Here is a 288,358-nt window from a genome sequence, read left to right on the forward strand (position 1 = left end):
TTTTGATTTGCATTTCCCTGATGATTAGTAATGCTGAGCACCTTTTCACATATCTCTTGTCCAACCATTCATCTGCTATGGAAAAACTTCTATTCAGATCCTCTGCCCATTTTTTAATCAGATTGATGTTTTGTTTGTTATTGAGTTGTATTCTATATATATTTTTGTATATTAGCTAACCCTTGGCTGATATATGATTTGCAAGTATTTCCTCCATTCTATAGGTTGCCTTTTCATTTTGTTCATAGTTTCCTTGGCTTTGTAGAACCTTTTTAGTTTGATGTTGTCCCACTTGCTTATTTTTTCATTTTCAATTTTAATTAAAATTTTTTAAAAATTGTATTTAAATCAACATTAGTTAACATATAGTATAATAATGGTTTTGGGAATAGAATTTAATGATTCATCACTTACGTATAGCACCCAGTGCTCATCCAACAAGTGCCCTCCTTAATGTCCATCACCCATTTAGCCCATCCCCCCACCTACCTCCCTTACAGCAACTCTCAGTTTGTTCTCTATATTTAAGAGTCTCTTATGGTTTGCCTCCCTCTCTGTTTTTATCTTATTTTTCCTTCTCTTCCCCTATATTCATCTGTTTTGTTTCTTAAATTCCACATATCAGTGAAGTCATACGATATTTATCTTTCTCTGACTGACTTATTTTGCTTAGCATAATACACTCTAGTTGTATGCAGGTTGTTTTCGCTTTTGTTACCTTTGCTTCTGGTGTCAAATCCAAAAAAAATCATTGTCTGGATATTTTACTCTGTCAAGTCCATTCATGATAAAAACCTTCAACAAAGTTGGTTGTGGGAGAGCATACCTCAACATGATAAAGGCCATCTATGAAAAACCCACAGCTAATAATCATCCTAAATGGGAAACTGAGCTTTTCCTCTATGGTCAGGAACAAGACAGGGATGTCTGCTCTCACCACTGTTATTAACATAATACTAGAAATCCTAGCCACAGCACTCATACAACAGAAAGAAATAAAAAACATCCAAATCAGCAAGGAAGAAGTCAAACTTTCACTATTTGCAGATGACATGATACTGTATATAGAAACCTGAAAGTCTCCACCCCAAAACTGCTAGAACTGATACACAAATTCAGTACAGTTGCAGGATACAAAATCAATGTACAGAAATCTGTTGCATTTCTCTACACCAATAATGAAGCAGCAGAAAGAGAATTTAAGGAATCAGTCACATTTACAATTGCACCAAAAACAATGATACCTAGGAATAAATCTAACCAGAGTTGAAAGACCTGTACTCTGAAAACTATAAAATGCTGATTAAAGAAATTAAAGATGACACAAAAAAATGGAAAAGCATTTCATGCTCATGGATTGAAAGTACAAAAATTGTTAAAATGTCTATACTACCCAAAGCAGTCTACACATTTAATGCAATCCCTATCAAACTACTACCAGCATATTTCACAGAGCTAGAAAAAAACTAAAATTTATATGGAACCACAAAAGACCCCAAATTGTCAAAGCAACCTTGAAAAAGAAAAGCTGGAGGCATCACAATTCTGGCTGTCAAGCTATATTACACAGCTGTAATGATCAAAACAGTATGGTACTGGCACAAAAATAAACACACAGATCAATAGAACAGAATAGAAAACCCAGAAATGAACCCACAACTATATGGTCAATTAAACTTCAACAAAACAGGAAAGAATATACAATGGAAAAAAGTTGGTCTCTTCAACAAACAGTGTTAGGAAAACTGGAAAGCAATAGGCAAAAGAATGAAACTGGACTACTTTCTTACACCATACAGAAAAATAAGTTCAAAATGTATTAAAGACCTGAATGTGAGACCTGACTACAAAAAATTCTAGAGAAGAACACAGGCAGTAAATTGACATCGGCTGTAGCAACTTCTCACTAGACACATCACTGGAGGCAAGGGAAACAAAAGCAAAAATGAACTGTTGGGACCTCATCAAGATAAAAATCTTGTGCACAGTAAAGGAAACCATCAACAAAACTAAAAGGCAACCTACAGAATGGGAGAAGATATTTGCAAATACATGTCTCACAAAGGGTTAGTATCCAAAATCTATAAAGAACTTCTACAACTTGACACCCAAGACACAATGGTCCAATTAAAATATGGGCAGAAGACATGAATAGACATTTTCCAAAGAAGACATATAGAAGACCAACAGACATATGAAGAGATGCTCGACATCACTAATCCTCAGGGAAATACAAATCAAAACTACGGTGAGCTATCACCTCATACCTATCATAATGGCTAAAATCAACAACCCAAGAAACAACTAGTGTTGGCGAGGAAGTGGAGAGAGGGGAACGCTCTTGCACTACTGGTAGGAATGCAAACTGGTGCAGCCACTCTAGAAAGCAGTATGGAGTTTCCTCAAAAAGTTAAAACTACCCTATGACCCAGCAATTGCCCTATTAGGTATTTACGTAGAGAATACAAAAATATTACTTCAAAGGGATGCATGCACCCTGATTTTTATACCAGCATTATCAACAATAGCCAAATTATGGAAACAGCTCAAGTATCCATCGACTAATGAATGGATAAATAAGATGTGGTATGCACATATGATGGAATATTATTCAGCCATGAAAAAGAATGAAATCTTTCCATTTTCAATGACATGGATGGAGCTGGAGAGTAGTAGTATGCTAAGCGAAATGAGCCATTCAGAGAAAGACAAATACCATATGATTTCATCCATATGTGTAATTTAAGAAACAAATGAATAAGGGGGAAAAAAGGCAAACCAAGAAACATAATCGTAACTATAGAGAAGAAACTGAAGGCTACCAGAGGTGAGGTTGGTGAGGTTATGGTTTAAATAGGTGATGGGGATTAAGGAGTGCACTTGTAATGAGGGTTGGATGACGTATGGAAGTGTTGAATCACTACACCTGAAACTAATATTACACTCTATATTAACTATAGTTTAAAAAGTTAAAAGAAAAAATAGGATGATAAAACAGACAAGGAAGATGTATCATATTTATAGAGAAAAGGATTAAAATTTCAGATAGGGTATTTAAAGAATACCTCACTGAGAAGACTACTGCTAAAGCCTTGAAGAAAATTAAAATTAACCTTGGCCAAATTACCTGGACCCTGAGTCTCAATTTCTTCATTTGCAAAATAGGCATATTATCATCTACTTCATTGGGAGGAATCTTTTAAGTGATAAATAGCATAGTACCTCCTCCCCAGTAAATGCTTGGTATTATTATTTTACTTCACATATGAATTAAGTACTAAAATTTTAAAGATAACTTTTAAATGTTTGCTACAGAATTTAACACATATAATTTCCATGACAGAAAAATATATGGAAGAACCCTCATTTCAGCAACTGGTCATAAGGCTGTTAGACTTTGTCATTTATCTCTTGTACCACCACTCCATGTTTATTGCCTTCATTCAGTCTCTCAGATGATTAAGACTCCTTTTTCAGTGGAATAGTATGTCAAGAACTGTGAAGGGTTTGAGATTTTACTCTACTTAAAAGTTTTAAAGTTAGCCTGCCCCAGTTTCATGGATGCTGACAGAAGACATGAGACTCCTGGGTCAGATACTAAGAACTTTATTATTCACAGTGTAGACATTTGCATGTCTATATAGTTCTACTTGTCCCCAGGTCACATAGAGGTAGCATGTATGCGTCTAGATTAATGCTGTACACACAGGAGGGGTGTGTTAGAGTAGAACTTGGAGCTAAGGAAAATCTAACTTTTTATAATGGGCAGAGGAGTCACTATATCTTCAAGGGCTATAAGCAAATCTACCCTTGCACTGAGAGTAAATACTATTTCTGTTTTCCAAGGTTCTTTGTTATACAAATATCCTTGAAAATATAGTCCTTAAAGAGTAGTTAGATGTGTTTGCAAGGCACACAGAAATGTGGGAGACCCATTGTGAATACCTTCCAACGTAATCTGATTTTTGTTTCTGAGAGATCTGAGCACTAATGGAAATATGTAAAGTTGCTTTACTCTACAACTAATTTAGGGGCACTAAGAGACTTTTCACCTGGGAGCCATTTCCATTTCTCTTTGCCTCCATTGTGTAGCAGCAACTCTATTTTCCCCAGTGGTTAGAATTAGTCACTATAGCCACACCTTTGTATTAGTTCAACCAGTTCATACCTGTAAGCCCAAGTGACTAGGTGGCAGCCTCACATTCTAATTTAACAAAAATACTGTGTTTCTAGTGGAAACAGTCCTCCCTTGGATATTAAGAGCTCTTGACAGCAGAATTGGACAGAAAGCATATATTTTGAAGGAGCTTGTTAGATATAATAATGAGAGGTGATACTTCCTCTTTCAACCTTCAGTGACTGGACCCATGTATTCTGTTTATGGGAGATATAGTATGAGATACGGATCACTAGTTTAGAACATCTGCTACTTCCTACAGGGCAGCACCCCAGTTATACCTTGCTCAAACCAAGGAATCACTGAATCTTTAGTAAGCTATTCCACTGTTATAAGTATAGCTGCATCTGGGTAGTGATAAAACTAGTGAAACCCATGGGCATCAACTTTTTTTTCACTTAAAGGTAGGTTTAATTTTCATTTTGGTAATAGAAAACCATGATAGTAAAGAATAATTATTTAGACAGAACACTATCACTATTGGTGTTTGATGCGTAAGATCATTAAACATCTCCTTCCTCCTTTCCAAAGGCTGGAATTCATTGAAAGACACAGATATCAGAAATATGGAGGCCAAAAAAAACTTTATTGCTTAAAGAATCTATATTGGAAGATGTGGCTCAGTTGTGTGCCCAAATGGGGTGCTAATGCTCTCTAAATACACAAACATTCTCTCAATGCAAGCTGGAGAAATTCAGCTTGCCCCTTGCAGCATGCACAAGAGAGGAAATCAGAATTGCATCCTCCTTGCAGGCAGGCTGGCTTTAAAAGATGAAAAGAGAAGAAAGGGCTAAGCTTATTTTCTTGTCTCCAGAGCAAACACAGATTAAGTAACTTCTGGGAAGGAGTAAACCATGTGATGGGAGAAAAAGTAGGTTATTATTCTGGTGGAAGTTCCTCATAATGGACATTGAAGCCAAGGGAAAGGAGCTTATCAAAGAGAATTCTAAAATTTGTATGGGACCAGAAAAGACCCTGAATAGGCAAAGTAATTTTGAAAAAGAAAACCAAAGCTGGAGGCATCACAATTCCAGACTTCAAACTGAATTACAAAGCTATAATCATCAAGACAGTATGGTACTGGCACAAAAACAGACACATAGATCAATGGAACAGAATAGACAACCCAGAAATGGACTCACAAATGTAGGGTCAGTTAATGTTCAACAAAACAGGAAAGAATATCCAACAGAAAAAAACACTTATTTCAGCAAATGTAGTTGGGAAAACTGAACGGCGACATGCACAAGAATGAACCTGGACCTCCTTCTTACACCATACACAAAAATAAACTCAAACTGGATGAAAGACATAAATGTAAGACAGGAAACCAGTAAAACCCTAGAGCAGAAAACAGGCAACAATCTCTTTGACCTTGGCTGCAGCAACTTCTTACTTGACATGTCTCTGGAGACAAGGGAAACAAAAGCAAATATCAACTATTGGGACCTCATAAGATAAAAAGCTTCTGCACAGCAAAGGAAACCATCAACAAAACTAAAAGGCAACCTATGGAATGGGAGAAGATATTTGCAAATGACATTTGATAAAGGGTTAGTGTCCAAAATCTATAAAGAACTGATCAAACTCCACACCCAAAAAACAAATAATCCAGTGAAGAAATGGGCAGAAAACATGAACAGACATTATTCCAAAGAAGACATCCAAATGGCTAACAGATACATGAAAAGATGCTCAACATCATCATCAGGAAAATACAAATCAAAACCACAGTGAGATCCCCACCTCACACCTATCAGAATGGCTAAAATTAGCAAGTCAGGAAACAGATGTTGGCGAGGATGTAGAGAAGGGGGAACCCTTTTGCACTGTTGGTGGGAACGCAAATTGGTGAGTCTTTCTGAAAAACTGTGGCAGTTCCTCACAAAATTAAAAATAAAGCTACCCTATGACCCAGCAATTTCACTCTAGTTATCTATCCAAAGGATACAAAACTCATGATTCAAAGGGGCACATGCACTCCAATGTTTATAGCAGTACTGTCATCAATAGTAAATTATGGACAGAGCCCAAGTGTCCATTGACTGATGAATGCATAAAGATGATGTGGTATATATATACACAATGGAATATTACTTGGTGATCAAAAAGAATGAAATCTTGCCATTTGCAACAACATAGATGGAACTGGAGGGTATTATGCTAAGTGAAATAGAGAAAGACAAATACCATGTTATTTCACTCATATATGGAATTTAAGAAACAAAACAGATGAACATAGAAGGGAAGGAAAAATAAGATAAAAACAAATGAGGCAGAAAACCATAAGAGACTCTTAAATACATAGAACAAACTGAGGGTTGCTGGAGGGGAGGTGGGTAGGGGCATGGTTAAATGGGTGATGGGCATTAAAGAGGCCACTTGTTGGGATGAGCACTGGGTGTTATATGTAAGTGATGAATCACTAAATTCTCCTGACACCATTATTATACTTACTATATGTTAACTAATTTTGATTTAATTAAAAAATAAATAATAAAAAAGAAACCAATGCTCATTTGCTTTCCTAAAAATCATAGCACCCTTAAGAACCATGCTAACTATACTCTGCCTGTGCTCTATTAATGGTATAACAAAGACTGAATGACAGCACATCTGTTTACAACATGTTTTAAGTTCACTGTTGAGACCTGCTCAGAGAAGAAGAGTCTTTCAAAATAATAGTGCTCATTGACAATGCATCTGGTCACCCAAGAGCTCTGATGGAGATGTGCAACAAGTTTAATGTATTTATACCTGCTACCACAACATCTGTCCTGCAGCCCATGGATTAAAGAATAATTTGGACTTTCAAGTCTTATTAAGAAATCCATTTGTAAGACCATAGCTACCATAGATAAGATTCAACCAATGGTCTGGGAAAAATAAATGGAAAACCCTCTAGAAAGGATTCACCATTCTAGATGCCATTAAGAACATATGTGATTCATGGGAAGAGATCAAAATATCAACGTTAACAGGAGTTTGGAAGAAGTTGCTTTCAGTTCTCATGGATGACTTTGAGGGTTTCAAGACTTCAGTGAAGAAAGTAACTGCAGATGTGCTGAAAATAGCAAAAGAACTAGCATTAGAAGTAGAGCCTGACTATGTGACTGAATTGCTGCAATCTCATGATAAAACTTGAATGGATGAGGAATTTCTTCTTATGGATGAGCAAAGAAAGTAGTTTCTTGAGAAGGAATATACTCTTGGTGAAGATGCCATGAAGATTGCTGAAATAGCAACAATGAAATTAGATTATTACATGAACTTAGTTGATAAAACAGTGCCAGTATTTGAGAGGATTGATCAGTTTTAAATTAAGTTCTTACAGTGGGCAGAATGCTACCAAACATTATCGCATGCTACAGAGAAATCATTCATGAAGAGTCAATCGATGTGGCAAACTTCATTGTTGTCTTATTAAAGAAATTGCCACAATTAAAAAAAATTGCCATAGGCACCCCAAACTTCAGCCACCACTGCCCTGATTAGTCAGCAACCATTAACATCAAGGCAAGACCCTCCACAAACCAAAAAGTTTAAACTTGCTGAGATTTGCTCATATTTTAGAAAATGCTATTACACACTTGCTATACTACAGAATAGTGCAAACATAATTTTTTTAATTTATTTTTTAATTTACATCAAGTTAGCATATAGTGCAACAGTGATTTCAGTAGATTCCTTAATGTCCCTTACCCAACTAGCCCATCCACCCTCCTACAACCCCTCCAGCAACCCCTCTGTTTGTTCTCCATATTTAAGAGTCTCTTATGTTTTTGTCCACCTCCCTGTTTTTTATTATTTTTGCTTCCTTTCCCTTATGTTCATCTGTTTTGTATCTTAAAGTCCTTCTATGAGTGAATCATATGAATTTGTCTTTCTCTGACTAATTTTGCTTAGCATAATACCCTCTGGTTCCATCCATGTAGTTGAGAATGGCAAGGTTTCGTTCTTTTTGATTGCCGGGTAATACTCCGTTGTGTGTGTGTGTATGTGTGTGATATATATATATATATATATATATATATATACACACCACATCTTCTTTATCCATTAATCCATCAGTGGACATTTGGGCTCTTTCCATACTTTGACTATTGTTGATAGTGCTATGAACATAGGGGTGCATGTGTCCCTTCGCAACAGTATACCTGTATCCCTTGGATAAATACCTAGTAGTGCAATTGCTGGGTTGTAGGGTAGTTCTATTTTTAATTTTTTGAGGAACTTCCATACAGTTTTTCAGAGTGGCTGCACCAGCTTGCATTCCCACCAGTAACGCAAAAGAGATCCTCTTTTTCCGCATCCTCGCCAACATCTGTTTTTGCCTAAGTTGTTAATTTTAGCCATTCTGACAGGCATGAGGTGGTATCTCATTGTGGTTTTGATTTGTATTTCCCTGATGATGAGTGATGTGGAGCATTTTTTTATGTGTCAGTTGGCCATCTGGATGTCTTCTTTGGAGAAGTGTCTATTCATGTCTTTTCCCATTTATTCACTGGATTAATTGTTTTTTGGGTGTTGAGTTTGGTAAGTTCTTTATAGATTTTGGATACTAACCCACCCTTTATCTGATATGTCATTTGCAAGTATCTTCTCCCATTCCATTGGTTGCCTTTTAATTTTGCTGATTGTTTGCTTTGCTGTGCAGAAGCTTTTTATTTTGATGAGGTCCCAGTAGTTCATTTTGCTTTTGTTTCCCTTGCCTCCAGAGACGTGTTGAGTGAAAAGTTGCTTTGGCCAAGGTCAGAGAGGTTTTTGCCTGCTTTCTCCTCTAGGATTTTTATGGATTCCTGTCTTACGTTTAGGTCTTTCATCCAGTTTGAGTTTATTTTTGTGTATCTTGTAAGAAAGTGGTCCAGGTTCATTTTTCTGCATGTTGCTGCCCAGTTTTCCCAGCACCACTTGCTGAAGAGACTGTCTTTAGTCCATTGGATATTCTTTCCTGCTTTGTCAGAGATTAGCTGGCCATGCATTTGTGGGTTCATTTCTGGGTTCTCTGTTCTGTTCTATTGATCTATGTGTCTGTTTTTGTGCCAGTACCATACTGTCTTGATGATTACAGCTTTGTAATTCAGCTTGAAGTCCGGAATTGTGATGCCTCCAGCTTTGGTTTTCTTTTTCAAGATTGCTTTGGCTATCCGGGGTTTCTTATGGTTCCATACAAATTTTAGGTTTGTTTCTTCTAGCTCTGTGAAGAATGCTGGTGTTATTTTGATAGGTATTGCATTGAATATGTAGATTGCTTTGGGTAGTATTGACATTTTAACAATATTTGTTCTTCCTATCCAGGAGCATGGAATATTTTTTCCATTTTTTGGTGTCTTCTTCAATTTCTTTCATAAGCTTTCTATAGTTTTTAGTGTATAGATTTTTCACCTCTTTGGTTAGATTTATTCCTAGGTATTTTATGGTTTTTTGTGCAATTGTAAATGGGATTGATTCCTTGATTTCTCTTTCTGTGGCTTCATTATTGGCGTATAAGAATGCAACCGATTTCTGTGCATCGTTTTGTATCCTGCGACTTTGCTGAATTCATGGGTCAGTTTTAGCAGTTTTTTGGTGGAATCTTTTGGGTTTTCCATACAGAGTATCATGTCATCTGTGAAGAGTGAAAGTTTGACCTCCTCCTGGCCTATTTGGCAATCTGTCTGATTGCTGATGCTAAGACTTTCAATACTATGTTGAATAACAGTGGTGAGAGTGGACATCCCTGTCTTGTTCCTGACATTAGAGGGAAAGCTCTCAATTTTTCCCCATTGAGGATGATATTAGTATTGGGTATTTCATATATGGCTTTTATGATCTAGAGATATGATCCTCCATCCTTACTTTCTTGAGTTTTTTAAATCAAGAAAGTATGTTATATTTTGCCAAATGGTTTCTCTGCATCTATTGAGAGGATCATGTGGTTCTTGTCCTGTCTTTTATTGATGTGATGTATCACATTGATTGTTTTATGGATATTGAACCAACCCTGAATCCTAGGTATAAATCCCACTTGGTAGTGGTGAGTAATTTTTTTAACATATTGTTGGCTCCAGATGGCTAATATCTTATTGAGGATTTTCGCATCTATGTACATAAGAGAAATTGGTCTATAGTTCTCCTTTTAGTTCTTTGTCTGGTTTTGGAATCAAGGTAATGCTGACTTCATAGAAAGAGTTTGGAAGTTTTCCTCCCATTTCTATTTTTTGGAACAGCTTCAAGAGAATAGGTGTTAACTCTTCTTTAAAGGTTTGGTAGAATTCCCTTGGAAAGCCATCTGGCCCTGGACTCTTGTTTTTTGGGAGATTTTTGATTACTAATTCAATTTCTTCAATTTCTTTATGGGTCTGTTCAAATTTTCTAATTCTTCCTGTCTCAGTTTTGTTAGTTTGTTTTTCTAGGAATTTGTCCATTTCTTCCAGATTGCCCATTTTTATGGCATATAATTGCTCATAATATTCTTTTATTATTGTTTGTATCTCTGCAGTACTGTTGGTGATCTCTCCTCTTTCATTCTTGATTTTATTTGGGTCCTTTCCTTTTTCTTTTCGATCAAACTAGCTAGTGGTTTATCAATGTTGTTAAATCTTTCAAAGAACCAGCATCTGGTTTCATTGATCTGTTTTCTTGCTTTTGATAGCGTTGATTTCTACTCCAATCTTTATTATTTCCTGTATGCTGATGTTTTGGGTTTATTTGCTGTTCTTTTTCCAGTTCTTTAAGGTGTAAGGTTAGGTTGTGTATCTGAAACCTTTCTTCTTTCTTTAGAAAGGCCTGGATTGCTATATACTTCCCTCTTATGACCACCTTTGCTGCATCCCAGGGTTTTGGAACTGTGGTGTTATCATTTTCATTGGCTTCCATGTACTTTTAAATTTCCTTTTTAACTTGTTGCTTAGCTCATTCATTCTTTAGTAGGATGTTCTTTAGTCTCCAAGTATTTGTTACCTTTCCAAATTTTTTTCTTGTGGTTGATTTCAAGTTTCATAACATTGTGGTCTGAAAACATGCACAATATGATCTTGATCATTTTGTACTAGTTCAGGGCTGATTTGTGTCCCAGTATGTGATCTATTCTGGAGAACATTCCATGTGGAGAATATATATTCTGCTTCTTTAGGATGAAATGTTCTGAATATGTCTATCAAGTCCATCTGGTCCAGTGTGCCATTCAAAGCCATTGTTTCCTTGTTGAATTTTGATTAGATTATCTGTCCATTGCTGTGAGTGGGGTGTTGAAGTCTCCTACTATTATGGTATTACAATCGATGAGTTTCTTTATATTTGTGGTTAATTGATTTATATATTTGGGTACTACCACATTTGGCACATAAATATTTACAGTTGTTAGGTATTCTTGGTGGATAGACCCCTTGATTATGATATAATGCCCTTCTGCATCTCTTGATACAGTCTTTATTTTAAAGTTTGATATCAGTATGGCTACTCCAGCTTTCTTTTGTTAACCATTAGCATGATAATTGGTCTATTCTGGAGAACGTTCCATGTGCACTGGAGAAGAATATATATTCTGCTGCTTTAGGATGAAATGTTCTGAATATATCTATTAAGTCCATCTGGCCCAGTGTGTCATTCAAAGCCATTGTTTCCTTGCTGAGTTTTTGATTAGATGATCTGTCCATTGCTGTGAGTGGGGTGTTGAAGTCTCTTACTATTATGGTATTACTATCGATGAGTTTCTTTTTGTTTGTGATTGATTTATGTATTTGACTGCTCCACATTTAGAGCATAAATGTTTACAGTTGTTAGGTATTCTTGGTGGATAGACCCCTTAATTATGATGTAATGCCATTCTTCAACTCTTGTTACAGTCTTTATTTTAAAGTCTAGATTGTCTGATATAAGTATGGTTACTGTGGCTTTCTTTTGTCGACCATTAGCATGATAGATGGTTCTCCATCTCCTTACTTTGAATCTGAAGGTGTTTTTAGGTCTAAAGTGGGTCTCTTGAAAACAGCATATAGATGGATCTTGTTTTCTTTATCCATTCTGTTACCTATGTCTTTTGATTGGAGCATTTAGTCCATTGACGTTTAGAGTGAGTACTGAAAGATATGAACTTATTGCCATTGTGTTACCTGGAGAGTTGGAGTTTCTGTTGGTGTTCTCTGGTCCTTTCTCGTCTTCGTTGTTTGGTCTTTTTTTCTTTTTTTCATCTTTTTTCCCCTGAGAGTGTCCCCCTTAAAATTTCTAGCAGGGCTGGTTTAGTGATCACTAACTCCTTTGGTTTTTGTTTGTCTGGGAAACTTTTAATCTCTCCTTCCATTTTGAATGACAGCCTTGCTGGATAAAGAATTTTTGGCTGCATATTTTTCTGATTCAGCACATTGAATATATCTTGCCACTCCATTCTGACCTGCCACATTTCTGTGGCTAGGTCTGCTGCAAACCTGATCTTTCCTTATAGGTTAAGGACTTTTTTTCCCTTGGTGCTTTGATGATTCTTTCCTTGCCTGAGTATTTTGTGAATTTGACTATGATATGCCTGTTGACGGTCAGTTTTTGTTGAATCTAATGGGAGTTCTCTGTGCTTCCTGGACTTTGATGTCTGTGTCTTTCCCCAGGTTAGGAAAGTTTTCGGCTATGACTTTCTCATATAACCCTTCTATCCCTTTTTCTCTCTGTTCATCTTATTCCCATAATATGAATCCCCTATGATTCTGATGCTGTTCCTTTTTAATAAGTCACTGATTTCTCTAATTCTTAAGTCATGCTCTTTTGCTTTAGCCTCCCTCTTTTTTTCTGCTTTGTTATTCTCCTAAAGTTTGTCCTCTATATGGCTGATTCGCTGCTCTGCGTCATCCATCCTTGCCGCTGTGGCATCTATTCAAGATGCAGCTCAGTTACAGCATTTTTTATTTCATCTTGACTAGCTTTTACTTCTTTTATCTCTGCAGAAAGGGACTCTAATCTCTTTTTGACCCCAGCTAGTATTCTTATTATAATGATTCTAAATTCTGGTTCAGACATCTTGCTTATATTTATGTTAAGTCCCTGGCTGTCATTTCTTCCTGCTCTTTCTTTTGGGGTGAATTCCTTCGTGTTGTAATTTTGCATTAAGAAAAGGAATTAATGAGGCAAAAAAAATTAAAATTAAAAAATTAAAACAATACACACATGCAAAAAGAAACAAATGATGCTATATCCTCAGTGTGTTTTGTTCTGGTTGTTGAAAGGAGCTTTATAGATTAGAGATAAAAGGGAAAGTTAAGAAAAGAATAAAAAGAAAAAGCAAAGAAAAAAAAGTAAATATTTGAAAATTTAGAAAAATGAATACAATGAAATAGAATAAAGTGAAATGATTGAAGTAAAATGGAAATGGAAAAATTTACAAAAAAGTTAGAAATATAGTAGAAAATTAAATAGAAATATTAATAAAATTTGAAAATAAAAATAAATTTCTTCTCTTTCTGTATTCAAGAATAAGAAAAGAAAAAGAAAAAAATTGAACAGACAGACCAGCAAACAGCCTGAAATACTGAAATTACATCGGTGTCCCCTAGAAGTCAAACTATGAAGCACTTAACAGTTTGTAAACTAAGCAGGCAGAGAGACTTGTGGTATTCCTGAAGAGCAAGGTTGGTGCAGTTGGGCAGGGCTTAGTGTAACAGCTCTGTTCTCCACTAGATGGCACTGCTTAGCTTACTGGGTTGGATTGTAGTGGCGTTGTGTTACCTGTAGTTGTGTATGTGCATGCGTGCGAGGGGTGCAAATGGCGTCACCCAGCTACCCAGTCTCTAGTATCAGAACTCTGTTCTCTTCAACCAGCTTTTGCACACCCCTCGTTTGTCCCCGGCTTCCATCCACTTCCTGCTTTTACGCTGTCCCAAAACCAAGCCATCACGTTGCTAGGTGGCACCTCTCTCCTGAGTTTTATCTCAGATGCAGCTGTACTTTCCAACCCCTCACTTCTGTGGGACTGCAGCTTTGACTCAGACCTCCTGGGGAGGGTCTCAGCAAGCAATGGCTGGGTGCCCGCACACCCCCAGGAACGTTCACAGGACTGTGCTACTGCTGATGCCCAGAGACTGCAGCTGGGTGCCAGCCCACCCCAGAAGAAGTTCACGTGGTATGTAGCAGCAGCGTTTCGGGGATTATAGAAAATCACAACACACATCTGGTGCCAGGCTTCCCCCTTAACTTTTTTGTTCCAGCACCAGCGAATGTGGGTGTTCTCTAGGGTTCACTGGGACCTTTGCCTGTGGAGTGGCCACATAGCCTTGACCAAATGTCTCCCCAGCAGGGGAACCGCCCCTCCCCATTTGGCCTGAAGACCCCTTGGATCTCTCTGCTCCTGGGCTTTGCCCTTCCCACCGGAGCACCACCAGGTATCAAGCTGTGGAGTTTCAGACTGCGCTCCCCGTTTATCTTAATGGAATTTAAACCCTCTCCTTTCTCCTTTCTCCCTTTTTTTGTTCAGTCCCTGCAGCTGTTTCCACTTTTCCACTTGCTCTTCAGCTACTTTGGGGCACAGGGTGCTTTTCCCCTACTCTCCCCCTGTCTCTGCCCTCTCTTTGTAAAGAAAAAAACAGCTCCCTGCCCTCTGCAGCTTCTCTCTCTCCCAGTTTACCTCTCTGTGCCATGTACCTGCTGAGTTCTGTGGTTCAGGTTGTTCAGATTGTGTTAATCCTCGAATCGGTTTTCCAGGTGTGCAGGATGATTTAGTGTTGATCTGGCTGCATTTCAGTGATGAGAGTTGCAAAAAGGGCCTTTCCTGGCCTTGAGTTGCTTGACTCTGGTCTGCACAGGTAAAGCAGACAAAATTCACAAAAGTTGAATTTATTAGTTTTTTCAATTGAGGACTATCTAGCCATCTAACACTTTTGGGTAAGAATACTATGTTCTTGAGGTCTGAATTGAAAAACAAAAGAGATTCTCAACAGACTTTAGAACATGTGCAAGTGACATGAGATGAATATCTAGCTCTCACTGTGCAGAGGGCACAAGCATTCTGGCAGTATCATTTGTCGTAGAAAATGACCAGAATACTCAGGTAACCAGGTTTACTCCAGTTAACTTCAGAAGACACCATTCCATAATAAAGATGGAGAAATTTGTAAAGCAGTTCTATTTAGTATGGCCCATGGACTGAGGCCACTCCATGAATTGTCAATGTTCTGTTACTGTTATTTTGAAATTCTTTAGGGATGAGTAGAACTCAACACTTCGGTGTAATAATAAAATTGATTCTAATAATTAAAAATTTGAGCTTGTATTTTATATGTCCTTGAGCATTTTTTAAATTTTTTTATTTTGAATAATTGATTCATACTGTATTTTATAAGTATTATGTTGGTAGTTTAGATTGGTACTTCATAGATTTGGTGTTTCACATGGTAATTAAAAAAAAAAATATTTTTTACTATAGCTTGCAATCACAGCTGTGAAGGTTTTGTTAAATGTTATTGGAATTTTACAGAAAACCTGGATGTATCATGTGATTTCCTGGAATAGAAGAAGATAATAATTTTGATAGACTGGAAACCTTGTAATCTACATAGCTGGATGCATCTTGCTTCATTTAAGAATATTAGACAAACATCATCCTTACAATTTTTTTTCACAGTTGCATATTATTCCACCAAAAGGGCCTGCCATATTTTATTTAGCCTGTCTTTTGTTGAATGGATATTTGAATTGTTTTCAACGACTTATTACAAATAATGCAAAAAATATTCTTACATAGTTCACACACATGAAGGTACATCCTGCAGTGAGAAGGCAAAGATTATATGCCTTTATAATTTTCATAGCTCTTGCCTAATTTTTCTCCATGGGGGTTGTTCCAATTTACATTCCTACCAGTAATACACAAATATAGTTTTTTTTATAGCTTTGTCCAGTGGAGCCACAGAAATTTTGAAGTTACAGATTTAAATTGCCCTCTTCTTTTTAAAAAAAATTTTTTTTAAATATTTGATTTAAATTCCAGTTATCATACAGTGTAATATTAGTTTCAGGTGTGCATGTAGTGATTCAGCACATGCATACAACACCCGGTGCTCATCACAAGTGCACTCCTTAATCCCCATCACCTATTTCACCCACCCCCCCCACCCACCTCCCTCTGGTCACCATGTTTGTTCTCTTTAGTTAAGAGTCATTCTCTTGGGGTGCCTAAGTAGCTCATTCAGTTAAGGCTCAGGTCATAGCTCACAATTCATGAGATCTAGCCCCACATCTGTTTCTATAATTTGACTAATAATGTATGGTTGTTTCCATAATTTGGCTCTTGTAGATACTATAAATATCAGGGTGCATGTATTCCTTTGAATTAGTATTTTTATATTCTTTGGATTAATACCTAATAGTGAGATTGCTGGATCATAGGGTGGTTCTTTAACTTTTTGAGGAAACTCCATGCTGTTTTCTAGAGTGGCTGCACCAGTATGCATTCCACCAACAGTGCAAGAGGGTTCCCCTTTTTCCACATTCTCGCCAACACCTGTTTTTTCTTGTGTTGATTTTAGCTGACAGGTGTGAGGTGATGTCTCATTGTAGTTTTGTATTTCCCTGATGATGAGTGATGCTGAGCATCTTTTCATGTGTGTGTTGGCCATCTGTGTATCTTCTCTGGAAAAATGTCTGTTGATGTCTGTCTACCTATTTTTTAATTGGATTATTGTTTTTTGGGTGTTGAGTTGTAGAAATTCCTTTATAGATTTTGGGTACTAACCCTTTATCAGATATGTCATTTGCAAATATCTTCTCCCATTTCCTAGGTTACCTTTTAATTTTGTTTCGCTGTGAAGAAACTTTTTATTGTAATGAAGTTTCAGGAGTTGTTTCCCTGGCCTTAAGAGGCATATCTAGAAAGAAGTTGCTACAGCCAATGTCAAATAGGTTATACTGCCTGTGTTCTCCTCAAGAATTCTTATGGTTTCATGTTTTTATCACAGTAAAACATTATCACAATGCTAGAAATCGAGTAAGTTTATACTTAGATCATTTTTTTTTTTGTCACCTCATACGTCAATAATATATAAAGCCATGGGAAATTTTTAACATTTATAACTAGCATACTGTTTCTTTAAAGCAGAGAATAAATACCTGGAGTAGGACTCAAGGAACTAATTTCTTTAATTTTTAGTTGGTTTGTTTTATGAAGTAACTTTCTGGTAGTTTATCTTAGACACTAGATCCATATTAGATATAGAATTTGCTTCTCTGGTAAACCTGACCAGTAGAAATTATGTACATGTAGCCCCCAACTGTAATGGTGATGCAGAGAACTGGCAGATGATAGAAAAGATGGTCTAGCAGAAAGAATATGAAATTATGACTCTAGATACTAGGCTTTTAGTTGTTACTAAATTGCTGTGTGATAGTAGATAGTTAATTCCCCTACCAACACTTGTGTGTGTGTGTGTGCGCGCATATGCAAGAGTCTCTTCTGTAATTATTATTTTTAATCTGTCAGACACTTTGTTGTCTACCTTATGCAAGAGTCTGCATCACGGGCTTTTTTGAGGCATTTTCTAGCTCTAGGATTTTTCAGTTCTACTTTTTACCCAACCTTTAAACTGACTGTACAGCCTTGGCTAGATTTCAAACCTGAGTTGTGGGGGCATGGGGGGAGGAATATAGTTGATTATAAGTACTTTTGAATATTTCTTTAGTTTGCTAGTCTTCTTAAAATCTTATCCTTCTGCATATATACTATATATACATATACATATATAAAGTTTATATAAAGTTTTTAAAAAGGATACACATAAATTTACACACACAGTATAAGAACATACAGCTGTGTACTCACCACTAGTTTAAGAAATAGAGAAGTGCCTGGGTGGCTCAGTTAAGCATCCAACTCTTGATTTCAGTTCAGGTCATGATCTCAGGGGTTTGTGGGATTGAGCCCCAGGTGAGGCTCTGTGCTGACAGCATGGAGCATGCTTGGGATTCTCTCTCTCCCTCCGTCTCTTAAATAAACTTAAAAAAAAAAAAAGAATAATGGCATGCCTGGGTTGCTCAGCTTGTTGAGCCTCTGATTCTTGATTTCAGTTCAGGTCAGGATCTCACAGTTTGTGGGATTGAGCCCCAAGTCAGGCTCTGTGCTGACACCATGGAGCATGTTTGGGATTCTCTCTCTGCCCCTCCCCTGCTCTCACGTGTGTGCCTTGCTGTCTAAATAAATATATATATAGAACAATATCTAAATTTAAGCCTCTGCTGTGCCTCTTCCTGATTGCATCCTCCTTGAGCTAATCTTTATAAGGATTTCATTTTTGCAAGAATTCTAAAAATAAGCTATCAAAAGAAGAAAAGACCCCAAAACTACAGAGTGAAACCAATTATTGTGACTTTATTACAATAGTTACAAACAATATTTTAGTGGTATTCAATCATATCACAATTACTCAAACTATATACAAATAGGTATTTATACAAGGCTACCTTTTAAAAAAAGAAAAAACAATTAATGACTAAAAAAAAATCACATTATCAGCAAGATTTTTCCTAAAAGTTATGGCCAACATCAAAGGAAATTCACAGTTACTCTGAAAATATTTTAAAGATGGAGGAATCATATTGCACATAATACAATTATAAACCCTACCAAGCAGATTTATATATTTTAATCTAGTTTTTCACAAAATTTACATTACCATGCAATACTTCACTGTATACAGAATGGTGGAACTAGAATAAACAGATTAACTTACAAACTCTCAATGTAATGACCACAAAATTAGAATTATTTTAAGTTATATTGGAAATAAGTGTACTATACAAAAAGAAAAAACACTCCAGTGTAATAAAACTTAACGGACACAATCACAGTTTGTTCACAGATGAGTTACTTTTTTAGTGTTCTTCTTTGTCTTTTCCTTTCTTTTCCTTTTCATCCTGTAGTGCAGTACCAAGTTTTTTGATAAGAACTGAGAGAACCTTATCAAGTGGGTCCATGACTCCTCTTTGAAGCCATTTAGGAATTGTAGTCCTGGCATGATGGAAGCCCAATTTTTGAAGAATATAATCAACACCTACTGGATCAATCTTTCTTCCAGTCCAAGAAATTAATCTGTAAGTATAAATAATAGTTATTTGGGAGTACAGTGCCCTAACACAGTCCTGAAGGTAGATTCAAGAACATCACTACACCTCCATAATATGCTTAGGACAAAATATTCTCAGTAGGTGCATTTGAGTAATCTAAGCTACAATTCCTGGGTTCACTATAATAGCATTCAAAAAATGTGATTATAAGCATCCTTGACAGCAGTGGACTAAATGCATCTCATTTTGATTTAGGCTTAAGTTACAGGGTCATCTTAATATTTAAAGAACATCTGGTTCATTCTAAAAGACGTTAACTTGATGGAAGGAATCCTTTTACAAGGTTTACAGATATAAAATTTATGACCCTGTACACTTAAAATACCTTACATGTTTTGTCAGTTTTATCTCAATAAAACTGAGAGTACAACATATGTGGCATAATGGTGGGGGGAAAAAGGCTAAAATGTATTGTTTGCTATGGGCTAAACGTGTCTGAAGGACACAGTTTTTTCCCTATTCCTGGCATTTCCTTCCTTAGAGAGGAATAGCCATTTGTGAAACACTACTGACCTTTCTCTGCTCCCTTATTGATGATTTATCTGTTTGACAAGTTAACAGAGGAACCATATAGTGTAGTTTAGTGCCCTCTTCCCTACCTTAAGAGACACTCATTTTGATCTGTCCCTTCATGCAATAGGTTTCTCAAGGACAGACTCCTAAATAGGTTAACCCAAGACTGTTCATGGCTGCCTGTAGCTAGGTGAGTTCACAGAGCTGTCAACTGCACAATTCTGGTGTACACCCGCCTCCACCCTGAGTTCTCCATCATGAAGGCCCTGTAGGTAAGCCCAAACTTGGACTTTGTAGTAGAAAGCCATTGTTTCCAGACATAGAAATCACATTCTCTGTTATGAGCCTTATCAGTATTAAAACTGCCATTTTGATTTGCAGCTGCCTCTCTCCCACTGTCTTAATTGCTTCTGAACTTGGGAAGGGAAAAAGAGGGTATTAAGCATTGATCTGCTAAAACTCTAATAGTTATAAGCATTTTGCATTAACTCATTTAACCATTGTAACAACCCTGCAAGGTAGGTAATACTGTTTACCAATTGTTCATATGAAGCAACTGAGGCAGAACTAGGTTAGATCCTCTGGCCAAGATAATTTAGTTACTATGCTATCTGTAAACCTGGACTTAGAGCCAGAGCTCTTCAACATGCTCTCCACCACTTTTTAACTTTTTAAGTTCAAATTAAAAGGTATTTAATTTCATCATAGATTTACAAATACAAAACAAATTTTCTAAGTAGTTTTCTGCATTAGAACCTCTGCAATATTTAATTCTGTTCCTGAGCACTGACACTGTTAATACTTTTCATGAGTATATGTACTATTAATTCATACCAAATTTTATTGAATACAAATTAACACAAAGTCACTACTTTCTGTTTTTACAAGAGTCTACTGTATAATGGATATTTTGTTAGTTTGGAATTATTTTGTGGCATAAATATGTCTGAATAACCTTATCTAAATGAAATCTGTATCATTATGCAGAAATATGCTAGAATTTTCTTATGATGACCTTTTTTTGATACCATTATTCCATGATTCAGACAGTTACAATTTTATTAGCAAAGCAGATAAAAGGAAAGGGAAAAATGATAGGAAGGTCATAAGTGGTAATCATAAACAAGGACACACAGTGCAAGTATCACTAGTTAATAGCAGCCATTATAAATGTAATTAAAACTAGAAAATACTACTGACATTTTAATATGAAAGTAAGTTGATGTAATTGGCATCATGATTGTATTAGAATATGACTTAGCAAATGAACCTGAATCTGACAGCATTAAAGTCAACATTTCAGGGATGGTTCTGAATTGCTTAGCATGCAGACAAACTATGACATTGCAGGTTCTATTACATTGTCATGACACATGTGAGAAATTGTAATAATTCCTTAATGTGTGGCTGCTACTGTATCTACCCAAACTTAGTAACAAAAAAGTTAACTGTAGGTACCTCAAACACCTGAAATTAATATCCTGGTAAAAACATAGCAGCAATGGTGGAAGTAGAGTTACTCTCATATTTTAGTGATTAACTGGAAGAATGTTACACAGTGGAGGATGCTGAGCTATTTGCAGTGTTTGTGCTTCTTTTGCCCTGACTAGAAGAACTTAAAAAAGCAGAAAGGAGCAGAAAGCATAGCCAGAAGTTAGAGATGTTGTAAGTAGCTAACTTCTAAAAAGTTTTTGGTAAATCATATTTAACTTACTACATCATTTATAACCTTTTCTCATAATAATCCTGTAGGATATAGGTAAATATATATACCTCCTACTTACCTAAGAGTGGGTTCTAGATGCCATGTGTTGCACATAAAATCTCTCCAGTCCACAGTAGTATAAGTGATGCTGTCTTCTCTGTCTTTGTCAGAGGAATTGTCATCATGTATAATAATTGGACTTTTTTGTCCTGGTCGAGTAGATAAAATCCGAGGTGGAAAAATGGCTATGATGAAAATCATAGATTAATATTGCAGGTATATAATAAATTTATCTTAAATCACCATATGAATAGTATAATTAGTTCCATTTATCATTTTACTTATGAACTGGCCAAAGCCTCATTTAATGATATTTCTGAAAAACTAGTATTTAAAAATAAGCCATAAACAAGTGCCAGTTATTGGTATTTCTTAAAGAAAGACAGTATTAAAGTTATCATGTCATATTTTTGAGGAATAGCATATATTTTATATATATTTCTGTGCTTAACACTAATAGTAAAGAATGACAAGATTTGACAACAGGCATGGGGCACTAAAATTGACAGTTAAAAGTTTCCTAAAGAATGACTATAGGTGGACATTTTAAATAGCTTTAAATGAGTGAACTGTATTATATGTGAATTGTGTCTCAATAAAGTATATCACTCAGTAGTTTTAGGATGTAAATGTCTATATATATTTGAACACTGGTTCTAAGCTTTTTACATAAGCAGCCTTTCATTCTTATAAGTGAATACTCAAATGTTTTATGACAGAAGTTCTTTTTAAATTGGTGATCATAATATATATAAAATCAAAATCAAATCTGAAATATAGTCTTCATGTAATGTACTTTTAATAAATTTGTGTAGCCTGTTTTTAACTTTATTGTAGATTAGCAGCAGGATAACACATGGACTGGGAATGAGCTTAGGAATAAAACTGTACTTATTGTCACACTATCACACCACATAAGAATATAGGCAGTTACTGCCTGCTCAGTTGCTCTGCTTTTATTATTGGTAATGGTTATGGTGCTATAATTGATCTGATGTTCTAGAACTATGTTGATTTGGCCTAGTCTTACATGCTGTTAATAATATTCTCTGGCATGTTTATACTTATTTTGGTCAAAACTAATTTCTTTTAGTTTTTAATAACAAAATATAACCATTAAACTATTTTTATTTATAACTGAAATCCACATAGATAATAACACTTGGTTACTGTAAGTCTGATAATCAAATTCCCATTTCCTCTTTCCCATGAAATGATATTAAACAAGTTTGTGTTTTTACTCTTAATTGAAAAATAATTTACATATATATTAGGCTCGGGTATACAACATAGTGATTCAGCAATTATATACATTTTGAAATGCTCACCACAAGCAGTGTATTAACATTTTATTGATTATATTCCCTATGCTTTACTTTTCATACCCATGACTTATTTTATAACTGGAAGTATGTAGCTCTTAATCCTCTTCATCTGTTCCCCCTATCTTCCCATTCCTCTCCCCTTTGGGAGCCACCAGTTTGTTCTCAGTGAGTCTGTTTCTCTTTTGTGTGTGTGTGCACAACAGTTTGTATTTAAAGATTTTTAAAAATAATATGCACAGTTCATAGCAGACCAAGACAAACACAGTATTTCGTGAAGTGACAAAGGTTTCACATAACTGTGAGAAAGAAATCTGGCAGGCTTTTATATACAGGTATACTAGAAAAGAATTCTGAACTTCACAGATTTACTTGGAATATTTTTTTTTTCCACATTAAGTTCAAATATTAAGGCAGAGAGAAAAACAGGAGGATTACAATAGTGCCTGTTATATGTTGGTGCTATAAGTGAAGACTGGATCTACTTATATAAAGTATTTCCTATTAAATGATTTCAGTCATTTAAGTTTCAACTCCTGTTTCATAGATTTCTTTCAGTCATCATTACTGATTTTACTCTCACTGAATTGTTGACACATCTAGATTTAATAGTAATGGAACAACAATTCAATCTGTGCTATGCTGCTTTTGCATTTTTTTTTAATAATCTGTTTTGTTCACTCAAACATTTATCATGAGGCTATTTTGAAATACTGCTAGAAAAATTTTATATTTATTCATGAAGAAAATGGAGTATTACTGGGTGATCTAAACAAATAGCATGTATTCTAAGCAATTAAAAAAAAAATCACATCCTGGGGCACCTGGGTGGCTCAGTCGGTTAAGCATCCCACTTTGGTTTAGTCATGATCTCATGGTTCATGAGTTTGAGCCTCACATCGGACTCTGTGCTCACAGCTTGGAGCCTGGAGCCTGCTTCAGATTTGTGTCTCCCTCTCCCCTGCTCACGCTCTGTCTTGCTCTCTCAAAAATAAACAAACATTAAAAAAAAATTCTTTTTAAGAAAATCATGTCTATTGTTTTACCACTATATATTCATAGGTTTGTGCAATAAATACTTATTGGGTGAATAAAGACTATATATTTGGAAGGCATTCCATATCATTACATTTCAGACTACCTCATTCTTTTCAACAGCTACAGAGGATGGAATGGATTCTATTATATCCATTCTATATGGATATTAGGGTCACCACATGTTCCTTTAAACTTAAAAAAAAATTTTTTTTAATGTTTATTTTTCAGAGAGAGAGAGAGAGAGAGAGCAAGAGAGAGAGAGGCTCCAGGCTCTGAGCTATCAGCACAGAGCCCAACGCAGGACTCGAAATCATGAATTGTGAGATACTGACTTGAGCCGAAGTTGGATGCCTAACCGATTGAGCCATCCAGGCGCCCTGCCATTTGTTTCTTAATGGACAAACATGTAAGTTTCCAGTGAGTAAACCAATATTAGCTAGCTCATAAAAACAAAACCCCACCAATGAGGTCTAAATAATTTATTTCTAAAAAGATAATGTTCTCTGAATTCTAAACAGACTTATCTACTTAATTGAGTTTTCCCAATTATGTTTATAACTCATGCTACTTTATTATGTAGTTGTTTCTTTAGCCATTTCACTTTGACTAGCAGTGTTTCCTCAAAGAAATGTTCTTTCTCTTCTTTCTTTCTTTGATTCTCCTACAAGGCCTGATAATGTACATAGCTTATATGGAAACATTTGGTAAAGTAATAAAACACCATTCAGTGTGAGGTATATTTTTACTGAGTGTCATGTACATAGTAGATAGTCTGTCACACAGTTTTACCAATATATTTCATTGATACATACAACTCATAAAGGACGGAGACACATTCCAGTCATTTTATCATTAGACCATAAAAATCCATATAAATGGCACTGACAACTGCCTTTCCTGAAGCTTGAAAGAAAGAAAAAAGAATATGCTACCCACCTTTTTCTTTTTCTTTAAGGTAAGCTGACACTAAATCATGAAGGAACATGATGAGCTCAGCATCCATAGTCACACAAATGTGATCAGTGAACTCTGTCACCACACTGCATTCTACCTTCGGCTTCAGGTTGGCATCTGCAATGGCAAAGTTCTATAGTAAAAGACTTAACGAAAGAAGTCCCTTTCTCTTAATAAGGGATTTTACATGGGTTCATATAAATGAATCCATTTAAATGCAACTACAGAGAAATGAGTAGTTTCTGTATGTGACTTACAAATGATGATAATTTACTAAGCACTTTCCAAATATGTACCATTTATTCCTCATAAAAACCCTATGAATGAGGTCCTGTTATTACTCCCCATTTTCCCAAAGAGGTACAAATGGATTAAATCATTTTCCAGAAGTCATATAGCTGATAAGAAAATTTGACTAAGCAAATCAATTTCATTACACTATATTATTACACAGCCTGTGTGAACACAGTAATCTGAAGTTCCTTTAGAATTTTCTTAGTAACTTTAGAAACTATTTTTCTACATACCCTGTAATGAAGGTTCTTGTGGCTCTTGAACATGAATGGATTTAAATTCAAGCTGCATCCTTGGTAAAGCAAAGATAGTCTCTGTTTCATGATTGTAGCTAGAACCTCCTCTGAATCCACTCAACAAACTAGAATTCTTCACTGTAGTACTATTCTCAGTATTATTAGCATCAACATTACGAAGCAAGTTTAGCTCTACGTGGATAATAATAAAGACAAAAGGAATCAAATTAAACCAGTAGACATTGATAAGCATATAATTTTCACAGAATTTTTATCATTTTAGAAACTGGAAAATAATGATTCACATTTTTAAAAATAGAGCCATATAAAGCTTTGGTCTATTTAAATATATTTATCTATTTAAATATATTTATTATCTATTTGTTTATATTTACAAATATAGTAATATGTTTATATATGTACAGTTTTATTTACATATGTATATACATACACATACACATATATAGTATATATATATATATATATATATATATAGTGATTCTATCACTGTTCTCATGACTAAAGCTTTATAACATGACTTTGGATAAGTCTAATATATTTTGTTTTTATTTCTCAAACATTAAAATGAATATTATTTTTAACTAAATTCATGTTTAAATTTAAGAGTTTAATTAAGCTCAGAATTCTCCATAGATTGAATACCTTACTCATTTTTTTAAGAGTACATTATTTATTTAAATTCAAGTTAGTTAACATACAGTGTAGTACCGGTTTCAGGAGTAGAACCCAGTGATTCATCACTTACATAAAACACCCAGTGTGCATCGCAACAAGCGCCCTCCTTAATGCCCATCACCCACCCACCTCCCCTTCAGCAACACTCAGTTTGTTCTCTGTATTTAAGAATCTCTTATGGTTTGCCCCCCACTCTCTGTTTTTAATCTTATTTTTCCTTCCCTTTCCCTATGTTCTTCTGTTTTGTTTCTTAAATTCCACATATGAGTTTCATTCATATTGTGAATACTTTACTCTTAAGAGAATTTGCAATTAAATATGTTCCTGACTTTGAAATCAGGTAGAAGTTCTGATTTTCTCCAACATATGTGCTATGGTTTTCTTATAAAAGTTAATAATTTTTTAGGTATATAGGTAGCAGTGAAGTTTGCTAATAGCCCCAACATGGTATACCAGCCAAAAAGAACTCCCTCCTCCAAAAATTCTATTGGAAGATAGAATAGTCCATACAGAATAGTCAATACATACATAATCTTCTAATTTACTTCCTTATCCTTTTCTTCTCAGATTATTTTCAACAGTCTCTAACCCCTGGGATGACCTATTCCATAGTAACTTTTTCAATGGGACTTAAGTCATCTTTACAGTTTTGAAAGATGGTTATTTCTGTACAACATTCAAGTCTTCACGGGTCTGAATCTAGTCACCTTTCCAGGACAGATGACATGATTGGTAAAAGCCAGTACTATAAACTTGAACACAAAAACAACCACAAAATAAGAATTTTCCTGACCACATTATCACAAGATTGGTGATTCTAATCAAATGGAAAAATTCACCAAAAGTGCTCTTTTTAAACTTATTTCATAGGAATATTATTATTTAGCTTCATTTTATACCAACCATCCCAAACCTTAAGTTTGTGGCATTGTATTACTTAGTTGTGTAATAACTTTACCAAACCTCTGATATTTAGCATCACTACAAAAATATTTTAACTATAATAAACTTCATTTATTTAAACCAACTTTATTTTTGAATGTTTTCTTACATCTAAAATAGTGTCTAGTTTTTGAGATGTTGCACAACCAGGGTGGTGAATCATGTACAACATTAGTACTTATGTCATCAGGAATAAAATGAAACTGATTTAAAATAAATGAAAATTCTCCCTCTAATTAAATTCTAAACACAGGTAACAGGGCTCCAAATAGAGAAAACAAATCTCTTTAAAGAAATAAACTTTTAACCTTCATTTCTTGTGGCTGTAACATAATTGAACCATTCTTTCACACTTGCTACTCCATGGGGTGGATTCTCATGGCGACGCCTTGTTATCTTAGTTATTGTTGCCATAGGACTTTCCAAAGCACCACATGGTTTGGTAACCATGGTGTTATGGCCCAGATGAAAATCTAGCGTTTGTACAATATATGTAGAATGATCACTAGACCCTAGAAGAAAAAAAAGGTTTCTTAATGTTAACAAGCTATATTTAGATGCAAGAAAATAGTTGTGGCTTTAGAGCAATAGACTTAGCTAACTCATACATAAGTAAGAAAGAGTGTAAAACTGAAGAGTAAGTGAGAAAAAAAAATCACAAATAGGTTTTCTTTCTTTTAGTTATAACTTGATTTGTCCCCAGTAAGATGATGAGCATCAACCATTTTTTCTTTATTATTAAGAAACCATAGATTAGGAAATTAAAGCTAAAAGGAAGGAGGTTTATCACTGTAAATAGAGGTAAAAGCATAGCCTTACCCATAAAAGTTTTATAATAGTTTTGACTGACAGTTTCCTTAAACTACCACCATGTGTCTTTTATCATGTTTTTATAAGAAAAATTTACAATAACTTATTATGACTGTGGCCAGACACAGTGCAGAAACTTTAATTGCTTAAGAAACAGAATAAGATGGCAAGTTCAGAAGTAAGTGCTTAAGCATGTCCCAGACTATATTGACACATTGGCAATGAACTCCTTGACATGTCAAGTACATGAGAACAAACAGGGTTGGACTTCAGTAATATAAGAAAAACATACAAAAGATACAAGAAAGCAAAATTATTCTGTCGTTTATATTCATATCAGAAAGGTAAAAGTTAATCATAAGAAAAGGTAAAAGTTACAAATGTGTCCATTTACCATCTTCCCAGATTTTCTGAGCTTCAGTCCAAAAAGCAATATTTGGTTCTTCTAAGTGAAAAAGGGCCCAGGATTTTGAACGGAAATTTGGACCATGAAAACAAGCTAGTGTCATATGATTTCCATGTAAGCTCATTGATCCTCCAAACTGCATTCCATTTTCTGGTAATGGAATCTGAAATAAGGATATGTGGCATCCCGATACCACCTTCAATACTCCAGGCCAATGTCGATGATGAGCTGCATCAAGCACTGCAAGAAAACCAAAAACCACTTATCCTCAAGTGCCTCTCAAACATCCTGAATGGCAGGTGGAAAGGCAGCAGGTGGCTATTTTCTACAGCTGAAGTGATGCAGGTAAGGGATGAAAACAATCCAACACCTGGCTAACATTAAGCAGAAGCTGATAAAAATATAGTCTGGGAAAAGATGCTCATAAGGAAGGATAGAATTAAGAAAAGTAGTAACTTGCTAATAATAATTACAACTAACATTTCTATAATGATTCATGATTTACAAAGTACTTGCATGAAATTTTATACAATTCTCACAATAATTCTGTAAATTAGGTATTTCATCTATATTCTTTTCAATGAAGAAGAGGGGTTTAGTGAACAAGTGACTAGAAGACCTAGAAATCAAATGCAGATCTCCTGATTTTTTAAAATTCTCTTATACACTTGCTACTCAAGTGGCCTCAGGACCAGCAGCATCAGCATCATGTGGCAGCTTATTAGAAACAGACTTTTTTTTTTTATTTAAAAAAAAAATTTTTTTTTACCGTTTATTTATTTTTGAGACAGAGAGAGACAGAGCATGAACGGGGGGAGGGTCAGACAGAGAGGGAGACACAGAATCTGAAACAGGCTCCAGGCTCTGAGCTGTCAGCACAGAGCCCGAACTCACGGACCGCGAGATCATGACCTGAGCCTAAGTTGGATGCTTAACCGACTGAACCACCCAGGCACCCCCTAGAAATGGAGACTCTTAAGTCCACCTTGTTCCTAATGTATCAGAATCTTCACTTTAATGAGATCTCCAGGTGTTTCAGATGCACATTAAAGTTTGAGAAGCACTAGTTATATTTCTGACTTATCCCAATAATGTCCTTTTTGATTGTTTTCCACAACTCTCATTCCAGATCCAACCAAGGATCATACATTGTATTTAGTTGGTATGTGTCTTTAGTTTCCTTTAAAACAATTCCCTATGCCTGGGTTGTTTTCCATGACAAGGACTTTTTTGAAGAATCCAGGCCAGGCATTTTGGGGAACATCTCTCTAATTTGTAATGTACCTGACACCAATTCTAGTTTAAAGGAAATACAGAAACGAGAGGAACAAGATAAATGAAACCACAAGGAAACAACTGAAAAAAAAAATCTAGAAGGATATTCTGTAGGAAAATTGGCCAAGTCTCTTCAACAAGTCAGGTCATAAAAAAAAGGACTATGCTGATTTAAAAGAGAGTAAAGGAACATAACCAGATTTAAATTGGGATCTTGAATTTTATATATATGTGTGTGTGTATGTGTATACATACATACATACATACATACATACACACACCGATATTACAACTGATTTGTCCAAACCAGTATACATATATAGCCCTCAGAAGGCTAGAGAAGATAATTAGCAAAATGAAAACTGGATATTGTTCATTAGAAAAGGTTACGAAACAGTATGAACAATATTTTGGTAAAAAGTACATGTGTATATAGGTTCATAGAAAATTATCTGAAAGCATATAAACTGTTCAGAGTGTTGATTTTTGGATGGAATGTGAGGTTTCTATTTTTTGCTTGTATTTATTTTCCAGGCTTTTCCAGTGCATATGTACTGCTTCTGTGATTATAAAAAATTATATTTTAAGTTTATTTTGAGAGAGAGAAAAAGTGCACATGCTTGAGTGGGGGATAGGGAGAGAGAGAATCCCAAGCAGGTTCCATGCTCTCAGTGCAGAGCCTTACATAGGGTTTAATTTCACAAACGGTAAGATCATGCTCTGAGCCAAAACCAAGAGTCAGATGCTCAACCAAGTGAGCCACCCAGGCGCCCCTAAAATATTATTTAAAATTATCCTGATTCTGACTACTTTTCACCACTTTTACCTCTCTCTAGTTAAAGCCACCATCATTTGTTGCCTGAACTCTTCCAATGGTCTCCTTACTATGTGTCCAATAATGGTAATGGTAATTACTGCGATGGTCCCTACTTCCACTCTTAACCACCTATAGTCTATTCTCTACACAGCAGCCAGAATGATTCTCTAAAAAGGAGTATTTTAAGGGGTGCTCTAAAAAGGAGTATTTTAAGGGGTTAGTTGAGCATCCAACTCTTTCTTGGTTTCGCCTTAGGTCATGATCTCACAGTTTGTGAGATCGAGCCCCTTATCCACAGCCCAGAGCCTACCTGGGAATCTCATTTTCTCACTCTTTCAAATAAATAAAATATCCTTTTAAAAAAAGTTTAAGAAAAAGTAAATCAAATATCAAATCTGTCAGAACTTTCCAATGGAGCTATCCATCATATTAAAAATCTTATGAATGTGGCCATTCATGTCCAACATTCTCCTGCTTGCTCACTTTGTTCCAACAAAGTAGCCACCTTAATCATCCTCAAATAAGCCAACTTTCTTCTGTAGGAGCTTTGCACTCTTCAGTAGGCCCCTATGCGTACAACTCTCTTTCCCAGAAGAGATCTTTCTAGTCTAGATCTTTCACTTCAGAAAAGGCTTCTCTGAACCCCCTTTCTACACTAGCTAGCCTCACACACTAGAATTCTTTATCTCTTTTCCCTGCTTTTTCAGCATGTCTTTCTACCTGAAATTACCAAGTTAGTAAATTAACTATGGTCTATCTCTCCCATTAGAACAAAGTTTTATGTGGGTAGGAACTTTGTCTACTAGTAGATCTCCTATGCCTAAAACCGTGCTTAAGAACATAGCTGATTTGCTGATTGAATTACTGAGTGAATATCTGCCTAATATGACACATCTAATAAATCCAAACTTAGACATTCTGATTACACAGCCCAAGCTCTAAACCAGAACATAGTATTGTCATAGTTAGTATTCAGGAGCATGGAGTGGGTATGGTTATGGGTGAGTTTGGCAGGGGGGAGGAGATAATAAATGATGACTTCCCAAATGATGGACTTTAATTCCATTGATGGGCAGGAAATCAGGTACTTTGCTGAGTGAATAGAATAAAAAGCATATGAACCACTTTGTAAGTATGATATATAGGTAGTATATATATTAAATTAAAATTGTAACACAACTTTTAGTGAAAGATAAAGCATATATAAAGGCTTAGTTCTAATTCTTACATTGTTCTTGTGAACTTTTCTCTAAGTTATTTGTCAATGTCTTAGGTGGAAGATATGGAACAGGTCCCCAGGTAGACAGAGCTCGTTTGCTGGTGTCAAACTGTTGTGTGAAAAATTCCTGAAGCTTCATTCCTATTTTTATCAGGTCCGGTGTAGTTGATCTTGATATCATTACTTGGAAAATATCCCACTTCAGATCTCCATGGACAAATATTTCACTAAAGCATAAAACAGAGTATCATATATCTTATACAAAACAGCTAAAAAAACAACAAGCAAAACAAAAACCAAATTCCCTTCTTCACCCACCCAGCTTTTTCATTCATATTGTTGCATAATAGAAAATCATTTTACAAGAAAAGTGAATTGTTTGTGTTTTCTAACTGGATGAGAGAAAACATGTTAGGAGCAGTCCTATAAAGTGTTCAAAAAGTAACATTTTACTAAATACCTCTTATCAGTCATGCTTGAATCCAGTGTATTGTACAGATTTACTTTCCATTCATCCTGAAGCTTGAGATCAGCATTACTGAAGATACCCATGAGGATACTTGAGCCCATGTAATCAACACGAGCTTCTGTAGAACCCATAGTAATCTGAATTTTGTGACTGGGTTGCTGATTTGGATGTTCAGAAATATGAGCTAAAATAGAAACAATAATTACTTTTCACAGAAATGCCTCCTGGGAAATACCAAAATCAATTTTAAAAAACTTGTTTTCAGTTGTAAAATTTCAACATACCAACCATCTCCAAAGCATTGACATCTATGGTCCCTCCCACTACTCCTCCTTTAGAATCTAACTGTGATCTTCCCAGACCAACAGACATGCTTATCTCTCGATCTCGATTACTTCCTACTGACAGACGGCCCTGACTCTTCAAACCACTAGTTGTCCACCTGAAAAAAAGAAAAAGGGTTATTAAGCTTTCAGTGTCATGAATTAAAACAGGAGTTAGAGGATTTTAAAAAGTTTGACAAAACAATACATTTCTTATAAAAATTGTGGTAAATGTTTGAATATTAATATTGATGATAAAGCTTTTTTACCTAGCAAATTACACTATAATTTTCTCTTTTTAGAATACATATTCCATGTTGTTTTAGATTACGTATCTTTGATAAGGCCACTTTCAGGATAAAGCAATTTACATCTTTTTTCTACTGTCTTTACTATCTCAAACATTTCAGTATTAAAAAGGTTTTAAATTGCTTTACTACAATATAAGAAAAATTACAACTAATGATTAATTTTCCTTTTATCTGAATAGCTTACGTTGTATTTCCCATTACATTACTCATATTCATTTGAACATTTAATTGCTTCAAGTTGATGGCAAACACGACCAATGTTTCCCATGGGGTCCCTTGTTGGCTTGCTGCTTTGTTTGATTTGTTAAAAGGAGTTGATGTTTTTGAAAGTGAATCTAAAAATAGAAAAATCAAAAGCATATTCATTCACATAGATGCATGGACAATTAAAAATTATCACTCTTATCACTATAATCCCCAAAATAAAAATATGGTATTCTGAATTAAAACCTAACATTTAATATCTGTCACAATGCCTCTAAAATACTAGCTACCATTTACTGAATGAGTGTTCAGTAAGAGCTGATAGTCTTACTTCTTGAAAGCTCATAAAGTTCCGTATGATCTCCATTTTCTATGAAGAAATTCTGATGTGCGTGGGATACAGCAGCACAGATCATCACCCTCAGATTTGCTTAACAAAGGAGAAAATCAGAAGGTGCTGCTGCCAAATAGAGGACCTGAAGGCAGGGACTATTCTGAAATGCAGACACCTGCTGAGGCACCTGTCTTCTGGGTTCCTGTGGGCTCAGTGTGTATCTTGAATCCTTCATTTACTCAGCATACTCTAAGCTTGTGACATGAACTACATCACTTTTATATGTTAAGACATAAACAGTGCTGAACATATAAAAGAGTTCAAGAAACAGTGGCTGAATAAAAAGAATGACTGAATGAATAAATACCAAAGATTAACATTTTCAATATCAGACATCTTTAACAACACTGTAGGTTGGTATTACTTTTTTTTTTTTTTTTTAGTTTACTTATTTATTTAGAGAGAGAGTGTGCACATCCAAGTAGAGGAGGGGCAGAGAGAGAGGAAGAGTGAGAGTCTTAAGCAGGATCTGCGCTGTCAGTGCAGGGATCGAATTCACAAACTGCAAGATCAAGACTTGAGCCAAAGTTGGATGCTTAACAGACTGAGCCACCCAGGTGCCCCAGTTGGTTTTACTTCTAAGAATAAGGGTACAATGTGGAGCAAACTAACAATATGCTCATTCCTCTCTCAAAACTACTAGCCATCCACCTACCTCTTCTGCTGGCAAATACTTTGAAGTGTTTGTTGTTTTGTTTGGGTATTCCACCCCCCGCCCCCCAACCACAATCATCTTCCATAAAAGTCTGCAAGAGTGTATTTTTCTACAGTTGAGGCAAAAATCTGAGAGTAATGAATTAAGATTTTTATATTGGGGGCATTGGGTGGGGATACTGATAACAAAGAGAGCAGTGTTACCTCTTCGGGGAACTGAAGAATCAGACACGCTCCTTGATCTTATGGAAGCTGGGGACTTTAGGCTCTGTGCTGCTGTCCCTGGTGACATGGTGCTGTTTGTCATATGTTCATTGAATACGTTAGGTGACTGAGGCATGTGGGTGAAGGAGGCTGACTGACTAGGCTGCTCCCAAGTCCTGCAGTAAGCTTTTCTCGATGATTCTGGGGAAAGATGTTGGCTTACCCCTTCAATGGAATCAGGTGTCCCTGGGCCAGATGCTATTAGAAAAGTGGAAAACAGATATAGAATTAACCAGGGTAGAGTCTCCATCTTATAAAATAATAAATTTCACCACTCCACCATTTATAATTATATATGCCTTCTAGTTCTTTATTTGGTAACTGTACAGTAATTTATGGTTTGCAAAATACCTTCCAGCAAGTTATTATTTAATTCTTACAGAAACTCATGAAAAGGGCAAGACAGGTCCATTTTATAGATGAGGGAATAGACTCAGACCTGGATTTCTAATATTTTCTACTGTATCATGCCAACTCTACCTTTCACTTACACACTATACTAGTACAACAATATGTAAGTCCTAGAGAAAAAATGCAGGCAATATGGTAACATGTCCCCAACATTTTGTTTTTCATGCTTAACTAACCAGATTAACTTGGATGGTTAAATGTATTTCTGCATTTCTAGATTTTACAAAGATTACAGAATAATTGCAGAATATAAGTCAGCTGAATGTAATCTCTGAAAGGGCAAGCTTTTTGTGATCTCCAGTACTAATGTATCCCCAATGGTTAGTTAGCACATTAGAGGCGCTCATTAGACATTTATTCAGTGGGTGAATGAATTGCATGGTGCAACTTAACAAGTTGTTGTACAACTTAACAAAACTTGGGTTATCAATCCGAGGTTCTTGTTATTATTGTAATCATAATTAAAAGCAACCTAAGTATAATTACAGTTACATAACAAGCTTACTTGGCAAATTTATAGTTTGGTCTCCAAGGAATAAGCGTCTTGCAATACTTCTCCTATACCAGGCTCTTGGAAATGCCAGAATTTCACTGAGTCGACGCATATCATATTTAAAGGAGGCAGATCCTATATCGCAGACAGCTGATGAAGAAATAAATAAAATCTGTTAGAACAGATTTCCAAAACTTTAAAAGTCTTTTCACATGGTAAGCATAACATGACATGTTACACAACTAATTAATGAAATATCAAAATAAGTTACATGGTATGATTAGTAAGTGATATTTGTTCTTGCACAAATGATTAAAATAGCACATTCTTACATTATTCCATTTCCTTTTTTGAAGTGAGGGCAAATTGAAATTCTTTTATCACTTTATCATGAAATTCTGAGAGGTTCTAAAGATCAGACTTATTGACAGCTTTCAACTTTAACAAAGAGCTCTTCTCAAATATGGAAATTGAATAATCAGGATGGGCAGGGGATACAAATTTCCTCAAAATTAGTTGCAAACTAAACAGTGTGTGGCAAGAACTACTATTTTCCTTTTAGACTTGTCAGTCTGAAAGCATTCTTCTGATGGCCACCTCTTGGGGTTCTGCTCTGAGCATTCTGTTGCTCCTGCTTTGCGTGCTCTTCTGTTCCTCTGCATAGCTTCTGTAGGATTTACACACCAGTGTCTCCCAAATCTAATATTTCTGTCTCACCCCAAGTCCGTATCCACACAGCCAATCAGCCAGTTGTCTACCAGACTCTCCCACCTAAATGTCCTATTAGGCACTTCCTTACTTTCTAAGTTAATGATGGTCCACTGCCCCTTCTGTCACCTAAGCTAAAAGCTTGAGGCATCCCTGTCTTCTCTATCGCTCCTTACACAGTTTGTCCTCAAGCATGTAGATTCTCTTATAGTTCTCTTAAAATCATTCCCTCTTCTTTTTTTACTGTCACGGTTCAGAGCTTTATCCCCTATTGCTTGGTCTATTTCAACAGCCTTTGCAAGCATCTTTCCATTTTTCATGCTACTGTCAACTCTCTTTTCAAAACACCAATCTGAAGCATCTTCCCACTTTTTTTTTTTTTAATGAAAACATGTTTATTTTATAATCCACATACAATTTTTTTGTGTGGTAAGAACACTTAAAATGAGATCTGTCTTCACAGATTTTTAAATGTATAATACAGTACTGTCATCTTTAAACACAATGCTGTCAACCTTTTTCTTAAAAACCTCTAATGGCTTCTCATTGCCCAAAGGATCAGAACCTTGTTCTTTTAGCCTGGTATCTGAGCCCCCTACAATCTAGTCCTGGTCTATTTTGCCAGCTTTACCTCTAGCCAATTCCTCTCTCCTCCTGGACATTCAACCATACAACCAGTTAAATGTACAGTTACGCCTGTGTTTTGCTTCGGTGAACCAAAGTATGATCCAAAAGCATACTTTCTGATGCTTTTGTACCATTACATAACACGTGACTATAGCCAAGAATTTTCCTACATAATTTTGAAAATCTGGCCCAAATATCATTTCTTTTGTGAAGCATTGTCTGATCTCTTAAATAAAACTATTTTTTCCTCCTTTTTATATAAACCTCCATTACAGCATTAATCCCATGACAGTGTCATTTATTTTTCTACTTATAAGACCTTGCCTATTCATGCACGTACCCTGAATCGTTGAGCAGAGTGCCTTGCACAAGTTCACTGTTAAATATAGGCTCAATGTATGTTTGTTGAATGAATATTGGGTTAAAGTATACTTACTATATTTCTGCAGTTAACTTTAAACGTTTTCATTAACGTAGTACTCCAAATTCTTCAAAATATTCCATATGCATTTAATTTTAAATACTCAAATCACAATATAAAGAAAACGTACAAGTGATTTGCCCATAGGTATATAGCTAGTGACAAAGCTAGCAATATACATGCATACAACTTAAGATCTTATGAAACCAAGTAAAAATTATTTACCCCTCATCCTTCATTACTGTTTTAAGGATTTACAATCAGAAAATTAATTTAAACTAATAAGTCAGAAATTTTACCAATTCATGTTAGAGAAGTGAAGAAAAGAAGTGATTTTCAGTGATAATTAGGCATATATTGGCCTTTGGGTGGTATTTCTATGCATTTATCTAGAAATCATATTCCTAACATTGATTACTTAGACTGAGATAGTACATTAGGCTTGACTGTTATTCCTCTCCTTTAAATCCTATATCACTAAAACCTTAATATTATTAAATATATTTAATATTTAAACATTGTAAAAAAAAAAGGAGGCCCTTACTTAATTCTGAAAAACAGTATTTTAATTAAAAAACTATAAAGTTAGGTACCAGATATATTGATTAGTGTAGTGTCCATTTTGCTTGCAGACTTGCTTACAGACTGACTTTCAAAAAATGAGGCACCTCCTGAACGCCTTATCCGAGACAAACTCACTTTTACAAATTCAAGGTTTATACTGAGTGAGTCTTTTCGACCAGTGACTGAAGTGGGTTCTTCATCCACATTCCCTTTAAAAAATAAAAAAACACAGCACACACACACAAATATACATGTACATATACATACGTACAACTATCTAGTTATATGAAATTATCTAATACACTGGAATATACCGTCAATTAAAATCATTTGAAGTGAGGTAAAAGTTTAAGAATGATCTAATGAGCATTCTTGACAGTTGTTTAATAGTTTCAAGCCCATGAACAATAGTGATGATTTTCACAACCCTTCTCCAATAAAAGCAAGACTTGACATGGAGAATATGTTTTTGTTATCTAAGTAAATCAAGAGAAATTCACTAATATCAATGTCTCTTACATTTTTAGTGATAAATCTTCATTTTAATTAAACATGTTTAATAAATAAATAAATGTTTATTTATCTTAGAGAGAGACAGAGTGCGAGGAGAGGGGCAGACAGAGATGGAGACAGAATGAGCTGTCACAGCACAGCACAGAGCTTGATGCAGGGCTTGAACCCATCAACTGTGAGATTATGACCTGAGGAAGTTGGAAGCTTAACTGACTGAGTCATCCAGGCATGCCAAATCTGCACTTCAAAATGACAGTGAAATTTAAGTTGGTTAAATAATGACCAGGAGGAGGAGGAGGAGGAGGAGGAGGAGGAGGAGGAAGGGGAGGAGGAGAAGGGTTTCAGTTTAAATTGACAAATGTGATGCACACACTTAAAAACTTTACTGTTTGTATAATACAATTTCTTATACGAATAATGATTTGGCAAAACATTTAAAAATTTAAATAACATAAATATCCTTTTAAATCAAAAGATTATTGTGCTGCATATAGCACTTATGAAATACTCAGAGTTTTAAAATTCTTGTATAATCATCTAAACTATTTATTTTATATTCTACTTATTATGTAGAGCCAGAATAGATAGCAACAAGAAAAATAAACTTTCTGATCTTGTTTTATATGCATTATTAAAGGTGTTATGATTTCTGAAAAGATCCAAGCTTGAAAAGGTGCTATAGGTGCAGCTGGGTAGCTCAGTCTGTTGAGCGTCTGACTTCGGCTCAGGTCATGATCTTGTGGTTTGTGGGTTCGAGCCCTGTGTCAGGCTCTGTGCTGGCAGCTCAGAGCCTAGAGCCTGCTTCAGATTCTGTGTCTCCCTCTCTCTCTGCCCCTCCCCCACTCACTGTCTGTCACTCTCTCAAAAATAAATAAACATTAAAAAAAAAAGTTGCTTTAAATTAAAAAAGATGCAAACACTCTAAGTATACCTAGTCCTCCTGATCCAGGAGTCAGCCCAGAAACAGCAGTTTTTTGTTTCCCTGCTCCATATGGATGAAATACATAAAGGGAAAAATCAGACATGCATGCAGTGAAGCTCAAACCAGATGAACTACTGCTGGAACTGGTTAGATCTGACTGACTACTACTGTGTCGACTTCTGCCAAGAGGGCTGCCTAGTCCTGATGAACCTGTAGTGAACACAAGAAATGCAAAAATTACAAGCCACAGAAAAATTTAAAAGCCTGTCACTTAATACATTCTTATGAACCAAACAAGACTTGAAATTAAAATGGAAATACTCAAACATTATTAACTGATCAATATATTTAAATCCTTGAAATGAAAATAAAGACTTAGATGTACTTTGCAATTAATTTATTCTATAAACCAGGGTTGAATAGTCTGTTCATCTTTGAAACATTTATACATATGTTTTGGCCAACTCCATGGTTTCCTGTTACTTTTCTCCTTTGTTCCACTGGAAGCAGGCAGTGGAAGAGGTACAAAACAGTTGAGGCTAAACAAAGGGGGAGGAGAACTGTAAAAAGTCCAAATCATATAACTAGAGTCCACATTTCAGTATCAAGCAGTGGAAATAGAGTAAGGTACACAAATGCAGAAAGTTAAAGGTCTCTTTTCCCTGAGAAAGCCTCACTGGCAACACTTACCATGGGTGGATACGCTAATTCAAAATACGCTTTAAATGTACAAAATATGAGTAAAGCATCTGAATAGAACATTATATGATTTTGCTGATAATTCTGAAATGTGTTTCTCCAAAATATATAGACCTCCTTTGAATTCATATTGCAACTGGTTACTTGACATCCTACTAGAATGTGTCACAGGCATTTAAATCTTATCATGTCCGAAACTGAACTCTTGATCTTTATCTCCAATCTGTTTTTCTTCCAGGGTCTCCCATCTCCAATAAGTGACATTTCCAAGCAAACAGCTCAACCAGAAACCTGGGGGTTATTTGTCATCCTTCCCACTTCTAACTCCCTATCATACAATTTATCACCATATCATTACTATGTCTGAGAGCATTTATCAAGACTGTCCATCTCCCTTATTTCACTATTATTACTCTAGGCTAAGCAATAATCAGTTCTGGACTGCTGAAATGGCCAACTGTTCTCCCTGCTTCCTTCTACTCTTGTTCTCCTCCAATCAGCTCTCACACTGTAGCCACTCTAGTGTTCTAAAGGCATAAATCAGAATCACATGTACTTTCCTGCTTAACTCTTCAATGGCTTCCCCACAAGATCTGGCTGTTTCTTACCTCTTTAAAATCTTTTTCAAAAGCCAGTCCACCTTTTGTTTGCCACACTCTACTTACACTTGTATTTTTGTTTTCATTTTTTAAACTTGCCAAATTCTTTCTTGCCTCATGGATTTTGTATTCTCTACCTAAAGTGTTCATAACCCCAGCTCTCTGCTTGGCTAATTGATACTCGCCGACTTCCCATTTCCACTTAAAATATGCTTGTCTGCTTATTATCTGTTTCTCCAAATTCAACTTATGTTCCACATTAGCAGGGACATATCTGCTAGTGAGGTTCACTACCATATATCCAACCTAGCACTTAGCCAGACCCCAGTAAAGTTCAACAAAGACCCTCTGAAAGAATGGATACTGTCATAACCTATACTTCTCATACATTTATTCTCATCATCATTCCTTCCTGCATGTTTTATGATGATAAAATGAGGGATGCTACTTCATTTTTCTTTACCTTCTCAAGAATCAAAATGTGGGCATAACAAATAGTCACTCATTTCATATTCTTTTCACTACATATGCCTAGCACAGCACATATATACTGTTATAATAATTTAAGTATCAATACTTTGTGACATTTTGTCATTATGAAAAAATGTGAATATCCCAACAGAGAAATGGACATAGGCATATTTATCCCCCTCCCTCATTAGCCAATAAAGTAATAAGACATAATAAAATCCCATTTTTAGTCCATCACATTAACCAATAATTAAAAATAAATTTAAAGTATAATGTTGGGAAGAATACAGTGAACTTGGTGTCTACACACACTGTGGTGAGGATGCATAAATCTTATATTTAAGATATATTTAAATCTTTTATATTGAAGATATATTTAAATCTTATGTTTAAAATATAAATCTTGGGGCGCCTGGGTGGCTCAGTCAGTTAAGCGTCTGACTTCAGCTCAGGTCATGATCTCACAGTTTGTGAGTTTGAGCCCTGCATTGGGCTTGGTGCTGACAGCTCGGAGCCTGAAGCCTGCTTCAGATTCTGTGTCTCCCTCTCTCTGTTCCTCCCCCGCTCACACTCTATCTCTCTCTCTCAAAAATAAAGATTAAAAAAATTTTTTTTAATAAAATAAAATATAAATCTTTATATTTAAGAAGAGAAAAACATATCAAAAGCTTTAAAAATGTCTACTCTCTTTCAGGAGTTACACTTTTAAGAATTTATCCTAAGGATGTTAACTTATATACAAAGATATTCATCTCAATATTACTTACAAAATAGAAAACAAAAAGCCCAGGGAGTCTCAAATATGTGATCAAAATGACGGAATATCATGCAATCATTAAAGTTATTTACATATGAATATTTAATAATTTGGGAAAATCTGTATTTTAAGTTTTTAAAAGATACATAGCAGAAGACTTCATATTTAAATTTCTCCTAGGAAGAAGACTATCTATAAAAATGCTGGAAAGTAAGTAGGAAGTGATAATACTGGTTATTTATTATAAAAGGATATTATTATCTTCATTTTTAGCACTCTTCTGTTTTCTGTATTCTTATAATGAACGAGTTAATTTCATAATCAAAAAATAGGTTTACAAAAATGGACACTACCAATCCAATATTTTGTTGACTGCAACACAATTCTAGCAGCAATATTTTGGAGCTAAGTATGACAGTGGGCAACCACATTAGCAAAAGTTATTTCTAAAATATTAACTTTTGTTTTCCTATTTTATGGTGAAACTTTCAAAGATTCACACAGCAACCAAATGCTTTGCCATTTCTCCAGTGTCTTTTGACATTGTCAAATATCCTCTGGGGGCAAAATCACCCCTGGTTATGAACCATTGTTTTAATGATAGTTCTCTTATTCATAAGTGTCCATTGCATTCATTGTAGTCTCTTAAGAATAAAATCTTTATGATTTGCATATGTGATGTATGATTTTTAGGGCAGAAATGACAGCTTTAATATATTAGTGAACAGTAAGTGTCTCACCAGGAAATCATAGGTTCTGTCTTAAAAACAAAACCTTTCATAAAGTGGACATTTGAGTCAGGCAACAAAATTTACCATTAAATGTGTGTGTGTGTGTGTGTGTGTGTGTGTGTGTGTGTGTATACACACTACCTCATACAATTTTATTTCACTGTGATCAATTCTTGCAAGATAACTACATCTCTTACTTTCCATTTGCAACACTGATTACTCTTAAATGTAAAAATAGAGCATAACATAAAACATTCAGAAGTACTTAGATGTATAATAACATGACAGTTATTTCATAGTGCTTGGAGTGTATACGTCCAAGCCAATCAAAAATGTTACTCAATTGTCATTCACTTGTACCAAAATATACTAAATATATTAGTACTAAATAGACTAAAAAACTTTGATCTCTGTATTTTTTCCGTATATACTCTAATTCTCAAATATTCTCCTTTTCCAAATTTATTTTTTAGAAATACATACTAATTACTAGTAAAATGTTTGTTTAAAAAGTAGAATTTGCTTTACACCAGTGGAATAAAGAGTGTTTCTATACCTGGTATTCCAGTTTTGCTTGAAGAGGTCTTTGTTCCACTCTGGGTAGTATTACCTCCAGGGGATAAAGTCTCTGTGGGATATGTGGTCCCTAAAGTCTCTAGTTCTCCTCGGTTGGAAGAAAACACCAAGTCCAGGGATGGCAGCTTCAGCATGCATTCTACTCTTGATACTGGTAAACAGCTAAACTTGATCTGTGAGGGCTAAAAGGCACAGAAAACCAAAAAGTTTCTAGGTACTAGAAAAGTTAAAACATTTCATACTGGATTCCAAATTTATATTTAATTTCCATTTCATTCCACATATACCAAACACAAAAGGATTTTGTGTTTAATGTCCTAGCCTTTATCAAACAGATACATGATATATTAACCAAAATGTATTAATAAAATGGCATTTAAAAAAATCTAAATATTTGAGGAGGTACCTCTGAGTGATACATATTTAGACATTTAGGTAATTCAAAACATTTAAAGGTGTCTGTGTTCATATTATACTTGTTCATAATTAAGTTTTTTAAAGGAAATAATTCCTCTTATACTAAAATTTTTAAAAAGCTGTTGTAGTAACAGAAGTTGTATAAACTCTCTAGCTGTCACCCGTTACATGTTTTCATCATATTTTCAAAAGACTAATGCAAAACTCCAGAAGATCAGACTGAAGCCCGTTTGGCCAAATTGCTGTTGTAGAAAATAGTTTGAACAGATGGCCATCAGTTTCTTTTATTCTTGAGATTATCAGGTTTTAATTGAAGGTTAACTAAATCCTGAAGTTTGGGGGCACCTGGGTGAGTCAGTCGATTAAGCGTCCGTCTCTTTGTTTCGGCTCAGGTCGGGATCTCATGGGTTTGTGGGTTTGAGCCCCACACTGGACTCTGCACAGACAGTGCAGAATGTGCTTGGGATTCTCTCTCTCCTTCTCTCTGCCCCTCTCCCCATTTGCTTGCCCTCTCCCTCTCTCAAAATAAATAAACTAAAAAAAAAAAAAAAAAAAAAAAATCCCGAGGTTTGGTTACAAGTGGTTTTCAAGTCCTCTTTAATAAATGGACTCAATCAGATACTAATATATACTCCCAAAGGCCTACTGATAAGACTGTATTTTATAATAAAATACTAAATAAAAATTCCATAACTTAGCAAAAATCTAACAAAGGTACTATTTTGTGACTTATATCTCAATTACACTTTATATTTGCCCCAAAAGGACCATAATGGCAAGAAATACAGGTGTCCTAACAAAAAAAGGAATAAAATGCTGTAAAAAAGGAGGTTTAATGTAAACATTTTTATTTTTGCCATAACAGTGTGAAATCTAAGATTTGATAGCCCAGCAGAAAAGTTAATACACATATAAAATTGTATATAAACTTCCCATATGTCAATCTCTAGGCCCTGATAGATATACTAAAGGTCCATGAACCAAGATTAAGGAAACTTTAAGGAAAATAATATTGGAAATATTCAAATAAACTTAAGAAAAACATTTTTCTTTAAAACAAAAAGGAATAAATGAAGTATATCACCTGAACTCGTACATAAACCACAACATCTACAGGGAAGGAAGAGTAAGCAGATGTTGAAGATGATACTAATGATGTTGTTGATTCTTCCATAGGATCAGGTATTTCAAAATGTCCCATATCTTCATCTTGTGAACTGACAGCTGTTAAAATATTTAGTTTTATTATTAGGGCAAGGGCAAACTATTTACTAAAAGATCTTTTCTCTTATGCTAGTACTGAGATCAGGGATATGAACACACAGAAACTTGCTTCTGTGGCCCATCATTCTACAAATGTTTCCCTATTCAAACCTCTTGCTTGTTTCTCCAAATTCCAATTCCTGTTATAACACTGTTCAGAGAAAATTAAGTATTTGCCCTCAAGAAGTTTCCAGTCCAAGAGAGAATCTAATGTAGGAATTAAGGATGTTAATTTTGTCATTAACTAGCTGTGGCCATGGGAAAATCATATAACCTCACCAAGACCTAATTTCTTTATTTGTAAATGAGGACTAGATGATTTCTCAAGTTCTTTTTCAGTTCTGTAATTCATGATCACTGAATAGAGTATATAATAATACATAATAGCACTAAAAATTCTTCTAAGTAATAGAATTTTTAAAATATAAGTGATTGAGAAGTAAATGTATAAGGAGAATACTTACTTGTATAATTCCTTTCAATCGGTGTGATTGGGATAGTTTCTAGAGCTTTTTCCAGAAAATCTAATAAGCAGGGACTAATAACCATTTCTTCTGGCAATGACTGAAGTGCTACCCAAGCGTACAGTTTGGCTGTTTTGACTCCTCCACTTCCTTTTCCTTTGGCTAGAACATTTACAAATGTGAGGTGAATTTAATAGTTCCCATAAAACATACAATAATTCTATGAGAAATTAGAACTACAGGACAGTTTCATCAGGTGAAGCACCTTATACATAAACCATACAAGAATGCAATAAAAATAGCAGATTGATAGAAATGATATATTAATATTAGGATATAAAGATAATTAATGATGCACATAATACCACAGTTACTCCTGCTTGCTCTAGGTCACAAATTTTGGTTCAATTTTTCAAGTTTATGCTTTGCTTAGTATTTCATTTAGCATTATTTTGTCCACTTAAGAAGATATAGAGAGTGTTGACTAACAATATTTTGTGGTAAGTGAAGAAAAATGTTGTTTTCAGGCTTTCCTATGTTCTTCTGTTTTTAGCTTATAGATACTTATAATGCTCCCCTACATGGACTGCCATCTCTTTCCTCCTACATAACAAATATTCTGTGTCAGCAGATGAGTATAATAGCTAACTAAGACTTAGTTAACTTTGGCTTAGGTTTCTACCCCCAACATACATCAATTTTGTAAACCTAGCAAAGCAGTTCAACTTCTGTGAACCTGAGCTTTCCTCATTTATAAAATGGGAATAATATTATTTGTCCTGCACTTAAATGGGCATAGATGTTCCCTGTCAATTGAAAAGGGATATAAAAAATATGATTATCATGACTACTGGCTATTTTAAAGGATTTATGTATCAAGTTCCATCTCTCAAACGAAACATCTTCAAATAATTGTCTGATATTCCTTTTTTTTTATTTTTTAATTTTAATTTTTGTTTTGGAAATTCTAATGTATATTTGAGGTATTCATGTGGTGTGATAGCCAGATTCCAAAATAGCTGCCGGTGGTTCTTGCCTCCTGGCATTCATGCCCTTGTGTAGTTCTCTCCCACAGTGAATAGGGCTGACCTGTATGATCAACAAGATATTGTGGAAGTGATGGTTTGTGACTTCTGAGGCTAGGCCATAAAAGGTATTGCATCTTCAGTCACGTTCTCTTCGAGGTCACTCCTTTTGAAGGAAGTTGGCTCCCTTGTTATGAGAACACTGAAGCAGCCCAGTGGACAGGCCCAAGTGGGGAGGTACGAAAGCACCAGCTTGCCTGCCATGTGAATGGGAAGTGATGGAAGCAGATTTTCCAGACCTAGTCAAGCATTCTGACGACTGCAGACTTAGCCAACACCTTGACTGCAATGTCACAAATGACTTTACCAGCCAAACTGCTGCTGAATTTCTGATCCACACAAACTGTGTTGGAGGTTAAAAGCCACCAGATTTGGGATCATTTATTATGCAAAAATAGATAATAAATGTGGTTAAGACCAATGTACTTTGTCTTAAATGTGTAAGTTTAATGTTTCCATCTAAATCATAAGCTCCCACATATTAACTGCAGAAAATTTTTTCTAAATACATTTTTGTGTGTGTGTGTGTGTGTGTGTGTGTGTGTGTGTGCGTGTATAAAAGTTAAACTATTTAGTATATTAAATTTTTTTTAACACTGATATTCTAAGGTAGTATCAATTTGAAAAATATCCAAAAGTAGTTAGGCCACATTTCCATATATGAATTTTATACAGTCGTTATTGGCAAATCTATGTCCTTTTTTCTTAAACATGTACACTTGAAAGAAATTCTCAATAGAGCAAATAGGTGATGATCAAAAAGTTACAAAAAAAAAACTAAAAATAAGGTATATTTTCCTGAAATACCTGAGGGAATAGGTGGGGGTTGGGGAGGAAGTAAGGTGTTAGTCTTGCTCTGGACAGTGCAGGGTAAAGGAGGAGAAGGAGGAGATGATGCACTATCTTTCATACCATACAGCTTGGACTCTTTAGAGAGTGTTCTTGGCAAGGAAGATCCTCTGGAGGCATTAGGTGAGTCAGTCTTTAGTGTCTTGGAATTGTAATGCAACTGTATGAAGACAGATAAACTTTCAAAATTAAAATAATCCAGATGAAGAAAACCAACAAATGTAGAAAAATGAGGAAGAAAGAACACCAATCCAGCAGTCAGAAGACCCATTTTACAAGTAAATGTTATGATGCTAGTAAGATTCTTAACTTTTTTTCATTTAAAATTTAAAAAGTCATCCCAGATAATAAATTCTTTTCTAGCTTAATGTGACAGCATTCTATAATTCTAGAATCTAAAAAATAGATGTTTAATTAAGTTGGACTTGGAAAGGTTCAGTAAAGGTTTATACAATATTCACTGTATAAAAAAGTAACTTTTTACTGCCAAAATTTAATGGAAAAGATATATAAAAGAAGTGGCAACCTATAATTTAGATGTTCTTATGTTCAGAATATAGCTGCATCGAGAAAAATGAAGTTTCATGTTAATATACTCGGTAAAGGAAGAATGTGTATGATAGAAAATGAACACCACTAAGAATAAGCTAACCCTAGACAGATAGAAATTACATATTAATATTAATATAATTAACATTAATAAATGATATATTAATATTAGAATATAAAGATAATTAATGATGCATATAATACAACCTAGACTTTTAGGTTTTTACCTTTACATCAACTCCAGGAATGTAAAATACTGTTGTTTCTAAGTCACTAGGTTTTGTCTGTAGAGATGATGGCACTTTCTTGCCAGTCATTAAATGGGTAGTAGAAGCATAATTAGTTTGAAACTTCTTCTTTTTTGAAGGAGAATCTTGATCTAAGCTCCTGGAACTTCTATCATAACTCCTATAAACAGAAAAATATTTTATCTTTTTTAAAAAGGACATTTATCTCCTTTTGTTTAAAATCAAACTTTTATTTATACAGTAAGTGGAATGTAATCCTTCATTAATAAAGTTGAAAAAGTAAAGCTTATTAGCATCTCTAGCTAAACTGGTTAATGCCTTGCATGGATGATGTTTATGTTGTATTTTCCATAACTACATAGGGGAGTTATCTTTATTCTTTCCTGAGGCCGCAATTGTTTCACATGAACATAGCAGGCTGAGGCAAATGAAATTGCCCTTTACGTAGGTAAAAACAGCTGAATATCGGCAATTTATTATAACAAATTAACATTCTTATCATTACTACTACATTTGTAGGAATTCAATTGTGTAAGTGCCTTTTCATCTTCTCATTTTATTCATTTTATAAAACCCTCCTTAGACAAATAGACCATTAAAAAAATTTTTTTTTTTTAACGTAATCTCTACACCCAATGTGGGGCTCAAATTCACAATGCCAAGATCAAGAGTTGCATGCCCTAATGACTGAGCCAGCCGGGTGCCCCTAAAAATCTTTTATTATGAAAAATTCAAAAAGTAAACAGAATGGTACAGTGAACCCCTAAGGCTCCAGCTTCAACAACTGTCAGCATTCTGCCCTTTTTTAAAAATCTACATTTCTACCTCCTCCCCATCCCTTCAATTGTTATTTTCTTCAGTTTTTATTTATTTTTTAAGAAAGAGAGAGAGTGAGGGAGAGTACAAGCAGGGGAGAGGGGCAGAGGGCGAGAAAGAGAGAATCTTAAGCAGGCTCCATGTCCAGTGCAGAGCCCGACATGGGGCTTGATTTCACGACTCTTGAGATCATGACCTGAGCCAAAGTCAAGAGCTGGATGTTCAACTGACTGAGCCAGCCAGGTGCGTGCCTCTTTAGCTCCTTTTTAGATTAGGTCAAAGAAAAGCAAAGGAAAAAATTCAAGAAAAAATAATCTAATCTTAAGCCTATTTATACCACCATTTTTTTAATGATGGAAACAAATGGTAAAGCTGCAGTTATATCCTAAACGACAGTCCAGTATACTGAGGCCTCTGTGCCACTGTTTCCCAATCTTTATCTCTATTTGAATTCATCAAAATTCTGAATAACCAAGATATCTCAGTGTACTGCACTTGTCTTTATAATAGAAATGTGCACAATACAAGAATTCCAAAGATACAATTCTTTTAGTTAAATTGCTAGAATCTAAATCTGACATCCATTTCCAGTTGCCAGAAAATTTTATACACTTGTTTAAAGAAATAGTATATTATACAAATAACCACTCAAACTTTGCAGGTATGATTAAATCCACTCTTTAAATCTGCATTTTGGGACATGGGTGGAAAGTTTGTTGTAATTCAGTGATATATAAATAGTATTTCTAACAAATGAAATTACACGTACCGTTTTCTGACCAATTTCTTACCTTCTCAAACTTATATCGTCATGTTCTTGTAGAAGGGTAGTTGGGTGTAGCACACATTTTCCACTATCAATTTCAACACGTATATCAAGTTCAAAGTCAATATTTCTCTCTGTAGCTGTGCCACTAAGACTTCGGTTGACTGGAGCTGTGGGCCAGCGTTCTGTAAATAGTTGATGAACAGCGGCGAAACCTGTTGCCTTTTTACGGGATGTATGTCTAGAGAAAGAAAACTGATCATTACACTGTATTAAATCGAAAAAATTTTCAACAAACTATTTTCCAATATCTTACGTGAGCAACAGTCTGTAAATAAATTTTACTATTTTATAAATTCATACATACAACTCAACTAGTTCATACTATTGAAGATTTTCCTAAGTTTGATGGAGTCACATTTTATTCAGCAACGACGCACTCAGTAACTATCATGTGCTGAGCAACATGCTAGGTGCTGATGACACAGACAGCATCACTGCTATTAAGGTGTCTAAATATTGGTGTATGAAATATAGTCTACATTTTCAAGGAGATTTCGTATTTGAAAATTGTAAAATGTTACTTTCCTGATTTTATTAAAAGACTGAAGAATAGGGAAAGAAAAAATTATGCCACATGGAGCTAAATTACATTAGTAAGCCACAGATATGTCTCTTAGTCTCACTCTGGCGAGGCAAATTAAGATTTTTTTCTATAAAAGTTAATAGTTACACATAATGCTTTAAAGATCAGTTCTAAACTCTGAAATACTGCATAAGCATCTCAAAACAAAAAGGCTACTTACGAGGGTTTCCTGTAAATATAAAACCTTTCCCTCTCATGATCTTCATCCTTTTCATCCTTCTCAGAATCTTCACTAGTGGAAGACAAACTGTCATCCCGTCGGCCCTCTTCAGGTTGGAAAGGAATGCCTGTTGAAAAGCCTCCTGGAGTTTTGGAAGAGCTGAACACAGAATATGATCCTTCACTGTTTGATGAGTAATGGGAGGGACCTTCAATGGTTACTGACAAAAGGTCCAGTTCTGTCTCCTCTGGAAACTGATTGTAAAAAGAGAAAACATGAAATCAGGTTCATTTTATGTATCTTTTCTTAATTAAAAAAAGAGAAAGAGAAAGAACATGTTTAAACGTTTAAAATTCCCTCAGACTTGAATTTCCTCACTCTGAACTGAAAGAAAGGTCAGATTTATGAACATGAAATAGCACACCAAGGAGGGAAGCAGGAAAGTCACATGACTGACAGAGTGAAATTTACTTTACAGAAGCCTCTATCATCCTGTTAATTAGTACATGTTGTGTAATTGTTTAAGTTAAACATGCTATGGGGACAAAGCAAATAATGTGATCAACTGTAAATCAGAAGGGCAAGAGAGCAATTAGTGACAGAAGAGCATGCAGTGTCAGTACAGAAAGTACCTCATGCTTCTAGATGCTTTTTGTAGATATATACTTTTTTGCATTAAAGCAAATTTTTTTTTTTACTTTTTATTTTATTATTTTTTTTATTCTCAAGTTAGTTAATATACAGTGTAATCTTGGCTTCAGGAATAGAACCCCGTGACTCATCTCTTATATATGACACCCAGTGCTCATCCCAAAGAGTGCCCTTCCTTAATGCTCGTCACCCATTTAACCCACCCCCATCAACCCTCAGTTTGTTCTTTGTATTTAAGAGTCTCTTACGTGGATATATTTTTTTAACGTTTATTTATTTTTGAGAGAGAGAGAAAAAGTGTGAGTTCGGGAGGGGCAGAGAGACAGGGGCACAGAGGATCTGAAGTGGGCTCTCTGGTGACAGCAGAGAGCCCAATGCAGGGCTTGAACCCATGAACCATGAGATCATGACCTGAGCTGAAGCTGGACACTTAACCAACTGAGCCACCCATGTGCCCCCGCTTTTTTTAGGTGTATTTTATTTATTTTTATTTATTTTTTAATTTTTTTTTTTTTTTTTGGAGAGACAGAGACAGAGACAGAGACAGAGACAGAGACAGAGTGTGAGCAGGGAAGGGGCAGAGAGAGGGGGAGACACAGAATCCAAAGCAGGCTCCAGGCTCCAAGCTGTCAGCACAGAGCCAGATGTGGGGCTCGAACCCACAAACTGTGAGATCATGACCTGAGCTGAAGAAACAAGTTCCTAATTGATTAAAGACAGATGTGCAAATAGTTATGTAATTAAGATATCAAACTCAAGAATATTATTTTTTAAGATGAATAGTTTATTATAAACACTGTGTCACTGAGGATTCACCAGGAGGCCACTGTCTTTAAGGTCAAAAAAAATAAAAACAAAAAAACAACAACAAAAAAACTTCCTATGATCTAATTTGTATTCCCTGTTTTGAGAGTTGCTTAAATATCTCTTGAAAATGTGAAAAGCCTTTGTAAAGTGTAACGTGCAAAGGAATGAAATCTATTGATTCTAGTATTAGATACAACAAAATTAGATACATAAAAATAGACTATTATAATCAAAATTTCAAATATGCAGAGTCCAGCTTTTCCTCACTTTTTATAATATACATGTTATTTAGTAAATACGTAAGGTTTTATTTATCAGAACATATTCAATTTTTAAAAGTGTAGTATGAGTTTGTGTAAATATCCCTTTGTCTTATATTTATTTTATATTTAGCCATGCCTTAATCTATTTTGTAATTTATGATTTTTATATATTACTTTTTACAAATAGCATACATTACTATTTAAAAATAGGATTTGAACCAATTCAAATATTAATGCCCTTAAGAACCACTTAATCATTTCACAATATAAACATATATCAAATCATTAGTTGTATGTCTGATACTAATGTTACATGTCAATTATATTTCAACTAAAAAAAGAAAGTTAGATGGGGAAAAATCAATTAGTAGAATCACTCAGTTCAATTCTGTAAATAACTTACTTCCAAGTTCATTTGTAGAAAAAAAATGTTTATCAAGCTCACTATAATCTAATAGTTCTAAAACAAAATTCAGTTTGACTAAATTCAGTGTAACTATAGGATATATACTGAGACTATAACTTAAAAGGGTGGGGAAAGGGAAACAAAATACATGTCAAATTAAGGTAACTTGACAGAAAATTCTTAGACAAGGATTTATATACCTAGTATACAGCTATATTTTTATAAATTATTTTTTTTAATATTTATTTATTTTGAGACAGAGAGCAGAAGCAGAGAAGGGGCAGAGAGAAGGGGGAACAGAGGATCTGAATTGGGCTCTGTGCTGACAGCAGAGAACCTGATGCGGGGCTTGAACCCATGAACTGTCAGATCATGACCTGAGCTGAAGTTGGACACTCAACTGAGTGAGCCACCCAGGCACCCCTACAGATATATTTTTAAAATTCAGTTTACTTTCATGACTTATATTTAGGGAAAATATATGGTTCATAAAAATGTTAATTCAACTTATAAATGATTGTGTAGCACATTTTCCACAGTTTTGTACATGAGACTAATTTTTATTTGTATTTTTAAATGTTTATTTTGAGAGAGAGTGTGTGGAGGGGAGGGGAGAGAGGGAGAAGGAGAGGGGGAGAGGGAGAGAGGGAGAGAAGGAAAGAGGGGGAGAAGGAGAGAGGAAAAGAAGGAGAGAGGGAGAGAGGGAGAGAAGGAGAGAGGGAGAGAGAGAGGGAGAGAGAGAGAGAGTGAGAGAGTGAGAGAGTGAGAGAGTGAGAGAGTGAAAGAGTGAGAGAGAGAGAGAGAGAGAGAGAGGAAGAGAATCCCAAGCAGGCTCCATGCTGTCAGTGCAGAGCCTGACACAGGGCTTGATCTCACAAGCCATGAGATCATGACCTGAGCCGAAATCAAGAGTTGGATGCTTAACCAACTGAGCCACCCAGGCGCCCCAAACATGAGAGTATTTTTTAAATGGATTGCTTTTATACATGTATGCTTTTTTATACCAGTGACTCCAAAGAAATAACATTCAAGGATTAATTTGTTTTTCTGAGAGAAGTTTAATTCTAGTTTCAATTAGTTAACAAAATTTTTTTAAAGAAAAGATTCATTTTGTAGTTGAATGCAGGGAAAAGAGATGCACTTAGGGATTAGCAAATAACTAATAAATAGCAGTTTTTGATTTATGATTTGGTCAATTTGGTAAGCTGATTTAGTCTTTAATTTTGGAGATTCAATAATACTGTACAAAGTATAGAAATAAAATGTATTTGTGCAAGAGCTTGTAAGACATACATGGTGAAAAAGAATTCAAACAATCTTAAAGCTTTATGTAAAATATTTTTGAGGCCTGAGTTTAGTACAAAATGAGAGAAAGACAATGTGAAAGCAGATTTGAGGGTGGTTAATTAGTTTTAAAGCAAAATTTATGTTGTTCTTAATAAGTACCTGAAAATACCCTTCCCCAGGAGAGCTGGATTGTGGTGTACTTCCCCATATTGTTTTTTTCAACTTAATTAAAATAATAAGAAAATATATAAAAACTCGTGAAAAATAAACAATGGTTTAATAGTAAACAAATCTTCAAAAACAAACATAAAGTTAACATAAAGTTTAACATACATAAAATTAAATGTAACTTTTAAGCTGACCTTTTCTGACTTCTGGTTTCTACCATTATCACTATACATTCTGAACCAAAATACATAATAAAATACATAAATACATAAAGTATAAACATTCTGCATTTACACTTGTGTAAAAGACCTAATGCGGATTCATACTTGAAAGGAAAATTACTCAACAAAATCCTTCTACCTAAGAACAAGCAGTAGAGTCTTTATTCTTGGTGCAAAACACTAGTCTTGCACTAGGACATACAACTAATGATGTCAGACATACAACACTTGCAGCATGGCTCTCAAATGATGGCACAGAGGCAGTGTCCTGCTGTTTGGTAATTTTTAGATACTTCAATCATCACAATCCACACTTTCATTGTAGGTAGGAATTAGTATTTTGAAATTGTGTAACTACTATAATTTTGTAATTAATAAAAATTATTTTGCACTGTGTATCTTGAACCAATAGTATCTCTCTTACTGTATCTTGGATATTGAAAGTTACTCTGGGTCCAGGAGATGCTGCATCTACACGGATTTCAGGGAGCTCCTCAGTTTCTCCTATTCGAGAACTGTAAGGAAAATATAAAGTTACAAAACATTAGTATTCTTTTAAAAAAGCCCCTGGACTTTACAGAAGTCTCACAAATGACATTAACATTCTAAAGATTTCTAAATATTTACCTTATCCAAGGGTTAAATTTTTGGTATTCCATTTCTTAACCTGTAGCATACTATTAAAAAAGCACTGAAGGTTTTGATTAACATGAGATTTTCTGAAACTAAACCATGTAAAAATTTATACTTCTTACTTCAAGTGCTCATTTATTAGTAAGACAGTATTTTTCTTTAATATGTAAAATTTCCATTTCTTCCTATGCTAAATGTGTATGTAATCACACCTTATCTAAAAGTGACAAACTTATAGCAGCAGCTAATAATATGCAAATACTCATTTCTTTGAGTAGTCTGTAAGTTTACATATAAACTTGTCTAAATAGCAATGTACTTCTTTACTGAAAAGCACACAATGATTGTGGTATAAATATGATAGAGGAATTCTTCAAACTTTTTAGTTTGACAGTATCCATTATTACCAGTATTTGACTAATGAGGTTTATTTCTGCTCCCTTAATTATGTAATTTCCCCAATTAGAACACAATAAATAAGTAGTGGACATTTGTAAAGGAGTCAGCAATTTTGTTATTTGTTTCAATGGTTGAAATATATATTACCTTGCCCTTTCCATTCGTTTAAGAGGTGGTCTTCCAGAAGCAGAAATGCTTTTTGAACGGCTGTAACTTGGTTTGTAACCCAAACCCCATTTATCCTTTAGGGAAGCAGCCTAATGAAATGGGAGAAGAGTGACTTTAAACAACTGATGGTGTTGTAATATCTGACTACAGATAAAATATTATTCTATTCAACAAATTAGTCTGTTTTTCCCCCAGGTCAATAACATGTCACTTTATTTTTACTTTTTATTAGAGAGTGAGAGAGAGGTAGAGAGAGTACACATGCACATGAGCAGGGGAGGGCCCTAGGGAGAGGGAGAATCTTAAGCAGGGTCCAGACCCAGCACAGCCCATGTGAGGCTGGATGTGGGGTTTGATCTCCCAACAGTGAGATCATGACCTGGAGTCAGATGCTCAACCAACTTGAGCCACTGAGGTGCCCTGATAATGTGTTACTTTAAATTTGACTTTAAATGTCACTTAACAGTATATAGGTGGATCAAAGTAGAGCAGGACCTAATGTCATTTAGGAGGAGTGTACAGTGAAAATATGAGTCACCAGCTGGCCTGCAAGAGAAAAGAGAAAGATTGGGAGCAGGGGTGAGGGGTACAGAAATAAGGTGAGAAGAAAGAAACGATTAAAAAGTAAAGAACAGCAAAAGAAAATGAGAATTAAAAAGACAGATTCTGGGAGAAAGCTAGGTTGGGGGTGGAAGAGAAAGAGAGATTAAGGGAAAGCAGGAGGGAGAGAGGGAAAGGCTGGGTTTGAGGGCCATCAATCATCTCAAGTACTACCCAAAGGCGCTCCTGTGACAGAACTCCATTATAGGATAGGATAGGATAGGATAGGATAGGATAGGATAGGATAGGATAGGAGAGAAGGGAGGAAGAAGGGGAAGGGGAAGGGGAAGGGGAAGGGGAAGGGGAAGGGGAAGGGGAAGGGGAAGGGAAAGGGAAAGGGAAAGGGAAAGGGAAAGGGAAAGGGAAAGGGAAGGGAAGGGAAGGGAAGAGAAGGGAAGGGAAGGGAAGGAAAGGAAAGGAAAGGAAAGGAAAGGAAAGGAAAGGAAAGGAAAGGAAAGGAAAGGAAAGGAAAGGAAAAAGGAAAGGGAAGGGTGACTTCAACACTCTATTGGTTTCCAAATCCCTCTTCTCCAAATCTGTATCTAGTTGGGAACTAGATATTGAAAAGACTCAAATACAATGGAAATGTGGAATGCAAGAGGACTGAAGGGGAATTGAGGGGGAAATGACAAATGAGGTAAATGTTAAGAATGCTGATACAATTTTGGTAATTTCCCTAATCCTCTCTACCTAGTTTTATCAACAGTCAATTACCAAGTATAAACTACCTCATAAACAGTATGAAAACAGTATTTTAATTCTATTATATGATTGTTAGGTATATGGTAGGAAAAATTTTAAACACAGATTTATGCATTAGAAGTCATAACTATCCATTTGTTATTATCAGAAGCCAGTGATGAATAACTCAGATTGGATTTTATTTTCAGTTTAAATAAATAATTTATAACAGTATTCAAACTAGGGTATCTGGGAGTTTGGGATGATCAAGGAAATAAAGTTCAAGTCAATGAACCCTGGATCTCTACAACCTTTCTCCACTTCCTCTGGCCCTAGCAACTCTGACTTAATGTTTTTTATGTACTGGGGTGTGACCCAAAAACCTTATGCTGGTAAAAAAAAAAAAAAAAAAAAATAGAGGGTTCTGCTGATTATTAAAAAAAGAAAGGTTAAGAATCTATTTTTTTTTAAAGTACTTTTTCCACTAACAAGACCACCTCAACCCAAAGCAACTTACATCTATTTGAATACATTTTAGAATTATTTTCTACTGTATGTTTATAGTATATCTATCTACATATTTATTTTACTTGTTCAGCAACTGGACTAAATCCCAAAAAAATGTGGTGGGAAGTGGGGTCAAAGGTAAATAACTTGTTCTTTAAGAGACTCAGATTCTAGTACGGACAACTAAACGAACGAAGGGAAAAGAATGAAGTGCTGCGAGTACATAGTGGCTTAGAGGTAAAGTCAGCTGCAGAAAATGGGAGAGGAATAAAATGGACATCTCAAAAGACTAACATTTTGAGTTGAAGACTAAAAAGAAAGTATGATTTCATGAAAGGTGGACAAAACGTGGTGGCTAAGGACACAGAATGTAGAGTCCCACTATTTAGGTTTAAATCTTGGCTCCACTGAGATTAATGGCTGTATAACCTTGGTCAAATTACCTGACCTCTGTCTGTTTCCTCATTTTTAAAATGAGGAAAATAATACAGGCTACCTCATACAGCTGTTGTACAGATTTAGTGGGTTGTTAAATATAAAGTGCTTTAAATAACGTCTAGTACATAGTAGATATGAGACATACAAATCAAATGGTATTATCACTAGCAATGGAGGAAGAAAGAGAACATAAGTATCCTTACAAAGTTTCATAAACTAAAAAATAAAAGAATGGTCTACTTTAATAATAAAACTCTTCTTAAATGTTTACTCACTCGCATACTAGACCTCCGTAATTTTTTACGAACGTCTCTTCGAATATCATTCACAGCAACAGATTCTAATTGTTGATAACGTTGAATTTCCTGGTTTATGGTTCCCTCACTTGCACCTAATTTTCTGGATGCAAAACAAATACTGCAATTAGTGTAAAGTAGTAACAAAGTAAGATTGATTTTTACTTGCTCCTTTTTAATTCTTTCACTTCTCAGAATATCGAAGATTATATATGGACAGACCAAAACCCTCCATAAAGTTAATAAAAAAAACTCTAACATTTTAGGAAATGGCTCTTTCCCACTTCTGCATTAAGAGAATCTTTGATAATCTCATGAAAGTTATGGACCCACTCTACAGAAGAATGTATGTAAAATTCTACATATATTTAAGCCTCAAGTAAGATTTTAGGGAAGTATAGTTTCCTTCAAGTCATTTTTAACCCCTAAGAGCAAAACTCAAACTGTAATGTAAGTCAACAGGAAAATGTGAATCGTTATATCATAATTAATTCAATGAATAGTTTTTAGGTAATACCTAAACAATATGAGACAAATATATGCATTTTGTCTGATGCATTTATTTGTCTAAATGCATATATTTGTCTAAAGTCCTCAAATGCAAAAAACACAGGCATAGGTGTACGAAGATTAGAAAAGATAAAGTGTGAATATCACCTCCTGGGAAAACAAAAATGTCAGTTTGATAGGAAGGATATTTAGTCTTCTAGAGCAAGTTATTTACTCAGTACTATGTATCAGGCAACTAATAAAGAAAAAAAATTACCACCACCCACTCCTCTCTCTCTATTCACCCTATATCCACCCTAGTTCTAGAGAACCGCTAGTACAGGCAGGAAAAAAAAAAAAAAAAAAAAGCATGAACTTTGAATTCAGACACACCCAAGTTCAAATTTCAATTCTTTAAACTCTCTGAGCCAGTTTTCTCACCTATAAAGTTTGGATAATGCCATCTAGCCACACAGAAATCCTGTGAGGATTACATTGAAATAACATGTCAATTCACAATAGGTACTTAATAAATGCTAAATTTGTTTCCTCCCTTAAAAATTTATATTCCAGAAATACCAACGTTAGCAAAAGACTAGTGCATATGTTAATATGCACATGTGAAAATATGTATAAGTGTGTATACACATGTAGAGATACATATATGGAATATAAAGTCAGTCATAAACTGCCCAGAAATGGGGAGTTGTGATGAGCGCCAGACTAGGACTTCACGCTTAACTTCATCACTAATGAATGTATGGTTTCATGCAAGTTACCAAACTCTTCTGGACCTTGGTGGTCTCATTTATAAATTAAAGGGGTTGTACTGCCCCAAGTCCAGTCTTTTCCACACTGAAAATTCTATGATTCTACTATTAAAAATATTCTGTTACATTAAAAATCATACACATACTTAAGATCATCTATTACTTTGGCCTGTTCATTCAGTTCTCTGATATCCACTATACGCTTCATGATTTTTCTTCCTCTAAGTTCTCCTGGCTGGCTGCATGATGCTCCTGGTCTTCGATAATCTACAGCTTCCTGAAAAATCAAAACATGTCTGTCAATACCACCCTCAGGTCACATAGCTAATCTATACTATCACAAAAATGACACCTTAAATCAAAGGAAGCATGCAAGAATCAAAGCCATCTATATCAAGTACGATGATTAGAATTCTCCAGTGATTCAAATCCCTTCATTTTCACAAGGAATCTATTTAGTGGCTACCTACGTTTCCCCATGAGTGAGCTCTGCATGCTTTCAAATGGGACTGGCTAGACTGAGGGGAGCCCCACATCTCTGGGTCACACAGATACTCTGCAGGAACAGAATAGCGCTGATTTGGGGGCGTCAGGCCTAGCAGGTGATTTACAAGTCGCTGCCCAAAGGTGAGCTTGTGGCCATCTCCACTTACTGAACTTCCATCTGAACTCTAAATGATAAACAGTAACATTAATTTTTTAAAAATTTCTTCCCAAGAACAAGACTATTTCAGGAAACAAGAGTTAAAGGATATTTTGTTTTAAAAAGTTTTAAGTCAGTACCAGAATGAAAGTAGTGAGTAACTTGATTTTTAACTACCAAATAATTTATACTATAAAATGTATAGACGGAAATACATCTTTTTAAGTGTATACTTCATTTTGTGTGCATGCACTTTGCTTTGAGATCCATTTTTTAGCATCTTTCTTTCTTGAGATATAATCCACGTGCCATAAAATTTACCCACTTAAAATGTACAATTCAGTGGTTTTTAGTATATTCACAAAGTTGTACAACCATCATCATAATCTGTTTAGAACATTTTCACCATCTCCCAAATGAAACCTCAAAAGTAACAGCAGTCTCTCTCCCCATCTAAACCTCCCCGACTCTCTCAGCCCTCAGCAGCCACTAATCTACTTTCTGTCTCTACAGGTTTGCTTGCACTTTGCTTTTAATGTTAGTACATTACCTTTAAGTTAAGGCACAAGTTTGTTGACAGTCATTATGAAAACTATCAATTAAAAGACAATATTATAAAAGCAAAAACCAGCATTACAAAATGCAGACACATGGAATTCCATTCTCTTCCTTTACACTTAGCAACTACAATAAATAACATTGAGTTAATCAAATCCCTATTTCAGGGTAAAGGCCAGTCTAGAAAAGTCTAACAGTAAGTTTACTTACAGTATGGATAGTGGGAGACATAGTATCAACTTCATCCTCATCGGACAGATCAGCTATATTCACTGAATTGAGATCAGCAATATCATCTATGTCCTCCTCTCCTGTCAGTGTCGTAAGGGTATTGCCCAGAGCATTAAGCCTTTTGCCAATGTTAGGATCCATGTGGACATCAATCCCACACATTTTCCATAATACATTGAGCGTCCATGTTCCAGCACTACTACTTTCTGTTTAAATGAAGAAGTGGCATTTTGTTAAGTCTTGAGTATAAACGTTTAAATAATCCTATATTTAAGGAATAAAATGGATGATAGCCTTGTGTAACAACTAACATCTCTCACAGCTAGGTCTCTCAGAAACATCAGACTGTGGGATTGACTTCCCTTTGCAAAGTGTGCATCTCTTGTTTCCTCTGTGCAGCACCCTTCTTTCTCCTGTGAACTATAGATTCCCTCTTCTCCCCACCCCCAAGCTGATCTACCTTTCTATGGTTGTAGTGGGAATTGCCACAATCCTCACTCATTAGCCAGAATTAGATAATTAGGCCAAGTAAGAGTCAAAGCTGGAAAACTAAAATCCCTTCCCTAGACTTCAAAACCAGTGGTCCCTTTCTAGTGATTGAGGTTGGAGAGATGAGGCTCATGAGCTGTTGGCAGCCGTGTTTCCTGCCATGTGTAAGGAGGAGGTCAGCACTATGAAGAAAATGAAGCAGCCAGGGAGGAGCAAAGAAGAGTCCTAGTGGGAATTGAAATCTTGGTTCCTGTAGTTCCTGAGGGCTCCTTGAATTGAGCTGGTTCCTTACCTTCACTGAGATAGCCATTCCTAAGTTTAATTGTGATCCGTATATATCCTTTTAATAAATCCCTTTTGGTTAAGCTAGTTTGAGTGGGTTGCTGTCACTTATAAACCTGAGTTCTGAAAAAGACTTTTATGTGACCTTTCTCCAAATAAGTATGTTTACCTCAGTCATCACCCTTTCCTTCTAACATTACTCCTGGAAATTTCTTAACTTTTTCAGTTCTCTGTCAGTGGGACTAGTGGCCTTACTACTTTCTGAGACAATTTACTTAGGATGAGTACCAACGCTAGGCTTGGGGGAAGATAAAGGGAATAGTAAGGAGAGAAAGGAAATCTGCTAACTTTAATCAGCTTCTACTCCCACTGACATTTTAAGAGCCCTTAAATAAATATCTCCCTTTAGCTTACCGTAACTTAGTTATAAGTAAAATAAATAAAAATTTACGCCATGAAATCATCTTAGTCAAGACAGGTTATAACTTTAGAGTTATCTCCTAACTTATTTCCTAAGATACTTTTTCTCTCTAATCCTTTAAAGGTTCTGCTTTCTTGCTCAAGGGAGAAAAAAAAAATTCAATGGCTCTCCCTTTGTCCACCAAATTAAGTCCAGACTCCTTAATTTTTTTCCAATATTATTTTTCACACAATTCTGTTCCACCCAGTTTGGACAATTCTAACTAGACACTGTTTTCACAGCATGACTAATATTCTGTCTGCCTGAATTTTCTAATCCATGCCTTCCAGTTATTGCTTAAGAAATAATTTTATCTGTCAAGTCCCTGTTCACGTTTGTTAAAATATTAAAAGAAGCTTTTTCTGATTCCAGTATCCTTACAAATTTGAAATTTTTCTCTCTCTTCAACAAATTTCAGTGGCAACTGGAATTTTATATTTTATTGAACTTATCACTTATTATAGCTTAATTATGCTGCAGAGCCTTAACTATATCAGAATTTATACAGAGTAGAAAGTATATCCTATCCATCTTTGTCTTTCCCAAAACTTTTTGCCATATATTTTATACACAGCAAGTGTCTAATAAATAATTGTTAAATAAATAAAAATATGCTAATATTACAAAAATAATTTTAAAAAATCAGGGAACATCAGAATTAGTTTAAATAAAAAATTCTTACTGTTAACATAAAGGCTATAAATATACATATATAGATATGTATATATATGTATAAAAACGCAGAATTCTACCTCATATATGTAAGAAGAAAAAAGAAAAAGTTATACCAATTGTGAACCTACCAGCAGCTGCTTGTCCTGTAGTCCTAGAACATACTTCATAGGTGCCATCTGGAACTACACCTGCACAAAAAACCACCCCCCAAAATAGTTTTCAATAAAATTATGCTTGTGATTAAATATTATACTGCAGTGTTTTGCCCAAAGATTAATACCTAAATATAAATAGAATAGAATCACTAGCCTCTTTAGCCTTCAGTTTCTTCATTTTGTTATTTAAAAAAAATTTTTTTAACATTTTTCATTTTTTGAGAGACAGTACCAGAGGGAGACACATTTCGAAGCAGGTTCCAGGCTCTGAGCTGTCAGCACGGAGCCCGATGCAAGGCTCGAACTCACAAACATTAAGATCATGACCTGAGTCGAAGTCAGGACGCTTAACCAACTGAGCTACCCAGGGGCCCCTTTAGGCTTCAGTTTCTAATCTGCAGAATGAAACGACTACCTTAGATGACTCATAATATTTCATAATTCAACATTTTTTATTTTATGCTTATGAGAACTTAACTGCAACTTTATCTTTACACTCTGCATGTGACAATACCTGACTGAACCTGAAATTCTAGTTTCTAGAGGCTTTGACAATTTGTGCCATCATTGGAATGGTACTTTGATAGCTACTCAAATCTGAGTTGCAGAAATACTACAACATATTTGGGAGAAAGAGTTTATTAAGTGAAAATTTCTATTATGTGGGTTTTTTTTTTTTTTTAACATGATGCCAATACCTAAAATCTATAGTTTGAGACGTATGTTACCTGTACCTCACATACAAATTATAGAATATGAGAGAACTAGATCTTGTCCTAGGGTAAAATATTGCCCAATTCACCTTTATAGTCATGGTTATAAAACAGAGCAAAAGAAACTTAGTTAACTCTTCAAATCTAAGAATGCCGGAATGAAAAGAAAACCCTCTGAAATTTGAGTAACATAATTTAGGCCAAATGAAAGCTAGTAAATAAAAAAAAGGATAGAAAACTTTTAGGATTTTTAATCCTAAGAAGTATCAGAGAATTTTTTTTAAATTCAGTTTTAAAAATTATATAAAATCATATATTACGAGCCATGATGAGTTAAAAAGGAATATTAAGATTTTTAGGAGTAGATCCAAATGCTGAAAGTGAGGAGAAGGGAATCAACTAAATCACTCTAATCAAAGAGCTTGAAGTCTTTCAAACTTTTTTTTTCCATGCTACATTTTCAACTTCTAATGGTTTTTATAATTTCTATAAATACATGTTACTGAACAGAGTCTTATCTTTTCTACCTACTTACAGGGTCCTTTGAACTCTTCCTATAGATTGTCCTTTCTAATTTTTACTGTAATTCCTAGAAAACACTATCACCCTAGAGAGGCAATTCCACTGTGCCATCTTTTTTCTAGGGCCTGATTTTAAAATGATCTGTAAAAAAAAAAATCCTAAGGCATAACTCTACCTTTCCTTGTTTCTCTACCCTAACTCAACCCTTTTTTGTCAAAAATATTAAACGTCGTTTATATTCTATTTATTATTACTAACAAAAACTAATCTGCCCCTTTTATAATTTAGAATTCTTAAATCAATGAAGCAACCACTCGTCTGCTTCCTTCCCAAGACACCAAACCAAAAACATGTTATAAACAAGTCATTTAATATCCTACAAAACCTAAAATAAACCATGATTATTATCACAATTATCAGCATGTTTGTATTCTACTTGGTATATATACTCTGAGGTGCTGAGTTATTATTTATGCATTTTTAATATATTTTTGATTTTGATTCAGAGGCACATTTCTCATGCATTTTCCTTTTATAATAAACTGTTTAAGAAAGGTATTCTTCCTTTGCTTCCAAAATATTCTATCCATTTTAATGATTATAATAATGGCAGGGGCGCCTGGGTGGCTCAGTTGATTAAGCGTCCGACTTCAGCTCAGGTCATGATCTCACGGCTTGTGGGTTTGAGCCCTGCATCAGGCTCTGTACTGACAGCTCAGAGCCTGGAGTCTGCTTCAGATTCTGTGTCTCCCTCTCTCTCTGCCCCTCCCCAGCTCATGTTTGGTCTCTCTCTCTCTCTCAAAAATAAACATTAAAAAAAATTTTTTTTTAATAAAAAAAATAATAATGGCAAAGATGTCATCTTAATACAAATCAGTAGATCTAAATTTATTTTAAGAAAAAAATAGACAAGAATTATAGTGATTTTTAAAAGTTTTTAATATTTTTATTTTGAGAGAAAGAGGAACAGGGAGAGAATCCCAAGCAGGGTCCAGGCTCTCAGCTCAGAGCCCAACATGGGGCTTGATCTCATAAACCGTTAGATCATGATCAGAGCCTAAATCAAGAGTCAGATACTCAGCTGACTGAGCCACCCAGGCGTCCGGAGTTACAGTGATTTTTAAAAACAAATATAACAACTGTGTAAAATATTATTTGTAAAGATTTCTGATCCAGGTTATTTTTGGTCTTTTGAATATTGGGCATAAGTACTTTGATATCAAGGCTTCTTAGTAACCTGAAGTATTTCAGAGAAATCCCAGTATTTTATATGAATTACCTAAATGAGAAGCATACAATACTGAGAATTTCACCTATAGTTTTATCTAAGTTTTAATCAACATGGAATGTCAAAACTTCAATTTTTGATATAAAAATAATGAAGAATATTCATGTTCTTTAAAGAATACCCAGAACTGGAAAGATTTTCTTCCAGTGGAGAGGGCAAAAGAACTGCATAAACAACCGCATGCTACCTTTTGTAGAGTAAGTATTAATTTTGGCTTAGAGACTGGCTGAGGAATTTTAGTTCACAACCTTTAATTCCTCAAATGCAGTTTTTTCTTTATTATAATATTAATGGTGATTTGTTAACTCTGCTATAATATTTAATATATTAAAATAAAAATAAACCCATATACTTTCAAAATTGTATATAAACACAGCTTTAGTTACTCCCAACCTCCAGTATTATGGAATTGGAAGAATTCACACAAGTTATACTCTGTAGCTTACAAATTTAGACACATGGATTTATTAACGTCAATATTTTGTGGCTGGAGTTCCTGTTCCTGGTTATCTACAACCTGTTCTATGTTATATGATGAACTAGTTCTTACACATTTATCACTTTCTTTCAAGATCCCCACGGAACAAAGATGCTTTATCTGGTCATTCATGAATCAACTACAGGAACAAATCAGGTGGTAAACAAATCTTCAACTGTTATACTATTAAGCAGAATGCCTAATTGGTTTACTTACCCAAACTACTGAAACCAGACATTTTTCACAAATATGAACATTTAACTAGAAATAGTTCTTATTTCACAAAATCCAATAACATTCCTATAGCTGAGCATCCTTTGGTTTTACAAATAAAGACACTATTTGTTTTTTTTTTCAATTTAAACAAATTCTAAACATCATACAGAAAATAAGTCACTCACAGGCATTCATCACTAGATCGCCACGAATTTCTGGTTTCCAGTCATCCCACGACGTCTCAAAGCCATCAGCAAAACGAATACAAAAGTTTTTGAAATGCCCTTTACTAACCAGAGATTCTGAAGAACAAGCAGTGATGAGAGTACTTTCAATGGTCAATACTAAAGCAGAACCAATGTCAAGGTCTCCAGTGTGATTAGACTGCAAAATATATTGAAGAAAAAAATAAGACAAAATACAACACTTTTTTAAATTTGGAAATTCTCACAGAATTCCTAGGAACAAAAGTCTGGAAAATGTCAAGCCTAGAAAGTTTAATTAGAAAGTACCGTAAAAAGATGCTTTTAAAAATTACTGAAGTGAAATACATTTGCCATGTGCGTCTTTTTCTTTTTTAACTCGCAAAAGGTTAATTATCTAGTTTTCTATCTCAAGCTTCTGATTTAGTTGTGGGGAACATTCTCATTATGACAACCACCGTCAGTGTGTATGGCTTTCCTGAGTTCTGTCCATCATGCCGTTAAAAAACTACCATTTTTCAACTCCTGAGGCATAAATATATGTTGTCAATCCTCAACCCAGGGCTTTTCTTCACAGTGTGTTGCCAAACAAAATACTAAAAGATAAACCCATTTGACAACAGGTTACAGGTTATTTACAGTAAATTTTAACAGTAAAATAGACCTCTGTATTTGTTCTAATTTTAATTTCTTAAGCCTGATAGGGGTTTATAGCCCTTTTTTGTCTCATACACGTGTCCACACAAATATGTACTCCTAAGAATTAGTCCTAAATTATGAAAACTCTTGCTTTATCCAACACACATACTTTGGAAGTTTCATTACCAACTATTTCAGCTTAAAAGCATTTTGAAATTCCCTACTCTAATTTAGATGAGGTTACTAAACCCTATTACACAGTATTCTTAAATGTTCTTTTGCTTCTATTTTATTAACAAGTGCATGCCAAAGACTTATTTGCTAAAAAACAAAACAAATAGATTCTGAAAACTAAGCTGTTTATTTCCAATGTAAAAATTAAGGCTTATTAGATGGGTATCAATCTCATCATAATTCTGATGAAGAGCGCTTCAGAGCAAAGTCTCATGAGATACCTATTTAATACACTGTGGATGAATAATGGCTGAAGGAATTCAATTTTACTTGTTATTTACTAAACCCAAGTTATAAATTGTTAATCTGAAAAAATTGTTATACTCTATATACATAGAAATGGTTAGTAGAATGTTTCACTCTTAATCTTAGACTATGATTTGATTTTCTGTACCTGCGCAGTATTTGTGATGGGCAGACATATTCCCAGATCATTCACAGTAAGCTGGAGGAAGAGAGTCCCAAAGGCCTGGGCTGATGTTTGCTGGATACCTGGTAGCATATCTACTACTTCCTTTGTAGCCATATGGATATCTTTATGTAAAGCCATTCGTTGTTCATTCCAGTTGTCATAGGCAGCCTTATAATTCAGCCAAAACAGCACAGCTTTTTATAATTAAGGCAGGGAGGAAAGAAAATTTAAATGAAAGCTGTAAAGCTGTAAGGCAAGTAAACCTCAATAGCTACAAAATCTGGCTTATTACTAAAATTATTCCCACCAAAAAATACAGCATTAGAATTAGGATCTAAGATGATATGGTCAATTTGACAGAGGAAAAAAAAAAAAGCAGAAAGCAGGCAAATGCATAATGGCAGAAAAAAGAAAATAATCCAGGTCCATTTGTTCATGTAATAAATTATTTGTGAAATGCCAGTTAGATGCTATGCAACAGGATGCAATAACAAATGAAAACAAAACATGGTCCCCAACTTTGTAGACTTTACTGTTAAAACTGTTAAAAATTCCTGAAGGAGAGGTACATAACAGTAGGAGTATACATTAAAAAGATGTGACCTACAAAAGTCAAGACATCTGAGTCTGTAATAAGAATGAAACCTTAAGGAAAACCTCCATTTAATGCTGTGTATAGAGGGAGAAGCCTAAAGAGGAGGTAAACATGAAGGAGCCAGAGAAGTAGAAAGAAAAGCAAGTATCCTGGACACAAAGAATGCAAAGTACTTTAAGAACTGTTGAAAGCTGATGAAAGGTAAGATGTGAAATGAAGAGTAAGTGCACAGAATTTAACAAAATAAAATGTTATCCATAACACTGCCAAAAGAACAGTTTTCTAACAGACTTATCACCAGCCAATGCCTACACCAATTTAAATCTTAAATGGCGTCATAAATGGTTCTTCATTACTTCTAAGTTACAATTCCAACATATTTGCCCAATATACAGTAATGAGATTGTATCTATCTGTTCAGCCTTATTTCCTATTATTTTCTTTTATGAAAGCTGCTATAGTTTTTAGACCTCTGTGTTCATATATACTCATTCATATTCTCTCTCATTTGGTAAACATTTATGTAGTTCTTACTATAAGCCAGGGACTGTTCTAAAACTTCAGATACAAAGATAAATAAGACAAGCTGTCATTTCGTTGTCTTCCTAGTGAACTTCTAACTCCAAGTCGAATCTGAAGAATTAGTTTTCCCTCTAAGAAGAACAGGCAAAGTTAGAGGCTCACTCAGATACTAGAACATGTATCTCTCTAACTCCTCTCTGTAGTGTACTTTGCTCTTTCCCACTGGACTGAGAGTTCCTTGAGGGCAAAGGTCCTGTTTTCCTTATTTGTATTCCATGCCCAGACAGGAAATGTTTACAGACAGAATAAGTGAATAGACAGTGTCAAAACAAATGGGTACATTAGTTTTTGAAAGGAAACCTTATTAGCATTACAATCAGAATTCTGAATCAGACATCCTATATATCCCATGTAGAAGGCAAATAACTTTAAAAAATAAAATAACTTTAAAAGCTGATATAAACAACAAACTTTTCTTGGATGTTCACATTTCAAATTTAGGAGACATTTAGCTGTCAAGTATTTACACCGGTAAACTACAAATGATTCTTATCCAACATTTCCAAAATGTTTCTAACTCCAACAAGACAGTGTTGATGGACTTTATCTTACCTCTGTCAAAGGCCACAGGCTGTGCATAAACAATTGGTCTATTCAAGGTAATAAGCACAGCTTCTCTATCTGAAGAACCACTGATTTCTTCTCGGAGGGCATTTCTTAATCCAATTCTGGTTTTAAAATAGGCAACTTGATGAAAATCAGAACCAGCTTCCTCATAAACCTAAAATAAAATTAAAGGCTCAATAAAATCAAGTAATGGAAAATGTTCCAACAAAAAAAACTAAACATTTTAATAATTTCTAGCAAAATAAAACAACAGTAACAAAAAAGCCCCCCATGAGCTGTGAAAGTTAAATTTTTATAAAATAAAATCTGATTTATTGCTGTGTGTGCATATATATTTAACTTTTTATGTTTAACATTATGGCAAGAAAAACTTACCAATATTAAATAGTAAGAAACTTAGTAACATTTTAAGAGTTGGCCAATGTTAGTACCGAGTGCTGAAATAAAAAAATAATGCTTAACAAAATAAAAAGAAATTATAAACAAATATTTATGAAGATGCTGAATTAAGCTTCACATGATTGCATTTGCACTAAACTATAAACTAATAATATAACACCCAAAACACTAAGTAAAATGCCAAACTAAAACTGGAAAGGCCTTCTTAAATGAGGCTTCTTCACTCCAATTTACAATTAAAAATTTTAGGAACATTAAAAACATTTTTTTTAAAGTATAGTAATATTTAAAGTAGTTCAAATTGATATACAAAATTAAAAGCCAAAATTCTAATGTCAGCAAATTCTGTACTCACCTGATGTTTGACAATTTGTCCTAATGCCAGATTTAAATCCACTTGGCATTTACCAAACAGTTTCAGATAGCTGCTGCTTCCTGGTGAGGCTTTGGTTTGAAGTCGGTTTGAAAGTTCCAGCTCTATCAATCCAGTTTCAAATCTCACAGCTCTCATTGATGGAGTTGTGGCTGTTACTTGGATGCCCTAGGAGATTATGTTAGGAGGGAAAACAAGAATCTTAAATCAACAATATACACTCACTTAAATGACACCTTTCAATATATGATAAAATAGCCATGTTTAAAATACATATGGGTTGTCTAATGAGCTGATAAAGCTGTCAACATTCCTTAATTTCTCATATTAGTAGTGGATTTTTTAGCTATTAAATTTCATTTTAGTATTTTGTATTTAACATCTGAACTGTTCATGGGTTAAAAACATTAATTATAATTAAAGAACTATTTGGTAATAATGATATTTTTAACAATGCTGATATCTTAAATATTTGAAATATTAAGGTTTCTATTAAGGTATTATTGTTAATTGAACAAATGTACAAAATATATCTTACAGAGTAACTTATAGCTGTAATAATTAGAAAAAAATTAAAATATTTACCAGTAGGGAACAGTTAAATAAACTGTTACAACTATATAATAAATAGTAGAGCTGTTGAGGAAGATAAAGTTGATCTATATGTTCTGACATGGAAAGGTATCCAAAGTTTTTAAAATGCATAAATAATATGCATATGTAAAAATACAAATAGAAAAAAGTACTAAAGAATATTCACTTGTTAAAGCCTTTTCTCTTGAGTGGATGGGGTTATACTTCATTTTTATTTTCTACTTGGCACATTTATGTATAATATGAGTTTTCTATAACTAAAAAATTAGAAATTTAGAATTAAAAAATTAGAAAAATACTTTGAAAAGTATAATTATTTGTATGTTACCTTAAACTGCAAATTCAGGGAATAGAGTAGAATTTTAGGCTTATCTCCATCTGCCGTCCCATCATGTTCATTCCAAAGAGGAATAGGCTGCTCCCCACCTAAGTAAATGTGGGTGTGAGGAAATCACTTTAAAAGGAAAATGATAATTATTTTGTTCATTTAAAAAACATAGAACAGTTATTTTCTGTTTTCTGATTATTAATCCAATTGTTATTAGGGAACCTTAGCCATGTTACATTTCCTGCCATAGATATAAGATAGGGATAATACTGCACATGTAGGCATTTATTAAGAACATTTTATAAGGGCAAAATTAAAACATTATGTATATAATTAAACAAATGTAATTATATGTCTCATTTTTCCATTTATGGGAAAAAAGTAAATTGGACTAGTTTCTTCAATCAAAAATGTTATTTACATTTAGATGTGCTGCAAACAAAATAAAAAAAATAAAGGTGGAGAAATTTTAAACATAAGCTAATATGTGCTAATAATAAAGAGTATGTCAACAAAGGTTGGTCCTATAAATTAAAAAAAAAACATGGGGTAGGAGACCCTGGGATACAGTTCCTATTAATATCATTTGCTGTCCATCAATATGACATCCACAAAATAATGTTCTGATGTTTTAATGTATAACTTCTATTTCCACTTTTCTTCCTCTTGATGAAAAAATTTTTCTGCATATATAATCTTTAAATTCTCCATCTTAAAGTGATTAATCTTTTTGTATGTATGCTGAGTTTAGCATCATCCCAGGGAGCATATTATACATATGGGATGAGAAGTTTTCTCCACTAGGGAATCAAATTAATGCAATCTATCACGTCAATAGGCTAAAGAAGAAAAAATCACATGGTCATATCAAGAGATGCAGAAAAAGGGGTGCCTGGCTGGCTCATTTGGAAGACTGTGCAACTCTTGATTTGGGATTATGAATTAGAGTCCCCGTTGGGTATAGAGATTATTTAAATGAAAAAAAGAAATTTAAATAAAAGAGAGAAATGCAGAAAAAGCATTTCACAAAATCCAACACCCATTCATAATAAAAACTCTCAATAAAAAGGAATAGAGGAAATTTCCTCAATTAGATAATATCTACAAAAATCTAGAGTTAAGATCATGCTTAACGGTCAAAAGCTTGAAACTTTCCTACTTAGATAAGGTACAAGCAAGGATGACTCTTCTTACCAATCTTGTTCAACATTATACAAGAAGTCCTACCTAATGCAATAACACAAGAAAAGGAAATAAAGGGTATACAAATTGGGAAAGAGAAAATAAAATTGTCTTTGTTCACAAATGACAGGATTATATATATTATTTGTGTGGAAAATCTGCAAGAACTGGCAAAAAAACTCCTGGAACCAATAAGCAATTACTGCAAGGTTGCATGTAAGGTTATTAATGCACAAAGCCCAATCACTTTCCAACAAAGAGTGGAATTTAAAATGAAAAACACAATGCTAGGCTCAGTCGGTTAGGTGTCTGACTTCAGCTCAGGTCATGATCTCACAGTTTGTGAATTCAAGACCCACACTGGCTATGTGCTGACAGCACGGAGCCTGCTTTGGATCCTCTGTCTCCCTCTCTCTTTGCTCTTTTCCCACACATGCGTGTGTGTGTGCATACTCTCTCTCTCTCAAAAAGAAAAACAAAAACCACAATGCCATTTACATTAGCACCACAAAAAATTAAATACTTAGGTATAAATTAATAATATAAGTACAAGGTCTACATGAGGAAAACTACAAAATTCTGAGGAAAGATATCAAACAAGAGTATGGAATGAATGAATGAATGAATGAATGAATGAATAAATAAATAAAATAAATAAATGGAAAGATATTTCATGTCCATGGATAGGAAGACTGAATACTGTCAAGATGTCATTTCTTCCCAATTTGATCTATAAATTCAATGCAATTCCAATCAAAATCATAGCAAGTTATTTTGTGGGAATCAACAAACTGATTCTAAGGTGTGTATAGACAAAAGACCCAGGATAGCCAATTAGGGAGAAGAAAAAAGCTAGAGGACTGACACTACCTGACTTCAAGACTACAAACTACAGTAATCAAGGCAGTGTGGGACTGGTGAAAGATGAGACAATGTCACTGGAACAGAACAAAGAGCCCAGAAAGAGATCCATATAGTGAACTGATCTTTGACAAAGAAGCAAAGGCAATATAATGAAGCAAAGATAGTCTTTTCAATAGATGGTGCTGGAATAACTGGATATCCACATGCAAAAAAAATGAATCTAGACGTAAGCCTTACATGCTTCACAAAAATTAACTCAAAATGGATCACAGATCTAAATGTAAAACACAAAACTATAAACGTTTTATAAAACGTCATAAGAAAAAAACCTAAATAAACCTTCAGTACGGCGATGAGTTTTTAGATATAATACCAAAGTCATAATCCATGAAAGAAAGAACTGATAAACTGTACTCCACTAAAATTAAAAAATTTTTCTTTGCAAAAGACAGTGTCAAGAGAATGAGAAGACCAGCCAAAACTAGGAAAAAATATTTCTAAAAGGTATAATTGATAAAGGACTGTTTCTAATACATGCAAAAAGCTCTTAAAACTCAATAAGAAAACAAAAAACCTGATTAAAAAATGGGCCAAAGACTTTAACAGACATCTCACCAAAGAAGATACACAGGTGGCAAATAAGCACAAGGGAAGATGCTTTATACATATCATCATATCATCAGGGAAATGCAAATCAAAACAATCTTAAGATACCACTACAAACCCATTAGAATAGCCAAAATTTGGAACACTGACACCACCAAACGCTGTTAAGGATGTGTAGCAACAAGATCTCTCATGCATTCCTGGTGGGAATGCAAAACGGTATGGCCACTTGGGAAGACAGTTTGATAGTTTCTCATAAAACTAAACACACTCTTACCATATGATCCAGCAATCACACTCCTTGGTTATTTCCCAAAGGAGCTAAAAACTTATGTCCACACAAAACCCTACACACAGATATTTATAGCTTTATTCATAATTGCCAAAATATGGAAGCAACCAAGGGAGGGATAAATAGGTGGAGCACCAAGGATTTTTAGGGCAGTGAAACTACCCTGTAGGATACTATAATGGCAAATAAATGTCAATATACATTTCTCTAAATCCACAGAGTGTACAACACCAAGAGTGAACCCTAATGTAAACTATGGACTTTGGGTGATAATGGTGTGCCAATGCAGATTCATCATTTGTAACAAATGTGCCACTCTGGTGGGGGATGCTGATAATGGGGGAGGCTATACATGACTGGACACAAGGGGATATTTGGGAAATCTCAGTAACCTTCCCTCAATTTGCTATGGACCTAAACATTCTCTAATAAGTAAAGTCCATTTTTTTTAAAAGCCTATTTTTTTGTTGATCTATCACAGCCTTGAATATCTTTTAGTAGTTTCAGAAAAATTTATTTTTCTTAAAATGTAAAAGCAAGAGCTCCATCTCTTACAAATGTATTACACAATAATTTTAGCTTATAGAAATATCAGATACTGTTAGTCACATTAACTTCATTTTTTTTTTTACCTCATTATGAATTAAATATATGAAAGGCCCAATTCTCAGAAGGGAACCTCCTTATATGTTTCTAAGATGACTGTACATATTCAAAAATAAATCTTTTATGTTTACTAGGTCAGTGATTATCCATGTCTTTCTAAAATCAAGGGAGTCCGTGAGAGTAAGATTACAAGAATTGATTCCTCAAAAAAGAATTTCCTAACAAACTTGATGACTGATGTAAATGAGTATTCCTAGAGCTAAATGTAATATTGAGAAAATGTCCTAGAGCTAAATGTAATATTAAGGAAAAGCATGAGAAAAAGGTGTAAGAAAAAAAGAAATAAGGACAAAAGCTATGAAGATTTGGTAGACGAGGGAAGCAATACCGAGATTAGAATACTAAGAAACTTGGTTATAAGGGTTCAAAGCATTCCCTCTCAGTAAAGAGTACCTTCTCTGGTTTTGATAAGATCTCCACTCTATGAGGTTCTGGTGATAGCTAGATGATACACAACTTACTTTCAGCTATTTTCCTAGAGTTCATGGCTGTCTCCAGTCAGGAATGACTCAAGGATCAGACCTAGCCACTAAATGACTTTAGAATCAGAATCTTATTTCTGAATTCTCCACAGTGATTGGTAAGTCTTCATGGTTAGAATATTAAATTTTAGTCTTCTTTTCCAGTTCATTCTTCATAAACTTAGGAATATACTTTCACTCCTCACTGATTGCAATTCAAAGGTTAAGAAAAGCCTTTCTCGGTTGCTGGGTGGCTCAGGTCATGATCTCAAAGATCCTGAGTTTGAGGAGTAGTGGAGCCCTATTTGGATCCTCTGTCCTCCTCTCTGTCTCTCCCCGCTTGTGCATGCTCACTCACTCTCTCTCCCAAAAACAAATAAACATTAAAAGAAAAAGATTTTAGAGGAGCCAAGATGGTGGAATAGCATGGAAGTTTTGTTTTGTTTTTGTTTTTTGCGTCTCGCATCCATGAAATGCAGCCAGATCAATACTAAACCGTCCTGCACACCTAGAAAACTGATTTGAGGATTAACACAACAATATGCACAACCTGAACCACAGAACTCAGCGGGAATTCACTTCAAAAGAAAGAGCAGGAAGAAATGACAGCCAGGGACTTAACACAGATACAAGCAAGATGTCTGAACCAGAATTTAGGATCATGATAATAAGATACTAGCTGGGGTCAAAAATAGATTAGAGTCCCTTTCTGCAGAGATAAAAGAAGTAAAAGCTAGTCAGGATGAAATAAAAAATGCTATAACTAAGCTGCAATCTTGAATGGTTGATGTGGTGGCAAGGATGCAGGAGGCAGAGCAGCAAATCAGCAATACAGAGGACAAACTTAAGGAGAATAATGAAGCAGAAAAAAAGGGGGAGACTAAGGCAAAAGAGCACAATTTAAGAATGAGAGAAATCAGTGACTCATTAAAAAGAGGAACAACATCAGAATCATAGGGGTCCCAGAAGATGAAGAGAGAAAGGGGTAGAAGGGTTACGTGAGCAAATCATAGCAGAAAACTTTCCTAACCTGGGGAAAGACACAGACATCAAAATCCAGGAAGCAGAGAGGACCCCCATTAGATTCAAAAAAACCGACCATCAATAAGGCATATCATAGTCAAATTCACAAAATACTCAGGCAAGGAGAGAATCATGAAAGCAGCAAGGGAAAAAAAAGTCCCTAACCTACAAGGGAAGACAGATCAGGTTTGCAGCAGACTTATCCACAGAAATTTGGCAGGCCAGAAAGGAGTGGCAGGATACATTCAATGTGCTGAATCAGAAAAATATGCAGCCAAGAATTCTTTATCCAGCGAGGCTATAAAAAAACCAAAGGAGTTCGTGACCACTAAACCAGCCCTGCTAGAAATTTTAAGGGGGACACTCTCAGGGGAGAAAAGATGGGGGGGGGGGGGGTGGAGGGCAGGGAAAGACCAAATGCAATGAAGACTAGAAAGGACCGGAGAACACCACCAGAAACTCCAAGAAACTCCAAGAAACATAATGGCAATAAACTCGTATCTTTCAGTACTCACTCTAAACGTCAATGGACTAAATGCTCCAAACAAAAGACATATGGTAACAGAATGGATAAGAAAACAAGATCCATCTATATGCTGTTTACAAAAGACCCACTTTAGACCTAAAAACACCTTCAGATTCAAAGTAAGGAGATGGAGAACCATCTATCATGCTAATGGTCAATAAAAGAAAGCTGGAGTAGCCATACTTATATCAGACAATCTAGACTTTAAAAATAAAGACTGTAACAAGAGATGAAGAATGGCATTACATCATAATTAAGGGGTCTATCCACCAAGAAGACCTAACAACTGTAAACATTTATGCTCCAAATGTGGAGCACTCAAATATATAAACGAATCACAAACATAAAGAAACTCATTGATAATAATACCATAATAGTAGGGGACTTCAACACCCCACTTACAGCAATGGACAGATCGTGTAAACAGAAAATCAACAAGGAAACAATGGCTTTGAATGCCACACTGGACCAGGTGGACTTAACAGATACATTCAGAACATTTCATCCTAAAGCAGCAGAATATATATTCTTCTCCAGTGCACATGGAACGTTCTCCAGAATAGATCACATACTGGGACACAAATCAGCCCTCAACTAGTACAAAATGATCAAGATCATACCGTGCATGTTTTCAGACCACAATGCTATGAAACTCGAAATCAACCACAAGAAAAATTTGGAAAGGTAACAAATACTTGGAGACTAAAGAACATCCTACTAAAGAATGAATGGGCTAAGCAAGAAGTTAAAAAGGAAATTTAAAAGTATATGGAAACCAGTGAAAATGATAATACCACAGCCCCAAATCTCTGGGATGCAGCAAAGGTGGTCCTAAGAGGGAAATATATAGCAATCCAGGCCTTCCTAAAGAAGGAAGAAAGTCTCAGATACATAACCTAATCATATACCTTAAAGAGCTGGAAAAAGAATAGCAAATAAAACCCCAAACCAGGAGAAGACAGGAAATAATAAAGATTAGAGCAGAAATCAATGCTTTTGAAACAAAAAAAAAAAACAAAAAACAAAAAACCCAGTAGAACAGATCAATGAAACCAGAAGCTGGTTCTATGAAAGATTTAACAACATTGATAAACAACTAGCCAGTTTAATCAAAAAGAAAAAGGAAAGGACCCAAATAAATAAAATCAAGAATGAAAGAGGAGAGATCACAACCAACGCAGCAGAAACAAAACAATAATAAGAGAATATTATGAGCAATTATACGCCAATAAAATGGGCAATCTGGAAGAAATGGACAAATTCCTGGAAACATATAAACTACCAAAACTGAAACAGGAAGAAACAGAAAATTAGAACAGACCCAAAACCAGTAAAGAAACTGAATGAGTAATCAAAAATCTCCCCAAAAACAAGAGTCCAGGGCCAGATTGCTTTCCAGGGGAATTCTATCAAACATTTATTATTTAAAAAAAAAATTTTTTTTTAATGTTTATTTATTTTTGAGAGAGAGAGAGACAGAGCATGAACGGGGGAGGGTCAGAGAGAGGGAGACACAGAATCTGAAACAGGCTCCAGACTCTGAGCTGTCAGCACAGAGCCCGACATGGGGCTCAAACTCACAGACCACAAGATCATGACCTGAGCCGAGGTCGGCCGCTTAACCGACTGAGCCACCCAGGCGCCCCGACTGTATCAAACATTTAAAGAAGAGTTAACACCTATTCTCTTGAAGCTGTTCCAAAAAACAGAAATGGAAGGAAAACTTCCAAACTCTTTCTATGAAGCCAGCATTACCTTGATTCCAAAACCAGACAAAGACACCACTAAAAAAGGAGAATTATAGACCCATTTCCCTCATGAACATGGATGCAAAAATCCTCAACAAGGTATTAGCCAACCAGATCCAACAATACATTAAAAAAATTATTCACCATGACCAAGTGGGATTTATACCTGGGATGCAGGTTCAATATCACAAAACAATCAGTACGATTCATCACATCAATAAAAGGACGAGAACCACATGATCCTGTCAATAGATGCAGAGGAAGCATTTGACAAAATACAGCATACTTTCTTGATAAAAACCCTTAAGAAAATAGGGATAGAAGGATCATACCTCAAGATCATAAATGCCATATATGAAGACCCACCGCTAATACCATCCTCAATGGGGAAAAGCTGAGAACTTTCCCCCTAAGGTCAGGAACAAGACAGGGATGTCCACTCTCACCACTGTTATTCAACACAGTATTAGAAGTCTTATCCTCAGCAATCAGACAACACAAAGAAATAAAAGGTATCCAAATTGGCCAGGAGGAGGTCAAACTTTCACTCTACACAGATGACACGATACTCTACACAGATGACACGTTACTCTATATGGGAAACCCAAAAGGTTCCACCAAAAAACTGCTAGAACTGATCCATGAATTCAGAAAAGTCAAAGGATATAAAATCAATGCACAGTTGCATTCCTATACACCAACAATGAAGCAACAGAAAGAGAAATCAAGGAATTGATTGCATTTACAACTGTTCCAAAAGCCATAAAACACCTAGGAACAGATCTAACCAAAGAGGTGAAAAATCTATACACTGAAAACTACAGAAAGCTTATGAAAAAATTGAAGACGACACCAAAAAAATGGAAAAATATTCCATGTTCCTGGGTAGGAAGAACAAATATTGTTAAAATGTCAATACTACCCAAAGCAATCTACACGTTCAATGCTATACCTATCAAAATAACACCAGCATTCTTCACAGAGCTAGGACAAACAATCCCAAAATTTGTATGGAATCATAAGAGACCCCGAATAGCCAAAGCAATCTTGAAAAAGAAAACCAAAGCTGGAGGCATCAAAATCCCAGATTTCAAGCTATATTATAAAGCCGTAATCGGGGCGCCTGGGTGGCTCAGTTGGTTGAGCATCCAACTTCGCTCAGGTCATGACCTCACAGCTTGTGAGTTCCAGCCCCGTGTCAGGCTCTGTGCTGACAGCTCAGAGCCTGGAGCCTGCTTCGGATCCTGTGCCTCCCTCTCTCTCTGCCCCAACCCCCTCGCATTCTGTCTCTGTCTCTCAAAAATAAATAAACATAAAAAAAAAATTTAAAAAAAAAATAAAGCTGTAATCATCACGAGAGTATGGTACTGGCACAAGAACAGACACTGAGATCAATGGAACAGAATAGAGAACCCAAAAATGGATCCACAAACGTATGACCAACTAATCTCTGACAAAGCAGGAGAGAATATCCAATGGAATGAAAACAGTCTTTTCAGCAAGTGGTACTGGGAAAACTGGACAGCGACATGCAGAAAAATGAACCTGGACCACTTTCTTACACCATAAATAAACTCAAAATGGATGAAAGACGTAAATGTAAGACAGGAAGCCATCAAAATCCTAGAGGAGAAAGCAGGCAAAAACCTTTTTGACCTTGGCCGCAGCAACTTCTTACTCAACACGTCTCTGGAGGCAAGGGAAACAAAAGCAAAAATGAACTATTGAGGGGCGCCTGGGTGGCTCAGTTGGTTGAGCGTCCGACTTCAGCTCAGGTCATGATCTCACAGCTCGTGAGTTCGAGCCCCACATCAGGCTCTGTGCTGACAGCTCGGAGCCTGCTTCAGATTCTGTGCCTCCCTCTCTGCCCCAACCCACTTGCAGTCTGTCTCAAAATAAATAAATAAATAAATAAATAAATTTTAAAAAATAAAAAAATGAACTATTGGGACCGCATCAAAATACAAAGCTTCTGCACAGCAAAGGAAACAATCAGCAAAACTAAAAGGCAACTGACAGAATGGGAGAAGATATTTGCAAATGACATATCAGACAAAGGGTTAGTATCCAAAATCTATAATGAAGTTATCAAACTCAACACCCAAAAGACAAATAATCCAGTGAAGAAATAGACAAAAGACATGAATTGACACTTTTCCAAAGAAGACATCCAGATGGCCAACTGACACATGAAAAAATGCTCCACATCACTCATCATCAGGGAAATACAAATCAAAACCACAATTAGATACCACCTCACACCTGTCAGGCTAACATTAACAGCTCAGGCAACAACAGATGTTGGCAAGGATGCGGAGAAGGAGGATCTCTTCTGCACTGCTGGTGGGAATGCAAACTGGTGCAGCCACTCTGGAAAACTGTATGGAGGGTCCTCAAAAAACTAAAAATAGAACTACCCCACAACCCAGCAATTGCACTACTAGGTATTTATCCAAGGGATACAAGTATGCTGTTTCGAAGGGGCACATGCACCCCAATGTTTATAGAAGCACTATCAACAATAGCCAAAGTATGCAAAGAGCCCAAATGTCCATCAACGGATGAATGGATAAAGAAGATGTGGTGTATATATACAATGGAGTATTACTCGGCAATCAAAAAGAATGAAATCTTGTCATTTGCAACTATGTGGATGAAAGTAGAGGGTATTATGCTAAGCAAAATTGGTCAGAGAAAGACAAACATCATATGACTTCACTCATATGAGGACTTTAAGATACAAAACAGATGAACATAAGGTTAGAGAAGCACAAATAATAAAACAGAGAGGGCGACAAAAACATAAGAGACTCTTAAATATGGAGAACAAACAGAAGGTTACTGGAGGGGTTGTGGGAGGGGGGATGGGCTAAATGAGTAAGGGGCATTAAGGAATCTACTCCTGAAATCATTGTTGCACTATAGGCTAACTAACTTGGATGTAAATTTAAAAAAGAAATTAAATAAAAATTTAAAAAACGAAAAAAGAAAAAGATTTTAAGAAAAAGCTTTTCTCCTTCAAAAAAAACCATCTTAAGGGCAATGTATAGTGGCAGTCTGATACTAGCACTCTACAATGCTAGCTTTTTAACCATGAAAGATACAAAATTAGTTACTTTGAGTCTATTTATTTTTTCATTATATATATTCAGCAATAAGAGACTTGAAAATATTCTTTAGAACTCATAAACCTGCTTAAAATATTAACTTCCATATTCCAAAGTTCTAATGTGATTTTAACCAGGTAGATGGGCCACATCAATACTTTTGTATATTCCCCAAATAGAGACACCTTCATTGGCAGAAAGGGCTTTGCTATTTATTTTTTTCTTCCTTAATGGTTTGTATTCAACCATTTTCAGGAAAACTCCAAAGCTACCAACGATCTGATTTTTTATGACTTAACCTATGAAATTCTATAGCTCTATTGGGCTTCTTCAATATAATCATTTCAGAGCTTCCCAACCTCAGATAAAATCAGAACCACCTCATGAGAAGCAGGAAAATCTGTTACTCACACAAGTGCTACATAATTTATTTCCTTAATGCAATGAGTTTTGTCCCCATTTGGGGCCTTATTAAATACTGGTCCATAAGCTTTGCCTGCACCTTCTCTACTTCTTTCTTGCCAAACTAGATTTCATTCATAAGGTTTTGGATTTGATTTCCTCTGTGAAGCCTTCTCTGATTCCTTTGTTTTTCTCTGACACATAGTACCTTGTTCTTTTCATTCATAGAACTCATTAAAATTATAATTGAATACCCAGATACTTAATAAATCTGTTAAATGAATAAATGAATTTATTCACCAACATGGAGGAATCTCCTCTTGATGACAATTTATAGGTGTGGTTTCACTATTATTTTTTTTTTTTAACGTTTATTGAGAGATAGAGAAAGACAGAGCATGAGTGGGGAAGGGGCAGAGAGAGGGAGACACAGAATCTGAAACAGGCTCCAGGCTGTCAACAGCTGTCAGCACAGAGCCTGACACGGGGCTCAAACTCACAAACTGAGAGATCATGACCTGAGCCGAAATCAGACGCTCAACCGACTGAGCCACCCAAGCGCCCCTGGTTTCACTATTATTTTAACGTGATTATATCCATACTGGAAATATTTAGCCTCAAGGATGCTTACATAGTCAACTTATTTTCCATCCTAATACTTAATACTTTATCTTGTGAATTAAAGATCAGTTAAACATTTTTAAAATCAAACATAGACTTCCTATTAAGACGTAAAACTGTAATTAAGAAGCTCATTTGTAATCTACTCTTGAGGCATAACAAAAATATCATAAGGGTTGCTATAGAGCATGCAGAGTCACCATATGGTATAAAGTCAAAATCTTAATATTGATCTAAATCTTGTTTCCCAAATGTGTAAGATTAGTTTGGTTAATAGACATACACTATTTGCTCTTTTTGTGGTGGCAGGCAGAGAAAGTATAAAGGAGTTTTGTGAAGTTTATAAATCATAAACGTATGTATTACACATGACAAAAGTAAGTAATAAGCAAAAGAATCTGTAGGTGGAAAAGCCAGAAAAGGAATGCAGAGTTTAAATATATCTAAATGACAGGATGAACGCTCATACCATTGAAGGGTACGAGATTATCTTACCAGAAACTTTCTGTATTACTTCATTAACTTCCTTCATGAACACTTTCTGCACAAATACCAAGTGGTTTAGCAGATCGGTTGTGAGATTATGTTCAAAAGAGCCAACCTGCCAAAACAAAATCAGAATACTAGATTAACACTACTGACTATATTTGTTTTAAATACATCTTTTGCTCACATAAGCCATCCAAACTCTGAAGAAAAACAATGAATTATCTACATACTATTTGAGAAAGATTGTAAAATATTCACATTGCCCAATACTTTACTGGTCTGACATTATAGGCCATTCCTTAAATTTATTTTTTAAATAACAGTGGCCAATAAGGTTTTTTGTTTTCTATCTTTTGAAAAAGAATGAAATTTATACTTTATGTTACCTGCTAATATCAAAATCGGAATTTTGTCCAGAGTAGTGTCTTTTTTCAATGACTACTGTTGTAGTGTTTAGAACCATGGACAAGTATCATTACATGTGAAAGTAAATTTATTTACTCATTCAAATATTTATTGACCATCTACTTTGCGTACTTCATTAGATGCTAAGGTGAATAAAAACAATAAAATATGGCTCTCTCTCTCATGAGGCTTACATTTGCATGATTTAACTAATCAGATATACTCAATCAGCTTTAATATATGCCCTATGATTAGTATAAGGCATAAAATTTCTGGGGAAAATTAATAAACAGATTGAACAGAAAGCAGGTCCTAACTGAAGTTGAGTATTATAGTAAAGATAGTTTGAAACACCCTTATGAATAAAGGAAATGCTTCAAATTTGCTACTTTGACAGCATTCATATTTTTATCAAAAATTAAGAGCGCAAAATAGGTTCAGTAGTCTTTAACTAAATGAGAAGTCACATAAAGTCTAAGTTGCCCTGGACACTTTATTTTTTATAGAATAGTCCAAAATGGGCTAAGGTGATTTTCATGTGTGTTTATTTCAGGCCATAGTAAACCAGGCAACTCTCTGAGGAATACAATTTTAGATTCCTTCAAGTGTTAACTGCATTCTTAGCAAATCTGGGATTGTGTTCTGCCTCAATTACAAACTTTATCCCTTTCTAATATCAGTAAGGAATTATGCAACATACTGCATTAGATTTATTTTCTGTCAAATGAAACATTTATAATAGTATTGCTAAACTAGAATTTGGAGTGCTTATTTTTCAGAATAGAAAGCACAAATGCAAGATGCTTTATAATCTACCCATTAATTTTACTTATTTAAGTTTTATTTATTTACTTTAGGGAAAGCAAGTTAGTGGGGGAGGGGAGGGCAAGAAAAGAGAAAGAGGGAGGCAGAGAGGGAGAGAGAGAGTATATTAATCAGGCTCCATGCTCAGTGCAGAGTCCGACATGGGGCTTGATCCCATGACCCTGGGGTAATGACCTGAGCTGAAATCAAGGGTCAGACACTTAACCAACTGAGCCAACCAGGCACCTCTATAATCTACCTTTTAAATAAATATCTGACTTCTACAATCTTGTACACATTTTTTTGTACATTTTTCACACAAAGAAATCCCAACTATTAGAGAGATGCTAGGGTAAGCAGGGTCTAACGAAGGCAAACCAGACTTAAATATCTCCCATAGCTGTAATATTTCTAGCAAAGAGCTCAAGAGCATTCTCATAAATGCTTCACATTCTAAAGAATAAAACTCAGAAAACAAAGTTATAAAACTGCCCCTTGATAAAGTTGAAATTGTTTCTGACAAACTGACAAAGGAAGCTGAGACAGCACTGTGTATGAATCCTACATCTCTCACTTGATAGTGGGGAGATTTAGGGACAGTTATTTAATTTCTCTCAGCTTCAATTTTCTACTGTATCAAATTAGTATAATAACAGATGACCTACTGAACACAAATCAAACAAAAAATATATATCCAAATGTTTTTTAAACTTGTGATAGTTGTGCCAATATAAAGTGAAAAAATGATAAAATCAGGTATGCTGGCTTTCAACTTCCCTTAGTAAAGAAATTAGTCTGTGAATTTGACTGTAATCATTTTATCTGTCTGCATCACCTTTATATTGTTAATAATTATGTATACCTGATGAATAGTGTAACCTCCTGAAGGCTCAGTTTCTTCACTTACAAAATGAGAATATACCTACCTCTTAGGATCGATTTAAGTATTGTACAAGTCAATGCATATAAATGTTATTAGCTTTTTTATAATCAAATGAGCCATAAAAATATTACAGAGATGGATGTGAAATCTAATATAAGAAATATAAATTCAAAGATGACTAATACAAAAAAGAAATGTTTAAATGAAACTATAGAGAAAGAGGCAGATATATACACACAGGTGCACATACACACACACCAGATTCAGTTCAGAATTCTATAAGAATAAACGATTTAATGATCCGTCTTAAAAGTTTGGATCACTACATATTTTGGTACGCCTAAACCTTAAAGACTCCTAAATGATAGAGTGTAAGAAAATTAAAAAGTAAACTTACTTCTGCCACACAACGTAGGTAATTTCCCTGTAAATAGTACCCTTGTTTAGAAGGTAGTTCATCTATACTCCACACCTGATCTGAATAACTATCATGCTCTTCCATTATATATTTTCCTGACATAGTAACAGGAGGAAGGTTGAGACTGGCAGAAGGAGGAATAGTTGACATATCCGTGGCAGAAACTTTTGAAGTAAAACGTAATCTGTGATTTGGCAGCTCAAATGTAAATCTGGTCTGTGCACCTGTAAAAAATAAGAAAAGTTATTGTTTGTTTGTTCAGGTGCTCATCCACTCCTTTGTTCAAAACATGGTTTCTAAAAAAATGCATACATATCCCAAATGAAATAAATCTTTAAATATATGTGTGGGTACTATAAAGAGTCAGTCAGTATTATTAAGCCAGCAAATATTTACTAAGCCTACCAGGTGCCAAGCACTGCGTTAGGTGTTAGAGAGACCCTTACAAATATTCTTTATTTCATAGAAGGTAGAACAGAAAGAAACTGCCCTTATCACAGAAGAGTTTTAACATGAGAAATTAAGTATTAAAAAATTCCAATCCGCATTCACATTCATATTGCTTTATTAACAGAGAAGTTAGCAGTTAACAACTTGCTTCCTGATCCTGATTCAGTATGGAAGGAAATAGTCAAAATTGTCAAGTCATTAAATTGTACTCAGGTATAAAATTACAATATAAATTCATCAGGCATAAAATTATATAATCCCATGTAGTTGTGACCTTAACAATAATTATTAATGGTTCCGTATGCCAAATAAGGATACGGTATGAGTTTCAGTTTACTAAAACTACTTAAATCAACAATCTAGCATGCAGTTCTTCAATTATAATATGCAACCTACACTGTTATTCAAGCCATATCTCTCCAACTATTTCTGAAGGCATTAAAGAGTAGAAGAAGCCTTGTTAAAATCAAGATCTATTATTGCCCATTGCATACACTGTACTAGTATAGTACTGTATACTAATATATACACGTGTGTGCCTTTCCAACAACAAAATCTTATATTGTTCTATACGTTACCAATTCTTTACACTCAAACATCATTAAATAGCCTATTTTGCCTACATACATATTAAAATGTAATAAACATTCCTAGTGTTCTCAATTGTGCCAGAAATCTCTTTTTTTCAAAATACTAGTAGGAGGTCACCTCCTTCCTATATGTTACATTCACTATATTCACTCACTATACAATAATATGAGTTAGCCATAAATAGAAAAATGCTCTTTCATCAACTGGTGCAATTGTGGATAGCCAGATAGGTCAAGACTGCTCTGATCTTCTCTTACTAACTCCAACAAGGCAGCCTCAGTGACCATCGCTTGCAAGCTGCAAAAGGTGAGGGCTGTTTACCACAGTAACTACCACTTCCATTACTAACACCAGAATTACCAAATAAAAACATCAAGATTGAAGCAATCCTAGGCCTCAGGTCATCTCTTATCACTAGTACAGTCATTCTTTTACTACTTCTGTCCCTTTCCTTCATTTCAAGAAGAATTATATGTTCTTATCAGTCTGGATATTTGATAATACACTTACTTTGCTCCTAAATATTTGTATCTTCCTAGTTCCAAACTGCCTATTGGCTTTTGACTTACTGCCCTCTGTCAACTCTCCTATTTCTTGGATGCCCTGAATAAATGGCCAAGATGAGTCTACCCTATTGTCAGGCCAATATCTGAAGGCCTGATCTTCTGACTCTGCTAATTCTGGAAACTCACTTCACAGTGTTTCTTTCTTCTAGTTAACAAAAAGATCTAGATGTTCAGAAAAATCCCTCTCAATAAAAAAAACAAAAAACAAAAAACAAAAAACAAAACCTAAAATGTTCGGAGTTGGAATAAAAATATACACATATATATAAATACATACGTGTATGTATTTATATATATGTGTATGTATGCAAATTTTTAAACTACTAATATAACATGTTAATGGCATAAAGGAGAAAAAAACATTTTAATTTCAACAGCTGTAGCAAAAAGCATCTGATAATATTCACCTACTTTTCTTCATAGAGACACTTAGCACACTAGGAATAGAAGTAAATTTTTTTAACCTGATAAAGGGAACCTTGCAAAACCTTACAGCAAACATCATATTCATGGACGAAATATTGATTTCCCTTAAAAGAATGAGAGATTAGGATGCCCATAATACCCCCTTTTTCTGAACATTATAGCAGAAGCACAGTAAGAAAAAGAAAAATTCTTAAAGACTAGAAAGGAAGAAACAAAAGCCTCATTTGCACATGGTACAAGTATCTACTTAGGAAACTCCAAACTATCTTATTACCAATAAAAAAAGTTTAATATGGTTGAGTATAAAACTGACATAAAATGATCAAGCACATTTGTACATACTACCACCAGTTTAGAAAATACCATTTTACAAAATATCCCATTTGTAGTAACTAAACAACAACAATAACACAAGGTAGGGGGTATCTACACAAATAAATATATCTTGTAACAGAGGCACAAAAACCTTAAGTTCAAAATTTTTAAACTTTGTAGAAAAGCATTGAAGAAAACCTAAAGAGACAAAGAAATACATATTTAAGAATAGGAGGGTAAATATTGCATCAATTCTTGGTATCAATCAATACTGTCAATTGTCTCTAAGTAAATCTATGGATTTAATTACATTCCTATAAAAATGCAAATAGGCTTTTTCAGAGAATTTGACAAACTGATTATAAAATGTATGTGAAGGAACAAGTAACCAAAAATAACCAAGATAACTCCTAGGAAATGTCAGGTAGCAATATGATACTGAAAACAGCTGGTGCAAAGAGGTCACCAGTAATGGTGCAAATAGGCCAATGAAGCATAATAAATAACTCTGAAACAGACCCCACATGTATCAACATGTAATAGATGACCAAAATGGACTATGTATCACCGAAAAAAAGAAAAGTCAATAAATGATGCTGAAATAATTGGTTAAACTAATCTGCACCAAATTAAAAAAAAAATCAATTCCATATAGATGAAGAACTTAAAAGGAAAAATTTAGGGGCGCCTGGGTGGCGTAGTCGGTTAAGCGTCCGACTTCAGCCAGGTCACGATCTCGCGGTCCGTGAGTTCGAGCCCCGCGTCAGGCTCTGGGCTGATGGCTCGGAGCCTGGAGCCTGTTTCCGATTCTGTGTCTCCCTCTCTCTCTGCCCCTCCCCCGTTCATGCTCTGTCTCTCTCTGTCCCAAAAATAAATAAAAAATGTTGAAAAAAAAAAAAAAAGGAAAAATTTAAAAACATTTAATAGAAAATATAATAAAATATCTTCATGATCCTGGGAAGAGAAGGATTTAAGATATAAAAATACACATCATATAAGAAAATACTGGTAAATTCAATTACTTGAAAATTAAGAATATCTACTGATCAAAAGACAACAAAGTGAAATAAGTTTCTAATGGGGTGACAATATATGTTAAATTTATAACATCAAAAGCTCAACATACAAAACATAATTTCTGTGAACCAAAACAAAATACAAATGACTCAATGGTAAAACGGACAGACACACACACACACACACACACACACACACACACACAGAACCATTAATAGGCACTTCATATAAAAAACATACAAAGATATCTTAATAACATAAAACAGTTCAGCTTCATTAATTATAGAAATAGAAATTAAGACCACAGTGAGATACAATTCCCCATTTACCAGACAAAGCAAAAATTTAAAAGCCAGATAATATTAAGTGTTAACAAGCATATGGTATAATGGGAACTCTCATCTAATACTGGCAGGGCAGTAAATACTGGTGAACACAAGTACTTTGGAAAACAGTTTTGTACTTCCTAATAAAACTCAAGATGCATTTACCCTACAGTCTAGGTGTATAATTCCTAAAGTAATTACCCTTGAGAAACTTGTGCACATGTGTATCAAGTGACATGCATGAGAATAATTATAATAGCAAAAAAGTAAAATGAGTCAAAGGTCCATCAATAGCAGAGTGGATAAACTGTAATATAATCACTTAACAGACTATTTCAGTGAAAAATGAATGAACTGTACACACATGAATGAACAGATGAATCTCAAACAAAACGTACAGAAAAAAAAAATTCCCTTTAAAAAATACATTAGTGGGAGTCCATACAAATAAAGTTCAAAACATAAGCCATTTATGAGTATATACATGTGTGGTAAAATTATAAAGAAAAGCAAAGGAATGGGTAATACAAAATTCATGTTAACAGTTATTCCATGAGCAGTCATTAAGAAAAGCTGGTAAGGATAATATTCATTGATGGAGCCTTCACAGCACTGGCAATATTTTCATTTAGTTTGTGTAATGGGTTGGTAAGGTCACATTTTTTTTTATTATTCTTGAAACTGTGTGTATATAATTTACATACTTTTGTATATATGATAAACTTCAGAATAAAAATACAACAGCAAAGAATTTCGAAGAGTATATAAGGATCACAAAACCTTATAGAAGTAGCTATTTTGAAGAAACCAAATAACCTGTGATTTAAGCTAAATGCACCAAATGTGAAAATAAACCAAGTTATTCCGGCTATAAAGAAACTAATGGATATAGTAATTTATTCAACTTCTAAATTAGAAATGGCCTCAATAACTGAATAGCTTTGATGACTTCAAATAAAAGCAGTGTCCCTGTTGGTCACTCAGGGAAGATGTAACTGATATTTTTCACTTGACTGAAGAACATCATTAATGAAATTTAAAAGTGTTCTGATTAAAATGATTTACATTTTCATATAATATCTACAAAACCAAATGTAACTTTTCATCAAAATATTACTAATTTTTCAAACCAATCTTAAATTTTAAGAGACTGAACTTAAAATTCAATGTTACCTGTCATTCCATGACTCCTCATTCTTCCCATTTTATATTCTGCTTTTAGAGATGGTAAAAGTGCTGCTCCTATGGCTATACCATCTAACATGGCACTGAACTTAAGAACAATAGGCTTCTTTTCTAAACCTTCCGGTAGCTGAGGAAATTCATTCGTTTCAATAGGAGTTTGATTAACACTAGTTGGGGTTTTTTCAGAAGGTAGAGGCGTTGCAATATCTTCTTTCACAGGCTGTGGGCTATAAAGCAAAAAATAAATAAATAAATAAAAATAACTTCAAAAAGACACAATTAGGGGAGTCTGGGTGGCTCAGTCGGTTAAGCTTCCAATTCTTGGCTCGGGTCATGTTCTCACAGTTCATGCGTTCGAGTCCCACATCATGATGGCTCCACACTATCAGTGCTTGGGATTCTCTCTCTCCCCTGGCTCTCTCTGTCCCTCCCCTGCTTGTGTTCTCTCTCTCCTCTCTCTCAAAAATGAATAAACTTTAAAAATAAATAAATAAAAATAAAAAAGACAATTAGAAAATTTACCATTTTATTGTATAAAATTATTGGAATTCTCAATGAAAAATAGCAAGAAATAACTGTAAACAGATATGTTCTTTCTACCACCAGATCACATTAAGACTTCCTTAAAGAAGCCATTGAAAAATGATGATCTAGAAAAGTAAACAAGAATAACAACACAAACTTGAATATTACTTGAATATTACACATTCATATCATTAGTGTGAAATGAGTTAAAACTCATGTTTGTCTGATTCTAAATTCTATGACTTAGTGTTGATTGTAATATTACTATTACTGCAGCTACTATTACTACCACTATTAATAACAACAACCCCAACAATAACTATTTGAGTGCTTCTATGAGCCAGGTAATATTCTTAATGCTTTGTGTGTTTCACATCATTTATTCATTTATCTCGCAAAGACCTTGTGTAGGTACTGTTATCTGCTTTCCAAAGAGGAAGTATAGCTAGAAAGTGGCAAAATCAGGATTTAAACTCACTGTGACAAGAGACTTTTTTTTTTTAACTACTATGCTCTACTGCCAGTACACTATAATAAGGACAGATTCCTTAGTATATTTTTAAACTAAGGCTTGTGTACACATTTTGGATTCCATATTCCACTGACAGGAGAAGCACATTTAAATTATTACTACTTTGTCAACCAGACATGTATATTAAATCAGAATTAAAGATCTAGATAGTACAACTAGAAATATCACTGCTTTAGGATACTGTAAAAAGACACACTGTTTTTTTTAACTTATAGGTTAGGAAAAGGGAACTATAAGAAGACAATTTTTTTAACTTTTGCTTACCATATTCTTATTAATTATTCATTAGTTATGTTGCTTTGAGGACTAGGAATAAAGCTTAGCAATGCAGACCCATGAATGAGGGCTACAGACACAGGCAATAGAAGTCAATGTACAAAGGTCCAGTTTTCTCTCCTTTAAAATACTTTTGTGGCATGATCACATCCTGCCTTGAACTATGTACAACAATTTCATATAGAGGACAACACAAAACCATTATGGGACATAAATGGCCGCTGCAATTTTTAAACCTATGCAGTCATAAATTTTAGGGAGTTTAAAGTAAATAAGGATTGACACAGTCCTAGATTTTGTCAATATGCTTTTGTAGTGACTCTTATGTTGTCCACAATCTCTAGGATCTCTTAAGCTTTACTGATGCAAGAGAGAACATTGACAGTTACATCTGTGACCAAGTACCTTACACCCAATATGATTCTCCCACACACATTTGACTACTTTCCATCTGCACCATAGTTCATAATGGTCAATACGTAGATGAAACCCTCTGTCTTCCTTTAAACTATTATTAACAGCAAAAACTGACTTAACACATTACACGGAACCATAGAACTTGAAGAAATAACTTACGCTGTAGAAGGCTGTCTGATGAGATCTGAGATCTGCTTAGACAGTTGGTGGGAACTTCGAACCATCATGCTATGTAAGGTGGCAGGGTGCTGGGGAATGTTGATGCTGATAGCCCCTACTTTGAACACAGCAGCATTGTTAGTCTTCAAACCTCTCTGGGCACTGTAGAGGGCTTGTGACTTGGCAATACTACACTTCACCACAGTTCTATTAATAAAGAAAGAAGGCCATTAAAATATAGCCCAATAAAGAGAAATGTTGAAAAAGTATTTTAAAAGCAAGATAATACTTTTAAATCATTCATTGAACTAAATGACTTAAGATTTTTCATATATTTAAATAGTATATTGAGGAAATGTTTTCTAAAAACACTGAAATACATTTATTTTATATTGTTTTTTACTGAATATCATTATATATCTTTAACAGCATTTACTGAAGAAAATATGTATGTGCTCAAAGGTAAAAGAATGAATACTGACATATTACATGTTTACAACATACAAAATCCCATTTTTATTTTTCCTCCATTCAGAACTCCTCTCTTTGCCCCCAATTTATTTTAGGGATATGTACAACCACTAAGGAAGCATAGATGCTGAATATATAATAAAATACTATACTTCTTAGAATCTAATCAAAGGAATTCATCCATCATCTAATATGTTGAAAAAAATTAATAGGAAGGAAGAAACTTAACTTGCATTTTCCAATTTTCAAATTTTCAATAAGTGGCAAAGAAATGATAGAATTCCAATTCATAATAAGTAACTACTACTTAGTTAAAAATTAGTAAGCCTTACTGATACAGACATAAAGCAGAGACATTATCTTTCTTGATTTCTGGTTCTCCCTTCCAATGCCTACAACAGTGCCTTCAACATGGTATGCACTCACTGAATTTTGTAAAATGAAGGGGCAGAAAGAAGTACAGCACAGGAATGTCTCCCAACATTATAGCTGTGGAATTCCACAGATAACATGTGTTAAGTCACGTATGTAGAAGCCATTATGAAGCAGTCTGATGTACACAATGGAAAGGTTCATGAACTGCACCATTAAAGGCCCAGTTAGTAAAATTATAGCTTTATATATAATTATATTTATAATATAAATATTATCTTTCACGTGGGCAAGGGATTCTTGACAATAATTTAATAATTATTAAGTTATTTTTGATATTAAGTAATTAAATTATAACCAATTATAAATAAATACATTAAATTATAAAATTATTGAATAACTTAATAATTTTTAATTTAGCGAAACAACACATAAAACAAATTTCATATTAACCAGTTTGGTTCACATTCATTTATCTCTACTTAGGCTGTAGAGGATTTACTGAGAATTTATTTATAGTCTCAAGGATCTAACAAATCAATTAATCACATTTAACTTCTATTAAAATAAACCTCGAGAAGTATAACAATGGCTCTATCAGAGGTGTTGATTATTTACAGACAGTGAAATCCAAGTATTATATAAAATTCAAGAATGATTACTAGAGAACTATATTGCTTTCTTCTACAAAGGCAACTATTTCTCAGATACTCTCACTGACTAGAAAAAAAAAGTTATCTATAAAATTGGTCTAGCCAGCATGAGAGTAAACTCTGGGAAACTGACTACTTACTGAATGGAATATTTTCTTAAATATTATAATAAATAAAGCTACTTTTATCATCAATGATATTTTATTTTAAATTTAATTTCAACATAAGCCAGAACACTCAGATGGTGCTAAAATGCAAATGGCTTTCTACTTGTGAACAGCAACCATCTACTGAATTAAACTAAACATACAAAAAAATGTGTCTTGTTATGATAGTAAAATTCTACACCTATCTGACTTTCAATTATATAAGTACATATAACCATATATAAGCACATGTAGAACACTGGAATTTCACTTGTGCAGCAAAAGTAAGAGTGGAAACTTAATGGAGCTGAATGCTCTCCTATTGAGGATCCTACTATGATATTTCCAGTGAAAGTTCTGATGTTAAGGACTTCAGGTGTTCTGTGTTGTTCAATGCCAGAGGGCCCCGTTCACAATGCAGTTTATGTAAATGATGCCCCCATTTACAGTGTGAGTGGTATTCTTCTAAGCTGGACAACATGATAGACCTATCCTGATCAAACTGAGCCAAAAAACTGTAGATGATATCTGATTAACTCCAGTCAAACTGCATGTTAAAGACATAAGGAGACCCAGAATGAAGACCTGAAATGAGCTGTCTATTCATAATTTTAATTCTTGAAGAGGGCTGTCACTTAAGCTAGGTCATATAATATATATAAAACTGTTAAACAAGAAAGAAGTGGTCAAAATCTCTCTAAAGAGAAGACTATAAAAACTTGTAGCACGTGAGGCATGCCTCATATACATAAAAAATTCATGGCAAATGACCAAGGAATCTTGTTAAAGAATTCATTGAAAAAAAAAAAAAGAATTAATTGACAATGGCAGTCTACCTTTACAAGGTTCTGATAGATCCACTGTGATAGCTACAACGACCACAGTGCCTAATGAGGCAAGGACTTTTTCCTCATCTTCCGTTATTTCCTGAGTCCAGGCTATAGGGTCTTAAATGCAGGCCCCATCCTTGTCTTTCCAACAGGCTGAGTGAATAATTTGAGGATTTACTTTGGGGCTTCATTATCTCTATCTCCACCCCTATGTAAGACTCATGTAATAATTACTTAAAGCACCCAGGGGGCGCCTGGCTGGCTCAGTCAGTTAAGTGTCTGACTCCGGTTCAGGTCACAAACTCACTTTCTCGAGTTTGAGCCCCACTTCGTGCTCTGTGCTGACAGCTCAGAGCCTGGAGCCTGCTTCGGATTCTGTGTCTCCCTCTCTCTCTCTCTGTCCCTCCCCTGCTCGCACTCTGTCTGTATCTCTCTCAAAGATAAATAAATAAATAAATAAATAAACAAACACCAACTAGATATCAGATATACATGGGTCAAATCAAGCCACTCAAAATACAAAAGTACATATACTGAAAACCATACATAAAATCTGTCAACAGAGTAGTAAATTCTCTTCACCTTAAAAGCAAAATTATAAAGTTGAGATGTGTAGATGTTTTCATACATTAATGTTTTAATAATTATTTTTGCAATTAGTGAAAACTCTTTTGCAAGTGAAATTTTTTAGTTTCTATTATCACATCAAACCTTAAGAAAGATTTATGATAATATAAATTTTAACAATGAGGCATCTTAAAAAAGCACAATCAACACATAACTACAGTGTTAAAATCTTTCACCGACAAAATAATGTGTGAATTACCAAAAGGTAGCTCTTACCTCTTTGTGTTTGTTCCTTGAATGTCAGTAAGCTTTAATCTATAAAAGGATCTACATTAAAGCTACAAAATAAAAACTAACTACATACATTCACAGCCATGCAGATAATCTAAAGTATTTCTTTTAAACTATTCAATACTATGTTAATCAGAAAGCCCATGGGGGAAAAAAAATAATAGGACATACAGAAACTCTTGTTTGGCTGTGCTTGTAGGAGATGTAGGAAAATCCTCCAGTCTACAGATGAAGATTCAAGAGAAAGCAGGAAAACAAAAAGGAAGCAAATAAACATTCATACATAAATTAGTTACAGTATGACCAATCATCTGGACTTTACTTATTTCCCACATTAAAATTTTTCCCTCACAGAAACTTTTCAACTTTTTAAGTTTCATTTCCCTTTAATTGAAATCAGAAATGAACAGCAAAGAATAAATTGAGAAAGTCTTAAAACTACTATAGTTTGGCAGTGAACAGTAACTTTTATTTTTCAAAAAAAAAAGTTGAGGCATCTTGCCTTTTTTTCCTAAAGGCAAGAAATATAGCTATATAATAATTCTTTTAAAAATCTCTTTTATAAATACTATGTACTAGTAAAAATACTAAATACTTTTGTAAGTCTAGAGGCTATTTGAAGCCCTTAAGAGATAACAGAGACAAAAGGTTCAGGAAGCTAGAGTAAATAAAACACCTGAGACAACTGAAGAAATTTGTTTTATTTGCTGCACTGGTTAAAGTAAACCATGGTACTTTAAATTTAGAGCCAGTAAAGGAATCCTGGAACTGAAGGTCTGTAATGACATTTAGCAGCAGCACAGGTTCAGACAACTCTTCTTGCGGACTGTAGGATTTTAAGCATTTTAGGCAAACACTTTTATCTCTCTGAATCTCAATTTATTGTTCTGTAAAGTGGGATAAAACCACCCCAGTTCACAGGACTGTGACTAGGATTAAATAAAATAATCTATGTGAGGCTCCTGGTTCACAGTAGCTACTTGTTAAGATTGCAATTACTACATCATAAGACCCCTTCTCCCACACTGAATGATCAGAAAAGATCTTGTCTGTCATAACTATTGGAATTTCCTGGTCTTTCTAGACTGCTTAGGAAATGCAATCTGGACCACTTAGGCAGCTATAATATAGAAATATACTCTTTGGTTCTTGATTTACAGATCCAAACTACTCCAGCAAGCCTTGTACATCCATTTCAAGAAATGTTCTCCAAGACCGTTATCACATTACCCATGTGTAAAATATGAATAGAACTGTAACTCATCAATATATGATTAATATTTAATTTTCATAAAGCTGAACAAAATCCTCTATTTAGTCAGTATTTAGCATGACAGATTTACTATAAGATGATAGAACATTAAGTAGTTATAATATTTAGAAAGAACAAATTCTCAAAATCTGACTTAAATTATCAAAGCATATTTTGTTGTTACAGCATAAAGCTGCTCCACTGAGAAGTTAAGAATTAAGGTATACTCCCAAGTGTATGAACAAAGTCAACACTTAAATATACTGATAATAGATTAATGATCTGAATATATTGTATATAAAGGTATCATTATCAGAACAATTCTGAACAGACCCAAAAGCAGAACTTATAAAGAAAAAGGTTAAGAGCAAAGAATCAAAAGAAAAGTGATATGGTATGGTATACCCACTATAAAAAGTTTACCTATATTATTACAAGAGTCTCATAGGCTTTCTAGTGTTAAATTCTTTAAGTGAAAAAAAATGGCAAGACACAGTTTTGAAATCCAGCACGAATTTGAGTGATAATTACTTAACATAAAATCAAGAGACAGTTTATATTCTTTGACTAAAATTTTGTTTTAACTATTTGAATCATGTGAGTTTTTGCAGGTTGTATGTCTAACTGAAATTTGTGTTGTAATCACTTTTTCTTGTTAGACATTCTTACAACGTACAAGGAGTCAGTTTTTTGGAGGGGTGGGGGTGAGGAGTAGCACACCAATTGTAAAATGGGAAAAAAGTATTTTTTTGAAAACATTTCATGCGGTGATATCCTTAATGACAAAAATCACAGTATCTGGGAACATTAATGTATATAAATCTCAAAACTCAGCAGGTATGGAATTCATCCAGTGAATTTTAAGTTTCCTATACTATAAAACTAAACAAGTTTAAGAATGAAAAAATGACACACTTACTGTATATTTGGTGTAATCCCTTCAAGCAGTACAATATTAACCCCACCAATATGAGCAGTGGCACATGTCTCAGTCATCTTTTGATGTAAAACATCTTAAATGTAAGAAAAAAGAATTATATGATTTCTGGAAATAATTATACTTTGTATTAAAATTGCATTTTATTGGGGCGCCTGGGTGGCGCAGTCGGTTAAACGTCCGACTTCAGCCAGGTCACGATCTCGCGGTCCGTGAGTTCGAGCCCCGCATCAGGCTCTGGGCTGATGGCTCGGAGCCTGGAGCCTGTTTCCGATTCTGTGTCTCCCTCTCTCTCTCTGCCCCTCCCCCGTTCATGCTCTGTCTCTCTCTGTCCCAAAAATAAATAAAAAACGTTGAAAAAAAAAATTTTTTTTAAATTGCATTTTATTCATATAATATGCTCAATGATGAGAGATAATTTAAAAGTTTCGGGGCGCCTGGGTGGCTTGGTCGGTTAAGCATCCGACTTCAGCTCAGGTCATGATCTCACGGTCCGTGGGTTCGAGCCCCGCATCGGGCTCTGTGCTGACAGCTCAGAGCCTGGAGCCTGCTTCAGATCCTGTGTCTCCCTCTCTCTGTGACCCTCCCCCGTTCATGCTCTGTCTCTCTCTGTCTCAAAAATAAATAAACGTTAAAAAAATAAAAATTAAAAAAAAAGTTTTATGTATAATAAAATTTAAATTACTTCAGAACTACTTTTAAAAACCTTTTAGTGAAGGTTTTTATTTTTTTCCTTTGAGAGCAAGAGAGCGTGAGCAGGGGAGGGGCAGAGGGAGAGGGACAGAGACGATCTTAAACAGCCTCCATGCCCAGTGTGGAGCACGACATGGGGCTCAATCTCATGACCATGAGATAATAATCTAGGCCAAAATGCTTAACTGACTGAGCCACCCAGGCACCTCAAAGTTTTTATTTCTATGTACTCATACATACATATTATATGTCAAAACTAGAAATAATGCTAAATACACAGTTCAATATGCCATTCGTGTATTAAAGAGCCTAATGGCTATTGATTTATTTATTTATAGATTTATTTTTTAAGCAGGCTCCAAGCCCAATGTGGGGCTTGAACTCACAATCCTGGGATCAAGAGTTGGATGCTCTACGGACTGAGTCAGCCAGGCACCCCTAGCCTTATGACATTTTAAGTCTCAGAAGTAATACTTAGTGCAGAAAACTTGGAAAATTAAAAAAGAATAGGAACAGAAACTATATAAACTGGCACTCTTGATCCATATAAATGGGAAAGTTCATTTTCTGAAAAAAAAAAAGAGAAGAAAAGAAAAAAAAGAAAAGTTGCCAACTAGAAATTTCGGAGAGATGGCATTGGCTTTTTTCAGAAGAGCAGGACTACAGTGTTAGGACATCGTCATACCTTTCATTTTTTCCTTAAGTGTAAAGCTGCCATGAATCCTCTTCAGCTCTGATTCCATTGTTAGCCCACCAATGTCTGCCTCCAGGTGTGTGCGGTTCACCATGCCAATCCCAAACACAATTAGAGTAACATGCTGAGGTTCAGAAGTTACCAAGCTACGTTTCCTCTGTGTCTTAGTCAAACTGTTATTGTCTTGTTCATTCTCAAACACAACTTTACATGTTGGCTCTGTAGGGCTCCGAACTCCTTTATAAATAAACAAAAACATACAGATTTAGCTATGAAAACTGTGACATGGAAGGACACTCCAAACATCATCTTACCTTTCTTCACATGCCAAACCAGCCCTCTTCTTCACCAAAATGATTTTTTAACGTTTTCAACAATTTCCAATCATCACATTGAAAATAAATAATAGAGTCAGATATTGGAAAGTAGGTATATCTCAATCTTTAAGACCATATTGTATCAGGGTAGAAAGGACGGGAAATGGGAAGGCAAATTATCTGACTGCCATTACTATTTTTTTTTCCATGGGTGATTGCCAGGTCTTTGGCATTTCAATGATCTACTTATAACATTGAGAAAGCACCTATCTGTTTAAGTATTATTGCTACTCTAAAAAGAAATTTTTTTAATATTAAAATATTCATTACCTGCTGGTCCAAATGTTTCTGAAGATTTTTCCAATATTCCTGTTGGATCAGAGATAAGTGAATAGAAGTTAAGTAATTTATACATATTCTGCCAGCACTCAGCCGAAGGCTCACTTTGTTCTGACACTGTGATTGAATCGGAGTCATCCATATGAATAGTCATATGGTCCACCACATCTTTTGAACCTTTCCTGGACACTTTGGAAGTTCTTCTTTCAGATCTTCCTAACGAATTTTTGTTTCGAGATTCCTTTTTGTTATTTTCATTGTTGGTCCGTTTGTTCTTTGCATTGTTTACTCTATTGCCACCATTCAGACTTCCTCTAGAACTGCGGCTGAAGTCAGATGAGCGAAAATCCCGATGTTTTCTGGTTTTGAAGGTGGGTGTTGGGGAAGCTGATCCAGCTGTGTATCTGCTAAGTTTAATGTCGGTCTGAGTCGCTTTGATGTCATCTATCATGGTACTAAATTGATGAATAAGACGAACCAAAGCCATATCTACATGCTGGCTTATTGACTGACAAGAAATTGTAAAGTTGCAGTGAAAGGTATTATAATAACGCTTGTTGAGATCATGAAAAGAAAGAGCACTGGTAGAGTTCTGAGGGGTGCAAACGGACTTTTCCATTACAACAGCACTGATGCTAAAGGTTTCCAACATTAATGCTGGTTTGAACTCAAGTGGAGGAAGATTCACATGACCTTGCCTAAAAATGGAGGAAAAAAAAGAAAAAAATGGCAAGGTTTTATTTCCTTTTTTCCAGAGCTGTACAATCTTTATTAGTTTATTAGCAAAAAATCTCCAAGGTAAAACACGTTATAAGCCATTTAGATAATTTTAAGCAAGAGCTCAAGTTATTATTCACTAGGCCAATTTTTTATAAGTTGGAAAATTCGTCTTCTCCCTTGATCTTATTCCACAACTGACTAGTTAAAATCAAATTTATGTTAATTATTTCAGTGAAGTAATAAAACCTTTTTTCTTACCAATGTGATAATGCACCCCAATGGTATTGGAATTTAAAGTTAATTATAGGTCGATTAGGGTACCTCCCTTAGCCAACCTCTCTCCACCTCTGTTAAATATATTATTTACATATTTAATCTCATTTCATTTAATTTTTTTTAAATTTTTATTTATTTTTGAGAGAGAGAGAGAGACAGAGCGTGAGCAGGGGAGGGGCAGAGACAGAGGGAGACACAGAATCAGAAGAAGGCTCTAGACTCTGAGCTGTCAGCACAGAGCCCAACGCAGGGCTCAAACCCACAAACCGTGAGATCATGACCTGAGCTGAAGTCAGACACTTAACCGACTGAGCCACCCAGGTGTCCCTCCCCACTAATGTTAATAATCATTAAGGTCACTTAGTGGTGCTTCAGCTTGCACAGTCATTGTTATGGTACCACTCTACTGCGAAAAGCAAGGACTGTCCTATATTTAATAGAAAAGACAATGCAATTTCCATATTCCTGTGTCATTAGAAAATCCTCAGATATCTAGACCTGAAACAAAATTTAAGAAAGCTATATTTTTCTATTAATAAATTTCCATAGGGGTACCTGGGTGGCTCAGTTGGTTAAGCGTCCAACTTCAGCTCAGGTCATAATCTAGCGGTTTGTGAGTTCGAGCCCTGCATCGGGCTCAGTGCTGACAGCTTAGAACCTGGAGCCTGCTTCAGATTCTGTGTCTCCATCTCTCTCTGCCCTTCCCCCACTCACGCTTTCTCTCTCTCTCTCTCAAAAATAAACACTAAAAAAAAAAAAAAAATCTAAAAGAAAATTTCATAAAAATGTTTAAACTGATTTTGTCAAATTATTTAAAATTTTAAATAGAATATTTCATATGGAAAACATTTTTCATTTAGTCATATGTTGGATACATGGGCATTTTGCTTTTTTTAGTGCATTTTACTTTTAATTTACCACCCTGCAAAAACACAAATTGGATCAAACCAAGAATGTTGCAAAACTTGTCACAAATGCCATGTGTGTCCATATTCTATGATTCCTATATCCATTAGCGAGACCCACTCAAAGTAAAATTCCAAGTTCACAAAAGATTAGTCAAATCTTTAGTGAGCATAATATTTCCTATTCAAGCAGTAAAGAAATTGAAGAAACTATCTCTGATAATATAAAGAATGAAAGTAAAAGGTAGTTCTTAACTTTCACCATGCTACATTCAGCATTCTTATGTATTTGTTTTCAATGGCTATACTTTAAATATAACTTCTACTCTGTATCTAATAGAAAATACTAAAAGTCTACGCAAAGTTAGTAATAATTGTAAGTAAAATATATAAAATTACAATGTATAAGACCATAAAAATCAACTACTGCAATAGTAAACACATTCTGAGTACATATACAGCAAATGTACTTTGGCTAACCCACATACATGTGTTAACATGGTACAAAACTACGCCTAAAAATAGGCCTCCTCATCTATAAAATCAACAGGTTATTAAAATAAGTCTGTTTTTGACAAGTGGAAATTACCTTCTCATTATTAAGATATTAAAAATAGTTTCTCATTAGCACAGAGGAAAACAAAGTTAAAAAAAAAGGTATTATAACCTATATACAAAATTTTACACAAAAAGATCAATAACACAAGACACCTTCTTGCTCTTTTGCCTTTTCTCTCTTTGGCTGTGTCTGAATCCACAATATCTGCTCTAAGGCAGTCCAAAGTCCCTGAAAATGAAAGGTGTTCTCCAAAGTACATTCGGTAGCAGAGTGGCATTGCATCCTGTGACTGAATCCCTGTATGACTCAGAAGAGGTTTAAAAACAACCTGGAAGACATAACACATTCATTAATTAGCTTAACTTATAATCCATCATTTACTGTGGCTTTTTTCTTATCCTAACTGAATACATATATTATTACCACAGTGTGAAGCAAAAAAAGGCGGGGGGTGGGGGGGAACTTGTACAAAAAATGTTAAGCTCTAATTTTACTTAAAACTTAACAGTATTTTTGAGCACCTCTTGTGTGCCACTCATTTTCAAGTTAATCACAAGGAAGAACATTTCTCCATCCTGCCTGAGTGTCTGAAAGTACAAGAAAAATAAAATTGTGAACTAGTTTAAATTATTCTACTTCCTGTTTTTAAAAATGGCATGTATACTGTGTTTCCATAAAAATGTGGTATATTAGAATAGCTTATCAACATCTTATGTTAATATAAAAATGTTTCATATGTTATATTATGAATATCTGACCTATTTTTAAATGGTATCACTTGGTTATAACAGTCATTTAATATTTATTTCCTGACAAAAAACTTCCTTTATATTTTAAGTACTACACATGCTTATAGAAATACATCACTCTGATTAAATGTCTTGTTAACTTATGTTGTAGTCATGAAGAGCTAACTCAAACAGAAGCAACTAATTTGTTTAGTAGTTGATTACTATAATCAATTTACTTATTCTCTGTTGCATGGTTCCTTTCCCTCCTTCCACATCTAAAATATAGGTGCTATCTATGGGGCGCCTGGGTGGCTCAGTTGGTTAAGCATCTGACTTCAGCTCATGGGTTCAAGCCCCATGAGTCCCTGAAAATGGGACTCAGTTCATGGGTTCAAGCCCCACATCAGGCTGACAGCTGACAGGTCAGAGCCTGGAGCTGGCTTCAGATTGTGACTCCCTTTCTTTCTGCCCCTCCCCCACCTCCATTCACGTGTGCTCTCTCTCTCTCAAAAATAAACATTAATTTTTTAAGTAAAATAAAATATAGGTGCTACCCAGTGCTTTCCATGGCCCTCCCCTAACCCTTTCAACTGTACACTCTCCTTTAGTGATCTTTTCCTGAAAGTTAAATATTATTATTAAAATGGACAAGTGCAATTTATGTATTAAGACTCAAGTCTACATGTTCAATTACCTCTAGGACATCTCATTTGTTTGTGCTTGGGAAGAAAGGCTACTCTTCTAAGGACTAAAGAACTAGAACAGAGAATTCAAACAGTTCTACTGTAGATTGGAACTTTGGGGATAAATTTCTTCTCCCTTTTATACTTGCTTGGGATATTCTTTCTTGCCTTTACTCTTGGATTTGCTCGTTCATTCTAATGGAAAAACTCTACCCTCTTCAAGGTTCAAACCACCCTCTTTCCTAATCTTTGTCATTTATTTATGGCTCCATACCTATCAAAAACTTTGATTCCAGAAACTTTGATTATTTTCTCCTGTTTCTTTTCAATCCCAATTTATAATCCTGAATGACTTCTTTGACCATGAAGATAACTCAACCAACACTTCAGTACAGAGTTATATGACTTCCTTTTCCCCTATAATCTTGCTTAATTTCATTTCACCAACTTCCTAGATTGTTTATTATATCTTATCACTACATTTTTCTTGTTATATCTGCTTTGGATCAATGATCTTCTACTCCTATAGCTGAGTTGCTAGGAACAATGAGAGGAGATGATATAATTGCATTCATTGCTACCCTAACACTAACCTAAACTCCTAACCAGGCCCTCAGCACTATCTGACAATCTTTTTAGGGTGTCTGTTTGGTAAGCTCTCTTCCATATTCACTCCAACGTTTACACACATCTAAATTACCTTACAGAGTTTTTTACCATATTATTTAATATTTATGTTTCTAGTAGATTTTAGAGTCTCTAAAACAATATAGTTATCTCTAAAAATATGTATTGAATACTAATAAATACAATTAATGTATTCTATAGGCCAAAACAACAACAAAATTATTTCTTTTCCCACTCTCCATTAAAAAAGAAAATGAAGACCCTAAAAACTACTCTAATGTACTGGAGAAGTAAATCTCAGGAAAATTTTAAAGTGCCTGACACATTTCTTAACATAAATTACCTTCTACTGTAAGAGAAAACTGAAGCTACCAATTTGCAAACTTACCTGTATAGCTGTGAACTGTCTTTATTGCCTTCTCAGTTTCTCAGAGGAAATTCTCAGAGGAAAAAAGTATTTTTTTATGTCTAAAACATCTCTCTCTATAAATGACTGTAAATTCCAACACTCCTCATCCCTCTCTGAATCTTGCTCTATCAGTTTACCCTTCTTTTTTCTTCTTCTGATCAGGACCTTCCTAATTCCTCCTAAGTATCTAACTATGCTTGAGTCTCTCTCATCCTGAAAAAATAACACCTCTCAATAGCCACGGTCCCACTCGCCTACTTGCTTTGTAATCATTCAAACCAAAAGAGTCAAAGGGTTTTGCTGTCCACTCCTATCTTTAATCAATTAAATAAAGACCTCCAGAATATTTACCATCACTTTATCAAAGTCACAACCATCAATGTTAAAAGCCTCATTTACCACTGCATGAACTATTTCAATAACTCATTTTTTTCACCTATAGTTCTCTACTTCAATCCATTAACACATTGCTACCATACAATATTTCTTCTACATGTACAGTTCTAGTCACTTTATTCCTTGCTTTAAAATCTTCAGTGCCTCCCAACTGCTCACTCAATAAAGTCTTAACATAGCACTTAATATAGCCTTCTATATGACGTGGTTAAATTTAGCTTTCTAGTCATGTGTTTTAGTCAATTTGTATCTCCAAATAACAAAGATGTTACTGTATGAGACTAATAACTATATACCACTCTTCTGTTTAATGAACATCTACAAGTGCTAAATTTGCATTTATAATTAACCCATGTACTTTTAAAAGGTTCCTCCTTTTTTTGCATGAAGGCTTTAGGCAGAGAAACACAGAAAAAAAGATTTGCCCTAGAATTTCCAAGGTGCACATGACTTGGTGGTTCCAGCTGCTAAGTACCACCTAATGAGGGATACTATAATTATGGAAAAAGAGACTGGCTCACCTGTGCATCAGCAAGCTGCACAGCAGGAAACCCTTGGTTGGCTTCTTCTACACCTGCCACATCATCCTGACTAGTGCTATGCTGAGAATGCGTTCCATCCAAAGTATTCTGGTCGCTAGATAAGACAGTGTTGAAATCTGAAGCTGAGGGTATCGTAGGAAGATTGGGTGCAACACCTAACAGAGTAAATGTTCAAAAATAAAACTTAAGTTGTGAGGAAATAAAAACAACTTAAAGGGCACAGCAAAGTAAACTTATGAAGTCTGTATTATAGTAGTATTATCAGACCATCTTAATTGAATGAAGGAAAAAAAAAACAGCACTTTTAGGTTATTTTAGAGGCATGATTTACTAATAAAAATGAAATCAAACTATAATTTCAGAAAATATTAGTCTTCCTCATACATGAAGTCTGTATTAGAACCAGTCAGTCCAAAGTACAGAATTTTATGGCTAGAATATCTTTGAAAAGCATTTGATACTCCCTCAGCTTTGCACTGAGGCGCAGTCATAGATAGCAGTAGGATAAAAGCAATGGGTGTCACAGAGTCCCACATACAAATTTCTTCCCAACTATGCTTTCCTGAGGCAAAAGAAAAATAAAATGACACTATTTCTTTTCCTATGTACTCCCTTTACCCTTTAGCTCCCCAGGCAAAAGACCCACGCATGATAAAGAGGAAATGTTCTTTTCTGGTTTTCTTAAAATTTCAACTGCACAGTAGTGAGACTAGTTTTAGAAAAGTACTGAGAGCTGGTGCAAGCATCATCCTTCTCTCTTCTTCAACCAAGAGCCAATGCTAAGAACTGGAATGTAGTCATAATTAGAATCGGTTCCAGGTTCAAAAGTGCGCCACACACCAGCAAAAACAAAACAAACAAACAAAAAAACCAAAAACTAAAGTCATGTTTCAACCACATTTCATAATTTCCTATTTTCTATATGAACAGAATTTGTTAGCAATGCAAATTGCTGTTACATGGATTAACTTCAGCTGCCCTCTGTAACTAGGACCAAAGCCTATTTCACTGCCTTTAAAATTTTTTTTTTACAAGAAAATAATACATGCATCTAATAAATTTGGGAAAACACCCCCAAAAAAGAAAAAAAGTAGAAAATGAAGGGTGGCACCTCTTCTGTTTCTGGAGATAGCCACCAATATTTCTTTGTGAATTCCCTGCCAGTCTTCTTACTATTTACACACACTCTTTTAAAATTAACAAACTGCCAGGGTGTCTGGGTGGCTCACAAGCATCTGACTTTTGATCTTGGTTCAGGTCATGATCTCATGGTTCGTGAGTTCAAGCCCTCCATCGGTCTCTGTATTGACAGCATGGAGCCTGCTTGGGATTCTCTCTCTCTGCCTCTCTTCCTGCCCCCCCCCCCCCCCAACTCATGCACATGCACACATGCTCTCTCTCTGTCACTCTCAGAATAAATAAAATTTAAAAATAAATAAATTAAAATAAAATAAAATAAAATAAAATAAAATAAATTGCCCTCGTTTCCTCCTCAAGGGCAAGAATCATATTTTAATTCCTCTTAGTACTCGTTTAGATTTTAATTAAATATTTTAATTAAATACTTAATTACTAAAAAGAGTAAAAGAATGCTAGTTATTATTTCTCTGAGGAACGTGAATAAACTAAAAATATTTTTCTGTATTGTAGGTACATTATGCCATATACTTTGCATGTTTTCATTTACTGCCTTTTGGTATTTAGAAAATTAAACCAGCCACATTAACTGGACATTTTAAACTCTTTAAATTATATACAATCTCACATTTGACATATTTGTCTTTCCACAAGAACACCAAGTGACTGCTTACGATTCTCTCAACTTGATATTAACAAAGACATTTCATACATGGGAAAATTTCAACTAAACACTATTAAACATTTCAGATTTTTTGACTATTCCCTGAAAAACAGGATTTTGCTAAAATTTATGTATGCACCTTAGACAGTTAAGCAAAATAACACGTAGCTCAATACCTGTTGGAAGGCTGTTATGTGCAGACTTTGTAACAGGAGATTCCTGTACCACACTTCCACGATTACCAACAGCATTTGACATCCAATTATAGAAACTCACAGAAGACGGCTCAGATAGCAAGGGATGTTCGGATAACATATCAGTGGCCATTGTATTTCCTGAAAATAAAGTTTTATTGTTTATTATTTATGTATTACTTACATACTAAGGAAGCATAAAATATGATTTATGTAATTAATTTTTAAAAGTCAGGTTAAATTGTCTTTTGCAGATGTTTTCAAACTCACTGCATGATGTTGGTATTTAGATATTAAGGCATTAATAAATACCTTATTTTTAATATAACAAGAAGAAATGCACCGCTAGCTGGTTTTGACATACCATGACTAGGTTGACAGTAATGTCAAATGCTGCAATTTAGAAATACAAATTAAAGGCATGAAGACACCAAAAGTTACAAAGAGAAGAGTTTCCCAAAATATTTTTTCAAAGATTTCTATGTGTCATACATAGATAGATTAGTTATGCAACCAAAGTATAAATCAAAATAAACTTAAGTCCTGTTTGTTTTTAATTCTTGCATAGAAGTAAACTTATAATTGTCTAAACTAAGGATGTACCTGTTCTTGTTAGGGAGCTGCTTTTTACAGCTGCACTACTTCTTTGAGGGGTCCCTTCCAGGAGGTTGTGCAGGCTTGGGAAGCTTCCAGTCAGATAGCTGAGTAGGCTCTCCTTCCTTGGACTCTCCTTAACTGGCATCCCAGCACGTCCAACATGTACTGGAGAATCTGTGGCAGTGTCTCCACTGGTATAGCTCAAAGAATGATATGGGTGAATGCCCTGCAAAAGGAACAACACAGGGCTCTTTCTTTCTTATGTATATAACAATGACTGCTAATAACTGCCAACTACTACTACTGTTGCTATTACTGCTAGTTACTATTCACGTTAATACCAACACAGATTGTGCCTACTAGGACTACGGTGAATCTCAAGTGTATGTAAAAATGTTTTAAAACGTTATAGTACAATGCAAAGAACAGCCTTTATTATTTTAACAAGGAATTATTAACCCCTTTGAAATCTGAAGAGTGTGTCTTGTGGCAAGATTTCTATCCTGAAATTCTTAATACTGTAGTACTTTTCTTGGTACCCTGATAATGAAAATCTGTGAGAGATTCTCTGTAGAGTTCTAATATGTCAAAAACAATTTTCAGAAATTCTCTGAGGAAAATAAAAAGTTACAGAATTGCCCATCTCTATTTGCTCTGTCACATCTAAGATTAGAATTTCAGGTCAGTATAAAATAGTACAAGAAAAGCCTATAAAAGAAGAGATCTGAAACAAAGCACTGCAATTCAATTCTCTGGAGGATTTTTATGATCCATAAACAAAGGACCGTTTGTGGAGAAAGGAAAAATCATCAACCAAAAAAAACCTGAAACTGACTAAGGAGTTGAGAGTTTAAAAGTATCCTCCTAACTATGCTGTAGAAATAGAGTAAGCTTAATAGTCCAAACTTAACAAATGTATACCAATCATTGAATTGTTTAATTAAAAGAGCAATATGTACACAGAATGAAGACTTTAAAAGCACAAAAAGATTATTCAATAAAAAGTATCCCCTCACTCCAGTCTACTATATCCCTTCCCCAAAAGGTACTATTTCTTATCCTTCTTTAAATAATTTATGACTATAAAAGCACATACACATATTTATCCTTTTTTTTTTTTTAACACACAGATACATATTATCCCATATTTTGTGTTTAATCCAGCACTCTGGTGACCATTCCATATCCACTTAGAGATCTCCTTTATCTTTTAAACACAATTTTTTAAGTCTTCATAGTATACATCTGTATCAGGGTACACTAGTTTATTAGTCCTCTAATGATTAGTCATTTATGTTTCTTCTATTATTTTCCTATCATAAACAGTGTTGTAAAAACATTATTGGATGTGTGTCTTTGAATTATTAGAACATCCATTTCTTTAGAATGAATTCCTGGACATGAATATACTGGGTAAGAGAAGATCACATTTTAAGTTTTGATACAAATTGTCATATTATTCTTCCAAGAGGTTGTGCCAGTTTACACTCCCACCAGTAGTGTAGGAGAGTGTCTGTTTTCTCATTTTCACCAACAATATACACTATTCAAATGTTTTACTGTTTTCAATCTGACAGGTGGAAATGGAAATCTCATTTTAATTTACATTTCTTTAATTGTAAGAGGGTACATATTCACATATGTATATACATTTCTATGTGAACTGCCCATATACCATTTTTCCATTTGGTTTTGCTCTTTTTTCCTAATGATTAGAAAAAGATCTTTATATATATGAGGAAATTAGTCCTTTGTCATATGTCTATTTTGTTTATGATACATTATTTTTTTCTGTGTAGAAACTTTATATTTTAATATAAGCAAAATTATCACCTTTTACCTTATGGATTCTGGGTATTAATATAAGTCTATACCTAGATTTTCAAAGAAAGTTAATATATTAACTGTCGTTTTCGTTGCTCAGAAAAGGAAACTAACAAAAAATACATAGCCCATGACAACAACAAATAACTTACATTCTTACTATGTGCCAGGTATTATTCTAAGCATTTTCCATATATTACAGCTATTTCTTACATTGACTTTCTGGAAAAAGTTATTACTGTAATCTCCATCAGACAGATAACGAAACAGACACACAGTACAGGTAACTTGTTCAGTCACAAAGCAACTGAGTGGCAGAGGCAGAATTGAAACCAAGGCTGTCTGGCTCCCAAGGTGGTCCAGCTCAACAGTGTAAATAAATTCATAAAATAGCCTAACTCTAACTGTATATTAAATTACTAATCATGTTAATTTCACCATAAGGATATTTATTATTATTGAATTATTAATTACTGAATATAGAAATACTATTTGAAGATTTAAATTTAAATACCTAGTATTTGAATTTGAGATATCAAAAATTTAGATCTTCTCTGGAAGACTACTCTAACTAAAAATAGTAATAGTAATGTACCTTTATTTTTAATGCAGAGTCACTGTGAGTATGAGTCTTAGAAAGTTTCCTCATTATTTCAGCTCCAGTTACAGGTCCAGAACTACCAGGTGGAGGCCGGTTGGCTGTTCCTTCTAGCAGCATTGTGTGTTCACTAACTGTGGCTAAAATAGTTCAAAAGAATATGTAGGCTATAGGTTATTAGACATTTTCTTGAAACATCAACACCAGTGTTCCTAGTGGTGTAACTACACTCAACTTTACATATGCCTTGAATAAATAAATTAATTAAATTTCCTTGAAATTAATTGTGGAATAAACTGTAATATTAATTCACATTTTTCTTTTACTCTCCCAACCCCAATCTTCTCATTCATCTTAAAAAAGGAACAAATAACTTCTATTCAGTGCCTTCACAGGCCACCCAAATGGTATAGAGATAAAAAAACAATTCAACTAAGCTGCAAATACATAATTTTCAGATTAACCTAGGCATTTGAAGATAACTAATTAGAAGAGATGTTTATCATAGTATTCTTCCAATTTTCAGGTAGACTTGAAATCCAGCCTATTATTCATAGCATATTCACTTTTAAATATAAAGTTTTTTTAAAAACAACAACAACAACAAAAAACCTGGGTAAAGATTTTTTTCCAAATTTTTATTTAAATTTTAGTTAGTTAACATACAGTGTACTATTGGTTTCAGGAGCGTAATTTAGTGATTCATCACTTACATATAACATCCAGTGCTCATTGTAAAAAGTACCCTCCATAATGCCCATCACCGATTTAGCCCATTCTCCCCACCCATTTCACCCCATTCACCCTCAGTTTGTTCACTATAGTTAAGAGTCTCTTAGGGTTTACTTCCCTCTTTATTTTTTCTTCCTCTATGTTCATCTGCTTTGTTTCTTAAATTCCACATATGAGTGAAATCATATGGTATTTGTCTTTCTCTGACTAGCTTATTTTTCTTAGCATAATAAACTCTACTTCCATACATGTTGTTGTAAATGGCAAGATTTCATTCTTCATGATGGTTGAGTAAAATTCCATTGTATATATATACCACATCTTTATCCATTCATCAGCTGATGGACATTTGGACTCTTCCAATAGTTTGGCTATTGTTGATAATGCTGCTATAAACATCAGGGTACATGTACCCCTTCTGTAGTGCTATTGCTTGGGTTGTAGGGTAGTTCTATTTTTAACTTTTTGAGGAACCTCCACACTGTCTTCCACAGTGATTGCACCAGTTTGCATTCCCACCAATAGTGCAAGAGGGTTTCCCTTTCTCCACATCCTCACCAACATCTGTTGTTTCTTCTGTTGTTAATTTTAGCCATTCTAACAGGTGAGAAGTGGTATGTCATCATGGTTTTGATTTGTTATTTCCCTTGATGATGAGTGATGTTGAGCATCTTTTCATGTGTCTGTTAGCCATCTAGATGTCTTCTTTGAAAAAATGTCTATTATCTGTTTTTTCAGTGTGAAGTTTGATCAGTTCTGTATAGATTTTGGATACTAACCTTTTATCAGATATGTCATTTGCAAATGTCTTCTCCCATTCTATAAGCTACCTTTTCATTTTGGTGATTGTTTCCTTTGTTGTGTAAAAGCTTTTCATTTTGCTGAGATCCCAATAGTTCATTTTTGCTTTTGTTTCCCTTGTCTCTAGTGACATCTCTAGTAAGAAGTTGCTCCAGCCAACGTCAAAAAGATTGCTGCCTGTTCTCTTCTCTAGGATTTTGATGGTTTCCTGTCTCACCTTTAGGTCTTTCATGCATTTTGAATTTATTTTTGTGTATGGTGTAAGAAAGTGGTCCAGGTTCATTCTTCTGCATGTTGCTGTCCAGGTTTCCCAACACTGTTTGTTAAAGAGACTGTCTTTTCCCCATTGGATATTCTTTCCTGCTTTGTTGAAGATTAGTTGGCCATATAGTTGTGGGTCCCTTTCTTGGTTTTCTATTCTGTTCCATTGATCTAAGTGTCTGCTTTTGTGCCAGTACCATACTGTCTTGATGATTATAGATTTTTAATATAGCTTTAAGTCTGGAATCGTGATGCTTCCAGCTCTCCTTTTCTTTTTCAGGATTGCTTTGGCTGTTCAGGGTCTTTTGTGTTTCCATACAAATTTTAGGATTATTTATTCTAGTATTTTATTCTAGATGCCGGTGGTATTTTGATAGTGATTGCATTAAATACACAGATTGCTTTGGGTAGTATTGCCATTTTAACAATACTTACTCTTCCAATTCATGAGCATGGGATGCTTTTCCATTTCTTTGTGTCCTCTTCAATTTCTTTCATATGTGTTCTACAGTTCTCAGAGTACAGATCTCTTGACTCTTTAGTTAGGTTTATTCATAGGTATCTTACGGTTTCTGGAGCAACTCTGGAGATTGATCCCTTGATTTCTTTTTCTGCTGTGTTATTATTGGTGTATAGAAATGCAACTGATTTCTGTACATAAATTTTGTGTCCTGAACTTTGCTGAATTCATGTGTTCTAGCAATTTTTTTGGTGGAGTCTTTCAGATTTTCTACATAGCATATCATGTCATCTGCAAATAGAGAAAGTTTGACTTCTTCATGGCTGATTTGGATGCTTTTTATTTCCTTTGGTTGTCTGATTGCTGAGGCTAAGATTTCCAGTACTATGTTAAATAGTAATGGTGAGAGTGGACACCTCTGTTTTTGTTCCTGACCTTAGAGGAAAAGCTCTCAGTTTTCGTCATTAAGGATGGTATTAGCTGTGGGTCTTTGGATATGCCCTTTATGACGTTGAGGTATGTTCCATCTATACCTACTTTATTGAGGGTTTTTATCAGGAACAGATGCTATATTTTGTCAAATGCTTTTTCTGAATCCATTGAAAGGGTCATGGTTCTTACCCTTTCTTTTATTAATGTGGTGTATCACATTGATTGATTTGCAAATATTGAACCACCCCTGCAGCCCAGGATTAAATCCCACTTGATAATGATAAATAATTCCTTTAAGGTACTTCTGGATTTGATTTGCTAGTATCTTGTTGAGAATTTTTGCATCTGGGTTCATCAGGGATATTGACCTGTAATTCTCCTTTTTAGTGGGATCCTTGTCTGGTTTTGGATCAAGGTAATGCTTGGCCTGGCAGAATGAGTTCGGAAGTTTTCCTCCATTCATATTTTCTGGAATAGTTTGAGAAGACTAGGTATTAAATCTTGTTTAAATGTCTGGTAGAATTTGAGAAGCCATCTGGCCCTGGACTTTTGTTTGTTGGGAGATTTTTGATATATCAATGTTCTGAAAGCTCTAATTTTAAGGCTACTTTCCTTTTCCATGGTACTTATAATATTTTTTTCAAAATATTATATGATAATTCAGTATAATTGAAAATGACATGTCATGATAACAAAACCTCTGAAAAAGCATTAAAGTGTGCACATATAATTTTGAAAAGCATATCTACTGTCTGTGTTCTGGCACAGCCATTATGACGATAAAATTACAGGCTGAAAGCATGACTCTAAACATTACATAAATACATAATCAACCAGGCACCAGGTAAAATTCAAAGACTTCTTTAAAAGACTATGTCATAGACAAGACAATGAACAAATACAAATGTGAATTTTAAAAGAAACTTAATGCGCTTCAAGCAAAACATTCTAGCTATGGAAAGATGTCTGTTATTGTACTAGATAGATTAGGAGAAGTCTATCGTATTTTATGAAATTAAATATAAAACTCAAAAGTCAGTATAAAAATTCCAATATTATCATCATTTATTTGGACTAATACAAATCATACTTATGTAATTAAGCCATGACAATTTCAAATTTTGGCACACAAATGATTAAAATTATCACATATACTATGTTACGAAGGTGTAATATCTAACTAAAATATTTACAGATTACCTGCATCAAATTCAAATTCTGCTCCATCAGCACTGGTGTCACTTTGAAGACCACCTCCATTGTCCAGCCCAAGTCCATCTTCATGTTCGTGATCCACAGCTGATTGAGGTTTGAGGGGCTGAGCTGGTCGATGTAAGCTAACTCCTTTAAAGGCTGGTGTCACCACAATAAACTTCATCCACTGCCTTGCCAGTGCAACTAAACCTTTCTTTAAAGTTACCAAAGCAGGAAGTCCATCACTCTGTAACAATAATGATTTAATAGTAAGTTACTATTTAAGGGCTTTGCATACATTTATTCATTTAAACCGCATAACTCCCATTTAGAGATGAAGAAGCTAGAATTTATGTGTTATAATTTGTTCAAGGTTACAAAAGAGATCATTTCAAGCTGACTATAGAACTCATTCTCTAAATACAACATTGCATCTTTCTGTCATAACACATTACCAGGTGAATAAGAAGCTAAACATGAGGCACAAAATTGGGATTCTCCTTAAGAAGCATTCAGTCCACTGTACCTTTTTTACTCAATTGAGGAAATCAAATGTATTCTGAGCTACCTGGAATATTCATTAAACAAATAGAATGAAATTATTCCCTCCAAAGATTAGGTAACCACCACTATTTTAACATTAAAAATAAATAAATTACTATGGTTAAATGCTGAACACAGTTGAATTTGTAACTGCTTTCAAAGTTAAAGGTATTATCAGTAACAATTACATAATTTAGAATATACTTTATTCCACATGGTGATGATTTTAAGAAAGAAAATTTGGCTAATTCCTAATTTCCTAAGAGGAAAACATCCAACTCCTCTCCATCCCCTTTCTTGTAATTCCCTGTGTTGGGAGAAATGCTCTGATTGAAGACAGACATTTATTAGACAGCAGAAATCACCTCACTTGCTTTCTGAGGAACATCAGATCTCTTAGCCTGTCCTTTAATTCTTAGACTCAAGTAAGGAGAGCCATCTTGTGCTTCTTCCTCTTACATATAAAGCATATCTTGGCAAAGCATCCATACATAAGAAATGCCTGGTGGCATTTCAGTTCCAGTGTCTCTGCCTATGAGTAGGTGGGCAAGCTAGCCTTGCACTGTGTACCTCCAGCCTTCAATTTCCAGGGTAGGAGTAGAAAGCACTATACTAGTCTCAGGTCTAAGTACCTTTTTCAAATCCATCATTTACTAGAGATTCTCTCATTGGAGGTTATCATTAATAAATACTGATACAATGATCCCTAATTTGGCTAAACTTCTCATGCATTTTCTATTGACCTAAAGCTTGGAGAGAAGAGAGATCCTCAAGTTCTAAACCTCTAATGATGACATGTTACCTTCTGTAGTGCTTTTCTAGAGGCAGACATATATTGTATTTATTTTGTATTATTATACATTCTCCCCTTAACCATTAATTAGCCCCTATTTTATTAAACATTTCTGTGAAATCTGATGCTGGTGATTACTTTTTGCTTGAAATTCTTTAAACCTTTGGCTTCTAAGGCATTTATTCCTGATTCTCCTACCTGTTACTTTCCCTCCTCAGCATTCTGTGTAGCTCTATCCACCCTCTCGCCACCCCACTTTAATTTTGGTATTCTTCAGGGATCCATTCTGGACCAGTTTCTCCCTCAACACACCATCATCCCTAGAAGTTTCATCCATCTAGAAGTTTTCACCTACAGCTTCTAACACTTTCATGTTGGCAACTCCCAAATCATTCATCTGAGCCCACTGTTGTCTATAAGCCGGAATTTCTAATTGTATTTCTCCTCTAGACTTCTCATCCACATCTCAAACCCCATGGATCAATGAATGGCTCCTCTAAAGAATAGAGGCTTCTTTAAAACTAACCTGTGGTTTCACATATGGTTTCCATAACTCACCATTGTAGCATCATCAATGATGGAGTAATTTGCCTGGTGCAGGTAGTGATGTAGTATATTGCACAGCAAACATGAAGGATTTTCTTGGAGAAAACGTGCAACTTTTGTAAGTCTGTTGTATTTACTTCTCAGCGGAAAATGTACACTTTTATTCTGAAACAAAGCAAAAACAACAGATTTAGAGTTATATAAATCAAAGACAGTGCAAATAGAAGATATCTAGTAATCAAGAACTTGCAGGTCTGATGTTTTCCAACAATGATGAACAATAAGGGATCATGTTCAATAATAAATTCTGTATGATACCTTGTATTGTTGAAAGACATACCTCTAATGCTTCTGTCATTATGCATCCCATAACAGCACAAATTCTCAAGGTGCCCTCAGTTTCTAATTTGTTTAAGGATGATTTGAGTTGATCAATGGGAACAAGCCATGCACCAACAGCTGGAGTTGCAGTGCTTAAAAGGTTCAGCTGCCTTTGAATATTAAAAAAAAAGAAAATACAAAAAAACAAGTGTCAAGATTTGTATTTCAAACAATAACCCATACTTACTATACTTAGTGGTTATTTTTACTTAGGCAAAATTTCTTTTCCTTTTGGTTACCAGATACATTATGAACATATACGTAGAAATGCCAAGAACAGATAATAGGAAAAAAAGAAAAATATTAAAACCTATTAGAGGTGAAAGTAAGAAGTTCATGGTGAGGTGACATATAAAAGTAAAACTAAAGCCCTAGAAAAGAAAAAGAGTCAAACAAGAGAAGAATAAGGTCTATAGAAAGCATGAAAGTAGGAAATATGGTAAGAAAGTGGCAACCCTAATGCTAGATATATCAGAAAAATAATTTAAAAAAACATGAGACAGAATTTTATGTTATTTAAAATAAAGTAACATCAAGGAATAGTACTACATTTTAAAAACTTTTTACCTAGAAAATGAATGTGTAGGAGATCTCACATTGGTGGGAGCTGCAAAACTAAACCATATTTCCTTGATGGTCAACTTCATGCTACATGAATCTGGAGGTGGAGGCATCAGAGGTAGATCTTTTTTCAAATCATCAGATTCAACTCCTTCATCCTACATAAATTCAAAAACCAAAAACTTAGCTCCTTAAAATCACTAGTGCAAAGGTTAATGTTTTAAGCACAAAATCTTCCCAACAAAGCAAGTTCTACAGATAACACCTTTATATAAAACAGTTAACATAAACCCTGCTCAGCCTGATTCTGAGAAATATCTAGAGACCCTTGAAGCTCCAAGGATCATAGTCTGAGAAGCCACTGCACTGTAACAAACCATAAATCAAGAGATCTTAGAACTGAAGGGTTTCTCATGATCACTTCATTCAATCACATTTGTTTAGAGATGTTTAACTGTTATTTTTTCCACATGAAGAAAGTGAGAGAAAGAGGTTTGGTGATTTGCCAAAAGGTCATACAATATTAAGTAGGAGAATGAGTGATAGAATTAAGGTCTTCTGCTTCCCACCACAACCTATTTTCCATTCCAGTTTAACAAAATACTTTAAACTTCCAAATAAAGTGCCATAAAAATAGTGTAGTCCATGTTCAAATAAATAACACTCTACAATCAAAAATTCTGAGTTATCTTATATGCTAGCAGTCTGAATCAGTATTAAGAAATAGAGGAGTATTTTTTAAATGTATAATCACCACTCTTTAGAATGCAAGGAGGTAAGAATAATATTAAGGAAACAAAAAAGTCTACAGCCTGTAATGTCTACTTATAGCTCTCTGATTCACTTGTGATCAAGATGAAGAAAAGACTGACATTTTCTTGTGGGATGATTAAGGAATCTAGAGTATCCACAAAATAGTTTGAATCCTAAGTGCTAAAAAAACAACTTGAACCATAGGCAACAGTAATTTTAAAGTTAGCAGGCACTAAATATAAGTCGACATTCCTTATCTGCAATTCTAAAATTACAATGTTCTGAAAAATCTAAATATTTCTGTGTAAATGTGGCAGCAAAATTTGATCTGAACTGGTGATGGGCTATTTATCCCATTTGGCATTTTTATTAGTGTTGTGCTACATAAGTATTTAAATACTTCAAGACACAGTGCTATCTCAGATTCTACTAGGCGTTTGTGTAACATATAAACCACACACAGTTATTACCTTTCTCTTAAAGGAAAAAAAGTCTGAATTCTCAAATATATCTGACCTGTGGGTTTCAGACAAGGCTGTGAGAAGAAAGTCTTCAAGAACTCAAATTTTAAAAAGGGAAGGGAGCTTGTAGGTAATAAGCAACTAATTATAATAATATGTGAAGCAAAGCAGTAATACACTTAGATTTAGGTTGACCAAATTTTGGGCACCTATGGTATGTGTAACTGATGACAGCTAAAGGCCAATGCATGTAATTTGGGAGCTCAGGTGAAGCATAACCGATGGGCAAGCATAACCGATGGGCAAGCATAACCGATGGGCAAGAGTAGTGTCATCAAATTATGGAGCAGGACTAGGAAATGAAATAAATCAGGGAGTGGACAAATAGCAAAAAAAGCAAAGTAGCCAAAAAGAGAACGTGGGGTGAACACCCACATTTAAGGACAAAGAACTGAATAAGGACACGGACCAGCAAAAGTCAGAGAAGCCAAAGTAAGCAATGTTACAAAATTTAGAGATACTCAGCAAGGAGAGTAGGATCAGAGAGATCAAGGAAGACACCTGAGTTTCTGTCAAGTATATTAGCAGGACAGAAGGACAAAGAGAGCACAGCTGGTTTTTCCCAGTTCTTTTGTCCAGTGAGAACCTATTGGATTTTTTAATTTCCTTAATTAAAGTGCTAATTCCCAACCATCATTCAAATACTTCCAAAGACCTCACAAGAAAACTGTGATTAAACTCTTGAAGTATGCCTCAAATCAAAATAAATGTTTCAAAACTAAATTCCTAGAAACCTGGGGTTCAGAGCTCATTATGCCAATGGATACTGGATATCCATGACATTTCTTAAAAGGTGGTTTCTTTCCTCTTCAACTGGTCTAATTTTCAAATGATTAGAAGTATATGTATATATGTGTTTAAAAACAACATCTATCAAGTTCTTACTATGTGCCAGACACTGAGTTAAACCTTTCATATGTATTATCTCCTTTAATCTTGACAAATTAGAAGGTCAATATCATTATAATACTATACAGATGAAGAAACTTTGGAGATGAAATAACTTGCACCAATCACTGGTACAACTCTTCTATAATCTAGAATTTTGAATATTTTCATTATTGCTATTATTCATCATGACATTCTACCATTATAAAAACAATAATGAATTGCATATAAAATCCTTGAAACAACATAAAAACAATGACTACTTTTCTGATATTCTATTAATTTAATAATTCAACAAATATTAAGTGCCTAATATGAGCAAGGTATAAAGCAAAGCACTACAGCAGATACAAATAGATCTATGGTATGGTACCTACATTTCAGAACTTATACTCTAGTAGTAGTATATAATCACCAAAATACTTTGATTACTATTTAAGCAAAATCTAAAATATGGAAAGAGAAGCAAATATACTCCAGAAATTAACTCTGAATTGGGTGTGCAGTTTTCTGTTATTTTTCAAAGCGCTATTACTATTAAAAATTCACCAACTTGTTCATCTGAAACAGAATTTCCATTTAAGTCTGAAGAAGGACTTATTCGATCACAAGGAAGATTATCATCAGAAACATCAGTATTATAGCCACTGCCAGTTGGAGAATCAGAAGAATTATTGGATGTCAGCACTCCACCTCTTTCTGTGACACTAGCTTTACCCATAATTCCAAACGTATTATATAAAACAGCACCAGATTGTCTTCCTCCTTTAAAAATGAAAGAATATATTTATTAAAAATGGTAGGTGTATAAATGCTGTACTCTACAGTATCCATAAAGATAAAAACAAAAAATAAAAATTCATGAAGATATTCTTTCTCATCAAAACTTCTCCTTATCCATAAAAGTCACATAAGAATAGATTATCAGATAAAGAATTGTGGGCATAAAAAATTACTATCATACATGACTAAACCTAAAGTCTTATATACAACTCAGCCTTCCCTTTTTTTGTATATTATTCAGTAATATAAAAGAAAACAAATGTAACTGTAAGTCAGTGTGTCTCACTGAATAAAGGATTTACTGTATTTTCATCCTGCAAATCTCTACTAATCAAAAATCCAGTTTCCAAAGACACAAACTTTCAAAAGCTGGGTAGCTTTATATTTTATTCAAAAATTTTTTCTGAACCACAGATTTTTCTGTTCAACCACTGATGCTTTGCATGTCTACATGCTCTGTTAGTTTTGAATCACACAACGAAGGGAAAGTTCCACTTATGCAATTGGGATGGAGCACCCACCCTGGTAAATAGTCCCACATACCACACTTTCTGCTTAAATATGCTGATTCAGGTTATTAAAAATCACAATCATTCAAAACATTTCAGCAACATGGGGCCAATTTGTCCCTCATTTAAGCAGAATTTTTTAAGAATGCTTACCTTTTATGGTTAAATTTTCAAGTCCACATTCAAACATTATCCAACCCCATTTTTCTTGGCTGGGACCTATGCGAGTCACATCTGGAACAGCTTGCTGATCAGTTTCATCCACAAAAGTAAACTCATCCAACTCTTCAAGAGTAAATAAAACTTTGGATTTCTCAAAAGGAATAGCAGTGATGGCACAGGTACCAATATCTACTATCAAAAGAGAACAAGACGACCATTTTTAAAGACAGAGAGGTTTGTATTTAAAAAAAAAAAAGAAACATTTGGCATAACTTAAAAAGATATCTTAATACTCTGTCAAAAAGAAAAATAAATGAACCAACCAACTTCTAAAATAATGCCTAATATCTTACTACTTAAAAAGTGCCAGAATCTCACTGAAGTAAAAGGGAGGAAAAGGGATTCCACAGTTAACAAATAATTGCTCATAGGCAGAATGAATTCATTTCTGAAAGATTATAGGCACTCTAAAAATCTAAAGTTAAATAGCTCCTGAATAATTCAGTTTCATGGTAAACTATTTTTACATCATCATGTTAGAAAAAAAATTATTTTAATTAATTACCCAGCTTTAGGAAAAACATTAGAAAATAGGAAAATTACAGCTTTTACTAAAAGATTACTTTATGGTAACACATTTTATATAATTACAATTCATAACAGACATTGCCATAATAATTCCACTGCTTACAATATGCAATATGGAAACTAACATCCTGCATGCCTGGCAAAGGCTTTTAGTTTACTTTTTTCATTTCTTTCTGTGATTACAGCTAAGAGAGAAAAGGAAAAAAAAAAAGGTTTAAAAAAAAACACGTAAATTTAGCACTCAGAGATAAACTTGTTTACATTTGAATTAAATTTCTTTCTAGCATTTTAGAGATTATTTTACAAACAAACCAGCTTTGGTTCCCACATTTCAAGTAACAGTAAACCATGATAAGTTCCTGAGGGCATTAAAAATTCTTCAAAGATACTATTTTAATTGTTACATAACATCCCATCATACGAAAACACTGTATTTTGCACTTATGATTAGAAAGTCTTCCCTTGTCAGAGACTAAATGTTCACTTACATTTTTCTATGTTTTTCCATTATTTATTTTTTCATATTTGCCTTTAATTCCATGAACTTATTCTGATGTATGATATAAGGTGAGAATTTAACTTAAATTTTACTGAAATTTTTGGATTAGGTAATTACTTGCATAAATCAAAGATCCAAAATGTGTGAAAGGGTATGCAATGAAAAGCTCCAATAGCACACTCGGACATCCACCTCCCCTCCCTTTAGGTAACAAATGTGATTAGATTATTGAGAATCCTTTCACAGATATCTTATGCACATATAAAGACAATTATATTTTTTTTAACATTATGTTTTTTACATACGCTTTTTTACACTATGTTTTGTCTTTAATGACTTTTTTCTACATAGTGTGCCTTTTAAAATTCTATTTAATTACTTCTTACAGTCTCTACAACACCCAAGTGCAAACTGGTTACCAGTGCAAACTAAGCCTTTTTATATTTAAGCCACTGTATTTTGTACCAGCTCTAGGACAATAGATCTCAGGCAGCCATGAAAAGTCTCTTTATTTGGAATCCTCAAAATGCTTTGCCCTCAAACACAAGGATGGTGAAATAAGCTTTGAGAAAGCCACAGCAGTTACACAGACCCAGGATATAGACAAGAATCATGGAAACTTCAGAGCTCACAGAATACAATGAGCAAACTCAAGATAATCATTTGTTCATTCAGGATTGGTCACCTGTCCTATATGTAGATTTTAACATAGCAATCATCTCAAGTAAGAGTGACAAATTCCATTTTTTCTAGATTGAATCTCTGACAATCTGAGATCACTGAAGCCTTTAAAACGAGCTATGCACTAAATTACATCAAAAATATTAAAAGGATACGTAACATCTCTAGTTTTTCACCTCAAGAGGGACTTTAAGAGACACAGCTATTGTTCTTATCGCTACTATATTTTATAGATTTGACTAACAGCTTTTGATATTGCAATTAATTCTTTTTTATATATAAGATAATAATCTTTTACATTTACTTATTTACTTTTGAGACAGACAGAGAGAAGTGAGAAGGGGAGGGGCAGAGAGAGAGGGAGATAGAGAATCCCAACAGGCTCTGCAATGTCAGCAAAGAGCCTGACGGGCTTAAACTCACAAACCGTGAGATCATGACCTGAGCCGAAATCAAGAATGGGACGCTTAACCAACTCAGCCACGAAGGTGCCCCTAGGAATTAATTCTTTTTAATGAAGTTGTGCCAACAGAATGATTAAAAAGTAAGAAAGATGATAAAGATCATACTTTTTGTTTTATAATGAGCCAGCAGATACTATGAAGAAAAAAGAGAGGAGACAGAAGCAGTTCCTAATTTGGGCCATACCACTTACTTTCCTACCACAGTTTACCTTCCACTGTCATAGAACACGAGTAACTAAACAATTAAATACCATGTGTTCAATACATGCAGAAATACCTTTCTCTTATAAAATACTCACATTGTAGCAATATTTTTAAAAATCATGTTTCCTTTTGCAAATTCTTCTTACATTTATACATGTCAAAGAAAAATATCTGTTGTAGAATCCTACCTGTTGTATCAAGACCCCTAAGTTGCCCATGAACTCGATGAATGTTTAACTTGGCTGCAATTTCTTTGCCTTTTTCTGCTCCAGCATTTGATCTGAGAGATCCAGATGACTGAGGCTGCATCTTAGTGGCATGGACATACCTATCAAAATTTGATGTTCTACCAGGTTCTGCATTGTTTGAAGTCTCTTCAACCACACCTCTTTATGGAAAAAGAAAAAAAAAAGAAGTATGACAGTTAACATGTAAACAATATAGTTCAGTAAAAACATTTAATAAATGTTTTTTTTCATTCCACTGTTTTAATTAAACCAATATTCATAACAAATTTTTCAGTGTTTACTGAAAAATAGTATGTGTAAAAACAGTATGAACTTTTAAAAACCTACTTTGCATATCTATAAAGTGATATTTGAAATTCCAATACAAATTTTGAGTATTAGCACCAGTTTTCAGAAATATATTAAAATGATGATTGTTTCTTGCTTTTACATCCAACAAGAAAATCATAGCTCAAATTAATAAATTTTACCTGTTCATACGAACTTGTGTAGCAATTCTGTCAAAACACAATGCTACTAGAGAAACATGAGTCACGCTTTTATTAGGAGCTGTACTTGGAGATTCTTCCACGGAGGCTTGCAACAAACATAAGTTTACCTAACACAAAATGTCATAAATTTCAGAGTTAAAAACTTAAAAATTATCACTTAAACAAAAAATATACAAGAAACTGAAAAACTACTGTTAAGAATCATGTATGTATGTGTCTGATAGACTCTCATAATCATAATTCAATTCTTATTGGATGGATGTGGAATATTTTATAAGTATTACCCCATATTCCAATTAAGTAAACTATATTAATTTTTCCATTAGATCATCAAAAAATAAAATATATATTTTTGATATAATCTATTCTACCACGATTCAGCTTAGTAAATACAAAGGATAAAACCCACCAAAATGTTTTCCTCTTTCTGGAAAATTTTTTAAATTGTTACCTTTGGTATGCTAACATTAGCCTGAAGACCTTTAATTGTTACATTATCTTGCTTCATTATAAGATTTGTCTGTGCTTGTCCTTGGTTAGTAGTTCCTATGGTAGTATGTTCAGTTTTTGTTCCTCTAACATCTTGTTTGGAAGATAGCTAGAGATTAAAGTAGAATTATTATTTCAGAGAACTTTCATAATTTCCACATCATCCACAATTGAAACTTGTTTATCCAATGTGCTCCTTTATGCCCATCTATATGCCAGCTGCCATCAACTTTAGCACCCACACTCTTAAAGTCCAAACCTTAGAAAAGCTAGCAACACTACTAGCAGCTTCAGGGCTGAAGAGAAGTGATATAAAATAAAGTGAAAACACCCTACAGAGAAACACAAAAAAAATGGCAATAGGTATTATTTTAGAATCAGTAAAATGTATTAATTTAAGAACAGATTTGGTTTTTGATAATTGGCTCCTTACTGGCTGAGGATATTTTCAAATTTCTTTTGATGTACATTCATACCCTAACTACCTGTCACATGAAATGCTAATATGTTTTGAATAACTGGATCATTAAAAATAACCAACCTCACTTTATCTTGCCTCTAGTCTCTAGCCCAAATATGACCCAGATAAATTTGAAAGTCAAATGGAGAATCACCATGATATGACTGCTAAGAAACTGGCTCAGTGGCTAGAACTACAACATAAGTAGAATATCACACACCAGGAGATGATGACTTAATTCACTGAAGTGAACAAAAATAATCTTGGGGCACCTGGGTGGCTCAATCCATTAAGCGACTGACTCTTGATTTCAGCTCAGGTCATGATTTCATAGGCTTGTGAAATCAAGGCCCGTATTGGGCTCTGCACCGACAGTGCAGAAACTACTTGGGATTCTCTCTCTCCCTCTCTTTCCTTCTCCTGCTCATGCTCTCTCTTAAAATAAATAAAATTTACGGGCGCCTGGGTGGCTCAGTCGGTTAAGCGGCCGACTTCGGCTCAGGTCATGATCTCACAGTCCGTGAGTTCAAGCCCCGCGTCGGGCTCTGTGCTGACAGCTCAGAGCCTGGAGCCTGTTTCAGATTCTGTGTCTCCCTCTCTCTGACCCTCCCCTGTTCATGCTCTGTCTCTCTCTGTCTCAAAAATAATAAATAAATAAATGAATAAATGAATAAAATAATAAATAAATAAATAAAAATAATAAAATTTTTTTAATAAATAAATAAACTTTAAAGTACTTTTTAAAAAAAGATTCTCTCTTTCCCTCTGCCCCTCCCCCACTTGTGCATGTGTGCCCATGCATGCACGCTTTCTCGCTCTCTAAAAAAATAAAATAAAAATAATCTCAAAAATATTAAGACACAAGTTATCTAATCACAGAGAAAAGTCAAGATACTATGCAGCTTTGCCTTCTTAGAAAATCAACGTACCAGCCTGACAATTGATTGCTCATTCACTTAGGACCAAAGTTCTTTAGGAAAGGCTTAGAATTAAGTTACTTCTGATATAAAAGAAAAAATAAAGCTAAACACTTTAATAAATATTTAATTGCTATTTATTCACAGTACAGTTATATATGGTATCTCTTAAGGAGCCAATAACATACAAAGACTATTCAGAAATGTCTATGGATTTGGAGTGCCTGGGTGGCTCAGTCGGTTGAGCTTCCAACTCTTGATTGCAGCTCGGGTCATGATCTCACAGTTCATGAGACTGAGCCCCGTGGCAGGCTCTGAACTGAAAGTACAGAACCTGCTTGAGATTTTCTCTCTCCCTCTCTGTCTGGGCCCCTCCCTCATGCTCTCTCTCTCAAAATAAATAAATGAACATTTAAAAAAAAATGTCTATGTATTCCAATTTAAAGGGCTAATAAAATTTTAATACATGTTTTTTTTTTCAAGTTTAAATATCATGTACACATGAAGAGTATTCAATTGGCTACACTCACTGAATAAAAATTTTCTTACATTTTCTGAGAAGGTAGTCTTGCTATTTTGGACAGCTTCCCTGAGGACTTTGGCATGGAGATCATCTACAATTGCAGCTGGATGGCGGGTACTAGCACAATGAACCATCGCTTCAATATATCTGAGGGAAAAAAAAAACAGTAAATGAAAAACTTAAATATCACTTAATACTACAGTCTAGTTTATCTAAATAGGCCCATTATGTTCCACTCTAGATTTTATTCGTGTTAGTTTTGTCTCCTTTGCTGGGCTATAAGCTCCTTGCAGGACACAGAAATCTATTATTTCCCCTTTTTCCTTTCATTAAGTAGATACTAGTAAGAATATCAAACATACTAATTAGTTCCTGGGTGTTACATTTTATGCTCATCATCCCAAAGAAAAAAAGAGAAAATATAATGCAATATAATTATTACAATATTGCAATATAATTATTTATGCTGAAAAAGTAACAAATGATAAACCTTTTTAAACATACTTTCATCTTTGTTCAATCAAAATAGCCATCATCAACAATCTTCTTTATTAACACATACACTAATCATATCACATACACTTATAATTTTATGAAATAGTTATATTTGTAAACAAAAGTAGTACCTGTCCAAAGCTTCAGCCACCAAGGGAGTCAGAACAATATCAACAGTCCCTTTCACTTCAACTATGGCTGTGGTCCTGGTCTGAGAGACTGGTTGATCCAGGGTCCACTCTTCTGTTAATGTTTCATCATCTGTGTTATCAACAGTTTTCTTTTCCAGAGGAGTATATGGTGTACTATACAATTTAACAAGCAAAATACAGATTTAAAAGATCATGAGAAAGAATAGAACTTAAAGTTTCCTTAAGATGAATGACCACTCAAATGTACGTTTATTTCAACTAAAAATTTCATGGAATTGAACTAGATATTTTATGTCCCAAATGCTTTTCAGAGACAGGACAGGTGAGGTACAAAAATGAAAACTGATCAAAGATGGTTAATACATCAAGTAAGAAAAAAAAATGTTGGTATAGTTATTTGATGGGGCTTTCCCAAAATATGAAAACTACAATACTGAATTCTTGTTAGTTCCCAATTTTGATATGCCAAGTTATGGTATGTCTAACATAGTATGTCTAACAGAAATGCTACAGGCTGCTTATAAATGTTGGCAAAGCCATGACAGACAACAGAGTTGAATTATTTGTGGTAATTAATTCACAAATAAAATTTTTTAAAAAAAGTTCCAGAATTAATCTTCTTTTTCTTTCATTTTCCCAAGGCTTTGGACAATTCCTGACACATGATAGCCAATGAAATATTATTTGTAAGAATACACTGGAAAAACAAATGATAAAATAAGATGCAAGGCCAATTATTTATTACTTACAAGAAATGCAACTGAAGTATAAATACTATAGACATGTGGAAGGTAAAAATAATAAGAATAATGGAAAAAGATACTCCATGAATATATTTGTATCACAGAAGCATAAGAAAGCTGAGGTGGCTGGATTAATATCAAAGTGGACTTAAAAAAAAGAATTACTACATGAGCCAAAGAGGATATTCTGTAATGATAAAACAATGTGAGCAGACAGAACAATGTGTAAAATCTACTAAGAGTTTCAAAAAAGTTAGAGAGGGAGAGAGCCAAACCATAAAAGACTCTTAAAAACTGAGAATAAACTGAGGGTTGATGGGAGGTGGAAGGGAGGGGAGAGTGGGTGATGGGTATTGAGGAGGGCACCTGTTGGGATGAGCACTGGGTGTTGTATGGAAACCAATTTGACAATAAATTTAATATTAAAAAAATAAAAGTAAATAAAAAAATAAAAATAAAATCAGAAACATCAAAAAAATACATTTAAAAAACTGACAGAATTGAAGGAAGAAATAGATAAATTGACAACTTTAGTTAAGATTATACTACTTTCCTAGCAACTGATAGAAATGGTGAACAAAAAGCCAGTAAGCTTAGAGAAGATCAGACAACACCATCCACCAACTCTGCCATGTGCACAATATGACTCCATCCAACAACTGCAGAAAACACTTTCTTTTCCACTGCTTGTGGAACACTCACCAACACGGAATACTAGCTAGGGTACAAAACAAGTCTCAACAAATATAAAGACCAAAATAATAAGGAATATATTATGTGACTACAAAGGAAATTAGAAATTAAAAGCAAAATGCTATCTTTAAAATTCTCAAATATGTGGAAATCAAGCACTGCATTTCTGAACAAGCCAATGGGTCAAAGAATTAAATTATGAAGGAAAATTTTAAAATAAATAAATAAAAGATAAAGTTTACAGTCAAGTAAGTAAAGAATGGTTATTCCTCAGAATAAACTCCACATATCATTAAATTACATACTTCAAACTTCAAAAGTATGTAATTTCTACTTACTTCGAAGTTGTTCCTGAAAGTTGCATTCCTCTGTCTAGTAAAGAATTAGCGGTGAGCCCCTGTTTGATAACCTAAAATAATATAAAACATTATAGTCTAGAATTTTAATATTAATTGTTCTCTAATTTTATGCTATCAACTGGTATTTGTCAATATCCAGATTACCTTGTTAATATGCTTTTCATATGTACAATAAAAATATTTAACAAATTGAGAAAGTCATAAAATATGGAATTGGCACTTTCATTTTCTGATTATTCAGACAAATGAGAGGGCAGGGCTGTGAGGATTCAATAATGATAGTAAAAGACTACATAACTAAAGCTTAAAAATAAGTGCTTCAAATGTCTTTACTCCGAAGTTCCTTTTCTGAGCTTTTCTTAAACTAATTTTAGAACCTTCTCCTAACACAATCAACTTTTAAGTGAGAAAGAATCCCAGAGAAACATTAAGTTATATGAAAAACTAGATTGTAGATAACATATAACAATTAAAATTAATAATGCACTTGGTTATTCAAAACAAACTGAACTCTTTTAAATGCTAGCCAGTTATTCAGATTTAATAGAGAAAAATGACTTTCTTATTGCCTATATTCTATTTTGAAATTATCTAAAGATATGAATTACTTCCTTGACTTATTTACTCCAGAGAGTTGATTGCCTAACCAAACTAGAAAGATTTATGCAATTACTAAAGTAATTCTAACCTCTCAGTTACTATTCTGTATGGAAGTACCATATGTTTTTTATACTGGAAAATTCATATACCAACATATTTTCACATGGAATAAAGAAAACATTTTGAAATCTTAACATGGGTCATTCATCTTGGGCAAGAAATGGCACAACCTTAAAACCAAAACTTTGTAATGGTCACTAATGCTTCTTCTTCCTTCAACAAATATTGCTCAAATGCATACATGTATTCCAACTCCATTTATCACATTTCCAGCATTACTTAAGTCCAGCCCTGTCACCTCTTGCACCAATTGCTGCAACAGCTTCCTAAGTGATTACCCCACTTGTTCTCCTGCTTAATGTCAATTCAATTCTACTTAGTAGCTAAAGTACGTAAGATCACATTTCCTTAAAGTTCTCACAAGTTTCCTAATGAAATTTTAACTACTGAAACTGTGGTTTTTAAGTCCTTAATGATCTGTCTTTTGTTTGGGTCTCTAGCCTCAAAATGAGCAAACCCCCTGCTAACTAACTGTTCAGTGTGCACTGACTTCTTTCCCACGTTAGAATTTTAGCAAGGCTCATGCCTGTGCTAGGTCTTCCCATCATCAATTTCTTCTCATACTTTAAGTTTCAGTGCAAATATTACCTCCTCCAGTAGATCTTTAATGTGAATACAATATTGGTAGCCCCATCCCCCATTATTCTCTTTTTGATTATCTTCATAAGACTCTTCTCAATTTGTAATCATATACCTATCTGTTTTTCTATTAACTGTCTGGGTCCCACACCTAAACTTTAAGTCCTATGTCTGTTTTCCTCATCACTGTACATCAAATGCCTGGCACACAGTGGTATATAATATCTGAATTAAGAATGAATAAATTAACATTTAGACACTTTAAATAAGTGTGTATGTTTATGTAAGTAAACACCACATAAAATTCCTAAACACTGTTAATCGTTTCATAAGATTTTACATGCTTAATTTTGGTCTTTAAAATCATTTTTTAAAAATCTCTTATAAATGTGTAATTTTATAAAAGTAGTTTTCATATTGGCTATTATCACTAAACTTATTTTGATGCATTTTTAGTGTTCCTTTAAAAAGCTATTTACAGAATACATTACAGAAATGGACAATAACCAATTCCTGCTAAATTAGAAGGTCTCAAATGTCAAGCACATGGAATTGGATTTGCATAGAAGCAACTAGAGTTTTTTTTTTTTTTTTTTAGAAGCAGTTACAGATTGAGTAGAAAGAACACCAGCTATTAAAAACAACTACAAAATTTTATTTTCAAGACGTGAAAATTTGAATCACAGAGACTTGATCTTAATCTTAGAGCATAATGTGTATAGAGACCATATATTAATTAACACTGTAACAATCAAGTCTGAAACTGTTCCTTAACTTGATATGCTTAAACTTATAATACTCATCGATAACCCTAAGATTTATTGTTACACATGAAGCCATGATTTCAGAAATTCTACCTTTCCGAGAGGTAGTTAAAATGACTGAGAGAATAATTTTGGAAACATCTTAAAAACTGATTTATCTAACTAAATGTATCAGTGGAAACTAATGGCTTGGTTTATACCTTAAAAGTTGGAACAGAAAGCTGTTCAAATGATGATGAACTTTCTTCACTGGTTGGAGTGTCCAGATCGAGGGGACGATGCAATGAGGATTTTGAGGTTCTTTTGTTAGTAGGGTGCTTCACTGACCAATTAATTACCTGAAACTGAGTAAGGTAAGTCTGATAACAGTTCATCACAGGTTGTTGAGAAGTAATCTGTTCACTCTCTACTGTTTTCTCAACTTCTACAACATACGGATGTTCTATAACATCATCTTCTCCACCTAACGCAGAAACAAATGAAGCCTGGGAAGGATGAGTTTTGAATGGCAGAGTTCGGGGATCCTGAATGCTTTCTCCATGGCCAGTAAGTGGCCCTTCCACACTGTGATATATGGAACCCCTACTGTAGTCAATCTGCTGTGTTTGCTTTTTCTTCTTTTTTCTACCTGGATAAGTTCCCGGGCCTTCATCACTGCTAATGGGCTCAAATTCTTCAGCTGCAGAAAAGTAGGCTTCACTATCAGCCATTGACATACTGGAATCCATTGATCGATATTGATGAAATGAATTGGAGTCTGCTGATGGTGTGTATGGAAATGAACCAAAACTCCTTCTCTGCTTTGGTGAGTCTAGCACGTTCTCATCACTTCGGGAGACATCACTACTAAACTGGACTCCAACTGTAACCGGCTGCTTGTCCCCATAAAAAGCAGCAGTAAGGCTCTTGGTACTTCCAAGTCGAGTGGAACATACAGAGGCTTGTCGTTTCAAGGGAGATCTCAGAGGAGACTGACCTACTGACTTTTCCTGAGTATTAGGAGACACGGGGCTATTTCCTGATATCTCTGTAGGAATACTAAAGCAGAAAGCAAAGCTATTACCATTTACTATACATCATATAAGTACAAAGAGAAGCACTTAGAAAACTCTTTTAGTAATTTTAATCATTTCTTTTATGAATAAAGGAAAATCTAAAATTTTACAATAAAATATACAAAGTAGCACAACAGCACAATATGTATTCATACCCCATGTGGTTCTGAAAAAATTGAGGCAGCTTACAGCAAAATACAAACTTGAAGAAACCCAAAGTATAATCTTCAATCCATATTTTGTGGACACTAATGCATTTATAACTTTTTTTTTACATCCTTTAAAAGTCTGTCCAACAAAATATACCAAGGCCTTTGATTAAATGAGAGGCATTGAAGGAAAGGAAGAAGTTACAGATAACCCCAATATCACCAACTTCAGCAACTGATGCTAGTGCCATTTACTGAGGCAGAGCAAGTTGAGCATGAGAGGTACTAGTTCATTTTTTATAGGTTGAGTCTGAGGTCTCTATGAAACATCCAAGTAAAAATATATATAAAAAAAGTAGCTGGGCCTATAGAAACAAAAGTTTTGGCTGGAGTTTCAGATTTAAAAGATCTTAATTAAAGCCAAACCATTATTGAGACCATCTAGGGAAACAGTACAGAGTGAGTAGAGATAAAGGTACAGAACAGAGTCCTGAGGGATAACATCCAACCAATGGCAGGTTGTAAGAGGAAGAGAAAGAAGAGATAAAGGGTGAAAAATGGAGGACATGGAAATAGGAAATAAGAAGGAATAGCCAAGGAGAATGGAGGAAAATCTGAAATGTTCATATCTGTGAGATGACAAGAAATATTTATTTTCATTATACTTTTCTGTATTTTCCTATTTCTGCAGTGAATATGTATTAATTTTGTAACCAGACAACAGCAAACTAACATTTAAAAATATGTTCAGGAAGAGAAAATTTTCTATAGTATGAGTTGAGAGGAAAAAAGATTTTCTTGCCAAAATTTTTGGTAATAACTATCTTATTAGGATCAGGTTTCTAAATCTAATTGAATACTGACTGACCTTACTTGGCCATCATCTCTTTTCGCACTATGCAAGAATTCTTTTTGAACCAAATGGTCATCAGCAACAGAAGAGGGACTTTCTTTTTCTCCAGCCAATAAAGGCTGTGCAGCACTAGAACTACTATTTTCTTCTGAGGAAGAAGATGAGCTATGAGATCGTAACGGTACTTGAAGACTAAGGTGCTGAGTTTTTCTTTCTACTTCTATTCCCACTGATTTGTTTTCCCATTCTTTCCTCTTCATGCTATTCACATTACCTGAACAAACAAAAAAGTAGGTTATATGAACATAATTTCAAAAGCAATTTGTGAAAAATGTGAACACTTAATCCAATTTCTTATTTTTATAAACATAATCATTTTTTACAGCAAAAGTATTCAGTTTCACATAACAATATGCTAAACACTATAGAAAGATATCTACATTAGGTATGGATCCAGAGTCCATAGTCATTGAAATTTTTCTTCCTCTTTTTTTTAACCTTTATTTGAAACTTTTCAAACTTAGAGAAAACTTTAAAGAATAACACAAAGCCACCATAAATTTTTTACTTGGAATTACCTATTTTAAACTTTTTGCCCCATTTTCTCTATTATGTATAATATATACATAGTGCTTTTTGAACTGAAAGTCATTTGCAGACATTGTGGCCTTTTACCCTAAATAGTTAAATGTTTATTTCCTAAGAATAATAAATAACCACTGTATAATTGTCAATTTGATAAATTTAGTATTTATACAATACTGTTATCTAATCTGTGATGTGCTTCCCATTTTTTTCAATTGACCCAATAATGTCCTTTAAAGCACCTCTGCCCCTTCAATCTAAGATCATATATTACTGCATTCAGTTGTCATGTATTCTTTAATGTGGAACATTTCCTCAGCCTTTTAAAAGAGCCCTGTGATGTGTTATGTAAATGGAGGAGAAGGAGAATGAAAAGAGAGTTCCACAGCTGCTTAGATCCAAAAAATAAGTCTGGCCCAGTTTCGATTCTCCTCCAACCATCCATGTGTTATTCAAGAAAGAGGAATCCGCTAGTAGGATAAAACTTCTCTCCAAGAAGAATGCAGTCCTAGATGGAATTTAAGGGGTAAGAAGACTTAAGAATTTACAATGTAAGTAATATTATTTGCTTCTCTTACCACAAATGGAAAAATCAAAGCAGTAAAAGTCAAAACGGAGTTTCATTCACTTGTAAGTGGTAGGAAACTAGTGTTCACTGACCTTCCAAGGAAATCCTGAGTTCTACCATGTGCCCTCCTTGATTCTATCCTAACACTGCACATCTATACTTGGCTCCTGGAAACTACAACAATCAGAAAGTCACATACTTACATAGTGGTTAAATCTATAGCAAATTTATAGCAATTTGTGAATTATAAGTCACTCCTGAATCAACAGGAGATACAGAAAATCCTTATTATTATACATTATAAGAGTTATAATGAGCTTTGCTTTGTTCAGTTGGAGAATTTGTTCTCTTCCCTCTTTTCCACTACGTGTAAATTCCCTGTAGATTTTCTGCCTTCCATTTGTGATGGTTAAATTTTCATCCAGATTAGAAAATCAAGCAGAGTTGAAATTAGTGCCAGCTGTAGTACAGCAGAAATAACACTGAAGTGGCTTTGATGGCCCTGATTCTAGTTTCTGCTTAGCCATCTACTTGGCTATATGATTTCATGCAACTCAGTCTCAGTGATGAGCCTCACTTTCCTTACTGTAAACAAGGAAAATATAGAACTCACATGGAAGCTTGAAGATTAAATAAGAAAATGCCTGTGAAAACTTTTAAAAACAAACATTATTCAAATGTAAGAAAGTAATATTATAAGAAAAATGATATATTTTATTTAGCATCTTTCCTATCTTTTAAATGTCAAGAAGTTTTAATGTTTGCAGATTTTATACAATAATGTACTGTTATTGGGGCGCCTATGTGGCTCAGTGGGCTAAGCGTCTGACTTCAGCTCAGGTCTTGATCTCACGGTTTGTGAGTCTGAGCCCCACGTCAGGCTCTGTGCCGACAGCTCAGAGCCTGGGTCCTGCTCCGGATTCTATGTCTCCCTCTCTCTCCGCCCCTCCTAGCTTGTGCTCTGTGTGTCTCTCTCTCAAAAATAAATACACATTTAAAAAAAATAATAATAATGTACTGTTATTCTAGCCAAAACTACAGAAGTCAACTTTAAATAAGATGTACATACTTATGTATTAATATTTAGTGAAATATCATTAAAACGAGAGTTTGACGTATGTAGCTCAGCTCTTTCCTCTAAGAGCTCCTTATACATGGGAAATCAATACACTTTCTTCCCTCCCTTTTTGTCTACAGACAAAAGGCAGTGCTGTCAATGCTTCTGAATAGATCTAGAGGAAAAGGCTAATATTAGTAAAATACCAAGACTTCTCTAAATTTCACTTCTTGACAGCATGGCAACTTAAGCAGTAAACACTGCACTTAATTGTAGGAACACACAACTAAAAAAAATCCAAAGGAAAATCCATTTGTGAAGTCTTTAGAGAAAAGATACTAGATAAATCTAAGTCTAATATACTTAAAACCACCATTTACTGCTCATACCAAACTTGTATATTTACAAAGTTATGCTACTGGATCTAAGGAAAGGTCACATTTCTCTTCTTGATATGTTCATTTTTCAGTGATAAGAGTATATTGCAAAAGTAGTTGGTAACATGAAGCCCAACAGTATAAATACTACTCTTGACAAGTTTTCCTATAAAAGTAACCTTGATAAAACAACTGTTACCTTGGAACACAGCTATTCGTAAGTGCACCTCTGGAAGCTGACTTCTAGGAAATGATATGTAATACTCAGAATACAGTTGGCTAGGAAGATCACCAATACCAACAATGGGAGATCCAAAGAGTAGGCCTACTTTTGCCTTGTATAACTATAAAAAACTCATTAGTCTTAACTGGCTTTAGTTAAATCATCTGCAAAACAAAGGCAGATTAAAATGAATTCTACCTGTAAGACTGCTCAAAAAATTGAGTTGAACAAAGTAACACAGCTCTCTCAGAATGATGTAGATAAAGATAATAAAAGATAAAGATAATAAAAGATTAGCACAAGTGACAACACATTACCATCTACAATTTTGGGAATTTCTTTAGTAATAATCCATTCTCCAGGCTGTAACAGAGACTGTCCATAATACATATCAGACTCTGCACTCGTGCTTGAAAACGCAGAACTACTGGAAGGTGTCAACTCTTCAAGTTTGAAGAAATCTAGGCCAGTTACTGTGCCACCAAAGAATCTGCAGCCACCAAGACAACCACATTTGTTCTTACACCTCTTATTCTTCAGGGTATCATCTGGCCACAAAAACCACAACCTAAACAGAACCCAAAACAGAAACAAACAAAAACAACAACATAACAAAAACTCATTAAGAAATAAAAAACTTTTTGGCAAATAATTAAAAATAAGTTAATTGTTAATATTTGTAAAAGACAAGGTAAACACAAACATAAAAGTTTATTTTTATTGTGGAATGTCTTTTTAACCATTTTGTCTTTCTTAAAAAAAAAAAAAAAAAAACAGTCTGGGAGGCACCTGGGTAGCACAGTTAAGCATCTGACTTGATTTCAGCTAGGTCATGATCTCACAGTTCTTGAGATTGAGTCCCAATACCTGCTTCATATTCTCTCCTCTCTCTGTCCCTCCCCCTTCTGCTTTCTCTCTAAATAAACAAATAAACATTTAAAACAAAAACCCAATATCACCATGGTGAGATGAAAGTAAGCAGGAACAGGAAGAGAGATGTAGCATATGCTACAAGCTACAAACATATATATATATATATATACACACATATATATATGTTAGAAAAAGCAAATGTTAAAGATCAGACATTTAAATCCAATTTTAAAATAGCAGTTTTAAATATTTTTATTTAAATTTTATTTGAGAATATTTAAATATTCTCAAAAGGACTAAAAATTTTAAACATTAATGTAAAAAATGGACAAAACCATGGGTATAGATTATACTTAATAATTTATCACCGTTAGCACTTCACAGCCTATTTCACATGGTAAATACACCAAAATACTATAAACGTGGGACAAGTAGGAAATTATTTCTCAATAAGGCCAAAATGATGTATAAGGCCAAAATGATGCATTCTATCTTTTAGAGAAAAAAACTAATAATTTTGTAATAAGGACTTCAAATGAAGTATTAAGAATTAAGGCAATGGGAGAAAATGTATGTAAAAGTCTTCAGGCTCTGTGAGTGGTCCATACATAAGCCTGTCAGTATATTAACTATCCTCTTTCTTAAAAAAATATAATACAAATATAGGAGATATATCTTTATTCCTCTTTTTCAAACTTTAAATGATAAAACCATCTCATATTAAGTCTGTTTTGCTAAACATATTTACACGCATTATCTCACTGTCTCCTCAGGGCCCTCAAGGGAAGACAGAATAGGTATTATCATTTTCATTTTACATTCACTCATTTATATTTCTTGAACATATCTATATGTGCCTAGTATTGTGCTAGGTGAAAGTGACAGTCTTATCCATGTGAAGTTTAGAGTACAGAGGCACAGACAAGCCATAAACAAAAATATCTAATCATAAATTATACTGAGTGCTATGAAGTAATAAAAAAAAAAAAACAGGGTATTGTGATAAGGAAAAAGAAGGAAACTTTCAAAAAGTAATATTTGAGATGTGAAAGATGAGATGAAATATATCAAGTTAGAAGTGGAACATCAGTCTAGAGAAGACAGAAGGAAAAATACATGAGAAAGCCTTAGGATTAGTGAAAATTTGAGGTATTACTGCAATTAAATGTTATCAAATGCAAATCACTTCTCCATTATAAAGTATTAAGATTCAGTCACTAAGCAAACTATTTTAAGCACCATCAAAATAAAAGATCTTACATATTCCACACAGTTTTTACCTCATTTGTGTAGCAAAAAGCTTAGCAAAATGCATGGATTTGCTGTCATCTAGACATGGGTTCTAATTCCAGTGGTGCCACTTAATAACTCTAGGATTTTGGACATGTTAATTTCTGAGCCTCAGTTTCCTCAAATGTAAAATTATGGTCTGATATACCTAATAAGACTGTTTTGAAGATTAAATGATATAACATATGTAAAGCTCCTGATATAAAACCTGCAATACAGAAGTTGCGTAACAAATGTAAGCTCCCTTTCCTTACCTTTATTATAGTTCAGTGCACTAGTTCTTAAACTTTAGCTTGCATTTGAATCACCTAGAGGACTTATCACAATATGGGGAGCAGGGCACCACCCCCAGAGTTTCTGAATGAAGTCTGGTAAGGTCTTATTATATAAATTTCTAACAAGTTCCAAGTACACACTGGTGGTGGTGGTTTGGGAAGTATACTTTTCAAAAACACTGACCTAAAGAAACTAATGACCTTTGTGTCCAGCAACTTCTCCAATTATATGAAAAAATAATATATCTAGGCCCCAAAACTCCTGGGAATCAAATATACACAAAGGCAGCCAGCCAAAGCTGAAGATCAGTGAGTTACCTCTGATACCTACATGCTAGGAGAGGCAATCACCAATATGCCTAAACATGCCTACCTGTTCTTGCCAAGAAAGTGAAGCTCTGACCGGGCCACTTCTCAGGGATGTACTAGCAGTAAACAACCTTAAAAGATGAGGTAATGTCTCATCCTGAAATAGAGCAGGCTTGCTTCCACTTACTACAAAAGTGGTAAAGGGCCGCCTGGGTGAGCCAGTCAGTTAAGCGCTACACTCTTGATTTCAGCTCAGTACATGATCCCACGGTTGTGAGATCGAGCCCGCATCAGGCACAGAGCCTGCTTGGGATTCTCTCTCTCCCTCTCTCTCTGCCCCTCCCCCACTCACACACACGCACGCGCGTGTGCTCTCTCTCTCAAAATAAATAAACGTAAATAAGTTTTTCTTATGCAATGTATGGGGCAATATGACACACTGAGAAGTTATTTGTTGTTTATCATTTATCTGAAATTCAATTTTTAAAAAAAAATTTTTTTAACGTTTTTATTTATTTTTGGGACAGAGAGAGACACAGCATGAACGGGGGAGGGTCAGAGAGAGAGGGAGACACAGAATCTGAAACAGGCTCCAGGCTCTGAGCTGTCAGCACAGAGCCCGACGCGGGGTTCAAACTCACAGACCGCAAGATCATGACCTGAGCTGAAGTCGGACGCTTAACCAACTGAGCCACCCAGGTGCCCCTGAAATTCAAATTTAACTGGGCTTCCTGTATTTCATCTGGAAACCCTACTTTGAGGGCACAGAGAACCAATGCAAGCACATAGGACTCTGGCTAGTGCTTTTGCTGTAAGTAATAAAGTCCTTTGTCTCTGGCCAGAGGTCTTGTGTTTTCTGCCAGCAGCCATGAAACTGTGGTAGGCTAACTTGTTAGCTTGCAAGTAGGATAAAATCCCAGACTCTTCACAATTATTAACCAATCAGAGCACTGAAACCAATCTAAATGGTTGGATTTACTTGAACACCTGGAACCTGAATCACATGATGCCACCTCCTTAGCTTCATCAGCACCTTGTTCTACCATCTCAGCTAATTAGACGCAAGCGCTTTGTTCACATTAACTGGCTTCCTGAGAAATAATTATCAAAGAAATCAAAGTTTTTAAAACAATATTCTCCACACATGAGCTTCCATACTCACTTTTATAAAATGTCAGGATCTTAAAGTAACTTAAAAGATAAATGTAACCTCAATAAAAACCTCAAAAAATTTTTTAACTAAAAAAAATAGTTCTTCGGGAAAATTAATAGATAAAAATACCTAAACATTTGTGATGAAATGGAAAAATAAATGTGTATTAGGTATGAATTTTTCTGTATTTGAGAAGATATTTGCAGAAAAATCCAGATAGAGTTAAAAAAAGATAGGAAAAAAATAAGAAAATACAGGTGCCAAGGGATTACTAGCAAAAGAAATACTTTCTCAAATTAGTAAAAGAATTACAAAGGGGAAAACTGACATATTTTAATATACAAAAATTAAAATCTGTAAGATTAAAAAAATTAAAAATGAAACAATTTGCAAAATATTAGCAACAGGAACTATTAAAAGGATGGTAATCTATATAAAGAGCTCTTAAAAATTTTTAAGAAATACAATATGCCAATAAATAAATATACACAGAATAATAACGTGCAATTTACAAATGAGGAAATAAAAACAGCCAATAAATACATGAAAAAAAGTGTAAATCTCAGAAATAAAGAAATGCAAAATAAAACAAAGAGATACCACGTTTTAATTCTCACAAAACACTTAAAGGGCAGCAAAGATGCAGTGAGACAGAGATGCTCCTAAAAGCCACTGGGAATATAAACTGAAATAATCTTTCTGGGAAGTAATTTGGGAAGGCATATCAAAAGGCACCGTCACATCTCTTTCTAAAGAAACTATTTAAAGGGAATTTAGGGGTGCCTGGGTGGCTCTTGATCTGGGTTCAGGTCATGATCTCACAGTTTGTGAGATCGAGCCCCACATCGTCTTAGCGCAGCTGTCAGCCCAGAGCTGGGATTCTGTCTCCCTTTCTCTTTGCCCATCCCCTGTGCACTCAGGCTGTCTCTCTCTAAAATAAACAAACATTAAAAAGATAGTTAAAAAAATAAAAGGAATTGAAAGACCATGTGAGAAAAGATTTTATGTGCAAAACGTTCCTCTATTATTTAAAATGATAAATTTAGAAACACTATCTACATATTTAATATAACAAGGGCAATGGTTAAATAAAGTACAATTTATCTTTCTAATTGTGTATTATCATTTATTTGAAAGGAACTTTATAAAATTTTCTATTATTTGGGCAGATGGTTAGGGTGTAAGTTTAATACAACATGCTGAATTTTAAAATATAAATACAAGACGATCTCAAGTGTAAGAAAGATACACTAAAAATACGGGTAAGAAATATGATAAATTCAGTGTGATAAGGTTATGGAAATTATTTCCCTCTATTTCGGAATAGTTTCCTCTATTTTAAAAACAAGCTCGGGGTGCCTGGGTGGCTCAGTTAGTTAAGCGTCTGACTTCAGCTCAGGTCACAATCACACAGTTCATGGACTGCAGCCCCACATCGGGCTCTGTGCTGACAGCACCAAGCCTGCTTGGATCCTGTGTCTCTCTCTCTCTTTGTTCCTCCCCTGCTTGCTCTCTCTCTCTCTCTCTCTCTCAAAAATAAACATTTTTAAAAATTTTTTAATAAAATAAAAATAAATAAAATAAAATAAGCTCGTATTAACTTTATAATGGCAGAGATAGGGATGGAAAAAGTTAACCTGGTATTTTATTTATTTATTTATTTATTTATTTATTTATTTATTTTAATTTTTTTTAAATTTTTTTAGATTTATATCCAAATTAGTTAGCATATAGTGCAACAATGATTTCAGGAGTAGATTCCTTAGTGCCCCTTACCCATTTAGCCCATCTCCCCTCCCACAACCCCTCCAGTAACCCTCAGTTTGTTCTCCACATTTGTGAGTCTCTTCTGTTTTGTCCCCCTCCCTGTTTTTATATTATTTTTGTTTCCCTTCCCTTATGTTCATCTGTTTTGTATCTTAAAGTCCTCATAGTAGTGAAGTCATATGATTTTTGTCTTTCTCTAATTTCACTTAGCATAATACTCTCCAGTTCCATCCACCTAGTTGCAAATGGCAAGATTTCACTCTTTTTGATTGCCAAGTAATACTCCATTGTATATATATATACCACATCATCTTTATCCATTCATCCATCGATGGACATTTGGGCTCTTTCCATACTTTGGCTATTGTTGATAGTGCTGCTATAAACACGGGGGTGCATGTGTCCCTTCAAAACAGCACACCTGTATCCCTTGGATAAATACTTAGTAGTGCAATTGCTGGGTTGTAGGGTAGTTCTATTTTTAATTTTTTGAGGAACCTCCATACTGTTTTCCAGAGTGGCTGCACCAGCTTGCATTCCCATGTCCTGGTATTTTAAATGGACATGAGTCAGTAAGAGGCTCTGGCAACTTTTTGAATGGCAGATAAAATTATTTCTTAACAACCATTCCTTAGGAATTAGGTGCCATATTTTTTTTTAGTCTCCCCTGCAGTCATGAAGGCCCATAAAAGGAATTTTGTAGAGTACACAGTGATAGCAATGATGTTTCCTAGAAATGATGAATTGGAAGTGGATGGCTGTCATGGGAAAGAAAGGAGGATAGTGCTCTATAAAATGTTATTTGGGAACCAATAGTTTAAACTCATTTCACTGCTAATACACATAGTATGAGCTTAGAAATACATTAAAAAACAATGTTATTTCCAGCAACCACACAATTACCACAGATGAGATATATAATGTATTTACTTAAGTATCAAATTCTTATATATCCACTGAGGTGTACCCAGCACAATCATATTTTGTCTTTATATAAAATATTCTTATTCCATTCCTAACAGTAGAATTTGCTCTATAATTATAGGCTAATTTTCATCTGAGCTTGGGACTATTACCATCCTTAAATTTAACTTACCTCTTAGTTCTGGCATCATGAGTTTCTAAGAAATGTCTTTGGGCCTCATGTTTAGAATGATGATCTGCAGCTAATGCAATATCAACGGTAATGAGTCCTAAATTGGCTGACCCAGCTTCAAGCCAATAGGCCCTCCGTAGCACTGCAGGCTGAAGTCCAACTCTGGAATTATTTAACTGTTCAATGTACTGTCTCACTTGAAAATCCTGAATTGCAGCACTTATTCCTTCCCCAACCGACTGATTGTGGAGATTACAGTTCGCAACTCGAATTGCACCCATCTAAATTGAATGAAGAGAATGAAATAAAACTGTGGTCTCCATATTCTTAATCAACTTAGAATAAACTATAGAACAGGCACTTATTTCAAACTGCATGAAAGACAGAAGAAGAAAAAGAAGGGAAACAGAAAAGATAAATGCAACAGAATGAAAATAGACATTCAATTAAAAACAAAAAAGAGGATAAAAGGAAAAGAACATAAGTCCAAAGGAAAACAAAAGAGAGAAGGAGGAAAGAAAAGTTATAAGGGTAGGAAGTAATAAAAATTACAGACTCTTAATAAGGCTTAATTTTAAGCAGTAACCCATAAAGCAGAGGTGGCAAATAGATGTTTGCAAGACCCAGGCAGGATATAAATATATAATACCTAAAGGCACTTAAAATCAAATCTTTTAAAAACACTGCCAATTTAATCCCTGCCATAAAAGCAAGCTACACGTTTACATCTCTGCCAAAAAGCAAGGTCATGATAATTCAGTTAGAGTGAAATAGTAGTGAAAGAAAGTATGCCTTAAGAAACACACCAGAAGAGAACACAGACAGGCAAAACACCAAGAGCTATCTCTTGGGATTCTATAGTGTTTTGTGAGATGGCAAATTATAAATGTGTGTTCTATTTCAAGAAATGGAGGTATGGTTTGGTAAAAAGGAAAAAGAACTACACTAGCCAAGAAATAGACAAATGTGTACCTTTAGATTTGTAGCACAGCCATGCTCCACAATATAAATATCTGCTCCATCTACTGCTAAACGAGTCATAGTATATTTCAAATCATCTGAAGTTGGACAAGGCCCAGGAATACAGCTCAACTAAAATGGAAATGAAATGAGTATTAATTTTTCACCATTTAGATACTTATTAAATAAAATTCTGGCTACATGTGTATTTTTAAAAAGGAGTCAATTAAATTTCATTTTTTATAATGATAAATGAAATCATCAGTGATTAAAGTCTTGCCAATTAGAAACTAATCATAAGTAAGCATGTACCATTTCCATTCAAATGGGCAAGTAGCTGGTCTAAATTGACAGAATACATATATAACTTATTATTGAAACTCACATAGTCAAAGTAAACTGGTAAGTAATAAGTGTCACCGGATTATAAGAACTGTACAGCAGTTTAAAATTGTAAGATTTTCTTATGAGTACTCTATATTATACACACACACACACACACACACACACACACAATCTTCTTTTTAGAAATATGTCAACTGTAAATTTTATTATGACGTCTAGAATAATCCACAGAAATTTAACATTGCTTTACTCCTTTTTTATTTTTAATTTTTTTTTAATGTTTATTTATTTTTGAGACAGAGAGAGACAGAGCATGAACGGGGGAGGGTCAGAGAGAGAGGGAGACACAGAATCTGAAGCATGCTCCAGGCTCTGAGCTGTCAGCACAGAGCCTGACGCGGGGCTCGAACTGACGGACCGTGACATCATGACCTGAGCCGAAGTCGGACGCTTAACCGACTGAGCCACCCAGGCGCCCCAACATTGCTTTACTCCTAAAACAGATTTGGTCATGGTTAGGTTGGAAGAAAACATACATATCACCTACTTCAATGAACTCCTTGCGGGAAATGGCAGCACTGAGTAAATTATTGGCTCAATAACATGCAATTGCTCATTAGAGGCAGTGCTAGGACTAGAACACAGGTGTCTTGTCTTCTAATCAGTTTTCTATAATAATAAGGCATACCTTAGAGATATTGCGGGTTGGGATCCAGACCACCGCAATAAAGCAAATATCGCAATAAAGCAAGTCAAATAAATTTTTTGTGGCTAAAATCAAAAACACAAGAAACAGCAAGTATTGGCCAGGATGTGGAGAAAAAACACTGTTGGCAGGAATGCAAACTGGTGCAGCCACTATGGAAGACAGTATAGAGGTTGCTGAAAAAATGAAAAATAGAGCTATCCTATGATTCAGTAATTGCACTACTGGGTATTTACTCAAAGATTATGAAAACGCTAATTCGAAAGGATATATGCACCACTATGTTTATTGCACCATTATTTATAATAGCCAAATTATGGAAGCAGCCCGAGTATCTACTAACAGATGAATGGATAAAGATGTAGTGTGTATACACACACACACACACACACACACACACACACACACACAGTGTGTGTGTGTGTGTGTGTGTGTATACAATGGAATATTAGCATAAAAACAGAATGAAATCTTGCCATTTGCAACAACATGGATGGATCTAGAGAGTAAAATGCTAAGCAAAATAAGCCAGTTAGAGAAAGACAAATACCATATGATTTCACCTATATGTGGAATTTAAGAAACAAATGAATAAAAGGAAAAAGAGAGAAAACAAAAAAAGACTCAACTATAGAGAATAAACAGATGGTTACTAGAGAAGCAGTGGGGGGGAGGGGGCGCTAAATAGGCAAAGGGGATTAGGGGTACTCTTGATAAGTACTGAGTAATATATGGAATTGCTGAATCACTACACTGTACACCTGAAATTAATATAATACTACATGTTTTTATAGTGGAATTAAAATAAAATTTAAAAATATTATTAAAGATAAAAAATAATTTTTTTTGTTTCCTAGTGCACATAAAAATTACATTTACACTATTTACTATAGTCTAAATGTGCCACAGCATATGAATAGGAAATACGTACATGACTTTATTGCTAAAAAATGCTAATCATCATCTGAGCTTTCAGCAAGTCATAATTACTGATCATAGATCACTGTAACAAATATAGTAATGACAAAGTCTGAAATATTGCAAGAATTACCCAAATGTGACACAGATGGAATACACATTCTTCTTGAGTGCACATGGAACATTCTCCAGAATAGATCACATACTGGGACACAAATCAGCCCTCAACAAGTACAAAAAGATCGAGAGCATTCCATGCATATTTTCAGACCACACCGTGATGAAACTCGAAATGAACCATAAGAAAAAATCTGGAAAGACAACAAATAATTGGAGACTAAAGAACATCCTACTAAAGAATGAATGTGTTAACCAAGAAGTTAAAGAGGAAATTGAAAAGTACATAGAAGCCAAAGAAAATAATAATACTAGAGCACAAAACCTCTGGGAAGCAGCAAAGGCAGTCATAAGAGGGAAGTATATAGCAATCCAGGCCTTCTTAGAGAAGGAAGAAAGGTCTCAGATACACAACTGAACCTTACACCTTAAAGAGCTGGAAAAAGAACAGCAAATAAAACCCATAACCAGCAGAAGATGGGAAATAATAAAGATTAGAGCAAAAATCAAAGCTATTGAAATAAAAAAAAAAAAAAAAAACAGTAGAACAAATAAATGAAACCACGAGCTGGTTCTTTAAAACAATTAACAATACTAATAAGCCCCTAGCCAGTTTGATCAGAAAGGAGGAGGAGAGATCACAACCAACACTGCAGAAATACAAACAATAATAAGAGAATACTATGAGCAATCATATGCCAATAAACTGAGTAATCTGGAAGAAATGGACTAATTTCTAGAAACATATAAACTACCAAAACTGAAACAGGAAGAAATGGAATATTTGAACAGACCCATAACCAGTAAAAACACTGGATTAGTAATCAAAAATCTCCCCCAAAAAAAACAAGAGCCCAGGGCTGCATGGCTTTCCTGGGGAATTCTACCAAATCTTTAAAGAAGCATTAACTCCTATTCTTTTGAAGCTGTTTCAAAAAATAGAAATGGAAGGAAAACTTCCAAACTCATTCTATGAGGTCGGCATTACATTCATTCCAAAACCAAAGACCCTGCTAAAAAGAACTACAAACCAATTTCCCTGATGAACATGAATGCAAAAATTATCCACAAAATACTAGCAACCGGATCCAACAATCTACTGAAGGAATTATTCACCACAATCAAGCGGGATTTATACCTGGGAAGCAGGGCTGGTTCAATATCCACAAACAATCAATGTGATACATCACATCAATAAAAGAAGAACGAGAACCACATGATCCTCTCAATAGATGCAGAGAAAGCATTTGACAAAATACAGCATCCTTTCTTGATAAAAACCCTCAAGAAAGTATGGATAAAAAGGTCATACCTCAAAATCATAAAAGCCATATATGAAAGACCCAACACTAATATGATCCTCAATGGGGAAACACTGAGAGCTTTCCCCCTAAGGTCAGGAACATCACAGAGATGTCCACTCTCACTACTGTAATTCAACATAGTATTGGAAGTCCTAGCTTCAGCAATCAGACAACACAAAGGAAGAAATTAAAAGGCATCCAAATAGGCAAAGAGGAAGTCAAACTTTCACTCTTCATAGAGGACATGATACTCTATATGGGAAACCCAAAAGTTTCCACCAAAAAGCTGCTAGAACTGATCCGTGAATTCAGCAAAGTCACAGGATATAAAACAATGCACAGAAACTGGTTGCATTTCTATACACCAATAATGAAGCAACAGGAGAGAAATCAAAGAATCGATCCCATTTACAATTGCACCAAAAACCATAAAATACCTAGGAATAAACCTAACAAAAGAGGTAAGAAACCTATAACACTGAAAACTATAGAAAGCTTATGAAAGAAATTGAAGAAGACACAAAAAACAAAATGGAAAAATATTCCATGCTCATGGATTGGAAGAACAAATATTGTGGAAATGTCAATACTACCCAAAGCAATCTACACATTCAATGCAATACCTACCAAAATAACACCAGCATTCTTCACAGAGCTAGAACAAACAATCCTAAAATTTGTATGGAACCAGAAAAGACCCCGAATAGCCAAAGCAATCCTGAAAAAGATAACCAAAGCTGGAGGCATCACAATCCTGGATTTCAAGATGCACTGCAAAGCTGTAATCATCAAGACAGTATGGTACTGTCACAAGAATAGACACTCAGATCAATGGAACAGAACAGAGAACCCAGAAGTGGACCCACAAACGTATGGCCAACTAATCTTTGACAATGCAGGAAAGAATATCCAATGGAATAAAGACAATCTCTCCAGCAAATGGTGTTTGGAAAATTGGACAGTGACATGCAGAAAAATGAACCTGGACCACTTTCTTACACCATACACAAAAATAAACTCAAAATGGATGAAAGACCTAAATGTAAGACAGGAAGCCATCAAAATACTAGAGGAGAAAGCAGGCAAAAACCTCTCTGACCTTGGCTGAAGCAACTTCTTAATATGTCTCTGGAGCCAAGGGAAAAAAAAGCAAAAATGAACTACTGGGACCTCAACAAGATAAAAAGCTTCTGCACAGCGAAGGAAACAATCAGAAAAACTAAAAGGCAACCGACAGAATGGGAGAAGACATTTGCAAACGACATATCAGATAAAGGGTTAGTATCCAAAATCTATAAAGAACTTATCAAACTCAACACCCAAAAAACAACCCAGTGAAGAAATGGGCAAAAGACATGAATAAACACTTCTCCAAAGAAGACATCCAGATGGCCAACCGACACATGAAAAAATGTTCAACATCACTCATCGTCAGGGAAATACAAAGCAAAACCACAATGAGATACCACCTTACACCTGTCAGAATGGCTAACATTAACAACGCAGGCAACAACAGATGTTGGCGAGGATGCAGAGAGAGGATCTCTTTTGTACTGCTGGTGGGAATGCAAACTGGTGCAGCTACTCTGGAAAACAGTATGGAGGTTCCTCAAAGAATTAAACACAGAACTATGTTCTATGTTCTATGACCCAGCAACTGCAGTACTAGGTATTTATCCAAGGGATACAGGTGTGCTGTTTCAAAGGGGCACATGCAATGCTTATAGCAGCACTATCAACAATAGCCAAAGTATGGAAAGTATGGAAAGAGCCCAAATGTCCATTGACAGATGAATGAATAAAGAAGATGTGGTGTATATATATATATATATATATATATACATATATATATATACATATATATATATACATACACACATACACACACTGGAATATTACTTGGCAATCAAAAAGAATGAAATCTTGCCATTTGCAACAACATGGATGGAACTAGAGGGTATTATGCTAAGTGAAATAAGTTAAGTCAGAGAAAGACAAGTATCACAGGATTTCACTCATATGTGGAATTTAAGATACAGAACAGATGAACATAAGGGAAGGAAAGCAAAAATAACATAAAATCAGGGACAAGGACAAGGACAAAACATAAGAGACTTAAATACAGAGAACTGAGGGTTGCTGGAGGGGTTGTGGGTGGGGTGATTGGCTAAATGGGTAAGGGGCATTAAGGAAGATACTTGTGGGGTGCCTGGGTCGCTCTGTCGGTTAAGCGGCTGACTACGGCTCAGGTCATGGTCTCACGGTCCGTGAGTTCGAGCCCTGCGTCGGGCTCTGTGCTGACAGCTCAGAGCCTGGAGCCCATTTCAGATTCTGTGTCTCCCTCTCTCTGACCCTCCCCCATACATGCTCTGTCTCTCTCTGTCTCAAAAATAAATAAACATTAAAAAAAAAAAATTTAAGGAAGATACTTGTTGGGAGAAGCACTGGATGTTATACATAGGGAATAAATCACTGGATTCTACTCCTGAAATCATTATTGCACTATATGCTAACTAACTTGGACATAAATTTAAAAATTAAAAAAAAATACACTGCAAAATAAAATTTGTAACATTAAAAAGAAAAAAAAAATGTGAAACAGAGACACAAAGTAAGCAAATGCTGCTGGAAAAATGGCATTGATAGATGTGCCTGACCCAGGATTGTCACAAACCTTCAATGTGTAAAAACAAAACAAAACAAAACAAAAAACCCCATCGTATTCATGAAATGCAATAAAAGGTGTGTATGTTCCCTCCACACAAAACAGACCTAAAAATACCTGATCTGAAATGACAGAAAGCACACCAATGGTTGCATGGAATAATGAATAGCTGATGGCAAAGGGACCCAAAGTAATTTTCTAAGGTGATACAAATGTTCTAGGTCTTCACTGATGGTAATGGTTATACCCTTATAGATAAAATATGTATCAAAACTCCAACTGTACAACTTAAAAAGGGTTAATTTATTGTATGTAAATTATGCCTCATTAAAGTTGATTCTTAAAGATTTTAATGCAGCATAAAAGCTCTGAGTCTTTAAAAAAAAAAAAAAAAAAAAAAAAAAAAAGGGAGGAGGAGAAGCCTGCAAGATGTGTGAATTATCCATAAGGTACTAATTTGTTGACACATAACTGAGGATTCCCTGAATCCTGGCAATGTGTTTTACAGCAAGAAAAAAATAATTTTATCGCCAGTTACAATGGTTTCCTTTATTGTTGGGAGTAAGCATAGGTTATAGATTTTTTGGAGGATGAATAAAAGCAGGATGAATTGTTTTCAATTCACACTAATGTAATGGCAAACAGTGTGTATAACAAAAGAAAAAAAAGGAAAAAAATACACAGAAGAAACTAGAAACAAAAACCAAACTGTTAACGATAGTTAGCTCTGTTATAAGATTAGGGTAAATTTTTTTTTTTTTTTGAAACTGCCATGTTTTCTTGGCAAATGCCAGCATTGCTAGCCACCTTATAGAGGAACAGGTATAACAGGTATATTAAGAGTCATATAAACAAGGTCATGTAAGGAATTTAACCTTCCTCTTGCTTCAGTTTCTTAATCTTCTACATAAATATATGGCCATAACTGAAAGAGTGTAATAATGCAAGAAAACAAGAGTTTATCGTAAAAATTTAAGAGGTTAGATATAATTTTTATATCACCATTTATTTGTGAATTTGTTTTAATAATTACCTCATATGTTAGATGCTTACAACTAAATAACAACTGGCTACAAATCTGAAAAATAATTTCATTAATTGAGAAAACTGAACTATATGTTTACTTTATGGCCATGTGCATTTGATTTAAAGCTGATACATCAATCTTTCATTTAAAAAAATCCATAAATGTTTACAATACTGCTAACATATTTGTTAACATACCTTGGATTCACAGAACCGACGGTCAATTCCATGTTGACATATTATTACTGATTTGGGTCTTTCCAGCTCATACTCCCGACATACCACATGAAAAACAAATGTCTGTCCCCACTCCAAGAGACAAGCCAGCTACAAAATAAGCAGTGACAGGTTGACAGCAGTGTTAGCAATCTAAACAAATGTTCACAGTTCTAAAGCTTATCAAGAATAATCCAGCTTGAAAGAACCTAAATGCTATTTTATACTTGCTGCTACATAATCTATTTATTAGCCAGAATCATGATTTTTCTACCTTGACATCATTTGTAAGTTTATGTGACTTTTCATTTGTGAATGACAGAATGCGTGAGAATGAAAAATTCAACTTGAACAACTCACAAAGTATGTACTTTTCTTCGAGGTTATATCTTCCTTCTTAAATGACTAACTAGTATCCTCTGCACAGAAAAACACCTAAAATTTCTATCTAATAATAAAGCTTTGATCTGAAATTTGAATCTAACTATCATAGGGAGCTACAATTTCGTAAAATCAGGTATTTTGAAGATTAAGGCACTTTTGTTTATGTAAATAGAAACTGAAGAATATATCAATTCTTCATCAAATCTTCAGTTTACAAAACTACCTTCATTTTATAATTGATTTAAAGGTGTTAATAATAAACACACTGAAACATGGATAGACAGATATTATTCCATTAAAAAAAGTACGAATTTCTACTACTGGAAAACATGAATTTTACTTTTAAAATATACAAAGGATGGAATAAACATTAAAAGCACCTATGGATTCATGAAACACTCACTGAAATAGTGATGCCAAAATTCTAATGCAGAAGAGAAATGTTTTGTGTTGTAATAAGAACAACTTATTAAACATGAGATTTTAACAATTGTTAGATTAAAGGAATTGTGCCCAGTTTAGCAGGATAAGCATGGTTTTATTCCATGTTTGTTAAAGAACAAGCTATTTTTTACATGTTTCAGTTTTACTTGTACATTAGAGAAAAGAGATAGCAGACAATAATAAAGGAAGACAGTCGTCATGGCAGTCAGGACTGAATATTTCTTTTCATCCGCTTTTATATATTCTGTTATATATTTTCTTTATCCACTTTTATATAAAATATCCCTTTTCAATTCCATTTTCTTATTTCTAGAATCTTAATTTGTGCTGTCTTACAAAAACTGGTTACAAATATACAAGGCACCTAGAGTCTTCATCCACCTTCTTGTTGCTACTACCTACCTCTAAATGATTCATACACATTCTGTAACTTTTATTAAAATTGAGTATGTACATTTAACACATTCAAGACCACATTCCAAACTTTTGAAATGCCACAAAAAGTATGCATATTATAAATATGTGGCTCATGGGCGCCTGGGTGGCTCGGTTGGCTAAGCATATGACTTTTGATTTTGGCTCAAGTCATGATCTCACGTTTCATGAGTTCAAGCCCCTCATTGGGCTCTGTGCTGGAAACACGGAGCCTGCTTGGGATTCTCCCTCTCCCTCACTCTCTCTCTGCCCCTCCCCTGTGTGTGCTCTCTCTCTCAAAATAAATAAACATTTAAAAAAATCATTTAAAAAAATATGTGGCTCAACAGGTGAAATGTTACAGTAACATGGTTATTTGGCTAAATTTCAGTGGTCCATTTCTAGAACTAAATAATCCTTATGACCTCTGAGTCATAAAGAATAAGGCGAACAATGAAGAGGAGGGGGATTTTATCCAGAAGGATCACAACCTACACTCTAGATCGGTTTACTAACTAGTAAATTTGTTTTTATTTTTTTTAAATCAATATCCATGTCATTAATAGCAGATACAAATGACGTTATCTTGCTTTGAGATATGACAAGTAAAAAAACCAAGCTACCTAATCCTTAACACCATAAATAATATTTTCAAATCCTACTTAAGAAATAAACAAGAAAGAAAAATTCTTAAAAAAGTATTCCATATACTGGGAAAAGAAAATTTTAACAGTGAGCAAACTAATGTAATTTTAAGAATACATAAAATTTCCAGAACAGTCCTCATACTGAGATTTTCCCAAAGTCTCGATCTTGAAAGCATTATGAAGAACTATAAAACATTACACCCGTCAATATTATGTGACTCAAAAAGTAAAACTTGTCTCTGACTCATCCATTGCTAAGACAATTCTGAATGGCAAGAATGACTCCAATCCAAAAGGCAATGAGTTGTCTGGCCATCAGAATGCCAATAGTGAAAATGCAATGAACGTTTAAACAGGTATACAACTTACTCTTGGTGAAGTGGGTGAGCAAAGGAAGAAAAGTAGTCAGAGCATCATACCTGTGGTGCTGTGACCTTAGCTGTAAGGCTTCCAGCCTGCACATCAATTAACCATGCGTATTCTAAAGAATCACTTCCCAAAGGAAGACCTTCTGCTGAGAACATAGCATGTGCTCTCAGCTGGAGACCCGACAAATTGATGTGACCTTCCCGGAGTACTTCATCCACAGAGGGTCGCTGCTGAAAACAATAGTAAGACCGTAAGAAGTACAAGAAAATCAGCATTGTAATTTCTAGTTTTTTTTTTTTTTTTTCTCCAGAGTCTAAGTAAAATCATGCTATCCGGAAAATATGACTTAAGGATCCATAAGGAGTCTCATTTAAGCTCCTTTAGTGACAGTATCCATACTGTCCAACAGCAAAGCAAGATAGCAAAGTCCTAAAAAGAATGAGACCTCTCTGATAACTGCCTCAATGAATAAAAAGGAACTAGTACTCTGACGGACGGGGCATATAAGAGACCAGTCTTTAGTGGGAAGGCTGGAATAATAAGATTAAAATACGTATTAAAAAGAGAGGCGCCTGGGTGGCTCAGTCAGTTGAGCATGCAACTCTTGATTTTGGCTCAGGTCATAATCCCAGCATCGTGGTATCAAGCCCTATGTTGGGCTCCGCACCAGGTGTGGAGCCTACTTGAGATTCTCCCTCTCCCTCTGCCCCTCTCCCACTTGTACTCTCTCTCTACAAAAAGTAAATAAAAATAAATTGTAAAAATATTAAAAAGTAAAAAACAGGGGCGCCTGGATGGCTCGGTCGGTTGGGCGTCCGACTTCGGCTCAGGTCATGATCTCACGGTCCGTGGGTTCGAGCCCCGCGTCGGGCTCTGTGCTGACAGCTCAGAGCCTGGAGCCTGCTTCAGATCCTGTGTCTCCCTCTCTCTGTGACCCTCCCCCTTTCATGCTCTGTCTCTCTCTGTCTCAAAAATAAATAAACGTTAAAAAAAAAAAAAGAAAAAAGAAAAAAACAGAAAAGAACAGACCAATAAATAAGACCAAGAAATGAAGAACTAGGGAAGAAAGCTATCTTTCATATAGATTTTGAGAACTATATATAAATATAAAAAGGATAGATTTACCTTATGGAAATTATATACTTACTACTAAAAAGCAGCAAATATTTCAAAGAGAAAAGTTCTGGGATTTATTCAGAAAGCTAAAAGATATGTCCTAAAATAGGGTATTCCATAGAACACTAGCTCACAAAATATTATTAGTAATAGAGAATCAAAACACGTTCGGCCATGCCCTACCCATCAGTCACCAATGTCTATAAACTATACTCCCAATCTCTCAGAAATGCATTGATTTTCTTCCATCTTCACTGCTATCAACATGGTCCAAATAATATGACCTCTTGCTAGGGTTTTGCAAAGCGTCCCAGCATTCACTTTTACATCTGTCTCCTACATATTCTACAAAAACCACCACAGAAATCTAAGAAGGCCAATCTTATCATGTTCTTGTCTCAAGACCACTATTTATTATATTAATTTCCTCAATATTTCTCTTCTTCACCAGGTTTATTAGGGTAAAGACCATTTCTGTCTTGTTTACCACTTATCCCACTGCACCTAACAGTGACCACAAAAGGTAGATACCACTAAGTGACTATATATCACAGCAAGTCTTTTCAGAGAATTCAGTATACTAATATATATTAAGACAGCTCACAGATAATTCCCAAGCTAATTTTACAACAGTAATCTTTTTGGTAGGTGTATGCAGGCCATCAGCACAAGGCATAGTGTTCCTTATTTCAACACATTTTAGGAAATGTATTCTTAAAAAAACAAAGAGGATATGAGCTAAATCAAATTCATAAGGAATTCTTAAAAGAAAATTTCAAATTATGACTATAATAGCTCTAGCAGCTCTTTCAAAATATTTTTAGTTTTATTTTCATCCAAGCTGTGTGACAGTATATAAAATCACCTATGTTTCTCAGGCATCAGTTCCCTTCTATTTTATCTGAGGAAGTTAGAGAAGATGGTCAATAAAGATCACTTCTGGCACTAACATTTGATAATTCTCAGCGTAAGATACTTCTGATCAATATTTTTTGAGCTCAAGAATACATATGGATCTTGGCTTGTCCTAAAGATAGATAGAGCCTACCTAGTATACCAACAAAGAGTATATTCTAGATTTTATGTGTGTTGCATCATATTGTGAGTTGAATTGTGTCCCCTAAAAAGACACATTTAAGTCCTAAGTTGAGGCTCCTGTGATTATGACCTTTCTGTATTTGAAAACAGGGTTTTAGCAGATGTAATCAAAATAAGGTTACATCAAATTAGGGTGGGCCTTAAACCAATGACTGATATCCTTGTAAGAGGAAAATTGGGACACAGACACACACATGGAGACAATGCTATGAGAAGACAAAGACACAGAGTTGAGCAATGAGTCTACAAGGCAAGGAATGCCAAGGATTGCTAGCAACCACCAAAAGCTTAGCAGAGACAAGGAGATCCTTTCCCACATCCTTCAGAGAAAACATGGCCCTGCCAGTACCTTGATTTCACAATTCTAAGCCCCAAAACTATAAAAGAACAAATATCTCATGTTTTAAGCCACCCACTGTGAGGTACTTTGCTGTGGCAGCCCTAGGAAACTAATATACATCATAAAATGCTCATAAGTTAAAAGGGATGGTTCCATAAGTCGGACACAATAATCTATCCATCATCTCAGATCCTTAACCTTGAGGCCCTGCCTTGAGACTAATGCTATCAGGGGATGTCTGGGTGCCTCAGTTGGTTAAGCATCTGACTTTGGTTCCAGTCATAATCTCATGGTTAGTGAGTTCAAGCTCTGCATTGTGTGAGCTTGAGTCCCACTTCAGATGAACTCGAGCCCAGCTTTGGGTGAGCTCAAGCCACACTCCGGGCTCTGCACTCTCTCTCCCCCTCTCTATCTGCACCTTGTGGGATTCTTGCTCTCCCTCTCTCCCTCTCTCTCTCTCTCAAAAAAAAAAAAAAAAAAAAAAAAAACCCAAAAAACAAGACTAATGCTATTGAGAATAAGCAGCTAAATCCTGGGTAACTCACCTGTACCACAAAAGAATTCTTAGGAATAGTCATGCCAGATATATAAAATGTAAGCAAGTTAGGTAGATAAGTAAATTCTAAGAGAATACATAGAAAGTACCCTTGCTTTCAGGGTAAATTATAAAGTGCTAACCACGTAGGAAACAAAATACCACCAGTACATCTACTAGCACCTTGATATCTCTGATCGACGGACTTCTTTTCTAATCACCAAATAAATCATACATTATACTCCAGTCTCTGTACGTTTGCCAATAACTAATAATTACAATTATAATTAGGATTAATGTGAACTCTCATGAACTCGATAAAATGTTCTTTTTATATATAGTAAAGTCTTTTGAGAATGCAGTAATTAAAATAAAAGTTGAGGGCACCTGGGTGACTCAGTCCATTAAGTGCCCGACTCCTAATTTCGGCTCCGGTCATGACCTCATGGTTTGTGGGATTCAGCCCTGCATCGGGCTCCACGTTGACAGCATGGACCCTACTTAGGATTCTCTCTCTCTCTCCCCTCCCATGCTCATGCTCTCTCTCTCTCTCTCAAAATAAGTAAACTTTAAAAAATAAAAAAATAAAAGTTGAGGTGTTAGCAAGTACGCCTAAGAAAACAGAGATACTCACCTAAGATTCCCAGAACTCAGACATAAGAAGACTTATTTCCCTTTTATTTTTATTAATTTCCTCAATAGATTAAAAAAGAGGGGCTTCTTCTCCACATACTCACCTCCCAGAATAAAAAAACAACCAATTCTAATGACCTACTAAGACAGGAGGGTAAGAGTTATTTTTTTAGGTTTATCTATTTATTTTGAGAGAGAGTGACAGACAGGCAGTCAGACAGCATGAGCAGGGGGTAGGGGCAGAAAGAGAGGGAGAGAGAGCGAATCCCAAGCAGGCTCTACACTATCAGTGCAGAGCTCTATGTGGGGCTTGATCTCGTGAACCATGAGATCATGACCCCAGCGGAAATCAAGAGTCCAATGCTTACCTGACTGAGCTACCCAAGTGTTCTGAGAGTGATTTTTAAGGTTTCTATAGTAAGTTAAAATACTAGTGTTACGCAAGTGAGATCTTTGTGATGACAGAATAGTTCTGTATCTTAATTTCAATGGCAGTTACATGAAACTACACATGTGATAAAGTGGCAAGAACTATGCACACACATTGTACCAGTATCAATCCTGGTTATAATATTACACTTATTATGTAAAAGATCTACATGGGAGAATTTGGGTGAAGGGTACATAGGACCTCTCTGTACTATCTTTGCAACTCCTTATGAATCTATAATTATAGGCATACCTCAGAGATATTTCAGGTTCAGTTCTAGTCTGCCACTATAAAGCAATTATGACAATATAGCTCAAGTCAGATAAAATTTTTTTTGATTCTCAGTGCACATAAAAATTGTGTCTACCAAACTATAGTCTATTAAGGGTGCAACAGCATTATGTCTAAAAACAAACTATACACAAAGATATCTTAATTAAAAAATACTTTTACTAAAAACTGCTAACCATCATCTGAGCTTTCAGCAAGTCATAATCTTTTTGCTGGTGCAGAGCCTGGCCTCCGAGTTGATGGCTAATAACTGATCAGGATGGTGGCTGATGAAGGTTGGGGTGGCTATGGCAATTTCTTAAAATACGAAACTATAAATTGCTGCACTGACTCTTTCTTTTACAAATAATTTCTCTGTAGCATGCCATTCTGTTTAACAGCATTTTACCCACAGAAGAACTTCTTACAAGTTTGGAGTCAATCCTCTCAAACCCTGCTGCTTCTTTATCAACTCAGTTTATGTAATAATCTAAATCCTTGTTGTCACTTCAAAACTCTTCACAGCATCTTCACCAGAAATAGATTCCTTCTCAAGAATCCACTCTTTGCTCATCCCTAAGAAGCAACTCATCCATTAAAGTTTGATCATGAGATTGCAGCAATTCAGTCCCATCTTCAGGCTCCATTTTTAATTCCAGTTCTCTTGCTATTTCCATTACATCTGCAGTTATTTCCTCCAGTGAAATCTTAAACCCCTCAAGTCATCAATGAGTTGGAAGCAACTCTTCCAAACTCCTCTTCATGTTGATATTTCAACCTTTTCCTGTCAATCATGAATATTCTTCATGGTATCTAGAACGGTGAATCCTTTTCAAAAGGTTTTCAATTTGCCCAGATCCACCAGAGGAATCACTACCTATGGCAGCTATTATAGTCTTACAACATGTATTTCTTAAATAATATGACTTGAAAGTCAAAAAGACTCTTTGATCCAAGGGCTGCAAATTTGAATATTGTGTTAATAGGCATGGAAATATGAAATTCACTGTACATATCCATTAGAGCTCTTGGGTGACCAGGTGCATTGTCAATGAGCCCCCACATTTTGAAAGAACCCTCTTTTTCTTAGCAGTAGGTCTCAATAGTGAGCTTAAAATATTCAGTAAACCATGTTGTAACCAGATGCACTGTCATCCGGACTTTGTTGTGCCACTGATAGAGCACAGGCAAAGTAGATTTAGCATAATTCTTAAGGGCCCTAGAATTTTCAAAATGGTAAATGAGCATTGGCTTCAACTTAAAGTTACCAGTTGTAAATGGCCCTTAAGTAGAATATCAGCCTGTCCTTTTAAGTTTTGAAGCCAGGCATTGACTTCTCCTCTCCAGTTATGAAAGTCCTAGATGTCATCTTCTTTCAATAGAAGGCTGTTTGATCTACTTTGAAAATCTGTTCTTTAGCGTAGCCATCTTCATTACTTATCTTAGCTAGATCTTCTGCATAACTTGCTATAGCTTCTACATCAGCACCTGCTGCTTCACCTTGCACTTTTATGTTATGGAGATGGCTTCTTTTCTTAAACCTCATGAACCAACCTCTGTTAGCTTCAAACTTTTCTTCTGCAACTTCCTCCTCTCTCTCAGACTTCACAGAATTGAAGAGCGTGAGGGCCTTGCTCTGGATTAGGTTTTGGCTTAAGGAGATATTGTGGCTGATTTAATCTCCTATCCAAACCACTGAAACGTTCTCTGTATCAAAAATAAGCTGTTGTGGGGGTGCCTGGGTGGCTCAGTCGGTTGAGCATCCGACTTTGGCTCAGGTCATGATCTCACAGCTTGTGAGTTCGAGCCCCGCATCCCATGTCAGGCTCTGTGCTGACAGCTCAGAGCCTGGAGCCTGCTTCAGATTCTGTGCCTCCCTCTCCCTCTGCCCCAACCCACTCGCATTCTCTGTCTCAAAAAATAAATAAACATTAAAAATAATAATAATAAGCTGTTTTTGTTTTTTTTTCTTATCATCAGTGTGTTCATTGGAACAGCACTTCTAATTTCCTTGAAGAATTTTTCCTTTGCATCACAACTTGGCTAACTGGTGCAGGAGGCCTAGCTTTCAGTCTACCTTGGGTTTCTACATGACTTCCTCACTAAGCTGAATCATTTCTAACTTCTGATTTAAAGTGGCAGACATACAGCTCTTCCTTTCACTTAACACTCAGAGGCCACTGCAGGGTTATTAATTGGCCTAATTTCAATACCTTTGTGTTTTAGAGAACAGGGAGGCCCAGGAAGAGGGGGAGTGACAGGAAAACAGCTGGTTGGTGAATACACACAACATTTATCAATTAAGTTTGCCATCTTATATGGGCAGTGTGTGGCACCCCGAAACAATTACAAAAGTAACATCACAGATCAGTGGTCACAAGTCACCATAACAAATACAATAATGAAAAAGTTGCAAATATTGTGAAAATTACCAAAATGTGACACAGAGACATGAAGTGAGCAAATGCTGCTGGAAAAATAGCCCTGACAGACTGGCCTGATGCAGAGTTGCCACAAACCTCAATTTGTAAAAAATGCAATATTTGCAAGGTGCAATAAAGCAACATGCAATAAAATGAGGTATGCCTATTATTTAAAAATAAAAGTTGATAAAAGAAACACTCTCTGTGGCAAAAATAAGCATATGTTAAGTCTGAGCCATTATGAGCTCAGCTATGTCAAAAATATATACATATGAAAAAATTAGATTCTATGTAGAAAAATATGGTCAGTTGTGGCAAAGGAGGTAAGAAGGGATAGGCTATTTTAAATAAAATGATCAGTTACTACATAGAAACCATGCAAGTTATCATCAGTTGATGATTTGGGGGTATCAGATTCATCCTTCCATATATAATTTTACTTTGCCTTATATTAAAATCCATTTATTTTTCTAAAGCTCACAACTTGAATAAAGTAGGGAAGAGCCTTAAAGTACTGGTAAATGAAAAGTGAAGCCATTTGACATTAAAAAATAACAACAAAGTGATGATTTACCCAAGATTGTAAATTATTCCCTTTTGGTGAATATTATTGGTTCTCTTCCAAACAGCCCCGGGGATATCTTGAAGGGATTAACAAAGTATCTTTTAAGTGTTACATGAAAAGAATAAACTACTGGCCATGTGGATATGTATGTTTGGAGATTTATAGGACTGGATAAGATGAATATTCAGGTTGTCATTTTCAACAGAGTCCACCAAAATTTTATATATTTTTCCCTTCCATAAACATGAAAAAGTTATAAAATATTTCTCTTCATCTCTAAAAACAATAGAGTACAATTGTATGGGATCACATAAATAGCAAACAGCAGAAAAAAAAAACAAAAACAAGACTGAGATTCTTGAAAAACTCACATACATATACAAAACCTCTTAATATGGTTAAATTAAAAGCTTCTAATTTAAAGAGCTACCTATACCATACACAGAAGCTAACACACTGTATCAACCCTGTAAAGAGTAATAATTCATCTCTAAGCCCCTACCATGACTCACTTTCACATTACCTGATAATTGTCACTGACAAACACATTCAGGGGTGATAGGACAAGTTGCAGCATGGTCTCCCTAAATCCTTTTTTCATTTCAAAACACAGTCTTTCCAAGAATGCTGTAGGGCACTCAGGACCATCAGTGGTTCCATGCTAAAGTCAAACAAAATACCATAATCAAGATATAGAAAAAATAAAGATCAAGGCAGTATAGGGAAATAAAAATCACACTTACATAATTAAGAGATTTTGATTCTTAAAAAGCAGAAGTTTACTGACAAAACTGTTCTGTACTCTACTAAGATCGTTAGGTTTACTAAGCACCAGAGATGACTCCTCTGCTGTGCAACCGTAGGTACACGACACGGAGCCAGGAGGCAGCACAATTCTCTAGGGCCTCACCCTCCCTATCTGGCCTCACTCCAACAACCCTGGGTTCTCTGGGCAATATAATCCCATTGCAAGTCAGCCCCAAAAGTCCATGGGTCACCCTTAGACCGAACCAGGATTCTGTGCTGGATCCAAACCCCAGAAAACAATTCAATCTCCAGGGTCAATCTGCATCTTGATTTTGTAGTAAGTTCACCATAAGGCACCCAATGGTCTAGAGTTGGAGATAAAGGATAAGACAACATAAATCCTAGAATATCCGTCGAGCTAGCTATAAACCCAGCAACTCAACATCATGACAAAATGTTCTAACGTGACACAGAACAGCAAAGAAGGAACTAAAGTGAAAGAAGAGAAACAGAAAATTATCAATGATTAAGTAATCGCATTATGAAGAAAATAATAAACTAGCTTTATAAAGGTAAAAGGATAAATTTTAAAGTTTTCGAATCTGAATTTTTTTATTAGTGTGTGCATGTGTGTACACACACATACAGTTGTCTGAGTTGGGTGAATTTCATAATACACTCCAGATTATTTTGATTATGTAAACACTTACAACAGGAAGACGCCCATGAACTTTGTATAAATTAACAAGTACAGTAATATCCCAAGGACGCAAGGTAAGCGGATGAATTGATTTGGCTGAACTTTCATTTTCCTTTCTGTCATTTTCCATTCCAACAGCAGTCCACCCAGAGCTGGATGATGTTGACAGTGACAGAACAGGACTTGAAATAACCTCTTCAAAATCCATATACATGTCATCTTCCCCAAAGTAGTTTTCCTATAAATATTAAGAACAAATTGCTATCAAAGAGATATGTAACATTAACTTTTCAAATTAGAGCCTGAATTTTGTAAACTAAGCATCTCCCTATTTTCTTTGGTTAAAAGTATATGGTCTGTTTCCTTGAAAGGAAAAAAAAAAAAAAAGAGAGAGATAGATATGCTTATGACATACACCTACTTAGCTACTTAGCAAATAAACACTCTGTAACAATAAATAAATAAATAAATAAATAACCTAAGTTTATAGTAAAGCTTCATGACAAACCACCTCCAATTATAGCAAAAACTCTAAGAAAACTTTGAAGATGTGTAAGGTTCAAAAGTTTTCAATCTTTCTCAGAGTTCTGAGACAACAATACCCAAAAGACATCCTTTGAAGGAAGTTCAATTCATTGAAAATCAATCTAAATCCAATTAGCTAACTACCACAATTCATATATTCTGGGTGAAATAATATCAAAAGTGCTTTTAACAACCTGAATAGGAATGTCCAATTTTGGTTCCTGATGATAAAAACATGTTATTGATGGTTACCAAAACTTCCTTTCACATAGTTCATCCTGGTTCCTTATGCAAAGTATTTTAACTATTAATATCTTGGTTTGTTTTACACCAGAATTTAAATTTATTATTATTATTTTCCTTTTTAAAAAACATTTTATTTAGGAGTGCCTGGGTGGCTCAGTCTGTTGAGTGTCTGACTCCTGATTTCAGCTCAGTTCATAATCTCACAGTTTGTGGGATCGAGCTCCACATTGGGCTCCATGCTGACAGCTCAGAGCCTATTTGGGACTCTCTTCTCTCTCCCTCTCTCTCTCTTCCCCCTTCCCCCACTCACTCTGTTTTTTTGTTTCTCTCAAAATAAATAAACAAACTTAAAAAAAAAACCTTTTTATTTAAATTCCAAATAACATACAGTGTCATATTAGTTTCAGATGTACAATATAGTGATTCAACACTTCCATACAACACCTAGTGGTGCTTGTCACAAGTGCCCTCTTTAATCCCCTTCACCTATCTCACCTATATCCCTCCCATCTGCATGCCTCCCCTCCGGTAACCATCAGTTTGTTCTCTGTAATTAAGAGTCTTTTTCTTGGTCTGACTCTCTCTCTCTCTTTTCCCTTTGCTTATTTGTTTCTTAAATTCCACATATGAGTGAAATCATATGGTATTTGTCTCTCTGACTTTAATTTTTTTCAATGTTTTTATTTTTGAGAGAGAGAGAGAGAGAAAGAGAGAGATAGAGAGAGGGAGAAGGGGGGGGCAGACGTGGGGAGGCATAGAAATAGAGGGAGACACAGAATCTGAAGCAGACTCCAGGCTCTGAGCCACCAGCACAGAGCCTGATGCTGGGCCTGAACTCATGAACCGTGAGATTCATGACCTCAGCCAAAGTCAGAAGCTCAACTGACTGAGCCACCCAGGTGCCCCTCTACCTGATGTATTTTAAATGAAATTCTTTTATCTTACCATTATTCTGCATTTAAATTTTACCAATTTGATCTGTCAGTAGCAATCAAAAGTTGTTAAAATATTCCTGTTAGCACAGTTAACTATATTTCTTGAATATTAGAAATCAAGTCAGTATTTTGATAAATTCTGCATTTTACTTAATGACATTTATTTTCTGACTAGTCAATTAATCAGGCCAATTAAATACCTTTTAATAGGAAAAAGTGTTGCAGGGCATATAGTCATTTGGTTAATTAGTGGCAGGACTAATATTAAAATCCCAAAGCTACTGACTCACAAAACTAATGTTTTTTCCTGTATTCTCTATCGTTACCTGCCTCTAATACAGGTCCTACTTAGAACCTGCTTGACATCTTGATAATTGCCTTTATTATATAACTCTGAACCATGGACAAATTCAAGCACAAATATAAATGTGAATAAACATTGGTTTTTATCCTAAATTCCAACATTAAAATTTTTAAATGAGAAATAAATGTCTAATTGATTTTTTTTTTTTAATGTTTTTATTTATTTTTGAGAGAGACAGAGCACCAGCAGGGGAGGGGCAGAGAGAGAGGGTGATACAGAATTTGAAGCAGGCTCCAGGCTCTGAGCTGTTAGTCCAGAGCCTGACACGGGGCTTGAATTCATGAACTGTGAGATCATGAGCTGAGCCCAAGTCAGATGCTTAACCGACTGAGTCACCCAGGTGCCCCTAACTGATTTCAATCAACATTAAAGATCTAGAGGTATTCAGAGCCACAGTCTTCCCTTAGATCATTTGAGAAGCCTTTTCAAAATAAACATTCCATTCCAGTCCTGGAGATGGGTTCAGTAGGTTTGCCAACAGGTATACATTCCAGAGACAGATGGAAAGAATGGTTTCTTCAGTGAATTTAACTGTAAATGGCCACTAGACCCAATCACTTCTATTCCACCCTTCCTCCACACAACTTATCAATGGAGTCAGAGTACAGTTGTTCACGTTTATTAGCTTTCAACAAAGAGTTACCAACAAATCAACAGAAATAAGTCATGCTCATTTTAGCCAATTTTTAATAATCCTACTCTATATATCTTATTTTTAAAAGATTCCCTAGTAGTCTCTTACAGTCTCTTGTAACTTTTAACCTTAAAAAAAGAAAACTACTATAGATTATTAAAATTAAAAGAAAAATATTCTCTTGGGCCTAATGTTCAATTTGCTAACAAACCAATCTCCATTTAATTATCTAAAACAGAAATAACTCATAGCAAATTCTTTAGGGAATACTGAAATCCCTAACATGGTAGAGGACATTTGCTAATTTTTATTAAATATGCCAATGACTGTTTTTAGAGTTAAAACACTCTAGGAGTCTTTTATGAGTTATCATGTCTGAACCTATTGAATATTATTGACAAAATTACTGTTAAGGGGCACCTGGGTGTCTCAGTCTGTTGAGCATCTGACTCTTGATTTTGGCTCAGGTCATGATCTCATGATCTTCATGATTTATGGATCTCATGGTTCATGGGTTCGAGCCCTGCCTAGGGCTCCACGCTGACAGTGCAGAGGCTGCTTGGGATTCCCTCTCTTTCCCTCTCTCCATCCCTCCCACATTCGTTCTCTCCCTCTCTCTTTCTCTCTCTCTCAAAATAAATAATTTTTTTTTTAATTTTAAAAATTAAAGATAGTGATAAAATCATAACTCCTTTAAAACATTAGCCTTGTGTTAAATGTTTAATGCTGAGTGTGTGATTGAAGTTTTATTTGCTTTCATTTTAGGTTTGTTTTTGTTTTGTTTTGTTTTTAGTATAAGAACTCCATCTGTAAGGGCTAATTTCTTAAGGATTCGCTAAAAAAAAATTACCAAAAGGCTGACTGAAGTATAAGTAGTAATATATTATGGCAAACTTTTATAGTATTTTAAGATTAATAAATGTACACAAATATTTACAAAGACAAAAATTCCATTTCGATGTTATGGTAAGTGGCATGCAAAACTGAACTATCTTTAAAACTATCTTTAAAACAACACTAGGAAAAAAAAAACAACAGAACAATGACTTACCTAACTGGGAAAACATATTACTTTGTCAAGTTTGTGGCGTGAATGAATTTTAAAATGATAAAATAAGCTATATTTTCAAACTACTTAAGAGTCCTATGAAATTTTATTTTCCTAGAGATAGTTTATTATTAGTGTCAAGTAACTATTGCAAGTAACAGGACACTATCATTTTTTCCCCAGCCTAAACATTCATATTTATGTAATGATACTCATTTCTCAAAAAAGAAGAAAAAGAAGAATTATTACAATAGTTAAAAGAAGACAGCTAATAAATTCAGAGATGCAGGGGGAGGAAAAAAATCTACAGGTACTCAGTTTCCAGTATTCAAACTTTTTTCATGGAAATTTGATAGCCAGGCTTCTGTTTAAGACCACTAAAACTTTTTTTTCAGTAAGAAAAACATACATACTATACCCACCCTTAATCCACAGTTACTACTGACTACCACTGACATGCTATCAGTATTTAGATTCAGATTTCCATTCTTCCATTAAGAAAAAATGTAAAAAGAGAAGTCAATTCAGAAGATGTAGACATTTCCATAAAATATTCTCATTGATTTTAATGCATGTTAGTATATATTCTCCTCAGAGTTCCTAGTAATAATAATAGTAAGCCTAGTTTCTTTTATGGATTTTGGAAATCAGTTTTACAGTCAAACAAATATAAAATGATTCATTTTTTTCCTAACCTATCCTTTAAAATTTCTTGATGTTTAAATCTAGTAACTAAGGAAAATACAATCTCAGTTACATGAATTTTCACATTCTCTTTGTTTCCTTTTATTTATAGATACATACATTCTAACACTGACACTAAGTAGAACATAAGTTATATATTAAAACTAATTTTTAAAAAGTAATTTAAAGAGAGATATTTAAGATCAGATAATATCTCCATACCAGCATGACACCTAAGCTATATAGGAGGAAGGGAAAAAAAGAAAGAAGGAAAAAAAAAAAAAAAAGACTTAAAGAGTTACTTGTATTCCTAATAAAGAGTTCATAGAGTTCACCGGCTTAAAAAACCTTTTGTCATATTTTAGATATATATATATTTTTAATATTTCAAAACCTTAAAAATTTTAATATGTTTTAGTAGACATTTCATACAAGTTCTGAGTTAACTTGATGAATGTAAATACTAACACAAAGTTCAGTACAACAAACTTTTGACAATACTAGACAGTTGTTATATCTTAATGTATGAAAAGGACTGCATCAAAACAAACTATCAACAGAGGTTACGTTTATGGAATAGAATTTGTAAAGAAGTCCAAAGAAGGCATATACTCCTTTCTCTTTATTTTTCTTTGTTACAGTACTCTTATTTTTGATGAATATATATTACTATGGAATTTTTAGAAGAAAAAAATTGAGGCTCATATACATAGAGTAATGCAAAAAACAGTGTCAATATCTCTTTGCTGGTATTCAAAACTCGTATTATAACAATATAACCATCTTCACTTACTAAATCATTGCTTACATTTAAATTAAAATATAGTTCAGCCTCTTCAAGGAAACTTTAACATGAAAAATGCATTTTAAATCCTTCATAGTTATTCACCTGCAATCCAAGAAAACAAGATATTGGGAGAAATATGTGAAGAATATTTTAGGTCAAACAAGGTAAAAAAAAATGTGTGTGTGGGGTGGGGGGTGGTATTTCTCCCCTTTGAATCTGAAGAATCACTCCTTCAGGAATCTCTCCTAAAACCAAACAGACACCTTAGATTCCACAAATATTAAACACATTGTCCCTTGCATCTTTTATCTTAAGTTATATCATCTGATGCTTTAGGGTAGTTTTTAGTAAATATAAGACATTATATCAAATATAAAAATTTTAGATACCTACAAAATCTGTTCAGCTAGTAAGTACTTCTTCCAGAGAGCCTTTATTAACAAACATTGATTGTCCTTTCCTGATAACCCTGATCATCCTAGACCCTTTCCAGAATTAATTACTCCTGTCACTGTACATTATCGGATTGCCTGTTACCTAAGCATTCAATATCCAAACCTCCAGTTATGAAAGTACACAAGGAAGCAAATAAATAATGATAAATTTAGACTCACACAAAAATCTATCCCACAAGTAACTCTAACGCTCATGATTGATAATGTTTGGACAGTTAGTCTCACTTTGATTATCAGATGTGGTAGAACATTGAACAGTATAATGAAAATCTAAAGCAAAGTGAATTGGCAAAATCCTGGAAAAACGCAGAATTTTACGAAGTTGCTAAAAGTGATGCTGGACAACCGCTCAAATCACAGGTAAAGCTATCAGTGCTAAAGTATGGATCTAGAAGGCTTAGAGCAGTTACCTATAAAAATGAGTAAATCAGTAAGAGTTATTGATGACTTGCTGGGGACTTTTGTAAAACATGATTTGAATATCAAAAGAAGAGTGATGTGTAGAAAACTGACAAAGTGCTCACATATTTATCTTAATACAGCCTCTCTACTTGATTGACCTTGATCATGCTTGATCAACCTTTAAGAGCTATCATACTATGCAATCATACAACTTCAAGGGAAAAATTATACCAAAATGAATTGACATTTGATTCAGTCTTTATTCAAAGAAGGCATACTTCTTTAGAACCTAAATTTGTCATACTCTGAAAAAAACCTTATTTTCATATATTTGCTTCAATGTTAAGAAAGTGCTCCAAACATATCTTTGCTTATTGTTTAGCATGAAATAAAGTTGTTTGTTTTTAATGAATTCACTGATTTTATTATTTTCAGATAACAAGGTTCTCTTGTACTTCTTTTGCTCTTATATTACAACCTGTTAAAAATTTGCCCCTATATATGTCTATCCTATTATATCCTCTAGCTTACCTCCTTGAGAAAAAATGCTGTATCATCTCTATCTCCTGCAACTAGTACAATTCCTAGAATATAGTCAATGCTAAAAAAACAAAACAAAAACTCAACTGAGAAGTACACCATTTTTAATAAATGAATTTGTAATCGAGTCTAACACCACAAGTCTAATCAACATATATGATATATCCTCAACAACTTTAAACCATCTAACTGGCTATTTCAAATGGTCTCAATTTTAATTAGATATTAACCATTTTATCTATGTTTAAAAATGTGTGACTTCTTTTGAAAATCATACCTTTATACATAAGAAGGCATTTAATAATGGTCCATATAGAGTTATTTGAGAATCTGGAGAAAGTTCCATTTCCACATGAAGTTTATCAGGTGGAAGTTCTGAGGGATCAATAGGTGGGCGTGACGAAGTAGAAGGAGAAGAAACAACTCTGTCTGATGTTTTCTGGGATGGCCTTAATACAGATAGCATTGTTTCTTCCATTTCTGACACTGGAAAAAATTAAGAAAAAAGAGAAGAATGCCTTGGGGAGGGGAAGTTCTTAGAAGTTCTTTAAGGAACTATTCACTAAGAGATTCTATTTTGCAATTTTTCATGAACAATCTTTGATATAGTACCTATAATATCTAATGAAAATAGACCTGCAAGACTAATAAGAATACACAATAGAAGACTTCACAGAAATATGTGTAGAAATACATAACCAGATGGCACAGAATCAATGAAAATTTCCTATTAACATTCTTGAGTCCCTGCAATATAAATTCAGGTCACAATTAGGCTTTAACTATACTTGGGCACTAAAGTACTAAGTTGTTTTCACATAAACAGCTATTCAAATACAGCGTGACATTATCAGGGCACCTGGGTGGCTCAGTCAGTTAAGTGTCTGACTCTTGGTTTCGGCTCAGGTCATTATCTCACGGTTTCATGGGTTCAGGCCCTGCAACAGGCTCTGCGCTGTGCAGAGCCTGCTTGGGATTCTGTCTCTCCCTCTTTCTCTTTGCTCCTCCCCCACTCTCTCACAATAAATAAACTTGATTTTTTTTTTTTGTAATTCAAATACAGTGTGACATTATCAAGCTCCAAACATACGAACAATTATGAAAACTATTCTTTAACTCTTAACTCACTGGAAAAATACAAATTAAAAATCACTTGATTCTAATTCCAGTTTGGAATAATTATGAAATGATATAATTGTGAAAGTACATTTAAAAAAAAACTAACATTTCAAAAAAAATAACATTTCATGAAACCAAGTGGTTTATGTATATACTCACATGCACCTTGATATTACAGCTCTTCTGTTTCTAGTTGGTAGAACTTGAAAAAATTATTTACTTTCTCTAAGCATTATTTGTTCAACTCTACGATGACAATAATAACATTTATCTCACAGAGTTGTTATAAGGATTATGAGATAATGTAAACCAGGAAATAGCTTATTCTAGTACAGTAAAACCTTGGATTGCAAATAACTTGCTCTGCCAGTATTCTGCAAGATGAGCAAACATTTCCAATAAATTTTAACTTGATAAATGAACGATGTCTTACAATATGAGTAGCATGTGATGCCAAATGTCACATGATCACAACTGAGTCAATGGTTCTTCTCTCTCTCTCCCTCTCTCTGCAGGATTGTGAGTGATCATCTCCCATGCTCGGATGCTTGGTGCTTGGTCTCAGGCCACGATGTTTGGCAGCAATCAGTGATTTTTCAGCAAGTTGGAAAGTGCCCACAACTGGCACTAGTGTATTTTTTGTCACTTCAAAGCACCTATGGACAGTCCTTTGCTTTTCCATTCAAGAGTAAGCTTGGGAATGCTTTGCTTCATTCTAGATCAGGCTGCCTGCAGATATGAACCCTTTCCTCTGCTGCCCTATTGCCAGTTGCATTAAATACGATATATGACAAGAGTTTATTAATACTGTACTATAGTCAACATCCATGCAAGTGTATACAATGACCCTTTCCAGAAACATATTCCATTAAGCCAATAACAGTGATTCTGTTACTGATAGTGAAAGTCATCCTACACAATAACCCTCCTCTCTCTTGTCTCCCTCACACCAGCCAAATTATTTCTCTTTAAATTTTGTATTTTCGTTAATAGTTTGTATTACAAAATTACAACACTGCAATCATTTTTATATGAATATTTTTGGGTTGTGAAACGAATCATCTAAGTTTCCATTATTTCTTGTATTTCTCTGATATACAAGTGCTTTGGATTACAAGCATGAATTACGCTCACAAACCAAGGTTTTACTGCATTTGATACACAGTAAATGCTCAATGAAAGTTAGTTATAATTATGCCACAATTACTTAACAGATTTTTAAATGTATACAATTATGACAAAAGAACAGATGCATTTCCAAAATTAAAAACAATTTCTTATACCTTTAATAGTTATCAATCATAAAACCAGATGTTTCAAAGTACAAATTATACAAAAACACTTACACGATTGTTTTAGCTGCTCATCTGCTTTTTGCGGATAAATTGGATGCCATGTATAATCAATTGTGAGCATGACACTTGGGACAGTCCAGCATTCAACCCAACCAGCTCTGTGAAGAACAAAAAATTAAGTTCTAGTCAGGTACTTATTCCTTTAATTGTATCCAAGGATACAATCCAAATTGTATCCTTTAATTGTATCCAAATAAGTCAGGTACTTATTCCTTTAATTGTATCCAAATGATAATTAACTTTTATCATTATTCTTTGAAAGAATCAGAAGAATAATTTCTCCACATACAAACACAAAATACTCACTTTTCTTGTGTAATGTTCCGCCATTTTGGTTTAACAGTTTTCTGCCCACTTTGACACTCAGCAGGAATACCGGTATCATGAGTCATTTTGTTTGGGTGGCAATTCTTCACCAGCATAAATAATGAATATTTACTAGGGTGGCAATCTGGTAGAAATAAATGAAGATCAACATCTTCTCCCTAAAAAAGAATTTATTATAAGCCAAAGTAATACAATAGGTACACAAAGATGTTAAATTTCTAATTATAGCCAAACCTATATATAACAATCTTCAGAATACAAAAGAAATACAAAAGGCAGATTTTACCATGAACAGTCAGTTAAATAACAGAGTAAGATTTTATATGGACTATAACTAAATTCTGATAAGAAAGTTAAGAAAATCAAGGAAATAAATAGCATGGTTTCCACAAAATAGTAAAAAAGATGATCTTTGATGATATCCATGGGTATTTCACATGTAATTCAGTAAAAAAAAAAAAATTTTAAAAACCAGCTAAGTTCAGGTGGTATATGTTCTGCATTTTATTGATTTTTAAAATATGATTGTCTCTTGATTCTAGTTAAGTCTTGGTTCATCAATTGGCTTTTAAGAATTCTGAATTGAAGGGGTGCCTGGGTGGCTCAGTTGGCTGAGTGTCAGACTCTTGATTTCAACATAGGTCATGATCTTACGATTGTAAGTATAGAACCTGCTTGGGATTTCCTCTCTGCCCCTCCCCAATTTGTGCTCTCCTTCTATGTTTCAAATTAAATAAATAAACATTTTTTTTTTAAAGGAGAAGAATTCTGAATTGATACCCCAAAGGATCTTCATTTGGCTTCACTTTTTTCCTTATAGGTTGGTGCCCTAATCTTGTTCAAACAGTCAGCCTGACATGCTTGACTTCTTTTCTTCTCTTTCTTTCTTTCTTTCTTTCTTTCTTTTCTCTCTCCCTCTCCCCCTCCCTTTCTTTCTTTTTTTTCAGCTTTTATTATTAAATTATTTTATTTTATTTTATTCAAGTTTTTATTTAAACTCCAGTTAGTTGGGGCGCCTGGATGGCTCAGTCGGTTGAGCGTCTGACTTCAGCTCAGGTCATGATCTGGTGGTCTGTAAGTTCAAGCCCTGGGTCGGGCTCTGTGCTGACAGAGCCTGGAGCCTGTTTCAGATTCTGTGTCTCCCTCTCTCTCTGACCCTCCCCTGTCTGCCTGTCTCTCTGTCTGTCTCCCCAAGCTCTGTCTCTCTCTGTCTCAAAAATAAATAAACGTTAAAAAAAAAAAATTTAACTCCAGTTAGTTAACATATAGTGTAATGTTAGTTTCAGGAGTAGAATTTAGTGATTCATCACTTACAGGTAATAATACCTAGTGCTCATCAGAAGTACCATCCTTAATTCCCATCACCAATTTAGCCCATTCTCCTGCCCACCTCCCCTCCAGCAACCCTCCCTTCTTTATTGTTAAGAGTCTGTTTTATGGTTTGCCTCTCCTTTTTCCCCCCTCTGTTCATATGTTTTGTTTCTTACATTCTACATGAGTGAAATCATATGGTATTTGTCTTCCTCTGACTTACTTTGCTTAGCATTAATACACTCTAGCTCCATCCATGTCATTGCAAATGGCAAGATTTCACTCATTTTTATAGTTGAGTAATATTCCACTGTAGATATATACCACAACTTCTTTATCCATTAATCAGTCAATGGACATGTAGGCTCTTTCCATAATTTGGTTATTGTAATAATGTTGCAATAAACATCAGGGGGCCATGATGCCTGATTTCCTTTTTTGTTTTTAATTTTTTTTTAATATTTATTTAGTTTAATTTAGAGAGAGACAGAGTATGAGTGGGGGAGGGACAAAGAGAGAGAGGGAGACACAGAATTTGAAGCAGGTTCCAGGCTCTGAGCTATCAGCACAGAGCCCGATATGGGGCTCGAACTCATGAACCCTGAGTTCACGACCTGAGCCGAAGTCAGATGCTTAACCAACTGAGCCACCCAAATGCTCCTGATGCCTGATTTCTCAACAGGCAGCATAGTAGAGTGGTTAAGAGAATGGAGCCCTAACCTTTACCACTTGGATTCAAATTCCAACTCAGCCATTCACTATTCACATGACAAGTTACATAAACTCAGCTTCTCAGTTTCCTATTTCATAAATGCAGGTAAAACAACTACCTCAAGTGGATTGTTCTGAAAATGAAATGAGTTAATACCCATAAAGCACTTGGAATAGTGTCCAGAACACAGAAAATGTTTAATAGGTGTTAGCAGTTATTATTATTGTTGCTATTTTTTTTACCACCACACCTCCATCAATACAACAACAACTTCTGATTGCCCATATGCTAAAATTAGGTGTTCCACAGAATTTTTAACATTAGAGCTGCCTTTCATATAAAAGGAAAAAAGGTATTTGTGGTTATTCCCTGAATTCATGTTTACAATTAGTAATGGAATACAGGGAAGTGTAAAACCTAGTTCATACACTGTAAACATTAGAGCTAGAGGGGGTTTTCAAAAGAACATGTAGGTTAGCCACAAGGGTTAGAAATGAACTGTAAGAAAATAATCAACTTGGAATTTTCTTTTTATTGCCCAACTCCTCAGGGGAAGTTGGGAAACTTAGAATGACAGAACATCACAGTTGACTGCAAAAATGAAACAGCAGCATTTCTGTGACAATGAAGCTCATAAACAATGGTGGAAAGCTAAAATACTAGAGGATGGCAATGGGATAGGCAGGGAAAAGTAAAGGTAAGCTTTGGGAAATCAAACTTACTAATAAACCTGTGGAATAAGGAATGTATGCAATTATACGTACTCTTAAAGAGAACTTGGTGTTACACGTAGCTGGAACAAAGTCCGTAAAAGGCAAAGAGAAATCAATGTTTAATGTTTCCCCACAGGCTGCCAGATACACTAACAGAAAGAGAAAAAAAAATTAACTTCAATAAAACTTGAAATCAAAATTGCCTTAAATACATACCTAAAAAAATTAAAGACAATATGCTCAGTCTAATAAACTCTGAAATAGTTCCCTGATAGTATTATAAGACAATGGAAAAAAGATCAATTCTAGTTTCCATTAAAACTATAAATTCAACATCAATTTCCTTTTTTGGCATTTGTCTTAATGAACAGAATACTTAACTTAATTTTCATGTTCTTACCATTTTCTTGTTGTTTAGTGGAACAATCAATCCAATTGTGTTGATTAGCAGCCCAAATCATTTCAAATTGATGAAACATGATTTTAAAATTCCATGTATATGGCACAAATGAAAAAATGTCTGGAGCACTATCACTAGACCAGTCTTGAATTAAATCTAAAATTATGGGAGTGGGAGACAGAAAGCAAAATTAATTGAAATTCAGACAACAAAATATAAATATTCTAACACCAGCCAAAAATAAATTTTTTCTTTTGTAAGAAGAAGTTTTATGCTGAAATATTAAAAGATGATTAAGATATAGCTAAATGATTAACAGTAAACCAATGTTTACCTACCAATTACAGTTCCAAATAAGAGAAATTTTATGCATTTCATATACGTATTATTTTTTAAAGAAACTTTAGAAGACAAAAGAAAAAAGAATCACCTGGTAATCCACACCCAAATATCCATCATTGTGCATATGTTTCCTTCTAGTTTTTTTCTATGTACATTTTTATACTATCTTAGATGCCCATATTTTATATATTGCTTTTTCTCACTGAACTCAAAATTTTTCCATGTTATTTCATACACATTAACAAAATCTTTTTTATAATATAATGTCAATATATTTGTAATAGAATCCAAGTCAGTGACTCTTTGCTTATAACATTATAAAATATAATACATTTCTCAGAGAACGTCACAATTTGTGTATGTAGCTAAAACACACCAGAAACAGCATTTTGAAAATACCAATGACAACTGTTAAAACACTCTGAGATTATGCTTTTTATATTCTCTATTAGAGCCTCTCAGCTCCCATAATTTCCCCCAAATAGCATTACAAAGTCATGTAAGGGTAGTCAGACAGAAACAAAATTATTGAAAATATCCTCCAAAAAAATGAAAAGGTGCCAAAAATCACACAAGGAGTTAATAACCATAGTATTTACAATGGAAAATAATGCTTCTGCCAGAAACAGTACTCTGCTTTTATTAGCCAGGCATTTTTTTTCATGTTTAATTTTATATACAGGCTGTGTGTGTGTGTGTGTGTGTGTGTGTGTGTGTGTGTGTGTGTGTTTAGTATAATTTATTGTCAAATTGGCTAATATACAGTGTGTAATGCGTGCTCCTGGTTTTTGGGGTAGATTCCCATGGCTCGTCACTTACATACAAAACCCAGTGTTCATCCCAACAAATGCCCTCCTCAATGCCCATCACCCATTTTCCCATCTCCCCAACCTCCCCAGCATCAACCCTCAGTTTGTTCTCTGTATTTAAGAGACTCTTGTAGTTTTCCTCCCTCTCTCTCTGTTTGTAACTATTTTTACCGCCTTCCCTTCCCCCATGGTCGTCTGTTAAGTTTCTCATGATCCACATATAAGTGAAAACATGATATCTGTCTTTCTCAGACTGACTTATTTCACTCAGCATAATACCTTCCAGTTCCATCCACACATTAACAAAAATTTTAATGAGAGTTCATTAAAGAGATTTACTAGGATTTACTCAACCATTTAATAATCTTGAATATTTAGATCCTTTCCAAATTTTTGTGTTTTATATAATTTTATTTCTATTCTCATGCAAGATATTTTACATATTCAGGATTACTTTGTTAGTATAGATTCCAGAAGTAGAATGGCTAGGTCAAAAGTTTATAAGTTTTTTTTAAAGTTCTTACAAATGCCAATGATTTAAATTAATAATATGCAGTTTTATTATATCATCAATAAAAGGCATGTGGCAATTAATCTGTTCTATGAATAAAGGAAGATTCCACTTGACACTTTTACTTTAAATATATTTTTACTTCACTTAAGCAATCACAGTGGTTCATCATACTGCATTATCTATGCTTACTTCTAAACTTTTACTGCCATATGCCACCCTACCTAACATGACATCATCCCAATTTTCTTACTTTATTCTTCAGCACAATGGTTAGCAATTGAGAGATACCCAAAAGTCATCAATGGAATTGACTCTACAATATAAACTTATCATTCATCAAGCTTATTTTCTCACTTTTCTTCTTCATAAATATTTTTAGTTCTGAACTTTTACTCAAGTTCATCATATTCGCCCTATCTAAAATAAGTATACTCTTTGGTATCCTCTCTGCTGAAAGAAAACTCTAACCATCTTTAACAAGAGCATGATAATTGAGACCTTATCAAAATAAAAACCTTCTGCACAGTGAAGGAAACAATCAGCAAAACTAAAAGGCAAATGATGGAATGGGAGAAGGTTATTTGCCAATGACATATCAGATAAAGGGCCAGTATCCAAAATCTATAAAGAACTTATAAAACTTAACACCCAAAAAAACAAATAATCCAATAAAGAAATGTGCAAAAGACATGAATAGATACTTCTCTAAAGAAGACATCGAAATGGCTAACAGACACATGAAAACATGGTCAACATCACTCATCATCAGGGAAATACAAATCAAAACCACAATGAGATACCACCTCACAACTGTCAGAATGGTTAACATTAACAACTCAGGCAACAACAGATGTTGGCGAGGATCCGGACAAAGAGGATCTCTTTTGCATTGTTGGTGGGAATGCAAGCTGGTGCAGCCACTCTGGAAAACAGCATGGAGGTTCCTCAAAAAACTAAAAATACAACTACCCTACAACCCAGCAATTGCACTAGGGATTTATCCAAGGGATACAGGTATGCTGCTTCGAAGGGACACATGCACCCCCAGTGTTTACAGCAGCGCTATCAACAATAGCCAAAGTATGCAAAGAACCCAAATGTCCATTGATGGATGAATGGATAAAGAAAATGTGGTAAATATATACAATGGAGTATTACTCAGCAATCAAAAGGAATTAAATATTGCCATTTGCAACTACGCGGATGGAAGAACAGGGTGTTATGCTAAGCAAAATTAGTCAGAGAAAGACAAATATATAACATCACTCATATGAGGACTTTAAGATACAAAACAGATGAACATAAGAGAAGCGAAGCAAAATAATATAAAAACAGGGAGGGGGACAAAACATAAGAGACTCTTAAATATGGAGAACAAACAGAGGGTTACTGGAGGGATTGTGGGAGGGGGGATGGGCTAAATGGGTAAGGGGCATTAAGGAATCTACTCCTGAAATCAAGTTGCACTAGATGCTAACCTGGATGTAAATTTAAAAATAAATTAAATTTTAAAATAAAAAAAAAAAAAAGAATGAGATATACTGATAGTCCAACAAACATAAACTCAGATAATCCAATAATCACCTCAGGAAACCAATGTAGTTTTATATAAAGTTATTAGCCAGTTTCTATCTTATCAAGTGTTATTAGTTTTTTCTTCAATATTTTATTTGAAATTTCAAGGTTTTCTTCAATATGGTTACCTTACCACCATATAAATACCTTTACTCATAAATATTAAAAACTATGGTAATAAAATATTTTTACTAGGAGCCTCTACTGCTATTTCTAATATGTATTTCTCTCTCTTTTTTTTTAAGTAGGCTTCACCCCAGCACAGAGCCCAGTGCAGGACTTGAATTCAGGATACTGAAATCAAGAGCTGAGCTGAGATCAAGAGTTGGAGGCTTAACCGCCTGAGCCACCCAGATGCCCCTATATATTTCTCTTTAAACCCAAAGCTGCTCTCATTAGCAGATGGATCTTATGAAATAATTTAATTTAAAAAAGGCAGAGGGGTGCCTGGGTGGCTCAGTTAAGCATCATACTTTGGCTCAGGTCATGATCTCATGGTTTGTGAGTTTGAGCCCCATGTCAGGCTCTGTGCTGACAGCTCGGAGCCTGGAGCCTGCTTCAGATTCTGTGTCTCCCTCTCCCTCTGCCCCTCCCCCACTCATGTTCTATCTCTGTCTTAAAAATAAACATTAAAAAAAAATAATAAAAATAAAAAAGGAAGCACTTTCATGATGACTGCTTTACTTATTTAGACACCACATTTTTATAAGTTATTAAGTTTGTAATGAGCACTGGGTATTGTATAAAAGTGCTAAATCTCTATATTGTACACTTGAAACTAATATTACTCTGTATATTAACTGGAATTTAAATAAAAATTTAAAAAAATAAGTTATTAAGTTGGTAATCTAAATGTTCATGTGGAAAAACTCACTTTATAATTAGGTTGTTAGACAAACACCCTATGAAATGTCAGTCAATTGTATTGCAGCTTTGCAATAATTGTTAATATTGTTTTCTTCTCCCCCTTATCAGAGTAAATCTAAATCACTTTTGATGTTACCAGAAGAGAATTCACTTGTGCCTTTGTTTTATATCTTTTATTCCTGAGACTCTTTATTATACTTATCATGAAGCTATCTTTGTCCCATGCTGAAATCTCTTAAGAACAACTATGTCTCACTAATAATTGGCCTAAGAATGGTTATTGAGGAATATCAGGCATTCCTCATTCCAAATTAGATAATGTGCTTTCTACAGAATTCTGTCAATAGGGAAATATAAAACTGAGTGAAGAGAAAAGCAATTCAAACACTATGACTAAGTATGTTCACTCCCAGGCTAAACCTATACTACTCTACAATAGTCATCCTTATTAAAGAATAAATTAGTTTTTTTTTTTAATTTTTTTTTAACGTTTATTTATTTTTGAGACAGAGAGAGACAGAGCATGAACAGGGGAGGAGCAGAGAGAGAGGGTGACACAGAATCTGAAACAGGCTCCAGGCTCTGAGCTGTCAGCACAGAGCCCGACGCGGGGCTCGAACTCACGGACCGTGAGATCATGACCTGAGCCGAAGTCAGACGCTTAACCGACCAAGCCACCCAGGCGCCCCAAGAATAAATTAGTTTTTAAAGGATTCTAGAAAGCAATAGAAGAAATATGACTAAATGTTAGAGCTATAAACTCTGCGATATGAGAACTTACGTTTTGTACCTTTCTGTTTTAAATTTCTCCAAATAAATTTTAGAAAAACAAAAAAACAAAAAAAACAAAAAAAAATGAATTGCAATAGGTATAAACTTAAAGATTAGAGATAAAGAAAATAATTTAGGGAAAAGATGATTGTAATTTGTGAAATGTGTACTTGGCTGTTTAAAAGTGACTAATACAATGCTCAGTCTCAATGAAAGTGTTACTCCAAAATTAAAACTTTTGTATCTTGAGGAATAATCTAATCAAACTATTTTTAGTACTGCTAATGTCTAAGAATATGAAATGTGAAGGATTAAATGCTTGAAAATAGCAATCTATTTTAAAAGGTTAACAAAGTGGCATGCCTGGGTGGCTCGGTCGGTTAAGCATCTGACTCTTGATTTCAACTCAAGGCATAATATCGCTATTCATGGAATGGAGCCCCACATTGGGCTATGCGCTGACAGCATGGAGCCTGCACAGGGTTCTCTCTCTCCATCTCTCTCTGCCCTTTCCCTTTTCTCTCTCTCTCTCAAAGTAAATAAACTTTTTTTTTTTAATAAAAGCTTAGCAAAGTTAAAAAATACAAAATATTAAGTGAAAGGGAAATGGCTGCAGCCGAAGAAGCTATATATATAACATATTCTTGAGCCAGACTACTTGGGTTGGAATACTAGCTTGACAGACTTACTAGTTGTATGACCCTGAACAAACTGCTTAACCACACTGTAACTTACTTTCCTCATCTGTAAAACAAGGATAACAATAATATCGATCTCAGGAATTATTATAAGGATTCAACAATATGCAAATTTCTTAGGATAGAGATATATAAGATGCACTATTAAGTTTTAACTATTTTTTTTTTCATAAATCTGAATTGAGGAGTACTTAGTCAATGTTCAACTTCACTGACAAAAGTTTAACTTGCCAGGGATTTTGTTACAATTTCTACTATTGGCACTCTGACTTAAGCCTTTAAGAATTCTATAACTCCAGGAATGCAGAAGCATTCCATCAAGTCCTCATAATAAAGTTCCCAAACTAGAAAACAAATACAAAAGACTTATGGTTGAACAAATTGTAGTAATGGCATTATAAAATTTCCAAACTCTAGCAATAGCAAAATTAGGGTAGAAATTATTATCTCTACTTCACAGATAAGGAAACAGAAGGTTAAATAATTAGATAATTTGGCCAACATTATATTGCTAGTAAATAAAGTCAGGGCCAGACTATCTATGAATACCTTAATACTAAATCCCTAATTATCTAATAGTATGCAGCACAGATCAGATGCTTGTAATATAGATATTTAATCAGATGACTAAGAGGGAATGATGGATGGATCAATAAATGCAGCAGTCAGTAAAGCAAATATTAGATGCTCTGGGGTAGCCATTGACCCTGGCAAATCACGCCAATTTTGTTTAGCTAAACTTTTTATGGGAAGGTTCTATAAATATAACTTATTTTTATGTAGTTATATTTCTGTTAGAGACCAAGACGACATGTTCCTAAACCCATACCCATATAGGTATGTTCCCTACCCATATGAGTAGGTATTATAATATGCTTCAAGAAATAAAGGAATTTTCTCCAACTAACGATAACATTAACTCAATATCCATGCCAACATAAAGGAGTAAGTAGCAGCTCCAGATACAAAATAACATACCCTTGGTGGTATGGGAATGTAAATTGGTACAGCCACTGTGGAAAACAGTATGGAGGTTCCTCAAAAACGTAAAAATAGAAATATCATATGATCCAGTAATTCCACTACTGGGTATTTACTCAAAGAAAATGAAAACATAACTCATAGCACCCCTATGTTTATTGCAGCTTTATTTCCAATATCCAAGAAATCAAAGCAAACTAAGTGCCCACAATAGATGAATAAAGAAGATCTGGGGTACACACACACACACACACACACACACACACACACACACACACAGAGGAATATTACACAGCCATAAAAAAGAATTAAATTTGGTCATTTGTAGCAACATAGGCAGACTTAGAGGGTATAAATCAGACAAAGAAAGACAAATACCATATGCATATGGAATCTAACAAACAAATAAACACAAAGAGCAGAAACAGATCCATAACTACAGAAGACAAATTGATGGCTGCCAGAGGGGAAGGGGGTAAAGAGATGAGGATAATAGCTGAAGGGGAGTGAGAGTTACAGGCTTTTAGTAATGGAATGAGCAAGTCATGAGAATGAAAGGCACAGCAAAGGTAATACAGTCAATGGCATTCTAATATCATTGGTGACAAAGTGTAGCTACACTTGCGGTGAGCACAGCATAATATATAGAGTTGTTGAATCACCATGTTGTATACCAAAACAAATGTAACGTGTCAACCATACTTAAAGAAAAATTAAAAAACAACATACTTGACTATTTGAATATACCTTTTGTAGATTACAATAATTGAAACAAAATAATGAAACCATGCTGATGCCTAATTCAGGTAAAGAAAGAAATTAATTCATCCTCCCCAAATTATTCCCCACTAGACTGACACAAAGCACCTGCCTAAGATGAGTTCTTTCATTTTTTTTTCTAAGCCCAATTTTGGGTTCATCTTTTCCTTGTTTGAGGTAAAAGAAAAAACAAAATATATTTAAATTTTCCCTTTTATATGCTTAGCTCAAAAAGAAGTGTAAAATAAAGTATGAACTCTATCATCAAATCCCCATGTTGAATCTAAAAGCAAAACTTACTGAATATAAAAAAGTTCACTGTGATAAATTTCACTGTATTTACATTTATTAGAAAGTTACCAGTAAAGAAGTTCTTCTGTGCAAAGATGAAGTGGTAAGTGGCTTTATAAACTTCTAATTCACACTGCCATGTCTGTGGCATGTTCCATATTCGGGGGTAACTGGCATTGATGTGGAACTGCAAACAAAACGTTAAGTAAAAATGTTAGAGCTTACAATGTGATATTGTGTGAACAGCACTAGAAATAAACTCACACACACACTAGTGAGTAATTAAAACTTATTTTCCTGCTGAGCTGAACAGAAGATCCCTCAAAGATTTTAATATTAATGTGACTAAACGTCAGTATTCATGGTTACATCCAGCTCCTTGAAATACTAAGCCATGATGTGGCCAGAAAACTTTAAGAACAACAAATCAGGCTACAGTTTTGATACTGTACTCTAGCTAAACTAACAGAGTAATAGCCAATATCCTTCATTCCTCCTTAAATCTAATCGGTTATGTGAGTCTCAGGGTTGGGGATGTGGAGCACAATGCATATACTATCACACAGATGTGTGGTCACCAGTGCCTCCCAGGTTCCCATTTGGAAGTTTGGTAATTATTGATCTGACATGGTGCTTTGTTATCTATTACATCTATCAAAGTTGGGCAAGAGCTGCCTGACCAGGAAAAGCATTATTGCAGCACTATTTACCAGCAAGAGCTCAGGAATTCATTAAAATGCTGAATATGCCAGTTTAATATACATTTATGATATTCAATATATTCTTGGTAATTGTAAAATTTTCCTCTTACTTTACATATATATCATCTATAAATATAGATGCTTTTTTTTTTTTTAAACAATTAAGGACCCAATGATACCATCTTATAAAAGAATCCTCTCTTAATATCAGCCATTCTAGATAGTGGCTTTTGATATTATTTTTAGTGTCCCTGATAAAGAATCTGCCTGATTAATGAAACAAGTCTCCAATCTGTGATTTTAATCATAAACATTCATATATTCTTTATAATATGGAGCACTCTAGGGAATCAATCAAATTTTCTTCTTTTTACCTCATTCATCAAGTAAAAAGCAAAATGACGTATTAAGCCATAAGAAAGAATCCAATGGGGCCAGAAACATAGTGAAAGATTATCTTATTTACAACATAGGAATTAGTTTAGTGATAAAATGAAGTTTAAAAATAATATTGTAACAACTTTTCATATTTCTAAAGACCAAAAACCATGTTAGCACTGAGCCTTATATTCACTTAGCCCAAAAGCAGAAGCAGAGCAAAAGAGAGATGTCAAACACAGTCCACAGCACTGGAAATCTACTCCTCTTCACAAAATAGGGCCAAGAGCACTTGGTGGTTCTTGAATGAGGTGAACCATTTAATGACTTCCTGGTCATTAAAATTTTGTATTAAAAATTAAAATCAAATTCATGTTTTATTTATGTATACATATCAATGTATACTCTAGACTTACTGCTAACATTTCTGCTTCTAAGAGGGTGCGGTATTGCATGCTGGTGGTGGCATCAACATGTAAGAGCTGTCCTTTAATGGCAGGAGTGTAACCTAGTTAGTGAAAACATAAAAATTAAGAACCTAAAAAATATATATATATCATTAAAAATTTGTACTGTAAACAACCCCCATCACCACCCAAAGAATGAATCCCTAAAAAATGGTGACCAGACACTATATAAATACACCCCAAGGAGGGGAGCTTGCTACCTAATAGGTGACCTTTCTCATTTTGGACAGCTCTAAAGGAGGCAAGTTCCATCTTCATAGAGTATCCATCGTGATTTTGCTTTCCAGTGCAAAACTATAAGTCTACTCTCTAAATGACAGTTTTTAAATATTAAAGATGATTCTCATGTCTTTTCTTCTCCCCCAGACTCAACAGTATCTATTTTCATCATTTTCAACTATAACTTATATATGTGATGATAGTTTCTAAACAGATATTCCTTATGTAATGACAGCAAACAACATAGCCCCATTCTAAACAAAAACAGAAAAGCATAGATTATTTCACTTCTTTTCTTGAAGGGCTGCCCTTCTAAGCACACTAACACAATGGTCATTATTATATGGCTAGTTCAACATGCATCCTGCTCTGGGCATGTTTTTTCAAACGCTTGAATCTCTGAAAAAAGTTTTAAATATATTTGAATTATATTTTGCTAATGTCTAAGACTTAAGTCTATTTTTCCTCTCAGTCATCTTAAAAGAATTCACAGTAAGTATGCTTGAAATACTGACCCCCTCAGCCCTCAGAGGCTCCCTTACCCCTGTGCACACATAATTGTACAAAAAAATTGGCACAAGTATTTCCTATGTGCAATATCAGTTTACAAGTTGTAGAAGCACTCCCTTAAGAGAACCATTCTCAACTTTGTACAAATGCCAACTGTCTTTTTCCTCCTAATATGTATCTGTAATTAAGACTATCCTAAAGATGTTTTTTCCAATGCACTACTCTCAATCAACCAGTCCTAGAGAATCTCAAGCATCTGACAAGAATCTCAAGACTCAGTATGATTACTCTTTTAAAAACTAGCAAATGTAAGGTTTAACTCTTCATTTAAATAGCCTCAAAGTTACAGGGAAAAGATACACTATGCCATTCTCAGTCACCATTTCACAACTGATTATCTAAGCAGGCAGACACAGTTACTACCTGTATATGAAAGCTAATAAATATAGTCAACTTCTACCAGCCTTTTTCTTACACCAGCAACAAAAAAAAAGTTGACAGAAACAAGTAAAGAGAGCCAGGAATGATACAAAAATTACTCTAATTATACTTAGCCATAGTAACATTGTTGACTAGGGACTTCAAAATATGGGTAAGCTGCTATTCTCTATACTCTGAAGGAAGTGAATAAATAAAGCATAATTTCATTTTAATTACTCTCAACTACAAATACAACAAAAGGATAGGAAGAGGAAGAAAAAATTAAGAAGCCTTTATAATATTTTGATAAATTTAACAAAATGTACCTAATCACATTATTAACTTGTATCAGAGTCCAAATTTCAAATGCATAATGAATTTAGATTAGCTCAGCTAAAACTATAGCAATCAGAGTATTATTTAGTGTTTTAAATATGAAATGTTCTGCTTTTTAAAGCTATATTGTTCAAAGTACCAGGTTTACTCTCTGACAAAATCTATGAACAGTGTAACCTAAAACAAAACCTATCAGTCATTCAATCAAGTACTGCCCACATACCATGTGTCAGGTACTGGGTTCAGCACCCAATTTACATCAGTTTAAAAAAAAGACACAGCACTTGCTCTCACAGAGCAACAGACTAATAGGGAAAACATATGTTAAACAAATTATGCTAAGTCTTACAGAAGTATAGGGTATAATGAAAGCATAAGACCTAACTTAATTAAAATTTTTTTCCCTTCTCTCTCGGTGCACAAATAATTTAATTATGTAATATGTACTGTTAAGTAAATGTAATAGAAAGCTGAAAAAGAAAATCCCATTAATGTTAGTCTAAATAGGCTAGCAAACTATTATTTATATGTTAATTATTCCTCTATTAATCATTTAAAATAGAAAAGTAATCATTTCAGCTTACCGTTTTCCTCAACTGTCATTGGAATATTAATTTCTAAATATGACCCAGCTCCTACATTTACATGTACAGCATTTGTTTCCTACCAAAAGAAAAAAATTAATTCATATAAAACAATTATTTTCTCACTAATTATACTTCCATTTTTCCTTTTCAGTTATTATCACAGACAAAATATAATCATCAATATTAAATAGGTATTAAAAGTTCCTAAGAACAAAAGTTCAAAGTTTTACCAAAAATACACTAAAGTAATTTGGCCAGGAATAAAGGGAGAAAATGAACGAGACCATAGAAGGAAGGTCTATTACTAATTTTTTCTACTTTTGGCACTTAATGAAAGCAATACGTATAATTATTGCAGGGGGGAAGGTGGTAGGAGCTCATAGAAATGAATCAAAGTATAGAACTAGTCACAAGAAAAAGACCCTAGGAAATAATGTTCAAATTTTAAACACTATTTTCTAGTATATTATTTCAATAATTACCCTATTTTTGGTAAATAGCAAATCAATTGTAGCATCTGCAATAATATTCATTCGCAGTTCAAAAGCAAGAATCTGTCGTGGTCTCCCAGGCTGTGCAATTTCAGAAACTTTCAGAACTTGATAATCAGGTGGGAAGAAAAACTTCCATAAACAATCTCTATATAAGGAGGTAGAAAGAATAACTTGTTATTCAAGCAAAATTACATTTATAAGGGTGCAATATCAGTGTTCTAACTTTGTACTATCATTGCTATCTCATTTAACAATTGGACATGAAATAGAAAAAAAAATTAAGTCACAAAAGAACACCTACTCTAATTTCTTTTCAATGAAAACCAAAATACTGTTTTCTCCAATGTTTTATACTTCCAGAAAGCAACAAGCTTTGAGTACTTAATATATTATTGTCAAATGAATCTAGACAAGAACAAATTTGCACTATTCACTATTCAAGTATTGTGTGAGAAATTAAAGACTTTTAATTTCTTTCTACAAGTATATCAATCGTCCAAAAGGCAAAGAAAGAATTGAAGGAGGATGGTGTAATTGGAGTCATTATTCCACTCTGGTTGAGTTACTTCACCCTTCTGAGGACACCTGACCTGCTTTCTTGTCTATAAAATAGGAATAACTGGCGTCACAGAATAGATCTGATGATTAAATGACAGCATACATGGAAAAGACGTGGCAGTACATGCTGATGGAAAAAAAGGCTATTATTTCTATTATTTTCATAATCATTTTTAAAAAATTTTTTTAATGTTTTTATTTATTTTTGAGAGAGAAGGTGCAAGCAGGAGAAGGTCAGAGAGAGAGAGGGGGACAGAGGATCCAAAGCAGGCTCCAACTGACAGCAGTGAGCTTGATGCGAGGCTTGGACTCACAAACCACGAGATCATGACCTGAGCCAAAGTCGATGCTCAACCGACTGAGCCACCCAGACGCCCCTCATAATCATTATTTTTTAATCAATATGCTATCAGTAAGAGTCTACAGGGCAACAGATCTCTAAAAAGTAAAGAAGCTAAGCTCTAATGCATTTGCCTCCCCTCATTATTTAACAAAGATGAAAGAACCCAAAGAATTTCCATTTCAGTCTCCTATGTCAGTCAAAATTATGTAATGTTATTCATAATTCAGAGAAGGTGCCAGTTTATGGATTTTAAACAGGAAGGGTTGAAAACAGAGTTGCCAGTAACAGAAAATGCTACTTGGAATAAATAAGATTGGGAAAAATTAGATGAACAGAACAAAATTTTCAAACTCACCCATCATAGACTATTAACTTGCCATGATTAAGTAAGTGTGTGTGAAAAGAAAATAAAGTCCTGCAAATGTTTTGGCTACAACACACAGATATATAGAACTAAGACTATTAAAGACAAAAAAGACAAAAAAAAATTCAATATGATCATTAGATGAAAATGGACTATTTGGTGGGTAGCAGGATATAATGAAAAGAACAGTGGACTTAAAGGGTTGGTTTGAATCTCAGCTCTAGATGTTATAGCATCATCTTGCCCAAATCACTGAACCTCCCTGCATCTCCATTTTCTCAAAGGTATAATAAGTTTACCATACCTGTCCTGTGTACCTCACTCGGTTATGAGAATCAATTGTGAAAATATAATGAAAGTACTTATGTGAAAGCAGTAAGAAACTAGACAATGTCAGGAATATTTGCATTATTGTAATTATCATCTAAGGATTAAGTACAAATCTCATAAAAACTCTGTCACGAAAACTCTAAGAAAATATCATGAAGGAAAAGCTGAATATCTTAAAGATTCAGAAAATCATGTAAAGGTGGTAGAAATGAAGTCAAAATCTACAAGCTAAAAAGTCATTCTACATCAGAAATCAAAAACTTCACAAAACTGAGGGAACCATCCAATAGCAAAGTAGTTAATATTTCTTCCTAAATTTCTTACGTCTTAGCAGATGCTAAGAAAACTGACTTTACTATTCACTTCTGATTATAATTCATATTTATATAGAAACTCAAAATGGGGAAGAAGAAAAGGAAATGGCTACAACTGAGGAAATGCACCATTTGTACATGTAAGTGAAAAGCAAAGTATTACAATAACTTTTCTTTTTTCTTTTCTGTTTTTTAAATAAACATGGATATTTTGCTAAGTCCAGATTAAAAAAGGTATTGCTGTTCTCTCCTAGCATGGCAAGATCGACTGAAAACAGTTCATAAAGCAAATTTTTCTTTTATATTAACTTCATTGTCATTTCTCTATGTAATACAAAGATCACCTCAGAAGTGAATACGGTTACACAGTAAAAGAATTTGTTTGGATTTTCATGTAAATATATTCTAATATTTTTTAATGTAATAAAATTAATATAATTTAAAAATAATCACACTTTATTGAAGTCTTAGAAATGCAAAAATATTTTATGTATCTGCATTAAAAAACACTGATTTTTAATTTTTTCCTTTCAAATATAACATTTTGTAACTGTTACTTAATGGGATGTAAAAACCCTAATTTCCAACTATTCCACTGTATATACAGCATGGCTGTATTTTTCCCGTAATACACGAAAAACCTTATCATAAAAGGAAAATTTTAATCCAGTAATTTGAAAAGCATTTGTTTTCTAACCTGAAATTTTAAGTTGTTTACTTTCAAGTCTAACAAATAACCTAACCCAGAACTCAATGAAGTAATGTATTAGCATATTACCCATATTTAATGGGGCAGATATTCCTACATACTAGAGATACCAAGATTAACAGAACATTCCAGTTAACAAGTATATACTTCTTCTAACAGTGCTGGGTAGAAAGCATTTTTTAAAACAAGTATTAAAAGAGTCAGCATTATCAAGTCACTATCAGCACTCTTCATTAGTCCATCAATGGCCCAGTAATACCTGCTTCAGTGAACAATTTACCTTGTATTTCTCCATTCAAGCTAATTTATGAACAAAAAACTAAACTAACTTTAGGCAATGTCTATTTATATAAAAATTTACATGTTCCTTCATAATTAGTGGTAAATGTCCCCTTCTTTGCTTAAAATTCTTCATCAAGTAGAAAAAATATCAAAATTAGAATTACTTCAAAATTAATAGAATGAATAAAACATAAAAAAAAAATTTTCAGACACTGTCCATTACCTCTACTATAAAATTTCTATATCTTAACTATCCACAAATCTCCTAACAAACTATAGAAACTTTAAGACAAATCTCCACTGTCGTCATGCATTTGCAGAACTCTTCTTTTGCCTCCATTATTTGTACTCCTCTTCCTTTCTTGGCTAACTCCTACTTAGGTTTCAAAATTCAACTTACACGTTACCTCTACTAAAAAGTCTTCCCCAATTCTTCTCTCCTCTGATGAATTATGTATCTGTTATGGGAAGAACTATGTCCCCCTAAAAATTCATATGTTGAAGTTCCAATCTTGAGGACTTGAGAATTTAATGTTTGGAGATAGGATCTTTAGAGAGTAATTCAGTTAAAATGAGGCCATCACGGTGGGCCCTAATCCAATATGACTGGGGTTCTTCTAAGACAAAGAAATGTGGACAGGGAGGCCTACAAGACATACAAAAGGGAAGACCATGGGAAGGCCAGAGAGAAGATGGCCATTAACAAGCCAAGGAGAAAAGCCTTGAATGCACTCTTTCCTCACAGCCACCCTCAGAAGGAACCAAATTTACCAACACTTTGATCTAAGAAGTCTAACCTCCAAAACTGTGAATAATGTCTGTTGTTTAAACCACACTGTCTGTGGTACTTTGTCACGGCAGTCTTGGCAAACTAGTACAGTACCTTCCTAAGTTCTTCATTGAGGCTTTTCCTTTACCTCTCTTACAGCACTTAATAGAACACTTCCGTTTCTTTTTCCTCACTAAAACTGAATGATAGATGTCTTTTATCTCTGAATCTCCACAGCCCCAACAACTCCAGGCATATTCATTGATTATATACAAAAGACAAAACATAGGAATCAATAAATATGCTCTTCATTCACCATTTTTCTAATGAATTAGCCCCTCCTTTAGAATGAATTTGCTTATGCCAATTTCTCTACAAACAAGTTATAATTTGAATTAAAATGTTTAGTGATACTTTACCCTGCCATAATAAAATATCTTATAAAAATATTAAGCTACTTTTTATAAAAATTATAGTGTTGTCTTAATACACTTAAAGACTGACTATAAATATAATTTACTCAAGTACCTCTGCCTATCGGCCCATGGCCCATAGTTGAAATCTGTTCCTTTACCACAAACTATATCCAATCCCCAACATGGAGGCAAATCTTGTAATTTGCAATCCTCACTGCTCATTTCTCCTTCAGTATTTTCTTCTGTTTCTTCTGGAACAAGTCCTGTATTGCAGAATACACAATATAGAGGCAATTACTTAAAATTACTGTTAAAAGATTCCCTAGATCAAGAGTTCTAAAAATTTTTTGATCTCAGTAATTCTTTACAGTCATAAAATTACTGAAGATGCAAAGTGGGGTTTTTTGGTGTTATCTCTATCAAAATTTACTGCATTCAAAATTGAAATTGAGCAATTTTTATAAACTTTACTTTTAAAGTAACAAAGAACTCACTACATGTTGACATAATGTTTAATAAAACTAAACTAACTACATGTTGAAATAATGAAAAGCTTAATAAAATTTAATGAGAATATGAAAATTTTTTTTAAAATGAAATTTTAATTCCATTTTTAATGAAAATACTTTTTAATGAAAAATAACCATATTTTCAAAAACAAATTAATTTGGTAATAAGTGTTGGCATTGTTTTTATTTTGGCAAATCTCTTTAACGTCCAGCTTAATAGAAAATAAGTGAATTCGCATAGCTGCTTCTGTATTTAATCTGTTGTTCAAGGATATGAAGAAAACCTAGCCTCAAACAAATAGGTATTTTAATAGCTTTTGCAGATAATTTTGGGTATTCTTCTCTGACACTACACCAAAACTCAGCATGTGGTAGTTTCTTACAAGTTAGTTGCAAAGTGGAATCTGAAACCCTATCACTGCATTTTTTGTACCCTGATACATTAACATTTACTTATCTCTTACACTTTGAATAGATCTTTTAACCATGGCATGACTTTGTAATATCATGCATTTGGAAAATACTGGTTCACAGAGACATATATGTTTCCCAAATATTGATAAACTTCATTATTAAACATTTTAAAAATCAATTTGTTAATATCACTGTTGGTCTCATCAGAAAAATCCTCCCACTCACAGTGGCAGCCCCAAATTTTCTAAAATTCTAATTTTTATATGAAAACTCAAAATCATAGTTTGTCCCTAGCTGCTCCTTCAAGTGAAACCAGTGCTCCATGAAAAGAGCAAATAGTGTGGGTTAGAACTCAACTATCCAAGTGCTTTTCCTCCAAACATCAGTATACTTTGGTATACTGTGTATTTGCATTATGTGTACTTGCCATTTTATCACACCGAATATTGAAAAGATTACTCAAGGGTCAAGATTTGATAAAAATAATTATTACTGCTTAATCAAAGACATTCTAAAGTGATACTGGCATTTGTTGTTCTACTATAAATGTGTGGCAGTGAAAAAGACAGTGATTAACAGTACATGCTAAAGTACCATCAGCTTACCCATTATTGCTTTTGTACCAACAGTGTCAATATGGTGAAAAAGGCAAATAACATTCTAGTTTCATTTTGAAAATACCCTGACCTCACAAATCCCATGAAAGGCATAAAAAGGCCAGAAGTAAGTAAAAACAGGTAAAAAACTAATGTTTAGCTACTTTTATAAAACTCAAACCACCTGTGAAGTACTCTAACCAGCTAGATTTCAATCCTTAAACTTCAAGTCTCAAATCTAATATACTATGATTTTTTTTTTCTTAAGCAGTGTAAACTACCTTAACTGTCACCATTCTCTAAAGGTTTTCACCCAAGGTCATTTACATTCACAATTTTTGAAGTATACTTGTAAAACCAGAATTGAACCAAAGATTCCTATATTGTTCTCCTTTGGTCTGAAATATTCAATTTTTGACAAATGACACAGACATTCTTTAGGTAAGCATTCTTACATCCACATTTACCATTTATTGATATTTATTTTATCGTAACTAAGGAGACTTAAAACATTATTAAATATCAGTATTTCATAGAAGAAAGAGAATTGTAGCTACGAAACACACTTTAGAAAAGTAATACCTGGTTCATCCATGTAGTAGTAGATGTCAACATCATTTGACTGCATCACCACAAAACCTTCTCCCATTAATCTTGGTGGCCTAGAAGAAGGAGGGGAGAAGGCAAACTAAGTACATCTCCAGAATATACAATGTTCAGTATTCTAATTATGGTAGTAATAGGAGAAAACAGAGAGAGAAAAAAATCTAAAAAGTAATCAACTGTAGCATCCTGAAAAGCGTAAACATCTTTCACATGGACAGTGAAGTATTCCATAGCTAGACTAAAGAATATTCCATGTTAGACTAAGTAATAAAGTGGTACTGAAAAATTTTTAGTCAATATATTAGTTTCAGAAAGAAAAAAAATTTGTTTTACATTTTTTAAGTTTTAAATGAGAGAAATCAATTTAAACAAAGTTTAAATACAATAGAACAATCATTAGAATAATTATATTCTGCATTTGCAATAAAAATTTACAATTAAACTTAAAATTCAACCATTTTATATTAATACCTTACAACTGAATAAGAAATATTTTATATATTTGTAAAATAAACTTTAATCTTTCAGAAATATTAAATTAAAAAATGTTGTCATTTTTATTTTTAACAACTTTATATTATCTATTTCCATGAATATTTAGTTGATCAACTTGGAAACATTGTGGAATGAATGTCTCTCTACAATCACTTTCTCACAAACTACTAATTTTTATTTGCTTTGATTCAGCAATCCTTCTCTTTGTCATCCATACACCACCATATCTTCCTTCCACAGCAAAATTAACTTCTCAATCATCAGATAATATATACAAATTCAGCAACCTTCTTCTAAGTTTGTATTAAATGGGGGCACCTGGGTAGCTCATCAGTTAAGGTTTGACTCTTGATTTCGGCTCTGGTCATGATCTCTCAGTTTGTGGCGGTTCGTGGAATACAGCCCCGTGTCAGGCTCCATGCTGACAGTGCAGAGCCTATTGGGATTCTCTCTCCCTCTCTTTCTGCTCCTCCCCCACTCATGTGCAGACTCACTCTCTCTCAAAATAAACTTTAAGAATATGTATTAAATGACAAAAGTTAATGTTTAATATCATCATTTAATCTCCACACTTACTTCTGAAGAGTGAAAAATACAATTTTAAATCTTTTTACAAAAATTAATAGCAAAACTTCTTTTATCTTACTCTTGTAATCTTCACAAAATTCCGATTTATTCAATATTATAATTTTTACCCATAAATATAGAAATGTGTACACAGCCCACATTCTACAAGATGTTTAGCAAAATCTGTGATTATGAAGAGTGAGATGAGCTAACACAAAGCCTCCCTGGTACTAAAGTAGGGAAAACCTCTCCAGCATTCTACCCAATCCCCAGAAAATCTAATAGCAAGCTAGCCAAAAGTTAGAACTAAGAAGGAATAATCATGCTTCCTATAACTTCATAAACTTTATATTGCCTACACACAAAGATAAAAGCTGCGACATAGTGGAAACCCATTATATACACATATAAATTACACAAATGCAACCACGGAGTCTCCATCACAAAAAAGAACAGCGATTGATAATAACATAAAGACATGAGAGCTCATATCCCCCCATGAGCCTGTGGCCTGGAGTTAGATGAGAGTAATGTGTCTGCTATTTCTTCAGAGTTCCATTCCAATCATATGAAAGCATCCCACCACAATGAGGGTGAGTCTAGCATGCATCCTTCACACAATGTGTCTTAGTGGGTATCATTCATACAATGTGAAGCAACTACTTCACTGAAGACAAAACAAATATGAAAAGCTAGACAGAAAACTGACCAGAACTTACCTGTTAAGTGAGTTCTAAAACTGTCAGTTTTCCAAGAGTAATTTGGATTCAATTTTCAACTTTTCATTAACTCAAAATAGTACTCCACTATACTGCATTGGTTGAATATACTATTAATTCATCCCTTCTGGAAATACAAATATACCTGTAATGTATATTTTCTAACATACAAACATGTAGGTGTAATTGCCCAAAATAAGTTTCCCAAATACAGTGAGAAGGAGAAAGGTACCATTATAGGTATTATCTTTTACCAAAATATTTAAAATTAGAGTTCATCAATGAAGAGTATATCCATTCATCTTATAAAGTAAAAGTACACTGCTAACTGGTTTAACAGAGAATATACCCAATTATTGCCCAATTTGTACCAAAAAAACTCAAAAGGATGCTAAAGATTCTGATATCTACATTAGATATAAATAAGTTTTAATAACTTTCTTACTCATCATTTTGAAGACCAACATATCTTGGACTGGGAACAAGCATGACTCGAACATTTTCAAGCTTTCCTTTCACAATATGCATAAATTGGTCAAGATGACTGGAAGGTGGTTTTGTAGTATAAGTTAAGAAAGCATCATCAAAGTTGATACATAGAGTTTGAGGTTGGTAATGATTTCCAAAGGCCAAACGTCCCTAAAAAGTAGACAAGAGATATTATGACATAATATACAGGCCATATTTTTTCCTTCATTGACCTAATAACAGACATTTCAAATAAGAACTAAACAATTCCACTTTAGCACTATATACTATTCACACTACCCCACTGATCAATTTAGACTAGTGTTTAAAGAAATTTAAGTACTTTTGAATAAATAGCCCTAACAACCTAATAAATTTGTGCTACGATAGTACTGGTGTTAAAATAATTCTTTCACACTTTAAGAACTTTGGAACCAAAACAACTCTAAAAATTACTTTATTTTCTTAAGTGAAAATTTTTTTTGCAAAAATAAGAGGCTCTGTTATTAACCCACCAAACATTCATTGCAGCAGAATTTACTTACTGTGCTCACATTGACTTTTATAACTGGAATGAGTGATCTCCATGAAGATGTGGGGTCTTGAGATTCTGTTTTTACTTTAACTCTGAGGAAAAAAAATAAATTGACAAACATAAGAAAAACTTAAATAGCCAAGAATACACTTGGCTTCTTCACAATACACATTAGTACCAGCTGTAACTTTCCAAATACATCTAACGACTACTCCAGTAAACAAAATAATGACAGCATCTAACAATACTAATATCTTTAAATAGCTCTTGGAATGCATTCTATGATATACCAAGTTTCGATAATTTAAGTTGCCTTAAAAAATAATAATTCAGGTTGTCTTATGTCATGTTGTAATACAATGAGTATAATGATTAATGTAACGAGAGCATATCATAATTTATACTTCTGTCATTAAAACTTGTCACTCTAGGGGCGCCTGGGTGGCTCAGTTGGTTAAGCGGCCGACTTCGGCTCAGGTCACGATCTCACGGTCCGTGGGTTCGAGCCCCGCGTTGGGCTCTGTGCTGACAGCTCAGAGCCTGGAGCCTGTTTCAGATTCTGTGTCTCCCTCTCTCTGACCCTCCCCCGTTCATGCTCTGTCTCTCTCTGTCTCAAAAATAAATAAATGCTAAAAAAAAAAAATAAAAAAAATAAAAATAAAAATAAATAAAACTTGTCACTCTAAAAACAGTTTTGTTATTATACCTTGCTATTATACCCTCCCATGCTCGTGCTCTCTTTCTCTCAAAAATAAATAAACATCAAATAATAAATAAATAAATAAATAAATAAATAAATAAAATGAAAATGATAGGCCAAGAATAAGGAAAAGAAAGTGGCCGCTCACAAAGTACAAAAAGTTTAAGATACCAAATTTCACAACAAATCACTAAAGATTTCAGATGAGAACTCAAGGCGTATCTCTTCAATAACCCAGTAACTCCTAAATCACACTTCTGAAGCCATCTCCACTAAGGTAGTCCTCAGTACCTAAAACTAAATTTGAAATGGACCCCACTACCTTCCCCTCTAACTTCTTTCTCTAAGGTTCCCTGAGTATGACCACTGATTAAATTATAAGCTGGATTCATTACTGACTCCACCTTCTTACTCATTCTGCACATCTAATCTATCACTGTCTAACACATTCATTTACCTAAGTATATATGGAATCCATCCACCTTTCTCCCTTCTTGTTACCAACCCAATTGATGATAATCTTTTCCCTGAATTGTCACATCTTTCTTCCTTCTCAAAATGTATAACTTTTATTTCATTTTCTTATTGCAATAGGTAGTACTTGGGAGTGGAAAAGAGTAGTGAGAGGGAACATCCTTGCTTTGTACCTGATGTTAGTGGGAAAGTTTCTAGTTTCTCACCATTAAGTCTATTGTTGACTGTAGGGTTTCTGTAGATACTCTTTATCAAGTCAAAGAAGTTCTCTATTCCTAGTTTACAGTGAGATTTTAATCATGAATGGGGGCTGGATTTTGTAACATACTTCTGCATCTATTGATATGATCATTTGATTTTTCATTTTTAGCCTGTTGATTTTTGAATGCTGAGATAGCCTTGCATACGTAATAGTTTTTTAAGTAGATGAGGGCATTTATTCTCAATTATATATTTAATGGATATTCTGTCCCAGGCACTGAGCTGAGACTAGGGATATTGAGAATATGACAACTATTCTATTTTGAGGGAATTTGTAGCCTAGAATAGGAGTAAGAATAGTTAAGAGGCAATTTTAGCGCAAGAAGTGTTACCATAGGGAACAGAATTCGGTGGGCACACAAAGAAGGGTCAGAGGCAACTGGGACATGAAGGGTGAATGAGTTAGGCAAAGAATATCAAGAGTCTTCCATAGAGAAGAAACATATGCAACACAGAAGTTGTTTACTGAGGCTGGAGAAGATTGAGGTAGGAAAGGAAGAAATAAGACTTTCTATGTTTGCAGATGACACAATCTGACACAATCTGTATAGACTATCTGAAAGAACTGACAAAAAGACTCCTGGAAACAATAAGCAATTATAGCAATGTTGTGGAATTCAAAGTTAATATTATACAAAAGTCCATCACTTTCCTATATACCAGCAATGAACAAGTGAAATTTGATATTTAAAAAAAATTTTTTTAATGTTTATTTTTGAAAGAGAGAGAGAGAGACAGAGCGTGAGTGTGGGAGGGGTAGAGAGAGGGAGACACAGAATCCAAAGCAGGCTCCGGGCTCTGAGCTGTCAGTACAGAGACCGATGTGGAGCTCGAACTCACAAGCTGTGAGATCATGACCTGAGCCAAAGTCAGCCACCCAACCGACTGAGCCACCCCGGCGCCCCTGAAATTTGATATTTAAAACACAATACCATTTGCACTAGCACCCACAAAATGAAATACTTACATATAAATTTAACAATATATAGAGAAGATGTACATAAGGAAAACTATAAAACTCTGATGAAAGATATCAAAGAATCAAATAAATGGAATGATATCCCATGTTAATCGATAGGAAGACTCAATATGATCAGGATGTTAGTCCTTCCCAACTTGATCTACAGATTCAATACAATTCCAACTGAAACCCCAGAAAGTTGCTTTATGGATATTAACAAATTGATCCTAAAGTTTACATAGAGAAGCAAAAGACCCAGAATAGCCAACACACCATTGAAGGAAAACAACAAAGTTGGAGGACTGACACTACCTGACTTCAAGACTTCACTTAAAACTACAGTGATCAATGCCAACCTAACTTCCTAAGAAAAGAAGGATATCTGGGCTTATATTTTAGACCACTTCTCAAAGCTCTGTTAAGGTATAATTTGTATAAATGACATGCAAAAAAATGCACTTATCTAACAATTAACAAAGTTAACAATTTGGTAAACTTTGACACGTATATAAAGTAACGAAACAATAAAAAAAAAAAAAGAAACTACAGCAATCAAGACAGTGTGGTACTGGTGAAAAAATAGACACACAGGTCATTGTAACAGCTTAGAAAGCCCAGAAACAGATGAAACAAAGTCATATATTTGTATATGCACCATAAATGTATATACATGTGTATATATTCATGTGCATGCATTCAAAAGGAAAAAAACCAAATGGATAACAACAGTCATCAATTTGGAGAAAAATAGCACTAGTAAAGCAGAAAAGGACTGCTTTTTATATTATATAATTCTGTAATATTTGAACTTATAAAAGAATTGTAGAATTATTTGTAAATACAAGTCTTAGTCAAACTACAAAAAAAGATTAGGCTATGTTTAGGTGAGTAGCATTGCTGATATTCTAATAAAAGCAAATGATTAAATGTTGGAGATCAATAAAATTCAAGTGTGACAATGAACCTTTCAATTTTAGACTGGGCTCTTGTTCTTCCATTTTCCCGTGATTTATCATCCTCTTTCTTGGGTGGAATTATTGTTGGTTCCAAACCAAACAATTCTTGAAGACGTCCATAAAGATCCGAACGATTATAGACATGAAATTCAAAGTCATTGACTGTGATGTATAATCTGGTTTCTGCCTTTGGATCTAAAGATACCAATTACAAAAAAAAAAGTTTTTAGTCAACTTTTTAAAAGCTTTAGTCAAAGGTTTTATTAAAATCATTCACAGCTAAACTAACTCAATTTATTTTAAACAGAATTCTATGATAAAGAGAATCTTAAATTTTTAAAAATATATATTTAATTTATATAACACATAATTCATAAAAACATATAAACATATAAAAGTTTTTAAAGTATATAAAATAACAGAAAGAGAAAAAAAAGCTGATGTTACTATAATATTTCAATTTAGCATTCTAAAACAACCTGAATTTCTATATTTTATATTTCTGTGTAATATATTTTATATTTCTGTGTAATGACAGAATTTAAAGACTTCATGCTAAGAATAATAGCAAAGTGCCATTTATAGACTAAAAGTAAAACTTTATCCTAACAATAAAATTACAGTAAAATATAAATAGTAAAATGTTCAAAGCATGATGCATTTAAACATCACATTAGTATTTAAATTTTTACATCATAGAAACTAAGACTTGTCATAAAAACTAGTTTATTTTTTAAAAATTACACAATACTAAAACCAAGATCTTATAAACTGGAAACTTCAAATAATAATCTTCTCAAATAAAAGATATAATTACCATAAACATAAGTAAGAAGAGTAATTAATAAATCCAACTACAAAAGAGATTAATGAAGCACTTGTTTCTCCTGAAGAAATAATCTAAGACAGTGCATCACAGGTCAACCAAAGATGGTCAGGAAAAAGGTACCATAGTCAGTGCTTTCTTTTGTATGATCTTTTCTTATGTTATACAAGGGGTTTTTAGGGTTTTGTTTGTTTTTTTTTTGAGAGTGCTTTTCTTAACCTTTATCCATTTTTCTCCCTATCAAATTCAACTGAAGGACAATTAAATTAGATATGATCAGTTAGAAGAACTATGGAGAACTGTTATTAACTTTCATTATAGTAGCTTACACTGTGGTTTATCTTTATTTTTTCAAGTTTTTATTTAAATTCTAGTTGGTTAACATATACTGTAATACTGTTTTCAGGAGTACAATTCAGTGATTCATCACTTACATATAACACCCACTGCTCATCACAACCAGTGCCTTCCTTAATACCCATCGCTCATTTAGCCCATCCCCAGTCCACCTCCCCTCCAGCATCCCTCAGTTTGTCCTCTATAGTTAAGAGTCTCTTATGGTTTGCTGCCCTCTCTTTTTTTTATATGAGATATACACCTTTAGTAATGTACCAAATTTCACCAAAATTAATTTCTTCTTCAGTTAGCTAGCAAACAAAAAAACATATGAAATGTCAAACACCCTAAATAAATATAAATTTTATTTTAAATAAACAAAAAAACTATTATTCATACCTCAAAAATAAACTATGGAAAATGAATCAAAAACTTCCATTTTTTTAAATTTATTTATTTATATTCTAGTTAGTTAACATAAAGTGTGGTATTCATTTCAGGAGCAGAACCCAGTGATTCATCACTTAAATTTAACACGCAGTGCTCATCTCGACAAGTGCCTTCCTTAATGCCCATCACCCATGTAGCCCATATCCTGACCCACTTACCCTCCCCCAAACTGAGGGTTTGTTCTCTGTATTTAAGAGTCTCTTATGGTTTGCCCCCTTCTCTGTTTTTACCTTATTTCTCCTTTCCTTCATCAATGTTCATCTGTTGTGTTTCTTAAATTCCACATGAGTTAATTCATATATTTGTCTTTCTCTGAGTTATTTCACTTAGCATAATACACTCTAGTTCCATCCATGTTGCTGTAAATGGCAAGATGTCATTCTTTTTGATCACTGAGTAGTATTCCATTGTATGTATATGTGTGTGTGTATGTGTGTGTATATATATATCTCTCTTCTTCATCCATTTATCAGTCAATGGACATTGGGGTGCATTATCTTTACATAATTTGGCTATTGTTGATACAGCTGCTATAAACATTGGGGTGCATGTGCCCTTCGAATCACCATTTTTGTATTCATCCTGAATGTCTAGTAGTGCAATTGCTGGGTCGTAGGGTAGCTCTATTTTTAATTTTTTCAGGAATCTCCATACTGTTTTCCAGAGTGGCTGCACCAGTATCAAAGGGTTCCCCTTTCTCTACCCTTGCCAACATCTGTTGTTTCCTGTGTTGTTAGTTTTAGACATTCTGACAGGTGTGAGGTGGTATCTCATTACGGTTTTGATTTGTATTTCTCTGATGACGAGTGATGTTGAGCATCTTTTCACATGTCTGTTAGTCATATGGATTCTTCTTTGGATAAATGTCTATTCATGTCTTCTGCCCATTTCATCATTGGGCTATTTGTTTTTTGGGTGTTGAGTTTGATAAGGTCTTTACAGATTTTGGATACTAACCTTTTATCCAATATGTTGTTTGCAAGTATCTTCCCCCATTCTGTAAGCTGTCTTTCAGTTTTACTGATTGTTTCCTTTGCTGTGCAGAAGCTTTTTATCTTCATGCGATCCCAATAGCTCATTTTTGCTTTTGTTACCCTTGCATCCAGAGACATAACTAGCAAGAAGTTACTGCAGCCGAGGTCAGAGAGGTTCTTGCCTGTTTTCTCCTCTAGGATTTTGATGGCTTCCTGTCTCACATTTAGGTCTTTCAGCCATTTTAAGTTTATTTTTGTGTATGGTGTAAGAAAGTGGTCCAGGTTCATTCTTCTGCATGTCGCTGTCCAGTTTTCCCAGCACCACTTGCTGAAAAGAATGTCTTTATTCCATTGGATAGTCTTTCCTGCTTTGTCAAAGATTAGTTGGCCATACGTTTGTGGGGTCCATTTCTGGATTCTCTACTCTGTTCTATTAATCTATGTATCTGATTTTGTGCCAGTACTATACTGTCTTGATGATTACAGCTTTGTAATATAGCTTAAAATCTGGAATTATGATGTTTCCTGCTTTTTCTTTTTAAAAACATTACTTTGGCTACTCAGGGTCTGTTCTGATTCTGGTAAATTTTAGGATTGTGTGTTCAGCTCTGTGAAGAATGCTGGTGTTATACTGATAGGGATTGCACTGAATGTATAGATTGCTTTGGGTAGTATTGACATTTTAGCAATATTTGTTCTTTCAATCCATGAGCACAGAGTGTTTTTCCATTTCTTTGTGTCTTCTTCAATTTCTTTAATAAGCTCTCTAAAGTTTTCAGCATACAGATCTTTTATCTCTTTGGTTAGGTTTATTCCTAGGTATTTTATAGTTTTTGGTGCAATTACAAAGGGATCCATTCCTTGATTTCTCTTTCTGCTGCTACACTATTGGTGTATAGAAATGTAACCAATTTCTGTACATTGATTTTATATTCTGTGACTTTGCTGTATTCATTTTTCAGTTCTAGCAGTTTTCTGGTGGAGTCTTTTGGGTTTTCCATGTAGAGTATCATGTCATCTGTCAAGAGTGAATGTTTAACTTCTTCTTTGCCAATTTTTATGCTTTTATATCTTTCTGTTGTCTGATTGTTGAGGCTAGGACTTCCAACACTATGTTAAACAACAGTGGTGAGAATGGACATCCCTGTCTTGTTCCTGATCTCAGGGGAAAAGCTCTCAGTTTTTCCCCATTGAGGATGATATTAGCTGTGGGCCTTTTATATATGGCTTTTATGATGTTATGGTATGTTCCTTCTATACCTACTTTCTTGAGGGTTTTCATCACGAAAGGATATGGTATTTTGTCAAATACTTTTTCTGCATCTATTGCAAGGATCATATGATTCTTTTCCTTTCTTTTATTAATATGATGTATCACACTGACTGATTTGCAAATAGTGAACCAGCCCTGCAGCCCAGGAATGAATCCCAATTGATCATGGTGAATAATTCTTTTAATGTTGAATTTGATTTACTAGTATCTTGTTAAGATTTTTTGCATCTGGGTACATCAGGGATACTGGCCTGTAATTCTTTTAGTGGGATCTTTGCCTGCTTTTGGAATCAAGATACTACTTGCCTCATAGAATGAGTCTGGAAGTTTTTCTTCCATTTCTATTTTTTGAAATAGTTTGAGAAGAATTGGTATTAACAACATTCATTTTTTACAGAGTTAATACTTTTAGTTCTATTCCAATCTAGATTTTTCTTCATTATTTCCTAAGATAATTGAGGGGGGGAAAAGTTAAACCTAATCCTTAAAAAAACAAAAAACAATGTTTAGAAGCTGTAACTTTTCTTGCATTTTTAAAATAGCTCTTGACTTACGTTCCCTCCTATTTCTTCAGATTTATCACAGGATTAAAAACTAAGGCAACTCCCTAAACTATTACAGTCAAGTGTTTTGCCCCTTCTTCTTGCTATAGGTCAGATTCTTAAAATAAAATAAAAAGAACATGAAACACTGGATTTTAATACATTTGAAGTATTCTAAGACTTGATAGTAATAAACATCATTATCCATTTTTAAGTAAGTCCTCAAACACTACCACTCATAAGGTTTAAACCTTTCCTTAGTAGTCATCCACAACCTCTTCCCAAAATGCCAGGGTTAAATATCCAGAAAAGTACTCAAATATCTCCAATTTGATAAGTTGACAGGTGACAGGTATCTCACACTTGGTATATCCAACCAAACATCTGATTTTCTCACCCGAACTTACTCGACAGTATTCCTCATCTTATCAATAATATGTCAATCTTTTCAATTGCTTGAGCAAAAAAAAACGCTCACTTTCTTTCATGTCCAGATAGTATCAGCAAATTCTGTCAGACTTCCTTTCAACATCCATCTAAAATCCAACCACTTCTCACCACTCTGGCCCAAGTTACCATCAACTTGCACCTGTTTTAATACAAAAACCTCATAACTAGTCTCCCTGCTTTTGCCCTTATTCCCCTTATGCCAATGCCTTACACATTGGCCAGATCTTACAAAAACCTAACTGAAGTCATGTCACTCTTCCGTTCCCTCACTTTCTGATGGCTTCCCTTCCCACTTAGATTAATATCAAAGTCCTTTGAGTGACCTACAAAACCCAAACTCCAAACTCCAAACTCCAAAACTCCAAACTCTTTGGAGTGCCTGGGTGGCTCAGTCGGGTAAGCATCCAACTTTGGCTCAGGTCTCAGGTCATGATCTCACAGTTCATGAGTTCAAGCCCATGAGGCTCTATGCTGATAGCGCAGAGCATGGAGACTGCTTTGAGTTCTGTCTCCCGCTCTCTCTGCCCCTCCCCTGCTCACTCATTCTTTCTCTCTCTCAAAAATGAATAAACATTTTAAAAAAACAAAAACAAAAAAACCGTTCTCTTCTCTCCTAATCTTCCCTTCAAATAAACTGGTCTCCATTTTGGTAATTAAATAGGAACAGAACAACCAGGAAATGTTATTCCCCCAGATATTTACAACTCATTTCCTTACTTGTTTCATGTTTCTGTTTAACTACTCCCAATCAATGAAGCATTCCCTGATTTCCCTATGTAAAACAGTGCCCTCCCTGCAAACCAGAACTCCTATTTTACTGAATCTGTTTTTATTTTCCTCAATGCCATATTTTCCTCACCCATTCCTCAATGCTATATATATTTACTTGCTAATTACCTGAATCCCTCCCAACTTGAATGAAGAAAGCTCTGTAAAAGAAGGGACTTGTTTTATTCACTGTTATATCCCCGGTACCTATGACAATTCTCAGCACATAAAAGGATTCATTTGTATGAAATAACAGAGCATCTTGCTACAAATCATACTCCTAAGTAAAACAAAAATATCCACAAACACATCTTAGAGTTTTTGAAAACCCCACATGTAGAAGCATAATAACTGCAATATGGAATATTCTTCTAGTCCCACATTGATCTATATAAGTAGGAATTAATTATTATACAATTCTTCAAGGTCATAAATTACTCAATCAAAATTTACCTCAAAACTCATTTAGATCATTTGTTTTCAAATTCACTTACAGAATAGTTTATCATGATTCCTGAATATAAATGCCCTGATCATTAGGACCATGCTACAAAAGCCACTGGATGAGCTGCAGAAGCAGCAATGGGGAAATTAAGAGTCTGGACTAGCTCCTAATTGGATCAGCGGTGATGAATAAACAAAGTGACCGTATAAGAATGGAAACAGGATTCCTCTCAATTCATAAGTAACTTTCTGGATATGTACAAGCAATTCTCTTCCTTCAATATAACTGACATGATATGAATATGACTACATTAACTTAATAAGGACACCAAGGCACAAAGCTAGAGAAGATATTAGTCTCTAAGGGTATTCTGACAACACTGACAAACACTAAACATCTGATACTAAAATACTGGAAGAGCCCCTCAACAATACCTACCCTATGTACCCAACTTTTTTTGTATTAATTATTATTTATTGTAACTTCCCCCACTAGAATGTAAACTCCACTAGAGAAGCATTTTTCCTATTGTGTTCACTATTACATCCCTGGTGCCTAAAATAATGTCTGATACATAAGAGGTGCTCAATAAATTAGTTAAATCATTAAATAGAAATAATGGGTTTTTTAAACTTTCAATTTATACTGAATTCTTTTTTTAAATAATCTTCCATTTCATCATGTAATACAATGTTCATAATAATAAAAGCAGCTCACCTCTACTGAAGACATGCTCTGTCCCAGCCACTGTTCTAGGCACTCTACTCACCCAATCTCATTTAATCCTCACAGCAACCCTGGTAGTCAGAGCCCAAGACTGCAAGACTAGAAAGTAGTAGAAGAACCCAAGATTCTAAATACTGGGTCTTCACCACAAAATAAAATTACTTATCAATTATATTAATAAATGTAATGATGGTTTCAAAAAAATGTTATTAATCCCTGAAAACAAAAATGTGTCAAGAATCCAGTTATTTCTTTGCAATTTTATGAAAAATTGATCAACAGTCAAACCTTAAATGCAGTATTTAAAACGGTTAAATTCTGGTAACACTAGATCTTTCAATGATATTTATCTCTCCTGGGAATCTTAAAAGCAGATTTTAAGTTTCATTCATTCTGATGACGCTGAAAGTCAAAGCAAGAAATGTAATTTATATATAATTTAAGAAAGGTATAATCAGTTGACTTTTTAAATCTCATCTCTATATTAACATTGCTCTATCCTTGAAGGCAGAGATCTTTTTCTCACACTCCTTATCATCTAATATTTACATAGTGGACTCCCTGAAAGTATATGTTAATAAAATACTCAATTAGATAGATGTAAACTATAAATATAAAAGGCTCTTCACTTAATAAGCAGTTAATTTATGGAGAAAAAGGGTAAATGAATGTTGGAAAACTGCTTAAGTCTCCTGAGCAAACAGTTAATTGAGTCTTCTTGTTTTCCAAAGGGAAATTAGGAAAAAGGCACTTATTTAATTATGTAATTGGGACACATGCTATTTGTAGTAAAAAGCTATAGTGTGAAGTGCTGCCAAGGCCTTGTAATACTTAGAATCAATACTTAGTACAAAGACAAAATAGTACACTGGCCTTTTAAAAATTGTTCAGGGGTTTCTATTTCCTTTATTTAACAAACAAATAAGATTTAGATGCTACAAATTTAGAATACTCGAGTGTATTAAGCTAAAACTTCTAAGTGACACAATGACAGAAAGGGACATACTTTACCGTCATCCTTTCACTTCTTAGCCATGTAAGAACTTCTCTGGGTAAGAAAGATATATCCCTCATTATTCAGATCGGTATTGATTTAAACACTGTATCATCACATATCAAGAAGCAATGGATCCTGCTTATTTTCCAAAAGAATGGCTTGAAATCAACTATCCTAAAAACCAAAATAAAGGTTTTTGATGATATCCTCAACAATTGGTCTTTGGCCAACAACCAAATCACTAATTTCATGACCTAGGAAATATTTTACAACAAAAGCTATGGTAAACAAATCAGATCTGCTTTTCCTTTTTTAAAAAAAAAGATTAAACTGAACAACTGACAACTTTAAATCTGCTCCTGGATTAAATTATCCCAGCCAAGCTCAATGACACAGAATTTCTACTTGAACACTCCTCTTTTCTCCTAATAAAACAGTTCTAAAACTTCCTCATGAAAATCTTAGCCTTACCCACAGACAGACCTTAGCCTATCTCCTTGGAAGGCTAGTGGCAATTATCTATTCAGGTACACACTCCAATTAGACTTTCAGATTTTTCACCAAGAAATGTCAACTATCTCTACTTCCTGCTTGCCTAACTGTCAAAGTACATGGATCTGCCTTTAACCAGTAGGAAATAATATCTAGAATTAAGGTCTCATTAGTGAACATAATCCACCATTTTAATAAATTCCATAATACTGCCCAACTTTTTATCAAAAGCTTAGTTTGCAATCTACTCAATCCTCTACATACTATATTCTAAATTCTATCTCTGAATCATGCTAGATTAATAATGTACCTAGACCAAACCACTTATTCTTACGTTGCTATTTGGCATTGTGTCTTCATTTTTTTTAAGTTTTATTTATTTTGAGAGAGCAAGCATGAGTGGGGAAGATGTAGAGACAGAGAGAAAGAGAAAGAGAGAGATAGAGAGGGAGAGAGAGAGAATCCCAAGCAGACTCTGCACTATCAGCATAGAGCCTGATGTGGGGCTTGAACTCACAAATGCAAGATGACGATCTGAGCCAAAACCAAGAGTTGGACACTTAACCAACTGAGCCACCCAGGTGCCCCTTATAACTTTACTTTTGAAACGTGTGACTATGAGCATCTTGAGAATATCATCCTCTGTAACAGAGAATTTCTTTTAAAAGCACTTGGAGGAGAAACTTCTTCAACCCTCACCAAAGCTGTGCTCCTCCTGATGAACAACACATAGATTTAAATGTTAAAATGTAGAGCAATCACTATCCAAATAACACCAGCATTCTTTACAGACCTAGAACAAACAATCCTAAGATTTGTACGGAACCAGAAAAGACCTCAAATAGCCACAGCAATTTTCAAAAACAAAACCAAACCTGGAGGCATCACAATCCTGGACTTCCAAGATGTATTACAAAGCTGTAATCAACATGATAGTATGGTACTGGCACATAAACAGACACTCAGATCAATGGAACACAATACAGAAGCCAGAAATGGACCCATAAATGTATGGCCAACTAATCTTTGACAAAGCAGGAAAGAATGTCCAATGGAATAAAGACAGTCTCTTCAGCAAATGGTGCTGGGGAAACTGGACAGGAACATGCAGAAAAATGCACCTGGACCACTTTCTTACACCATACACAAAAATATACTCAAAATGGATGGAAGATGTAAATGTAAGACAGGAAGCCATCAAAATCCTAGAGGAGGAAGCAGACAAAAACCTCTTTGACCTCGGCCACAGCATCTTCTTACTCAGCATGTCTCCGTGTTGAAACAAAAGCAAAAATGAACTACTGGGACCTCATCAAAATAAAAAGCTTCTGTACAGCAAAGGAAACAATCAGCAAAACTAAAAGGCAACTGATGAAATGGGAGAAGATATTTGCAAACGACATATCAGATAAAGGGCTAGTATCCAAAATCTATAAAGAACTTACAAAACTCAACACCCAAAAAAACAAATAATCCAGTGAAGAAATGGGCAAAAGACATGAATAGACACTTCTCCAAAGAAGACATCCAGATGGTGAACAGACACATGAAAAAATGCTCAACATCACTCATCAATCAGGGAAATACAAAGAAAAACCACAATGAGATACCACCTCACACCTGTCAAAATGGCTAACATTAACAACTCACGCAGCAACAGATGTTAGTGAGGATGTGGACAAGACAATCCCTTTTGCACTGCTGGTGGAAATGCAAACTGGTGTACCCACTCTGGAAAACAGTATGGAGGTTCCTCAACAAATTAAAAATAGAACTACCCTACAACCCAGCAATTGCACTATTAGATATTTACCCAAAGGATACAGATGTGCTGTTTCGAAGGGGCACATGCACCTCAATGTTTATAGCAGCACTATCAACACTAGCCAAAGTATGAATAGTCCAAATGTCCATCGACACATGAATGGATAAAGATGTGGTATATACATACAATGAAGTATTACTCGGCAATCAAAAAGAATGAAATCTTGCCATTTGCAACTACGTGGATGGAACTGGAGGGTATTATGCTGAGTGAAATTAGTCAGAGAAGGACAAAAATATCATATGACTCCACTCATATGAGGAATTTAAGATACTAAACAGATGAACATAAGGGAAGGGAAGCAAAAAGAATATAAAAACAGGGAGGGGGACAAAACATAAGAGACTCTTAAATATAGAGAATAGAGGGTTGCTGGAAGGGTTGTGGGGGGGGGGGGATGGGCTAAACGGGTAAGGGGCATTAAGGAGTCTACTCCTGAAATCATTGTTGCACTATATGCTAACTTGGATGTCAATTAAACAATAAATAAATTTAGAAAGAAAGAAAGAAAGAAAGAAAGAAAGAAAGAAAGAAAGAAAGAAAGAAATGTTAAAATATAGGAAAAACTATGAGCAAATAATTAGAATTTCAAATGTGATAACTAATAAAGTCTACCAACTTTTAACGTCACTATAAGATGAGGTGTGTTATCTTTTCTATTGCAAGCACTAGCACACCAAAAATAAGAAAAAATAATTTAGATATTCTTTAATTTTTTTAATATTTATTCATTTTTGAGAAACAGAGCACAAGTGGGGGAGGGGCAGAGAGAATGGGACATAGAATCTTCAGAGACACAGAATCCGAAGCAGGCTCCAGGCTCTGAGCTGCCAGCACAGAGGCCAATATGGGGCTCGAACCCACGAACCACGAGATCATGACCTGAGCCAAAGTTGGATGCTCAAATGACCAAGCCACCCAGGTGCCTCAATTTAGATATTCTTATATATTAAGATATAAAATATCCAAAAATTTTATTTCTATTCTTTATCAAGGACAATTACAGAGAAAACTGAGACACAGAAATATGTTAACATTAAGACAAAAAGAATCCAAGACACAAAAAACAGCACAGGAGAGCCAGTCTAGGAAGGGCTACTGTATGAGCTATTTATATTAATCTGGGGTGTATTCATCAGAAGTAGTAATTACATTTTGCTATATCCTTTGAAATGAGGTAAGTTCCTATCACTCCCCTTCTCAAAAATCTTAAATGGCAGAGACTCCCAGGTGTTCAATATCCTTCACAATACAGTTTCATCCCCTATTACTCTTGTATCTTATATTTACCACCAAATTGAGTTACTTTCTAATTTCTAAACACACCCCTGTTTTCCAACCTCAACACCATTGATTAAACCAATTGTTTCGCCTGAGGTACACTCTCTTCTATTCCACCTCTGCTTGACATAATCCTACCCACTGTCATCATGCATGCTGCTTAAGAGATAGGACTTTCACAACATTCTGTCTCCTAACATATGGGCATAACTTTAATCATCATCACACCATGACCCTGCTGGGACCACATCAGGTGGGCCATACTAAAAATGATAACTTTGAGGATGGTATTTTTCCTCAACACACATTCACTGTTCCCTCTCTCCTTTAATGATAATTACTTATATGCATGTATATCCTGAAATAGATTTGAGTAACACCCAACTCCACCTTTTTAAATCCCCCCTTTCAGCTTAACACAAGGATCAGTAAAATGAATACACAATATCTGTTAAATAAGGTAAAGATTTTTATTAAAAGCTACCTCTTTTCATGAAGGACTTGGGTCAGCTACTCTTGACCACATCCATGTATTTTGATGTAAAGCAATCTACTTTAAGGAGATGAAATATTTCATGACAAAATGAAGCAATTATTTTCTTCAAAAAAAAGCTATTAACAATTTACGATAGTATTTTGCATGTCTACGAAAATTCTAAAGTGGGCAATCTCATTAGGCTTAGCTTTAAGACTTGCAGTTGCCTCTGGATACTGCAAATCATCATATTCATTCCTCTCATAAGCTGCTATCAGTGTTTATACATAAGAATTTCCAAGAACCTACTTGGGCCATATTTGACAAGCCTGTTTTATAATATAAGGAGCACTAGACTAGAAGTCAGCAGACTTCAGTTTTCATTCTGGTTTTATCAGTTATTAATCACAGGAATTTCTGTTTTTCCATTTGCAAAATGTGGATTTTTGAGAACATTAGTTGCTTCCAAATTGATAAAGGATTTTGAGAAAATCAGTTGTTCCCTAATTGTGTTCCTTAGAATCCTGGGGTAAAAAGCATGGGGTGTGGGAGGGGTTTTTTTCAAAGGGGTCTACTGAACTCATATACCTATAATTTCATTGGTTCATAAGAACATCTTTAAAACACTGAAAAAAATTGAAGTCACTCAATCTCTGCTCAAAATTATCCAACAAACAACTCTAATTTTTAGAAAACTTTTTCCAGACACGAAATCTGCCCATTATTTTTTTCTAGTCATTCTATTTCATTAATTCTACAGATACCAAATTCTCATCAATTTATGCCAGTCATTTCAAGGTACATGATAGATTATGTTGAAGGGGGAAAAGCTTGTGGGAGCAAGGGAATGACAGTAAAAAAAAAAAAAAAAACCTAAAAGTGAAGTAACAATGAATTCAAAAGTAATTTAGGCTACCTCAATCCTGTGCTAAGTTTAAAAACTTTTGGAACTTTAATCTAATTTCCCATAGAAATAAAATTATAAATAACAGCAAGGTTCCTAAAGTGAACCCACCAAAAAAAGGAAATTGGGAAGTTCCAAAGTTCTGTAGAACCTAACCACAATTTCAGAATTGCAATGTGGGGTGCCAGAAACACCGAATGTGCTAACAGCTAAGAAAAGGTGCAGGAGTGTCATCATCTTCTGACACTATTCTCCAAGTCCCCACCTAAAATCTTCTAAAACAGTAGTTATCAGAGTATGGTCTGCGGACATTTGCAGGGATCCCAAGATCTATTCCAGGGACCGTAAGGTCAAAACTATTTTAATAGTATTATACAAAGATGTTTAACTTTTTCTCAATTACTCTCCCATGAATGGACAGTGGAGTTATTTTTAAAGGCTGTATTATACATGGAACTTCAACAGACTGAATATAAAAACAGATGAGAATCCAATTATCTATTAAGCTAGACATTAAAGTGATTTGCAAAATATAAAACAATACCACTCTTCTCATTATTTATTTTTTGTTTTTGGGTTTTTTTTTGTTTTTTGGTTTTTTTTTTTTTTTTTGCTTTGGAAAAGTTATTTTTCATAAAGTATGTTGTTTATTTTAGTAGGTACAGGGTTTATTATATATTTTGAGGATGGTGCCAAAAGGAACTTTATGACTTTTTTTAAATTAAAGTAAGTTAACATATAGTATAGTATTGGTTTCAGTAGAACTCAGTGATTCATCACTTACATAGAACGCCCAGCGCTCATCCCAACAAGCATCCTCCTTAATGCCTATCACTCATTTAGCTCATCCCCCACCCACCACCCCTCCAGCAACCCTCAATTTGTTCTCTGTATTTAAGAGTCTCTTATGGTTTGCCTCCCTCTCTGTTTTTATCTTATTTGAAACTTCCCTTCCCCTATGTTCATCTGTTTTGTTTCTTAATTTTTAATGAAATCAAAAATGTTTCTATAATTATCAGGTGTAATTTTGAATGCAATATGTATCTATATAAATTACAAAAATAAAAGCTCTTTGGGTTCCTCAGTAATATAGAAGAATGTACATATAGTTCCTGAGATCAAAAAGTTTAGGAACCACTATTCTAGGGAGTCAAGTCAAGGTCTACATTCCTTGAAGCTACTGGTATGGTTAACATCAAGTAGGAGGGTTAGGGGCACAGGAGCACTTATAGAGTTGTGAAATGAAGACCTAGGGAGAAAACTCTGAGATGATAAAATTTTGATGATTAAAGCAGAACCAGAAGATAGTCTAGAGCTTTCATGTCTTCTTTTCTCTTCACCCTTAGCATAGTAAATAAATGAAAATTAGTAACAGTGTCAGGCAGGAGTGTGAATAAAGTCACAGAAGCTGAAAAGTAGGAAAAGTGATTTAGTAGAAGGATTAAAGAGTACTAGGAAGTCCATTTTAACTATAGTATGGGTTAGATCCACAGATGTAATAGGAGGTAAAGCTATGCATAGGGGTAAGGGTCATACTGAGGATAACCCTGAATAAATAATATGGTAAAGTAACTAAATATAACCAGGCAAGAGGAAAGCTGCTGAAAGATCTCCAGACAACTGGTGAGAAAATCAGAGTTTTTAAATGCCAAAACTTTAAAAAATATTTTTATCTATTATAAAATGTGAAATATTTCAATGTCCATAAGTGAAAACACTCATCATATAATTAAAGATTTCAAATAAATAAAAACATGAAGACTCACCATGTTGCTTCTGCTTTGGATTATACATTTTCCACCACCGAAAAATTATAAATCCATCTTGAATTCTATGCAAGATAAATTACAAAATAAAAACTTCAGTAACAATTTACTTAATTCATTTAATTAGTTGTTATAAAAGGCAAGCAATTGGTAATGAATATGAAAATACAGAAAGTTCTCAATGGATCTCTGGTATACATAAATGTTTCTTAATATCCCAGTTAAAAATAAGGAAAGAGAATTTGCATAGTCTAAATTACTCTATATAGGTAAAATTTAATGACCATCACATGTAATAGGAAAATGATGTGCTAACAGAAAAAGTTTTTTTCTTCTATAAATGATATTTTTTTAATGGTGAAAAAACTATATAAATAAAAGGCCAAATCTTGAACGGGGAACACTAAAATGCTAATAGAAGCTTTTCAAGATACTCGTTCATCTCTACAATTATAAAGCACCTCATGCCCCAAAATGATGAACATAATTATAGACTCTCACCTTTTTACTTTTCTTTAAAAAATAATGTTAGAGTCACAAAGAAATTGTCTCTACTATTTTAAGTGAGGTGTGAGTGTTGACAAACCCTAGCACCTCTCAACTAATTCAAAACTTTCAAGTTCTATCTAAGTTAAGAAATCAAATGTTAGGAAATCACAAAAATATAGTAAGCTTTTCTTTTAAGGCCTACAGAAGAATGTATTTAATATATTATTTATCATTTTTTATTATATTCAGATTTGTGTATCCTTCTTAAAGTAAATTTAGAGGGGCACCTAGATGGCTCAGTTGGTTAAGCATCCAATTCTTGATTTCGGCCCAGGTCATGATCTCAGGGTCATGAGATCAAGTCCCGCATTGGGCTCCATTCTGAGCATGGAATCTGCTTAAGATTCTCTCCCTCCTTCTCCCTCTGCGCCTCCCCTGCTCTCTCTCAAAACAAAAAAAAATAAATAAAATTAGAATAGCTAACAGACACTAAACAATTCTTAAAACATATTACCTATAATACCTTAAAAATATTATCAGCATCCCTGATCCTTGTTTTATGTAACAAATGACCACCATGAATTCTCCAAGAAAAATGGTCAGGTAATTTAATGGCTCAAGTATTCATAATAGGAATGAAATGAGATTATTCATTCCTACAAGCTGCCTTTTGATAAACTTTTTGCCAGTCTGAACCTTAGCTAATTAATCTGATAAAAATATTTTTAAACATCAATTCACCGGATATAATTTACTGAAAAAATTATTTTTCTTCTTTTTTTTAATTGTTTTTATTTATTTTATTATATGAAATTTATTGTCAAATTAGTTTCCATACAACACCCAGTGCTCATCCCAAAAGATGCCCTCTTCAATGCCCATCACCTACCCTCCCCTCCCTCCCACCCCCCATCAACCTTCAGTTTGTTTTCAGTTTTTAAAGAGTCTCTTATGCTTTGGCTCTCTCTCCCACTCTAACCTCTTTTTTTTTTTCCCTTCCCCTCCCCCATGGGTTTCTGTTAAGTTTCTCAGGATCCACATAAGAATGAAAACATATGGTATCTATCTTTCTCTGAAAAAATTATTTTTGATTTATGGTTTTATTTGAAGAAGTCATATTAAATATAATCAGAAAAAAATTTACAATATTTCAAGTTTAAGATGAGTTTTGTTTTTTTTTTTACCTAATAGACATGTCTTCTGTAATATAATAGATTTCACGAACCATGACTTTTCCAGAAAGAACAGAGAAAGAGAAGGAGCCTGTTGTAGGAAAAACAACAACAACAACAGCGATTAATGGAATTGTTTTGATACAGAGTAGAGTACTTGAAGCTTAAAATAATCTTAGCATTCAATTTATTCAATAATTAAATGTTCTCTCCTGGCTCCCTCCTGATGTCCTTACAGCCTTACTAATTTTCTATCCCTCTTTCCTCAAATATAACAAAAAGCACAATAAGTACCATCACTATGAACTGAAACTGCTAAATACGCATATGAAGACATTAAATAGTTGCTCCATATGAATAATTCCCTTAATTATGCACAACTATTAAATAAATCCCAAAGCAGTGATAATTCACCATCTTTCTCCATTAATTTCTTTGATTCCAGGAACCAGTCATTGTCTCAAATTAGTGGAAGATGACTTATGTTTGAGGGAAATGTTATTAATATCGACCACTAAGAAGTACTCTAAGGAAAGTTAGGATGGTTCTAGTCAGTGACCTCTCAACCCTTTTTCCCACTGGTCGAGGGCTTTCTAAAACATATTGGTTCCTGATAGACCCTTGAATCTGAAAACTTCCCACTTATAAGTAGTCATTACTAAGTTAATAATGTGGACCACAAAATGAAATGCACAAAATGATTCCAACTTATAGATTTTTTTAAGTAGAAGTTACTGAAAGAAAAAAAAAAAAAAAAACGGCAAAAACTTCAGTGAGCATTAGAAACTTTCTTTGGATAGTAGTATCCTAAGAAATTTCTATTTCTATATTTTATATGTGCCTATATTTTTCCAATTATTTTAATAAGTATCTTTTACAAGCAAAAAAAAAAAAATCCAAAAGTTACTATAGAAACACTTTAAGAAACAAGAATGCAATAAAGAACCTAACCAAGTAATAATTTATCTTCTGTCATAGAGTGCTGTGTGAGAGAAATTCCAGTTAGGTTAACATTCATAAAACAAAGGTAATTTCTGATGATCACTTATAAAATATAAATTTATAATATAAATCTCAAGGTTATGCAGAAGAAAAAAATTCAGTGTTACTCAAACTTACCAATATGGATATACCCATGTTTGTATAATCTATTAAGAACCAATGTTAAAATAAGACCAACATTTCGAGAATTGTAATATGTGAGATAAATAATCCATCCACAGGACAAAATGGTAGCTGTTGGGAGAAAAAAATGCAAAAGAATCTCACTATAAGTTTCCTTTACAATCACTTTAATATCTTAATAAAAACTTGTTAGTAAAAGATCATTACATTCAGAAATGATAGAACTTTCTTCTATATAGTAATATGTCCTCTTAGAATTTAATACTTGGATTTTTAACACCAGATACTGACTCTACCTTATCCATCTTTTCTCATTTTTCCTTACGTATTAGCCAGAAAAGCACATATTCCAATCAGATTAACTAAAGAAATACTTCCTTTTTTTGTTTTCTTTCTATTTTGTACTGTTTTAGTTATTAAACATATATAAAGATGTTCTGGAAAGAGAAAGCCCTTATTTCTAAATATTCTGAAAAATGTCCACCTTTATTAGGCTAAAAGCTCATTCCCAAGCTGTGTCCTAAAGGCTACAGTTATTTAAAAAGAATGAAAACCAATGATTTTTTTAAATCAGAGAAAAAGCAGTGTTTTTTTTTTAATCAATAGTTCCTGCTTTTTAATAAAAGGTAAAGAAGTGAGAGTTTTACTCTACATAAAGGCATATCTATATTAAACAGGCCACCTTATGCTATTTTGCTCTAATAGATAAGACAATAACCTACTTTTAAAGAATGCCAGTGAATATGCTACAGTAAATGGTATTTCAAATTTGACAATTTTTCATGAAAAGTTTATAGTCACTTACAGGATTCAGAATATTCCCACAAAGAACCTAGTTCATTAATATACAAAAATTAAAATGTAAGAAAGCAGTTTTTGATAATACCTTTCCTTTTACTTATTCACTTTAGAAGTATAACTATTTTCCAAATTAGGACAAAATAATGTAAAGCAATTTAACATGTATCACCATTTAGCAACAGCACATTAAGTTCCTAACTTTTTAAAAAGGTTATTTTAATATGGATAAAACCAAGCAGTCACGGAGAATCAAAATATATTTTCTCAGGGTAGCTTAAATTGACGGTAACAGCTCTGATGTAATAAGTGCTATGATTTGTCTGCAAATATTATTTCTAGAACAATTCTTTTGAAAAGTTATTTTGATGATATGTCATTGTATTTTTGTTTGTAAAAAGTGTTTTGGGGGGGCGGGGGGGGAGTTGGCACCTGGGTGGCTCAGTTGGTTAAGCGTCCGACTTCAGCCCAGGTCATTATCTCATGGTTCATGGGTTCAAGCCACATAGCAGGCTGTGTGCTGACAGCGTGGAGCCTGGAGCCTGCAGCCTGCTTTGAATTCTGTGTCTCCATCTCTCTCTGTCCCTCCCCTGCTCACACTCTGTCTCTCTCTCTCAAAAATAAATAAACATTAAAAAAAAAGTGTTTTGGGTTTTTTTATTGAAGTATAGTTGACACATAATATAGTATTAGTTTCAGGTATACAAAATAGTGATTTGAATATGTCATTATGTTTTAAGTTTAAAAACATTTTGTACTAATTTTTACTGTAAATCACTGTATTGACAGCAGGTTACTGTGGGTCATTCGGAAAGGCAACAGGTATCTGCTGAGAAAGTATGCTTCTAGTATTATACAACCTGAGACTTGTGGCCTTTTCACTCTATCATGTCTCTCAAACCCCTTCAATATCATGAGGCCACTTAGTAAAACAGCAAGAGTAAATAGTCAATGTCTTTCTGGGTGTTGCTGTTGTTTTTTCCTTAAGAAAAGGAGTTGTACACAACAGAAAAAAGTCAGAAATTCTAGGCAATAAGAGAAGACGGTGATAGGAAATAAGGAAGAATTCTACCATAATTAACCTAAAAGGTAATTTTCAATGCTGCTTTTATGAAGTTCTATTTCATATTAATATTTTGCATTTCATTTTACTTTTTTGGCTTTAATGAATGATTTATAATAGGGCACTTCTGTCAATTAGAAAAAATCAGAACTCAAAGTTTAAATCATAATTCCTTCCATATACACTTCACCTCTACCCATTTCTTTACACGTCCTGTGGTGTCATGAAAGAAACATAAGCATGCACTCAGAAAAAAAGGAGCTATGTAACCTGTGTAAGTTATTTAATCCTTATGGGCCTCAATTCTCCAACATGTTAAAAGGAAAAGAATAATACCTACCTTAAGTCTTCTCCGAGCATTGAGACAACATATGCAAAATGCCAGTGGTATGTGGCACACAGAAGATACACAATAAATATCATTACCCTCTTTTTCCCTTCTTACCCCATCTTACCCTTTCTATTTTCCTCTCTACCTTTCTAATTTTTATGCTAAAATTCAAATCCACAAAAACTTTCTGGGCAGTTACAGCCCACAATATTCTCTTCCTCTTATTCATATTCATTCATTCATTCATTTTCCCTCCCTCTCTTTGCCATTGATTTATACATTGTTTTGTATTATTTCTATGTACCTAGGAAACTGCTGGAGTATTAGCCCCCAATTTTTTTTTTTTTTTTTTACTGGCAGAGCCCACTGTTAAGTATAAAGAGTAAGGAAAGAGATGAGATTAACTAGGCATATACACTCTTATTTTGCTATAAAAACATATTTACCATAGGGATTCATCATGATAAAACAAAAAAAAGTGTGTGTGTGTGTGTGCGCACACACACACACGTGCACGCACTGAGATGGGGTTTGGTGAAGGAGCGGACTTGCGACAGGAAAGATAAACTAATTGCAATGTCTTTCTTCTCCTCCCACCTCCCCTAACTCACACAAAAGGAGGCAACCTAAGAAAAAGAGCCCTCTAGAACACTTGCCAGAGGAAATATTCATAGAAATACAGATTGAAACCTTTTTTCCAAAAAATAAAAGAATGGTAGTGTAAGCATTTCAACTTCAGCTAATTACTGCTTAAAATGTGACAGTTGTTAATCTGTACATAAAAAACAAAATACAAGAAAATATATTCTACTTACCAACAAGGAGCCAAACAACATTGGAATTGTGTTCTGTAAGAAAATCTTCTAATTGAGTGATACTAGGAACAATACTCTCATTCTTCCTTTGATCCATTACTGAAGTTTTTCCAGAGCAGCATCTAAAGGCCAAAGAGTTCATATATTAAATTTAGAATCAGAGATTTATTAAACTGCAAAGGAAATCATTTAAGACAGGAAAAAAGGTAAATTTAATAAAAGTAAAAGTTCATAAGGTAGAAGATAAAAGAGAAGCTTAAGGGCCAGATAGGAAAATGGAAATAGTTTCATTACAAAAATCTTTTAGAATTTTACTTTGCTGGTGCTTTTTAGTGTTATGCCTTCTGGTGTATTTTTAATCTAAATGAAAGCTGATATACTGAATTCTTGATTAAAAGAATTAAAGGATGGGCACCTAGGTGGCTCAGTCAGTTGAGCATCCTCCCAAAGACACATAACTTGAACTTAATCTATCTTGCTTCTCTCTCTCCCAATATATTATGATCAGTAAGGATTGTTTTATTTATCTTTGTATCCATAATACCAGTGACAGTGCCTTGAACACAGCCACTGTTTTCAAGTATTACATCATTTTAAATGGTATTTTTATCTATTATGTAAGAAAATATCTGACCTACATGTTTTAAGACAAGCTCTCTCAATATTTTCTTAAAAAAATTTTTTGTGATGCTTATTTATTTTTGAGAGAGAGACAGAGACACAGCGCAAGCAGAAGAGGAAACACAGAATCCAAAGTAGGTTCCAGGCTCTGAGCTGTCAGCACAGAGCCTGATGCAGGGCTCAAACCACGGGCTGTGATATCATGACCTAGAGCCGAAATCGGATGCTTAACTGACTGAGCCACTCAGACACCCCTCAATATTTTCATGACTCATCTATATTCTCTTTATTCTTCCTGAAATCCATGATATTCAAAACTGCTGTCTACATTAAAATAGAAATTGTGGCAATTATTGTTTTTAGTGACAAAGAAAAACATGAAAATGTGAAATAGCTCAAAGCAAACAGAGCATAAACTAGAGATTTATCAAAGTTCCTAATTTAACACCACCACTACTACCACCATTTTAGGAAATACCTTTCTAAAATGATTACTTTTCAAAGTGAATTACCTGTAAAATCTTTTCAAATACTACATTCAAACTATTTTATTTCTTTCTCACTGGCATAAAAAAATCAAATTATCAAACATCTAATACTTACATAACTTACATTACTTTTAGAGACAGAATTCAAAATCTTAATTTGGTCCTTCAGAAATGGAGGTCATCCCACAAATTAGTAGGAAAAAATATAAATAATATGATAGGCAAATGAACAAAATATATAAGTAGGCAATTTACAGAGAAAGATAGTATCACTAACCATTGGGACAATCACCCAATAGTGATATAAGTAAAAATTAGAAAGACTGTAAACAACTACTTCAGCAAAAGTATGGGAAAATGGGCACTCATACACAGTTGGGGAGTAAACTACATTTGGAAAGAACAATTTATTCAAATACTGTAAGAATGTGTATACTTTAACTTGGACAGCATTACACAGTGTACTGAAAAATTTGAAAAAATATATCAATTAATAGGAAAATAATTAAATAGTTAAATATAGTATACTTTACTGGGAAATAATATGCAGCCTTTCTAAAAAAATGAGATAGCTCTATATGGGCTGATACACAGAAAAGTCCAGGATATATGTAATGTTAGCAGGGAAAGAGCAAGTTGAGAAACAAAATGTATAGCATTCCACTTAATGTTTAAAAGAAAAAAGACCAGGGGTGCCTGGGTGGCTCAGTCGGTTGAGCGTCCGACTTTGGCTCAGGTCATGATCTCACAGTTCATGGGTTCAAGCCCCGCGTCGGGCTCTGTGCTGAAAGCTCACAGCCTGGAGCCTGCTTCAGATTCTGTGTCTCTCTGCCACTACTACCCTGCTTGTACTCTGTCTCTCTCTCAGTCTCTCTCAAAAATAAATATTAAACAAAATTTAAATATTTATAAAAAAAAAAAAGGGGGGTGCCTGGGTGGCTCAGTTGGTTAAAGTTGAGGTCATGATCTCACACTCTGTGAGTTCGAGCCCCACATCAGGCTCTGTGCTGACACCTCACAGCCTGGAGCCTGCTTCAGATTCTGTGTCTCCTTCTCTTTCTGCCCCTTCCCCACTCATGCTCTGTCTCTCTCTCTCAAGAAAAACTGAATAAACATAAAAAAAAGACTATCCATTATGTATATTACATATAGACACCATATATATACACACATATGTATTTATGTGCACATATATGGAGTGTGTGTATATATACGCACTTTTTTAAATCAGCAAAAACAGTGAAGCCATATTATCGTTACCTCTAGAGAGAGCATTGGGAAAGACTTAGGAGGAAGGAAAAGAAACAGTGAAACAGGACTTCCACTTTTACTCTTGACACTTAGGTATTGTCTAATGTTTTACGATTGGCATATAATACTTCCATAATTTAAAAAGAAAAAGGGAGATTTGGTAACTAGAAGATAGGAAATGACAGGTGAGAGACTTTTCTTGCCCAAGCATACATCTATTGACCTCTTCTTATAACCAACCAAGAAATAGGTGTCTCCCAACCCAAAAATAACAACTCAGTCATCTGTCATTCTAGCATCATGTCTTTCTTCAGTGCTTAAATACTTAGCTTTTTAAAAAATTAAAGTGCAAATACTGAGCAAACTCAAACTTCATCACAACATCAGAAAGATCACCTTAGCAAGAATTATTTGAATTGACAGCCTTGAATGTAAGAATGGAAGGAATATATACTGTTCTAGAAAGGGGAGACAAGTAAGTTTCATCAAGAAAGGACATAAAGAACATTAAGAGAGATTGGGGAAGGGAGAAGGAGGAGGCACTCATCAAAGAAAAAACAGTAGAATCCAAAGATCCTGCTTCAGACTATATTGTTCCAGAAACAGGACATTATGTGGATTGAGAGCATGGATTCTATACTAGACTAAGTGAGAACTACCAGATCTAATGTTATAGCTGTGTGACCACTGGCAAGTTACCTAACCATTCTGTGCTCTATTCCCTCATCTGTAAAACAAGAACACTAATAGTACCTACCTGACAGAGGTGAATAGTGAAAACTGATAAATTCATGTATGTAAACCATTTAGAATAGCACCCAGCACATAGTAAATAATACACCATATAAATATTTGCTGATTGCAACCAATGCTTTTGGTGCCTTGCCCACATACTGTTAGCATTCATCTCTACACAAGATGACTGCTCATTTGGAACAACTGAATACTTTACTGAGGGCTGCTTTTGGACTGCAGAAACATGCTCAGCTTATACTCAGGGCAAGCCAGAAATGCCAAAGAGGTAACATCAATGACAGCTAGGAAAGTGGTGGATACACAACTGCAGCTTCTTTGTTCTTGATTTGGGATAACTCTGAGGCATAGTATTTTTTTAAGTTTACTTATTTATTTTTGAGAGAGAGCAGAGGAGGGGCAGAAAGGGGGGGGGCGGGGAAGGGAGAGAGAAAGACTTCCAAGCAGGCCCCACGCTGTCAGCACAGAGCCCAATGCGGGGCTCAAACTCCCCAACCATGAGATCATGACCAGAGCCGAAACTGAGAGTCAGACGCTTAACCGACTGAGCCACCCATGCGCCCATGAGGCATATTCCATTTGGTTTCCCAAGAGTTCACCAATGGTAGTGAGCTCCAGATGCCCACAGTGGTAACTGCTAGGATAATGCCCTTTACTGACTTCAATCCCTTTCCTTTCTTACTTCCCCATTCTCCTACCAGTCTTTCCTACGATCACTTCTGTACTTGAGTCCTTCCTTATCCAGGTATTGGTTCCAGGAAGACCTAAACTAAGGAACTATTTTTTTTTGTTTGTTACCAGTCCTATTAAATCTGAGGATAGCTTTCTTTTACATGAAAAATGATTCTGTACTTTAAAGAGATCATAAAAAAATAAATAAAATTAAAAAATAAAATAAAGAGATCATAAAACCATACCATTTGAAGGACACAGTGTTAAATATTTAATATCTTTTAAAAGTTTGCTTTAATTCAGGGTGTGTGTGTGTGTGTGTATATATATATACATACATACATACGTATATGTGTATATATATATATACACATATACGTATGTATGTATATATACATACATACGTATATGTGTATATATACACATATATGTATGTATGTATGTATATATATACACACATATATATTGTATACAATACAATAAAAACATTTTAGAAAAGGAAGATACTCTCCTTTAGAAAAGGAATATACTCTCTCTCTCTCTCTCTCTCTCTCTATACATATATATATATATATATGACAGAAAGAGAAACATTTCCTTCATCTGAACAGGAAGAAGGGAAAGGAAAGACCAAGATATGGGGAGATCTGGTGATAGAAAGATGAAAGAATCTGATGGCTTCCATAGATTTTTGAAAAATCAAATTCAGGGCGCCTGAGTGACTCAGTTGGTTAAGCATTTGACTTCGGCTCAGGTCATGATTTCATGGTTCATGAATTTGAGTCCCGCATCAGGTGAGCTCAAGCCCCTCTTCAGGTGAGCTCCATCCACTTCTTTTTCTTTCTTTCTCTCTCTCTCTCTCTCTCTCTCTCTCTCTCTCTCTCCCCCTCCCTCATGGGATTCTCTCTCTCTCAATAAAAAAAAATTAAAAAAAAAAAAAGCCAAATTCATATTTATCTAAAATCTCTTCTATTTCATTTTTTTTTTTTTTACTTATTACTCCAAGTTTTTTGGCACTAGTCCCATAACTTCTACAGTACCTGTTCCTTTTCTATTTTTCTTAGTTTTTAGCTTTTGTGTTTATGACAACTGTAAGAAGAATGACCCTAAGTGGTTGGTGAAAGAAAATAATGAATAAGAGGGCCTTCATCACCACAGCTTACCCCAAGTCCCCCAATTCCACCCTACCTCAGCAATAATTATTTATCATCTCAGAAAAGGGGTGAGTGGGAGGAACTGGAGGATCTGTGCACCTGCCCACAGCTTGTCAAGAAAACTTCACTGCACTGGTTAGTTTACCTTCTTCCAAAAGAAGAGATATCATCCCATAATTTGACACAGGATTTCAGGTATAAGGTTTTCCTATACCAGGGTTAAACTGGAACAAGTCTATATATAACATTACCTATGATGTGAGAAGATCTGGTTATGAAGAGACAGAGCTTTCTTGGGTACTGTCATAGGAAAGTAAATATTGATTTTGATTTTTTGGAACAACATAGTTAAGACAGTTGCTTGATAATGTTGAGCTATTTTTTTGTTTATTCATTCAATAAATATTTATTGAGCTTAAAAATTCTGTAATACAGCTAAGGAATTCTGAGTATTAAGTATAAGATTTGGAATATTCACAATAACCTTTTTAGTACGATGTCTGGCAATATAGAAAATACTAAAAAAAAAAAAAAAAAAGGCTGTTTGAATGAATACCTGTATCTTAGCAGTTATCGTACCATATTACAATTATTACTTTAGAAGTCTCCCCTGGTAGACAAATGTTCTTAAGGATGGGTTTGCCCTACCCATTTAAGCGTAATATCTAACCAAGTTCTGTATACAGAAGTCTCTCAATAAATACTTGTTTCAGAAATGAATGAAATAAATACATCATCATGAAAGTACATAATTATGAGCTATCGCCAAAAGTAAGTGAGTATTAAAAAAAAAAAAAAAAAAATGATAAGTGAGTATTCCAATGTACCCAGAGCCAAAAAGATTCCTAAGTGATCTTTTCACTCTCAAGAAAATCTGGTTTTCATTTGCTTGAGTTTAAGAAGAGGATATTCAACTTTTTAACAACCCAATTAATGTGAAAAAAGTTTAATCAAATCTCACACAACAATGAAATCACAATTCTTTGTATAAAAAGACAAATCACAATTCTTTGTATCTTCAGACCATCATATCAAAATTCTCTGCATTTAATTATAGTTCCTTTTCTAAAATGTTTTTATTGTATTGTATTGTATTGTATTGTATTGTATTGTATCTTAATTTGAGAGAAAGAGAAAGAGAGCGCAAACACACAAATGCCCGAGCAGGGGAGGGGCAGAGAGAGAAAAGGGAGAGAATCCCAAGCAGGCTCTGAGCTGTTAGTGTAGAGCAGGACTCGGTCTCAGGACCGCGAGATCATAATCTGAGCCAATATCAATTATCAGACACCTAGCCAACTGAGCCACCCAGGTGCCCTCAGTTCCTTTTATATAAAAGAAACTGCATGAGTTTTAAAAGTTGGAAAACAAATGAACTTTACAGCTCTCCTCTGACCTTCATCAATATTCATATTCTCTTTACCATCAGGTAAAATTAAACACCTATTAGGACAAAGCACTTACCCTTGGCCAATTTTACTGATCTACAGTAACTGTTACAGAATACATACACTTACTTGAGAATTTTTCAGTTACTGTTTAATTTCTGCTCATATGTAACAAATTATCTGGAGATACTTTTGTAAAAGTTCCCCATTTCAAAGCCATTTATGTCCACCTTAAAATTAAGAAGCCAGATAACTGACCCAAATATCTAAGTAAATACCAATAAAAATGAACTGTCTGAACAGACTACTCATCTCTACTATGACATAATGACATCCCAAAACAAAAGTAAAACATAAATCAGGTCACGACAACATTTTTATCCAAAATGAAGTTTCAAGGATGATTAGAACATTTGAGCTATTCATTTAAACACTGACCATTCACCAATCTAAAGGTAAACGGCCTAAAACACATGACTTTCCAATTCCATGATGCTTCATAAATAAAGTATATAAAATAGGGAAGTACTTACTACAACTAATATCTCACATAAAATAAATATGTAAATTTTATATTACAAGATAGTAATGGAATATATTAACAAGGTTGTTATTACCCATTAAACATAGAGTGATTGGAAAAGCCCAATCTGACTAAATTATTTTACCTATCAGGATACAAGGCTTTAAATTCCACCATCCATCCCTTCAAGGGGAGTATTAACCAATATTATCTCTTAAAATTCAAAATAAAACAAAAATCTATAATGTCCTATTCTGTTCATTTAAACAAACAAGATAGACAATTATCCTCTTAAGTTAGACCAGGTATATAATCATCTCTACCGAGAAAGTCATTCCAGGTTCCTTTCAGTCCCAGGATTCCAAGTGCAACAAACACAATTCACTATTAAACTAACTCCAAAACCCAACAGAATTAAATGGTAAAATAACATTCTATCAGAAATAACAGAAATCATCTGGTATACTGGAACTAGGCTTTACAGTCAGATTTGAAATGGAAAGCTTGCTCTACCCTTTCAATACCTTCAATACCTTCCTTAGCTGTGAGATAGCTTGAGCAAGTTACTGAATCTCTTTAAGCCTGTTTCCAAACGGCCATCTCTTCTCTGAAGAGATGTTCAAGGCATTAAAAACATGAAGCAAACAAGCTAACATACAGTGCTTGACAAGAAACACATTACAGCAGTGGTGCTAAGCTACTATCATTAATGTTCTTTAAGAAAAAATCAGCTCAACAAAAAAGGTGAAAGCTAAAAAAAATAAATAAAATGCATAGCAGTAGACAATGACTAAAATGCATTTCATTCCTTACAATATATGAGAAAAATACATATATTTAACTAAATAACAGAATTTTATAACCAAAAAAATTAGTTGGCACAAATAACAATCAAGAAATTAAGTTAATATGAATAACATAGTTCTACAAATAACAGTGAATATGATATGATTCTTAGAAGCAGATCAAGTACCAAAATACACTAGTTACCAGGCAACTATTGCTAAAGAAATATTCAGATATGGTGAGTGACAATTCAAACACTAAAAATCTGCAAACTAAACATACTTTTTAATAACGTAATCTATGCTACAAAAACTGTTCTTTATGTTATATATGAAAGAATTTTTAACATCTCAGAAATCATATCATTCAACAAAAATGTTGCACTTTAACACACCTCACTGCTATAGACAGAAATTTATGCTGGTTTACCTAAGTACTTATTAAAAGCAAAACAAATCTCTTAAAAATCTGTAGAAAACATATCTAGTAATAGGGTAAAAAGAACAGACCTCAAATTCTCCAAACCTAGAAGAAACCATGATTCTTAAATACAATCCACTTTTAATAATCCACCAGAACTAATTTCTACCTTCAACATATTCCTTGACATGATCAGCAATGCAAAGAGCTCAATAGTAACTGCCAAGTGAAAGATGTAATCCTCCTACTTTTATTTCCCATTCACTGGTTGTGGGGTTTTGTCTTCATTTTGTACTGACTAGTGAACACATTCTGCAAGTTTCCTTTCTTTTTTTTTTTTTTTTAAGTGTTTATTTATTTTTTGGGAGAAAGAGAAAGCACAAGCAGGAGGGGCAGAGAGAAAGACAGAAGGAAGACAGAGGGAAACACAGAATCCAAAGCAGGCTCCAAGCTCTGAGCTGACAGCAGCAAGTCCGATGCAGGGCTTGAACTCATGAACCCTGAGATCATGACCTGAGCAGAAGTCGAACACTCCAACTGAGCCACCCTGGTGCCCCTCCTTCAATTCTTTTAATCAAGAATTCAATATATCAACTTTCATTTAGATTAAAAATATACCAGAAGGCATAACACTAAAAAGCACCAGCAAAGTAAAATTCTAAAAGATTTTTGTAATAAATCTATTTCCATTTTCCTATCTGGGTCTTAAGGTTCTATCTTCTACCTTATGTCACTTCAGTCAGAAACCCTCCCAAATACATGTTCAAACTATTCACCCAACCAAAAAGGGTCTTTGGATGTGGGGAGAGGGAGAAACTTGTCACATGTGTTTACCAACACTCTCCTCACATCAAGTTCAAAGAAAACATTTTCTTATTAGCATGTTGCTACCCTAAGAGCCCACAAGATTCATTTAACAGCCAATTCCTGTGAGCTGATGATATTGCTACAACTGAAACTGAACTTTCATGTAAGTAAAACAACAAAGAAGTCTGCTTTGGGGAAGTTTTATGTGGATATGACGCATACAGTACTACTGGTGATATGAGACTCAGCATTTTAAATGGATATGAATAGAAATATACTTTACGTATACATAAAAAGTGACCAAGTACAAACAGATCAATAATCTAAAATTCAGACTTTAAACATTTTGGTCAATGTTCTCTTACCCTTTGAAACATTCATTCCATGGTATTAATTCACCATTAAAATGATAAAAATATAGCTATCATAACAATGGCTACAACACTTATTCAAGGTTTGCTGTGTGCTAGACACAGTGCTAAACACTTTACGTGCATTTACTCATCTAATTGTCACAAATAACTACTCATTAACAATTCCCCATTTTAAAGACGAGAAAACTATGGCACTGAGAAGCTAAGCACAAACACAGCTAAGGCCCCAGTAATTATCTCTTAGTTCTAAGTTTCGTTATATGAAAAATGAGATCCTTCCTCCCACCTCTACATTTAGAAGCTAATATGAATGCTACCAAAATTCAAATTTTGGCATAAAAAATTCATATTTTGCCCACTATGGCATTTTTTTTTAACCTAAAATGATTCTCTATTAAGTCAAGGGTCAACAAGCACTTTTTTTAAATAACCCTGAGTGGTAACACAAGTTGTGCAGCCTGATTAGCAGCAAAAAAGGCCAAATTATAAAGCGAACCAAATCTAACTTAACCACCTCCCACTCCTCTAGAACCTCTCTCTCACCTGATCATAAAGGCTATTATTCACTGACTTTTAAAGAGCTTTTTTGCCCCTAAAGAACTTGACAATTGATAAAATGTATGGTAGTTTTAAAATGTCCAAAAACTCTTTAACATTCCTCCCTTCAAGAGGTAGAACTTAATTCCCGTCTCAGGTGTGGGCTGGACTTAGTGATACAGCTGTAAAAGAGTATGTCAGAAGCAATGGTGTGTAACTAAGTCAAAACTGGCATCACAGCTTCCTCCTTGTTCTCTCTTGGATCATCTGTTCCAGGGGAAGCCAGATGCCTTGTTAGGACATTTAAAAAGCCCTAGACAGGGGCGCCTGGGTGGTGCAGTCGGTTGAGCGTCCGACTTCAGCCAGGTCACGATCTCGCAGTCCGTGAGTTCGAGCCCCGCGTCAGGCTCTGGGCTGATGGCTCGGAGCCTGGAGCCTGTTTCCGATTCTGTGTCTCCCTCTCTCTCTGCCCCTCCCCCGTTCATGCTCTGTCTCTCTCTGTCCCAAAAATAAATTAAAAATGTTGAAAAAAAAAATTTAAAAAATAAATAAATAAATAAATAAAATAAAAGCCCTAGACAGATCGGCATGGTGAGGCTTTGAGGCCTCTAGCCAACAGACATGTATGTGTGCCATCATGGAAGCAAATCCTTCTGCCACAGTTGAGATGACTGAAGTTCCTGCCAAGATTTTGGCTGCAACCTCATGACAGACCCTAAACCAGAAGGACTGAGTTTAGGCGCTTCCAAATCCAGACTCACAGAAACTAAGATAGTAAATATTTTAAACCACTAAGTTCAGGTATAATTTGTTACTCAGCAATAGATAACTAATACAAAGTATGTGAAAAGTAATTTTGCAAGATAACTACAAGTTATCTCTACTCTGATAGTTCATACCAGTCATGTTAAGCTAAACTAATGCACTCTACTCTCCTCCAACTTACCAAAAGATGAGGAATCAGCAATAACACACCAAGAAGATTACCAATCCCATGAATGAACCATTTCCTCTCTCTACTTTAAGTGAGAGTCTCCTGCATGGACTCTGTGGAGCAACCCCTACCCTGCCTCTACATATTCATCTGTATCCGTAATCATCACCATCTCCTTAACTCCTGTCTCAGAAGTCTATCTAAAGCACCCTTGACCTGCATCCTCATTTTCCATCCCTTCCAGCTTAGTCAGTGACCTTGCTTCACTAATTATTGTCCCTCTCTCCTCTATCTTCAAATTTTATTTTTGATGTTTTTTTATCCTCAGCAAATAAAGATTATAAATCATATCACTCGTACCTTTAAAAAACAAAAACTCTGACTGTTTCCAATTCTGTGTCTCCCTCTCTCTCTGCCCCTCCCCCGTTCATGCTCTGTCTCTCTCTGTCCCAAAAATAAATTAAAAAAAAAAAAAAAAAATACTCTTTAAAAAACAAAAACTCTCAAACTCATATATCTAGTGATCCCCTCTCTATTCAATTTAGAATCAAACTTTCTGAAATAGGTAAATGACAGTACCTATTTCAATTTCCTTATCTCTTACCACTGTGAACTGGCTCCATCCATATAATCGCTCTTGCTCAGGTCAACAACTTTTTAAAAAAATTTTTTTTTAACATTTATTTATTCTTGAAAGAGATTGAGAGAGAAAGAGAGAGAGAGAAAAAGAGAGAAAATATGAGCGGGGGAGGGGCAGAGGGAGAGAGGGACACATAATCTAAAGCAGGCTCCAGGCTCCGAGCTGTCAGCAGAGCCTGATGCAGAGATCATGACCTGAGCCAAAGTCAGATGCTTAACCAACTGAGCCACCCAGGTGCCCCAACAACTTCTTGACATGTCTGATAGATACTTTCTTTGTCCTCATTTTATCTGATATCTCAAAGGTGTTTAATACTCACTCCTTTTCTCCAAACTCAGTTCTTCCACTGACTTCTGTGATTCTCCTGCTTCCTTATCCATTCATTCATCTCCTTTGAGGTGTGTCTTCCTTCTAGGATAGGGATTTATTAGTCTTCCCTATCCGCATTTCTTTTCTTTTACTCTACATTTTTTCCCTGAGTGATCTCATCTAGTCACATTGCTTTTAACCATCATCTATAAGCTGAGACTCCAAATTTTATATCCCCAGCGGGATCTTCTTAACTGAGATCTATATCCAGCTTCCTAGTGACATTTCTTGCAAGTCACAGATGCCTCATAACAACAGCCCCACAACCATGTTCCCCAATCTATTGTTCTTCCTATACTGCCTCAGTAAATGGTCCCAGAATCCACTCAGTTTCTCAAGCCAGATATCAGATATCAGTTCCTTTATCCTTCAAATGTTTATTATACACTTATTATGTGCTTGCATATGACAGTAGCTAAAAATTACCCAGACTCAACTTTCTCTCAAGCCCAAAATCCTACTCAATACATCTCCTTTGCATCTATCTAATCCATCTCCATCTTTAATTCCCATTTGCATCTCTGTACTTCTGGTTCTCATTTGCCACCTGAATTATTACAATGCCTCTTATGATCACCACTCTGCCAAACTCATCACCCTCCAACTCATCACCAGACTGTTGCCTGACCATGTCACTTCTATTCGTTATATATAAACTGCCTGAAATTTTCTCATATTAAAGAGTTAATTTTCTTAACCTCTCAAGAAATTTTTGAAATTCTATCATTATCTTTAACATGAAAAAAAATATGATGAAATGAAGTCTAGAAGAATCCTAGTATCCCACTGTACCTTAGAGTAGCACTAGTAGAGTACCTTCCTTTATTAACTAAAATTATGAAAGATTTATTATAAATACAAACATTTACCATATGGGCAGTGCTGTTTTCTAGTCTTTTATATAAACCAAAAACATCTTTGCACATAGAAATAAAAAAATGTATGATATTTCACAAAAATATTACCTTCCAGGCAAAATTCACTACTCTAGTATTCTCAAGGGCCATGATGAACACTAATACTAAAAGCCTTAAATAATGCCTGAAATATGGTACTCAATAAATATTGATGAAATGAATTAAATATTTCTTCATCGTGTTTAACTGTCTTCTACTAATCTCCATAGAACTCATAATATAAAATATACTTGACTTCAACATACCTAGTATCCTGTGAAGAACAAACCAAAGTCAACTAATTTTCTTCATTTATTTTTAAAGCCTTTTATAACATGGGCATGAGCAAGAAAAAGAAAGAAAAAAATGTTAACACTTGATAGAGAATTAAGCCAAAGCTTCCCTTGGCTTTCTCCTCCCAATATACAAGCTAAGCACACAACTTAATTGTCAATCAGATATCAACAATTCAAAAGTGAGGTAAGATGAATGGCAGGTCATGTTATATACTGCCCCAACCTTCATTCTATGACCATTCAAGCAGCTTAAAACACAACTGAAGCAGAAAGTCAGATTTCGTCTATCTCAGCTTTAATTGGAAATTATTTTTTTAAAAACTTGGCCAAAATATTTACTCAATTTTTTTCCAGAGTCTGCAGTGTTTTCTTTCTCCTTGTCTTCAGAAGGCCCACCTGCAGCGTTTCATCTTAACAAACCTGAAAAGAACATTTTAACCAATTATAGAAGATAGTTTGGCTTTATCAACATTTGCACCATTTCAGAATAAATTATTTGATTGCATGAGTGTGAATGCACACACACATAGAAAGTGTTTAATGTTACTCCAATATCACATTTCCTTCTTTAAAGTTTCCAGACAAGAAATACTTCTAAACTAGAATAAGACCACGGTTTCCAAATTACAGTGTTCTAAAGCTTTTAGAACAAGGTTCCAGAAGTCAAATCCTATGTTTAAAACATACTCAAAGTGTGGCCTTAAAAAAGTTGTCCTCTCAAACTGTTGGTTCTCTGCTGGCAGGAATGGTGCCTCAGTTTCCTTCCTATTCCAACCACCTGGCACACTTTTTATCAAATGAAAATCACTTTGCAAACTGTTCAGATACTTGGGAGATGATAAAGCATACTGATTATGGGACCTTAAACTGAAGTCAGATTACCTGGTTTAAATCACATCTCTACTTTGTACAAGGTGATTTTTAGGGCTGCACGGTTTAGTTCATCTATAAAATGAGAGTAATAACAGACCTAACGTGATAGGATCGTTATGATGATTAAATGAGATAACATGCACATAAAATATGTCTTACTCAACAATTATGTAAAATGAATATTCTGGTTAATTCATCTATTTTCATATTAAATGTTTATGGTTAACTTAGAATAAATCAGCTTCAATGCCATACACAGGGTGAAAGCAGTAACATGAAACCAGCTGAAACGTACACCATTGGGCAGTTACCAAAACATGATTTTCTTACAGAGGAAATTTACAAGAATTCTTTCCATTTAACAAGCGTCCCTAACTGTCTACTGTCAAAACTAAGGTCAAAGGGGGTGGGAGTTAGGTGTGGAGGAGGGGAGAAAAGAATATACTCTGCAGAAGGAGAATCAACTTCCCTTCACCTTCCTTTGACCGTAAGATATTGTTTCCGCTGAAATGTACTCTTCAAAAGTGTAGACTCAGCAAGCACCAACTCACAATACAACACACGTCCCGCCAGGATTGGGAAGGCGGAAGGTTCTAAGGCTCCACCGCCATCGGTCAGTAGACCCTACGTTAAGCAGTTCGGGGTCTGCCGCAGCCAAGGACTCCCAGCAAGGCTAAAGCCGGAGCCTGCAGGTGCGCTTGTCCTTCCCGCCCGCGGAGTCCACACACCAAGTGGGCGCCGCCCACCCGTCTTATCACCATCCACAGAGGCCGCTCCGGCGTCGGCGCCCCCAACCATCGACTGTAATGGCTCTTCCAGGCCTTCCCATTGACCTTCTACACCCGGTCTACAGGTCCCGGTGCTGCAGGTAAGAATAGCAAACTAGGAAACGAGTCGACGCCGCAACAGCGGCGAAGAAGCCAAACCTCCAGACTCTGACCTGGCTGAGTTCCAGAGATGATGGAAAACTGTTCACCCAACCCTGCCCAGTCCGACCCGTCCCCTCACCTGGGCGAGCGCCGGGGCGGCCTGGAACCGCACCGGCCTCTTCGAGGGACGCTAAAGGCCTCGGGCAGCGGCAGCAGCGCCGAGCCGGCCCGGGCCGGGGAAGCTCTGCCCGCGCCCACACCCTCTAGCCCCGCTACCCCGGCCAGCTGCTTTGGGTCCGGCCGGGGGCCCCTAGCCACTAACACAGAGAGGGGCGGAGAAGGATGGGAGGGGTCCCAGCTAGAGCCAGGCGTCGCTGCGGCTGCGGCTGCGTCAACTGGTAGCGTCAGACGTCACGGCGCCGGCACGCCACCCAAGCCCCATCCAGGAATCTGCAGCGCCCCACCCCTTTTCTCTCCTCCTCTTCCCCTGTCCCCGCACTGTGGGTGGAGCCTGGGCGCTTGGCGGAGGTCCGGGGCGGGTTTGGAAAAATCGCTTGCTACTTAGCCACGGGAGAGGTCAATGAATGGCCTTCCTGAGTCCAGGAGACCGAGAAGCGCGGATAAGACCAGGACGTTAACAAAAAGGACAATCAAACCGGTGCTATGAAGTGAAATGAATCCTCTTGGAATAGAGAATAATATTTTTATGACCTTATCAATATAAGGTGCTTGATTGTATGAAATGAAACTACATTGACTCAATTGAGTCTGTTATTATATTAATGAAAAGTGGTTTGATGGTCACCATTTTTAAACAGACTCTTAATATTATTTAGCGGGTGAACCGAGGCAAATGACTTTCTGGAGTTGGAGAATTATCTCAGATATATTGCACACTTCTTATGTACGAATTGTGATAAGAAGAGGAAAGTGGAAAGCCGTCTTAGCTCTATGCAAGCTTTCTGAGTGCTTGGGACAGATGTGGAATATGCACAGAAGACAACTAGAAGTGCGCACAGTGATACGCTAGCAATAGCAAACATAATGTTAAGCATGGGCCAGGAGCTGTTCTAAGATTTTATATTTATTGATTCATTTAACCCTCCCCAAACCCTGCAAGGTAAATACTCATTATCCCTTCTATCCTCATTTCACAAATTAAAAACTAGGGTACAGAAAGGTTAAATAACTTGCCAAACTGTACCATAAATATGAAGGTATGAAGAGATTAAATAGCTTAGAAAGCGAGGTTTTCAACCCAAGCAGTGTGGCTCCAAAGTTCATGCTATTAAGCACTACTGTATACTTTATACTGCCTCAAGTTCTAAATGTCTAAAACTCTAGTTCTGACTTCCTTCCTGAGCTGAAGTACCATATCTCCTAAGGTTTTCAAGTGGGAGTTTCACTCTTACCTGAAAAGGAACAGATGTGAAACCAAATATAAAATAAAGCCAGAAAAGGTTAAACATGTGAGATACCATATTGCATATAAGATACTTTTATTGCATGTAAGGAAATAGAGGCCCTGGCAGAAATGATTTAAAAGGCTGGCTAGAAGCCAAAAAGAGAAAAACATATACCTATCTTAGTTGCTTCCACCTGCTACCACGACACTCCTACCACCCTTATTTGAATTACCTCTTTAGAGTTTATTTCTCCTCTTCTACAAAGACATTAATTTCAACAGTCTTTCAAAGTCTGTAAGAATCCCAATCATTCTCAAGCTTTGTTCTCTAATAAGGCACCAGGAACCCCACATGAATTAAAATTTGTCACAGCCAAACTACTTACTTTGCCCAAGAGCGAAACTGTCCCAGTACAAATTCTCTGGACTAGAAATTACCTAGATGTGGTTCAGTTTCAAAAAGTGAACTAAATTGCCCTGAAGCTAAGAGGGAAGAGGGGAAAAGAAATGGAGATTGAACAGAATAAATCTCTAATGGTGTAGTTTCAGGCACAATGGAAGGATTATTTAAGGATGAGAGGGATTACGTTCAAAACAATCCACAGGTGTAGCCAGCCACCAAATTATCCAAATTTAGTTGCTTTCTATTTACGTTGATATTTTCATCATGAAATGTTTTACAGTAGAGTAAAATAAAATGTGCTTCAAAAACTAAATATATGTTAAGAAAGTTTAAAAAAATTAACAATATGCTAAGTGCCAGGCACTTGGCTAATAATGCCTTATATGCACTATTTCATTTGACTTGCACAAGCCCATAATGTAAATACCACTTGTGGATAAGGAAGTTTAGAAAACTTAAATAACTTGTCCAAGGTCACACAAACTAGAAAGTGGAACCAAAGCTTGAACTCAAGTGAGTCTAACTCAAACACCTATTATCTTTCACTACGCTATACTAGATCCAAGTTAAAAAAAACTTATGAATTGTAGAACATCAACATACAATAATGTAAAACCACAACTACTTTACAGATAATTTTAAAACAGTGTTAAAGCAGCATGTTATCTGTATTTTAACACATAAAGGAATTTACTGCCACCAAATTCAATATGTTAAAGTTGCTTGAATGTTTAATTCAGGTTTTTATTTCTCTATCATTTAAGAATTTCTTAAAACCACAATGTCTTCATGTATAAACTTGAGCTGTCAGTGCTCGTATGTTTTAACCCAGCTATTCCATTTCTGGAAATGAATCATACAGATATCTTCACACATGACCAAAATGTACAAGCTATCCATTGCTACATCATTCATAAAAATAAAAAAATTAACAACCTAAAAATGTTCAATTCTAGAAGACTAGTTAAAAAATTATGGAATATCCATAGAGTTGCAAAAAGAAATGTGGTAGCTATAAATGCACTGGTAGGAGATGATCTGCTATGGATATTATAAAAAAGATGAAGAGCATGGGGTGCCTGGGTGGCTCAGTTGGTTAAGCGTCCAACTCTTGATTTCAGCTCAGGTCATGATCTCATGGTTCCTGCGTTACAGCCCCACGGGGGCTTTGAGCCTACAGCATAGAGCCTGCTTAGGATTCTCTCTCTCCCTTTCTCTCTGTCCCTCCCCCTTCCTCCCTCCCTCTCTCTCTGAAAATAAACTTAAAAAAGGTGAATAGCAAAAAATATGTATATACCTATGAAAAGTAATAAGTAAACAGCCCCAAAGCTGTAAATTATCTTATAAACACACTGCTGAAAGACAATTGGACAAGAGTTAAAATTTCTAGTCAATGGCACATAGTGGGAAGTAACATTTATATGCACGTATGTATATGTATTTTATATATATATGTTACTTTTAGTAACAGTTATATGCATGTATGTATATAACATATGCATATATGTGTGTATATATATGTTACTTTTAGGCATAGGTTATATATGGAAAAATGCTGAAGAAACTGGTATAGACTATAATTGGAAAAGGAAAGGATAATTAACTGGGTATCCTGGCCCAGGATGAGTTTGTAGAAAGATTTCTATTTTACTGTGTATTTTTTATAATATCTGAATTTTGTAATGTGTACATGTGTTACCTACTCTAAAGTAAAATAAAATATTTTAGGGGTACCTGGGTGGCTCAATTGGGTAAGTATCTGACTCTTGACTTCGACTCAGGTCATGATCCCAGGGTCATGGGATTGAGCTCAGCACACTGAACATGCAATCCATTTAAAATTTTGTCTCGCCTTCTGCCCCCTCCCCTGCTTGCACATTCTCTCTCTAAAAATAAAAAAATCACTAAAATTTAAAAACTTAAAAAAAATTTAATGAAATATAACTACCATTTTCTTTGGCTTTCCTATCAATTTTTACTTTCTTCCTCTAAACCCAAGATGAATTTACATTTGTTATATTTATTAGTTTGCTAAGACTGCCATAACAAAATTTCCCAGACTGGTGGTTTAACCAACAGAAATTTGCCTTCTAACAATTCTGGAGACTGGAAGTCTGAGATCAAGGTATCAGCAGGGTTAGTGTCTTCTGAGACTTCTCCCCCTGGCTTACAGAGAGCTGCCTTCTTGCTGTGTCCTCACATGTTCCTTTCTCTGTGCAAGCATGTGCCTGATGGCTCTCAGAGTGTCAAGGACACCAGTCACATTGTATCAGGGCCCAACCCTAAGCTCATTTTAACTTAATTACCTCTATAAAGTCTGAATCTCCAAATATAGTCACATTCTGAGGTACTGGGGGGGTAGGGGGTGGGGTAAGGCTTCAACATATGAATTTTGAGGGGACACACTTCAGCCCATGACATTTGAAAAACATGATCTTTTCCTAGAACTAGACTCTTTTTCATTCTTCTACAGTTCTTTAAACTATACATTCCACATATCTTACTCTGGCTGCCCTTATTTTGTATTTCATTATCTTGTTCATTTATTCTTATTATTCTTTTTAAAACAGCATGAAGTTTCAAAATTTTGTTAAGTTATCATTTGATCTTGTGTGTTCCAGAAAAGTCTGAAAGGTGGAGATTTTTTCCCTCATCTCTTACTATTGATCATACCCTCTCTTGGCTTGTGCTAGCCTAAGTGACAGCATCTTATCTCTCTAATAAACTCTTATTGCTTTTGTAGCTACAGTCTTTCTGCAATTCATTAATCATTTATCACTATATCTCAGTTCATCAGGTCATAATGTGAAAAAATTATTTCAAAGTCTCCTCTATTTTGATTTTTCATGTCTCTATTTTTTCCAATTCACTTAAGTCAAGAAATATTTAATATCTATATGCCAGACACTGGACTAAGCCCTGGATGTACATACATAATCAAGGCATACATGGCCCCTGCCCTTGAGGAACTTACAGTCAGTGATAACAATCAAGAATAAACCGAAAGCTAAATCCTAATGTATAATTGCCTTCTAAAAATTCCTGGTTATATTTTTCTTCCTCTAACCCATATTAAGTTCAAATTCTTTTCATTGTATGTGATAGAAAACTGACATAAGTTGGCCTAAGTAAAGGTAATGTACTGGCCCTTAGGGCATCTGGGTGGTGTCCAACTTCAGCTCAGGTCATGATCTCCCAGTTCATGAGTTCAAGCCCTGCATGGGGCTTGCTGCTGTCAGTGCAGAGCCCGCCTCAGATCATCTGTCCCCGTCTCTCTCTGTCCCTCCTCCATTCCCGCTCTGTCTCTCTCTCTGTCTCTCAAAGATAAATAAAACATTAAAAAAAAAAAAAAAAAGGTAATGTACTGGCCCTCATAAACTTTAAACACCAGAATTAAATGGCTTCAGGCCAGGCATGAAGGTCCAAGTGGTATGTATCTCCAGGACCAGTTTGGCTATATCTCTCAGAAAGGCCATTCACTATGTTAGCTTCAATCTCATGTTTCCGAGGGTAGTAAAACAATGGCAGAGCCCCTGGTCCTATACCCTCTCCATTTTTTTATCCTGCCAGAAAGAACAAGAGCTTTTTTCTCCAGAAATCTCAGCTAAAGTCTCCTTGTGTCTCATTTACTATACTTGCTGTTCTTGGGCCCCATGCTTACCCCTAAAGGCAATGGGGACTGCAGTGGTATTGACCAGCATTGGCCATACACTCCACCCCAAAATCAGAGCTACTGAATTAGCTACGTCAAGCTACTATAACCTCATCAATTAAGATACATCACAAAACACAGCGAGAAGACAGCCAACCACAAACCATGAAGCAGACCCTCAACAGATACTGGAACTGCCAGTCTTGATCCTGGACTTGTCAGCTTCCAGAACTGTGAGAAATAAATGTTTGATGGTTAACCCACCCTTGAACTTACAAAAAGACCTATCACAATGTTCCCAGAGTTTTCCAGCTTCTCAGTTTCTAAATAACTTTTTGCCCTACTGCTAGATTGTGAATTTCCTCAGGAATGTCTCCCATCCCATTCAGGCCTAGCATTGTGTCGAGCATAAGGTAAACATTCAATAAATGGTTATTCAATAAACGAAGGAAGGAATAGTTTAAGATAACAGAATATCTGTATAAAAACAAACATATCAGAGTATTTAAAAATCAATAAATATTGCACCCTTCATTTAAATGTGAAATACTGCACACATGTATCAGAATTTCTACTTACTGAACAATACTTTAAAAATAAAATTACTATTACCTAGCGCTTCTGGCTGTTGACTATACTTCTCAATTTGAAATACGATGCAATAGGGGCACCAGGGTGGCTCAGTCCGTTGAGCGCTGACTTCAGCTCAGATCATGATCTCATGGCTCATGAGTTCAAGCCCCATGTTGGGCTCTGTGCTGACAGCTCAGAGCCTGGAGCCTGTTTCAGATTCTGTGTCTCCCTCTCTCTGCCCCTCCTATGCTCGTGCTCTGTCTCTCTCTCTCTCTCAAAAATAAATAAACATTAAAAAAAATTTTTTAAATATAATGCAATAATCCAACAGCTCTTATGTTTGAAGGACTGTACATTCTCTACTAACACTACATGTTCAAATTTGCTGAGTGACATCATCATCATAATTGCTATAGTTAATACATATTGAGCACTTAGCATGTCCCAATATATTTTTCCTAATCTCTTTAGACATATTAATTCATTTGTTCCTTGCAAAAAAAAATATGGCAGTCTAAAATCTGTATACAATAGAGATGAAAGCAGATGTCTTACAAACAAACATGTGACTAGGAGCTAGTGTTTCCTTTTAATATATATTAATTTGTTCCAAATTAAATCTTTCCCTTTTTAAAAAAATTTTTAATGCTTATTTTTGAGAGAGAGACAGACAGAGCGTGAGTGGGGGAGGGACAGAGAGAAAAGAAGACACAGAATCCAAAGCAGGCTCCAGTCTCTGAACTGTCAGCAAAGAGCCCCAAGTGGGGCTTGAACTCACAAACTGTGAGATCATGACCTGAGCTGAAGTTAGACGCTTAACTGACTGAGCCACCCAGGTGCCCCAAAATTAAATCTTTCCTAATCTAAAAAGGTATAGTGTAAAAAGCAATGCAAATAAGACAGCCAAGTTCAGTACTACATCAGTCATTTTTTGCTACATGTATAAAACACGTATACATTATTTACTAACTTCTAGAATACATGCAAATTTTATTGATGGACTCTGAAATACACATTTTAATTGCTTGAATAAATTTATATATATTTCTGTATACAATTTGAATTTTTTCCACAAGTTTCTAATACCATAAATTTTGAAACCAGGTGATTAGAAATATTGCTCTAATATGGTTTTATGGCTATTTTTTCCACAAGTAATACCATTTAAAAAAATACATGAGAAATGGACTTTATTGAAGAGTCTTTTTTTGCCTCTGATGGTAGGTCCAAATTCAAAGCCCAAATATATTTTAATCAGGTAAAAAATGGTATTATACTATACTTAAATAAATTTATTGAAAGAAACAAATCCTCCAGTAAAAAAAGTATCCTGTGGATTCTCCCAGAGGATATGTCTATAATACAGAAAAAGAGGGAAATGTAGAGAGAAAATATATTTAAAACATGGCTTGTCTAAAGAAAAAGAGAGAGTGAAGCAAACCATAATAGAGATTTAACTATAGAGAACAAACTGAGGATTGCTGGAGGGGTGGGGGTAGGAGGGGTGCGTGAAATGGGTGATGGGCATTAAATAGGGCACTTGTTGAGATGAGCACTGGGTGTTGTATGTAAGTGATGAATCACTAAATTCTACTCCTGAATCTAATATTACACTATATGTTAATTAACTAGAATTTAAATAAAACCTTTAAACATTAAAAAAAATTAAAAAATTAAAAAGCAAGGTAAAACTAACACCTAAATATGCCTTGGTTTTAGCTGTTGAAAACTGGTTGAGTCAAGGAGTTTTCATATGAAGTCTTAAGTAGAAAATGTTGTACTGATACAGTCAGATTTATTAAGAAATCCAAAGTGCTGACATTGCATCAGCACTTATGAGAATAAAGATGGAAACAGAAGTGTCCATTTTTGCAGAGACATTCGAACCTACTGGTAGCAATAAAACTCAAAGCCAGAAAGAGACACTATTTTCAACGCAAACCGGAATAATTACCACTTTTATTTCCTTGAAATACTTTTTCTTCTCTATCAGTGTTATTTCCTTCTTACCTGAACAAAGCAACTTTCAGACAGTTTCAAAAAGTAGCCACCTGTATCCAATGAAAGAGAAGCAGAACTGAAAATTATCTGCCTGAAAACATTATTTTACAGAAATATGGTATACACTATATTCATTCTAAAAACCATTTGTACATATCCAAATCAAATAGGCCAACAAAAAATAGTGCTATTGACTGAGGAAAAGAGTTCTGGAAGTATGAATTACTGTATTTCCTGAGTATCTTCTTGTAGACAAGGAAACAGAGGGTATATGTTTCCTGCCCACCATTTAACATATGACAGCAATAAAATGTGGTCATCAGAAGTATTGAATTCTACAATTGCTTTTTTGGGGGGTGTTGCATCCACACGACTCCTGAAACAGAATGCTACGGGCACCAGTGACAGTCACAACAAAGTTTATTGCAATGAGAGGCAAGGCCGACCAATCGGGACTGACAGTCTTGACCAGAGTGCAGCCTCGAACAGCTGGAGTACAGAGTTTGACCACATCATCTTATCACCACCTGGGAACAGAACAAAGAAATAGTTCCCAGATGGGGGTGGAAACAGTTCAGACCTTCTGCGGTTAGGCGGTTAGGCCGCAACCAGCAACGAGTCGACCTCCTTGACCCTGCCTCTGGCCCACTTTTTCAAAGTTCTCACCATGCCCTTGTCCCAATCCAATCAAACACCAATCCAGTTGATTTCCCTTGAACTTTTTTGTTCCCTTGATTGATAGGACAAGGCTGTTATCTCTTAACCTACAGTGTCAAAACAAAGCTGTTATTTCCCAAGGCTACAGGTTAGCCCTACACTACAATTTAACCCTTACAGGGGGGAGGCATCTTCAATTGACACATACATTCTGTACATTTAAGGAGTAAAAATTATAGATACATTTATATATTGTAACATGATTACCACCATAGCTTTAGCTAACATCTCTATCATGTCATACAACTTCTTTTTTGTAGTTAGAACTTTTAAGATCTATTTTGTAAGTATATAATACAATATCATTGACTATAATCACTATGCTGTACATTAGATCTCCAGAACTTATTTAACTATTGGTTGCACATGATTAATTGTTGCAACATGCTCCTCAACTACTAATATACAAATAACTGCGATATTTGGAATTGGATCTGTTACCTACATACATTTATTGAATCAATGTTTATTAAGCCATTACTGAAGTTTTGTTTAATAATTATAGCTCTATTATAAGTTCTGGTTATACAGTGCTGCACAAAATCATTTGCCTTCAGGCAAATTACATCCTAGAAGTGGAGACAGACCACATCCAAGTAAACAAATAAATTAGTTTCAGATAGTGTATACAAGATGTGAGAACAAATAAGGAAATAATTAAGGGAATGTGGTAGAAAATGACTGGATTTAACTTCAAATGGGGTGAGCACAGAGAACTAAGCAAACAAAAACTTACAGGTTACTGTATCAACGTCAGTTTTCTGGTTTTAATAGTGTAATATGGTTATGTCAGATGTTGTTAATGGGGAAGTTAGATAAGAGGTACACAGAACTCTCTGTACTGGTTGCAACTTCTTGCTAGTCAAATTATTTCAATATAAAAAGTTTAAAAGTAATACATAACTTACACATTGTTCTAACATGGACTAAAGAAAGAAAGAGGGGACAAGTGAGAGTATTGGACACTTAAAGAGCTGATCATGAAAGATAGCTCTGAGGTGATTTTGAGCAGAAATCAGAAAGATGAGAACAATCTGTTGAGGAGAGGCTAGCATTTCAGATGGAATTCCTACAGCTTCCAAAGAGGCCCCAAGGCAAGAGAAAGTTGGCATGCAAAAGGAATTGATAGAAGATACACTTGGCTGGAGGCACAGTAAACAGGGGAGAGACTGGGACAGGAGAATGAAGTTGTTGGAGCAGGAGAAGCGCTTGGGTGTTTTGTACTAACTAGATTTCATTCCTTCATTTTTAAACCTCAAATCTAGCATACGTTGTTTTTTTTTCTAAGCTAAAACAAATACCTTGACCAACACTACATTGTCTAAATTACTCATGTATGATCATGCATACCAGAGCTCCATATACTTTAACATACATACGAATTACCTGGGGATCTTTTTAAAGTACAGATTCTCATTCAAGGTATGAGGTGGGATCTGAGATTCTGCATATTCAACAAAATGCCAGATGATATTGCTGCTGCTGTTTCATGCAACAAACTTGAATATCCAGGTTGTAGTCTGTGATAGGAGTTTGGGATTTATGCTAAATTCAATGGGAAGCCATTAAAGAACTTTAAAAAGAGATAACCCAATTTGCTTCACACTGTACTTCAATCTCCATAAGGCTCATTATTTAATTGGTTCAGGCTATTTTCTCTCTTCTGGCAGTTTAGTAAGAGAGCTGTTTCAAAGGTTTAGGATTTCTTCTACGCATGCTCTTTGGGGCTTAACTCCAGTTAGTGAACTAGGTCAGGTCAGCTAGGTCCAGATCAGTGGCCTTCAAATGTTCTTGCTCATGTGTTCCTAAAAGATTTTATAAGCAATATACCCCAACATACATTAATATCTTAAATTTTTCATATTAGCTTAGGATGCAATTATCTAGACTATTACAAATATTGATATTTGTAAAATAACATTTTAATAACACTTTTTAAAATTTATTTAATGGGACCTAAATACTACAGGCATTTATATCCACTATCATTCACTTAAAAATGATAATAGACAAATTTTTCTTTAATAATTGCAAATTGCATGGTAACTTTTTTCTTTCTGAATTTGCAATTTCATCATATTTCCCCTGAAGACTGTTACCTAATATAATATATATTGAATATTTTAAACTTTTTTTTATGAAGCACTTCTCTTATCTGCAACAAAATATATAAATATAAATTTAATTTCTAAAATTTTATGTGGCCATAAAGTTTTAATAGTTACTTTTCTCCCCTCTTAATTCTTCCCATTGAATTATAACTGTATTAGTGAAAGTCAATTAACCAAAATAGTTATTTTATAAACTTTGATAATGATTATTATATAATAAGTAAAATGTACTGGAAATGTATCTCTTTTGTGGAAAAAAATGTGTTCTTTTTTTCCCAATTAGTTGATGTATTGATGAATCTTATTGATTGCTTGAAGGAGACCTGACTATTCCTATTTGTTCATGTGTGTTGATGTAGGTTCTGAGAAACCTTGTTGATATAAACAGATAGGGATGAAAGGAATCTTATTACATCAATATCTCTTAATTCTTTTAATTCCCTTAGAGTTACATGCCAAAAATCACGTTATGATCTAATGTCAAAAATTACTTATTTGATTAGGTCCTTATGATGAGGGACCAAGCACTAGCTAGCAGTCCCCCCACCCCCACCCCACACACACACTGTGGGATATATATGAAATTCCTCCGGCACTCCTGGCTGCCCAAGAACAAAGGAAAGGACAGAAAACAAATGGTTTAACTGATAGAGTCTCCATCAGTTTACACATATCTTAGTAATATTACAAGAAAAAAGCAATCTTATCAATAGCCCAGTCTCCAGGAACTCCCTACTATCTTAATGAGAATGCTTTGCTAGAGGGAAAAACAACTTTAGTTGGACAATAGAGGCATCAGTTAATATGTAAATCCTCTTTAGCATACGGAAATCCCTTTAAGAAACTTCCTCCTGACTTTACTTCCCCCAACTCCACAATATATAAGCAGTCACTTTTCACAACACCAGTGCAGCTCTTTCTGCTGTCCCCATGCTTTAATAAAATCACCTTTTTGCATCAAAGATGTCTTCAAGAATTCTTTCTTGGCTGTTGGGTCTGAATCCCTACCACCATTCCAAAACCCCATCACTTATAATACTAAGAATTGGAAACCTGTCAGAAATCTCTTGTTGTAAAATGACTTATTACTTAATCATTAGTCATTTTTATTCCAAAAGAAATTTACCAAAACTAATCAAATGATATTAACTATATATTTTTTCACCTAAAACCACCCATTATAGTCATTAAGAAATTAAAATATTCCTAATTTCAGCATATTTTCCATACAGTATGTTTGATAAAATGTTTTATCATTTCATAAATATGCTTTATCAAAACGTTAGAGCTGCAGATTAAGCTTGTTTATAAAAAAAGGACTGACTTTATTTGGGACAGTGGAGAATTCTGTGCTTAAGGCTGTTATTGAAAACAACTGAGATCTTGGTGCAGAACAATTAAGAGAAGGCTGTTTGTTCTCATACAAAACTGCACAGCAGCCAGAAGTTCAATGGAAAGAACCAGGAAAAGAGGCAGTCAAGAAAGCCTTTTCGAGATCATAGCCATCTCTGGGGTCAGAAAGATGTGTACGGATGCTAGGCTGTACCTACTCAAGAGCAATCAAAGCAAAACATGGAACAGACGTGAAATCATTCTCGAAGTTGCACACAGGCTTGTTAACACAGAACTGACACAGGTGCTGGAATTATCAGACACTAGATTTTAAATAACTATGATTAATATTTCAAGGACTCTAATAGAAACAGTAGACAACATTAAAGAACACATGGGTAGTATAAGCAGAGAGGTGAGAACTTTAAGAAAGAATCAAAAGAACCCCAAGACACTGTAACAGAAATGAAGAATGCCTTTCATAGATTCATCAGTAAAGTGCAGGTAACCAAAGAAAGAATCAATGAGTTTAGATATGTAAATACAGGGGCTCCTGGGTGACTCAGTCAGTCAAGCATCAGACTCGATTTCGACTCAGGTCCTGATCTCTCCCTTATGAGATCAAGTCCCAAGTAGAGCCCTGCATCAGGCCCTGCATGAGGCTTCAGGCTGGGCATAGAGCCTGCTTAAGATTCTCTCTTTCCTTCTCCCTTTGCCCCTTTCCTGCTTGCACGTGTGTATGTGTGTGTGTGTATGCACACGTTCTCTCTCCCTCTCTCTCACACACACACAAAAAAGATATGTAAATACAACCTTCCCAAACTGAAATGCAAAAAGAAAAAAGAATGAAAACAAATAGAAAAAACATCCAAGAACTGTGGAACAATTTCAAAAAGTATAAAATATGTACATTTGGAATATAAGAAGAAAGAAGGGATAGAAATATTTGAAGTAATAATGGATGAGAATTTCTCAAAATTAATTACAGACACCAAAATACAGACACAGGAACTTCAGGCAACACCAAGCAGGACAAATACCAAAAAACAAACAAACAAACAAACAAACAAAACAACCAAACAAACAAAAAGCAAAAACCATATGGTCATGCCATATTCAAACTACAGAAAACCAAACACGAAAAGAAAAGCTTGAGAAAGTGAGAGGGTTAAAAAACACATTGTCTTCAGAGGGAAAAAAGGAAAGAATTACAACATACCTTTCATCAGAAATCACATAAATAAGAAAAGAGTGGAGTGAAATATTTAAAATGTTTAAAGAAAAACCCTACCAACCTGGGTTTCTATACACAAGAGAAATTAACTTTGGAAGTAAAAGAAAGACTGTTTCAAAAAAATAAAAATAGGGAATTCATTGCCAGCACACCTGCTTTATAAGAAATATTAAAAGAAGTTCTTCAGAGAAAAGGAAAATGATATAGGCTAGAAATAGTTACAGAAATAGATATAGAAACTTGGATTTAAGTAAAGATAGAACATCAGAGAAGAAAGAAGGTAAATTATTATATTAATTTTATTCTTAATCTAAAAGATAACTTTGTTTAAATAAGAATAGCAACAATATGTTGGGTGATTATAGCACATGGATAAATAAGTGAAAACAATGACAGTAATATCATAAAGAATGGGAGGGAGACATTAAAAATACTGTTATAAGGTATCTGCACTATGTGTGAAGTGATACAGTGTTATTTGAAGATGGACTTAGAATAGTTTAAAATATGTATTGAAATTCTTGAGTAACCACTAAAATATTTCTAAGTATAATTGATATGATAAGAGAGGAGATAAAATGGAAGTATATAAAATGCTCAGTTGAAAACAGAGAAGACCAAAAATGATGAGGAAAAATAAAAAGAAAACAACAAATTCAATGAATATTAAGAAGTAGGAAGGAAATAATAAAGATTAGAGTGAAAATAAATAAAATAGAGACAAAAAAAAAAAAAGGAAAAGTCAATGAAACCAAGAACTGGTTCTATGAAAAGATAAATAAAATTAATAAACCTTTAGCCAGACACATGAAGAAAAAAGAGAGAGGACACAAGTAAATAAAATCAGAAATGAGAGAGAAATAACAATTGATACCACAGAAATTAAAAAAAAAAAGATTATGAGAATACTATGAAAAATTATATGCCAACAAATTGGGCAACCTAGAAGAAATGGATAAATTCCTAAAAACATATAATCTTCCAAAACCTAATCAGTAACAAATGGAAAATTTGAAAAGACCTATCACCAGTAACAAAATTGAATCAGAAGTCATAAAACTCCCAACAAACAAAAGTCTAGCACCAGATGACTTCACACATGAATTCTACCAAACATTTAAAGAAGAGTTAATACCTATTCTTTTCAAACTATTCCAAAAAAAATAGAAAAGGAAGAAAAACTTCCAAATTCATTCTATGAGGCCAGCATTACCCTGTTATCAAAGCCAGAAAAAAAAAACCAAAAAACTACCAAAAAAAAAAAAAAAAAAGGACAGAAAACTGTAGGCCACTATTCTCAATTAACATAGTTGCAAAAATCCTCAACAAATTATTAGCAACATTATTAGCAACAATAGATTAAAGGGATTATTCACCATAATCAAGTGGGATTTATTCCAGAGATGCAAGTGTGGTTCAATATTTGCAAATCAATGGATGTGATAAATTACATTAAGAAGAAGGATAAAAAACATATAATCATCCCAATAGATGCAGAAAAGACATTTGACAAAAACATTCTCTCATGATAAAAACTCACCAAAAAGTGGGATTAGAAAGAATATACCTCATCATACATAATAAGGGCCATATAGGAAAAATCCACAGTTAACATCATACTTAATGGTGAAAAACTAAAAGCTTTTCCTCTAAGACCAGGAACAATACATTCTCACCACTTTTATTCAACATATTACTGGAAGTCCTAGCCACAGCAATCAGACAAGAAAAATAAATAAATGGCATACAGTTCAACACTGCGACATAGGAAGACCTTGAACTCATCTCCTCCACAGAACACACTAAATTACACTTATTTATAGAACAATTCCTCCTGAAGAAGAACAGAGGACTGACTGAACAGTCAGTTGCTTCTGAGCAACCAAAGAAAGAGTGAACAGCAAAAGAGAACAGCAAGAGAGATAGAGACATGGTAAAAAGGAAGTCCCTAACCCTGACACTGTGAACAACAATGGAAGCAAGATAGTACTGAGGGACAGTACTGGGAACAGATTCTTCTGTCCTCAGGCACCGAAAAAAAATCCCTGCAATTTAAAAGAGCAACTAGTGGGGCGCTTGGATGCCCAGGTCAGTTAAGTGTCTGACTCTTGGTTTCAGCTCAAGTCATGATCTCATGGTTCATGGGTTCAAGCTCCAGGTGCTGGTAGTGTGGAGCCTGCTTGAGATCCTCTTTCTTTCCCTCTCTCTCTGCCCTCCCCTGCTCACACTCTCTCTCTCTAAAAATAAATAAACTTATTTTATAAATAAATAAATAAATAAATAAATAAGCAAACAAACAAACCAGCAAGCAAGCGAGCAACTAGCATATAAAAGAGAAAACATTAGGACTCTTCCAAATGGTAGAGGAGCTGCAGGAACACTCTCTAGGTCAGAAGGACTGGAGAAGCATGGTTTATGTTTCCACTCCACCTTAAATGCTTAGACCAGAGCAAGGTCCAGATACCATAACTGATGGATCTGGTCATCACAGCAAGTTTGCAACCTCAGCAAGCCCACAGTCTGCAAGGTCACACCAGGCCTAGTTGTGCTGGGACACAGGAAAAATAAAGTTGTGGTTTAAAAGAACTAAGGAACCAAGAGGACAATCTCTCCCCCTCCACCTTAAAAGCCCAGACTAGAAAAGGGTCCACAGTGAGCTTGTGATCTCAGAAAGCAGAAAGAGAAAACACCCCCATTTACAGTTGCACCAAACAAACAAACAAACAAACAACAAATAATAACCTCAACCAAAGAGGTGAAAGACCTGTACTCCAAAACTATAAAACATTGATGAAAGAAATTGAAGATGACATAAACAAATGAAAAGATATTTCATGCTCATAGATTAGAAGAATTAATATTGTTAAAATATCCATATTACCTGAAGCAATCCACAGTTTCAATGCAATTTCTATCAAAATACCAACAGCAATTTCACAGAACTAGAACAAATAATACTAAAATTTTGTAGGGAACCACAAAAGACCCCAAATAGCCAAAGCAATTTGAGACAGAAAACAAAGTTGGAGGTACCACATCCTAGATTTTGAGATACACTACAAAGTTGTAGTAATCACAGCAGTATAGTACTGGCACAAAAATAGACACATAGATCAATGGAACAGAATAGAGAACCCAGAGATTTATGATTAATCAATTAATTATGTCAGTTAATCTATAACAAAGGAGGCAAGGATATACAATGGGGAAAAGACAGTCTCTTCAAGAAATGGTACTGGGAAAACTGGACAGCTACATGTAAAAGAATAAAACTGGACCACTTTCTAATGCCAGACACAAAAATAAACTCAAAATAGATCAAAGACCTAAATATAAGACATAAAACCATAAAAATCCTAGAAGAGAACATAGGCAGTAATCTCCTGGACATTGGCCTTAGCAACATATTTATGGATATGTCTTCTCAGGCAAAGGAAACAAAAACAAATCTAAACTATTAGGACTACACCAAAATAAAAAGATTTTGCACAGCAAATGAAAACATCAACAAAATGAAAAAACAACCTACTGAATCAGAGAAGATATCTGCCAGTATTAAATCAAATAAGGGATTAACATCCAAAACATATAAAGAATTTGTACAACTCAACACCAAAAAAATAAATAATTTGATTAAAAAATGGGCAGAGGACCTGAATAGACATTTTTCTTCAAAGAAGACATACATATGTCCAACAGACACATTAAAAAAAGATGCTCAACATTACTAATTATCAGGAAAATGCAAATAAAATCACAATGAGATACCACCTCACACAAGTCAGAATGGTTAGTATCAAATAGGCAAAAAATAACATGTGTTGATGAGAATGTGGAGGAAAGGAAACCTCAAGCACTACTAGTGGGAATGCAAATTGGTGCAGCCACTGTGGAAAACAGTATGGAGTTTCCTCAAAAAATTAAAAATAAAAATACCACATAATTCAGCAATTCCACTACTGTGTATTTACCCCCAAAAAACTAAAATACTAATTCAAAAAGATATGTGTGCCGCTATGTTTATAGCAGCATTATTTACAATAGCTAAGATATGTAAGCAACCCAAGTGTTCATCAATAGACGAGTGGATATAGAAGATGTGAGATATGGGATGGATATATATTACTCAGCCATAAAAAAAGAATGAAATCTTGCAATTTGCAGCAATATGGATGGACCTAGAGGGTATTATGCTAAGTGAAATAAATTAGAGAAAGATAAGTACCATATGATTTCACTTATATATGGACTCTAAAAACCAAAACAAACAACACCCCCACCAAAAAACAAACAAACAAACAAACAAACCAGAAACAGACTCATAAATGCAGGGAACAAACTGGTGGTTGTCAAAGGAGGGACAGGTTGGCAAAATAGGTGAAGGGGATTAAGAGGTACAAATCTCTAGCTATAAAATAAGTCATGGAGATGAAAACTACAGCATACAGAATATAGTCAATAATATTATAATAATTTTGTAGGGTGACAAATGGCGACTACCATTTAGCATAGCAAGCACCAAGTAATGTTTAGAATTGTTGAATCACTATGTTGTAAATCTGAAACTAATATAACATTGTATGTCAACTACACTACAATAATACTAATAGAAGTTTACTAACATCATAGGTATTAATCCAACTATACCAATCATCACTTTAAATATTTGTGACTGCAACACACCAGTGAAAATACAGAGATTGTCACAGTAGGTTTAAAAAAAGACCTAACTTCTTGCCTATAAGAAATTCACTTTAAATTTTTTTTTAATGTTTATTTATTTTTGAGAGAGGAAGAGACAGAGTGCAAGCTGAGGAGGGGCAGAGAGAGAGAGGGAGACACAGAATCTGAAGCAGGCTCCAGGCTCCGAGCTGTCTGCACAGAGCCCCACGTGGGGCTCAAACTCACAAACCGTGAGATCATGACCTGATCAGAAGTTGGACACTCAACCGACTGAGCCACCCAGGTGCCCCAGAAATTCACTTTAAATATGAATATTGGATAGGTTAGAAGTAAGAGGTGGAGAAAGATACACTATGCTAACACAAATCAAGAGAAAACTAGAATAACTACATTAATTTCAGAACAAACTTCAGAATCAGGAAAATTATTAAGGATAAAAGGGGCATCACACATTGATAAAGGGGTCAATTCTCTAAGAAGACAATCCTAAACCTGGATGAACCCCCCAAAAAAAAAAATCATGAGAATACATGAAGCAAAAACTGACACAACTGAAGGGAGACTTCAAGAACCCTCCTCCATTAATGGATAGATCAAGTAGACAGAAACTAGAAATCAAGAAGATAGCTGGAAAATCCCCTGGCTACTTAAAAATTAAACAACATACCTCTAAATAAGACATGGATCAAAGAAGAAACTTTAAGAAAAATTTAAAATATTTTGAAGTTAATAAAAATAAAAATACAACTTGCCAAATTTGTGACATGCAGTGAAAGTAGTATTTAGAAGAAAATATCAGAAAAGAAGAAATATCTAGAATCAATAACATACTCCCACCTTATGATACTAGAGAAATAAGAGCAATGTGATCTGAAAGTAAGAAGCAAATAACTACTAAAAGTTAAAGCAGAATTCAATAAAATTAAACAGAAAAAAATTAGAGAAAATTAAGCAAAATGAAAAATTGTTTTTTTGACAAGATGAATAAGTTTAATAAACCTTTAACCAGGCTAACCAAAAAAGAAAAGATATAATTTACCAACATCAGAAATGAAAGAGGGGTCATCATTACTAATTCCGTGGTCACTAAATGGATAATAAAAGAATATTACAAATAGTTCTATGCCCACAGATTTGATAACCTGTATGAAAAGGACCAAACTACTAAAACTCACATAAGGAAAAACAGAAATTTAATGAGGCCTAAATCTATTAAAGAAGTCGAATCAATAACTAATAAACTACCAAAAAAGGGAGTACCATGCTCAGATAGTTTTATTGTTGAGTCTCACAAATACTTAAGGAAGAAATGGTATCAGTTATCCTTTAATAACTTTCAGAAAATAGAAGGAGCTTTCCTAACTCTTTTCATAAGGCCAACGTACCCCTAATACCAAAACCAAATAAATAATATTACAAGAAAGGAAAACTACAGAGCAACATCTTTCATAAACATATATGCAAATTCCCCAACAAAATATTAGCAAATTGAATCAAATGACATATGAAAAAAATTATATATGTGACCATGTGAAATTTATTTCAGGTATGCAAGGCTGTTTCTACATTAAGAAATCAAGCAATGTAGGGCATCTGGGTGGCTCAGTTGGTTGAGCATCCAACTCTTGATTTCGGCTCAGGTCATGATCCCAGAGTCATAGGATTAAGCCCCATATTGGGCTCTGTGCTGTGTATTGAGCCTGCTTAAAATTCTCTTTCTTTCTCCCTCTGCCCCTCTCCCCCAAAAGATATACAAATGGCTAATAAGGCATATAAGATGCTCAACATCATTAGTTACTAGGAAAATGCAAGTCAAAACCACAACAAGATACCTTTTCACACCTATTAATAGAGCTATAGTCAAAACAACAGACACCGTGTTGAAGAGGATGCAGAAAAATTGGAACCCTCATATATTTTTGGTAGGAATGCAATGATGCAACCACTTTGGAAAACAGTCTGGTAGTTCCTCAAAAAATTAAACGTAGAGTTACCACATGATTCAGCAATTCCATTTTTAGGTAGGTATCTGAGAAAATTCAAATTGTATGTTTATATAAAAATTTATACATTGATATTCATGATAACATTTTTCATAATAGTCAAAAAGGGGAAAACTAAAACGTCATCAACTGAGGAATAAACAAAATGGACCATATCAAGATAATGGAATATTATTAAGCAATAAAGAAAAAAGGAGGAAATGATGATACTTGCTACAGTGTGGATTAACCCTGAAAACATTTTGCTAAGTGAAAGAATCCAGTCACAAAAGACCATATATTGTATGATCCATTTATATGAAGTATCCAGAGTACTCAAATTCATAGAGATAGAAAGTAGATTTGTGGTTAGTTACGCTGGAAGACAGGGATGAAGAATTACTGCTGATGTGTATGGGGTCTCTTTTGGGGGCAGGGGGGACAAATATGTTCTAAAGTTAGAACGTGATAATGATTGCACAATCCTTTGAGTATACTAAAAAACACTGAATTGTACATTTTGAATGGGAAAATAGTATGAATTATAGCTCATTAAAACAGTTTAAAAATAAAATTTAAAAATGGACTGGCTTCTCCTTATCTTAGCAAAGTTTTGGCTATGGAAGACTTAACTTCTCTATTCTCTTGTGCCTCGAGATTCAGCAAATGTCTCCAAGGATAGAAGCAGCCCAGATTTCTACTCCTTCATAAGGGCTTGTCCCTCTCAGAATTTATTTCATTCCTACTTCTTTGTGTTTTTAAATAAAAATATGACTTTTTAGTTTATCTGGTGTGTTTTCATTTTTAAGGGGACCTTCTATGCCTAACCAGGCACATATATTTGGTAGTTATATGCATATAGTTGGTAACGAAAGACAAGCACGTGCCTTGGATCACCCAGGAAAGAAGTGGGTCATGAGATAAAAGAATAGCTCAGGAGTGAGCTGTACTACCCTCTAGCATTTATCAGGGAGAAAAAGAAAGCTTTACTAGTAAAAACAGTATGATAGTGGAGTAGGAACAAATAAATAAGCCAGTAAAACAGAGCATATAGTATGTGTGTGTGTAAATTGATATTTGAAATCCACACCCCAAAACAATGGAGAAATGACAGCACTTATTAGAATTTTATTCTAATACAGGGGTATTAGAAAAATTGGTTCAGTAGATAAAAAAATATACAACTGTATCCCTACCTTATTCATGTAATAGATAGACTGCACCTAGTACCACATATTTTACCATGATAAATATATCGTTAGGAACATTTATCCTTGTATTTGTTTTTAATTAGAAATGGGAACCTAGGGTAAGAGAATATGAGTAAGGTTAGGGGTAGATACTGATAATGTACTAACTGATGAATAAGATTAACTCAACTCTCCCCTAGGCACCTGAAAAAGAAAGAAAATTAAATAAATACTACAAATACACAAGTAGATATAGGAATATTTCATTCTTATGTATAGAATTGCATTACTCATCTAATAGAAATACTTTCAGGCTGTTCTGTGAGGTCGAGCAGACCTATTACACTAACCAAGCAAGAACATTACTTTGTTTTAAAAACAAAACTTGGCTTCCTAGTACTGTTTTTGTAATACTATCCTAGGTGGTTCTTCTCACACTTAGTTGCATAATTTTCAAAAGAGAATCACATGGTTTTTCTCAAGATCTCTGAAAGACAAGTAGCTCCAGTACCAACTTTGCTGGAGGGATTTTAAATCCAGTTCTTGACCTAGTTGAGGATACTGTGTACGGGTTTCATGAACCAGAGGATTGCACCGAACGGCCTCCAAGGCTCCTTGTAACTCTAAACATCCTACAATTTTGCTTTTCCTACTGTGAGTTTCAGCCTGCACTTTATTGCTTTATGCTCCAGTGAGAAAAAGAATAGATTAAGAGAAACAACTCAATTGGATATTTTTTTCTGAATAGAACTAAAATGTATTTAAATCAGACATTCTTTAGACAGCAATGAAAGATTTTGCTAAAACAGTAATTAATATACATGAGTGTGAGACAAAAGTGGTGAATTTATTTTTCAATACTGAGAACTCGACCCCTTATTTTCAAAATCTGTTCCTGCCTAAATGTGGCATATTCTTGTTGAAGAAAAAAATATGAGTTTTATCACTCCTGTTTTATTTTAATACCTTCACTAGCATTGCAAACTATAATTCCTTTTAGACCATGCATTTAAAGAACAATTATACCTACAACTATAGTATACAGTTTGGAAACATTTGCTTCACAAAGCTCTGATCCTCTCTGATTAGAAATGAGATGCTGGAGGGGCATCTGGGTGGCTCAGTAAGTTAAGCGTTTGACTTGATTTTAGCTCAGGTCCAGATCTCACAGTTCCTGAGATGGAGCCCCTTCAGGCTCTGTGCTGACAGTGCAAAGCCTGCTTGAGATATTCTCTCCTTCTCTCTCTCAAAATAAATAAACATAAGAAAAAGAAAAAAGAAATGAGATGCTGGAGAGGTGAAAGAGGAAGCAGAAACAGTAAAGCAGGAGAAAAAGGAAGAGCATATGATGTTGTAACCCTGCAACCCAGCACATTAAAGACCCATCAGCCTATTCTCATTTCAATGAGAAGTCCAGCGTCATTTGTCATTCAAGGTATACATAGAACCATCAGGAAAAATATCTCAAGACATGGTCCTAGCTCATATTTGAGAGGAGATTCATCAAGGACAGGAACACTGAGCTATTGGTATTTGCCACGTGTATCCTAAAGACCTGATTTATAGATCTTTTTTTCCTCTGCAATGGTGTAGAAAGCTATTGTGCACAACACTAAAGGAATACAATTGGAATTACCAGAGCCCGTGTGTAAAAATGTAAAAATATTTCTTTCAAGAAAAGCACAGAAAACTAGTGAGATAGCTGCTGGGCTGAGTTTTTCATTTTCCTAAGAGTCAGCCTCTTCAGTATGGAATAGCAGTAGTGGAGTATATGGCTGTCCCCAGAAGAGGCAAACACAGAGGTTTACACTGTTGACTCCACCTTGATTTGCTAAGCAATGATAATGAGGCAATGTTTATGCAACAGGAAGAAAGTAATAGAGATGCTAAATGTATCATACTTTCTTTCCCATCTGGAGAAAGCTTTACATGTTTCCAAAACTTAATTCCATAGTTACAAGGGCTTAGGATGTGTTGGCTTTTCAATAGTTTATCTTCAATATCCAATTCATGCACTGCCCAGATCTCAGAGCTTATTTTCAGGGCTCGTGAAAGACCTTGCTACAACTTTAAGAGAAAAGGATGATCCTAGATCTTTGCTGCCAATATGGTTGGAACCGTGATTTACTACCTAGAGAAAAGCCAAGAGACAAACTGAGGTCCAAAGGTAACCTCTGAATCAGGCCTCTTTCCCAGGATGTATAGCAGGTTTATATGTTTGAAAGTGTCTGTGTATCATTTCCCTGCAATCACATAAACCAGTAGCAGAGCAGAGAATTCTGACAGTGATGGTGACATAAAACTTACTCTGTCTTTTCCTTCCCTCTGCCTTCCATTACACCCACTGTCCTTCCCTAAACTTCCCATTCTGCCTGAAAAGATGGCTTAAGTTTTGGGGAGATTCCGGTTAAAATCATTTGTGCACACACTTTCCTTTTAGCTGCAGAAAGGTCTATTGTACCACATATGCAGCTTCTTCTTATCTCTTTATCTCCCTGGGATTTCCTGGGATAGTCATGAGATTTTCCTCTAAGTCAATCATATATTTTTCCGCCTTGTCTATACCATACACTGATTCCTAATTTATATTTTGTCTTTTAAAATTACTTCATTTTGCGTATTTATGGCATAAAATCAGTTTTGCAACATGAATATGCCAAATTACCTTTGAAAACTTGTGCCCCTCCAATGGCTAATTTTGAAAGAAAATCCAGAAAAATTGAATAGTAAAATTAACACCCATTTATCCTTCAACCTGATTTGCCCATCCTTAACATTTTGCCACATTCCCTTTACCTAACAAGACACTTCTTTCCTAAATACTTTGGTAAGTGTCTCCTATGAATAAGTACATTCTGCTAATAATCCATTATTATATCCAAGAGATTTAACACTAACATAATATTTTTTATTTAATATGCTGTCTAATACTCAGTTTTCTCCAACTGTCCCCCAAAATGTGTCTTCTACTTGTTTTTTGTTTTGTTTTGTTTTTGATCCAACATCCAAAGGTCACATATTGCATTTGGTTAGCATAACTCTTTAACCATCTTTAATATGCAACAGTTCCCCTACATTTTATTTTGCTTTTAGCAATGGGCATTTTGAAAAGCTTGTTTTATTGTAGTTTATCCCATAATCTGGATTTATCTGACGGTTTCCTTGTGTTTAGATTCAGGTTAAACATTCTGACAAGAGCATAGCATAGGTAATATCATGTCTAAGTACATCACAACTAGAGGCAAAAAAATATCTTCTATTGCATTATTGATGAGGCAAAGTTTCATCGTTTGGTTGTAATGGTGTCTACCACGTCTCTCCATTATAAAATTATATATTTCCCTCCTTGTAATGAATAATTAATATGTGGTGTGATATTTGAAAACTGGGTGAGTATCCTGTTCTCTAAAAACTTTTTACCTATAGGTTTAAGCATTCACTAATGATCTCCACCTATGTCAATTGTTCGCAAATTGTGATTTTCCTGCTTATTTCTACTGCATCTATTTGCTTGTATTCTCTTGCAAATAAGGGGTTTCTTTTTCTTCTCTCCATCCTACTTTTTAAAAAGAACACTATGGACTTATAACTGTCTTTTTATTCAATGAATTATAACTCATTCATATCATTTTTTAACATGATGCTCAGACAGTCCCAACTTTGGTGGGAACTCCTTTAAGCTGGATCCTGTGACCTGTTGAGCACTTTCGTGCTTTGTTAGTATGAAAGTATGTTCCAGGCTCACTTTGTACTTCTTTCTGTCCCAGATCTGGAATCCATTTCTCTAAAGAATCCTGCTCCCTTTTAATCAAGTTTGGTATTTTAAAAACCAAGATCTAGGAACTAGTTATACTCATTACTACTGGAGTATTATTGGTGGTAGGCCATTTCAGTGGCTAGCGATAAGGAATGAACATATCATCCTGACCCTTGTGCCTATCGTACCAGTACTTAGATGGGCACTGACAAAGGCCGGCTGACATTAACTGGCAAAATCATTTTGTCTACTTGGTTGTCTCCCACAGTGGATGCTTTTTGGTGAGTATAAAGATGTGATATAAAAATCTTCACACCTTGTGTGCACTTCCATATGTCCATCCATATGCTTCTATTCCAGACCTCCTTGTCACTGATCTTCTTGGCCAAGTCATTGCTGGTGAGACCTCTACCCAATGAGATAAGCTTTTCCTCATCACTGTTGAAGCTATTCCTGAATGAGGCTATACTGCAGTTGCCTTCACATCAGCTTGTACCCACAATATAGAGCTGACCTATCTACAAACTAAGGTTAGATTTTTTCCCTCCTCCTTCACCTAGGAGAGGGCACTAATGCTCTAGTGGTGTGTATCATGGGAGTCTGGGTTATCTGCACATGCAGCTTGCTTTGTGCCTTCTGGCACTCATCGTGCTCAAAGTTGGATATACCACTACTGCCTTCTGAGAGATTATTGCTGGCTATTCAATCTTATAAATTTATGAGTTCTCATGAGAGACAATTACAGATGCATGGTCACTTGGATTCTCATGGTTACGCATTCCATCTCGACAGGGCCCACGTGGCATGCCAGGTACATAATTCTCTTCTATCAATGGTATAGCCTTCCTCCAGAGCCTCAGGGGTCCTGCTCTGATTTTCTTGCTAGGACTTGCTAAAAACTCCACATAGCATCCTTTCCTACTACTGATATCCTCGCACTGTAGGTTCTGTGGATCATGTGGTCCCAGTGGCATAACTTCTTGCATAGCTTCTTGGACCTATTGCAGAGCTCTTTCTTACTCTGGGCTTCATTCAAAGCTGGCAGTCATTCATCACCCAGTATATGAACCAGAAAGTGTTGCCTTTAGGGACCAAAGCTTACCAGCTAATATACTTCCTTTTTCATGGTAGGCGGTATAACAGGCAGTAATTTGTCTTTTACTTTTGAGGAGATATCCCAACACAACCCTGACTACTGAAATTTTAAATATTTTACAGATGTGGCATGTTCCTGAAACTCTGCAAGGTTTATGTTCCACCCTCTGGAACATATGTGTCTTACTAAGGCCTCCAACACACCAACCACTTCTTGTTTATGTGGCTTTATTAACATGAAGTCATCAATGTAACAAATTAATGTGATATTCTGTGGAATATCTGGATGGTCCAGATGGCTTCAGGCTATATAACAGTAGAGGATAAGGGAGCTAACAGATGTCTGGGACAAAACTGTTCCATGTCATACTTTTTCCTGACTAGGATAGAACTCACTAAATCAATGGCTGCACAGCGCATTTATGAGGCCATATTAATCTTCTCTAGCAAAGATACCACAAGTGAAATGGTGGCTGTGATCAGGGGTACTAACTGGTTGAACTTGTTTATGGTTATTCTCCAGAATTCAACCAGTTTTTTCAGGGGCCAGACTAGTGACTTAAATGGATGGAACCCACCACTGCTATATCCTTTAGAGTCTTAAGAGCAGCAGCACTAATTTCTGCTGCCCTGGGAAGCATTACTGTATTATATATCTATTATCTTGGGGGTGGGGTGATAGTTTAAAGGTTTCCACTTGGTCTTCTCTACTGTTGCTTTACAGACCAAGAAGCCAATGTAAAGTTTATACCAACTGCCAAGCATATGAATCTTAATTCAGGGACAAGAGAAGTAAACAGTGGGGATGGACATGTACTCAGAGAACCCAGCTACATTGGTCTTGACTTGACTGGCCTGGTCTTGACTCACCTAGACCCTGGACCCATCCGTCCTTGCATGTCTGGATATTTCCTTTACCTTGGTGAGTTTCCTTTACCCATACAAATGGCTGGAAGTCTCTTTGGGGAAGAACTAGGAAAACCATCACCCATGTTTACTGGTCATGGCGTTGCAGAGTTCTTCCTTCCCAAGATCCTGCCACTTCTTCAGTTAAGTTTTTCATTTGAAAGCTGGCTCAGGTATCAGACTGGACAAGGAATCATACCACTCACCCCTTGGTCATTTATCCTTCATTGCTTCTGCTGATATAAACTAACTAATTCCAATCCACTTTACCCCTGGGCCAGTTGTACATCATTAATAACCTAGGTAACTTTGTGTGGGTCAGACTCCCTTGGCTTACCCTCTGATCTTGCTGGCCATTACAATAATTGCTATTCCCTAGGGCCACCTCAGGCCTTCTATTATTCTTGGGATTCTATCATCCCCCTTTCTATCAGTAAGCCAAGTTCTGTAATAGACTCTCCTCCCATCATCCCTGACCCTGTTAGAAATTTCTATTGATGCCAGTGTCTCTCACACAGTTTGTTCTCAGAGCCTTGGTAAATGGTATGTCTTCTGGTCCTCCCTATGGGACATAATCATCTGCAGAGTCTTCTCATCATAGTAGTATATCCATTTAAGTATACTCACTTTCCTAAGATTTTTAATCCCTTCCTCTACTGTTTACCACAGCAACACTGGCATTGCAGTTTTGCTCAGTGTTGGCCATGATGTAGCATCATGTGAGCAGGCCATTTCCATGCTTCAAAGAACCATTCTAGGAACAAGGTCACACCCTCTTCAGGGGCCCATGCAAGGCTAATAAATACTGTATTTTTGTGAAGTGCTCCCAGGCCAATAAACTCTTCCCTGATCAGCACCTTCAGAATCCAGTCAGTACATATTTCCTCAGCTTCAAATACCTGCTAGCATAGTCTTATTGTTACTCTAGGATATGATTTCTTTCCTCCCTTATCAGGCCCAGCTCATTCCTTGCTGTGTTATTGTGCTATTTTGTGATTTAACCCTAATCATAGGACTATAGGTTAGAAGTGGGGGTGGGGACAAATCTTGAGGTGGGAACTTGCTGCCTTTTAGGAAAGAGACCTCTATGATTATCTTTCAGAATGGTTAGAGTACTCACTTTTCTTTTTTAATTTTTAATTTTTTTTATTTTTAGAGAGAGAGTGAGCATGTGCATGAGCAGGGGAGGGGCAGAGAGAGAGAGAGAAGGGGAGAGAGGGAGGGAGAGAGAGCAGGGGGAGGGACAGAGAGAGGGAGAGAGAAGCCCAAGCAGGCTCCACGCTGTCGGTGCAGGGCCCAATGCAGGGCTCAAATTCACGAACCATGAGATGATAACCTGAGCTGAAATCAAGAGTCGGATGCTTAACTGAGCCACACAGGTGCCCCAGGAATACTCACTTTTAATAGGGAGTAGTGGGACACTACTACAGGCTCAGAAGGTCCAGAGGAATCTGGGGAGTCAAAATCTTCAGAAGCATTGGCCTGGTATCTCCACCCCTGAGTCAGTGGCCCAGTTTTTCCCCACCAGGGCATAACCTACCTGACATTGTTGCACCTTAACTTCATCCTCAACTTTCTCTGCTCTCCTAGCAATGGAGATGAGCTTATTTGTATGTAAATAAAAAGAGAGGCCTTTTGGCTTCCAGAGCCTTTTTTATTATCGGTTAACTGGCCCTCAGTTGTTCACTATCTTTCTGCAGGGCATCAATGGAGTTTGGCAATACTACCATTTCCTCTATATTTCTCAGATAGGAGATACAGTGCATTAGTGCATTTCCCTTCACTGGTCTATCCTTCCAATTCATCACCAGTGAACAACTGGATCACCACTTTGTGCCAGGGGCTGTTATGCTCCACCTGCCACCGGTGAAGGGGTCCTTATTACCAGCCAGTTGATGAGTAATCCATTTCTTGGCTGCAACTATTATAGGCTGGGTTCTTCAGAAACATGCCGAGCTGGAGTTTAGGGTGCAAGGTGTTTATTAGAGATCAATATCTGTGAAGAGAAATGCAATAGGATTTAGGAGAAGGGAGAAGACAAACGGTGATGCAGCCCAAACAAAGCCTCAGCCAACCTGGCAGGAGCTCAGGACTACTATCCAGCATTGGGCCTTTATGTCCCTGCTTCACTCAGTTGCAGGATGTGGTTGCCCCAGGAAGGGTGTGACTTTGCATGAGGCAGTTCATCTGCAGCTGGCAAATCCTGAAGTAGCTGAGAGCTGCAGGCTGTCTGCTGTCTGCTGTCTGCCCTTCCCATGGCTGGGTAGCCCATGCTTCCTTAAAAGAGGATCTGGGTAGCACATATTAATATCTACCATATCATTTTAATTTTATTATTAGAATTATTTAAAATGTTCACGTAGCGTAAGTGTCAAAATCATGTGAAAAGCTATACCCAGGGAAGTCTCATTCCTATCTCTATCTCTTCCACTCCATAGGAAATAGGAACATTTTTCTAGTTCCTGCTAATTTTTTTTTCCTGGATTTTTTTTTTTTTTTGCAAAAATAAGCAAATATGTGCATGGATGCATGTGCACACACACACAAACATACACTCTTATTTCCCGTTTCTTCTTAAAAGTTAGCAATCTATATTACTTCTCCTTTTGCTTTCTATTTAACAAAATATCCCCCAAATCATTCTTTGTCAGTATAAAGAAATCTTTTTTTTTTTTTTTTTTTTTTTTTGTAAAGCTGCTCAGAACTCTACTGTGTGTATGTACTAGAGTTTACTAACCAATCTCCTATGGCTAGGCATTTAGGTGGCTTCCAATATTTTGCTATTACAAATAATGCTATGAAGAAGAACTTTTTGTGTTTTTCATATTTATAAAGGTACATCTTCATTGTAAATTCCTTGAATCGGGACTGTTTGATCAAGTGGTAAATGTATATGTAATTTTGATAGATATTACCCAATTCCCCTCCATAGGGGTTAAGCCCTTTTACCTTCCCACCATAGATACTTGAGATTGCTTGCTTTTGCACAGCCTTACCAACAAAGTGGTTGTTGAGTCTTGGGATATTTGCCAATCTGATAGTCAAGAAACCTAATTTAATTTTTAGATCTATTTTTTAATGTTTATTTATTTTGAGAAAGAGAGAGAGAAAAAAAAAAAACAAGTGGGGGAGGGACAGAGAAAAAGGGAGACACAGAATCTGATGCAGGCTCCAGGCTCTGAGCTGTCAGCACAGAGCTGTATGTGGGGCTTGAACTCATGAACTATGAGATCATGACCTGAGCTGAAGTTGGACCCTTAACTGACTGAACCACCCAGGCATGCCTAGTTTTTAGATCTATTAACATTTGATGTCTTTCCTCACTTAACCTGTTGCTTTCATCTCTTCTATGGATTCTTATTTTGTGGAATATAAGACCTAAGGTAACCTGGCCACTACCTACCTTTCTGGCCTCATTGTCTATCACTCTTCCACCAGCCCCCACTCCACTTTCACTGTGCTCCGTAATACTGGCTGCCTTTCTGTTCCTCAAACTCTCTGTATCAAGCAGCATTCTGCAGAGGAACAGAATCAATGTGATATATTTCTTGGAAGCAACTATTGCAGGCGGGGTCCTTCAGAAGCAGATATTCAAATGGAGTGAGTGTATGTGTATGTGTGTATTTTAAGGAGCTGGCTCATGCAATTATGGAGCTGACAGGTTTGAAATCCACAGGGCAGCCTGAAAGCTTAAGCAGGAATTCGTACTGCAGTCTTGAGGCAGAATTTTTTCCTCTTCTCCAGGAAACCTGTCTTTGCTCTTAAGGATTTCCAACTGATTGGATGAGACCCACCCTCATTATCCAGGGTAAACTCTTTTAGTTAAAGTTAACTAATTGCAGATGTTAATTACATCTACCAAATACCTCCACAGGTACAGCTAGGCTCGTGGTTTTGTTTTGTTTTGTTTTTTAATTTTTATTTATTTTTGAGAGAGAGAGAGAGAACAGGGGAGGGGCAGAGAGAGGTGGGGGACAGAGGATCTGAAGCATGCCCCACGCTGACAGCAGCAAGCCTGATGTGGGGCTCAAACCCGTCAACCATGAGATCATGACCTGAACTGAAGTCAGATGCTTAACCAACTGAGTCACCCTAAGCTAGTATTTGATGAGTAGTTGGGCACTGCAGCCTTGCCAAGCTGCCACATAACTTAACCATCACACCCTCTTAATTTGTTCTTGTATTCCCTGTTTCTTCAGCCTAAAATCTCCACTATCTATTCCTAGAATGCACAGCTTCTTCTTTCAGGTCTATATTTTAAAAATATTTGTCAATGGGGCACCTGGGTGACTCGGTCGGTTAAGCACCCGACTCTTGATCTCAGCTCAGGTCTTGATCTATCTCAGGGTTGTGAGTTCAGGCCCTGCATTGGGCTCCACCCTTAGCATGGAGCCTACTTAAAAAAAAAAAAAAAAAAATTCTTGTCAAATGAGTGTAGCAGCAAATTCCCCAACTCATGCATTTTTAGTGCTATGAAAATTGCAAACACTGGTGCTAGCTCTGGCCTTCGCAGACTCACTCTGGTGGGATATAGGAGTCCTCATGAGGACTTACTACACCTGCCTACTCAATCTTCCAGTCACGTTTTAAGAAAAAAATCCATCCTTTATTCTTTGCATTACTTCTGGGAGTCAGAGACCAGATTTGCAGTCTGACTGTGCCTCATCGTATCAGGATCTTTCCTGGAAAGCCATTTGTTCCATGAAGCGATTTCCCTTTCCATGTCTGCTTGCTGCTGGGTGAATTTTGAGTTGGTGTTAAATGACAGCAGGGCTTTTTTCATTGCTGTAGTCCCCCAGAACCTAGAATGGCATCTGTCACATCATTGGAAATTAATATTTGCTGCCTGACTCCTAGACTAACTTTTTCATTCATTTCATTAGATATTAAAGGAAAGAGATTCTGTAATCCTACTTTGCTTTACCCTTATTCCCTATAGTACCTCTGTAGCAGAAAATGTTATTTTTAAGTCTTAGTAATAACTAGAATCATTTTTGAGACAAAGGCCAAAAATATTTTTAAACTCATTTCACAGCAGAAATTAACCCTATTATAGTACATAAGATAATAATTTGCATGCCATTCCCACAATGTGCTGTAGATGTGATTAAGGCACAGGCTTTGAAGTCAGACTGACTAATCCTGACTTTGCCATTTTTTAGCTTTGTGACTTTGGGCATGTTACTAACTTCTCTAAGGCTCGGTGTCATGATCTGTACCATGGTGAATGAGAATATCTAACTCACAGGGTTACTGGAATGATAAAATAGTTACATAAAGTGCTTTGCATAGAGCAGGGGATCCTTACCTTTTTGTGTGTGTGTCGTGGACCCTTTTGGCAGCCTGAACTTATGAACTGCTTCTCAGAATATGCTTTAAAAAGCATAAAATAAAACACATAGAATTTCAAAGGAAATAAAACATGTTAAACATAGTTATCAACATATATTGTGAAAGACAAATTTAGAACATATGCTTCTTTTTTTTTAACTTTTTTTTAATGTTTATTTGAGAGACAGTGAGCATGCGTGTGTGGGGGAGGGGCAGAGAGAGAGGGAGACACAGAATCCGAAGCAGGTTCCAGGCTCTGAGCTGTTAGCACAGAGCCCGACACCAGGCTCGAACCCCTGTGAGATCATGACCTGAGCCAAAGTCGGGCACTTAACCGACTGAGTCACCCAGGTATCCCACATACATGCTTCTTTATTAACACATCAAATAGCAAGATTTAGTGGAAAGGTCTAATAACTACTATAATTCTATTATATATTCTATTATAATTTTGAAGTAGTGATTAGTAAACATTATTTTGAGCTATCTACAGCAACTGTAATGTAATATATCTGTGATCTCTACTGGAGACAAATTCATATGTACAGCTGATGCTTTTCCGGTTTATTGCTTATATTATGGAAGAAATGAATAAATTTCAGTTAGAGATATTAAAAAAGATGTATTTTTTCCCCACTCACATTTATGAATACCAGATTAGGAATCCCAGTTTGTTTCACTTAGCATAATACTCTCCAGTTCCATCCACATTGCTACAAAGGGCCATATTTCATTCTTTCTCATTGCCATGTAGTACTCCATTGTGTATATAAAACACAATTTCTTTATCCATTTATCAGTTGATGGACATTTAGGCTCTTTCCATAATTTGGCTATTGTTGAGAGTGCTGCTATAAACATTGGGGTACAAGTGCCCCTATGCATCAGTACTCCTGTATCCCTTGGGTAAATCCCTAGCAGTGCTACTGCTGGGTCATAGGCTAAGTGAAATAAGCCATACAGAGAAAGACAGATACCATGTTTTCACTCTTATGTGGATCCTGAGAAACTTAACAGAAACCCATGGGGGAGGGGAAGGAAAAAAAAAAAAAGAGGTTAGAGTGGGAGAGAGCCAAAGCATAAGAGACTCTTAAAAACTGCGAACAAACTGAGGGTTGATGGGGAGTGGGAGGGAGGGGAGGATAGGTGATGGGTATTGAAGAGGGCATCTTTTAGGGTGAGCACTGGGTGTTGTATGGAAACCAATTTGACAATAAATTTCATATATTAAAAATAATAAATAACTAACTAAATAAATAAATAAATACAAAACAAAACAAAACAAAACAAAGAATCCCAGTTTGTAGAAGTGATCATTATTATGAGCTTATGCTTCAGATTTTGGGGTCCCTCACCATCATTTTTTAAAAATCTACAAAGTGCATTATTGTATTTAGTGCTTTGCATGACTGTTTAAATGGGACAGTTAATTAGACTCACTCCTTGCTTTCCTGGATTTAGAATCTATGACCGTTGGAGACGGACATAGAACAGAAGAAAAGCATTAAACTAATGCATGACTCAGTCGTCAATCCAAAAACAACTGCCTCTTAGGAGGATGGAGTAAGAGGAGTGCATGTTAGGGTCATAGGGAAGAGGTTCTCATTCAGACTGGATAGAGTTAGGGAAGCAGTTGGGGATGAGAATAAGGCAGTTAGGCTTATCTACAAGCAGAGCAGTGTCTTTTCTTTATCAAAATGGACTGACTGTTGCTGACAGATAGGACTGAGGAGAATGCAAAAGCAGTAATCACCCACTGCCCTTTTCTTAATACACCTAGCTATCTAAGTTTCTCTTGGATTTGCAGTCTTGCCATTTGAGAAAAGAATGGGATCCCGAGTGCTGTCATTGAGATAAAATTTCCATACATAGAGTGCCCTCTCTTAAGATAGTATCAGAATTCCAGGATCTCTCTTTAGATTTTCCTTCATATCTTTTCTCTGCACAAGATACCTTCACTCCTTCCTAGAAGCCATAGTGATTCATTCACCAAGTGCCTCCTGTGTGCCTGGGATTATTGTGTCTTTGAACAATCAAAGACGCTTTCGGTAATACATGGAAGGTAGGCATTAAGGCGATGGCAGAATGGTGAAAAATGGCAAACTAGTGAAAACAAAAAAGATATTGTGTCATTCAGCAGACTAGGGAACATCAGTGATACATTCTTAGGCAAAGAGTGTTCACGTCCTTATCTCCCAATGCTAAGTTCCGATAGAAGTGCTAAAATCTGTGGTGCTGGTCTCAAGCAGATCCAAACTGCAGGTTGGTTGAGACCTGACTAAATATGGCCATTCCATCTTGGCCTAGGTGCTAAGTGCTGAGAATCCTGAGACAGAACTGATACTGGTTGGTTTGTACTAGTGCAGTGAAGGATTGTTAAAAATGTTGAAAAGTATTGGTAAAAGTTCATAAATAGCTAGCTAATGTCCTGAGCCCCCTGTATGCCTTGTACCCTTGCCCTGGTAGCCTCTGGAATCCCCAGAATCTCCCCAGAGTCCAATGACCAAATGATTAGGGCTTGGTCTGGCAGACAGCCTAGAGGCCCCCACCTCTGCAGTAGGGCTGGGGTTCATGCATACTGATTAAGTTGTTATGACATATCAATCATCAAATATATTTAGTATCTCCTCAAACCAAAATTATCTGCCAAAGGAGGGCACAAGGAAAAGGATAGGCTATAAAGTCCAAAGATGTGTTGAAGGAATGTATTGAAGGAGAAAAAGCTTTAAGAGAATTTCAGGAGTATTTAGTGTCTCTCATCTTTTAAAGTTAGAAATTTAGCTTGTAAGTAGCTGACCAGTATGAGATAATTGGTATGCCAAGGACAGATTTGTAATTACCTAATTGCCTTTCTTGTTAACCTTATTATCTATCTATCTATCTATTTATGTATTTATTTATATTTGAGAGAGAGAGAGAGTGCGTGCGTGCGCATGGTGGGGAGAATGGGGGACAGGGGCGGGGGAGGGGAGAAGGAGGGGGAGGAGGAGGAAGAGGAGGGGGAGAGAGAGAAAGAGAAAAAGAGAGAGAGAGAGAGAGAGAGAGAGAGAGAATGGGATAATCTTAAGCAGGTCCCATGCTCAGTGCGGAGCTTGACAGGGGGCACAATTCCACCACCCTGGGATCATGACATGCACCGAAATCAAGAGCCCCATGCTCAACCCAATGAGCCATCCAGGTGCCCCTCTTGTTAACTTTAATGGAAACTTTGGGTAGCCATTGGGAAACTCATCTGTGGGTGGAGTCTAGCTCATGCCTGATTATATTCTTGTCCTCTACCCCTACAGAAGTCCTGGTTATTCAGCTCAGAGAGGATCCTCCAGTGGTACACAGCAAGTATGACCTTTTCAGGCTAATTCCTCTACTTTGTTTTTCTTTCTTTTAAGATATTTTTTTATTTGGATGTTAATAATTTAATTTTTATTTTAAAAGATTTAAAGATACATAGCTTTAGAAGTTAACTTGGTTTACGAAGCCAAAAATGGAAAACAGCAGCCTCAATCTCCTTATCCTTGATTCCTTCTCCTCAATGCACTTGATTTTGTCTCTTAGCTATAGTTTATGGTGTTTTATGTCCATATTTCTAGGTAATATGCTTTTTCAGCTACTATGTGAGTTTTAGTTTTAGACACTGTCTATGGGCTTCCTACTATAGAAGATGAAGATTAGTTCTCTTGTATCACTGCCCCCACCACTATCTTTCTAATATAGTTATATCATCATTTTAAAAAGCATTTTATTATGGAGAACTTTGAACATATCCGCAAAAAGTATATTATATAATGAACCCTGGTGTACCCAACACCCAGCCTCAACGACCATTAACCTGTGGCTAGTCCTGCCCCACCCACCCAGCACCCTCTTCCTCCACCATCTCATACTATTTGAAGCAAATCCCAGAACCTGGTTTTATCATTATTTCTTTTTTTAAAATCACTATTTCTTATTAGAACAATATTCAGTGTTAACATTGTTTTAACCAAGTTATTTGCAATTGAACTATATAGTATGGTAGACTGGGATTACATTTCTTATATAATTTTATATCCTACATAGTTAATAATGAAATCATTTTCCATCTGCTTTGTTTTTTATGTGTCTATCACCAACTTATCCTCCAAATATCTCCATACATATATCCATATGTATGGATATTTCCCACACTTTGGAGCCATCCTCCTGCTCCACTATGAGCTGGTGGCTGTCTAGGTCTGTTGCATAGCTCTCTCCTGGGATTTTTCACCCTCATGCTAGGAATTCCTTCCAGTGCTCTCCTATACTAGGTACATTGTTTCCTGTGTCCTATGCTTTTCACTTTCTTGGTTTATCTTCTTGTTTGGTGTAGTACACACCCTAGAGGCTTCCTGAAAAGGGTATAAAAAGTGAATACCTTTTGAGATCTTACACGTCTAAAAATTGTCGTATTTATTTCATAATTACTTTTTTCTATTAGTGAGTGTCCCTCAATTTAAAATTTCTTCTACTTCATCTTAACATACATAAGATTTTCAAATGTAATCCATGTTATATTCACATCGTTCACTTAACTGAGTGTTTGTTTCTAGCTTAAAGATAAAAAAAAAAAATTCCCCTTGAAATTCTGATAATCAGCATATATTCTAATACACATACACATAAATTTCATTTTCCCTACCCAATGTTGGCTAATGATTCTCTACCCCTTCATCCCAATGTCCTGTTTAACTGAGTGAAATGACTCTATTCCTCTGTAGCACCCATAGCCTCTGTAGCTTTGCTGTTTTGGTTGACCAGCTTCCTAACATCATTCCTATTTAGAAAGAATCCAATGACAGGTGGGAAACAGACTGATTTCTTTTCAAAAAAATTGATGGAAGGGTAGATATTTCTCTCTTCATTGTCCTGGCAACCAGAGCTTGGACAGCTGACTTAAAGGTGTTGAATTAGATGTACCTAGAACTTTAGATCTTAAAGAATTGATGAAAGCATGGGGTCAGTAAGAGAGTTCCAGGTGGCTGCTATGGAGTCTGGAAGCCAGAATCTGGTGGAAAGTGTCAGAGGTGAAGTCCCAAGTAGCCATGACTGGGGCTAATCTTGGCTTTGTCTTATTACATTCAGGACAGTCCTTGTTGTTCAGCTTTCTCATCAATACTATGAGCATCTCTTACCCCTTTAAATGATTCTTTTTTTATTGTTTAAGCTAACTGGAGTTGATTTCTGATGCAATGAAAAATCTTAAGTACTTTCTCTAAAATCAGGGCTTCTCTCGATCCCCACAGGCATATTGTGGTTCAAAAGCCTAGGAAGAATAATTGAATGCAAGAAGATATTCTGACAATACAATTCTTGACAAGATTTTATCACACTGGTGTGGAAATATTGTAACAAAACTCTTCTCTAGGATGGGCTACAAGTGACATCTGGGATATTCTGCAGTCCATCCAAGTGCAAACTTAGCTGAGTAGAAAGGGAATCTTTATTGTGCTTGGTTTAGTACACAGCAGTTCACACCTCTGGAGAAAAAGGAAAATGGAAGTCATAACATTAATGTGGATTTTTTTTTCTAATCATAGGGGTAATTTGTTAAAACAAAAAAAAAAACTTGGATTGAAATGATTTTTATATATTGTACACATAAGAGATTGTATCAGATACAGTTGGTTGGGCTACCTATATACAACCCCTTCCCCATCTTCTCTGATTGATATATTTGGGTGTTGTGGATGATTGACATTTATCCTACAATAGTGCTTATTCTCCTTCTTCCAAATGAATAGAATTTATCAGTGCCTTTAGCCATGCAGAATAAAGGCTGCATTTCCCAAACTTCCTTGTGTGGCCAAGTGACTAAGTTTTGGCCAACTGGATATAAACAAAGAATCACTTAGAAGCGTCCAAGACTGTCCCTTAAAGGACAGCTAGCATGCTGTTCACCTCATCCTCTTTTTCTTTTAAGTTCATTTATTTATTTTGAGAGAGAGAGAGAGAGAGAATGTGAGTAGGGAAGGGGCAGAGAGAGAGGGAGAGAGAGAGAGATCACCTCATCTTCTTTATTCCTTTTTTCAAGCTGCAGCCTGGAACGTAAATGTGGTGGTTGACATCTTGGACCAAAAGGACAAGGATCACAGACTGATAGCATACTAGTGAGCTGAAAGGAGCAGAACCACTGCTGAGGTAGATTGGTTTGGAAAAGTGAACCCAACTATTCTCCCTGAATCCAGGATCCTTGCAATGTGACTTTGCCACTCTGCTCATCAAGAAGTAGAGTGTATTACCTGAAGGAGTTAGAAAAAGAACAACACAAAATGCAAAACCAGAAAAGGAAGGAAATAATAAAGATTAGAACAGAAATAGATGATATATAAACTAACAAAACAAAACAAAAACCCAACACCCCCCCCCCCAAAAAAAAAAACCAATAGAACAGATCAATTGCACTAGGAGCTGGTTCTTTGAAAAGATCAACAAAATTGATAAACCTCTAACCAGACTCATCAAAGAGAGAGAGAGAGAGAAAGAGAATACAACACAAACAAAATCACCAATGAAAGAGAAGAAATAACAATCAACACCACAAAAATATAAATAACTATAAGAAAATATTATGAAAAACTATATGTCAACAAATTAGACAATCTAGAAGAAATGGATAAATTCCTAGAAATATATAACCCCCCAAAACTGAAACAGGAATAAATAGAAATTTTTAACAGACCAATTACCAGCAAGGATATTGAATCATAATAAAAAAAACTCCCAACAAACAAAAGTCCAGGACGTGACAGCTTCATAGGTGAATTCTACCAAACACTTAAAACAGAGTTAATACCTATTCTATTAAAGTCACCCAAAAAATAGAAAAAGGAAAACTTCCAAATTCATTCTATCAGGCCAGCGTTACTCTGATATCAAAACCAAATAAAGAGATACCACTAAAAAAGAGAACTATAAGCCAATATTTCTGATAAATGTAGATGCAAAAATCCTCAACAAAATACCAGCAAATAGAATCCAACAATACATTAAAAAATCATTCACCATAATCAAGTGGGATTTATTCCCAGGATGCAAAGCTGGTTCAATATTTGCAAATAAATCAACATGAAACATCACATCAGAGAAAGGATAAAACCACATGATCATCTCAATAGATGCAGAAAAAGCATTTGACAAAGCATAACATCCATTCATGATTAAAAAAACCTCAACAAAGTAGGTTTAAAGGGAATATACCTCACCATAATAAAGGCCATATATGAAAAAAACAATAGTGAACCTCATAGTCAATGAGGAAAAACTGAGAGCTTTCCCCCTGAGGTCAGGAAGATGACAATGATGTCCGCTGTCACCACTTTTATTCAACATAGTATTGGAAGTCCTAGCCACAATAATCACACAACAAAACGAGATAAAAGGCATCCAAATTAGTAAGAAAGAAGTAAAACTTCCACTATTTGCAGATAACATGATACTCTGTATTGAAAACCTGAAAGACTCCGCTGAAAAAAACTCATAGAACTGATAAATGAATTTAATAAAGTCACAAGATACATATCAATGTGCAGAAATCCACTGCATCTCTATACACTAATAAAGAGAAATTAAGGAAACGATCCTTTTTACAAAAGAATAAGATACCTAGGACTAAACTTAACCAAAGAGGTAAAAGATCTGTATCCCAAAAACTATAAAACGTTCATGAAAGAAACTGAAGGTGACACAAGGAAATTCATGTTCATAGATTGGAAGAACAAATACTGTTAAATGTCTATACTACCCAAAGCAATCTACAGAATTAATGCAATCCTGTCGAAATACCACTGGCATTTTTCACTGAACTAGAACAAAAAATCCTAAAATTTATATGGAATCATAAAAGATCCTGAATAACCAAAGCAATCTTGAAAAAGAATAACAAACCTGGAAGCATCACAATTCCAGACTTCAAGTTATATTAAAAAGCTGTAATGATCAAAACAGTATGGGACTAGCACAAAAATAGACACATAGATCAATAGAACAGAATAGAAAACCCAGAAATGAACCTGCAACTATATGATCAATTAGTCTTCAACAAAGCAGGAAAGACTATCCAATGGGAAGACTGCTCTTTAGCAAATGGTGTCGGGAAAAGTGGACAGCGATATGCAAAAGAATGAAACTGCACCACTTTCTTTCACCATACACAAAAATAAATTAAAAATAGATTAAAGACCTAAATGTGAGACCCAAAATCATAAAAATACTAAAAGATAAGAGAGCACAAGCAGTAATTTCTCTGGCAGCAGCCATAGCAACATTTTTCTAGATCTGTCTCCTGAGGCAAAGGGAATGAAAGCAAAAGCAAACTATTAAGACAACATCAAAATAAAAGCTTCTACACACTCAAGGAAACAATGAACAAAACTGAAAGACAACCTATGGAATGGGAGAAGATATTTGCAAATGACATGGCCAATAAAGGGTTAGTATCCAAAAAATATAAAGAACTTCTAAAACTCCACACCCCAAAAACAAATAATCCAATTAAAAAATGGGTAGAAGACATGAATAGACATTTCTTCAAAGAAGACATACAGATTGCCAACAGACACCAGAAAAGATGCTCAACATCACTTATCATCAGGGAAATGCAAATCAAAACTACAATGATACCACCTCACACCTGTCAGAATGGCTAAAATCAACAACACAAGAAACGACTAGTATTGGTGAAGATGTGGAGAAAAAACACTCATGAACTCTTGGTGGGAATGCAAGCTAGTGAAGCCATGGGGTAAAATAGTGTGGACTTTCCTCAAAAAGTTAAAAATAGGGGGCACCTGGGTGGCTCAGTCTGTTAAGTGTCCAACTCTTGGTTTCAGGTCAGGTCATGATCTCACAGTTTGTGAATTCAAGTCCCTTATTAGGCTCTGCCCCAACAGCACAGAGCCTGTTTGAGATTCTCTGTCTCTCTGTCTCTCTGTCTCTCTCTCAAAATAAGTAATGAATAAACATTTTTTTAAAGTTAAAAATAGACCTATCCTACAATCTAGTAATTGCACTACTGGGTATTTTCCAAAAAATACAAAAACATGAATTCAAAGGATACATATACCTCTACATTTATAGCAGCATTATTTACAATAGCCTAATTATGGAAGGAGCCCCAGTGTCCATCGATAGCTGAAGGGATAAAGATGTGGTATACCTATATATACAATGGAATATTACTCAGCCATTAACAATAATGAAATCTTGCTACTTGCAATGGCATGGATGGAGTTAGAGAGTATAATGAATGCTAAATGAGATAAGCTAGTCAGAGAAAGACAAATACCTTATGATTTACTCATGTAGAATTTAAGAAACAAACAAATGAAAAGACCAAAGGAAAAAAGGAGAGACGTAAACTAAGAAACAGACTCTTAACTATAGAGAACAAAGAGATGGTTACCAGAAGTGCAGTGGGTATGAAGACGAGTAAAATAGGCAATGGGGATTAAGGAGTGCACTTGTAGTGATGAGCACTGGTTGATGTATAGAATTGTTGAATCACTGTATTGTGTACCTGAAACTAATATAGCACTGTATGTTAACTATATTGGAATTTAAAATTAAATTAAAAAACAAAACAAAAAAGAAGTGGAATATATTTTTAACACACCTTGTGTCTGGGCTGGCCTTGTGACTTACTCTGGTCAATAGAATGCAGCAGAAGTGACCCTGTGCCACTTTCATGCCTAGATCTCAAATACCCTTGCATGCTTCTACTTTCTTCCTTGGACCCTTGCTTCTACCACGAGCACAAACTATGGCTAGCCTGCTGGAGGATGAGAGATCCCAGCTGAGGGCTCCCAGCTGACAGACTTGCAAAAGCAGAGATATCTAGCCATAACACAGCTGATGTAAACAGATGAAGGAGCTCAGGTGAGACCAGCCTAAATTGCTGTTTGCAGGCTGTTAAACTAAGTAAGTGGCTATTTCAAACCATTACACTTTAGGGAGATTTGCTATGCTATAATGGGAAGATATGCATATTTCTGCTTCTCTCCTGGACCTTTGCCTATGCCATGGGAACAAGCCTAGACTAGTCTACTTCAGGTTGAGAGATAGTGTAGAACAGATCTGAGGCAGCTTACTTGTCACAGTTGAGGTCTCAGACATATGAAGAAACCCATCCACCAACAATAAATCCTGCTGTGGCTGACATATCCACCGACAGTAGATGCAGAAGTTCAGCTGAGACCAGAGAACATTCTCAGAGTCATAGTCAATTATTTATTGTTTTAAAACATTGGGTGGCAATAGGTATCTTGTACATAGTCCAGGATTGCTTGCCCCTCAATTTTTTTTTGTGGGTGATTTTCTTTCTTATTGAGGTCTCAATTATTTTGGATCTCTTAACCTATTCTTAACTGATATAGTTATCTATATTTCCAACATGAGCCAAAGCCTTAAATTAGGATTGGCGTAAATTAATCAACAATTGGGTTATATTTGTCTTGCCAGTGATTGGTTTAATAGTAGTCATGTGACCAAGTTCCTGAAGAAGGGAACGTAGGAGACTTCTGGGAAATGTTTTCCTCCTTTTAGAGATGCATGGGAAGAGATGGCCATATTATCCATCAGACTTTGATACATTTCCTCATGATGCTTGGGACATGGTAGCCATCTTACAACCATGAGGGGAGCTGACCTCTAGGCAAAAGCTGATATTCTGAATATAATGGAAAGCCTTTGGGTTTTTGATAATATGATTGAGCCACTTGATAACTCCCTTTAACTCTAGACTACTTGTTATGTAAGATAATGCATCTCTCTAATGCTTGAGTAGGTTGAAATGAGTTTTCTATTAATTCCAGCTGAAAGTATCCTAGGTGATACAAAAATGTTCTTCTTATTTAATACTATACCAGTTGGAGAAGGTCTTTAAATCACTGAACAAAGTGTGCAGTCATTGCCCTCTGGGACTTTACAATCTAGACATCATGATTATAGAACAGATTGAGTGTAATAAATTGCTCATTAGTTACCCAACTAGGAAAAGTTATTTTCTTCAATATCAAAAGGGAGTTCTGGGTCACTGTCAGATTTATTAAATATTATTAAAAAAATTTCCCCCAGAAGAATGTGATCCTTAAGTAAAATAATCCCTTTGAGGCATACACAGTATTAAATGATAATCATAAGCTTATACTTTTATTTTCATTCTTTGTTCAATTCAGAGTAACTTGCCTTGAGATGCTAGGGTAGGTTTACATTTGAAAAATAATATGGTGATGATGTAATATGATTTATTAATCACCCATAGACATAACAAGTCACAAATTACTCTGAGCTTAAAACACTAGTCTAGAAAGAAATGCCTTATTTATTTTTTTAAGTAGGCTTTATGCCCAGCAGGTAGTTCAATGCAGGGCTTGAACTCACAGCCCCAAGATCAAGACCTGAGCTGAGATCAAGGGTTGGATGCTCAACTGACTGAGCCACCCAGGTGCCTCATAAATGCCTTGCTTTAGGTTGGGGACTGAATCAGGATTACCCACCTTCCTCATCCAATTTTATGTACTTAAGTGATTTTGGAATGGACATGGTAACCTTAACCATGTAGTTCTTGGGGACTGATAGAAGGAGGGGGACCTTTGGTTACACTGAGAGGGATTTGTGGGCACCAGGAGATGGGGCAAGTTGTGGCAAAACATACTTCAGGATTCAAACTTTAAACTTATTCCACAGATTCACTATTTCAACCCTACAGTTCTCTGACCATGAGACATTTGAATTCTCTGTGGTCTTTTAAAAGTTGTTTCTCATAGATATACTTTTTCTTCCAGTTTTTTTTTTTTTTAATAGCTGCCCACATGCTGTGTCCATTGTGTACATCACAACAGGAACTGTTGCTTTAATTCCTCACAGTTTGAAGTATTTTTATGTTGTTAGTTCCCTGCTGTGATTTGTTTCTAATTCTCATGAATATCCATTTTCAGGCCCATCTTTTGAAGCTCTTGTTGCATTCCAGCAAAAGCAGAGTGAGACATTGGGCCAAGTAAGGACTCAGACTGGTGTGCACATCACTCAGGAACAGCACTGCTGGCCAACATAGGCAATTTTCATCAAGGACACAGATTCATAGGATCAAGGAATGTCAGCGTGAGAGGGGGGTGTTGCAGTCTAAGTTTGGTTCTGTGCATATCACAAAGTGAGACCTAACTTCTGATGAGATCACAAAAAAGATCAGTAGCACATCACTATGACAACTTAATGTGGAGCACATACTAAATGCTAGACCCTGATAATGTAGCAGGACAGGATTTTCTTTTCTTTTCTCCTTGAGTCCCTTATTCCTTACTATCCACTCTTACATAGGGGGAGTGCTTAGGATAGACAAAATATAAAGAAGCTCTACTAGCAAAATAATGCACCAAAGTTATGTTATGAGAGTTATATCAATATTATGAAGAGGAAGGTTTGTCTTGACATAGCTTTGCTCTCAAGAATTTACAGGATCTAAATGTCTCTGCAGTGATTCATAGTTGGAATTTCCTTGACCTTGTTGGGATGGGCCCACAAATGACTTCAAGGTGAAGATAGATTCCGGAGGGGGGGGGGGGTGTGAACAGTAAGTGACGTAACACTACTAGTAAATATGGAGATTGGTTCTAACACTCTGATTTCATCTGCCCATCAGATGGTCACATGTCACGTCTGTCTGGTACAGGATGTATCCTGAGGAGAGGGTAGGATTACTTGGGGAGGGGGGTGGAGTTAATTTTATGTTCACATACTTGCTTTCAGCATATGCAATGTCAGTTTGTATGTGCACAAATGAATGGCTTTATAGATTGTATCATGTAGCTTTAACTCATCTTCATAAAATGGACAGGGAGCCTCAAAAATGTTCCTGCAAAGAAATCTCAGATCAAAGATAGAAACAATACAGCAAGCACAACTAAATGAAAGGGAAATGGCAGAGATAAGTCTTCTTTTATTCATAGCTCAAGCTTTCTTGGGCCACTTTAAGAGGTTAAAATGATTCTATCTTATCATACCTGACTGTACCATTTACCTAAAAAAAAATTTATCCATCTGTGCAAAAAGGTGATGTTTAAAAAAAAAATGAATGAGAAAATAACTTTTTGAATGAGAATTTTGAAAACAGATATGAAGAAATGTCATTGTTATATTATCTTTATAACTAAAAATGGTATGATTGTGTCTCCTATTAAAAAATCCTATAATTTCCCACTTAAAAAACCTGAAAACAGAATCTTCTAAATGAAGATTAAATATTTTCCAAATGAAGAATTGTAAATTAGTTTTGTACCTACTTGTTAAAAATATAAAACCCCCAAACCTGGGAAAGATCAGAGGAAGATTATGAAGATTGAGCTTCCTTGGGGCTCCTGGCTGGCTCAGTCCATGGAGTATGCAACTCTTGATCTTGGGGTCCTGAGTTCAAGTATCACTTTGGGCGTAGAGCTTACTTAAAAAACAAAACAAAACTGAGCCTCTTTGAACCTGACCCTGAACAGAATGTGGACAAGCTATAGGGTAGTAGTCTTATTGTTTCTACTTATTTTTTTACCTGAAAGCTGGTGAGCCCATAAACATTACACAATAGAAGTGAGTTCAGAGCAGTTAAGTTTAAAAGTCCGACACTGAGTTAGAAAAGTAATTGAATTTATTCTAAAATGCCATAACCCTTTAGCTAAAAATGAAAGTGCCCCCTTGCTCATACCTTGGAGGATGATTACACATAATCAGAACTGAGATTGTTCTCCTGACCCAGGAGATTGCTGCCTGTCACTGAACTCCTTATGTCTTTATGTCTTTTACATACATTAATGACACTTAGTATTAAAATGGAAAGTGCTCTCTTTTTCAAAGTCCTGCCTTTATTAATGGTCTCATTTAGGCAACCTTGTAATTCTGAAAACTTGGGAATTAGCCAAGTCTAATTTTTATTTCCATCTGTGTTAAATTCACCCAAGGAGAAGTTATCTTCATAGGAATAGTCTAAGGAAGTGTCATTTATTTACAGAACGTTGTTTTTAGATTTTCAATTAGCAACCATGATGATTAATTTTATGTCAATTAGAATGGGCTGTGGAGTGCCCAGATATTTGGTCAAACATTATTTCTGTGTGTGTCAGTGAGGGTGTTTCTGAATGAGATTAACATTTGAATCAGTAGACTTCGTAAAGCAGATTGCCCTCTTTAATATGGGTAGGTCTCATCCAGTCTGTAGAAGGCCTACACAGAATAAAAGGCTGAATGAGAAAGAATTTTTTCTTTCTACCTGTGTTTGAGCTGGGACATCCGTCTTCTTTTGCTTTTGGATTTGGACTGTTACTTTATACCATCAGCTCTCTTTGGTCTCCAGTTTGTTGACTACAGATCTTAGATTTCTCAGTCACCATAATCATGTGAGTCAATTCCTTACAATAAATACATTTTCTTTTTCTTTCTTTCTTTCTTTCTTTTCTATCTATCTATCTATCTATCATCTATCATCTCTACATACCTATCTACTTACTTCCTATTGGTCCTATTTCTTTGGAGAACCCAGACTAATATAGCAACTTTCAAAGTAGAAATATCTGTTTTTTTAAGTTTGTTTATTTATTTTGAGAGAGGGAGGGAGGGAGGGAGGGAGGGAGAGAGAGAGAGAGAGAGAGAGAACACCAGCAGGGGAGGAGCAGAGAGAGAGGGGGCAGAGGATCAAAGCAGACTCTATGCTGACAGCAGAAAGCCAGATGTTGGGCTTGAACTCATGAACCTTGAGATCATGACCTGAGCTGAAGTCAGACACTTAACCAACTGAGCCATTCAGGCGCCCCTAGAGATATCTATTAAGTATTATCTATAATAGAAGCAACAGGATACTTAGAGGTAAAAAGATACATACTAGAGATGACAAATTAATGAAAATGAACTTTCTTTAGCTGGGATACCCAGGAGAAAAAAGTTCTGACTTCCTGGTTTTCTGGTTTGTCCTTCAGAATGACCTTTGATGTCTCACATAAAATCTCAGTGAACCTGCTTTCATTCATTCATCATAGCATGCCTATTATGTCCCAGGCAATGTTCTAGGCACTGGTATATATCTGGGTCAGAATTCTTCAGGAGCTCGTGAGAAATTATTTTTGACATCACATCCTAGGTTGAGGATGAGCAGGGGCTATACAGAACACAAAGGGGGATGGATGGATGGAGGTTATGACCAACATCTTTGATTATCACCCCCTTCAAACACTATATATTCTCTATATAGTGCTTGCTAATCTTTAACTTTCTGCCAAGACTCCTATAATTATGCTATTTAAGGTTATTAAAAATTCAATTTATCTGTTCTCAGCTGGTCCTGAATTATAGCTAATCTTTTTTTTTTGTTTGTTTTTAATTCACCTATCCGAAAATGGATTCTCTCTAATATAGAGCACAAAGCCATCCAGAGTTTGATCGGGAAAGCAATAAAAATGAGATCCTTGTTTCTTCTTCCAAGTGTTTATATTCCCAATGGGGTTTTCTTCCTTAACACTGCCCTTACTCCTGTTAAATTAACACAGCTGTTCAGGCACCTTTGTATGATTTGCTTCCTCCCTGATGTCTTGTCTATCTACTCAAATTTGGTGATGCAAGGTCCTCAGAGCTACTAGAAGGTGATCTACCTAGCTTTTATCTAGGTTCTGCTTCTCTCACTTTGGATCTGGCAGTTCAAACCTTCCACAGGCCCCTGAATCCATTCACTTAGGGGTTCAGTTTCCAGCCCTATGTCACAGCAGATTAGAGGCAGACAAGTCCTTGAAGGCTAAGGTTTTTATCTTGGCCCATCTTTGGGGCTTTTGCTAGGAACTCAACCAGGTGATTTTCTTTCCCTCAGAGAATTGATCTTAAGATATATATATATATATATATATATATATATATACACACACACACACATATTGTTACATGCCCACTGTGGCAGCCATGAGTATGCGGTCCTCAAATACCCTATTGCAAAGAAAAATTGAGCTGCCTTCTCCCTGGAACCCAAGGCCCACTCCATGCTTTCTGCAAGCTGCTCCCAACCAGTGCCTGGCCATGGCATATTAAAGCCAGCCCAGGGGCACCTGGGTGGCTCAGTAGGTTAAGTGTTTGACTTTTGGTTTCGGCTCAGGTCATGATCTCAAGGTTTGTGGGTTTGAGCCTCTCACTGGGCTCTGAAGCTGGCAGTGCAGAACTTGCTTGGGATTCTTTCCTTTTCCCTCTCTTTCTGCCCCTCCCCCACTTGCATGTGTGTGCACGCTCTCTCTCTCTCTCTCAAAATAAATAAATAAAGTTTAAAGTCAGCCCATTCTTGCAAGATGGGAAACTCCTTAACAGAGGACTTTGCTTATGGATTTCCTATTGGCTTGGCCAAACTTCTGAGAACTGCACTGAAGTTTGAGACTCTTACTAGCTAATCCTCCTTCCTTCCCCTTCTCCATCACAGAGGTCAGACCTGCATCAGTCTGAAGGCTTTCCTCACCTTCTGTGACTTTCTTTTGTCTATCCTTCACAGGATTTCCTCTGAATAAACCTCTTGCACATTTAATACTGACTCGACATCTGCTTTCTGAAAAGCCTAACACACAACATACCCATCCATTTGTTTTTTTTTTCTGATCTGTGAAAGATTTGAGATGTTAAGATGCTCAAACCATCATTAACATGGCATATGCACAATCAGATTCTCCTATATACAATAATGCTGCTACATTATCCTTGGGCATATTTCACTCCTTATGGCCATTGTTCCAAATCATTTCCAATCCTCAAAAATCTCTGAATCCTTTTCTTTCCTCCACTCTGATTCCACTCTCCACTCTGAGAAAAGCAGGCTACTTATCTTGAACATCGGCTTCCCTCACCAGCCTTCCTCTTCACTTCAAGATTCCTCTGTAATTACATCCATTATTCTCCCCTCTGTCCCAGGTCCAGTAAGACTTTCTCCTTTCCAAAGGTGGCCTCTTGCATTCTTGATCTTGTCCTGTTTTAGGTACTTTAGACCAACGTGTTAGTCAGGTCCTCCACCCTAAGAATATCCTCTTGCTCCCACTTCATTCAAGGCACTCGCTATCTTCCTTACATGCCTAGATGTTATAAGTGTAGACTACATTCACTGTGGTCAATTTCCCACCTCATCTTACTCACCTGTAAATTCATTCTTATCCACACTGATCTCTTGAGATTTTTCTTTTAAAGATGACACTCCCTTCCTAATTGTCAAGTTTATGGCCTCATCTCATCCTTCATTTTATTCAGTCTCAGAATTTGACTTATTTACTACTGTTTCCTTTTTGAAATGTCTTTTATCTAGGTTTTGATGACCAATCAAAAACTTGTCTCTGATATTCTTACTTTCTGTAGGGTCTTTCCCTTACTCTACCACTGACATTTTTTTTAATTTTATTTTTTTTAATGTTTATTCACTTTTGAGAGACAGACCGTGAGAAGAGGAGGGGCAGAGAGAGGGAGACACAGAATCCAAAGCAGGCTCCAGCTCCGAGCTGTCAGCACAGAGCCCAACGCGGGGCTCGACTCACAAACCAGGAGATCATGACCTGAGCCAAAGTTGGATGATTAACCGACTACTCCTTTACCATTATTTCTTTTCTGAACTCTAGGTCTCTCTCTCTCTCTCTCTCTCTCTCTCAATCTTGCTTTCCAGAGTGAAAATACACAACAAATTTCACAGCGTATGGTTTTCAGGCCACTCCATCACCCCACTAACAATAAGAACATAGACCACTCAGTCACCACACATTTCCTACCAATGGGAAGAAGTTCATCAGCTAACATCTGGTCGGAATGCTGCTAGGGAAAGGGGCAGGATGAAGGAATGTATGGGAATTCTACCCTTTTACTTTTTCACTCCTTCCTGACCTGTTCTGGTAGAATCTGATGTCCCCAAATGCAGAATTCCTGACTGGGGGGCAAAGAAATAGCAACAAAACTTCCACATGGATGTATCCTTGGAGACTTGAACTCAGCGAATCCAAACTTGTCTTCATTTGAAATCTCTGCTTCTACCTGTAGCACCACTACCTTCTCAATTACCCAGACCTAAACCTCTGTTCCTTTAACTCTACACCCAGTTTCAAAATCCTATTGATTCTGCTTCCCCAGGTATTAGGACCCATTCTGTCCTTCCCATACCCAATGCTCTCATTTGTCATCTCTTCTCCACCTCCTGTCTTATATTTCTAAAATGCTCTTTACAGTGCTGTCAGAATAATCATAAACAGGTGAACTTACTGCTCACCCCAGAAATTTTCAGTGGGGGCTCCCACTAGCAAAACTGGAACAATTTATGCATCAAAATAAACCATGATATGTATGGTTTATAATTCATTGAATAAAATAAGAGCTCATGTTTATTCTAATATAAATAGATAAATAAATGTTCAAGGAGTGGAAAGCTCCTCCATACAGTCATAGATGTAGAAGGAAAGATGAAATTAGAAAATCACCATTTGGCAACTTCTATAGCAATAACTGTTTCAGGCAAGAAATTACTGGTTGAAAGTTTGATGAGAAAGAAGATATTACACAGTCTCTAGATACAATATTTACTAAAAAAAGGAAAATATGGAAAATTGACTGTGGAAAAACCCAGTAGACACTACCTTACTAAGTGTTCAACATTAATATTACCTACAATTGAACAAGTAGATGTCATGTATCTCCTGATACAATGCACTAAGAGCCAAATATCACTGTGATATTCCAGTCCCCAAAAGTATAGTGTGCATCTACTCATGAGAAAATATCAGAATCTACAAATTGATGTTCTTCAAAATAAATGGCATGGACTCTTCCAAAGTGTCAAGATCATCAGACTGGAGATTCCAGATTAAAGTAGTAAACTAAAGAGAGAAAAGTAAACAAACAACAATTTGTGCTCCTAGAGTGAATCTTAAATCAGATTTATTCTTCTTTTCCTATAAAAGATACTTGTAGGACAAATGGCAAAATTTGAATGAGCTCCATACATCAAAGTTAATTTCCTGACTTAACTGTATCAAAGTTAATTTCCTGATTTTGATGACTGTGCTCTGGTTATGTGGAAAATCCCCTTGGTTTTAGAAAATATACCCTGAAGTATTTAGTGATAAAGGAGCATCATATCTACAACTTACTGTCAAGTGGTGCAAAAACCACAATTCTATCTATCTATCTATATCAATTTATAAAAAAATGATAAAACAAATATAAAATGTTAATTTTTGAAGAATCTGGGTGAAGAGTTTAGGGAAATTTGTTTTTGCAGTATTTTCACAACTTTTCTGTAAGCCTTAAATCATTTCAAAGTGAAAACTTAAAACCTTCAGTGGCCAGATAAATTACACAATGGATTGTATAGTATTAGGAGGGATCCATGACCCAGTGCAAATTGTAACAAAGGCAAGGTATGCAATCTCTGCTGTACTCATTCTCTCTACTCTTAAGGAATTACTGCCTTGGAGGAGGTTTCCCTGACTGATAGCTTAGTAGAGAATCAGTCCTATTGTATTTCTGATAGGCCTTTATTAGTAATAATGATGGTGATGATGATAATGAAATAAACCACCTTATAGCTATATCTTAGAGACTTGCTACTATATATATTATATATATATATATAATATATATATATATAATATATATATAATAGTATGTGTTTTGCCTTTTCCCTTGACAAAAATATTAATAACTATAATATGCATGAGAAATCATAGCCCAATGGATAACTGGCCTTAGTACTACTAGATGTACTTAATGTAATATTTGGGAAAGAAGTTATATACCCTGTCTTCTACCACTGAAGTTCAATTCTTGGCTATCAGCATTAACACAAAGAAGGGAGAATGGGCTTTATACCAAAATTTAGGCAGTTTCCAAAATTAACTGGGTTTTGGAATATGGTTATTTAGCTTGAATAGGGATATGATTAATATTCTGAGCACTCATACAAAAAGACAAAATAATGGGTACCATGGGCCAACCCAGAAATATTTGGGAAACTGCCAAAATTGGCCATCTTGCTCCTGAGTAAATCTTCTGGGCAACTTACTTTCTGTTGAGAACAGATGACTGTCTTCCAGGTTATTGTAAGTTTACCTACCATCAACAAACCTCTTTTGAAGCAGAAGAAGTAAGCATATGAGTTTCTAAAGCTTTCTCTGTATAAATGTTAAACAGAGGAGATACTATCAGTAAACATTAAAAAATTGTTTTTTTGGAGAAACCATTATTAAGGTATAATAGGAGGGTGGTATTTTCCTCCATCTGATAATATGTTATTTTGATTTTCCTTAATCACAAGAGCACCGAGGGGTGTAATACTCTTGGTAAGTATTATAGCTGAGGTCAGGCTAAGAATAAGTCTCATTATGGTGCTGCTGGAAGAGACAAGTATCCTGCAGGTGACACACTTCAGCTTTGAGGAGAGCTTGAGACAGAGAAGTGGGGCTGTCTGAAGTGGGGAGTAGGTGGTACTTGTGGCAGCTGTCCTCGAGAGAGGCTGCATCTGCAGAGTTTGCACTTCCCTAATTGAACTTTTTACAAGTGAAATTGAAGCTAAGAAGACTGGCAGTCCCCAAAAAATTCAACACACACATACACACACACACACACACACACACACACACACACATTTTTGTCTAAAAAGTAAAGAGATATCTAGTCAGTGAGCTTGTTTTTTGAGATAGTGAAAGGATCTGGATTCAAATTGCAAGATATTGGTGCTACAAGCTCTGTAATTTTGGGCAAGTCATTTAACCTCTTAAAGCTGAGATCAGGGGCACCTGGGTGGCTCAGTCAGTTGAGCGTCTGACTTTGTCTCAGGTCATGATCTCACAGTTCATGGGTTCGAGCCCTGTGTCAGGCTCAGAGCCTGGAGTTTGCTTCATATTCTGTGTCTCCCTCTCTCTCTGCTCCTCCCCCTCTTGTACTCTGTCTCGATCTCAAAAATAAATAAAAACATTACAAAAATTTTTTTTAAAAAGCAGAGATCAATAGATGTTTCTTTAAAGGGCCAGTTGGTAAATGTTTTCAGCTTTGTAGGATTCAGTCTCCGATGCAACTACTTCACTGTATTATTGTGGTGTGAAAGCACCCATAGGACAATATTTAGTAAATAAGTATGATTGCCTTCCAATAAAGCTTTAGTAATAAACACCAAAATTTGAATTTCATATATTTTTCACATGTCATACAATATTTCACATGAAATATTTTCCCCTTGCCTCCTCCTTTTAAAGATCAAATTGGCTTTATTAAGCTATTCATGAATCAGGCAGCATCCTATTTAGCAAGTAGTGGGGAGCTCCCACCAACTTTCAAACTCTAAAGTAGTATCACCTATTAGAGGAGGAAGAAAGGAAGGAGAAGGAGAAGGAAGACAGCTCATATTAAGTACTAATTATATGCCAGGTTAAGTTCTTTGAAGGGCTGGTCCATTTAACACTCAACCCTATGAAATAGATACTATTTTCAGATGACAAAAGTGAAGCACAGAAATATTTCATAATTTTATCAAGGTCTTAAACTGGGAAATGGGAGACCCAGGATTCAAAACAGATTTACCCCTACAGAAGTTTCCCAGTTTAACCTGGACACTCTGCTATAGTGTCCATATCACTGATCTGGACTCAGGTCAGTAGAGGCATGGAACTAGCCCAACTGCAGTCAACAGGGAGATCATGGTGTATGAGGGATGGTGTGTCCATATACATAAAGAGTGTGTGCCAATATGGTATCAACTTCCAGGCTGTGCTGTCCAATCAATATATTATATGGACTTCTCTAGAGTATAAGTCTCTAGAGTATAAGTCTATATAGAGGCAAGTTTTCCCTTCTATAAAAACTTTAGGTGAAAGAAAAGGAGGCAACCTTAATTAACTAATTATCTGGGTGCAAGTCATAACATCTCTGGGTCTCAGTTTGGACATTTATTGAATGAATATGTAGAAAAAACGCTTTCTTTGTATACACACACTATGTGTGCATACACACTCACATATACATACATATGTATACACATACACAAAATACATATCATGCACACATATATATGTATGTATGTATTTATGTGTGTGTGTATATATATATATATATATATATATGCATATGCATATCATGAGCCTTTACTTTAAGAAATCTAGCTAAGTGGTAAAACCCATATACAATTATCTATAAGTCAGTATACCAAAAGTACTATATGAACTCAGGGGAATAAAAGGAAATTAACTCATCTTTATTTACCAACTACTCTATGCCAGATGTTTTTACATAAGCAATTATCTCATTTAATCTTAAAAAAAAACTATTAGGTAGGTGTTTCCCCATTAGATATATGACAAAACAGGGACTGAGGACAATTAAGCTTTTCAAGTCCACCCAGTTAATAAGTAATGGAACAGAAGCTCAAGTCCTTGTTTATCGATGTTATTTCTATCTGAACTCTTATGTTTCATGGTGAAAATAGCATTTTGGCTGGCTTTGGAAAGATGGCTAAGACTCTGTAAAAAACAGAATGAAAAACAGAAGAGACAGGTATTTCCAGAGTAAAACAAAAGCAGAATAAAGGTAGAAAACCAAATAGTGTGACCACAAAAAATAGCAGTCACATTAGCTGAAATATAAAAAGCATATAAGCCGATAGGGGAAGGAGTATGGAGGCACTTGAATGCCAAACCAAGAAGTCTGTAGCTGGTACAAACTACAGTAGTGATAGCTAAGCATATATCCCTTCCTGAAGGAATCTGCAGATGGATAGCCCTTGTTGGGTAGACAACAGATAGAGTGATGAGATCACCTGTCCTTACTGGAACCCAGTTTTAAGAAAGAGGGGGCTATATTAATAAGTCAGTACGGTCATGAGTTGTAAACTGGGGCTATCCCTGGCAAACCAGGAGGTAGGGTAACCTTGGGAATGAGACTACATGACCCAGCCCTTGTATACCTGACTCCCAGTTCAAATAGAGGCAGGTCT

General features: G+C 35.1%; 1 protein-coding gene across 9 annotated transcripts; it reads right to left on the reverse strand.

The window, feature by feature from the left end:
• Nucleotides 1-18,477: 18,477 nt before the first annotated feature.
• Nucleotides 18,478-233,413, reverse strand: BLTP1 (bridge-like lipid transfer protein family member 1). 9 transcript variants are annotated; one of them, XM_053901271.1, is made up of 89 exons: nt 233,163-233,411; nt 231,621-231,701; nt 231,252-231,310; nt 218,376-218,497; nt 215,363-215,479; nt 214,256-214,334; nt 212,583-212,647; nt 198,061-198,247; nt 194,711-194,792; nt 194,143-194,336; nt 191,893-191,972; nt 189,904-190,054; nt 185,695-185,851; nt 185,210-185,288; nt 183,090-183,181; nt 181,664-181,781; nt 173,988-174,143; nt 173,639-173,736; nt 170,831-171,009; nt 170,516-170,622; nt 168,328-168,536; nt 161,441-161,668; nt 160,507-160,644; nt 152,624-152,803; nt 150,298-150,426; nt 143,031-143,150; nt 142,059-142,339; nt 135,613-135,863; nt 132,501-132,759; nt 130,629-131,466; nt 128,345-128,415; nt 126,550-126,723; nt 125,950-126,070; nt 123,986-124,132; nt 123,514-123,641; nt 122,984-123,183; nt 120,351-120,548; nt 119,459-119,670; nt 116,750-116,901; nt 116,142-116,292; nt 115,814-115,966; nt 113,926-114,166; nt 110,037-110,179; nt 107,624-107,843; nt 107,003-107,161; nt 105,005-105,180; nt 101,790-101,965; nt 99,169-99,875; nt 98,513-98,758; nt 97,117-97,210; nt 95,117-95,167; nt 91,616-91,822; nt 89,695-89,933; nt 84,810-85,054; nt 82,327-82,432; nt 70,334-70,431; nt 69,394-69,579; nt 68,625-68,793; nt 66,878-67,089; nt 65,593-65,791; nt 62,164-62,223; nt 60,109-60,335; nt 59,168-59,368; nt 58,844-58,974; nt 57,418-57,541; nt 54,896-55,005; nt 54,141-54,231; nt 53,487-53,549; nt 49,914-50,167; nt 49,133-49,348; nt 47,505-47,685; nt 46,687-46,888; nt 44,795-44,956; nt 44,152-44,291; nt 42,631-42,832; nt 38,827-39,027; nt 37,412-37,591; nt 35,075-35,212; nt 34,099-34,356; nt 32,827-32,977; nt 32,293-32,450; nt 32,000-32,192; nt 31,549-31,766; nt 28,217-28,468; nt 27,321-27,524; nt 25,372-25,566; nt 24,827-24,961; nt 21,550-21,715; nt 18,478-19,217 (listed from the first exon to the last, which is right to left on the reverse strand). In XM_053901271.1, exons 4-89 carry the CDS (start codon nt 218,470-218,472, stop codon nt 19,001-19,003), a joined length of 15,282 nt encoding a protein of 5,093 aa, XP_053757246.1. In that variant the 5' UTR covers nt 218,473-218,497; nt 231,252-231,310; nt 231,621-231,701; nt 233,163-233,411; the 3' UTR covers nt 18,478-19,000. The 9 variants fall into 9 exon arrangements, with proteins under 9 accessions (XP_053757246.1, XP_053757247.1, XP_053757250.1 ...); XM_053901272.1 differs by lacking the exon at nt 231,252-231,310 and having other exon boundaries at nt 152,624-152,800; XM_053901275.1 differs by lacking the exon at nt 231,252-231,310 and having other exon boundaries at nt 46,792-46,888.
• Nucleotides 233,414-288,358: the final 54,945 nt, after the last annotated feature.

This window comes from Panthera pardus, unplaced genomic scaffold, assembly GCF_024362965.1.
Source record: "Panthera pardus isolate Hobbes unplaced genomic scaffold, ASM2436296v1 HiC_scaffold_13, whole genome shotgun sequence".
NCBI lineage: Eukaryota > Metazoa > Chordata > Mammalia > Carnivora > Felidae > Panthera > Panthera pardus.

What these genes read in the sequence shown, in the direction of transcription:
- BLTP1 (XM_053901270.1), bottom strand. Translation starts at nt 218,472, where the DNA reads ATGGATCAAAGGAAGAATGAGAGTATTGTTCCTAGTATCACTCAATTA. An exon ending in TGTTGTTTGGCTCCTTGTTG is followed by an intron (nt 215,480 to 218,375) that starts GTAAGTAGAATA and finishes TTCTCCCAACAG; the next exon opens with CTACCATTTTGTCCTGTGGA. An exon ending in CTAAGGTCACAGCACCACAG is followed by an intron (nt 150,427 to 152,623) that starts GTATGATGCTCT and finishes CTTATTTTGTAG; the next exon opens with CTGGCTTGTCTCTTGGAGTG.